The 288,358-nt window shown below is 43.7% G+C and overlaps 4 protein-coding genes across 6 annotated transcripts in view; 2 read left to right on the top strand and 2 right to left on the bottom strand.

The window, feature by feature from the left end:
* Positions 1-6,073, bottom strand: part of UBR7 (ubiquitin protein ligase E3 component n-recognin 7) — a 19,675-nt gene extending 13,602 nt beyond the window's left edge. Inside the window, exons 1-4 of one of the 2 annotated variants that reach the window (XM_054027885.1) lie at positions 5,812-6,073; positions 3,530-3,663; positions 2,373-2,433; positions 2,111-2,206 (exon numbers count right to left, since the gene is read on the bottom strand). In XM_054027885.1, coding sequence (XP_053883860.1) covers positions 2,111-2,206; positions 2,373-2,433; positions 3,530-3,663; positions 5,812-5,976 — 456 coding nt within the window. In that variant the 5' untranslated portion in view covers positions 5,977-6,073. Of the gene's footprint in view, positions 1-2,110; positions 2,207-2,372; positions 2,434-3,529; positions 3,664-5,689; positions 5,713-5,811 lie in introns of those variants that run through there. The other variant, XM_054027886.1, reaches the window with a different exon arrangement.
* A 221-nt stretch (positions 6,074-6,294) lies between these two features.
* On the top strand, positions 6,295-9,053 carry GON7 (GON7 subunit of KEOPS complex). Its single transcript, XM_054027888.1, has 2 exons — positions 6,295-6,595; positions 8,089-9,053. The coding sequence occupies exons 1-2, from the start codon at positions 6,379-6,381 to the stop codon at positions 8,196-8,198; spliced, it is 327 nt and encodes a 108-aa protein (XP_053883863.1). The 5' UTR covers positions 6,295-6,378; the 3' UTR covers positions 8,199-9,053.
* Positions 9,054-12,689: 3,636 nt separating this feature from the next.
* On the bottom strand, positions 12,690-21,602 carry LYSET (lysosomal enzyme trafficking factor). Of its 2 annotated transcripts, XR_008444882.1 has the most exons (3): positions 21,418-21,602; positions 16,523-17,818; positions 12,690-15,740 (listed from the first exon to the last, which is right to left on the bottom strand). XR_008444882.1 is itself a non-coding variant. In XM_054027887.1 (2 exons), exon 2 carries the CDS (start codon positions 17,800-17,802, stop codon positions 17,407-17,409), a length of 396 nt encoding a protein of 131 aa, XP_053883862.1. In that variant the 5' UTR covers positions 17,803-17,818; positions 21,418-21,602; the 3' UTR covers positions 12,690-17,406. The 2 variants fall into 2 exon arrangements, 1 of the variants encoding a protein (XP_053883862.1); XM_054027887.1 differs by having other exon boundaries at positions 12,690-17,818.
* Positions 21,603-58,602: 37,000 nt separating this feature from the next.
* ITPK1 (inositol-tetrakisphosphate 1-kinase) lies at positions 58,603-286,534 on the top strand. Its single transcript, XM_054025384.1, has 10 exons — positions 58,603-59,549; positions 112,107-112,131; positions 171,607-171,732; positions 191,756-191,873; positions 255,037-255,135; positions 257,749-257,789; positions 261,188-261,353; positions 264,224-264,291; positions 265,830-265,992; positions 279,691-286,534. Exons 1-10 carry the CDS (start codon positions 59,455-59,457, stop codon positions 280,011-280,013), a joined length of 1,224 nt encoding a protein of 407 aa, XP_053881359.1. The 5' UTR covers positions 58,603-59,454; the 3' UTR covers positions 280,014-286,534.
* Positions 286,535-288,358: the final 1,824 nt, after the last annotated feature.

Below are 288,358 nucleotides of genomic sequence, written 5' to 3'. Positions count from 1 at the left end.
TCATCTGTGGACTCTTCAGTCAGCTATGGGCAATGACTCATCGGGAGCATGCAAGGGCTTATGATACTGAACTCCATTTTGGTACCAGTATTTTTCTATGAACTGGGTTGGGAACCTGACTTGGAACAAGAGTTTCCCGCCATATGGAAAAACTATATAACTATATATCGGGTTTGCAGTAGGAGAGCTAGACCTGCTTATTCAACTTTAGAATTCTGTCAAACATAATACAAGACAATTTGGTTTATTATTAAAACGTTGTTCTTAAATAATCCATTTACCCGTTCATTATAAAGTGCTAAATGCCCTAAAACTTGGCAGAGTTGATGTTGTACTGTACTTCAAAATTATAGTGTTTGTCATATTAATTTATACATTCATATGGATCTAACAAGAAACCAGATGTTTGTTTTTCTGCATTTGCTATTTTGGTATTGCCTATTCCCAAGATGCCCTCTGTGAGAAGAATTCACTATTTCTTATACAATTATATTGTAGTAATATTTCATATTATTCAAAAATACAGAATATTTAGCAAAATATTATAAACACATTCTAACTTTCCTTACCCATTGAAGAGGTGAGAGACAGACTAGTTATAATCCAATATTTTGAAGAGGAAAAAAAAAACCTGAAATGTTATGTGCCAGTTGAGTAAAGTGGTGAATTTTAATTCAGATATGACTGCTTCATAATGTACAATACCAGTGCTGGGAACTTTGATATGGGATGTTTTTTATCATTCACTTCTCAGAGATTGTGCTTTGTTACTTAATAATTGGAGGGGTATTTTATTATTATTTTGAATTTTCAGGTGAACAAATACAGAGTTGGGACATGATGATAAGAAAATAATTGGAAATCTAAGATTAATGCACAAGCTGACTCACTTTATTGAGGGAACTGCCCAGCATTAATTTATCAGGATGTGGGGGTAAAATGAAGCATGATTTTATCTGTTGATGGGGGGCTGGCTCTTCATTTAAGTTTTTGAATAGGGAAACAGCATTAATTTATTGCCCGTCTTCCTTGTCTATCTTCAAGGCAAAACACACTGTACTCTTAAAACACTGTGCAAATGCAGACTACTATATAAAATGATTAACAAAAGTAACACAGAGGTAAGAGCTCTCTATTAAGATGGAGTTCATTCGATGGAAGAATTTGAGGATCATAGTGCTACATAAGAACAGCCATATTGAATCAGACCAAAGATCCATCTAGCCTAGTATCCTGTCTTCTGACAATGGCCAATGCCAGGTGCCCCAGAGGGAATGAACAGAACAGGTAATCACCAAGTGATCCATTTCCTTTTGCTCATTCACAGCTTCTGGCAAATCAGAGGTTAGGGACACCCATCCCCGCCCATGCTGGCTAATAGCCATTGATGGACCTTTCCTCCAGGAATTTATCTAGTTCTATTTTGAACCCTGTTATAGTCTTGACCTTCACAACATCCTCTGGTAGAGTTCCACAGGTTCACTGTGTGTTGTGTGAAGAAATACTTCCTTTTGTTTGTTTTAAACCTTCTGCCTATTAATTTCATTTGGTGACCCCTAGTTCTCGTGCTATGGGTAAATAACACTACCTTATTTACTTTCTTCACACCAGTCATGATTTTATAGACCTCAATAATATCCCCCCTTAGTCGTCTCTTTTCCAAGCTGAAAAGTCCCAGTCTTATTAATCGCCCCTCATATGGAAGCCGTTCCATATCCCAATAATTTTTGTTGCCCTTTTCTGAACCTTTTACAATTCCAATATATCTTTTTTGAGATGGGGCAACCACATCTGCACGCAGTACTCAAGATGTGGGCATACCATGAATTTATACAGAGGCAATATGATATTTTCTGTCTTATTATCTATCCCTTTCTCAAATTCCCAACATTCTGTTTGCTTTTTTGAGTGGATGTTTTCAGAGAACTATCCACAGTGACTCCAAGATCTCTTTCTTGAATGGTAACAGATAATTCAGACCCCATCATTTTTATGCATAGTTGGGATTATGTTTTCCAATGTGCATTACTTTGCATTTATCAACATTCTATGTAGAAAAAAAGTGTGTGCACTTTATCCATAGTATTATTACTGATTGTGCATTTCTTACCTCATCTTCAGGATCAGGATATGGTCTTTTACAAACACAGTATAATCCATAGAAGTTGTGATTATACTTATTGCCTGAATTCACTTTTCCCTTTTCCTAGAAGGGAAATAGGATATATGTTTTAATGTACAAACTGGTGAAAAAAACATGAACATTTATTGAGAGATTGTATAACCTGAAGACAATTCTCGTCCTATTCAAACCTCCGAAGAAATGACCCACATGCTATCTTGACAATATAAAGATTAGTGTCTAAACTTACTGGAAATAGCTTGCACTGCAAATTTTTGAATTTGCTGTTTCCACAGTCACAGCGGAAGTTTCTGGAAAGAAAGAGACATAATAGTTTAGATTGTTTATGCTGTCTTAAAATAATGTCTTATTCTTATAAGCGCTCCTTATTTAGAACCATGAAATGCTCTCACAAGCTATTTAAACAAAAACATATGTGAAAATTGGCTAGACTGTCCTGAAGCCTTACCATCTCATGCTGTGATCCTGTCAGATCTCAGCTCAGCAGTATTGAGTTACATCAGTATTTGGTTGGGAAACCTCAATGGAAGATCTAATTGTTGCTGCTGTAACTACTCACATGCATAAAAGCAAGCACATGTTTTAGTGTCTGCAAGACTGGGGCCTAAGTTAGTTGGATGTCATGAGAGCCTGTGTTATTGGAGATACTGTCTTTTGGATGAGATATACAACTGAACTCCTTCCCACTTACGATCATTCAAGATCACACTGAAATGTTTGAATTAACAGGGGTATTAATTGGGGTGCTCTGGGAAAATTCTCCTTTGGGCAATTCATCTGCCTACCAAAGATTCAGTTTCAATATATTCTGATGACAATCTTCACTTAATATATTCAAATATTTTTCTTCATTTAACCTACATGGTTGGGTAGTAGTGCTGTGCTTTGTTGAACAGCCATTACATTCTACCCCAGAGGTGGCTGCATGCCAATGATTAGCACTGTGCACACTATGTATTTTACTTGATTCAGATGGATGTGTTGGGCCTTAACATTTAGAAAGTTCTTTATAACGAATAAAAGTGCTTATAAAACATGTGAGCAAGAATACTTTATAATTTAACAGAGGAGCACAATCTGTACTTTGAAAATAAGTTTTTTGAGATCAGTGTTGTTGTTTTTTCCTGAAATCCACTCCCTCCAAACCCATGTAGTAATTGCTTTAATGAAAGGACCCAAATGTACTGTGTACTTCTTCAGTGCCATTTCTGCCTCTGCAATCATCAATCATTTTCCACATCACAGATTAACATCTCTAAGAAGATGGGCACTTAGCATAAACGCACATACTACTTTTTGGTGTGATGCTTTACTTCTTCACAATATGACAAAGAAAAAGAAGTGTCTCAGAAATTACTCTATCTCCCTTCTCTAGAAAAGCTTTACCTTTTTGTATATAGTTCAAATAACTTGTGCGTGCCATGACATTCATAACTGCAGGCTAAACAGATTCCTGCTGGTTCTTCTCCTGGTGGGGTGCAAGTACTGCAGGCATACAAGGCTTGTCTTTTTACAGCACCCTACAAAGACAAGATAAATGACTACAGAGATGCAGAGAGATGCAAAAATAATTGAAGGAAGATAATTTGCTGTTGAAGTGAAGTAGTAAATGCAGTTTGTGTCAGAAGAATTTAAGATTTAAGATAAATCCACCCATGGATTTAAGACATGGGTGGGCAAACTCTTTGGCCTGAGGGCCACAACGGGGTGGGGAAATTGTATGTAGGACCATGAACGTGGGGCTGGGGTGCAGGAGGCAGAGTAGGGTGTGGGATGGGGTGCGATGTGCAGGAAAAGGCTCAGGGCAAGGGGCTGGGGCAGAGGAGGGGGTTGGGGTGCAGGAGAGGGTGCACAGTGTGGGAAGGGGCTCAGGGCAGTGGTGCAGGGAGGGGTGCGGAGTACGGCAGGGGGTTCTGGGCAGGGGGTTGGGGTGCAGGAGGGGTGTGGCAGGAGCTGAGGGCAGGGGGTTGTGGTGCAGGAGGGGTGCAGGGTTCGGCGGGAGCTCTGGGCAGGGGGTTGGGGTGCAGGAGGGGTGCGACGGGGGCTCAGGATGGGGTTGGGGCATAGAATGGGTGTGGGGTGTGTCAGGGGAATCAGGGCAAGGGTTGGGGTGCAGGAGAGGTGCAGGGTGCGGCAGGGAGCTTAGGGCTTGGGGTTGGGGTGCAGAAGTGGTTCGGGGTGTGGGCTCGGGCCCGTCACCGCTTACCTGGAGCGGCTCAGTACGCTGCCCTCCCCTGTGGGTACCTCCCTCAAAGCTCCCACTGGCCGCAATTTCCCATTCCTGGCCAATGAGAGCTGTGGGGGCAGTACCAGCAGGTGAGGGCAGCACGCGGAGCCGTCTGCCCCCGCTCACTCCCCCGAGGCCTCAGTGACATGGTGCTGGCCGCTTCCGGGAGCGGCATGGGGCCCGTAGCCCCACGGGGGTGGCAATCCCGTGGGCCGTATCCAAAGCCCTGAGGAGCCAGATCCAGCCCACAGGCCGGATCCAGCCCGTAGGCCGGATCCAAAGCCCGGAGAGGCGGATCCGGCCTGCGGGCTGTACTTTGCCCACCCCTGATTTAGGGAGCAAGTTAGTATTTGGGGGGCAAGCTGGCACTGGGTGCAAAAACAACAAGGCATTTAGTCAGTGCATTCACAAAGTTGCCAAGTGCCTTCTTGTAGTCCAAAATGCTGACCTATGAATAGCTCTTTAAAAGGGGATAGACTAGGATAAATGCAACGAGGATGTGAATATATGTTTCCTGACCCTGGAAATGCAATTTTTTTTTCAAGACAAAGCTCTTGCAAAATGCGAGACGCACCCTGAGCCACACCAGGGTTTGCGTCTCATGAACCAAGCCCTGTACTTGAATAAATAGTGAGTGGGATAATTTGTTGAAAGAACGAAGAGTACTTGTGGCACCTTAGAGACTAACAAATTTATTTGGGCATAAGCTTTCGTGGGCTAAAACCCACTTCATCGGATGCATGCATGCATGGAGAGGAAACTATGGGTTAAGCGAGTTCAGAGCTAGGCAGAATGCTGTGGACACCAAGTCCTCTACCCACAGAGCAGGCAGAGGCCCCAACTTTGTCTCCCACTAATGACCATCACATAACAGTTGCCGACGACTACATTTTGTCTGATGGGGTAAACTCTTGAACTGGATGTTGTGGGGCCCCACTATCAGCCTGCAAACCATGCGTGGAAGAGAGAAAGAGCACAGAAATGGACCCTATCAAAGACAGGGTATCCCAAAATACAAGGATATTGGACCTCTCCCTCTATCCCAGAGGGATCATCTCCGCAGTCCAGCCTTGCCACTGAGCTTGCCACAAAGGGGGCACCGAGGGCATGGCAGAGGGGCAGGCCAAGTACCGCCACGAGTGGCATTTGTTGGGTTCTGGCTCAATCAGGACCCCACTTAGGGACTCCTGAAGAAAATCAAAGACTAAGACTCACCCCACCCCTGCCCCGCGACAGCCCCACCACACACACCCCGCTGGCTCCCTCGCCCCACCCCCCCAACTTGCCCCGCCCCGGGGTTCCTCTCCCCGTGCACCTGCCTTGGCTCCAAGTCCGGCCCCCGCCGTTTCTTCTCCGCCTGCAGGAGGCTCCCACCCACCCCTCCGCTGCCTCCCGGCCCCGAGTCTCTCGCTCGCCCGCCCGGCCGGCCCCGCCCCCTCACCTGGGAGTAGCTGCAGCGCTCGTGATCGCTCCCACCCAGCACCGCCCGCGCCTCCTTCTCGAGCTCCTCGTTCTCCGCCAGCACGTCAGCCAGGGAGACCACGGGCTCCTCCGGGGCCCCCGCGCAGCCGCCAGCGGGCTCAGCGCCCCCGGCCGCAGCCTCCATCGCGGGATCCGACCGAGGCAGACACGGCACAAGGCGGGAAACGAGACCCAACACTGGGGGGCGCCGCCACAACGGAAGCGGAACTGCCAACACACCACGTGACGCGCGAGACCGCAAAACAAGGGTTCAGCGCGCGACGCGGGCAGACGGGGCACATAGCAACAAGTCACAAAGGGTGGGGCGGGGCTGGTCCGTACCACGTGACGGAGGAGTAGTCACATGACGAGGCAGGTGGCGGTCAGACAGTTCGCACATAGTGGCCCCGCGAGAGTTGCTGCCCGCGCGAGTTTGGAGGGGCCGTTGCCTCGTGGGCGCCGAGGGCTTCCGGGTTAGGGCGCGTAGGACGGATTCTGATTGGGCAGCTGTGCTGCCGGTCTCTGCCCCTCAGGCCGGGCTGTGGGGATGGAGCTGCGGGCGCAGCTGACCGGGCGCGACGGGCAGAAGCGGCCGCTTCGCGTGCGCTGCGAGCCCGAGCCCGAGCCCGGCGCCGGCGGGGAGCTCCGGGGGCTGCTGCGCGGCCTGGCCCAGCTGCAGGAGCAGGTCTCGGCGCTGCTCGCGCCCCTAGTGGAGCAAGAGAGCGGGGGGCTCGCGGGGGCGGGGACCGCCGCCGGGCCGCGGGGTGAGTGACGCGCGGGGGCCTGCGGGGCGGAGCGGCTGGAATCGGGGGCGGGGCTGAGTGGGCCAGGGGTGGCGAACTTTTTGGCCACATCTGGGTATGGAAATTGTACCCTGGGCCATGAATGGTCATGAAATTAACAATTCCTGTTCACACGGGGACAACATAAATTTTGTTTCCAAATCAACACGATTACAATCATTCTGTTAGAAAATTACATTACTGGGCTGCTTGTTTACCAGACAATTTTGTTCCTGTCTGAACACAAATTGAATGTTAGCCTGGATTTGTTGGGCATCAGCTTTCAGTCATTGAACTCATTGAGATTCACCAGCCCCCTGATCTCAGAAATCTCCTCCCATGTAACTCCCAACAGCCCACAATCCAGTTGGCTCTGGCTGCTAGGAAAGTCACCTAAGCCAAAAAGTAGCACGTTCCAGGCTCTAATGGCTTTTGAGGTGCATTTGGGTTGTGGAGCCAGAGTAACATGCATGTCCTCACGCCCATAACGCAGGAGTGCTGGGCAGCTGGAGTGGGGCAAGCCCCCGACCCTACTCCCTGGCTGGAGTGCCGAGAGGGCGGAGCCGGGCAATTGAGCTCAGGGAGCAGATTAAAAGGTCTGAGGTGCCGGATGCGGCCCACGGGCCATAGTTTTCCCCCCCCCCCCCAACCCACTGCTCTGGGCAGGGCGTTGGCGCGGAGGGAAGGGGCTGCATGACAAAGCACAAGCGCTCATGTGTCATCCGGATCAATTGGCCACGAGACTGCTGGAGTCACCCAGATGAGCCCTGCCCCGTTACTCCAGCATCGCGCCGAGTGTGTGCCGGGCAAATGACAGCCCCTGTTTGGCTTCCTGGGGGTAGAGACGTGGATCGGAGGCAGATGTGTGTAACTGCACGGCATCCTCCTTTCACTCAGACCTCGGGTTCTCAGCCCACATGTTCAGGGGTTGCCAGTCCACAGGCCTTCCCTCCCCTTGCTACGTAGGAAGGTGCCTGGTGGGGTGATGAGGGTGCTGATCTAGAAAGGGTGGAGAATCACTCACGTAGATCATACAGTTCCAGTAGAAAACCCAGTAAACCTGTTGAACGTTTTGCACAGGAGTTGTTTCTAGAGGGTCAGAGCTGTCACAATCCCTCCGCCTTAGGGGATAGAAACATAACATTGAGACTTGCGGTACCCTTTCCCAATAACAAAAGGAGGTCTTGTGGGCTTTTGTCTGTACCCTACACATAGTGTCGGTGCAGAATCACACAACAAAATGGTAGGGACTAGCAGATAAAGAATGTGAAGAATTCATAAATAAACAACTTTGAATGACATGGTTTCATAGGGGGTGGAAAAAGCATGTTTCAGCCACAACTTTTGCTCCAGGTAGGCACCTGGAAAAAAAGACTTTCTCTGTCCTCTAATCCATCCCAGTTTCTTTCCTCGGGAAATGGATTTGTGGGTATTTTTTGTATATGTGGTATTAATTTGTATTGTAATTTTAAAAGGTGATGTTGGGGAGGAAGAGGAGGAGGAGGAAGATGAAGAAAACAACACTGATGTCAAAACATGTGTGGATGGACCGCCTTTAAAACGGACAAAAAGTCAGCACTCCTGACTATTGCTTTAAAAGCTATTTAATTTTTTTAAAAATACTTTTCTGCTGTTGCAAATGTTAGTGTTTATATTGCATTGTTGTACCTCTGACAGAAACTATTTTTGGAAACTAGACAACTACATTTGTGTTCCTTTTGGTTAAGTTTTAGAAGGAAAATGCCTTTTTTTTTTTTTTTTGGTATTTAACATTATTAATAAAAAAAAAACTGACAAAAAGAGAGTAAGGTGTTATATAGTAGATTCTCTTACATGGAAAGAAATTAATTCTTAAATGTCTGTGAGGAAGAAATTATGAATTGCCAGTGTCAAGAGGAGCCTTTGTTTGCAGATGTCTCTTTACTAATCTGGCCACTAAAGTTTGTGGTTTTGAATCTTTTAAAAGTCAATATTATTTTGTACTGCTACTGGGCTCCCTGTATTTTTCCTGCCACTCTTAAAATAGAGGAAGTTTCAGTTTAAAAAAAAAAAAAAAAAAAAAGCAAGTTACTCTGCTGAAATATTAAACTACAAGAAACAAACTAGCAATTTTATATAACAGTGCTATTGATAGGGGACTGTATAAAATAACCAGTATTCCAGACCTGCTTAAATAAATTAACAAGGAAGTAGTTATTTACAAAAAAAATGTTGGACAGCTTTACAAGAAGCCTAAAAGATCTGTTTATGGTGTTGGGTCTCAGATACATTTGTGTTTAACACTTGTCTTTACAAAGACATACGCATAGGTATTTGGAATCAGAATCATGTGGCTTTGGGTGCCACCATAATTCAAATAATAAATAAATACAAAATGTGTCATAATTTGAAAAGGACACTAAAATACAGTGTTAAACCAATAAATGCAAGAAATTGTCAGGAGAGTGGTGTCAGTTATGTAACACCAACAGTGTCTTATCTAACTTAAAAAAACAAAAAACATAACCTACCTCACAACAATGTTGTAAGGATGAATTGGGTTATAAAACACCCTGGAAGTGCTAAGTATTGTATAAAAAATTGTCTTTATTTGGATATGGGCATTAAGTATAGTAAGCATTGTCAGTTTTGCGTTTCACTCGGTTGACAATGTGTCTGATCTGTTAGTTAGTTTTGTGTGGTTTAGCCATTATATCAGATACGAATAAGACCCTCATTGTGAACCATTCATTACTTCACTGTAGCCAGCACCGGAAGTTTCCATATTCATTAGTGAATCTTATCTGTCTAAGGGTTTTGCCTTGCCACCCATCATTACAGTGTTTTAAGTGCCTTCCAGAAAAAACAATTTGGGAGTACCAAAGTCCCTGGTGGACTTTATGTCTGTCTCACTTCCCTTTTTGAGTTATAGAGACACTGCATGAGTAGGGTTTTCTTCATTTATTATTTTTGGTTGTTGCTGGTGTATTATTCTGGTTATGATGGAAAAGCTTCAATCTGTTAGTATCTATACATACTGCCATGCAATAATTGCTAGTGATTACTGTGACTACTGCTCTTGATTGGCTTATTACACATATGAAGTGTGCATGCAGTCAGTGTGTGCTAAAACAACCTGTCATTGTTACCTCATCTTGATGTCCCACTCCCCTTCACCAGCTTGTTTTTCACTCACCTGCTAAATCTTGTGCAGTGAGCTCTGTGCAGGTGGAGCTCTGCCCATGAAGTTCCTTAGTCAAGTAAAAAGGGGGGCTTTGCAGGCACAGTGGTCTGCCTGCCCAGAGCAGCTTTGGGTTGAGCATTGGCCTGCTAAGCCCAGGGTTGTGAGTTCAATCCTTGAGGGGGCCATTTAGGGAATTGAGGTAAAAATCTGACTGGGGATTGGTCTTGCTTTGAGCAGGGAGTTGGACTAGATGACCTCTTGAGGTCCCTTCCAAACCCTGATATTCTATGATCTAGGCCTTTAGATTATAAATCCTTTTGGAACAGGGCCTAACACAATGGGGTCCTGACCTGGTTGATTGTACCACCATCTAATATACATCAAATACACAACTGCAATAATCAGGTTGTAACATTAATCTTACAGGAATTAAGTTTACAATTGCATCTGCAACTCTACCTTCATATGGTGTTATTAGACATCTGCTGTAGCATGTTCAGTTTGAATTGCACTGAGCAAGTAATGAGACACTTGCATTGCATGCCCAAAAGAACAATGCATTTACTATGTAAACCTGAAATTTTACTAGCACACAATTGTAAAACAATCATCTTTTTGAATATAAATTTGTTTGGCAGTCTGTTTCTGATTTAAAAAGGGAGGGTTTGGTAAGTGCTGCGAGAGTGACAGAACATAAAGATGTTCACATTCTACAAAAGAGTTACATTGGATATCCTCCATGTAAATCCAAGTGTCCTTCTACACAGTCTCTGACAAGGAGAATATGGTTGCAATGTAATGACTTTATTGAGTGAAGGCCTGGGACAAGAGATAACAAATGCAACAGTGAACTCTGGTCTCATGTTATGCTGCAGATGATTAGCACTAGGCAAGACATCAAAATATATGTATATTTAAACTGATTCTAAATAAAGTTTTAGAATAAGAAGGCATTCAAGACAGTGACTATTCAAACAATGGGGGCTACGTAGACTGTAATAGCTTACATGCAGCTTTGGGTGTTCTAATGGAAGGTGGATGATGCTGGTCTAATGAGGGATGAATGTGACGTCTGGCAAGTTAGTTGGCTATGCTTCGCTCCTATTCTGCAATGTAATGTATGACCAGTGCCCTGTCTATTCTGTAGCTGTAGAATCGGGTACCAGTATCTCAGCTTTTATTTAAAAATAAATTTTCTAGCCCTCATGATTGCAAGGATAACCTTGAAAAGATGAACAGAGTACAAATGGATGCTTACCTGAGTTGTAAGTGCCTGAACCAGTAGCCTGTGAACTGCCCTGTTAATCTCACCTAGTTTGCAATAAATGCCACAATTCTGTGAACATAGAATGTGGCATTTTTCCAAGAGGGTGTGGAATTCGCCAGTTTACTATAGCCAGGTACCTGGAGACTTTTTCCCCCTCCGTGCCCAGCTACCTTGTGCCTGCAGCTATATCCTGGCTTTCCCCACAAATGATGGGTGACTGGATTAGGATATGTTTCCTGTAGTCTCTCATGTACCAGACAGTAAGGAATCTGCCACCAGAGTAAGAGTCTAGCTTGCTAGTCAGTGTGTGGAGGTAGCGAGAGAGAGGCTGGTTAACTGTGCTGCCTGGAAAACAACACAGCAACCAATGATGAAAATGAACTGATAAAGTTGGATTCAAACTTCCCATCCTTCTGGTGCATAAAAACAAAGTTATGAATGAGGCTGCCTGGGTAATATAAGAGCTCAGGTCTGTGAAGACTGCCTATATGGAGAACATGAGGCAGGGACTGGCTCCAGTAGCAAGATGCTACACTGCGAAAAATAGCTGTGTACATAGGGGTGGCACTGCTTGAATGTAGAGAGCTGTGGATGGTACGTGGTCACAGGATAGTGTCTTTACTTGCCTAAGAAGTTCTTTAGTGTCTAAACTGCTACTTTTACCTGTGCTAGAGGTGAGTGTAGTGTATGTGCTCTGTGTGCTGCTGTAAGGAATGTGCAGTGGAGGTGAACTCACTGTATCAGAACAGCTTGTTGGATTACCTGGTTTCTGGGGATGTTGGTTTAAAAAAAAATGCTTTAAAGTATTTTTTACTCTTTGAAACTAAGTCCTTGATCTCTAGGTGACAGCCACTGCTTGAGTTCAGCTCAGCCAAGGGAGCAGAAGACTGCCACATAAGCACAAGCAAAACTGGCCTTGCCCCAAACTCACTACTCCTGATGTTCTCTCAGCTCAGTGTCTGCTGCTAGTGTCCTGCCTTTCTGCCAATTACCTCTCCTGCATCACCACTGCTCTGGGCCTCTTTTCGGGAACCACGGGACAATTCTGATGTGGTCTTTTCTGTCACTTGTGCAGGCTTCCTCAGTTTCTCTTTACCCAGCTGGGTCACTTTTCCTCAGCCCCTATGTAAACTGCATGGCTGAACAGCTGTCTTATCACTCTTTCTCCTAACTCCCTACCCTGCATCTGTCCACTATGGCTGCTCTCCCTGGTGTTTACTCCCTTAGGACTGCTGCTGCCAGAGCCTGCTGCCCTAGTAGGCCTTGATTCCTATCTGGAGTGAATAATGGAAAAGGGAAGTGTTAGTCCATAATGAAAAATATTCCACTGTAATGTCATGAATCCACTCAAGAGGAAGTGCTGAGTAGCCTATATTTGAGGAATAGTGCAGTCTAAAGACCAAAATTAAAAAGTGAGCATCAGCAAAATAGGTAACATTGAACCATAGAATGGAGACTAGACTTATTTAGGTTAGTGTTAAATGCATCTATTGTCCTCTAAGCGCTAGCCCACTTCTTGAAAGGCAAGTACAAGATCTTATGGAGGATAAGAACTCATGCACAAACTTGATCTTTTGAGAATTTCAAACTTCTCAGTGAGAATTACAATCTATTTGTTCCCCCAGCCAACAAAAATCCAAACCAGAAAAATTTTAAAGGTTTTATTGTTTAAAAAAGTTATTCATTCACAATGCATTTAGTCCCAAAAGACACAAAAGTTCAAGAAATGCAGTCTTAAAAAATAGTAGCAATTATAAGATGCTCAAGTTGCTAGTTTACACAATAACTCAGTCACTTGCAAGAGTTGAGCTTGCATTCTAGGGCTTAAGTAGAACCATAGCTGATGCAAACTTTTTAAAATGAAACACGTGATGTTCGTTAAAACAATTCATTTTTCATGCATTAGTTTACACCATGCATGTGTGGTGAGGTCAGACTAGAGTTGGTAGTTAATATACATTCTTAAGGCTAAGAGAACACCAAACTCCACTTCTGTAAAGTTGTCAAACCAGAGATGATCAACAAGGATGTAATGTTGGACAAGAGACCCAAGAACCAGCTACAACAATACGTATGCTAGAAATAGCCATGGAAAAAGCCTCGCAGTGAAAGGCCTATCAAACAGGGTGTTGTTTTTTTAAAGGAGACTGTTTTTGAAACTTCAAGTATTACAGTAGAATCTCACTGTTACAAATATCTCTTGAATGGAGGTTGTAACTTTGAAAGGTTTGTAACTCTGAACAAAACATTATGGTTGTTCTTTCTAAAGCTTACAACTGAAAATTGACTTAATATAGCTTTGAAACTTTACTATGCAGAAGAAAAATGCTTTCCCATAATTTTTAGTAGTTTATGTTTAACACAGTACTTTACTTGCGTTTCCCCCTCCCATCTTTGCAGCTGCCTGATTGTGCTCTTCTGGGTCCAAGTGAGGTTGACTGGTCAGTTTGTAACTCTGAGGTTTTACTGTACCCATTACCAAAGGTAAGATATTGGACTTCACAGATCTCTCATGTGCCCTTTTACAACAATTCCTATTTTCTAGTGCAAGTTGAAGAACTGTAGTCTTAGTCCCATGATCTTATTGTATTCTTCATAGGAGCTGTTCTCTGATGAACAGTGTGACCAAAAAGAAGCTTTTGCACCATAATTATGAACTTGGAAGCTTAACAATAATTCATTTATTTTCCACCTTTTAGAAAATTTTCAGTATTTAAAGCCCAATGATAAAATTCCCTAATACAAGCTAAGATTATTTAAAAAGTCTAAAGTTATGCAATTTCTAGAGGAAAGAAGCTGTGATTCTACATGAATGTGAGAATCTCACTAGCGAATATCTAAAAGCCTTTAGGATAGTTAAACTACTTTTTAAAGATGACTCTATAATTGAAGTAGCTGTTTAGACAATTTGATATTCATTTTGATTTCTTAAGGAAATCTCCCAGTGACACAGCTCCCTTGGTGCTAGAAATGGTGGTGACTAACTCCCTGCATTTCTACCACCCTCTTCTCTAATCCTACACCAAGCAGGTCTAGCCAGTAGAGTGGTAAAAATATTGGTGAGCAGTCTCTGCACTAGCCCTCTTAGTATCAAATCATTCATAAATAGCCCCAATTATGCATAGCTATTTCCACAGCAGATGTTCTCTGAATCTCCTAGTATAAACAAAGTGATTCTGCCTTCTTTCATGAACATCAACTGCTGAAATCATGCTGTCCCTATCCAAAAAGGCTCAGCCCGTTACATAGAAGAGCTGACTAATCTGTGAAAGGCCACTTGATTGCTTGACATTGAATCAGACTGCTTTTTTTGTTACTCCTTGAAACTTCCTCCCTCATAGGCCATTCTTATGCAAAGGATCCTGCCCTACAGAGGCACAGCTCTAGTTTCTTCTTTGTACCTGGCAACTTTGAAATTCATGTTCTAGATGTACTTTTTTTTTTTACTTACACCATTGCAACCAGACCTATCAGCACAGGGGCTCACATCCTATACAGTAAAGGAAGAGAGTTTAAGAGAAAAGGATTCAGACTTATTGAACCAGTTTGAATTTTCTGAGTGGGAAGGGAGAGGTGGCATGAGCTATGTACTCTGCTTGACAGTGTTAGCTTATGTTGCCCAGAAGTGTAGACAAAGGGACATTCTAGGAAGCATTGGGAAATATAGCCCGACAAAGCTAGCTATTGGGACTGCTACCAGCCAACACTTAGAAGAAGCTCCACTGATAAGCTAACGAGGAAACAATCAAAAGGAATTTTTCAAGGCAATATTAGAAACATCTTATTTCAATGAATGGAACGATTGTCTCAGTGGTATCTGCATGGTCCCTCTGTAATGATAGAAAGTAGGGAAGATACTCCAGTTTTAGAAACATGGAAAATAAGAATATGGATTTAAACTGATTAAAAAAATGAAGGAAATTGTATCACAGTATTAAAGCTCTGCCTTCTGAAGGTTGATTCTTCCATTCCTGCTTAACACTTTTGCAAGACTCCTTTAGATATTACACTTTGCCATTAGAACTTTATTACATTTGCTTTCTTGTAAAGGGTAGAGTGTATGTTCAGTTCTTAGCAGCAATGTTGGCATTTAAAACCACAGAAACAATTGCTCCAAATGCAAATGAAAGCTTAAGAATGTTTTAGCTGCTGTGTTTAAACATGGTAACGCTGAAAGCAGAGCTAGAGGGAGAAGTGATTGTAGTCTCCCCAAGATCCAGTCAGTCTCAGAACAGGTGGATGTTCTGCTGCAGCAGTTCAGTAGAATGTTAACATTTATTATAATTATAGTGGAATTCACATAACTGACACAAAAAGGGGTATAAACTATCTTGGCTTGGGCCTACTGCTTCTGCCTCTTGGAAGACTCAGCCCTGCACTGGTTTATCTCCACAAGGGCTAGAATCGTTATTTAGCCTTTCCATATTTGCTGAGCCAAGCAATGGCGTTCTCAGGGGCCAAATGGAACTCTCAGAGCCTGCTGCTGAATTTGGTTAGCGGGCACTCCTTGACAATGTGTAGCAACAATAGAAACTTAATGAGTTCCACTAAAACCAAAGGGACCACCAAGTAAACGCCTATATGCCATACTAAGACAGGATGGTTCAATTTGATGGGGAATCATCATCGAGCGGGTGTATTTCTGGTGGGGTTCTGCAGGCAGCGGTTCTTGCCCTATGGTATAGCACATCACTGACCTGGAAGAAAACACAATCATCACTGATAAAGTTTGCAGCTGACACAAATTGGGGGAGTGATAAATAATTAAGAGGACAGGTTACTGATTCAGAGCTGATGATGACTGCTTGACAAACTGGCCACAAGCCACAAATAAGTGTTTTAACATAGCTAAATCTATACATCTAGAAACAAAGAATGTAGGCCATACTTAGATGATAGGGAACTCCATCCTAGGAAGCAATGACTGGAGTACAATCTATTTATTTTACCGAAGAGAAGATTAAGTGATTTGATTATAGTCTAAGTACCTGCATGGGGAAAAAATATTTAATAATGGGCTCTTCAGTCTAGCAGAGAATGCTATAATATAAGCTCATGGGTGGAAGCTGAAGCTAGACAAATTCAAAGTGGAAATAAGGAATACATTTTTAATAGTAAGTAATTAACCATTGGAACAATTTACCAACGCCCATGATGAATTCTCCATCACTATTTTTAAATCAAGATTGGATGCTTTTCTAAAAGATCTTCTTTAAGAATTATTTTTGGGACATTCTGTGGTTTGTTTTATACAGGAGGTCAGACTAGATGATCACAATAATCCCTTCTTGCCATAGAATCTATGCTTGTAAATTAATAGCATGGTAAACCAATTGTCAGAATTACTTACTATGCCAAAAAGGTCACTGAAAATGGAGAGTGAAATTAAGATATAGGACAACCACCAATAATACTTCTACATGTTTTTGGAAAATAAGAAGTCTGGTACTCATTGTATTAGTGGGATTATTTAGCTCACTTGTTTAGTATTTGGGAGAAAGACTGGATATCCTTGTAGCCTTTTGTTTGCATCTCACAGGTGTTTCAGCAAAGAGTTGATGGACACATCTTATTCTCCCATTTTTATAGTAGTTCCCCAATGCACAGTTGATTCACCAAAAGCTGTTCTAGTTCCACTCACGCAATGAAGCACAACAGTAGTGAACTCAGTTACCATTAGGAGAAAAGTAGGGAGAAGAAAATAAAGAAAAATGAGTTTTGTAGAACCTCTAGTCCCCTGCCAGTTACCAGCTTTTCTTTGGCATCAGTGAAAAGATGTTAAAGGCATCACACCTCCCCAGCTTCTGCCTAATAAAATATGGTATTGTGTGGCCTGTAACTCAGTGACAGAGAGAAAAGGACTATCCTCACTAAAAAGCTGTTCAGCCATACTTCATTCTCATCTTTTTAAAAGATAATTCAGAGTTGTAAGCGTGCAATAGTATTTAAAAAATGAGAAAGCAAAGTAATGTGTTAAATGCAGCTTTTATCAGCATGTTCTAATCTTTTACATTTACCACAAAAGTGTCCACTTTCATTGATTCAAAGGGAAAGCTTGCACGTAATCTTTTTTGCACAGTGGAGTATGATTGCAGAAGCATACTTCCCCAAGATACTTCAGAGGGAGGGTGGCAATTTTGCATCATAAGGCATCAAGTCTCTCACAGGGCTCTGCTATTCTGGCTAGTATGATGGGTCCATGCTTTAAAAAAAGCATTAAAAAAAATAAGAACGTAACTACTGTTCAGTATTTAGCCATTTGAAAGGAAAGGCTCTTTCCAACCTCCAGTCAGAACTTCAGTCGTGTGATTAGGTCAGACATAGGTGTTATTCCTGAAGAAGCTATTGAAACCGGAGATTGAATTAAGTGTCAATCAACTGTAATCTACTGATCTGATTAGAGGCCTTCACAAATGTTTGGTGCCGATTGCAAACAACAGCCAGACAGATCGGAATGATGCAATAGCCCACAGTTTTGGGGTCAGCTCTTGTACAGGAATAAAGGAACAAAAACATCTGCAAATATGGTATTAAAAATAGAATAGTCCAGAGCCAAAAAGGCAGGGACAGCAGTCGTGCTTTCAAGGAGTGTGTCCATGTGGTTCCTTCTTGTGGCTCCTCAGGGTGCTGTTGAATGTGCTCCAGTGCTAGTTTGTTGTAAGTCTCATTGATTTCAAAGACATAGTAAAAAGCTGCAGCACTTGCTAATAGATACAACCCCACACCAATCCATCCCATCCTCTGGCGGAAGTTCATCATTCTCCATGCTCTGCACCTTTAACAAAAATAAGACAAGCATTCAGCACAGATATAATTCAGTGTTTGGGTCATGAATTACTTAGTATGACAGTATAACTACTAGCAACTACTGCACAAGTACATCCTGTTTGGGATTTTGGTTCCCCCCCCCCCCTTCTTTACATAAACTAAAGGTGTCATGCATTACCACAACAGCATGCTAATGATAGTATTACATAACCCCTTTATGGTGATTCTGCTGGAAAAGGGAAAAGGATAGCCCAGTGTCTACAGGAGAGCGGGGCTTGGACAAAGGGCTAGCTGGCTGAGGCTCAATCTTGACAAGACAGAAATAGCATTAATTGTGACAAGGCTAAGAAAACTGGCTAGACTTGTACTAGCAATACTAACTAAATGGCCATTAGTGACACTTAGGTTTGCAATTTAAGATCTTATTAAACGTTGGGGTCCTAGGTAGCAGCCATATCAGAGGACACGTTTTTCTATCTGCATTTGATAAGGCAAATGCAATCCCATTTTGGATGGAGACCTGCTATACTTATGTCTTCATCGCCTCAAGATTAGACTACTGTAATGTGCCCTACTTGGGGCTACACCTATAAGATGGTTGATGTATTCTGAACTCTCTTAATTTGCATTTTTTATATGAAGCACCTAGCCCTGGTTCTCCACACACTATACTAATTTCCTTTGAGCTTTAAGCACTGGCCTTGACTTTTACAGTTCTAAAAGGTTGAGACTCCATCTATCCTCAAACCATATTACTGCAGTCATGGCCATCTGAGGAGCCCGAGCTGGAATGCCCCCAATATAAAGGAGGTAGAACTCTTTGTAACACAATCTTCGAGGGGTCCTCTACTTCAGAACTTACTCTCTACCCACCAACCCTTGGTCTACCTGAATCTGACTTTAAGTCTTCCAAACCTGCTGGTTTTCCCTTTTTCTGTGACATTTGGAGAGGGGCCAGAAAGTGGTTACATGGTAGCACAGTATTACAAAGATGTGAGGTGGGTCTGAATGAGTAATTGGTAGTGGTTTTAAGGTATTTAATATAATTGATTCTTTATTGAGAGTTAGAAATACTGCAGAGGCTCAGTGCCTAGTAAGAGCATTTCTAATATGTATATTTTCAGACTAGAACTATAATACATAAGATACTGAAAACAGATTTTAACATGAATAGCTAACAAAGTTATAACAGCTGTCTAGCTCGCAGTGTCCATGCCAAACAGCTACCCCAAGGGGTTGTTTTGGTGACAGATATACAAGTTGTACCTCAGCCTTGAACTAGAGGAACATTGGCAGGGCTGGAAAGTTGCCAAGTTGTACTTATTGTGGCTAGAAGATTTATTTAACCAAACAAAACGAGGGTTTTATTCCAGATATTCCTATCAAGTTGGTAACATGTATTTACATTATTTAAAAGTACAAGTCAAACAAGTCAGCAGAATGCCTCATTCTAATATATTAGATTTGTCCATCAGATGCTTCTAAATCACCACATTATCCAAAACAGTTTAAAAGAAGTGTTAACTATTGGGTAAGTACTGCATTAAAAATGCCAGAGTATATGTTTACCCAACAGCTTAGTGACAGTCTAGTTTTTCCAGTAATTAGACATTTTATAGTTGTCTATTGGTAATTTTCTTTTTAAAAGGAGCAAAGGAACTTGAATAAATAAATTCACAGATATAATTAAAACTACAATACAAAAACTGAGAAATTCAGAGTTAACAAAATTAACTCATATTTTACTTTCTGCCCTCTCTCTTCACACAGGAGTTACAGACAGAACATCAGTCTTCCTTCTGAATTAGTTTAGAAAAGTCAGAGATCATTGCTTGGAAACCCCAAAATTAATGATTTATTGGTTTACTTGCTTGGAATCGCCCGATTCTCTATGTATAGCTGTTACAGGTGTCCAGAATTAGTATTAAAAAACCCACACATTTATTCCAGTTCCTCCACTCCCACACCAAATAAGATTCAGTCAGAAAGCACAAGTTACTGCTGACTAAAAAAACAACATGTGATCTTAAACACCAGTCACTTCTAAATGACTATGAGACTTCAAACTACACTTAGGTCAGAAATCACTCCACAGAGCTAAAATATGGTACCCTCCCACAGAAATCAAGCGGCTGCAGATAGTCCCCTGCAACTTGCATGATGCCCCAGTTTCAGTCCTGGGCACAAAACTTCCCCAATAATTAAGCCATTATTTTTCTTTTAATATATTTATGTAAATATAAGGGAAATATAAACTTGTGATTACTTTCAATATGTTGTTACATGGAACAAGCCCAGACTTAAAGAATTACATTCACACACACATTTCAGATGAAATCTAGATTTAAATTAAATTTGTGATTGATGATTTTCATTTTACTGCAAATCCCTTCATGTGCAAGTTCTACACCCATGGCATTTGTTGCCACCTTTAGTTTAGAGATGTTTATCTATGTACAAAAACAAGTTTAAAAAAACCCATGTGTTTTTTACCCATGAAAGCTTATGCCCAAATAAACGTGCAAAAAGAACAGGAGTACTTGTGGCACCTTAGAAGTGGGCTGTAGCCCACGAAAGCTTATGCTCAAATAAACTTGTTAGTCTCCAAGGTGCCACAAGTACTCCTGTTCTTTTTGCAGATACAGACTTATAGGGCTGCTACTCTGAAACCAAATAAATCTGTTAGTCTTTAAGGTGCCACCGGACTCCTCGTTTTTGTGGATACAGACTAACATGGCTACCCCTCTGATACTATCTATGTACAGTTTTACATTGAAGAACTAATTTTAGATGCTGCTCATATTTGTGTTGGAAGATGTCCTAGGATTTTCAGTGAAAGATGTCAACAAAAAACAGTAGTACTTCCATAATATAGGTCTTTAGGAAACTTAGCTAAGGAAACCTTACTGTCAGCACTCCCCTCTTGCTGAGGAATTGAAAGATGAAGTGGCTTACCAAGGTCATATAACAGGCACGTGGCAGAGCTGGGCTTTCAGGCGTTCCTGAGTCAGACCACTAAATCATGCTGCCTCCACAAAACTGAGTCAGTTCTAATAAGCTGCATGTATTATAATAGCCAAAAGCTATACCTTTAAAAACTCTACAGGTGTAAGGAGCAAATGCAAGAGACTAAATGTAGCCTGTAGGCTCCTCGGGGCAGTGATCCACCATCTAGTCATTTGTGAGTGGCATAGACCCAGCACGATGAAATTGAAGCGATGAAGAAAATAAGAATCTTCCCTACCCCACAGCGAGACCCCTAGAAGAGAGGCCACCCCCAGGCTACGTACCCGCGCCGGGCTGCTCCCGCTCCAACCCGCAGGAGCGCACCCGGGAACAGGCCCGGTCCCAGGAACCCCTCACGAAACTGGTTCCCCTCCAAGACGTGGGTCCTCGTCTTCCCGTTCCCCATGTCTCCTACGCACCCGCTTCACTCCCCGCTAGACCCCTCCCCGGATGCGTGCCTGGGGCAGCCCCATGAGCCTTCTTCCCCGCAGCGTGTGCCTGCCTCGCCCACCCTGGCGGCTTTCCCAGGCCGACCCCGGGCAGCTTCCCGCCCGGCAGCGACGCTCCCTTCCCCGCCCCGTGAGAAGCGGCTTCTCCTACCTTCCTCAACCGGAAAGGCGGCGGGCGAGCGGCCCGATCCCATCACCCCGCTCCCCCGCGCCGGGAGGGGGCCGGAGCCGCCGCCCAGCTCAATCGCTGCCTCCTGCGCCGGGCAGCTGCCATCTCCCTCTGGCCACTAGCCGCCCGGCCGGAACACCTGCGCTTCCGGGAATGGAGGCTTTCCACTTCCGGTGTACTCTGCCCTACTTCCGGGGCACAGGCAGCTCTGACTGAGCCTTGTCCCGCCGGCTAAGCACGTGACGGGGGAGGGGGTAGAGGAAAGAACTCTTACTCGCTGCCATGTTGGATTGGGCCTGGAGGCCCACCTGGGTTGCCAGAGCGCGCCCAAGGTGGCTCTTGGGCTGGGCCTTGCGGCTCTCATGGGCTCCATATAGACTCAGGGCTGTAGCCCTCCCTGGGATTGTTAGTGCCTCTCTGGGTCTCACCAGGGCTTCAACTGACCCCCGTGATCGCTCCCAATCATCACTGTGACCCAGGTTTTCCCACTGTCATCCCTTTTTGGAGGTCGCTGTCCCGGGAAGCAGTGGATAGACGTATAACCAGTGAAAACGTGCTGGAGGTGGTTGGAACTCAACAAATGCTAGTCAGCAGTCTTATGAAAAGAGTTGATTTCCAGGGTGTCTTTTAAGGGGTTCAGCTGTGATTAAGTGTGCCCGAGACTTTGTAGAAGGGGGGGCACTGGTGCCAGAGGAGCCATGCCCCCCACTTATTAACATGGGTATAGTTTGGGGGCAGGGAGCAGCATTGTCCCTCCCAAACTACAAGCCTCAGGCCCAGTGGTGGATTACCATATGGGGCCTGTGCCCAGGGACCCCAACCAATTTGGGGGGCCCCACAGGAGCACCAGCACTCTGTCCCACCTGCCCCTCAGCCTTGCTCTTCCTCTTCCCCCTGAGGTCCCACCCCTGGCTAGGCCAGAAGACGAAGCCTGTGTAGAATGAGTATATTCCCCCTGCCCTCCTTTACAGGGAGCTGGCCAAGCCACTTGCCTGAGCCCTGCACGGACTTGGCTGAGCCACCTCTCCCTTTCTCCCCCAGCCCCCTGTGTAGAGCTGGCCCATGCCCCCTCTCCCTCCCCACAGCCTCCCACATGGAGCTGGCCTGAGCCCCCTCACCCTTTCCCCCCGCCCCACGGAGCCAGCCCAATTCACTTGCCTAAGCTCCCTCCTCCCCCGCACAGGGCTGGTCCAAGTCCGCCTCTTGCCCCCCTAAACCCTACAGCTCACCTCTCCCCCCGGCCCCTTTTTGGCAAAACTGAGCATTTGTGGTGATCAGTTGGCAAGAGCAAATGGAACAAATGCCCAGTTTTGCCAAAAAAAATTGGGACATCCAGGGCCAAAACTGGACATATAGTTATCCTAGGCCAGGTGTCCCCAAATGTTTTCGGTTGCGCTTCCCTTACCTGGTCTGTGCCCCTCCTCCCCCCCCCCCCCCCCCCCGTGCTCCTGTGCTCCATCCAGGAGCGGGGACCAGGGCTGCGGTCAGGGGCTGGGAGTGGGGCTGTGGCTAGGAGTGGAGCTGGAGGTGCTGTTGGGGCACAGTCAGGAGCAGAGCCATGGCTAGGGCTGGGGGCAGGCCTGGGTTGGGGCCAGAGCAGAGCTGGGTGGTGCTCCCTTCTCAGCCCCCACCGCACCCCCCAAAGGATCCTCCGTGCCCCCTATGGGGGTGTGCCCCACAGTTTGGGGACAACTGTCCTCAGCTGGTAAGAGCCACCCAGGGAGCCTAGGCAGCTCTGGACAGCCAATGGCCATCCATTTGCCCTGGGCAGGGGACAAGGCTGCCCGAGAGCAGCCCCTGGCCTGTGTCCCTGCCCCCCAAGGTGCACCTCCAGGGCTCTGCACAGTGGCCCGGGCTCTCTGGAGCTGTTATAAGCTGAATGAATTTGCCTAATCACCTCCTGTTGTTCTCCTATATACCCTTCCCATGGAAATACATACAATCCCTCAATAGCACATAGACTGTTGCATTTTTAATACAATGGACTCCGAAGACATTAAACTCAATTCAGTAAGGTTTGTCCATGATGTTACAGGAAATTATCATTCTGTCACAGAACCTTTCATTTGCAGGTCGTTGGTTCAATTCATTCCAGTCATCTGAAATCTATCTATCTGTCTGTCTATCTAATCTCTGTTGCCAACTCTTGTGATTTATCATGCAGCTTATGATACCAGATATTTTTCTAAAAGCCCTAGATCCTGGAATCATTTGACTACATCAGAATCTTAGCTTTAATTTAAAAAAAAACTGTCTGGCCATTGTGGCTGTGGAGATAGGCTTGAAAATGTGACCCCCTACCTGGCTTGACAGCCTGAAGACAAAAAAATCCACCCGAAGCCCTCCAGAAGTATTATTTTAAAAAATCTCATGGTTCTTAATTCACACCATGACATGTGAAGGCTTGATTCATTAATTTTGAACATGTGTGGCTGGTAGTACTCCTGTCTATCTCGCACTCATCACCATAGTTTCAAAGTACCTTACAAGTTTATTAGTAGTAGCTAGTTAATTTGCAAATATTTGAGACTATCCAGTATTACAAAGGGATTTTGTCTGTTCTGTTTTTTTTTTTACCCATGGATCTTCCTGAATCTGGAGCTCCAACTCTAAGAGAGGCCTAATCCAGCGATTTGAATCTTGAGTCCATCAGTAGAGAGGAGGGAAATAGAAAGAAAGATTCAAAGCTCAATGTAAACTGAAGAAGCATAGGATGCAGTTTGAAATCACTGCATACCTTACTTGGAGCATGTCTACACTTGCAAAGTTACAGCACCGGCAGTTACAGCGCCGCTCAAAGAGAGGTGAAGGAAAACCACTGTTGTGTGTTCACACTGATAGCTTCCTGCACAATAGCATGTTCACACTTGCGGTGCTATTCGGAGCGGTGCACTCTGGGCAGCTATCCCACAGAGCACCTCTTTCTCTTTTGCAGCTAAGACTTGTGGGAAGGTGGAAGGGGTATCCTGGTCCTGTCCCAATGCCCCATGATGCATTGCTTCGCATCCCAGCAATCCCTGTGCTTCTGTCCACATTTGGCGCCATCTTTCATCGGTTTTTGTATTGTGTGCCCTGCCCTGCCTCTTTCTGACTGCAGGAATGGATCCCAAGCGGTTGACCAGAAGCTGCTCACACTGACCAACACGTCACAAGTGGCAGTGGAGTTATTCCTTAAACTACAAAGGCAAGAGGAGTGTGACATTGATCTCGCCACGCATGCTAGCTATGACACGAGAATACTTGTGGCATTCATGGAGGTACTGACCACAGTGGAACATTGCTTTTGGGCTTGAGAAACAAGCACTGAGTGGTGGGATTACATCGTGATGCACATCTGGGACTTTCGCATGAGGAAAGCCACATTCATGGGATTGTGTGATGAGCTTGCCCCAGCCCTGCGGCGCAAGGACACGAGAATGAGAGCTGCCCTGTCGCTGGAGAAGCATGTGGCGATTGCACTGTGGAAGCTGTCTACTCCAGACTGCTACCAATCAGTCGCTAACCAGTTCAGAGTGGGAAAGTCAGACCGTTGGAGCCATGTTGATGGAAGTGTGTAGGGCCATTAATCGCATCCTGCTCTGAAAGACCGTGACAACGTGCGTGACATTGTGGCTGGCTTTGCACAAATAGGCTTCGCTAACTGCAAAGCGGTGATAGATGGCACGCACATTCCAATTCTGGCACCAAACTACCTAGCCACCGAGTACATTAATTGCAAGGAGTATTTCTCAGTGGTTCTCCAGGCGCTTGTGGATCACTGTGGGCATTTCACAGACATTAACGCAGGCTGGTCCAGAAAGGTGCATGATGCACGCATCTTTTGGAACACTGGCCTGTTCAAGAAGCTGCAAGCAGGGACTTTCTTCCCGGACCAGAAGGGGAAGTTGAAATGCCCATTGTGATGCTGGGAGACCCTGCCTACCCCTTAATGCCATGGCTCATGAAGCCATACACGGGGCAACTTGACAGCTGCAAGGAGCTGTTCAACAACAGACTGAGCAAGTGCAGAATGACTGTGGAGTGTGCATTTGGCCATTTAAAAGCCCGCTGGCGATGCCTGTATGGGAAGCTGAACATGGCTGTGCTTAATAGCTGCATGCTTATAGGCTATGCTTATAGCCAAGTGCTGTACGCTCCATAATATTTGTGAAGGGAAGTGTGAAAGCTTCACTCAGGGCTGGACCGCAGAGGCTCAGTGCCTGGAGGCTGAGTTTGAACAGCCAGAGACCAGGGCCATTAGAGGGGCATAGCGTGGGGCCATAAGGATCAGGAATGCTTTGAGGCAGCAATTTGAAGCTGAAAACCACTAATATTTGTTGCTATGCTCAGGATTGCAGTACTTGTAATACTAGGAGGTGATTGGTGCACATGATGCAAGAAGAGGCTTTAACATAATTGTATGTTGCTTTGCAGTGCTTTTTTTGCTTTCACTTAATAGAAAGATTGCTTTCAAACAAATACAATTCTTTTATTGAAAGACAACAACCAGAGGAGAGAGTCAAACAAAAAATATCATCAGCAGGGAGGGGAATGGGGGAATGGAAGGTCTCAAGAGGAGGATGGGTCCCTGGATGGCTACAGATTTGTGTATGTCCGGGGATCATACCCAACCTTCTCCTTTGGAGTACGATGCAGCGAGTGCTGTACTTCAGCAGGACCAAACTGCAGAGGGATGGGTGTTGAGTGCAGTGGGTAGTGGGATTCCACACTGCTGGACTGTGAGGAGGGAGGAGTGGAATGCTGCAGGTAGAAAGTGGAGCCAGGAGGTTGATAAGAGTGTGTTGGAGGTGTGTGTGTGGGGGGGAGCACATGAGAAAAAGTTTTGCGGCTGCAGGGGAGGGCGGGCGCGGAGCTGCTCAGTTTGAAGAGCTGGTATCGCCTGGAGCATGTCCGCTTGGCACTCCATAACTGTTAAGAGCCGCTCCATGGCTTCTTTCTGGTGTGCCGTGTTTTCCTTTTGTTCTCTCTTCTCGCTGTCCCACCACTCCTTCAATTCCTTTTTCTCGGCGGCGGAGTGCATCATAACCTGACGCATAAAGTCCTCCTTAGTTCTTCTTGGACACTTCCTAATTCTTCGCAACCATTCTGCTGCCAATAACAAAGAGGAAGGCTGTGCTCCCAAGGTCATCTCTGTGAAGTTTAAATGCAACATTTTACAGAAGCAGTATTGTTTGCAACACAGACAACACTGTTTCAGTGCTTTAAAACACAGCCAGTACTCACACATCTGTCACTAACTGGCTGACCCCAGGCAAGCACACACAAGCCACAAGACCCCCAAAATGGTGAGTAGCCACAGGGGCAGGGTAAATCACTATTCCCGGGCCCTGCTGTACACTAGGCATGTGGCTCTTGGGCACTTGGGGACAGCCAGGACTGTAGGAGGGGGCCTTATAATAATTTCTGTCCCCACATTTTCTACAGGCTGTGTTCATTATGGAAGATATCTTGCTGCTGAGGGTGAGCAGGGAATCAAGGGAGGGTCTTCTCCAAGCCTGTGGCTTCCGCCCTGGCCCCTATTCAGCTAGCCTGTGTGCAGCAATGGTTCCTCCCCCCCCCCCCCCATGACGGCACAGTGGTGCGGGAAAGTTACTGTTAATGGGGCAAGAAACAAAGCAGCTCTGCCAAGGAACCTGCGGCAGCAGATTGCCCAGTATCTCCCCAAGAGTTTCCTGGAGATCTCTGAGGGAGATTCCCATGAAGTGAGGGAGTGTATCAACAGCCTGTTCCGTCGCTCAAACTAGGCATGAGATGGGAGACAAGCCTGCTTTCTGCAACCCTCCTGCCCCCAACAACTCGCATCAGCAATTCCCAAAATCAGATCCACTTGCCAGGAGACTCCTCTCCTGTTTGCGCTTCGCCAAGATCTGACTGCTGTGACTGGCTAGGCTCCTCCGGGGTAGAAAAGAGCTCCTGACTGCATGCATCTTTGGCCTCCAAGTCATCCTCTGCCTCTGGGTTCCCCTCCCCCTTCATCCAATATTGCCTCCTCCTGGCTTGGTCCACTCTTGACTGGCATGCAAGCCAATGAAGTAGCCACAGGGGCCTTCACAGAGGAGGTGGGGTCACCACCGAGTATCGCGTCCAGCTGTTTGTAGAACCAGCCGCTCGTGGGGACAGCACTGGAGTGGCAGTTTGCCTCCCACGCCTTGTGGTAGGCGTTCCGCAGCTCCTTCACTTTGACCCTGCATTGCAATGTGTCCCAGTAATGGCCCTTTTCTAACATGCCTCTAGAAATCTGTCCATAGGTATCATAATTCTGACGTCTGGAGCGCAGCTGTGACCGCACTGCCTCCTCTCCCCAAATGCTGATGAAGTCCAGCAGCTCGGCCTTACTCCAAGCGGGGGATCGCCTAGTGCATTGAGCAGGCATGGCCACCTGGAAAGATGCGCTGAGACCACTGCACACATCATTGAGCAAACAGGAAGGGGACTTTCAAATTTGCAAAGGAATGTATGGGGTACGGCTGATGGTTGGTCACCTGAGGGCAGGGCAGTAGAGTTCAAATCGATGGCGAGAGAGGTGAGAACGGGCATTGTGGGACACCTCCTGGAGGCCAGTTGCAGTGCTGTAATCACCACGGTGTCTACATTGGCACCGCAGCGCTGTAGCCCCGGCGCAGAAAGCTCTATGCCTCTTGTCGGGGTGGTTTTTGAAGAGCGCTGCATCTGTTTCTGCTCACTAAGTGGCTTGGCAGAGTGTACACCTCAGGAGTTACAGCACTCAAAGCTGCTTTACTGCACACAAACTGGGCCTGAGTTTTGTATCTCGTTATTATGGTGATTAAGATGTGACCATGAAAAAGACAAATGTCATCCTAGGATGTATCAGATAAGGTATTTTCAGTAGAGACAGGGAAGTATAAATACAATTTATAAGGCACTGCCAAAACCTCATCTGGTAGACTGTGTACAGTTCTGTTCACCCATGTTTAAGAAAGATGAATTCAAACTGGAACAGGTGCAGAGAAGAGTTACTAGGATGATCAAAGCAACAGAGGGTCCTGTGGCACCTTTGAGACTAACAGAAGTATTGGGAGCATAAGCTTTCGTGGGTAAGAACCTCACTTCTTCAGACTAACACGGCTACCCCTCTGATAGGATGATCAAGGGAATGGAGCCTGTCTTACTAGAGGAGACTAAAAAAGCTTGGTTTGTTTAGCCTAACAAAATGAAGCCTGAAAGGTGATATGATTGCTCTTTATAAAAGCACCAGGGGGTAAACACCAAATAGAGAGGAGCACTATTTAAGCTAAATAACGATGTTGGCACAAGAACAAATGATTATAAACTGGTCATTAATTAATTTAGGCTGGAAATTAGAAAGTTTCTAACCATCAGAGTGAGGTTCTGGAACAGCCTTCCAATAGGAGCAGTGGGGGCAAACATTCTAACTGGTTTTAAGATTCACTTTGATGAATTTATGAAAGGCGTGTTGCCTGTGATAGGAGGGTCTTGGAGATGTAGTGCTACTCTGCCATAGCTCCTAGCCCGAGTTTCTGCAAGGCACATGTTGGAAAAAAGGTAGGTTTGCTCTTGAACCTCAATTTGAGAACTAATTAACTATTTCACTATTACTAGTTTATATTTTATGCATAATGCCCCCCCCCCCCCCCGGCTGGGCAGAAACCCCGAGCCCCAGGGTGCCCCCCCCCCCGCATGGGGCAGAAGCCCCAGAGCGACCTCCCCCTTCACACAGCAGAAACCCTGAGCTCTGGGTTAACCTCCCACACCTTCGCAGGGCAGAAGTCCTGAGCCCTGGGGCACCTCCCTGCAGAACTGAAGCCCTAACTCTTGGTGCCCCGCAGCTGAAGTCTGGAGCCACGAACGGGGGTGGAGGCTCCAGGAAATAATCTCTGAGAATTTAAGACCTGTAAATAACTATGTTCTTATTGGGAACATAGTTCATACTGCAAATGAAGATTTCAGATCATGCAGCCTAGACAATTTCACTCTCAACTGGTATTGGGAGTAAAAGGATTCACTGTCAGTCACAGTTCTGTTCTTCTGTACCTGCTGGCCTAACTCCTCAAGTGAGAAGAAAAGAAAGAGTGATGCCGATAAGAAAAAGGAAACAAAAGGAAGGCCTAGAGAAAGGTGGGGACAGAGGGAAGAGAGAGAAACATACACACACATATATAAAGAAGGAGAAAGAGATAGATATGGAAAAAAGAAGAGACAGAAGAAATGCTCAGATGCAGAAACATAGGCGCCTAAGGAACTGTTTACTGCAATAACATAGGCGCCAAGCAACTTTAGGTGTTAGCAGGCATAGGCTCACCCAGAGGGAAAAAATGTTGAGTGCTGAGCACCCACCAGCAGCCATCTCTCCCCTCCCTCTCAGCGCCTCCTACCCCCCCCCATGACCCTGCTGATCAGCATCTCCCCCTCCCTCCCAGCGCCTCCCACCTGCTGCAGATCAGCTGTTCTGTCATGTGCAGGAGGTGCTGTGAGAAGGGGGGGAGGGTGGGGCACACCTGGGGGTGCGGGGGTGTGAAGAAGTGGGGTGGACTGGAGGCTTGGGGGCGGAGCCAGAGGGTTGAGCACCCCCTGGCAGATTAGAAAGTCGGTGCCGCTGCGTACAGGTTAGGTGTTTTGTGGATTGCAGTGGCGCCTAGAAATGGGACTTAGGTGCCTAAATACTTTTGCAACTCTTTCCCTAAGTGCCTGATCCTGCACTAGTAGAGTCACTGGGAGCTTTGACATTGATTTCAATGGAGCAAGATGGCAGCTTTTGACCACAAAGGATCAAGCCCATCTTTCCCTATAAATTCATGTGGCCATATTGAAATATTGGAGAATATATACTTCTTACTGGGGCGTATTTGTGACAGCACAGCACCCAGAAATGAACATACATCAGAATCCTTTGATGCGGAGCAATTTCACTTTGAGTCCTATTCTGCAATCTGTATTCAGGCTACCGTCCCACTTAAAAAGAACAGGAGTACTTGTGGCACCTTAGAGACTTTCGAAAGCTTATGCTCAAATAAATTTGTTAGTCTCTAAGGTGCCACAAGTACTCCTGTTCTTTCTACGGATACAGACTAACACAGCTGCTACTCTGAAACCAGTCCCATTTAAGTATTTCTTCTAACTCTGATTGACAGTTCCTCTGAAGCCCACCAGATGGTGCCCTACACCACAAAAAGTAGGTGTCATATAAAGACACTGAATTAAAACCTGGCTCCAGTTAGGTCAATGGTAATTTTGCTATTGATTCCAGTGTGGTTAGGATGTCATCCTCTTTCTTTAAATGTGGGTGAGCCACTGGGCCCTGATCCTCAGAGATATTTAGGCACCTAACTCCCATTGATTTCAATGGAAGTTAGGCACCTAAATACCTTGAGGATCTGAGCCTCGGTGCCTGATCCTCCTACCACTGAAGTCAATGGCAAAAGTTTCAGCGAGAGCAGGATTAGGACTACTTTAGAATGATTTCCTTTCCATATTTTATAAAAATCTGTGAAGCCCATCTATGAAAACCTCCTTTAACTACAGATTTATATTTATGGGAATTGGCTTTTTCCGTAAATGATGTCATCATACTGTTTATTTTTTAAATGAATGAAGATCCAGTAGATTTCATTAGCAATTGAAGGTTAACAAACAGCTACAGACTCAGAAAATGTAAATGGAAGATTGGGAAGACTTGCTAACAGCAAGGAAATTCACAAGCAAAATAATGGAAGCCCTGTTGCTTGATACATGAACAAAGATTGGACAAAACACTAGAAAACACACTGCAGAGAACTATACTACACAGGAGCTGTACAAATATGTCTCTTCCTCCTGTAACTTCTATGACTCAAAGCTGTCCCCAAAGATATTTATAAATGGACTAAGGTAAATTCTTGGTCATCTGATTTATAGGGACCAACAAAGGTCCTATTCCATAATCTGGGAAAGGTGTAAATAAATGGTCCAAAAGTCTGTAAAATTGTTACATAAATGCTGAGAAAGTTCTGGGGCACTGGATTTGGAATGATGTGATCACTTCAAGGGGATGGAATGATTTGGCTTTGGATATGTGATTACTGGATGAACCAAACAAGGCACCAGGACACACCAGTAGTCTTCTCCCATTTTTCTGAAAATAAAGATCTGTAAAAGGCAGGATTGTCAGTCTCTCATAACTTTCCTATCTTTTATTAGATCCCCTGACAGCTGATTTACCTATGTGACCCCAGAACTGATCCCATCCCAATACATTAAAATGGATTTCCCATTAATGTTTGAGGGCCAGTTAAATTCCCTGTATTCATGAAATTTAAAAGCACCTAAACCTTTGGAGTAAAATACCCTGTTATGTTACTGTATATTGCTTCTTTCTGGACAGCAATGGAATACAAAGCTAGACCATGCTCGTGCAATGGCAGCTGCGCAGCACCCCACTGACTTCAGTGGGAGTCTGTGTGGCCTCTGGGGTCCACCTGTATGCAGCTCATTGCAGGTTCAGGGCCTGAAAGTATTTGGCAAATAAAAAAAGACACTAACATTAAAACAATGTGCAGAGGTTTCTTAACATCCAAAATACTTCCTACATTTGATTATTAGAGAGCCTTAGGGATCCTCCAAACATGACACTTAGACCAATAAGGGTAGGTCTACACTACCCGCCTGAATCGGCGGGTAGAAATCGATCTCTCGGGGATCGAATTATCGCGTCTCGTCGGGACGCGACAATCGATCCCCGAATCGATGCTCTTACTCCACCAGCAGAGGTGGGAGTAAGCGCCATCGACGGAGAACCACGGAGGTCGATTTTGCCGCCGTCCTCACAGCGGGGTAAGTCGGCTCCGATACGTCTAATTCAGCTATGCTATTCGCGTAGCTGAATTTGCGTATCTTAAATCCCCCCCCCCCCCCCCCCCCGTAGTGAAGACCTGCCCTAAGCAACCCTTCCAGCAAGGTTATTTACTGGAACTTCCCTTGTAAGGATGAACCTGTTTTTAGTATTTTGAATTGTGGTGCCATGTAGAGTCCACAGTCTGGGATTAGGGCCACCACACTGTAGAATCAGATAACAAAAAGCTGGTCTAGGCATAACATGAGAGACAATAGGTGGATTCAACAAATACACCTCTACCTCGATATAACGCTGTCCTTGGGAGCCAAAAAATCTTACCGCGTTATAGGTGAAACTGCGTTATATTGAACTTGCTTTGATCCACTGGAGTGTGCAGCCCCGCCCCACCCGGAGCACTGCTTTATCGCATTATATCTGAATTCATGTTATATTGGGTCGCATTATATCGAGGTAACAGTGTAAATGAGGGAACACAAGGTAAGAGTGCGAAGATCATGACAAGCAGCATTTACAGCATGCCAACTGCCTCACCCTTGTCGAGTATCTTATTGCCATCCTGGCAGAGTTGACTTTTAAGGAGTGATATGAAGGTGGACAATGTGGTGGCTTGCTGCTATTGGTATGGGGCTTCGTATGAGTTTTTTAAATTACCTGTTTGCATACTATTACTGAGGAACTGTTTCTACAGACTTGGATGTGATGAATGATACCTCCATACACCTCACATCTCTAGCACATAACTAACCCTCAAAACTAGTACTTAAGCACACACTACTCAGATTTTATTTTATTATACTTTTGTAAACTCACTCAATGAGTTTCACGTTCTTGATGTTACTGATTAATAAAAGAATGGAACAGGATTCCAGTGAAATGGGGATGAGGAAATAACAGCTTGCATGTTACACAGGTCCTCATGTTATGTGGAGGGCTGTTTGTAAATTGCTTGTACAAACATTTGCTTTAAAATCTTCCAGACTGAACTTGAAAAGCAGTGAAAAGGCACAATCAAGTCCTAAAGGGAAGTGTGGAAGAATGAAGGCATAACTTGACGGCTCAGCCAAGGTCAAAGTCTTAGTTTCCATAAATACTTTAACTCTGCAATTCATTTTCAGTCTCTGGAGAGAAAGATTTCTTCTTTGGAATGAATGTCAGTACTGCAAGTAAAACTACTGGTTGTAATTTTTTTTTTTTTTTGAGCGAGAGAGAGAATGGAAGAGAAAACACAAAGGAAACATTCAAATCACCATTAGCCTAGAAGAAAAATATAGGAGAGAACACTGGATTCTGAGGATGTACAAATAAAAGACTGAAAATGATGGCCAGTTGGGCTTTGGCATATTTTCAGAATAATATACATATTAGGTTACAGACCTTTTGTTTTCCCCAAAGACTGACAGGCAGTCTCTCCAAGACAGCAATGTGTTTTCATTGATCAGATACACTATCCAGTCTCCTGCTCAAACATTTAGACGAGGCTGTGTGCACTGAATAAGCTGGACAACATCTATCAGATACTGATATTATATTAAGCTGGTTTGTTTGTATCTGGTAATTTATACAATAAGTCACTCACTATACAGAACATCAGTATATAGGTGAAACAGCAGAATAGAGTCAGACAGCAATTTATTGGTTTTTATGTGCTTTTTTCTTCTTATGCCTATTTATCATTTAATAATACAATTAATTGAAAGGATTGAAACAGAGAAGTGATGGTTTTGGTGGTTCAGTAGGGGGGCATTTTTCCTTCTGAGCCAGTCATGAATTAGTGACCCAGCATGGCACTGGAAGTGCTGACTTTCAGATGATATGTGTAGGAGGTTCTGGGACTCCCTTGATTCTCCCTCCCCATGTCCCACAGTCCTTCATTTATCCTCTCTACTCTCCCAGTGGCTGCACTTGGGGGAGTTCTCTGGGGCAATCGCTCACTGGCAGAGGGCTGGTTCCTATTCCTCCCTTCCCCTTGCAAGAGAGGAGGGTCTGGCTGGCACAGTGGTCAGCCTCTCAGGCAGCCCCTGGATAGGGCTTTACGGGCTCAATCTCTCAAAGTCTATTTCCCCTTTGTAGGCTTGACCTCCTACTCTTCTTCCTGGGGCGTGTTGCTTGGCTGTCAGCTGCGGTGGCTCTGGAAGCGGTGTGTTCCGGGCTGTCTCCTCCTCAACTGGTCTGCTTCTGTTACTAGCAGTTCTGTGTGGAGCAGCCTTCTTCCTGGTAAGCTTCCCCTTTTAAGCCCCTTCTTCTCCAGGAGGAAAAAGTTGTGCAGGTGTGGCTCATTAGCGCACCACAGGCCCAGAGGAGCTCATTAGCCTCCTCCTGTCCAGTGGGAGGGCATGTCCCTCACATACCCCACCCCTCAAGATAAAAGGCTCTTCGGGGTGGGGAGGGGCTTTTGCCCGAAAAAAGAAATCAGCATTAGCATGGTCTTTGCCCAATCGGTGCCATACTCAGAAACCGTATGGTTGTTATACAAGGTATTATCTTATTATGTAAGGGTTCGTGTCCCTCATGGTCTGGATCCAGCACAGGGGCACGTGATTGGTGAACAGATGGGTAATACCTGCGGGTGTTTACCACCCATTTTATCACTAATGTCTCCTTTTTGATAATAGAGTATGACTTTTCCCTAGGGAATAGCTTCCTACTTAAGTAGAGGACTGGGTGGTCTTCTCCTTCAAAGTCCTGTGAGAGAACAGCGCCAAGACTGGCATCTGAAGCATCTGTATGTAGTATGAATTCCCGAGAGAACTCGGGGTTAAAGAGCATGGGTGCCGGACATAGTCATGTTATCAGTTCCCTGAATGCTTCCTCGCACTTCTCATCCCAATGGATCTTGTTAGGGTTGTTGCCTTTTATGAGGAGTGCGAAGGGGGCCATGACCGAGGTGAAACAGGGAATAAACCTCCAGTAATATCTGGCCAGGCCAAGAAAACGTCTCACTTGCCTCTTCATCTGGGGCATTGGGCATGCACCTTGTTGACCAGCAGCTTCATACTGCCACCCCCTACGTGGTACCCAATAGGTCACTTCACCCACAGCCAACTTACATTTTGCTAGGTTGGCTGTAAAACTGCTGCCTCTGTAGGGTTTTTAGCACTGCCCTTAAATGCTGCAGGTGTTCTTCCCAGATGGGACTGTAGACAACTATGTCGTTAATGTAGGCTACCCTGGATTGATGGTGGAGGTTGAGGATCTGATTCATTAGCTGTTGGAAGGTAGCAGCAGCCCTGTGGAGGCCTAAAGGCATGTTCTTGAATTGGAAATGCCAAAAAGGGTTGTAGAAGGTAGTTTTCTCTTGCGAGGAAGAGGACAAGGGGATCTGCCAATAACCTTTTGTCAGATCAATGATGCTCAGGTGCTTCGCCAGTCCCAGCAATTCTAGTAACTCAGCCACCCTTGGAGGTAGGCATAACATTTTGTGATCGTATTAATCTTCCTGAAATCAATGCAGAACCAAACTTTACCATCTAGTTTGGGAATGAGAAATGTGGGGCTTCTCCATTCACTTTTGGATTCTTTCCTAATCACCCCCATCTCCAGCACTGCTTATATTTCTTATTGGACTGTACCCACATCCTTCATGACAATGGTCTAGGGTTCTCCTGGACTACCAGTCCAGAGTAGTCTCTAGGTGAGGCTGGACCAACCACATTTTCGCTGGGTGGTTGCAGAACACTGCTGCAAAGTCCCCAACTAGTTGGAGGAGTTGCTTCATTCGTGCAGGTGAGATACCCTGACACCCTGATAATGTCACTGGAGCTTTGCCACTGGGCACCCGGGGCCCCAATTCTAGATCATCAGGGCTTCCCACACCTTCCAAGTTTTGAAGAGGTTCAGATGGTAGAGCTGGGTTTCCTTCCTTCTCCCAGGTAGTCTCATCTCATAGTTTATGGGCCCTACCTGTCTGACCACTTCAAACAGACCCTGCCATTGGGCCATGAATTTAGATTCTGTGGAGGGCAGTAGGAGAAGAACATGGCCACCCAGCCCAGAAGTCCGTAATCTTACCCCTCTATTTTGTTCCTCCGGGTAGTGTGCCTTCCTCAAATTCTCCCTGGCGAACACCTCTAAGTTTCTAAATTGCTCTGTTAACTGTAGGATATATTGGGTTGCGCTTAAGCCTCTTTCCCCACTTCAGTTTTGATCTTCCCACCCTTCTTGTAACAAGTCCAAGATGCCCCGTGGTTGGTGGCCATACAGCAACTTGAATGGGGAGAACCCCGTAGAGGCTTGTGGGACCTCCCATATGGCAAACAGGAGTGGTAGAAGTAACCTGTCCCACTGCTGGAGGTTGTCGCTGACAAAGTATTTTAACATTCCCTTCAGGGTCTTATTAAACTGCTCTACTAAACTGTCAGTCTGTGGGTGGTATACGGAGGTTTTCAGAGACTTGACCTTCAGAAGGGAGCATAATTCCCACATCAGCTACAGGCTGAAGTTAGTTCCTTGGTCTGTTAACATTTTGCAGGGAAATCCTACATGCAAGAAGAGCTTCCAGAGTTCTGGAGCAGTCACTGTCGCTTCTGGGAAGCGGAGGGGAAGAACGGCCGCTGGGTACCTGGTTGCATAGTCAATAATCACCAATATGTACTGATGCCCTGGTGCAGTTTTTTCTAGGGGGTCCCATGATGTTCACCCCGTCCTTTCAAAGGGGGTCTCAATCAAGGGCAGAGGGAAGAAGGATGCTTTGGGGATCCCTCTGTTACTAGCTAGCTGAAACTCTGGGCAGGAGGAGCAGTATTCTCTCACGTCCGGGTGTACGCTGGGCCAGTAGAAATAGGCTAATATCCAAGCCAATGTTTTCTCTCTCCCCAGATGGCCTGAACAGGGCATATCATGCGCCAGTTGCAACACGGCCCATCGGTACTGGTGTGGTAGCAGCAGCTGGGCCCTCACCACTCAAGTTTGCTGATCCTTCTCGATTTAGTACAAGCGCTCCTTCCTCGGTGCAAAGTTCAGGTGCTGTTCACCTCCCTGATGCTCTGCTACTTCTCCCCCTATGGTGGCCAGCTGCTCATATGCCTTGCTCAATTTAGGGTTGTTTCTCTGCTCTAGCGTGAAATTCCCACCTCGTAAGGGGGCTTTTCAGTCTCGATGGCCTCCCTCTTCCTCCCCTGTGAGGATCTGCAGCTGTATTGCTCAGGACATCCCTTCTCTGGGGTCAATGATTTTCACAAGGCTTATGAAGCTCCCAGGAAGTGGGGTCCCCACTTGGTCCCTATTCTCACTTGTTGCCTGGGCTTGGGTATTGACAACTTGCCAAAAAAGAGGCCAGTCCCAACCTATGATCATGGGATTGGCCAACTTTTCCGCCAAGGCTATGATTATCACTGTAGAATGGGCCCCCACTGTCAGTTGTAACCGCTGGCTGAGGTAGGTTTTAACATCACAATGGATACATAGAAGGTGGATCATGTTCTTGGGAGTGGTATCACTCCCCACCATGGAGACCAGGACCACCATCTGTCTGCCCTCAAGAATAGCATGTTAATGGGCTGAGGTGGGCTGCCTTTTTCCTAGACTGGGGAGAGCCCATCTGAGGTGTGTTAACTGGACTTCTGTCTGTGGGTGCCACTTCAGCCATCTGAGATCCTTGGCGTTCCCCTGCGTGGCATGGCCTTCGTGCTCAGCGTCTCTGTCCCCTTCGTGCTCCATCACCATGGCCTCAGCTACTTGGGTCTTTTGTGCTCCTCCAGGTGGAGCCACTTCCAACAATGTTCTCTGAGCCATTGTGCTACCATTCGGGGTCTCACCCCCTGTGGGTATCTCAGGTATGGGGCTAGAATAAGAGCCCACTGTTCTGGGGGCCACTGGACTGTCAATGCCACCCTCTCAAACATGACTAAAAAGATTTCAGGGTCATCCTCCAGTCCCACCTTGATGAGCTTCACTGGTACCGTTGAAAGGACCACTTCAGTGGAAGCGTGGCCCCCTGGTGCCTCCTGCAGGCGTATGACTGGCACTAGCTGCTGTAGCATTTCCTTTTGGGTGGCCTGACTTGCTGCTGGGCATTCCACTGCTGCAGGAATTGCTGTTGTAACTGCTGCTGCATCTCCACCACCTATTTATACCACCGCTCCGGTTCCATCTTGCATGGAGCTGCTGGGACTTATCTTTTCTAAGACCTTTTCCCCCCCAGTTTTAAATCCCTTGTATCAGGCATACCGTGCCTGCATTTTCTACCACTTGTAGGAAGGGGTGGGACTTCCGTCCAGGTCTCACTGTCCTTCATTTACCCTCTACTTCTCCACTGGCTGCACTTGGGGGAGTTCTCTGGGGCAATCGCTCCTTGGCAGAGGGCTGGTTCTTCTTTCTCCCTTCCCCTTGCAAGAGAGGAGAGTCTGGCTGGAACAGTGATCAGCCTCTCAGACAGCCCCTGGATAGGGCTTTGAAGGCTCAGTCTCTTAGTCTATTGCCCTTTCATGGGGTTTACCTCCTACCCCCATTGGCTATGATTCTGGGAGGCTCCTGAAGCTTTGTGTTCTGCAGCTATCTCCTCCTCAACAGGCCTGCCTCTGGAACTCATAGTCTCTGCATGTAGCAGCCTTTTTCCTGGTCTCCACCACTTCCTATGGTAAGCTTCCCCTTTTAAGCCCCTCCTCCAGGAGTAACAAACTGTGTAGATGCACCTTGCTAGCGCAGCACAGGCCCAGAGGTGCTTGTTAGACTCCTTCCAGCCCCTGGGAGGGCATGTCCCTTTACAATATATAAAACCTTAATCCTGACCACTTGTGGTCATTGAAAACCTCATAGCATTCACAAGCATAAAGGTATCAACTCTAGCATCCTGACCACACACAAATTTGGGAAGTTTATGTGCTGGCTATGTAAATTCTCTTCACCATTTCAGCTGCTTACATTATTTGCCTTCACTTTTATCCTAAACAGTTGTGTAGTGCTGCTGCACACTATAATATAGTTACCATGTTCCATTTCAGAGATGGCTGCATTTCACTGAGAGAGTGAAGTACTACTTGTCTACAAAGTTTGTAAAGCACTTAGTGATCCTTTGGGACTAATAATGTTAGATACAAATGAGATGATAATAGGAAATCTTCAAACTGCTTATCTAAGTCGCATTGTAAAAGTGCTGATGCCAAAAGGACTAGCAGTTGGGGCAACAAAATGCAATTATAGATTTGAATTCAAAACTTTCCCAAAGTTCAGAGGTGTTAGACTCCAGAATTTTGATTCTGATCCATCTTTAACTCTAGATAAATATAAAATGAAAATCTAATTACACTGCCCTCCATCTGGATACAGATTAAAGGCCCTATAGGTACATAGATTCACAGTAACAAAGAAAGACAGAGCAGTGAAAGAAAATTGTGTAGTTACGGCTATTTGACTCTTTGGAAATGGTGTCTCTAACTGCAGCAGAACATCGCTAATTTGCACTAATGACAGGGAGAACCGTTGCAAATGACTAAATGTTGCAAATTAGCAAGCAACTGAACAAATAAGCGAGGATAATGTATCATAAAATGTATTTTATTTGTTTATTTAACAAGTGGAACTTGGTTTTAATTATGATACTTCATCATAAATGTGTACGTGTTCTGTTTGATGTTTTGTAAAAGAAATGGAGTATCAGTGATATGAGCCCTCACTAGAGTGCTCCGCTATTAAATATTCACAGAGAAATGGGAGAGGCTGCTGTTTTTCAGTAGAGATGGCTTCAAACTGAAAACTTTAGACCCAGAGTTTGAACCCTGTCCTTTCCTACCCTTCAAGTTTAGGGTTGTTCAGATCTGGGGGTTTTCTCTGGCCTAATATGAACCATTAATAAGGTTCAGATCTGAATCCAGTTTTGGATTTCATCTCCCCAGAGTTTAATATTGGTAATTCCTGGTCTTCTAGTTCAGGCTCCTCTGTTAACCTTCAACCTAACCAACAGGGTCAGGAACTTGGGCTGGCATACAGTATCTGATCACCTGTGGAAGCAGTTGTCAGTCCACCCACTTCCATCTCGTGTATGATAGAAAAGAGACAGAGAGATGTGTATGCTTCGAAAACAGTTAAAGATTTATTAAGGAAATTGACAAAAGCAGGGATAGGGGAATGATAACTAGAATAAACAACCCAATACAAATGCAAATGTGGCTGCCCCCAATTGGACGTGAAGCCTGGAGACTCGTACAAGCCTTAACTTTGGCTATATTTAAACTAAACAAATGGAAAACACAAACTACCCCAATACTGTATTGAGTCAGAGGAGACAACTTCAGGTAAAGCAAAACAGCTGATGGTGGTGTATTTTGTTGTAGCTTGAGAGCATGGGATCCGAATCCTGGACCTCAAACCAAACTTTGCAGCCTGACTTGGGCTACAGGAAGAAGGAGCACGGGACCGTCAGCGAAGATCTACTGGAACAAGGATTGAAGATAAAGACGTCACTGGAATCAGGATATAGGTAGGTGTTATAGTTCATGAGTGATAGTACGTGATGTCTTCTTGGCCAATGGTGTGGGTCCGGAGTCACTGAGGAAATCCTTGACGCCCGTGCAAATCAACGTGATACCTGGCTGCTGCGCTGGTGGACAGCAAGAATGCTCAGGCACGCAGCCCTTTTTATAGGCTCAGTGGCGTGAACCTAATGGTCTGAGCTGGTTCTAACTGCCCCCTAAAAATCTGTTGCTCTTTTCCCGCCAGTAGTTTGAAAAGGTGCGAAAGTTCTAACAAGAAGGAACAACAACATGGAGTCCGAGTTGTCATTATGGCACGACACCATCTTGAATCATGGACTCAATTGATTTCTGTTCCATAATTAACTCATTTTATACTAATCATTACAGCACAAACATTAATTCAAACATAAACACTAATATTAACATCATTAAACATACATTTAGGGGAAAACTTCCCAACACCTCCTAGGTCTTGGGGTAGATTTTCAAAAGCACAAATGGGAGGTAGGTCTCCAACTCCCATTGGGAATTGGGCCCCTTTGTGCCCTTCACATGGATGAAAATCTCCCCTTCCATGAGCAAATTACAGACTTCACTGTGGAATTTAGCAGTTTTACTGCCTGACAGGAGTGTTTCTAGGTGATTGAAGTCTTTGAAGTGTATTGCTAAATAGAACAGAGAGCAGCATATTACAAAACATTTACTGAATGCAACATAATAGCCACTGGAAGTTTCATATCCTGCTATAGAACATATAAAGCAGAGGTGACCTATAGAGGTGACCTTTGTAGACCATAGACTTCCACGTGGTAGGCCAAGACACCCTCAACTTTAATATGGATTGAGGTAGGCCTCAATTCTAGCATGAAATACTCCTTCTTGAACCACTCGCTCATGATAGAGCATCTTATGCTGGGACCTGGAGTCTTGGCTCTCACTTCATGTTAAAGAAGAAGGTAGATGCAAATTAAATGGAATTCCTAGAATCTGGAGCTAGAATGCAGCTGATTAGGTCATCTCATCCATCTTCCTCCTCATGTAGTATTTTTCTCAATTGTACATTTAGTAGTATTCTGTCTAGTCTAGTATTCACTGTGTCAAGCAATGGGGCTTCCACAAGTTCCCTCAGGAGATTGTTACCCTAACAGATAGAACTCACTGTCAAGAAATTTCCCATGATATTTCAAGTATGACCCTTGGACTCCTGCCAAGTGCCAATATGGCCTTTAGGCCACTGGCAAGTTGCCAATTTGCCCTGAGCTGGGCAAATTTTGGATGCCCATTATTTAAAGGGAGAATGGAATTTGGCTGAATTTAGAATGTTTTTCACTAAGCAAGTGCCAGGGCATCTATTTTCACTTTGGCTATGTCTACACTACAGACCTTACAGTGGCACAGCTGTACTGGTACAGTTCTGCCCCTGTAAGGTCTCCCATGAAGCTGCTCTTTGGTAGCAAGAGAGAGCTCTCCTGCTGGCATAATTAAATGAGCAGCGTTAGTTATGTCAGCAGGAGAGCCTCTCCCGCCGACATAGTGCTGTCCACCAGCACTTTTGCCGGTGAAACTTACGTCGGGCAGGGGGTGTTTTTCACACTCCTGACCGACAAAAGTTTTACTGACAAAAGTGGTAGTGTAGACAAAGCCTTTCACTTTCCTTTGCCCAGTATTTTAGTTTCTCAGTAAACCAGAAGATTTTTGTTTTCATCTGAATTCAACTAAGATTGAAACTACATCAGCAATAAAACGGTTAACCTTTGCAGTACCTGAGTAATATGGCTATTGAAATCCATTTTGGTATGACTTCTAGAACATTTTATTTCTTTTTTATAACAAGTACATTGACACAAACAAGTAGAATCAGGTATGTTCTATGTCCCCTTTTATAGCAAGTTAACACTCCACTGAGTCAATTGTACCCATTTTAAAAGTTATCTGAAAACCTATTCATGTGCTATGGCATAGTCAATGCAAATGAGTTGTTGTTGCTCTTCGGGTAAATCATGAATACTTTGCAGGGACTGCCCATATATTGGTGCCAGGCAGAAAAGGGGGAAGCAGAAGGACCATAAAAATAAACATTAGGATTTTGTGGACCAAGAATTTGCTTTCACCTTGTAACTACAACACTGACCAACAGCAGATTTTTATTGTTGGTCATGCAAATATCACAGAAGACTCAATGACAAACAAACACAAGGGGTGAGAACCTTTATAGGAGGCAGAGCTTCTGCTGATTAGCATAGGGGGCTACAAGTCAGGGGATCCGGGTGTATTTCCTGGTTCTGTCACTAGAATGATCTTGGACAAATATCTTAAGCTATAAAATGAAGATAACACTCATCTTTGTAGAGCACTTTGAGCTCCTCACATGAAAGACTCTTAACTAAATGTAAAGTATTATTATAAAGTTGGATGTTTTTTAAATGTTGGAAATTTGAAGCAAATTAAGTGCAGCCTCAGGTTTCTGGCAAGTTGCCAAAGAGGGCCTTGGTATGAGGCAAACCCACAGCCAGACCAGGGCTGCTAACTCATCTGCTATGACCTTACCCCTCCAACAGAGCCTACAGTGACTCAGCCCTCAGGCATGCTGCAGCAGTTTATCCCTTGACAGGGCCCAGGTCAGATGACCTCCAGGTACAGGTATTTTACTGACCTTGCTAGAGCGCCTGCAATTTAGTCTGTACAACAGCACTACTTGGCCAGGAACTCTCCTGAGGCCTTGCAGTGTTACATAATCCCTCGGCTTCCAGTCTGCTCTTGATCCGTTCCTGTTCCTGCTCCAGACTTGTCCTAGCCCCTTCAGTCTTGTCCATGCCGTACTCTGACCTTGCTCCAGCATTGTTATAGACCCGCTCCAATCCTGCAACTGTGTCCAGACGCTCAGACTGACTCCAGCCCAGCTTCAATCTTCAGTCTGCATCTGGACTCCAACTCTGATCCTGATTTGGCTTGTCTGCTCTGGACTCTGACCTCAGTTCTGGCCCATGGCCTGTCCTCAGACCCTGATTTTTGTGCAGCTCTTGGCCTAGTCCCCACTCTTTGGCCAGCTCCAACCACAGTGTCTGACTGCCTAGAGCTTAACACTTGGTGTCACAAGTCTGAACATCCCCTCAACTACTCTGTCTTTCGTTCTTACTCCCATTGACTTTAATGAGCATTGGATCAGGTCCTCAGATCTCTCTGCAAATCTTGAGACTACTGTCTTTTTGCCTACATGAAGTGAGGGGAGAAGGAAGGTGGTAAAAATAAGAAAAACCCGAACAAAATCAAGATAATCATCAAGATGTACTCATGGGCTATTGAGTAACCACATAATCTTATTTCTGTCTCCCTGCCCATCTTCTTCTTTGTATCTTTATGACCCTTCCAATTTGTCATGACACATTTAGATAGTACATCCCTGTCCTAAAGAGCCAGGTACATTTATTTGTTTTGTCAGAGTATAGGAACTGCCCAAGCTCCATCTAGACCAGTGTCCTGTCTCGGACAGTGGCCAGCACCAGATGTTTCATAGGAAGGTTCAAGAAACCTGCAGCAGGCACATAATCTACCCTCCATTAAGTTAGTTAAAAATTGGGTTTGAACTCCAAAGCATAAGGTTTCCTATTCCTTCCAAAAATTTTATTAACACTAACTATTGTAATATGCTTGTTATCCATATAAATGTCCAATCTTTTTTTAAATTCTTGATCTCAGTGACATCCTCTGGCAATGAGTTCCATAGTTCAATCATGGTGTGTGAAAAAGAATGTTCTTTTGTCGGTTTTGATTTTGCCATGTTACGTGATAGGAGCTTTTGATCTAACTTCTCTAGTCCGTTCATTATTTTATGTATTTTTATTATGTCCCCTTTCCTTTTTAAGGTAAACAATCCCAATTTTTTTCAGTCTCTCTTTATATGTGATTTTTTCATGCTCCTAATTATTCTTCTCATTACCCTTCTCTAACTCCTCTATTCTGCACTGTCCATTTTGAGATGGGATGAGCAGTACCACACACAGTATTCCAGAAGAGGCTGCACCATTGTTCTATATAATGCGATTCTCCAGGCCATTCCAAATCCATCCTTACATCTTTGCTTTTTTTGACCACAGCACAGTGCACTGAGCAGAGATCTTCATTGGGCTGTCTGGGGTACTAGCCCTGAGATGAGGAAAGAACATTTTTGGGTGCTTTAAAAATATTGACCCAAAATGATCCTTCAGATTTGACCTTTGGTCATATGTCTCTGAAATTTTGATCTAGTCTTCCTCTCTTGCTAGCAGCCACTTCTCAATGAAGCCCTTGAAAATCCCATTATACATGTTCTCTGGACATCCACCAACACTTTGTTCCTGGTTTGTCTAAATTACTGTATGAAGATTTGTCTTCTTTCCAACAAACTGTAAATAGCCCTTTGAATCTCACATAGATGTTTGCTAAATTAGTCTCTTAGTTTTCATCAGCTGAAGGAAGAATTACACTCTGTTACCACCCTCTGTCAGGGCCTCTTTTTAAAGAACTGAATCTTTTCTAAATCCTATCCAGGCTTTTGAACACCATGTTATGATAAAGCTTCATATTTCATTGGTTATCACCAAACATGAACTGATGGTTTATTTAATATTAAGTCAAAATAATCTTTGCAGGAGATAGGGAAAATGCTCGCTTCAAAGATGCATTGACCCTGCATTTTCAGACAATGACCAGGTGGCTTCAAAGGCTGGGAGGAATTGAGTAGGCAGATTGAATAAACATCAGTAGAGAGGGCTGGTAACTGAACACTTCCAATTTCAAAGAAGATTCAATAGGCAATGTCCGGAGCAGCTGTCTGTTTTATAATTGATTACATGTATTTCTGGAGAAACTGTAGTTTTTGATCAAACAAACAATGGATGTACTAACTAGATAACTAATTAAATAATGCTCGGATGGTGCTGTGGGGATCTCGGATGAGGGGTGCTATATAAGTGCAATTGGCATTTAGTGGAACATTGTGTCACTCAATATCTTGGTCTTCAAAGAGAAGGGAGCTACCAGAACTGATCAGTCAGAAGCCAGGGAGCTAAGTTGGGTCTGGAGAGGAACAGTGAGAAGATATGTGTTTGTAAGAGCGGATCTGATCTAATTTTACTTTCCTCTAGTGAATTTAGTGTTCATGAGTTGCCAGTCTGATGGTCCCACAAGACTGAAGTCTTCTATTTATCTACAGAATAAACACAGTCTAGGCAGCAGTAGTGCAAGCACCCCACACAGCCCCGTCAATGTGCCTCAGTCCTGTTCTAATCTAGGAATAAGAATAATTCAGTCTGTGGCTCTGATTCTCCTCTCACTCATACCTGTGTAAATCAGAGTAACTCTACTGAAATCAATACTGGTGTAAGGTCAGAATCAGCTCTTCCATGCTCAGTCCAAGGTGGGCCAGTCTTTCAAGAAGGGGTGCCAGCTATTGTGATAGTTTTTGCATTTTGCACCAAACTCATTTCCACTAGGCCAGCAAAAAGCCATCAGAGGGTATCAACTAATCCAGCACCAACATGGTTTTGTTACACCATCAGCTGTAAGCAACTGACACAACGGTAAAACTCTCACATACCCAGGGCCGGCTCCAGGGTTTTGGCCGCCCTAAGCAGCCAAAACAAAACAAAACAAAAAAAAAGCCGCAATCACGATCTGCGGCGGCAATTCGGCAGGAGGTCCTTCGCTCCCAGGTGGAGTGAGGGACCGTCCGCCGAATTGCCGTCGAATACCTGGACGTGCCGCCCCTCTCCAGAGCGGCCGCCCCAAGCACCTGCTTGAGAAGCTGGTGCCTGGAGCCGGCCCTGCACATACCCACCTTGGGAGCCAGGCCTACACATGTAGGTCTTACAGTGCAAAAACACAGGCCTCTGCCACTTGAGGTAAAATAGGTGGCCTGCAGCTGGTGTCAAACAGGACTTTTATTGTCTCTACTGGCCAGTCACTAGACGGCAATATGATTTCTCTCTCATTCTCCTTCCCTCTGGTTTTCACTCTCTCAGCACAGAGTATATTATGACAGAGAATACCAACACATACCCTAGAAAGGCACTCCCATAAGTCCTATCACTAGTCTATCACCAACACCTGAGTCATGATTCTAACATGGTCAGAATCCTTTATCTATGCTGGCTTATTGTCCATATTTCTTGTCTCGATCAATAACAAACAGAATTAATCCTAAATGAGAAAAGGATAAGGATTTGTTTATTTTTATCTTGTTTTTCCCTTGCACAATTCTGACCCTCCCATGTCCAGAATTATATCTTATCAATCAATTCTTATTTAGTAAGTTATAAAGTGCATTGTTCTTTGCATTAAACCAGTGAGAGCTTGTAGTTAAGTTATATTCTTTTGATGCAAACATGATATAATACAGAAACTGGAGCCTGCTGCAGCCTGCAGCTATTGAATCTGCCCTCGCAGCCCAGAGTCTCATCTTCCAAAAGTATGTAACCTAAATCTCCCTTGCTGCAGATTAAGCCCGTTTTTTTTTTGCCCTACCTTCGGTAGACATGGAGAACAATCGATTCCCGGCCTCTTTATAACAACTCTTAACATATTTGAAGACTATTATCAGGTCCCCCCTCAAGACTTTCTTTTCTCAAGACTAAACATGCCCAGTTTCCTCATAGGTCAGGTTTTCTAAACTTTTTATCATTTTTGTTGTTTTCTTCTGGACTCTCTCCAATTTGTTCACATCTTTCCTAAAATGTGGTGCCCAGAACAGGACGCAGTACTCCAGCTGAGGCCGCACCAGTGTTGAGTAGAGTGGGACAGAAACCTCCCATGTCTTACAGATAACACTCCAGTCATAGACCACAGAATGATATTATACATTTTTGCAACTACATCACATTGCTGAGTCTTATTCAATTTGTGAGACACTATAACTCCTAGGTCCTTTTCAGCAGTAGTACCACCCATAGGCATACTCATATCCCAGGGGAGTGCTCGACCCCTGCTCTGCCCCAGTCCCTGTCCCCACTCCATGCCTTCCTCCAAGCCCCCACCCCCACTCTGCTTCTTCACGCCCCTGCTCCGCTCCAGGCCTCACTCCCACTCCACCCCTCCCCCCAAGTTCCCACCCCTGCCCCGCCTCTTCTCACACCCGCTCCGTCCCTGCCCCACCTCTTCCCATGGCTCCCCCGCCTCTTCCTGCGCCCACTCCTCACCCTTCCTCCCAGTACCTCCTGCACACTACTGAACAGTTGATTGTGGCAGGTAGGAGGCATTGGGGGCAGGGGAGGCGCTGATCTGCGGGGCTACCCATGGGTGCTTCAGCACCGGAGTACCCACGGAGTCGGCACCTATGTCACTGTGCACTCAGCACTCGCACACCTGATTGGAATGGGCATGAAAAACACATCTCAAAGAACAACAGTTAGAAGAAGGTGAGTAACCATTTTTTTGTTTGTTTTTGAGAAATCCATGCTGGCTATTCCTTATAATCCTATTATTCTCTACGTGCTTACAAATTGTTGTTTAATAATTTGTTCCAGTATCTTTCCAGCATGGGTGGCGGGTTTGGGGAGGTTAGCCCCTGCCCAAGGCCCCCATCCTTCCACTCCCTTCCCACGCCAGAGCCCAGACCGCCTCCCTGGTCGTCATTTTCCTCCCCCCCAGCCCCGGGCAGCCGGAGTGCCTCCAGCCCCAGAGTGCAGGGCAGGCGGGCGGCGCGCCCCCCTCACCCCGCAGCCTCAGAGCGCTGGGTGGGTGGGCAGCACGAGCACTGGCTCTAGCTGCCCAGAGTCCCTGGCCACAGGCCGACCCCCACTAGCCCCAGTCCCAGCCCGGGGCCCTGGCCACAGGGGAAGAGCCACAGCAGAGAGGGGCAGGAAGCAGGAGGGGGCCTGAGGGTGGAGGGTGGGCAGGGCCACGCAGGGTCTTTGGGGAGGCTTTAGGGAAGGAGAATGAGAGAGAAATCATATTGCCGTCTAGTGACTGGCCAGTAGAGACAATGACTGCCAGTCATGAGGAATCCCCTAGTTACCACCTGAGCTGGAACTAACAAGAACTGTACCAGGAGAAAGGATTGGGCCCAGATTAGGAAGAAGTCTAGTTTGTGAAAGAAGCTTATTGGAACATCTCTGAGGGTGAGATTTACCTGTATTCAGTTTCTTAACTGTATTAGGCTTAGACTTGCGTGTTTTATTTTATTTTGCTCGGTAACTTACTTTGTTCTGTCTGTTATTACTTGAAACTACTTAATAAAATAACTTTTGTTTATTAGTAAACCCAGAGGGGGAGCAAACAGCTGTGCATATCTCTCTATCAGTGTTATAGAGGATGGACAATTTATGAGTTTACCCTGTATAAGGTTTATACACAGAGTAAAACAGATTTATTTGGAGTTTGGATCCCATTGGGAGCTAGGTGCTGGAGAGAGATGACCTGCTGAGCAGTTTTTGGTTAAAGTCTGCAGCTCTGGGGGTGTGGACCAGACCTGGGTCTGTGTTACAACCGGCTAGTGTGTCTGGCTCAACAAGGCAGGGTTCTGGAATCCCAAGCTGGCAGGGAGGCTCAGAGGTAGTTTCAGCACGACCAGGGCCGGCTCCAGGCACCAGCCCTCCAAACACGTACTTGGGGCGGCGCCTGGAGGGGGGCGGCGCTCACCCGGGGAGAGCGGGGCCCCGGCTGGGCTCGCCGCCCTCCCCCCGGCGCTCCAGCCGGTCGGGGAGAGCAGGGCCGCGGCCGGGCTCGGCGCCCTCCCCTGCCACGCTCCCCACTGGGGGGGCGGGGGGAGGCTTTTTTGCCTGGGGCGGCAAAAAAGCCAGAGCCGGCCCTGAGCACGACCCAAGGGGGTCTCTGTGACCGAACCCATCAAAAGCTGGTCAGAAATTTTTGTGGAAACTGAAATTTTTCATGTCATGTCATGTCATATATTCTGCACTACTACCATATGTCACTATAGTCAAATATTTTCTTTTCTTTTTAAAATCATTAAGGACAGCTGCTACTTAGTAATGATTGAAATATCTGTTCTTATTTTCTAGATGGAAGTATCTCCTGCTTGTGTGTCAATGAAATAGTTTGACACTTTGAACAAGAAAATAAGATAAGCACCCAGTGTAGTAATTAGAGGAGCAGCTGTCTTCAACAGCCTTGCGTGGAATGACTTGGTGTCGGTAAATGAACTAATTGGGGCTGTTGTCATGGATGTGTGCACTGCTACTGAGAGGGTGTTACTGAGAGGGTACTACTGCCTCTGGCCATAAAGTTTTGGCAACATGCAGGAGATTATTAATAGCTTTGAATGCTTGGAATTCCCACATCATATCAGGGCCTTTGATGGGACCCACGTGTCTATTATTTGCTGTCATCTTTTCCCGCTACCCCGTTGGAACTCATCAACAGGAACGGGTATTTCTCCAGAGTTATGCATGGCCTGGTAGATCATCAAGGTAGATTTATTAACATTAATGTGGGCTAGTCTGGATAGGTCCATGATGCCAGGATTTTTAGAATCTCGTCGCTGTTTTATGCAATGAAAATGGAACTTTTCTTCCCACTATAGATGTTAACAGTGATGTGCTTCCAGTTGTTATTCAGGGAGAGACAGGTTATTTTCTACTTATCTGGCTTACAAAGCCTTTTACTGGACACTTGGACAGGAGAAAGGAACTGCTTAACTCTGTTACGAATAGTTGCAGAGTAACTATGGAGTGTGCATTTGGAAGACTGAAAGGAAGGTGAAGATGTTTCATAAAAACAAGGCTAGAGGTTTCTGAGAAATATCTGTCTTGTGTTATAGGTGCTTGTTGTGTTTGCACAACATCTGGGCAAGTAAGAGAGAGAATATCATGGAGGCACAGAGACTTTCAGAATGTTATGAACAGCCAGACAGGGTATCTGTTTCAAATGTCCCTACAGGCCAGGGAAGTGTTATGATCAACACTCTGAGAGCAGGGTGTAGGGAAGGAAAAGGAATGTAGTTTAATGAATTAAATGGACTCAAATTAATACAGTGTAAAGGATACGCTTTGTGAATTGATTTTATAAGGAGTTATTAGGGAGAGCTGCATCCTAATGAAATTTGTCAACAGTGTGCAATTGTAAATAATTCAAAAACTTTCCTGATGACACAGTGCAAACGTAAAACAATTAAAATGGTGCAGAAACAGCCAATGTGCAGAACAAACCCATCTTTGTGCAGCTGGGGTCACAAAAAGCTGTAAGTGGGATTGTACCTGTTCTTCCCTGGGGGGCAAGGGGATGACATGGAAACTGTCTTTCCCTTGCACTTTAGGGTATGAAAAGGGGCTCACAGTATCCTGTGTTCTCTACAGGCTTCAGGACAGGGTTAGGTTGGGATGTTATATATCAGGGATTGGCAACCTTTGGCCCGCGGCCCACCAGGGTAAGGCCCCTGGCAGGCCGGGCTGGTTTGTTTACCTGCTGCGTTGACAGGTTTGGCCGATCGCAGCTCCCACTGGCCGCAATTCGCCGCTCCAGGCCAATGGGGGCTGCGGGAAGCGGTGCGGGCTGAGGGATGTGCTGGCCGCCCTTCCCGCAGCCCCCACTGGCCTGGAGCGGCGAACTGTGGCCAGTGGGAGCTGCGATTGGCCGCATCTGCAGACGCGGCAGGTAAACAAACCAGCCCAGCCCGCCAGGGGCTTTCCCTGAACAAGCAGCGGACTGGCTTTGAGAACCATTCCTTTGAGCACGCATTCCTTTGTTTGAGACGGACTTGTTCACCAATCTCAATTTGGAACATGTGTTAATAACACCATATAGTGGAATCTTAGAACTTCACATACAATGTTGCTACACATATTTTATCAGGACAATAATGATCAGCAAATTATGAGTTTTCAAATTACACCTTACAAGGCATACTTTATACAAAGATTTTTACAACAGTGCGTAGGGATTGAATGCAGAGGTACGTACGGTCATAATGTGTTTGTCTTGTTTGTCTCTTCCATGTTTGTCTCTTCCATGTGGCCTCCATACTGCACAGCGCTGCATAAAGGTGGGAGGAAGAGATGGTTGAGGGATAGGGAACATGAAGCAACATGAGGATGTGGGGGACAGCACATTTGGTCAATGGATGTGAGAATACATATATTTTTGGAGGGGGAAACCTGCTTTTAACCATTTAACTTTCCTGCTTGGATGCCATTTTGAGCATACTGTGGGAGCTGGAAAAAAGCCAAGTAAACAGAGAATTAGGGGTGTTGCACAAGGATGGATATGTCCACCCTCCACAGCACAACTGGTACCTGGGAAAAAAGCTTCTAAATCCCCCAAATCAGGCACTAATGGGACAGTATTTAATACTTACTGAATGAGATTCCTGCTACAGCACTGTCACTCTGGGTCTGTGGCTACATCTTAGGCAGTGTCTCCCGAGGCACCTCCAGATGAGTCTGAGGGTGGCTATAAGATCTGAAGAGATCTTGGCTGTTGCTCTTGGTCAGGGGCAGTGGTTACCTATGTGGTTTTCAAAGACACATTTGCCTCATTGTGGGCAGTAGGCAAACAAATCCTGGGGTTTTGTGGTGGCCTCTCAGGCAAAAATCCAGTTCAGCTCCTCATAGTAGCTCACGTACTGACAGCATTACCAGATGTCTTGTTTTTTGTCTTTGGCACATGAACCTTATAGTGATATAACTCATTCTGTAGTGTCTATGTCTCTTCCAAAATGGATGAATTAGAGCATGATAAGATGCCAGATAAGATCATTTGTAAGTGGAAGCAAGGGAGTTTATGTTGAAAAAACTATATATACCCCAAAAAACCCTCAAACCCTTCCCTGTATGGACATAGTCTAGAAGTTGTATCAATTTAACTATTTCAGGGGGGAAAAAAATCACCCCATAACCAAAAATAATTAAATCAGTACAAAAACTGTGTAGACCAGGCCTCAGTCTATAGTGAGACCCAATATGCAGCGTGTGTCACTTGGGTTCTTCAGAGCTTGAGAGGAAACTGCAGTGTCTCAAGGCATAAGTAGATCCATGAGTGGTACCATTTTAGCTAGACTGGTATAGCAAATCCACCCCTCCTCCCCAGAGCGTCTCTCGCTTTCTTTGGACTTAAACATCTGCAATATAAAGCCTATGGGTTATACAGGCTGTGGTCCCTCAAAGACTTTTCAGAGAAACTAGAGACCAGCTTCCACCCCTAAGAACTGATTGCCATCCATTATATTTTCAAGGCTGTCTTCTCAAGGAAATGGGTTCAGAAACTTACTCTTTGTTTTTAGACAACAGCTGAGAGTCTCCTTCAGATTTCTTAGTTTCACAAATTAGGAAGAGTGGTGGCTTCCGGAGGCCAGCTACAAATTCACCGGTCTCAGTCCCATTCCACTAGACCCTTGTGACTTGAAAATAAATAAAAATTGACATTTTATTTTATTCTAGCAGTTGTATGAAATCAAAGGTCTTTTAAATAACATAAAATAATAATGAAAAAGCAAGACTATTAGCAACGAAGATCATGCCATCGCCTTCTTTCCATTCGTTACAAAAGAACATATTATGACCTTTGCCTGTTGCTAAGGGATAGTTGGGGAAAAAATTCTTAAGTCAACAGGCCAAACTCCCATGGTGCATTTGAATACAAGCCTATTGAAATGAATGGAGATGCACCTGCTTATTCCTGGGTTAATTTCAATGGCATTTCAGCCACTTGCACCACACATGGATTTGAGCCAGTCAGTGCAGAATTGGCGTGTGTTCATGTATTTGTTGAATGTGATAGGAGGAGTGGCAGGAGTAAAGATCCAGAGCTAGCTTGCTTACCTGTTAGACTGCCTGAGGGTTAACTAACGAGTGCAGAGGGGACCAACTGAGCCACCTGGTTGGCCAAACTGCCCAATGGGCAGAGCTGTTCTTAAGACCAGCAGCAAGCGCTGGCTGCTTAAAGTGTTCACCTGCGGCTGTGTTAGCTTCTGCTCCTGCCTTGTTCTAGCTCGGAGCCTGCCCTGCTCCTGCCTTCTTTGACTCCAGGGAACTTGGTTTGGACCCAGTTCTTGACTCTGGTTTGCCCCTGGGCTCTGGCATTCAGCCCGATTCTGGTTCTGACGCTTGGTTCCATTTCCTGGTGCCTAACTCCTGCTCTGGCCACTAGGCCTGGGCCGTAAGAAGGAGAGTGGTTGGAAGGTTCCAGTTACACAAAAGAAACCTAACTGAATTATAGCCAGAGTCAAGATGAAAGGGAAGATTGTTGTGATTTCCTCAAGAGGCCATGATTTTAATTGTCCCAAGCTCTTAGTCAGCATGAAGCACCTCATAATCCACACCTCACAGCAGTGGGCCATGAGCAAGTCAACCTGATATTAAAATGTGTTCCCAGTCAGGAACTGGATACACATTATCTAGGGGCTCCATCTGGCCTCAGGTGGGGCAATGTTGCCTGAACTGGCTCTGCAAGGTAAACAGAGTGTTGTAATGTATTTAGCAACTGATAATGCAGCAATGTACAGAGGAGGAAACAAATTCCTTGGCTATGAAGTTATTGAATGATTAGATCCAGGGAACAGGCAATTTACAAGGAAGGAATTTCCCAGGTTTCTCATTCCCATGATTAAATCACTGAACTGACTTACTTCACACTATTTAACTCCTATTATTAGGAATTGTCCTCCCATGTACCTGTGAAGTAATCTCCAAACAGAAAAGAAAGCAAAACAAAGAATGAAGTGTAAATAGTGACAAGAAATTGTATTTTTTATTATTCTGCAGATACTTTACTACCAAATGAAGTACTTATTATAAGTAGTGACTACTTCCTATAGTAAGCACTAGATCAGACCCTAAAATGTTATGAGTAACATAGACAACGTTTGAGTACACCATGTGATTTTGTTGTTGTTGTTGTCGTTGACAATATCTTTTAAAAATTACAGTACAGTGAATATGGTTAATTTCCTAAACTGAACTACACACCATTCAACAATCAATTAAGCAATAAGAGTTAGTAGTATGAATCTATTTTCTTTGTTTGTTTCAAATCTCATGCAATCCTAAATGCAAACTCTGACTAGGACTCTTAGGCATATGCAAAGGTCAAACGCTTCTCCAGAGATCTCCCCTAGCCTGCAACCCTTTTCTCTGTACCTCCCCATGCTTGTTCAGCAGTAGCCTCTTCTTTTTCCCGTCACACAATCTTGTCCATTGGTGCAAGAGTTCTATAGCTCCTTTGCTTCTGTTTTTATAGGGACTGCAAATGCTCAATACCTCTGAAAACCGGGCCTCTGATGTCTGGAACAAAGTTCTTGTACCTTTCTGCCTCAGCAGTTCTCCACCTGTTTTCCGAATCAGAATGAAAAACCTAAATTTCTCATGGGAAGGAAATTCCCAAAAAATTTCTATTGGGAAAATTTACACATTTTGTTTCAATAATGTCAAAACATTCTAATATATAATTTAACACACAAATACCATACAAGCAGAAAATGAATGAATTGAAACAAAGTTGAAACAAAAACACTGTGGCATTATCAAAGGGAAACAAGAAAGTAGAAATGCCTTGTTTTGATTTTTTTTCCTGTTACCAATTTCACCAAAATGGAGGTTTGCACAAAGTGTTTTGATTTCAGTTAAACTGCATTTTCCTAAACTAAACTGTTCTGCTGAAAAAACGTTGACCAACTCTATTTATAACCATTTTAAAAAAAAAATTAAAATTAATGGAGATATCCCATCTCCTAAAACTGGAAGGGACCTTGAAAGGTCATTAAGTCCAGCCCCCTGGCTTCACTAGCAGGACCAAGTACTGATTTTGCCCCAGATCCCTAAGTGGCCCCCTCAAGGATTGAACTCACAACCCTGGGTTTAGCAGGCCAATGTGCAAACCACTGAGCTAACCATTAATTAACTTTGCCAAATGCTTGGGGTTATCATTTACATGAAAGATGTTCTTAAAAAATAGAAGTTCTAGAATATTAAGGGAGTGGAAGAACACTTCAGATTGCTGACTTGTAGCTGAGTGAAAGGGATATACTCTCATTCTCCTTTTGCAGTATTTGAGGTAGAAATATTATTATAATATACATTTTTCAAAAGTGCAAGCAGAGGGTATTTCCACTCTGCTCTGGATATTCCACACCCTGCATAAGGTCAAACATCTCCTTTGTTTACGGTTTGTTGGAATTTGACTTTATAATTAGCATTAACAACAGCAGATCGTAAAACAGCCTGTGCTACTCCTGGGGGAATTCTGTGTCACTGTGCAAGAAAGAATTTTGCAGAAATTAATGTTGGGTGCGCAGAATCTTCTTTTCCCCCCACAGAAATGGGCTGCAGAGATGTTGGCTGCCATGAGGGGCCACTAGACCCGGTAGAGCACAGCTCACAAATAGAAGACAAGGCTGGGGAGGGAACTGGAGGGTTCCCAGCATGCCCTGAAGGAAGGAGGCAGTGGTGCAAGCCCGGGACCCAGCATCAGGCTGTTTCTCCCTCTGGATCCTTGGTCCCTGTGGGGTAAGGGGTGTGAGTGTCTGGGCTGTGGGAGGAGGGGGTGTGAGTTTATGGTCTGGGGGTGTGTGGCTGGGCTCTGGTGGGAGGGGGTGTGAGTGTCTGGGTTGGGGGGGCGTGGCTGGGCTCTGGGGGGTAGGTGGTGTGAGTGTCTGCCCCCCCAGCTGGACTCTGGGGGGGAGGGGGCAGAGAAACAGGAACTGGGTTGTCAGAGGGGTTTCTTTAACACTACTCCTGAGGGACATTTTCTGTGTGTCTGTATTGTTACAGACATACTTGCTGACAGGTATTTTGAAATAAATTACCAATTGAAACTGGCATGATTATATAGTGTTATTTTGACAAATACAGTTGCAGAATTTTAAAACATTTTGTGCAGAATTATAATTTTTTTGGCACAGAATTTTTAATTTTTTTGTGCAGAATACCTCCAGGAGTATTTTGCCTTCAACCCAGCCCAAGCCAGGCACAGTTTCAGTTTCCTAAGACTTTTCTATTTCTACTTCTTGTTCCCTCTGAATAGAGGCTCATACCTACCTTTCTTCTAGCCTGGTGCAGTTAATAAGCCACACTCGTTATGGCTGCAATGAGTCAGCAGAGTTTACTCAACAACTTTAAGAGTCCTCTTAATCTGGTTTTACAGAGCATGTCACCGGAAAAGGGGTGTAGGTCCTGCCAACTTGTCACAGAAAGAAATAAAACAATTTTTATAAAAACTAGTTACGCAAATATCCGTAGTGTCACGTTTTCCATCCTCAATGAGAAAAACATGTGTTTTTTGGTTTAGATGATGGGTTTTTTTTCAGATTAAGGGACAAAATAAAGAGGGAAACTTTGTATTTGCTCTGTGAGAGCTCACTGTGATTCAGTCTGAAATATTCTGCATCTGAATTAAAATACAAAATGACAGGTGTCTCTATATTTAAAGCTGCGGAACATAGAAAAAGAATGACAACTGGAACTGGTTGGCAAATTATTTTTTCCCCTCTGCCAACAAATTTAAATAAAAAAAGTTTTTGTCAAACATTTTCTTCAACATTGTTCAGGTTTTTGTTGACCACTGACAAATTTGGGGTCTTTGATTTTTTTCAATGAAAACTCATTTTTTAAAACTATTTTTTGTTTCTAAAAAATTCCTGTTTAGTCCAAAAATAATTTGTGTTTAAAAAAAAAAGGTAGTTTTTCTGACCAGCTCAATTGACAACTTCTCTTCCTAGGGGCTCTAGGACCCTGTGTAGTGGGAGGGTCCCAAAGCTCAGGCTGCAGCCCAAGTTCAAATGTCTACACAGCAATGAAGAAGACTCTTAGCCTGAATCAGAGGGCTCAGGCCAGTTGCAGGTTTTTAATTGCGCTGTAGACATACCCTTCATGTTCCATACACCATACTTGCAATTACATGCACACTGAACGATCCCTGCACCCACTATTGATTTCAGTGGTAGTGGTGGTGATGGGGTGTGGGGTCTGGGCAGGCATGAACCCACACAGAGCTCCATTGAAGCATTGGGGCCTTAGCTACTACTGCATTTAGAAAACTGGTACAAGGGACAGCATTCAAACTGAAGATGTGATAGGAGGGCTTTCCCTGCCTCTACTGAGGCTTGTTCCTATATTTGTCTAACTTCAGTCTGTTCTCAGGCCCACAAAAACACCCCCAAAACTAATCAGGGACTTCCTATGACTGTGTTACACAGGAGGTCAGACTAGACAACCATTTTGGCGCAGTAATCTATGAAAATCTCAGATGCTGCTGCATCCAGGGAAGGTGTAACTGGAAATACAACATTGAATAGAATAAAAGGGGGGAGACTGTGATGCTCTTAATCTCCAGTCTTGTCTGAAATCACTTTAAGTACAGGGAATATTATCTTCCTGGCTTAAAAGGAAATATATGTGATGTCCATGTTTTCTTCTTCTTTCAAATGGCAAATCTTGGGAGCAGGGGCAAGAAGATGAGGCAGGGGATCAGCTGAAGGGAACATCTCAGGTTTTTCATTTTCAATCAAAGTCAGGTGATGGTGAGTGGCCGGGGGATCATCCCTCTCAGCCCTACTGCTCAGTGGTCTTTGCTGGGGTAGCTTGTATCCCTGGCTCATAAAGATTGAATAACTCTGATCTATATTTCTGCAGAAGAGCAGGATTTTGCCTTTCAGATGCCCGCAGTTACATTGAATGGAAGGTAGGAAAGGCAGCTTTTCGGGGTGTGTGTGTGCAGGGGGACACCCTACCCCCCAGTCCTCTTCTCTCCCCTCCCCGGGACTTCACATCCTCCCCTTTTACAAATGACTCCTCGTTTAGCACTGGAAAACCACACTTTTCAAACCCCATTCTCCACCAGGCCCCAGGAGAGAACACTAGTCTGGCACGACCAGCCCTAAAAGCGGGGGAAGGGGAGGCTGTGTGTGTGTGTGTGTGTGTGTGTGTGTGCTGTCTCTTTAAGGAGCTGCAGCCCAGTGCTGCCCCCTGCAGGTCCAGCCGCAGCAGTTTTTCCTTGCCCGCCCCCTTGCCAGGGTCAGTCTGGGCAGGTTGCTGCTGCGCGGTAGAGACGCGGGGACTAGGTAGGGCAGCCGGGTGCCGGCCGGCCCGGGCTGCTGCTCGCAAGCTCTCCTTCGGGCAGGAGGCGCAGCCCCCGGGAGGGTGTGTCCTTGCTCGCCCACCCTCCTGCTCTGGGGGTGGAGGGAGGAGGAACCAGCAGCGGCAGGAGGAAGTGGAGGCGGCTCGGAATAGCGGGCAAATGGAGACGTGAGAGGCGGCAGCAGCAGCAGCGGGGGAAGGAAGCGAGCTGGTCTCCGGATCCCCGGGCGTGCAGCCCGACGGCCACTGGGGCTCGCCTCGGCAGCCTGGGGCAGAGGCTTGCTCGGGGCTCCGCTGCTGCCTGGGGGGTGCTGCTCGGAGAGCCGCGGCGTTGTGCCTGCTCTGCGGGCTGCTCCATTGGCGCACGGAGGAGGATTTCAGAAGGTAGAAGCTTCCCCTCCACCAGAGGCACCTTCCCTCCCAGCCTCTCCGCTTTCCCTTTCCTGGGAGGGCCTGCAAGTTACTGCTGCTCAGAGAGCCTGGACCCTGCCCGAGCCAGCCAAGCACGGGTCCGTCGGGAATATTGCTAGCGGCTTCCGAGACAGCATCTGATTTTGTTGTTGTTGTAAGTCTCTGCTTTAAAACTCAAGTGCATATGAAATATTAAAGCCCCTCCCCTGGATTTTCCCGTTTTGCCTATCTCAGAGTTCTTTGCACCCCAAGGACTGAATGACTTCCCTCTAGAGACTTCTTTTTTGGGGGAGGAGGCACCGAGTACCAAGCTGCTGCATCTTGTGTACAAGGCATTTCTCTTTCCTCCTTTAAAAATAACCCCCACCCCCACTCCGCTGGAGGGTAAGGGAAGATGCAGACCTTTCTGAAAGGGAAAAGAGTTGGTTATTGGCTGAGTGAAAAGAAGATCAAGAAGCTGAATTTTCAGGCCTTTGCAGAGCTCTGCAGGTAAGGAACAAATCCTGGCGAGCTATGGGGGGTGGGGGGGAATCAACCTCCTCTGTCTCACTAGAACTTGACAGTCTGTGTCCCCCCCCCCCCCCCCCAAAAGTACATTTGACATTGTGGGCCTTCAGCCGCATCTCTGGTTATCAAATTAACATGCAATTATGATATAGTATTGCTTAAGAGCAGGGTGACTGCTGCTTGGAAATTGAGTCATAAATTTTAACAGCCTGGATCTAGGATTGTCATGGAAGCAATGCCTGGCATAGTGGTGATGTGAAAGCATGCTATTGACTTGCGGTTTCATTATGGGCAGGGGCAAAAAAGAAGTTTGGTAGTCAGGCTGCATTAAGTTGACCTTTACTATGACTGGTGTAAAAAGGTTTTCTTTAATGTTGTTTGTTATTTCCTCTACATTGCATACAAGAAGTAAGAAATCTTAAACTGTCCATGGTGTCAGTTTCCCCTGGGCTGGAAGTAGCCTGGCAGAATGGAACTGATACCCAGGCATCCATGTACCATTCTTTTGGGGAAGCGAGGAGTAGTGTACATTAACAGTCTTCTTGGCAGACTGCATGCATGACTTCCACCCCCTACCTATTCAGTATCCCTTGACCCCAAACCTGGTTTTCTGGATCTTGATCTGAAGTCTCGCTGCTTCCCTTTTTCATATGCCTGGTACTGGTGCTATGGCTTTTACCATAGTATGTTGCAAACTTCTGAGAAACTCGAATTTGAACTGTGGTTTTGTGTGTTTGAGTGCGGATGAGACATAGTCATGCTCTGTGACTGGCGTACATTTCTATTTGCACATCCCTCCTTGAGCTCTCCTGTTTTCATGATAAAATAATCCAAATCAGACTTTTTAAAGAATTTGATGGGATTCAAAAGAGGAACATGATGGCTCCTGTTAATAAATTTCAAGTGGGTGGCTGGTTAACTTTCTGGGTGTCATATCACAAAATATTGGGATTTTAGAATATTTTCAGTCCCTGTGTAAGATTTTAATTTCCCAGAGATGCTTAGGGGATTTCTGCATTAATGTAAATGCCTGTATTCACCTCCATTGGTGGGATGTTAGACTTTTACTACAGGTTACTCTTTCATTTTTACAGCTACTATTACATGTAGTTACAAGGACACATGCTATATTGCTTAATAGAATTTGTTGTTAATTTGATTCTGTGAGTGAACAAAGAGTAAATGTCAGATAAGAGTTTTCAACTAACTGGCAAATGTGAACTATCAGAGTCATTTATTAGACTTTTTCCAATTTTAAAATAGCTCTCTTATTTAACTACTGTTCCTAAATCCACTCCGTTTACACACACACACACACACACGCACACTTTTAAAATTTGGTATCATCTACTATGAAATACATATTATTAAGAGGTTTCAGAGTAGCAGCCGTTTTAGTCTGTATCCGCAAAAAGAACAGGAGGACTTGTGGCACCTTACAGACTAACAAATTTATTAGCGCATAAGCTTTCGTGGGCTACTAAGAGTATATTATTAAGAGTCTTCTCTTTTCTTAAAGTTGTTTGGCCAACGTCACTTACGATTAAGGAACTTTCACCACAGGTTCTTTCTGTAAAGATGAAGGGGAAAATGGAAAAGCAATTTAACCAAATGACAGAAAAGTGTCAGTTTGTGTTCTGATCACTTTGTATTCTATTAAAATTCACAGAAATAAGATTTTGGGTAAATTTACTATATGTAAATAGATCACAAGTTCCAATTTAATATATAATTTCCCTTTTTGGTCATACAAACAAACTGCTTTATTAATGACTGATGCTGAGGCTTAGCCCTGCCTAACTGACTTTCTGGTTCATTTTGGTGCTGTACACTTTTTCCTGTGCTTATAAAAGGATCTGATGGTTAGTGTACATCAGATTTCATAACCTAAAACTAATAGGGCTATTATGTTAGACTCGAAACAAACGCAGATTCTACTCTATTTCCTAGTGTCTGCTACCCAGCATTCTGAGTCCTCTGTGTAGGAATCCAAGTTTCTCTGCCCCCCTCCCCTCTTCTCCTCAAACCTTTTTGTTTCTCTTTCTGACTGACTTGTAAGTTTTCATTTTTCCACATAGCACACTTGTATTACTGTATTACGTAACACTGCTCTATAATTTCCACACTTACTGCACAATTATGTTAATGGGTGTTACTGGCACTGAAATGCAAATTGGTCCAGAGTCTCAAAGTACAGCTGCTGAAAGGTGGTTTAGCTAAACTGGTTTTAAAAACTGGCCCATCTGTTTTTTGCCTTGTCTGCGCTAGTGCTCCAACTCCTTTTTAAAACCAGTTAATATTTCTGGATGGATTTCCCCGGTTTAGACAAGGCCTAGTTGAGGAAGGATGGCTCAATGAATAAGATGCTAGGCTGTGAATTGGGAAGATCTGCATTCTATTCCCTCTTCTACCAGAGACTTCCTGTGAGATTTTTTTTTTGGCAAGTCACTTAGGGCAGGTCTTCACTACGGGGGGGAGGGGGGATCGATTTAAGATACGCAAATTCAGCTACGCGAATAGTGTAGCTGAATTCGACGTATCGGAGCAGACTTACCCTGCTGTGAGGACGGCGGCAAAATCGACCTCCGCGGCTCCCCGTCGACGGCGCTTACTCCTACCTCTGCTGGTGGAATAAGCGCGTCAATTCAGGGATCGATTGTCGCGTGCCGACGAGACGCGATAATTCGATCCCCGAGAAATCGATTTCTACCCGCCGATTCAGGCGGGTAGTGTAGACCTAGCCTTAGTCTCTCTCTACCTCCATTCTCCATCTGTAAAATGGGATAGCAAGAAGGCTGTACCTCATGGGGTATTGAGGACGTACACAATAAAGAATTGTGTTGTACTTGGATACTGTGGTAATAGGGGGCCATATCAGTACTATAGATGGATATGGGCCTTATCCTGAGATGAGTTCCATGTGCTCTGCACCCTTGAAATTAATGGGGAGTTTCAGGCATCTACAAAGACCTCTTTCCCAAAGGAAAATGAGGGCTTTCACAGAGAGCTGGGGTGTTTAGCATCAGAAAGTGAGCCATGCATTGAGGACAGTAGCGAGGCACCAGGAGTCCCAGAACTTCCACCCAAACCAGGCTAAGTGGCGAGAACGTAATAGCAAACTAGCTGTGGATCTGTCTGAGGGTGTACTCAGTGGCATGGTAGATCTTGTTACTCTGCATGCCAAGTCACATTTGTGCATTTCAGTGTCCCGATGATGAGAGTAAGAGCGCTTGGTGCTGCTCTTCTCTTTCCACAAAAGAGGAAAGTGGATGAGAGAAGTTGTGCTTCTCGCATAGTAATTGTGAGAATCAATTTATGCCAGTTTCCACCAACATAAGAAAACGTAAATGAGGGATTCCACAGAAACTCCACTTGCTGAACACCAGTTGCAACAACCCCTTGTGTGAACAAACCAAACTGCTTTCCTGCTAAGAAATCTGTGTGACAAGTCAGCCACTGATTGACAAATATGAAGAAATGAAGGCACTAGATCTTGTTTGGAGCCTCTAGGTGCTATAGTAATACCAATAATAACTAACAGTCTCCAGGCTGTGGATTTTTGATTAGTGTAGACAATGTCAGAAGTGTTCCTCCACTGAACCAATCCATTTTTCTATAGAAAACCACATGGATAAGATTTCATTATTAGGATTCCACACAAAGGGGACATTCTTTTCATTATCTTGAGTGTTTGAGTAAGTCCTCCTACAGTGCATGTGTCACTTGTACTTCAGGCCATAGAAACTGGTTTCACTGGTCATCTAGCATGTTTTTGTTGCTTTAGGGTAAGAATATTTTTATGGGACTAGAAAATAACAGTGGTGAGTTAGAGCATTGCACATGTACATATGTCCCCTCTTCTCCCCCATACTCTGCTGTACCTGTGGTGCCTTTTTTTTGTTTTTTCTCTTCAGGTAGCTGAACTGTGTGAATCCACTTGGCTCATTGTGTTTTCTTAAGCCACAATTACCCTTTCTCTCCAGTTCTTACAGCCTGGTTTCTGTGATCTGTGGAATTTAGCTGCCCTTTGTGCAGTTAAACCTCCCTAGTAGCATTTTATAAGCTACCAGTCTTAGCAAACCAGCATCATAAAACAGGGGTAAACACTACTGTCAGAGCTATAGATAGGGGTGTTTTTTTTTTTTTTTTTTTTTATGTTCTGAACTTTTATTTGTGTTTCCTGTGTTTACTGGACTAAGCATAAGAGGCCAAATATGAGATTTGATACAGAGATTTAGGAATAATTTTGATCCGAGAATATTAAATTAAGCATATTCTTTGTATAGCAAACCATTAAGTATATTGCATGTTTTTCCAGGAAGAACTCGGAATTTTCTTTAACCTCAGCTCCCCACAAAAAACTAAATACTGATTTTGTTAAATGCATGGCTTGTGCCAGTTGGCTTTAAAGACTGTAGAAATAGGGTGACCAGATAGTACATGTGAAAAATCGGTGGGGGGTAATTGGCACCTATATAAGAAAAAGCCCCAAATATTGGGACTGTCCCTATAAAATGGGGACCGCTGGTCACCCTATGTAGAAACTATAAAAATTAAACATAGGCATGCTGGTCAATAGCTCCAGTTGTTACCTACACTGGTGTGCAATATTATATCACAAGAAGTCAATGGACAGTAGAGGAGAGTAAAGCTTCTTTGTCTGCAATTCTCACCAATAGCTGCAAGCCGTCAGGTGTTAGAAATTATACTGAAGGTAGGAGTGAACTACTGATGACCTTTTGGAGGCATGGGGGTTCAATGCTCCTTCCTGCAGAAGTGACCTTTCTTCTAGTCATGGAGAGACAGAGGTGTACTGCCTCTTGAAACCACTGTGAACACTGGCCACAAGGAAGTGAGGGGGTCATCTTCCTCCACCCCCAAAGAAAGTTTGCAGTGTGTTTGCTTCATTCTAGGATCCTAACTACTCCCTAGGATCACAGAGCACAGCCACTGGGCTGCGGGAGTGGCTCAAATAATCAATATTTTCATTACATGCCTGTGTTTAGTGGACTAACAGTAATTTACCTTAGATTAAGGAGCCAAGAGTCCTTTTCCTGGTACATCTTTTTTCCACAAAGCAGTTTGATTTGGGATGATAACAAATCTGGCCTTTTTATATTGCAGAAGGTTCCTGAAAAGTAGTTCCTAGTATGTGCATATGTTAATTCCTGCATCTCTGCTTCCAATTTTGTTGGCTCCTTACTAATTCAGAAATCAACACTCTTGACTTTGGGGAGGGTTTAAATGTAAGCACTAATCTGTGAGACAGAGGTTTGATCTAAGGTGAGATTTTAGGGTTGGTGTAGTTACAAGAAAACCCCGGAAAGTTAAGTGTTTGAACTGCACATTAGGAGAATGAAGATTGATACTGTACATCCTGTGATACAGTCCAGATAACATGCTGTTCCTCTGAAAACTTGACGGTTTCCTTTTAAGATGACACTGAACATATCCCAGTGAAACAGTGGAGCAAGACATCTGAAATGCAGATGTAGAAAAAATAAGCACCTGGCTTGGATGCATCCAGTCTATCGCTATGTGAAACAAGCATTCTTCTGTTGGTACATATTTCTTCTTATCCCCTTTATTTTTCATTCATAAATCCAGTAATCCACAATAGTGGTTCTATTTGTGTGGCTGGCATTTTGCCCTCTACCTGATCAGATGTAATAGTTAGCACTTTTATAGTGTTTGATAGCTTCAAATTACTATACAAACTTTAGCTAGTCTTCATAGCACTCTAAGTAGTAGTATCCCCATTTTACAGCAGAGGAAAACATTAAAGTGTGTGGTGGTTCTCTTAAGAGTCTCTCTCAAAATGACAGTTTTAGGCTTCCATTTTTGAGATTGCTGTAACTTCAGGTTCAATTTCCTCATCTTGCAAGTTAAAAGGTATTTATTCCTCCTCTGGTAGATGAAAGTCAAGCTGTGTCTTGGCTCATGTGGGAGCACCAGTAGTAATGGTTTGGAACTGAATGAATGATTCCTGTGAAGTGAGTCAAAACCGAATCCAGCTTGCTTTCCCATAGCCACGTTGGCTCTGCAGAGGTAACAGGTAGTCAGTTTATTGAGATCAGTAAAATTGGCAGCTGTGACTTTGAAGGCCCTTGGGATCTGATCTATAAAGTGAGAAGGTGACACTTTTCTGGTCGTAACTGCACATTTAACTGAGTCATTGGCAGAGACGGATCTAGAGCTTGGAAGCAGGGTCAACTCACACAAAGGTGCTGAATTTCACCTCAGGAGGGACAAGTTGAAATGATGGTTTGATCTTTATTGATCTAGTGCCGCATAGGTAAGAGTACCACTTGATCCATGCTGACTTCTGAATTGGTAACTTGAAAGCCCTCAGGGAACTTGGATGTCTCCCCCTTTTATTACAGCCCCAGCTACCCCCCTCCTGTTCAACAAGAAAGCTCCTTCCACTGTTTCCCAAACACACACCAGTTCTGCACACTCATCCTGGTCCTGTTCATGCATTCCCTTGTGGCACTGAACCCCTCCTGCTCCAGCTGGCAAACAAGAGTTTGGGTGGAGGATAGGAGAAGTTGGAACACTGCTTGCCCTTGCAGCTGGTATGTTCCAATTGACTGTGCCCAAGAACTCTAGGTCCCACACCTTTTCTCAGTCTATTAGACTATCTATGGTTTGCCGGGGGAGGGGGGAAAGGAGTTGAAGTTGGGTTCCTTTGAAAGAGTGCTGTCAGGCTAAAAACCAATATTTTAAAGAGGCCTTACCTCTGCTGGACATTTGGGTGCTAAGCAACAAGAATATATCTTTTAAAATGTGTAAGAACAAGCGTTTCCTTCTCCAGTCTAGAAAAGTCATGTTAAAATGTCAATTTCTTAGTGAAAGTCTCCTTACTAATTATGCCCAGAGCATCTTGAAGATGATTTTTTTTTTTTTTAAATAAGTGTGGACCATACTAAAGAATAATGAAGATCAGAAGCTATTTTTCTCTGGATCAATTTCACTCCATATGGAGCCCTTTGGATTTTGATGAGCAAGATCATTGTTACAAAGATGATGATGATTTAAACCTGTTATGTTACAATCTAATTAGTGAGCTGAAGTATAAGGCCTATATATACTACACCAGCGGTTCTCACAGGGGGTCCGCAAACCCTTTCAGGGGCTCCATGGGGCCCTGCGACTAAAACCTAGGGTCCGAGCCTCAGCACCTCCTGTGAGTCAGGAGCTGGGGGGTTGAGGTCCCGATTCCTGGTGCCCCCTGCCCGGTTGAAGCCGGGAGCAGCAGGGCTGAATTCTGGAGCCCCGAGCCCCGGTGCTCCCCACAGGACAGAAGCCCTGAAGCCAGGGGCAGAGTTGGGTGGGGACATAGAGGTGTGTCTCTCCTCCCTCCCCCCCCCACACAACTACAGTGCAAGAGCAGGGCAGTACTGGGGCAGTTCCAACCCCCCCCTTCCCACCTCCTTCTCTCCCCACCCCCTGGCCAGGTCGGAGTGGGGAAGCTAGAGCCAGGCAGTGTGGGACAGCTGCTGCTCTAGCTGGTACATGGAGCAGGCGGCCGTAGCATTCCCTCGTTGCCTGCTGGTACAGGGGGTTGAAGCTGCTCCTCAACTCCCAGCCCCATTTGTTCACGCAGGCAGTAAGAGCCGCCGGGGGGCGGACCTGGCTCCATGGCTGGCAGAGCCCTCGGAACAGGGACCGCAGGGGAGCCCTCCTGGCACACAGTCCCTAGCTACCCCTCATCCTGCACCCTGAGCTACCCTCTACCCACACACAGCCCCTAGCTATCCCTCTCCCTTCACTCTGAGCTCCCCCCCGTCCGCACACAGCCCCCTAGCTGCCTTCTCCCTGCCTGCACCCTGAGCTGTCCCCCCGTCCACACACAGCCCCTAGCTGCCTCCTCCCTGCTTGCACCCTGAGCTGCCCCAGCTACCCCCCTCTCTGCACCCTGAACTACTCCCTCTGTCCACACACAGCCCCTAGCTATTCCCTCTGCCTGCACCCTGTGCTACCCCCCCGTCTGCACACAGCCCTCTCCCCTTCATCCCCCCCCCCCTCAACCCAGACAGGCGGGTGGAGCTGGCACTCCCTCCCCAGAGCCTGTTGTGCGGAGCTGGCTCAAGCCCCGCTGGCCCCTGTCCACCCAAAATAGAAGTCAAACTGCACGTATGCTCAAGCCCCCGGCCCAGAGCCCCGAGTCTCTTCCCTCCCCCCCCCCCCCCCCCCCCGCTGGGCCCTGGAGTTTTTAATAGCATGTTGTGGGGGGCTTAGAAAGAAAAAGGTTGAGAACTGCTGTACTACACAACCTCACTTCCTAGAAAAGTGTTAGAATGGAGAGGCCAATGAGGTTGTAACATTGAGGTTTTTAATATTGACATGTGTTCCTTTACCTTCAGTGGAAACGGTATTTGGCAACAGCTTTTTGATTTCATGTTGGCTCATAATTCCCCTGACAGTTACAAACACCTCTGAAATTAAGGAGATTGGGGAGAGGGAGAGTGGAAAATTAACTACATCAGCTTTGATTTTTTTGAAGTCACTAGTGTCTAATGTTCCCAACTTGCTCTACGTATTTAACAAGCACTAAAATGGCAGAGCATATTGAGAATTGAATGACTTAGTGACTTATCCTTGGCAGTGGTTGGCCAGCAAGTTGTTGAGGTTGTGCAAAACTGGGATTAGCTGTGATGGATAGTGTGGTGGGTCCATTTTAGTCTGAAAACTAAAGGTATTTATGCATAAAAACACATGATATCCAATGCAGTGATAGCTAATTGTTAGCACCTTCCACTCAAGGATTTTAAAATGCTTTACACATGTTGGAGTAAACTTCACAGCAAAAATATTATGCCTGGTTGTGGGGCGAGAGACATGACTGAGACACAGAGAAGTTGAGTACAAGACACAGTATAATTTAGGGCTTATCTACAAGGAGCAGCAACACGCAGTAGGGAGGGTATAATTTCTAAACCTCGCTAACATGTTGTGTACTAATTGGTCCATATGGACCCTGCTAGTGTGCACTAAAAGTTCTCTAGAGTGCTTTAATGCGATATAACAGTACTACATTAAATAGTTCAGACACTTTTTTTTTTTTTTTTAATTAAAAGAGTTCAGCATGGTAACGAAACTGCTGCTTTTGAGTATATAATGATGTTTACTTCTGCCTCACCTTGCTAAAGGTATCTGCAAGTTGAGATTATCAGTTAATAGCTAACTGAACAAATGGTGTGTGTGTGCGGAACAGCGTTGGACAGAAATGACAGTATCATAAGTGTTAGTTTGTAATTGGCCAACCTCATCCCAACCACAGTGATAAAATGCTTTGTGTCTCACTGTGCCACTCGTAAGTGACTTCTACTGTTACAAGAACCGATATCATAGTTCAGTTTATTCCTTATCTTGTCAGCATGGCTTCATTACAAGGGCATAAAGGGGCAAGTGTTCTGATGGGAAGGCCATGATATATAATCAGCTTCAGCACTATATAAGGAATATATTATGCAGCAATATATTAACAAATCCAGCAATTAGTACAGTGATGACACTTAAGAAATATACTAGCTGTACTATTTTAAATGTTTGAGTGAGACTCTGTAGTATTTCTCCTTAACCTTTCTAGATTAAAACATATGAGATGTATGTAAATAATAATGGATCTTGCTCCTCCATTTGTTTGTAATGCAATAGCCCCTGGATGCCTCAGGCAGGGCCCCGCTGTACACGTACATAACAAAAAAACAGTCCCTGCTCCAAAGGTTTTACAATCTTAAAACCAATCCTGCAAGGGACCACTACACCCATGTGGAGGCCTGTTCAGGTTAGTGCAGCTCTGCATTGGTGCAGCAGTCTGTCCACCTGTTCACATTTGCAGGATCAGGGCCTAAGTGTATGACAAGAGAACACATGGCCACAACAAATAGATGGGGTGAGCGAGAGCACAAAGTACTAGAAGCCTAGCTGCTTTGGGATGTTTTGTAGGCATCATGGAGAGGTGAGAGATTTGAAAGATATCAGGTGTGTTCTTGTCCCTTTTTAGTCTTGGTCCTGCTATGATCTTTCTTTCTTTCTTTCTTTCTTTCTTTCTTTATTTTTCAAGAAAATATATATTATTTTACAAGGAATTCTGAATTTGCTTCCATTTTGCAGGGTTCAAAATGTAACCAGTTTTAATATTTTTTTAAATGGTTATAAACACTTTTTATGTTAAAAACATTTTTTGATGAATGAAAAATGTTAATTAGCTTTTTAGTTAAAAGGATTGCAAAATAATCCAACAGTTTCTCAAACACTTTTCTTTTCAGGAAAACGTCCCTCCCCCCAGCAGATATGGCCTGTTTAAAAGAAAAGTCAGCCAGTCTGTCTTTATCCTTATACTAAACAGCCATCAAATTTTGCATATCCCAGGACAGCAGTAGGGGCTCTTGTGTAAAACACACACATGAACGCACACAAATTTTAGTGAAAGACCGAGAAAAGCCAGGACTCCTGAGATACAGTTTTTTGGCTAGGTTCAGTTGATTATGGTAACTAATAGTGGCTTTCACAGAGCAAAGTACAGGATAATACAGGAGCAACGTGTACCTTTCTGTAGTCCAGGAAGTGCAGCTCTTGTTTCAACTCCAAACAAGATCTGTGTTTGTCCTGTTGACTAATATTGAGAATGAGCAGCCTCTTTTGTTTTCTGTTAGTTTGCAGTGCTGGTTTGGTGCAGTATTTAGTCATGAAAGCTTCCAGGTCCTTGCACTGTAGTCACTCAAATAAACTTTAGTTGCTAAAGAAAACCACAGACTTCAATGTGTTTAGGTCTGGCTGAAAGACAAGAATTCCATTTTGTGAAAAATTTCAAGGTTTTGGCATTTGGTTCCATTTGGCATTGAGGTCTTTCAAAATTTTTGTTTATTTATTTATTTTTTAAAATCATCTCTTCTTCAACCCCTCTTGAACAATAGCTAATAGTCTGTGGTTAGGGCACTCACCTGGGATGTGTGAAACCCAGGTTCAAGTCTCTCTGCACTGACTGTTTCAGACCAAGGACTTGAATCTGGCTGTCACAGATGTGTGCCCTGACCACTGTTTTCCCCTCTTTGTTTGTCTCTCTTCCTGATGAAAGTTTTGTCAAAATAGATATATTTCTGCAAAAAGTTTTGGTTTTGACAAATTTGAATTTTCTGGTGGGGGAAAAATTCTCAATTTCAGATCAGCTCTAGTTTGAACAATGAACATATGGCTGAAAATGTTCTGAGACTGTGCTTTGCAAGAGTGTGAGAGAAAGAGAAAACGCAAACACACTGGCCTAAAGTTGCTGTTTCATCTAGACACTGCATGTAGTCTTACGTGTGTACTGATAATCCAATTCAGTGCTTTCATACTGTTTCCCTCTTCTTTTTCAAGGTGTGTGATGATGCACCTTGTTTCTGGGGTTTGTGTCCAATATAGAACAGGTTATACTGGTAATCATGTTCTGAGACATCTTGGGTAGAGAAGGGAAGTGTATTTTGGCTCTGGTACTTGCCACCATCTGTGCATAATGTTTTCTCTCCCTCCAAAAAATTTCTTTGGGGCCTGCTGGCCCTACACATGGGTTAGCGATAGAACTAGTTGGGGAAAATGGTGCTGGAGGGAGAAACTCATGAATATTTTGCTCACAATTTTCTCAATTTATATGTTGTATTCAAAATTTTAAAAAAACGCAACTGCTTTAATTATGATTTAAAAAAATAGGGTGCTGTTAGGTGGGAAAACGTAATACTTCAGCAAGGTTTTTCCCCTTATTCTTGTCGTTTCTGTTGTGAATGACATTCTGGGCTGTGAGCTCCGAGGATCTGTTTGTGAGGGAGTTAGTGCGCGGAGTTCTCTCCACGAAAATGTGGATAAAGGGGGAGTGGAAATCCTTGCTGGCTAGCTGATTTAACAAGACTGCAAACAATTAAAAGTGTGTTTAAGCTGTCAGCACAGCGAAAATAACTTTTTTTGTTTTGTTTTGTTTAAAAAAAGCTCTCTAGCTTTGGTTCCCTTCTGATTCCTCTGCTGGAGGAGCTCTAGTATAGCTCCAGGATTTGTATAGCACACAGAGGTTCATTGATTTCAACTGCCCTGCTGCTTAGGGGCAGTGGAACTGTCCCCAGCAATGGTGAAGCCCATGTGTTTGGGGACAGGACTTTCTTGCGGACGAGCTCAAAACTCCGGAACTCATTTATGTAGGAACCTTGCCGCTTTCTAGTCCAAATGTAAAAATGAGGGCACCTCCTTTGCCCTCGTTTCTCTCAAAGTCACTCATAAGGTATCGGTTTATATAGATAGCTAATCAAAACCAAACAGTTCCTAACATACAACTTCATACATCTGTCCCGAGAGAAAGGGCACTGGAGTGGAGAGGAAACCTTACTTCATTGATGTTGGTCAGCTTGTATGTTTTTTAACTTGGAAGAGCAATTGGGTGTCATGTTGATGGGCATGGTGTAAGTACCTGCATCGGATACAACCTGAGTCTCCCATCTGGCAATGTGGAGTCCTGCTGCTATGATGCTGGCATGACCTAGAAGTGATCATGTGAGAAATAAGTAGGATCATCTTGGTGTTTTATTCTACATGTTAAAACAGGAAAAAAATGTTTTCAGCCAAACTATGTGCTGTCAGGTGTTATGTTTACCCATGGCGCTTTCATTTTCATGTGTATGGCATGTTGACATTAAATGGTTATTTTAAAATTAAATACTTGTATAATACCTCAGTATGTGCTGTGGGGGCCACAAGGGCTCTGCGCATAAGTTTTCTTCCCCACTGTATGCTCTTTGTGCTACTGTGGGCAGCAGTTTCCTCAGCAGCCTGGCACCCCATGTTTGCTCACAATGAGCATTGTTTGGGAGGCGGGCACAGTATACTTTTGTTCTGATTTGATCTCTCCTTTGTACAGTCAGTTAACGTGACACTTTACTTAATCCCACTCCTTGTTGACAATTTTTCACCTGCCGTTAAAGTAGCAATAAATGATCATGACTCTAACTGCAAGAGATTAGAGACAAAACTTCGTTTGTGTTTGCTTTGTGCTTTTGTCAGTGCTTTTTGTATAGTCAGTTACATTGCTTTTCTTCTATTTTTGGTATCTCTTCTTAGTATGGATATTTCTCAAAAAATAGCGAAGACAAAACATGGGAAAATGTAATTGTGAAATCATAACATTTGGCAGGGGGACTCAGGGATAGGTGTAACGATTTCTAATTCATTTTAAGATTGAAACTACTTTTACCTATGTTTAAAAGGTTTTTTAACTGACTAAATTACAAATTGATACCATTCCTTTGAGTGAGAAGCGCTCTGTGTTAGCAAGCTTCATGGTGAAACTCATCTAGTTTTTTAAAAGCTATTGCAGTTACCATAATTAATAATCTTTCTTGTTAATATGATGATGTGCATCTTAAAAGGAAGGTGTGGTCCAGTGGTTTGAGCAAAGGATTAGAAGATGAAGTCTTGAATTCTAAACCCAGCCCTGCAATTGACTTCTCTTGGGCAAGTTGCTCACCTTTCTGTCCGTCTCTCCATATGTAAAGTGAGGATCCGGTCTGTCTGGAGGTGCTGTTGTGCAGATTGATTAGATGTTTGTAAAGCAGTTTGGACTTGAAGAGTGCTAATTATTCCTATTATCAAAGCACAGTACAAAGGCTAATCCTTACTTTTTGGATTTAGAGCCCAGTCCAGCACCCACTGACGTCAATGGAAGACTTTTCATTGACTTCACTGGGAACTCTGTATGCATGTCTCTCTCGTACACACCCAGACACCACCTCCCCATCTTTTATTAATGGAGAATCTGAGACACAGGGCGGAGTGGTGGGAAGTTATTTTTCATGACCACACACAATTAGTGACAGGGACATGGCTGGGGTTAGAAATGAGAACAGTCTCCCTTCCATGCTAGTTGCACTAAGTCCTGGCTGCCTGTATAAACATATAAATCACTAAAACAGGAACTTGGGCCTGTTTCAAATTAATATTGTTACTGTGGCAGGTTGTCATTGAGCTGTGCTACTAGGATCCCCTTTTAAGCACATTCTGAATACATGTTTGGCCCAGGGAAATATTCTGTATAGTAATCTCAAAAAATGTTTTTGCAGCATCAAGTACAGTACTCACATTTCCTATCTCTTGGCACTCCTGCCTCCTTTTCTTATGCTGAGTGATTTGTGTGTGTGTGTGTGTGTGAGAGAGAGAGAGAGAGAGATATGCACAACTGCTCTTACACTGTCTTGTCTGCTGCCTTTAGTGAGGGGTTTTAGCAGAGGATATTCATTCCTAGAAGCACACAGTGCTTTTAAACTTTTTTTCTTTTAAATCAAAGTAAATTGCCATTTGTGGGCAGCATTTTCCTTTTTGTGGTGCAATCTAATAGCGCTTATTAACACATTGCAGTGAGAGAGGGATCTAGGTGAAGTGTTTTCAGCTAAAGCACATATTATTCAGTCTTGAATAATGTCTTGAAAGTGCAAAGCCCTGCCTCTGTGTGGGTGTCTTTAGCTGGCAGTAGGGCTGCAGGAGATAATTATTGGAGCCTTTTATGAAGGCAGGGTGACTAGGGGCTGCCATATGCTAGCCTGATCTCCTTTGCTGTAGCAAAAGCTTGTTAAGAGTTCATTTCCTTTTCTTTTTCTTCCCTGTAACACAGCCAGCTGCCTTTTGAGCACCCCCTTGTGGCAAGGGGCACCTCTGCAGTGTTCTGCCTCTATTTTGCCCTTCTTCAGGTCTTCTTTACCCTCCACCCCTCAGTCTTTCATCCAATTGCAGCCCTTCTCGGGGTCTGTTTTTTTTTTTTTTAATTACCACAAAGTTGTAAAACGCAACCAATCCAACAAAAATCTTCCACCCACCCATAAGCTAGGCCTAGCCCTTTCTCCCTGAGGTACTCTCTCTTCCTGGTCTCTGACCAGTGGGAGAAGATGTAAGGCCTGGCCTGCCTTCTTCTAAAGGAAGAACAAAACTTTCAACTGGGTCTTCTTACCCAGCCCCAACTCCCTTCCTTGAGCACTTTAGGAGACCCTTTCTCCCTGCAGCTTCTTTCTGCAGTTACCCTTCTAGCTCTGCCCTCACTGAAATGCCCCAAGCTTTATAGCCAAAATGCAGCCCTGTGATTAAAATAAGAAGAGCTCCTTAATTGGCTCAGTTTGGACAACTGCTCTGGCACAGGGGAGCTCTTCTTATTTTAATCACAGGGGCCTGCCACCCTGTGACATTCCCCCTATACATTTCATCTGCATGTGAAAATCGCCCCTGAGAATGTCAGGAAATTAAATTGTTTACTCAAAATGTCTGTCGTGAACGCCTACACTAGCCCAGGAGAGCTCTGAGACATTCCTTCGAGCAAGCCCAGAAGAGTGGGAGTTGTATCTCTTCATCTGAACTGTAAATGTAAAGTTCACCCACAGTTTGCTAGGCACTCTCTGCCCAGACAGTTTTAAAATTAGACTAAAATCCTGCATTGTTGTATCCTGGAACCAACATGGCTATTATAGAGTCAAGGTAGGTGAAGTAATATGTATTACCTCATCCACCTGGTCTCAGGAAAATCCTATGCATTAATAAATGTGCTGTGAACAATTTCAATCTCTTGGGAATATTTGGAATGTCCTCCCCATGTTCACAAATATTTCAAGCATTACTTAACCTGAAATGAAGTGGACCACAGAATGAGGATAGGTTGCAGGGGAAAGGCTTGTGGTAGATGCACAGGACTGGGAGTCAGAATTGGGGTGTGGGGGGGAGTCTATTCTTGGCTCTGTCATAGGCTTTATTGTCATTTAGGCAAGTTAGTTAATCTTTTTGTACCATTGGATGCCTCTCCATAGGGGATTTAATCTGAAGCCCTTCTGCATGTCAGGTAACTAGCAGTACATGGGTCACACCAATAGTGTGCACATGTAATGTCTGTTCTGTTTTCAATTTGCATGGTGTAAACACATGGTGTCTGTCTGTTGTGCACTGAGGGATAGTGCTTTCGAATGCCATCCAGCGGTTCTTTGCTTCACTGCTGAGCAGTGGGTGGACAGGGATTGTCACTGTGAATTGTGGGAAGCCCAGTGGATTCAATTAAAAAAAAAATTCTGTTTCCACTGTCTCTGCACCATACTTCCTTTCTGGGCCGGCATGCACCGATTTTTAAATTGCTGTTGACCAGCACGGATCCAGCAGTTCTTCATGCTGCTATGGCGACGAGAGTGAATACGCACAGGCTGCTTGGGTTGTATTATAGCACTTAGAGCTGGACGGATTCTGCATTGGACTTTGCCTGTTGCACCATCAAACATGGAGCAGGAGAATATTCTATGGCAGCAGCAGCAGAAGGGTGTTCTGCAAGTGGTGGCAGCAGAACGAGGCGGACTGGTTTCTGGATCACCTACGCAGCATTCAGTGCCACTTCTGGGTCTGGGAAACCAGTGTGGGTTGGCGGGAGTGGATTGTTCTGTTGAGCTGTGCTAATCAGCAGTGGCAAGAAACTTCAGGGTGGGGAGGGCTACGTTGTTGTTGTTGTTAAGACTTAGGCAGAACTCACCAGGAGCTGCAGTGAGAGCAGACCAACATGAAGTGCTCCATACCATGAAGCAACAGGTCACCGTGGCAATCTGGAAGCTGGCCAACCCAGAATGTTACCAGTCTGTAGCCAACCAATTTGGCGGGGAGATCAGCTGCTGGGGTTATTCTCATGCAGGTCTGCTATGCTGTTGATCTGGTGCTGTCTAACTGGGTCATGAAGCTGGGTATTGTTCAGGAGACTATTGATGGCTTTGCATGCATGGGGTGCCCAAGCTGCATTGGGGCAATTGATGGAACCCATGTGCCTATTATTCTGCCCCCTCCTCCCCTCATAATATATAAACAGAAAGGTCCATTTCTTCATGGTGCTCCAAGGACTTCCGGGTCACTATGACAAATTTACAAACATAAATGCTCTGGGAGGGTCCATGATGCTGGGATCTTTTTAAATGAATGGAGAAAACTGTTTGCCCCCAGGAGAGCTGTGGACATTAATGGTGTGGAGGTTGGTCCGGTTATTCTGGGAGACCTGGCTTATCCCCTGATGCCCTAGTGTAGATAACGAAACCATACGCTGACCACTTGGACAGAAGGAAGGAACATGTTAACTATCACCTGAGTAGTTGTAGAATGGTAGTCAAATGTGCGTGTGGCCATTTGAAAGGCAGATGGTACTGCTTCTAGAATAGGTTGGAGGCAGCAGAAAAAAATGTTCCAACCAATATAACTGCATGTTGTGTTTTGCACAGTATTTAGGAGCAAGGGGTTGAGTCTTACTGACGTGTGGGCGACTGAGGTGCGGAGACTTGTCCGGAGGCTTGAGCAGCCAGCAAGACATCCCGTGGAGAGCACACACATATCATGGGAATGCTGTCAGGGATACCTGTTTGTATTTTGAGTCACATGCCTGAATGTGTTAGCCCATCTTGGGGGTGTTGAGATGCAGACGTTGCGAACACTGGGATATTGCGTGTGGGTGGTTGAAGTTTGATGTTCCCTATGTGCTTTTGTCAAAACCTGATCAATGTTTTCAGTCTTATTTAAAGGATTTTCTGTGCAAAATATGATGACTCAGAATGGATGTATTGTAAATGGTTTTATTATGAAGGAACAATTAAAAAAAACCACCAAAGTTTTAAGGCACCCAGAAATAATATCTTTGGTTAGTTAAATGTTTTTTTCTAAACACAATCGTCTTAAATATTTGTGTGTAGTTGATTACTTTAATTCCTGCAACAGTGCAAACAAAGTTCAAAGTGCAACAGCAAGAACACTTTAAATACACAACAGTTTTGTTGTGGGGGGGGGAGGGATTGTATAAAGTTACAGGTGAATATATGCCTTGTCACTGTCTCCTCTTACCGGCATAGGCTCTGGGACTGAGTGCCTCAGCTCAAAATTCTCAGGGGGGTTGCAGGGCTCAAAAGAGCTGGACTCCCAGGTGCAAGTGTCTTCTCAGATCCTACCTCTGTGCACCGAAGTGAATGGGTTCTGCTGGGATGCAGAGGGTAGGAGTGGCTTCTGTCTCAGAAGCCAGCATTGTCCAGGGGCTGAAAGACATGGCTGGGTCCCAAATTATGGGCCTGCAGGGCCTGCTTGCCTAGCAGGAGGGCATTCTGGCTTAGGGTAGTGTCTATGAGTTGCCTCTGCATCTGTGTCTTTTCCCATGCTCTCCTTCACCATGACAATACTGTTCTTGGCCACAGTGACACTTTCCCTGGCCACTGTGATTTGCCAATGGCAACGGCAAGGATCTTATGTATTTCTTTCTACCTCTGGGTCTTAATGTACAGCCTAGTTTTCCTCTGTGACTCTGCCATGAGTTCTGCAAACACCTTGTCCCAAGTCTTTTTCTGCATCTCAGGTTGTCTAGCCTGTCAGCAGTATGTAGAGGCCTGTCCTGGACTGTCTGGTCTGGCTGTTGCAGGTGCTATGGGAATAGTGGGTTGGGAGGGAACAGTTGCTGCTTATTCTTATCTCAGCGGGTTTTTTTAGTATGTATGTGACCTTTCCTTCCTGAGACTCTTCGCACTCTTGGGGGAATATCCGAGCTGGTAAGCGGTCTGCATAAGCAGAGGGTGCTGGGTGCGTTTTTAATTTCAGTCTATTATATCTGCTTTCATGCTGCTGGGGTGGGGGCAGGGAGAGCTATGTTTCAGGTTTGTTTGTGCGCTGGAGGCACTACTAAGGTGTCAGAGGTGTAAACGAAGGGTTATGGGGACATGGAGGCTGAGCTGGACAGTAATCCCCTCTAGGCTGTCTTCACTCTTGATGACGTTACGCTGAGGCAGGTGACTTGGAGGCAGAGACTGCTCATATTCAGACTGGCAAAGGGCAGACCAGGGAGATACGCTTGAGGTTATTCTCCAGAGTGGCCCCTCTCCCCAGAAATGTTGCAGGAGTGGAAGGGGCTGGCAAACTCTGCTGGGGGTCATGGCCATGTAGCTGCTTCTCGGTCTTAAGTTCTGCTATTATCTCCCCCGCAGACATGGAGAAAGTGCAGGGAAAAATAGGATCCTACAATGACTGTCACTACAATGTGTGTTACAGGGCACCTGTACCTCAACAGGAAGTAGTATTGTTTGTGCCTTCACAGGGCCTGCAATGTGCACTTACACCTCATGTGACCTCCAAAAACTAGCCAAATTTCATTTCCTGTTAGCACTGTCTCAATAAACTATTGAATTTTGCACAAATGAATGTTATTTTTACAAGGGTGAGTGGTACAGACTGCAGCTGGTCCATTTTGAAGCATCACAATAATAATAAATGGTAAAGATAGGTACCTACATGCCAAAAGTTCCCTCCAGGGGATCTGATTCTTTGGCCTCAGGCTCAGCTGATACAGGGCAGGAATCTGGGTCGTTGTAGCAGGGCAGAACTGAGGCTGGCTTTCCAGGTGTCCATCATCAGAGTTCTGAGTCACAAAAGATCCTGGCTCTCGGGATGGCTCCTCTCTGGCATCCTCCTGCTTATCCTCTGGGGTCGTCAGTGGTGGGGTGAATAGAGCCTGGGACAGGTTGTACTATAGTTGTGTGGAATCCTGTCCAGGTCCTCAAAAAATGGACAGGTCACATGCCCCTTGCAAAATTGTCTCCTTTTTATCCCATGTTTCAATGTACTTACTTCTGAGCGACTTGCTCTTTATCTGGCACTGGTTGGCATTGTTACCAGATTTGCCCATTACTTTGGGGTATGCTCATTTATTAGGGTTACTCTTGGGGGAGGGGGCGTTCTGTAATTCTATCAATGTACTGCTTGTGTCACTTGTGTTTTCATATGGAGCTCTACCCCTCCCTTCTGCAAGTCCCCTCCCAGTGGAGCTATCCTGCAGGGCCTAGGTTCCCCAGGGCTGGGTTCCTCCAGCTCCAGAACCAGATGAACACACATTAACAGAGGAAGTCTGAGTGGACCGGGTCAATCAGCACTTTCAAGCTGACCTCTTATATGTCCCTGGACTCAGTGGGCTGGGCCAAGCAGCACTTTCAAGCTGCCACCCTTATATGCCACAGGTTTAGCACATCCCTATCCCCACTTTAACATTACAATTATATGGGAGCAAACCCCACAGTATTTTTGGGCGCTACAGGGATCTTTAGCTTAGGTAAAAGAAGCGTTGCTGTAGAGTAAAGGAGGAAGCTAAAAATACAAAAGAGTAAAGTTCAGAGAGAGGGAAGCAACCAGCTTAACCATAAAAGTTATTTATTGAATAATAGTGATAACTACACAAGGAGTGCCAAAACCAACATACCAGTTACATTATTAAAGGTTAATACCTGAGGTAGAAAAGAAAACAGAGAGAGAGGGAAGGATCTCACCCACTCCATGAAGCTTGAACTGGTTGGGGTTCCCAGGTGATGGTGGTAGCTCAGGGTCCTGAGTGCTGGAGACAGGCAGAGCCCCCAGCACGATCAGTCAGGAGAAGATGAAATCCCAGTGGAACTGATGCAGAGTTTGGTCCATGCAACAGAACACTGCTCCCCCACCAGCCTCTGCTTGAAACAAAACCGATCAGAGAAAAGACTTGCAGAGAGCAGTGAAGGGTGGTAGGAGACACACCTAGACCCCTCCTGACAAGGGTGACAAGATTAAAGCAACTCCTCTAGCCTCATCTGCATCAAAGATAGGGCAGAGAGGCATGTCCATTAGCATACAGAATGGAGAACAGAGATTCCAAGGCAAGAACCGCACTGAACTCTGGGACAAGAAAAGCAGGGAAGCACTGCATCATGGGGGATCTCTGCTCCAGATGTTAATGAACCTATGCCTGCACACACCCAGCTCAACAGTTATCAGACCAATTCTAGTAATAAATCCTTGATTGATATCCAAAATACTGAAGCAGCCTAATTGCATTGTGAGCTCCCTGGAAGGAACACCACCCATAGCCAAGAGTGATCAGCTCCTATTGTCTAGTCCAGGGAGCGGCAACCTTCAGAAGTGGTGTGCCAAATCTTCATTTATTCACTCTAATTGAAGGTTTCGCGTGCCATTTTAATGTTTTTAGATGGTCTCTTTCTATAAGTCTATAATATATAACTAAACTATTGTTGTATGTAAAGTAAATAAGGTTTTTAAAATGTTTAAGAAGCTTCATTTAAAATTAAATTAAAATGCAGAGCCCCCCGGACCAGTGGCCAGTACTCGGGCAGTGTGAGTGCCACTGAAAATCAGCTCCTGTGCTGCCTTCGGCACGCGTGTCATAGGTTGCCTACACCTGGTCTAGTCTAAAGAAAACCTTGAGTCATCAGTTTACCCATAAATAAATCTAGTGTTCTCCCTTCGAACTAAAAAATTACCACTTCTTTTTCTCACATACTCAGGGCTCGTCTATTCTGAAAGTTGTTCTGGAATAAGAGAGGGTATAAATTTAATGTGGAATAGCTATTCTTTGATAACTCCATGTGTGGATGCATATTCAAGGAGAAGAGCTATTCACTCCATATGTAGACAAGCCCTCAATACTCTTCTATTTACTGTTATAAAAATGATTTTATTTTAAATGATATTCATCCCAAAATTTAAAGAAGAGATTTGAATGCATGATCTGCTGACTGAAAATTGTATCAGAAGAGGATAGCAACTCCGTTTTCTAATGCTTAGCATACAATATATCAATGACCAGGTAGCATCCTTGCAGGTTCTGTCATAAGAAGGACAGTGTTTCACAATCCAATGATAGAACCTATTTCTAGCAAAATGAGGCCCAGAATGTAAAAGGAGGTTCCAAGATTGCTTATTTCTCTGCAGGAAAATGGGATCTTTTGACAAAATAATACTTGGAAGCTAACAACTCTCTCAAGTGTCTAAAAAGTAGCACAAAAAAGTCATTAGGTGTCCTAAGCCAGTTAGAATGGGGTAAATAGAAACCATTGGCCAGGTCACTTTCTGACAATGAAAATGGAAGCAAGTAATCAAATAGTTTATGACTGAAAAAGGGGAAGGGAATTGACGGCTTTTGGCGGAGCTCAGTGTTCTAAGTTGGGCAGTGATCTGCAGGTTGTCCTTTTTGGTTCTCTAGATAAGATTCCTTGCTCATTTAACTTTCCCACCTAAGTGAACGTTTTCAGAGGTAACTTCAGGAGTCAGAAAAGGGAGAAACACAACAGCAGATCTATTGAGGGTTTTTTAGCACTGTGAGACAACATTCTGGGCCCACAGGTTCCTACCGAATGAGTGGTTGTGAGCCATAACTACAAAGAAGTAAGAAACTGGAATATGACTAAAGATCTCAGCAGGATGCATGATACATGATGTGACTTGAACCTAAACAAACTCCTTCTCAGACCTTGTGAAAATATAGGGAACTCTGGGTGGCACAGGAGAGCTGACAAAAGGCGCACCTATGTCTATTCCGCTGCACTGGACCCAGGAAGCATGAATTTTTTCCCCACGAAATGGAGGTGTTAAGTCGAATTCTACCGAACATGACTATATCTGTCAAAATTATAAAAACAATTATTTTTAAGCATTTCCCCCCATTTTTATCTTTTAAATTTTAAACTATTTAATGACAGCAGACATTGAGATTCAAAAATAAATCTTTATAACTGTTAAAACGTAAATTGTCAACATTGCATGTCAAGATATACAAAGTAAATAGCCTTAAATCAAACTCTAAGTTCTCAAATAGCATTTTTCTTTCTTTGCCTACCTGTAAATTTCAGTTATTATTGATGGAAATATTTTTTCATTGGTTTGTGTGCGTACGGTGAAATTGATGTTTATCAAAATTACCGATTTAAAAAAAAAAAAATCCAAATCCTTCCAAGCCTAGGTGTAGAAGAAATTTCCATCTATGCTGGAGAATGGAGATCAGGAAAGTGGAGGGCAAAGAGCATAGCTATTCTATTGACAGTCAGTTTAGGAAGACAGATTGGACTTGTGTTCTCTAACTTGTGTTAAACTCTAGTTGAGAAACCTTTTGAGAATATATAGGAGATTTTGTTCAGTGTGCCCTGTAAGATAGCATCCACCAGTTTTGAAGTCACCTTTCTCATACAAAACATGCAGAGCTTGAAGAATCAAGTCCTATAACTTTAGTCTCTCAAAGGCACCTTTGTGCCTGGTCTTATAAGGCAAATGTGAGCTGCACTTCCCAAAAGAGGGATGGATAGGGTGGGAGGAGCTGGGAAGCTCAGTGAAGTGCTATGTAACCTTCGTTGGATCTCAGTACTTGGAAAATAACTGGTTAATTTGGTTATTGAGTTTTCCCATGGACAACACCCAAGTTTCTATAGTTTAAGTGCATTGAAATAACTGTCATTTGTTGCATGTTTTATATAAAAGGATCTGTACTAGACCTTAGAATTACTGGGTTAAAGACCACGTTTAATATGATTCTAACCTCTGCACCTCGGGCAGAATTGTTTGTGTAATCTCTTCGGTTTTTTTTTCAGATGAGTCCAGTTAATCTCTGTGCAAGTATGTACAGCAATTTTGCTTTTAGTGCTACAGCAACAAAAAATTGCTGTTATCCAGAAACAAAGCAGTTCTATGCTGTGATGCCGTTGTCTGGTTGATTATTTTGATAAGGGCCTGCAGAAGTAGATGATAAAAATCAGAGGGTTTGGTATTTACATCTTTCTTGTAAGAGTGATTTCAGCAAAAGTTGTTTACTTCCAGAGAGGTCTGGAGTGCTAATCCTACAGCTCTCCCCAGTACAACAACAAACCCAAGGCTCAGCATCTCAAGAAGCAATGTCTCAAAAGAACAGAAGCTCATCCACCTCCTCTCTGACATCCAGGGGGGGCGGAACATCGTGAGAGTTTATATAATGGCAGGCATCGTCAACTTCATCTGTTCTTTATAGGGTCTTGTATTACTGTCCTCGTCTTAGTAGCCACTTCAGAAGCTTGACACTATTGGTATAGTTACTTATACCACTGTAAAGATTTAACACCAATAATATTTGACTGACTTAGTGACATTAACTTACAGCTCAGATATAGGACAAGAAATGTGTTGTCATAACTTAGTCCAGACAGTAAATAATGCATCTCTAGGCAATGGAACAACTTAAGGAAGAAGGGAAGTGAGTCTATTTTAATGATTAAGATACAATTAAGGCTTGGCCTGTTTTGACTGTGTATATAAGTCAGGGGCCCAAGAATTCTGTGGTATTTCAAGTCCCATATCGACATAAAAGTTGAAGGAATTTGATGGCAAATTTAGCATGAGGATGTATACTGGAGCATCTGTTATTGGTCATCTGCTGGAGGCGGAATACCAGACTTCATGGGATAAGGATCTTACTTGCATCGTGGATAAAAGTAACTATTTTTTACTTTAAAAAAGTTTAATAAAACCCTAAAACTTTATATCATGATTTTTATGTAAATTACTTAACAAAATTTAAATCACACTTTTTATTTGTTTTAGTTATTTAGTTTTCGTTGTGTAGTCTTAAATTGCGATAGTGGATGTTTCTTTAGTTTCCTAATTGTTTAGAATTTTAGACTTTACATTGAGATTTTTCCCCCCCCCACTATGGAAATTCATACTTAATCTATACTGAAAAGGATAAGTCTAGAGCCTCATTAACATCCTTACTATGAGAATAGCAGTCTCAAGCAAAGAACTTGTTATATGTGCAACCGACAGCATCTTCTGATAGATTGAACTTCCAGTAGTCAAGAAAGCGGAATTGTTTCAACTGGGCTGTACTCCTCTCTCAGAATTCGTACTTTTGAAGTCAATGGGATTTGTGCTTCGAAGTTGTTTAGGCGCTGTTGACAATTTTACTCTTAGGTACCTATGTATGGGTTTAGGTCCAATTTTGGCCTTCATGCATAGAAAAGTTCATAATAACTGTCATGTACTGCAAGTGTAAATAACTCTTCATTGTTAACAGTGAGGAAGTTTTGTTTTGAGGTGATGATAGAAGGGCATTTTCTGTTGCAAAACCCTGCAGAATCACAGCGTGACCCTTTCTGTTCGATATTGTTAGGCCCTCAGTTAAATGACAGACCTAAAAATGAAAGTGGAATGGTGGGAACACATGGCACCTCAGCTGGAAGTTACGCTACAGGTTGATTGTAGTAGGGTGTACAGTTAGCTGGGTTGATTGGCATCCTGTAGCTCTAACAACCCCCTGCTTTTAGCGAGGGTTAGACAAGATGATTATTCTTTTGTGAGACCTGTGTGCATTATACACATATTCACATCAGTATGGGGAAACAAATCAGTTTTAATGATACCATAATGGGTAGAGTGTGATTCTAGAACTAGCAGGGGGAAAAAAAATTGAGATGTTTGATTAGTGTGATTGGATCTCCAGCTTTATCTGGAAACTACTTTCAAAAATAATCAAAAGAAATGACAGTGTGACTCATTAAGATGTGCCGAGGGTGTGGTCCCTATAAATTAACAATCTAGGGCCATTTAAAGACCGGAATTATACCTCTCCCAAGATTTGATTATCCTCTGATAATTGCACTAAGGGCACGTCTACACTTGCAAAGTTATAGCGCCGCTCAGACCGCCGAAGGAAAACCGCTGTTGTGTGTTCACACTGACAGCTGCTTACACAATAGCATGTTCACACTTGCAGTGCTATTTGGAGCAGTGCACTCTGGGCAGCTATCCCACAGAGCACCTCTTTATCTTTTGCTGCTAAGACTTGTGGGAAGGTGGAAGGGATAGCGGGGCGTCCTGGGTCCTGTCCCAATGCTCTGTGATGCATTGCTTCGCATCCCAGCACTCCCTGTGCTTCCGTCTGCATTTGGCGCCATCTTTCAACAGTTTGTGTACTGCGCGCCCTGCCCTGCCTCTTTCTGGCTGCAGGAATGGATCCCGAGTTGTTGACCAGAATGCTGCTCGCACTGACCAACATGTCATGAGTGGCAGTGGAGTTATTCTTTAAACTACAAAGGCAAGAGGAGTGTGACATTGATCTCGCCACACATACTACCTACGACTGTGAATGCCACAAGCATTTTCATGAGGTGCTGACCACAGTGGAACGCCGCTTTTGGGCTCGGGAAACAAGCATTTAGTGGTGGGATCACACTGTGATGTACGTCTTGGATGACGAGCAGTGACTGCAGAACTTTCGCATGACATGGGATTGTGTGATGAGCTTGCCTGAGCCCTGCGGTGCAAGGACACGAGAATGAGAGCTGCCCTGTCGCTGGAGAAGCGCGTGGCGATTGCACTGTGGAAGCTGGCTACTCCAGACTGCTACCGATCGGTCGCTAACCAATTCAGAATGGGAAAGTTGACCGTTGGAGTTGTGTTGATGGAAGTGTGCAGGACCATTAATCGCATCCTGCTCCGAAAGACCGTGACTCTGGGCAACGTGTGTGAAATTGTGGGTGGCTTTGCATAAATGGGCTTCCCTAACTACAGAGGAGCGATAGATGGCAAGCATATTTCAATTCTGGCACCAGACCACCTAGCCACTGAGTACATTAATTGCAAGGGGTATTTCTCCAGGCGTTTGTGGATCACCGTGGGCGTTTCACAGACATTAACGCAGGCTGGTCTGGAAAGGTGCATGATGCACACATCTTTCGGAACACCGGTCTGTTCAAGAAGCTGCAAGCAAGGACTTTCTTCCCAGACCAGAAGATCATTGTAGGGGAAGTCGAAATGCCCATTGTGATGCTGGGAGACCCTGCCTACCCCTTAATGCCATGGCTCGTGAAGCCATACACGGGGCAACTTGACAGCAGCAAGGAGCAGTTCAACAACAGGCTATGCAAGTGCAAAATGATTGTGGAGTGTGCATTTGGCTGTTTAAAAGCCTGCTGGCGATGCCTGTATGGGAAACTGGACGTGACCGATGGTGATAATCCTATGTTTATAGCCGCGTGCTGTATGCGCCATAATATTTGTGAAGGGAAGGGTGAAAGCTTCACTCTCAGGGCTGGACCGCAGAGGCTCAATGCCTGGAGGCTGAGTTTGAACAGCCAGAGACCAGGGCTATTAGAAGGGCACAGCGCGGTGCCATAAGGATCACGGATGCTTTTAGGCAGCAATTTGAATCTGAAAGCCACTACTATGCTGCTTTACTGCACAGAAACTTGCCAGTGTAGTCAGGGCCTAAGTAGCTTATTTGCTCCTGAGAGTTGGGGAGATTTTCTAATAAGGCCTTGTCTACACTGGCAAGTTTCTATGCAGTAAAGCAGCTTTCTGCGGTGTAACTCCCGAGGTGTACGCACTGCCAAGCCACTTAGTGTGCAGAAACAGCACGGTTGCAGCGCTGTTTTAAAAAAAAAAAAGAAAACCCCACCCCGATGAGAGATGTACAGCTTTCTGCGCCAGGGCTACAGCGTCGCGGTACCAGTGTAGACACCTTGGTCAATTATAGCGCTGCGATTGGCCTCTGGGAGGTGTCCCACAATGCCGGTTCTCGCCCCTCTGGTCATTGGTTTGAACTCTACTGCCCTGCCCTCAAGTGACCAACCGTGAGCCCCACCCCTTAAATTCCTTGGGAATTTTGAAAGTCCCCTTTCTGTTTGCTCGGTGACTCATGCAGTGGTCTCAGTGCATCTTTCCAGGTGACCATGCCTGCTCCACACACCAGGCAATCCCCCACTTGGATCAATGCCGAGCTGCTGGATCTTGTCAGAATTTGGGGAGAGGAGGCTGTCCAGTCCCATCTGCGCTCCAGCCATAGGAATTGTGATACCGATGGACGGACTTCACAATGCATGACAGAAAGGGGCCATGACCAGGACACACTGCAGTGCAGGGTCAAAGTTAAGGAGCTGCGGAACGCCTACCACAAGGTGTGAGAGGCAAACCACCACTCCGGTGCTGTGCCAATAAGCTGCCGGTTCTACAAAGAGCTGGACGCGATATTTGGCGGCGACCTCACCTCCCCTGCAAAGGCCACTGTGGATACTTCAGTGGCTCGTGTGCCAGTTGAGAGTAGACTGAGCTAGGAAGAGGAAATCTTGGATGAGGAGGTGGAGGTGGAGGGAGACCTAGAGGCAGAGGATGACTTGGAGGTCAGAGATGCATGCAGCCAGGAGCTCTTCTCTATGCTGGAGGAGGCCAGCCAGTCTCAGCTGTCAGATGTTGGCACAGTGCAAACAGGAGAGGAGGCCCCTGGTAAGTGGCTTTGATTTTGGGAATCGCTGAAGCAAGTTGTTGCGGGCAGGAGGGTTGCAGAAAGCAGGCTTGTGTCTGTATGATGCGTGTACCACCGCATACCTAGTCTGAGCAGCAGAACAGGGTGTTGATTGACTCCCTCACTTAACGGGAATCTGGCTCAGAGCTCTCCACAGAACTGTCATGGAGATACTGGGCAATCCGCTGCTGCAGGTTCTTTGGCAGAGCTGATTTGTTTCTTGCCCCATTAATGGTAACTTTCCTGCGTCACTCTGCTGTCACCGGGGTGGGGGGGACCATTGCTGCATACAGGGAAGCCGCATAAGGACCAGGGTGGAAGCCGCCGTCTTGGAGAAGACCCTCCCTTGATTCCCTGCTCACCCTCAGCAGCGAGATATCTTCCATAATGAAGTATCAGAGGGGTAGCTGTGTTAGTCTGGATCTGTAAAAAGCAACAAAGAGTCCTGTGGCACCTTACAGACTAACAGACGTATTGGAGCATAAGCTTTCGTGGGTGAATACCCACTTCGTCAGACATATGCGTCTGACGAAGTGGGTATTCACCCACGAAAGCTTATGCTGCAATACGTCTGTTAGTCTGTAAGGTGCCACAGGACTCTTTGTTGCTTTTTCCATAATGAACACAGCCTGTGGAAAATGTGGGGACAGAAATGATTATAAGGCCCCTCCTACAGTGCTGGCTGTCCCCAAGAGCCACATGCCCAGTGTACAGTACGGTCCTGGAACACTTATTTCCCCTGCCCCTGTGTTTACTCACCATTTTGGGGGTCGTGTGGCTCATGTGTGCTTGCCTAGGGTCAGCCAGTTAGTGACAGGTATGTGAATAGTGGCTGTGTTTTAAATCACTGAATCAGTGGTCTGCGTGTTGCAAACAATACTGCTTCTGTAAAATGTAGCATTCACAGAGATGACTTTGGGAGCCCAGCCTCCCTCTTTGTTATCTTTATTCCATTAATTGAAAGCAAACAGCCCTGCAAAGCAAATGGTAATTTTCTGAAACCTTCATAGTGCATCGTCTGCACCAATCACAATCACCTCCTCGCATTCAAGCACTGCACTCCTGAGCATAGTAACAAATATTAGTGGCTTTCAGCTTCAAATTGCTGCCTCAAGGCATCCCTGATCCTTATGGCCCCTCGCTGCACACCTCTAATAACCCTGATCTCTGGCTGTTCAAATTCAGCCTCCAGACACCGAGCCTCAGTGGTCCAGCCCTGAGTGAAGTTTCCCTTCACAAATATTATGAAGCATGAAGCACCCAGCTATAAGCATAGGAATATTGTCATTGGCCAGGTCCAGCCTCCTATATAGGCAGCTCCAGCAGGTCTTTAAATAGCCAAAAGTACACTCAAGAGTCATTCTGCACTTGCTCAGCCTGTTGAACCGCTCCTTGTTGCTGTCAAGGTTCCCCGTGTATGGCTTTATAAGCCACAGCATTAAGGGGTAGGCAGGGTCTCCCAGGATCACAATGGCGTTTCGACTTCCCCTATGGTGATCTTCTAGTCCTGGAAGAAAGTCCCACTTGCAGCTTCCTGAACAGGCCGGTGTTCCAAAAGATGCATGCATCATGCACCTTTCCAGACCCGCCTATGTTAAACGTGAAACGCCCAAGGTGATCCACAAGCGCCTGGACAACCATTGGGAAATACCCCTTCCGATTAGTGTACTCGGTGGCTAGGTGGTCTGGTGCCAGAATTGGAATATGCGTGCCATTTATCGCCCCTCTGCAGCTAGGGAAGCCCATTTGTGCAAAGCCATCCACAATGTTACGCACGTTGCCCAGAGTCCCAGTCTTTCGGAGCAGGATGTGATTAATGGCCCTGCACACTTCCGTCAACATGCATCCAACAGTTGACTTTCCCACTCTGAACTGGTTACCAAATGATAGGTAGCAGTCTGGAGTAGCTAGCTTCCACAGTGCAATTGCCACGTGTTTCTCCAACGACAGGGCAGCTCTCATTCTCGTGTCCTTACACTGCAGAGCTGAGGCGAGCTCATCACACAGTCCCATGAGTGTGGCTTTCCTCATGCGAAAGTTCTGCAGCCATTGCTTGTCATCCCAGACACGCATGACGATGTGATCCCACCACTCAGTGCTTGTTTCCCGAGCCCAAAAGTGGTGTTCCACTGTGGTCAGCACCTCAGTGAATGCCACAAGCAATTTCGTGTCGTAGCTACTACGCATGGCAAGAACAATATAAAACTTCTCTTGCCTTTGTAGTTTAAGGAATAACTTCACTGCCACTTGTGATGTGTTAGTGAGAGTGAGCAGCATATTGGTCAACAGTGCGGGATCCATTCCTGCAGACGGAAGAGGCAGAGCGCGCAGTACGCAAATCGTTGAAAGATCGTGCCAAATGTGGATGGAAGCACAGGAATTGCTGGGATGCGAAGCAATGCATCACGGGGCATTGGGACAGGACCCAGGATGCCCCTCGACCCCCTCCACCTTCCCACAACTCTTCAGGGCAGAAGAGGAAGAGATGCTCTGTGGGATAGCTGCCCAAGTGCACCGCTCTGAATACCGCTGCAAGTGTGAATATGCTATTGCACAGGCAGCTGTCAGTGTGAACACACAACAGTGGTTTCCCTTCAGTGCTCTCTGAGCGGCACTGTAACTGCTGGCGATGTAACTCTGCCAGTGTAGACGTACCCTAAATCTGAATAGTTACACAGACATCACCTTAAGGGAAGTATTTAACAGCTTAATATGGCATCTTGAAATGTTCACGGACAAAGCAAGAATGCATGCAAATCAACTAATATATATTTGAAGAATGTATATGGACTGAAAAACAATATTGGGCATCTGTACGGGATGTACTTAAGTAATTTTGCTGGTAGAACAATTAACTCCATTAAGGACCAGGAATGACTGTGTGGGTCTGATTTGCAAAATCTTTCAAGCATAAAATCCTGCTTTTGCTCATGTAGATGGCTTTGTACACTCAAGCAGAGTTTTTTTGCATTCAAAGGCTATGTGCACCTTGCAAATATTATGGGCACAATCGGTACTGCTTGCTAAGAAGTTGGCTCTGTAGCTCATGAAGTGGGAGGTAAGCGTGCACAGTCTTTCATGTATGAAATCCTAATTCTGTTATGTAGCTCGTGACATGTATAGTTCATGTGTACTTAGCCACTGGTAGGCCGTGTATTGTATGTATATCCAAAGTGAAACATATCTTAAGTGACTCCTCAATGGATCAGTTGCTTAGCAGAGCTGGCTCTTCATGGGCCCAACTAAAATTCCAAGTTTCCAGCATGATTTATATAGTGGTTTTAAAATCTAAAAAATGTTAAGGGTCTTCTTATTTACAGTGGTGTAACTCCATGGACATCAGTGGACTCACTCCTGGATGTATAGCTCAAGGTAATTGAGAGGTGATGTGGTGATGGGTTGTTTTAAACTAGATATAAAAACCATAAAGAGAAAATAGAATGTTGTTAATATGTATCTAACTTGGCAATACAGGCCAGTTTAGAGACCTAAGTGCCTCAGCAACTGACAGCTGTGTTTCTAAAGTTCTGTGTTCTTTTCTTACATATACAATTGCTTGTTTGGCTTGTGTAGCCAGCTGTAAATCTGAAAAAGGGCCTGAAATCCCTGCATCGGATTTAGTAAGAGTGGAAGTTTTGAGATGGTGACAGTCTTCTAGAAATGAAAACGAGAAAAGTAAGTAGGGGAAGATGGGATCAGAATTGTCACAGCGAAATTGGTTTGTAATCGCCGCCATAGAAATTACTTAAATCCCTCATGTTTAAGATTTTCTTCTCATTTACTTGCAATCAGTCGATAGATGAGAGAATGGGGGTGAGGGGTTGTGGTGGTGAGGAAACCTGGACAAAAATGGCCTGAAGTGAGGAAACCAGCTGTTTCCATGCTGTTTCTCCTCCCCGTACATCTCCTAAACAGAAGCTCTCTTGGGTTGTTTACATAGCCACCTCCTCCTCAGCAAAGATACAGATCATTGTAACTTGGTTGCTTTTAAAAAAAACCCTCTGACTTGTCATTCTAAAGTCGTTTAGATTAGCTGCTAGCTCCTTAACCTGCTGTGAACCTGCCTGTGTTATAAATGGTGCAGACAGCTAGTTGAGAACCTAGAAAACACTAGCTCAGTCATACCATAAAGGGAAACCCATGAAAGGTACAGCTGACTTGTTGGCCACAAGCGATGCTCTGGAGAGGCGGGGAAATGAGAATGTGGCTAACTGAACTTTCTCATGTTACTGTAAATATCTAGGCAGTTGCCTAAGAATCTGTGGGGCCTTTGGCCCAAGGAAGTGTGGTGTTGCCAGATTTCATCTTTCTGCACTTAAGCAGAACTGCTAAAGGGACAACATCAGCTTGAAATTGAGTCAGTCTGGAAGGAAGTCGGGGTAATGGTTGGTTTGGGTTGTACACCTGGCCCTCAACCCCCTGCCAAATTTTGTGGATTCACAATTACATTTCCCAGCTCTTCTTTTTTTTTTTTTTAACAAAAACAAACCTTTTCCCGTTTGAGTGTTAAAAATCGGGACACTTTTTTTGTTTCCAGGGTTGGTGGTGGGATGGTATAATTGTGTATAGAAGACAAAGCCCCTAATATCGGGATGTCTGGTCACCCTATCCTCTGCTGCTGTGTGAAAGAAGCAACAAGGGAAACCGACTGTACAGGGTCACTGTGATACACAAGCTGCTGTCCAGTACAAAAAGTGAACACATTGGGAAAAGCAGAAATCATTTCATCTTTTTTTTTTTTTTTTTTTAATAGGAATCTCAAGTGTTGGTTGTAACAATAGTAGATAAAAATGTTTTTGAGACTGTTTTTTTTCCAGTTGACTATGGGTAAAATTTTCAAAAACGGTTAAATCATGCAGGAGCTTAAACCCCATTGAACGTCAGTGGGACTTAGGCCTTCAGTAACCAAGTGCTTTGAAAATATCCCCTGTGTCTCCAAGGTATTATTCCAAGGAAAGGCATTTACAGTAGTTCCATAGTGTAGACCTCTATCCTGCAAGCTGAACTTTGTGGGCACTGTGTGCTGTTATGGAGCCCCACTGACTCCAGTGGAGGAGGAGGAGGAGGAGATGGGTAGTGTGTGTGCCAATGGAAAACTTCCATTGCCTGACAAAATGAATCCAGTTTATTGATATTGTTTCCAAAGGTGCCTCATGAATAAAATCTGAACTTAACCTAGAGTAACTGAAAGAGAGTCATGTTTTCAATCAGACCTTAAAGGTAGCATTTAGACAGGCAGTTTGACACTAGTTTAGAGGCTATTCAGCTTGAATCCTGTCCTTAATGAGTCAGTTTTTAGTACCCTTTATTTCTGGGCGGGGAGGGGGATTGGAAACAAGATGGAAAATGCTTTATTTAATTGCTTACACAACAGTTTCTAGTGTACCAATTTGGCAGGATGATCTGCTATTTCAGGTTCTGTTTTTGTTTGCAAGGCGCCTTGAAGCATGGTAAAATTAATGTTGTCCTTCGTGTCAGGTAATGGAACTCTTCTTCCATTGACATGCTCTCTGCCTAACCCTTCATCTTCCACTGAAGCCACAGGCATACTCACTAATCACCTCCGTTTTTGGCTGTAGTGCTAAAGTGTCATTTGATCACTTAGTTTTGCACAATCATGTGTGAGTCGCATGGTAATGAATCATCCTCATGGCCACTGTGAAACTCCACCCGCCAATGCTCTGTCTTGTTGCTTCATGGGGAAGTTGGGCACATATCAATCAATGGAGTGGCATGAAAAAATACAGCTATAGTTTGTGGGAAGCCAGACTGACTTTTATCTTTGGCAGGATCCCTTAACTTCCTCCAGGGTGATTTCACCTCCTTTGGAAGCGAAATCACCCTGGAGGAAGTTTTCTTTAAAGCGGTTTGATTTATTCAGTATCTATATTGACCTAAATAAAAGTGAAGCTATCAAGTGAAAAATAATATATGCAAAAAATACCTTTACCTGTGTTGGTGACATCTTTGATTATTGAAATGGTGAAAAGAAATCTCTAATTTTCTGTGTGTTGTTTTATCCAGTGGGATTACTCCTTTGCATTCTGTTCCACTTGAATAGTGGAACTAGACTAATAAGTTTCACTTTTGTTTCTAGTCACTCTTTTGCTCTCTGCTTGTCTGTTAGCAGCATTTTGGGATCACACAACAGCAGGGAAATTAATGTTTAAGTCAAAATGAAATCCTGTTTCAACTTGTATTAAGTTTGATACAATGATTTTTATCAATTCTAACTTGGGCCTAATTTACCTGATACTGTCCCTTTTAAAAAATAGTAGCATCACTCATTTAAAACTTGCCAAAATTAAAGATGAAGACTCAAGATGTGAGTGAGTGTCATGCTGTCTGGCGTGGTTCCTGACCATGAGTGCCAACCTCAGGGCAGACTGTCAAAAAAACAGGGAAGACCCCAAACTGGTTGTATGTTCTATACTTAGATTTCACCAACCCAGTAACAAGTGTGAACTCCTGAAGCACTATAACCATGGAGTCACAAACAGTCCCTTGGGGCATTCCAGTCTGTCTTGGCACCCAGGCAAGCTGAACTTAGTGTTGCTAGTTGGTTGCCATATGCCAAAGATCACAAAATATTCAGGTTGCTCCCAGGCCCAAGAGACCAGTTACTTACATCAGGTCAATTTGTACCTCAGCTCTTACACCAAAGACTATGCTTGTAGCCAATCCTATAGTAAATGAAGGGATTATTAACTTGGAAAAAGAAATGAGTTATTTACAGGTTAAAGCAGGCACACACATATACTAGTGCTGTCAATTAATCGCAGTTAACGCATGCGGTTAGCGCACAACAAATGAACGTGTTATTTTTTTAACGAGCGTTAATTGCACACCTCTGGAGACTGGATTCGGCAGCGGCCAGGTGGGGAGGGAGGCACCAGTTGTGGCAGCGAGCAGGAAGTGGCTGGGGACAAGAGACTGAACAATATTGGAGAGCCGGTTAAACATCTTCCAGGAGGGAGAGAGGAGCCTAGCTCCCGCCACTTGCACCATCCCCCTTCCCCGCTGGACAGGGCTAGCCTTGGAGGTGAACAAGGGGGCCATTGTTCAGGGCATCATGCTCAGGAAGGCGCCGCTGTGTGCTTCGGGGGTGTTCCCCTTCTCCTGTTGCCCTGCTCTGTTGCTGCCCGCCTGGCCAAGCTGCTCCGGACTGGAAGCCTGCCTTCTGTCTGTTGCGCAGAGCGGGGATGAGGGCCTGATATCAGGGTGTCCCCTTCCCCCCCCCCCACCTATGTACCCAGTCGCCACTGAGCTAGAGTCAGGGAACGGGGGGAGCCTGTCTGCTGCTGCTACCAGCTCAGGAGTGAGTGCTGCCGACAGCAGCTGCTGCTGGCTGAAAAAATGTTCAGACTTCTGAGTGCTCTGCTTAAAGAGACAGCGCTTCTGCTCTGTCCCACCCACCGTACACACGCATACAAATATTTGTAATAAAAAATAATATAAAGTGAGTACTATACACTCTGTATTCTGTGCTGTAACTGAAATCAATATATTGGAAAATGTTGAAAACATCCAAAAATATTTAAGTAAATGGTATTCTATTATTGTTTAGCAGTACGATTAAAACTGTGATTAATCATGACTATTTTTTAATCTTGCGATTAATCACAATTATTTTTTTAATTGTTTGACAGCCCTAACATATTTGCAAATGAGATACGATCAGTGGTTCCAAAATGTGACAGAGTTATAGTAATCTGTCAGCACTGAATGTCTTATAGGGCTAACCTAGATTGACCCTGGGGATCTCTGCTTTTGATTCATAGCTCCAGCCCCGTGAGAATCCAAACAGCAAAAATAAATAAATAAATAAAAATAAAAGGAGAGAATTTTCTTGTGTTCCCTCTCTTCCAGCATTTGAGCTGATGGACTGGCTTTCTTGCACGTAGCACCGTTATGGGTATGAGAGGGCCATGAACCCAATCGTTGTATCGTGATGTTCCATAATGGCCTTTTTAGTTTTTGATAGTCCTCCTTGATGGGCAGTGGATTGTTCCTGCTGATTCGGTTCACAGGTTTCATAGCAGGCATTTTTACAGGTTATAAAGCAAAACTTGCATATCCCCTTATAGCATGGGATACAGACATGACAAGTGAAATTAATGCATGCAGCAATTTACAAGCATTCCACAGACACATTTTTATAAGTCTTAACATCTGTCTTGAACACCACTAACATGCACGTGATCTGGTTTGGTTGCCAGCTATGATTTAGTCAGTGCTCAACTGACACCTACAGCCTTGGCAAGAGCTGGCACATGGTTTGCCAGCATAACAGTGAACAAAGCAGTGGAGTTGGCCAGGTGAGGGTTTGAGCTATATCAGTCTAGAGCAGTGGTTCTCAAAGTCGGTCCGCCGCTTGTTCAGGGAAAGTCCTTGGCGGGCTGGGCCGGTTGTTTACCTGCCGTGTCTGCAGGTTCATCCGATCGCGGCTCCCACTGGCCACGGTTCGACAATCCAGGCCAACGGGGGCTGCGGGAAGTGGCACGGGCCAAGGGATGTGCTGGCCGCCCAGGGGCTTTCCCTGAACAAGCGGCGGACCGGCTTTGAGAGCCACTGGTCTAGAGTTCAAAGTGTGAAGATTCCTAGCAACTTCTGTTCACTTCAATTATTTCCTGCTAACTGTTCCCAAAGAACCAGTTGTTATCCTGTCATTTTTCCATGTTTAGTTATGAATCTGTATAATGTATAGTCTTAAGTGTAGCAAAGTTGGGGCCACTCTTGCTGTCAGTTACAGCTGTGTAAATCCTGTGTAACTATTGAAATAGGGTGAGTTACTTTGGATTTGCAATTAAGCAGAACTTGTTCCTTTTTCTCAGGCAAGTGGCGATCTCTGGTCTACAGATAGAACAAGTGACCATGAATATTTTCAAAACAAATAAGACTCAGTTCTCCTGACTTGTCTTGTGCAAAAACCACGGGACCATGCTCTTATGATTGATGGGAATAGGCCGATTTATTAGGAGAGAGAGGGAAATTCTGAGATCTAGTCGGACACTTTTCCTCATCTGGTGGAACTGACAATTAAATATGCCTTACATTAGATTTTTACAACTGAATTTATTTTAGTATTGTTCTAGTGAAAGCTTCTATCTTAGATATATCTATGTTACTGAACCCATTGCCAGTAAAGCTCAGCTTATACTGGGGGTGACATGGGAAGGGGTAGGGCCCACGTGAACATGATATACTGGGGTCCTAAAATTCTCTTGATGGGGCTGCTTTTTTCCAATAAAATAAGGCTACAACCAGGGTTTCATTTCTAAGGGTATGTCTACACTACTAAATTAGGACAAATTTATAGAAGTCAATTTTTTAGGAAGCGATTTTATACAGTCAATTGTGTGTGTCCCCACTAAGCGCATTAAGTCGGCGGAGTGCGTCCACAGTACCGAGGCTAGCGTCAACTTTTGGAGCATTGCACTGTGGGTAGCTATCCCACAGTTCCCGCAGTCTCCGCTGCCCATTGGAATTCTGGGTTGAGCTTCCAATGCCTGATGGGGCAAAAACATTGTTGCGGGTGGTTTTGGGTACATGTCGTCAGTTGCCCCTCCCTCCGTGAAAGCAACGGCAGACAATTGTTTTGCGCCTTTTTTCTGTGCGGGCAATATACTTAACTCCTTCCTACCTGGCCTAATGCCAGCTTTGTCTAAGAACAAACCCCAAATACCTGCATGCTTTATGGAAATCAAACCATCAGTTTTTCTGAAGGTCAGGAGAATGAATTTATTGTATTTCTATTCCTTTAAAAAGTGCCCAGTTTCTTTTCTGTGACATGAGAACTGAAAAGTCAGAGTTTATCACAAATTTCTCATGCTCTTCTCAACTTCTAACTTCTCAACCAGTGCCTGGGCAATATTGATTATAGTCTGTCAGCAACCAAAAAAAGTTGTTCAGGGATTTATGTCCGCAAGTGGCTATGTGGATGAAATGTTTTCTTGATATTTTGGTGGTTAGCCGTTTAGGATATGTCTACACTGAAATAAAGGCTGGCCCATGTCAGCTGACTTGGGTTGGAGGGGCTTGGGTTAAGGGGCTGTTTAATTGCAGTGTAGATATTTGGGCGTGGGCTGAATCCTGGGCTGTAGGATCCAGCATGGTGGGAGTTTTCCAGAGCTTGAACTGCAGCACAAGCCCAAACATCTACAATGCAATTTAAACAGCCCCTTGGCCTGAGCCCAAATCAGCTGGCCTGGGCCAGCCGTGGGTGTCTAATTGCAGACCAGATATACCTTTTAGATGTCATTGACAAGTCAAGCTTTCAGTTAAGAAAGTAAGTTTTTGTTGTTTGTTTGTTTTGTTTTTTGTTTGTTTTGTTTTTAACCCTGCTCCCTGCCTTTATTTCCAGGATTTTTGAGAATTATGTACCCATTCCATATAATCTGGGGGTTACAGTGGATCACAAATTGAATCTGAGTCAACAATGTGATGCAGCTGTGAAAAAGGGTAATCTCATTCTGTGGTGTATTAACAGGAGTGTTGTATGTCAGACCCAGGAGATAATTGTCCTGCCCTACTTGGCACTGGTGAGGCCTCAGCTGGAGTACTGTGTCCAATTCTGGGCACCGTGCTGAAAGAAAGATGTGGACAAATTGGAGAGAGCCCAGAGGAGAGCAACAAAAATGATAAAAGGTTTAGAAAACCTGACCTACGAGGAAACATTGAAACAACTGGGTATGTTCAGTCTTGAGAAAAGTGTGGGGGTGTACTTGAAAACAGTTTTCAAATATATTAGGAGTTGTTATAAAGAGGATGGGGATTGATTGTTCTGTGTCTGCTGAAGGTAGGACAAGAAGTAATGGGTTTAGGAGACTTAGGTTATCTATTAAGAAAAAGTTTCTAACAATAAGGGTGGGTATGCTCTGGAATGGGCTTCTGGGGGGGAGGGGTGGAAGCCCCATCATGGGAGGTTTTTAAGAACAGGTTGGACAAACACCTGTGAGGGATGGTGTAGGTACTTGGTCCTGCCTTAGCATAGCGGGCTGGACTAGATGACCTCTCAAGGTCCCTTCCAGACCTACATTTCTCTGATTCTCTAACAATTTATGGGACTAACCTTAGGAAGGAGTCCTTCACCTAGTCTGGGGTAAGAGCAGGCCAGATGCAGCCTGGTAGTTGTGCTATGTAGTCTGCAACAACCCTCATCTTTAACAGGACCGTGCTGGACTGGTAGTCTTTATGGAATGCACATCAGTGTTCAAAATGAGGGCAGTTGCAGTTGTCTCCATTGATTACTGTGGCTCCGTTGAATGCTAAGTATAGCAGAGCCCTTGAGCTCCTGACAAGTTGCTTAAGTGGTTTGTATTTGGGGGAAGAGTAGGCATGCAGATAGGACTCACTAAATTAGATGTGCAATGGTAAGGTGGTGGAAAGCCTCACTGTTGAGATGGGGAGGGAGAGGCAGGCTCTGGGCCATCCCCTTTACAGTCTTTTTCAGAATGCATTTATTTATTTAGAAGCCTGATTTGTTTCATAGGCACTTCCAGCTTTGCCTGATTTGAGAGCCTTATGCAGGCATTTGATCTCTTCATTCCTGCACAGAAGGGTTTTAGGCTAGCTTACCAGGCTGTTACAGGCCTTCATGAAAGGCATTAGAGAGGAGATCCTCCCAGCATACCGTTAACTCGTCCTTTGGATTTAGTTAGTGCTGTGAGGACTTTGACAGAATTTTCCCCTCAAGCCACTAATGCTGTCATTTAAAACATCTCCCTGGGAAAGTGGTCTTATTAGCCCTGATGTCAGCAGGGTGGGGGAACTGCAAGTTCTGGTGTTCTGTGAACCTTTTCTGAACTTCAGCGAGGATTCAGTGTTTCATAAGTCAGATCTTGCTTTTATTAATTTATTATTCATGTTACAATAGTCCATAAAAGCCCATGTTGGGGCCTGATGGCACCAGATGTTTTATGGACCCAGAGTAAAAGGTGATCCTTTCCCCAAAGAGTTTACTATCTAATTAAGAGAAGCTGCAGCCAATGTGTGTAACAAGCAATTAAGGGGATGAGGGAAATTACCATAAGAACATGATTTTAGATGGGGCAGGTTATGTGCAAGGCTAGATGATGTCAAAGTCCAGAGTAACTTCTGGTCAAACTTTGAACTAAGACTTAGTTTCTGAGGCCAAGGTTGCCAAAAAAGACTGACTTGTTGGTCCCTCAGTTTTTCAGTGCCCAACTTGAGACACTATAAAGAGGCTGGATTCTGAGAGGGTAGGTGCCCAGCCCCTTATGAAAATCTGGCCCCCTTAAAGTATCTCAAGTTGAGCACTCAAAATTGTTAGTTACTTTTGAGAAACTTGGTCAGTATTTTTGGCTGTACTGCGATGTGCAATTTCTCTTTGCTTTTTTTTTTTTTGGTAGCTGGCAGATGTTGACCGTTTCTTTAAAAAAGGTGCAAGTGTTGAGGAAAGCAGAACGACTGGTTAATTTCACCAGACAGATGTAAGAGAGCGTAGTCTTTAGACGGATGCTTGGACAGGGAGTGAACTTGTCCTGTGCAGAGAAGGCTTACATTGGGAAGAAAAGGACTTTCTTCAATACAATTGGGAGAGTCTCAGCTCATCAGGTTAGGGACTTCACCCCATTATGCTTCACAGTTAAAGCATCTAATTAACTAGACCTATTTGCTGTTTCAGCTGTTCAGCCAGCAATGAAGGTGATGGTTGGTGGTTGCTAAATGGATCTTCCTGGGCTGAGGAAGCTAGTGGAAAACAGGGCTAAGTCGCCATGGAGGAATCTGTTTCCCTTTCTGAGCATAGATCCTTCATCATGATTTGGTCATCTTGTCTGAATTGGTGTCCCCTTCTTTTAATTCTTGAATTATAAGCCTTCCCTTTCGCATTCAGACTTATTTGGTTTGTGTTGAATTGTGTATAATTCCATGTCCAGAGGAATAACTAGTCAGATTTCAGTCCTGAGCTTTGGGAATTGTGTGAAAGGGAGGTGTACTAGGGGAAACAAAGTGGGGAAGTTATGGTGAGTTGTCTCCTCTATAATCAAGTCAGTCAGTTAGGACAGAACCCTGCAAGATGCTTAATGTTCTGGTCCCAATCCAGCAAAATGCTTACTCATGAGTATGTCCCATAGAGGTCACTAGGACTACTGTACTTTTAAAGTTAGACGCATGCTTAAGTGATTTGCTGGACCAAGGCAAGAATGTTCAGTACATTGAGGATCAAGCCCAAAGAAAGGAAAGGAGAGTCTCGTAGTTGGAACAATGGATTGGAAGTTGGGACAACTGAGTTCTAATCCTGGGTCTGCTACTGTCACTTTCCCCATCTGGGGGTCTCTCTCTCTCTCTCTCCAGTGATAAAATGGGAAGGATATTTCTTTTCTAACTAACAGGGGTCTTGAGGCTTAATTTATTCATCTCTGGACAGTCCTTGGATATCATCCAATGGAAGTTGCTGCTGAAGTGCGAAGTCTGAGGTGTTTCAATTATTTGAAAAAAATATCAGATACTGAGTATTTATTTTGCTCTGAGCAAGTCAGGAGTTGAAGGGTGGAATGACAGGGCTGTAAGGATATTGATATATCAGGGAAGCACCCAGATGTCTGGTCTCTAATGCAGATTAGCATGGTTGAAAAGACACTATCAAGTTAGAAAAGCCTAAACATTGATGCTTTAAAAGCTGTTTTTTCTTGTAGACCTTGAAGAAAAGGTCCTTGTCAACAAAACTCATCTTCAAAAAAAGTCCAGATTTTACTCTCTGCATTTCACCCATATTGGCTGTTGAAAGTTGCACTTGTTGTACCATATTAGAAGTAATTTTGATCTTTTTTGACTTTCAAATTGTCATGTAGCAGCATAACTTCCCTCTTCACTGACATTGTCAAAAGTCACAGAAGGTGAAAGACAAACAAAAGGGTTCTCCAGAGTTTCCTTTTATTCTCTTTGGGCACAGTCTAAATTTTGGACCTGACATTAGCTTCTAGTGTCCCTTTTTTGGTTTGTGATTTCCCTTCTGGTAGTTTGTTAGAACTGGTGCTTACTGCAGTGAGAAACTAAAAAACAAAACCCTACCCCTTCTCAGCTCCCCAGACACTTGTGGCTTAGACAAATTTCTGCTCTCTTGATATTCTCTATTCTAGTGGTCAAGTAGGCTTGTGTTGTCCTGCATAAATAAAACTTATCTATAAAGGGGAAAAACCCCACATTTAATCTGGGTTGAAGCTTAAAAGAAAAACTAAGATTTAAAGTGATTTTAAAACATATCTATCTTATAGCAAAGCAAATCTCCATATTAAAAATTGTCTTCCTAACTCTGCACTACATAGCTGATGCTGTGTGTGTGCCCTATGTATTAACACTGGTGAACTGATATTGACTAGACAGGGAGCTTATATCCAATGAAGGAGAAGAATCTTCTGATTCTTAAGCCTAATTGATGGTGCCTAAGTCCAAAACCTCTAGAGAAACAGTCTCTGCCTGTTTCCATGTGCTGAGAGTTGTAATTCTATAGGTGTCCAAAGGAAAACACATACTGTCTCTATGCCAACCGTGTTTTGCATTGTAAAAGCCTCAGTAACCTGAAATGTTTGATTAACCAGTGTATGGGGAGCAGCTGTTTGTCTCCCCACACCCGACATTAATGATTTATACAGTTTTCTGCTGTGACCATAATAAAATATGTACATGGGTCTCACTTGGTGTGCATTTGTTAAAGATTAAAAACCATATTGAACAATGAAGCAATTGTATATTGGGTCACGTTTTAACAGAGAGGCAGGAACCTTAGAAAGACTCATCTGGTTTAACCGTTCAGTTAATGAAAGCTTATCTCCTTATGTCTTCTGGCAGTCTGTGTGAGTAAAACATTTCATTGGTCTTTGGAGAGGAAGGGTTCTCTGGGGTTTCCTTTTCTGCCATGGCCCTGTTGTGTAGGGACAAAACTCTTCTCCATGCCACTCCTGGCTTTTTGTCTGTCTTTTCCCCTCTGTTTCTTGAAGCACTGCCCGCTCCTTGTGACTTTTGCCTTGTACACAACCAGCATTTGTTGATTCATAGATTTGTTTTTTTTAAAGCCCGTCTTTTTTAGAGACCATTATGACCCCAATTTTTAGAGTCTGTGTTAGGCAGCAGGACAGATTAGGTAAGCGTAGCTGGCTGCCTGACACAGGCCATAGAATTTCATTCAGTAATTCCTGCATTCAACAGTCAGTATTGGCTATAGGCAGAGGGAGAGAAAGAAAGCTTGCCAAATAGCCATGTGTTCATCCGTGAACTCATGTCAGTAGGTTGTCAGAAGTAGCTGACCAGCATCAGGTGATCAGGAACTGTTCATTATAGGTGGTAGAGAAATCCCTATGTTGCTGAAGACTGCTTTAGTCCCAAGGGCATCAAAATGCGCTCTGCTAATGTTGTAATGGTAAAGCTGTGCAAACATCACAGCAATTGTGTGCTAGCTCCCCCTGCTGCTGGTGTGGAATTCCCATGGTATCAACACTGCAGTTGATAACAGGAATAAACTATGTAAAAGCAAGAATTGGGCCTCAACCCAGCACTTTTGTTGTTGTTGTAATCTTCACTGCACTGCAGCAAGCCCATGTGATGGGGTGGGTCCTGTTAGCAGCTGCAACATGGAGATCTATTGTCCTGAGACTCCTGTGCCTACAAACTAACACTAAATGTCTCTCATTTGTTGGTGGCATGCTCACTTTCCTTTCCTTTAAATATATTCCTTTTAATTTCATGTGACCTTCTTTAGCCGTGTATGTGCTGTCTTGATTGGCATTATTCGCTTTAAACAAGCCTGATGATATAGTATGAAAAGAGTGCCAATGAAGCAGTGATCATCATCAGTGCATTGTCACACACCACATCCATGTGCCTCTTACTCTATTAGTGTATTGCTATGGAGGAGCTGGAGATAGTTTTCTCCAGTGGTTGGTCAGTTTGAAAAACATTTTGCTGCTGGGGGTCGTTTTGCGTTCACCTTATTGGCACTCTTGGCTGCAGGTAACATGCATCCTATTGCAGGGTGTTGACCAAAAATGGACTCTCATGATAACCTATAGTGCCTTTAAAAAAAAAAAAAAAAAAAAAAAAAAAAAAAAAAAAAAAAGCAATATATAAATGAATAGGTTGATCAGATGAGCACTGAGGGGCAAAAGGAATTGAACTAGGAATACACCTATCCGCTATTTATGCTAGGGTGGTCCTAGCTATATTCTCCAGGGATAAATCAGACACCCAGGGTGAAATACTGTCCCTGTTAATTCAGTGGGAATTTTGTCACTGATTTCAGTGGAACCAGGATTTCACTGCAAGTCTTTACAGTGGGCCTTTGTACACTGTTCCACTAGAGGACTCTAAGGGTTAGAGGGGATGTTCCTGACATCTTCACTTTTTAGTTAGTGGAAATGAGACTCTAAGGAGAAGAGATTAGGCTGCCTCTGGCTTTCCAGATCCTACTAAAGTGCAGAAAAATGATAAATACCCCAATTGACAAATTGGTGAGTGTCCTAGTGCACAGAGCAGGCCTTTCTCACCTTCCTTATTTCCTAACCTATATGGATAGTGTCTTGATTGAAAAATCTCTTTTGACATATGCCGTGTTAGTTCCATCTCTTCTCTTCTACTTAAATCAAAAGGAATTCAGTAATTTGTAACCGTTGACTCAAACAATTGCATATTTGCTTGGGTTTGTTAAGACTGAAGTAAAGTGTAGATTTTAGAAACTTCTTAGTAATTGTTAATTAACAAAAATAATACTAGTCTAACCTATTGTAGGTATAGTATAGATAACTGTACCCATAAAGACAGAGAACAATGGATTTTCTGTCTGATTTAGACATTTTAAAGTACTTACAAGCATCTTGCAAAGAGATGGACCTTGCATTTGATTTAGCCAAGGGTTAGGCTTGGACTCCTCCTGATCTTGTGAGCTAAGAAGTCCTACCCCTGGGGACCCTTTGCTAAGTGTGCATGCTGCCCCCAGCTGCTGACAGTAATGACCAGCTGTATCCACTGATGACCTCTCTTAGGGTGGTTTGTGGATGGTGAGGTAGTCTCCAAAATAACAAAGGCTCATGCAATTACTCAGAATCGCTATCTGTTACTAATATTGCTACAAATGACTAGTAGGATGGCTAATTGACTATTTCTATTCATTTTCTTTAGATAGTTGTAAATTATTCTTCCTTCCCTCTCCAGCCCTCCTTAGGTTGTGTTTCTCTTACTTCAGGATTCAGTGTCCCTGCTACACAAATGATGAGCAAGGACTCTGAACTGGAATCCCAGAACAGCATGTGTTGGGAAAACCTTATCCTTATTAGAAGAAGAAGGTCTTACAGAACTCAATAGCATTGATATATGTTTAAAAGATTCATTTAAAAAAAAAAAAAAAACAAAGGGAGGAAAATAAACCCTTTCAAGTTTACGGATTTTGATTATTTTAGTAATACAGCTTGTTTAGGAATAGTGCTCAAATCAGTAGCCCTGTAATATATCTTGAAACCCTTTCGGTAAATGAAAGTCTTAATGTATGGTGACTGAAGCTAGCTTACTTCTTTTCAATTATTGCCTGAAGTGTCCGGTTTATTTCTGCTGGTTTTTCTCCCCCACTTCACTTCTTAAATAAAACAATGTAAGAAGTGAAATTTTGATGCTGTCACTTTATCCAATGGCACTTCAGTTTTGGTCCTCCATGGTTCATAACTTACCTGGGTTCTAACTGTGCTCCATGTCATTTGGTGGTGTTTATGGATGAATGAGTGCTTGAATACTTCTGAGGTGAACTTTGCAATGAGATGTACAGAGAGTCAGTCCCTGGGCTCACATTAATATTAAGGAGTCACATTGCTGCCTGTCTTCCAAAAAATATACTCTTTTGTGGTCCATATTAGTTCTGGCTGGCCAATATTTTGTCATGTCTATTGAGATACAACATGGTATGATGCTTTGAAGTTCTGTTGAGAACTCGTTGGTCCTGCGAGGTCTCATATTTCTACAGTGGGGAATCATATTAAAATCATTTACAATGCTATAGTGTTTGACTTCATGTTCATACTCATGGTGTTCTCCATCTATGTAAAATGGGGCAGGATGGGGGGAGAAAAACCACAAATACTGTGGCAAATGTAACTCCTCTCAGTGGTAATTTTTTTTTTTTTTTTTTTTAAAGAGGCATTCATTACAGCAGAAATGTAAACTGGGTGTGGAGTTCAGGGTCATTTCTCTCACTTTTTCAATCCACCTAAAGTGAGAGGCCTCCAGCCTTTCTCCAGCAGTGCAGGCTACCTCGCTGTGACTGAGGTGTATTCTTCTTCTTCCTATGCTACAAGAAGTTTAGAGGGAGAGAATAGCATTGGGAAAGGTGGATAGATACAGATCAAGGAGTGGCATTTTTATCATTATGAAATTAGCTGCAGAAGGAAAAACTTGCTGAAAGGCAAATGTATTCCTGGTCTAAATTGGGAAATTTAGCACAGATTTGAGCTCCTGGGGCTGGGTGCAAGCAAAGCAGGATTGAGTCCCAAGTGAGCAAGTGCCAAGTGCTTCCATGCATGACACTGAGCATCCTCTACTTCAGTGGGAGTTTATGGCACTTATCTAATGGAATTGAGCCTTTAGTAAAGGAACCACTGAAGAGCCTGTGTATCCCTAAGGAGGGCAGTAGCCCATAAACATTTTGGAATGGGGCAGTCCTTCTGCATTGGCTCTCCTGTTCAAGTGGTTCCTTAGTAACTGCTTGTTGCAATCAGTTTTAGTGGCGATTACAGATACTGTAGTTGGAATAAATTATAGGGCATGAAAATAATTGATCATACTGCAGGGTCATGATGTTAATAATAAAAATGCAGACTACTTAGATAGTGAAATTCTGATGCAGACTAGCTGGGCAAAGAAACCTTTGTGCCAAGAGGACAGATGGCTAAGCAGAATGTCTTCAAGATGTTAATGACCAAGTGAAGGTGAGTATATGTGGATCCTGTTGGCCAACTGAAGCTTTGTTATATCCGGAATCAGTAGATGAAGACACTCTCAGTAGATACACCCACCCACTCCTTTGATTCAGGTTTCAGAGTAGCAGCCGTGTTAGTCTGTATCCACAAAAAGAACAGAAGTACTCTATTCCATTTCCCTATGTTAAGTATCCTCACACCTTCTTGTCAACTGTCTGAAATGGGCCATCTTGATTATCACTACACGTTTTTTTTTCTCCTGCTGCTAATAGCTCATCTTAATTAATTAGCCTCTTAGAGTTGGTATGGCAACTTCCACCTTTTCATGTTCTCTATATGTGTATACATATCTTCTTACTATATGTTCCATTCTATGCATCTGATGAAGTGGGCTGTAGCCAACGAAAGCTTATGCTCAAATACATTTGTTAGTCTAAGGTGCCACAAGCACTCCTGTTCCTTTGATTTGAGCATTCCTAATCTTCAGCTTTCTGCACAGGAGGATCATTCCAGATCAAGATCATGATAGTAACTTCCATATGGTCCAGGAGGCCATCATCTGCTGTCTTCAACACTTAGGGATTCAAGTGAAATCCAAACTTATACTCATAGGTTTTTTGATGATTCCAGTCTTGGAATCCTGCTGGAAAGGCTTTGTCGAGAAGGAAGGTTTTGCGGTAGTATTAGGAGGCTTGATTTAGTAATAGTTATAAAGCACTCTGGGATCCCATTATGGAAGTCCTTATAAAAAAAACAAAATATTTTTTTACTTTACTACATTTAAAGAGGCAATGTTGGATTAAAAATCCTATTATATTAAAAAACCAAACTTCCTTACTTGTATTTATAATCTCTTAGACTAATAAAACTGATAATTAAAAAAAAAAATTGATCATTATAAATGCTGTTTGTGTTTCTCCGTGTCACTCAGCTCAGACAATAATATATTAATCAGGTTAGCCTTTTGTTTTCAGTCATTTTCTCTTGCCGGCTGTCATTCAGCAGCACAATGCTGCAATGTTTAGGTCTCAGATATTGCTGGGAAATGTTTAAATCACCTGGGATATATAGAAAAAGAATAAATTAATGGAACTATTTCTTCTGAGCTTTAGGATTTGTAAAACCTTCCAAAGCATCAATTGTGGGCCTACATTAACTTGATGGTGTCTCCTTCTTTTGAATTCATAGATCTAGCTAGCTTAAAAATATCAGAGGTGGGTGAATCTAATGAAGTTACATTTTAAGGATTTTAATCATACTTGCATGTGGTACAGTTTGCTTCACAGCATAAGAATTGTTCAGAAATTTCAAGCACAGAAACAACAAGCCAGAACAAGCTTCTGATTTTTTTTTTTTCTATTGAGAGTTAATGATGTGGCAAAAACATGACTAGATAACATTTATTTCTTTACATGCAGCAACACCTGATTCCTTCTGAGAAGAGTGATTAATATAGAGCCCTATGCCGAAAGGGAAATAAACCAGAAGCCCTCATCTGTAATCTGTGCTGCACCCAAATAGGTTTCTATAGCTCCAGGCGTCCTACGGCTGCTTGTGGTATCGCAGCTTTTCTGCAAAGGATTTACTTGGGTTTTTTTCGTTGTAAACCACTTCTTTCAGAGGCTTAAATGTGGGATAAACATTTCTTGTGCACTGAAAATTGGAATATAAACACCCTGCTTAGATATGGGGAGCTTTGTGCTTTCCAACAAAATGCATTTTTTTTCTAAATGGCGTCTTGGGATCTAGTTTAGTTTTAACCTTTTTGGCATTTACATAATATCCATGAAATGAAAATGTGCAGATTAGTTACCCTGAGCCCCAATTGTGATTCCCACTTTGAGGGAAGATGGGAAAGCTTTAAAATGAACCTACGTTTTTGTTCTCAGAAATGACGTACGTGTGTGTGTGTGTGTGTGTGTGTACAGCTGATGGGTGTTAAATTATAGCTGCTCCATGCAGGTGAGCTGGGCAGGGAGGACTTTTGTTGGACCTACGAAGGAGGCAGTCAGACTGCAGATGCTTGTAGTTCCTGAGTGCAAGGAGAGGAGATTGGCTGCACTGCTCTCTCCAAAGGAGAGGGGTGTGTGAGTGAGATGGATCCTTGCTCCTTTGTCCACCAGGAAGAACATAGTAGCACCCAGAAGGGAAAACCCTGTGATGAAAGCATCTTTTACTGTAGTTTTTGGCAAGTGTTAGTGCTGAGCATCTTTGGCAGCATCCAGTCGTACCCTTATCCATGTGCTTCCCCCAACACGTACGTCTCTCTCCAAGAATCACAAATTTGGCCAAAAGATTTCATAGCAGTCTTTTCATTCTTTGCTCTCAAGGCAACTGTCTGTTGGGTCAGGACTGACTGCTGCTAAAAGTGGTGGTAGTTTTTTATTTGGCGTGTGTGTGTGTGGCGGGGGAATCTTGTGCACGTTGATTGTATCGGTAGTGGTCTCAGTACAGTTTAGTCCACTGCCTAATATGGAGTTGTCTTGTCAAAGGAATTTGCCCAATGGAAACTCTGTGTCTGAGATACAGGATGCGTGTGTGTATATCTAGTTTTTAAGCACCAAGTAGAGGGATCAGTACATTGGAGATGTAGCTGACTCCAGAACTGATGACATGGTTGCCTGTCTGAATGGGCTTTTCCCTCAGGAATAAGTCATCCTGGCTGTTGAGTGTTGTTCTGTTTAAAGAACTTACTTTTAACAAAGCAATTTCAGTAAAGACTCCATCCAAGTTAGTTCTCAGAAGATTTAACTTTTCTGGTTCCTTCTCCTCTTGGTTCTCAAGGGTGAAACAGAACATTTCAAATAACCAAAAGGAACACAGCTCTTCTGAAGAGAGGCTGAGGAAGGCCCAGCAATGCAAACCAAAGTCACAACCATTTCCACCCTCCCCTCTGTCCTTTGAGCTTGTGTTTAACTTTTTATCCAACACAACACAACTTTCTTTCTTACCATTTTTGCACTAAATGGAGTAGTGAGAAGCTAATGTAACTTTTTCTTTGGCCATATTGTTGCATTTATGGTACAGTCAGTGCTAGTAAATTCCAATCATTTGTAAAGCCCATTTTTATTGGGATTATACAAAGCTTTCAGACTGAATGCTCCTCGAGTGGGTTTGGCAACCCGGATAGAGCCTCTCGCTCCTTGAAAACGGAACAGGATTTATTCTGTGTACTAGTAGCTGAAATCCTGTGCTGTTGCACAGGTGGAATTTGTAAATCATGTGAAGTTCGTAAAGCCCAAAAAAGCTGAGACCTTAAAAATTGCACAGTAACAGACCACAAATCCCTGTGATGGTTGAACCTGGTTATATTCTAAACAAAAAGAGCTCTCAGCCATGTGTGTAGCTGTTTCCATCGCTTCACACTGACTGTGCAGACAGACTAGGCTTCATAGTGATGGTTTCTGGAGTCTTATATAGATATAGGAATGGAAAAACGTATTCTTCCACCACCTGGGTTTGCTTCTGTCCCTAACGAGGCTTTGGAACAGCGCTTCTGTGGGAGCACTGGGGGATGAGGCTTTGAATGTTTCAGCAACAGCCTCAGGCTTTCTGCTTATTACAAGGCAACGATGGCAAAACTGTAGCCCATTTGCTTGCTGGAAGCTTAAGCACGGAAGCATTCCAAGCATCTCAGAATACCCAGACTGGGTTGCAGCCATTGTTTACTAAACCTCTCCCTGGCCGTTAAATTCTTTTTTCTTTTTCTTGCTACCTGCCATTGTAAAACTTGGTCACTAACTTTTTCTTTGCTGAATCATATTTTCTCCATAACCACACTAGAAATAGCTGTTTGGCTAACCTCATTTGCTGTGTGTTAATCTGCAGCAAGTTGCCATGCCATGGGCAATGTGTATGTGTCCCATTATTATCGCTTGCTGAATAATATTGTGTTTAAAATAGCTGGAACTTGCTGGCTGCAAAAGAAGTTGGAGATTGTCCACTTCTCTGTTCAATGATTTTACCTCATTTATATCTATTTTAATGTCTTTGCTGAGCAGCAAGCTCTCAATGTCCTAGGTGTACAAATAAGGGAAGCTTCCCATAGCTGTGTGATTCCCAGAATTTGAGGTAGGAGAAGGAAGCCGTTTGCATCGCTTGTCTCTCCTCCTGGGCATGTTCACTATTGTCTTCCAGAAGAACGAGACTCTGGGTTGGGTAGACAACGGGAGCAGCCACTTATGTAGTCAACAGCTGTTTCCGCCCCGGCACCCTCCCACCCACACAGCTATGGACTCTACTGTCAGACCTCTTTTACAGAGCAGGGGAATGTTGGCCTGAGTTACTCACTCTTTTTTTTTTTTTTCCTTTTCCTCCTTGTGCCAAAGGATCTTTCACTTCTACCTGGGGCGTTAGCAGAGGCAAGTAAAAGGAATCCTGGTCTAATGCCTCTTCTGAAGAACTGGCTCACTAAATTAAATTCTCTCACTGAGTCTGAGAGGAAAATTGCTCCGCATTTAAATAGTCTGCACATAGAGGGGAAAGTGTCATGGAGTGGGCATACCTACTAGTAGTTTAGTGTGGTGTCAGCTTGTTGGATGTAATAAAGGAAACATGTCTGGCTGTGTACATATGGGCTGCTTTGCCAGAGCCACAAGAGATGAAGGGCCAAGTTTGGGGTGAGCCTAACTTCTAGCCATGTCGGTGTACCCCTAATGGACTTCCTTGACCTCTGGCACTCTGACTGCTCTGGCCAGTCCTGTTTTTTTAGGCATGATGCAACTATTAACCTTAAGGCTGGAGCTATATATGCAGGGCACAGGGCTTCCTAATGAGTCCAAGACTTCGCAGTTCACTCCAGCAGGAATTAGGAATGGCTTCAGATCTGGCCACGACATTGACAGCAGCTCTTGTAACCTGTTAACATTTCTAAGACAGCTTAAAAATCCCTTAGGTCAGTTCCACAGCCCCGTCTTGCCCATGAGGGGTTGAAAAGAGGAAACTTGACTGATGTAAATCTCCATGTAGATGCCTGACAGTGGAAGGTGGTCAGGTACCAGGGTGATGAGCGTGGTACAAGGACGCGAATAAGATAGAATAAAAAGCAGCATCTTAAACTTGCACCTGCTGACTAACATAAACTTACATCCCCTTACATGTCACCTCTGAATTTGACCCATTCTGTAGGTGACACTAGTACCACAGTGTGAGAATTACATTAAAGGGTGAGGTGAGAGGGATAGCAGGGAAAAGGAACTAAAAATAGGGTGTTCCCTGCTTTAACATGAACCTCTTATGCTTCCTTTGTCTGGTAGCTTATAAGTTAAACCAGTGTAACATCCCTTATGACCATTCACTGATGTATAATTTACATAATCTTCCACCTCACCTCCCAGGCCCCGATTCAGGATGGTGCTGAAGTTGGTCTCTATTTAGGACAGCACTTAAGCATGTGCTTTTCTGAATTGGGGCCTGGAATTGGCTCAAGTACTGTAATGTAGAGTTTTTCCTTAATGTTCTAATATCAAGCAATATATTTCTTTGAGTATCTGAATTCTGTTACTATTCATCATTTACTAAAGTAACCCTTTGTCCTTTTCTTTTTTCCAGGAAAAGAGGGATAGAAGTCATACAGGTGAGTAAAGATTATTTTAACTTTTCTGTATAAAAAGCAAAATGCTTCTTCTCTCACTTTACAAAGAAAACTACTAAATCTCTGGCAGATTTCACCAACAATTGGTCTTCATTTTTTTCCCATTCCGTCAATCTTTTTCTTGTTTCATTCCCTTATTATTCAGACATTCGCTCTGGGAAAAGCAAGTCTGATGCTGCTAAGTGTATATGATGAATCCCATCCAATCTTGTGGCCAATGATTAGGCTTTTCTTTTCTGTATTAACTAGTACAAGTCAATAACACTGGTTATGATTAGGTGGTGTAATCTATGTTTATTGCATTTAAATACAATAAGGCTTAAAAGAAAGAAGAGCTGCCTGCGGGTAAGAAACTTCTAAAGAAATTAGTCCATTATACAAAGAATATTCTTGCAACCCAATGAACAGGAAGAAGATAAAACTATCGCTTAATTTGGTATTGGCGCATCTACTGATGGTCTTGAGGGGTGGCTGGATTTTCTTCCTGTTTGCTAAGTCTGAATGGCTATATTTCCACTGTGCTATAGGTAAAAGTGGTGCTTAAAGTGGTGTGAAAACAGTTGGGGTTCTGTCATGTGAGCTGAAACAAATTTTATGTGCTCGATACAGACAATTCACACTTCCGTGTATATATTTATTTCATAATAATCACGTTCAGTTCTTAGCTCAAGAAGCTGTTTACCTATTTGCTACTATTGTTTTTAAATGAGAGAGTTACACACCAAACTTCTATTGAGACAATAACTAGTTGAGATATTTTTAAATTTTAACATACTGTCCTTTGCTAACTCTAGTGATGGTCCAACATAAGCTGACAAAATCACTTCCAAAGTCCTTCATAAAGGGAAGAGAAGACTGAAAGTATGCCTGTCAAGAGCACAGTTTGATTAAAAAAAATTGTTTTTTGGCCATGTCTGTGATCCCACCCACTTCAAGCACTGGTTAAAGGGACATCGTGAGAGAAATGATTTTTCGAGCTTACAAACAGAAGTTGGTACAGTAAAAGATATATTACCTCCCCCACCTTGTCTCTTACATTAGTATCTGATGCTTTTGTTGTGCCAGGGTAACCCCTTAGAGCATGGTAACTGAAAAAGATCAGAATACAGGCTTTGTTCCCAGTTTCTCGTGCATTCTACAGTACTTTGTATCATTGTCACTCTTTTGTTGCTGGTCAGTTGCACTCTTGCCCTGCACTAAAGTGAGGAGCTTGCTCGCGTGCTCCTCAGGTGCTGGAAGAGGGAGTTCACCAGTAACCGCAGCACAGCTGACACTGTACACCGCAAAAGAGGGATGGGGTGTGAGTTGAGGTTGTTTGGTGTTGCCCTTGTTTCTGCCTGAAAGATCTTTCTAAACATCAACAGGGGTGCAGAAAAAATCCTTACAGACATAAATTTTTTTTTAAAAAAATCAGATCATGCTATTTAAAGACTCCTCTCTCAGGAAAAAATACATTAAAAAAAAAAAGTCAGTTTGACCACATTAAATTTGGGAGTGTCCCTTTAAGGTGTATGAGAATATCCTCATGAAGATCAGCTGCTTGACATCATTACAAGAAAAGAAAGAATCTGCCTTAATGTCCAGCTGTATTTATCCTTATTCCCCTAGCGTGCTACAGCCACAAGCTCTTCCTCCTTCCCTTTGTCAGCTACTGCCAGGAGCTGAATAGTGCATTGTTCATTGTTTGCTGTTTGTTTAGAATCTCCAGATCTCTGCCTTTGAGATGCTGGTAATATTTATCAGTTTTACATGCTAGAGAAGATAAGCATTAGCCTGCATCTTGATGATGATGATCATTATTCTAACATTAATAATAATTGCTGACAGTGGGCCTGGGTATATTTCATTGGGTTTCTAAATGCTGCACTGTTTACTGAAGTGATGAGACAGCCATATGAGAAGAACTCGGCATAGCACCTAATGGCTGAGGAGAGGGGGAAGATCCTTTTTACTTCCCTGGGTTAAGCTCCTGTGCTTATATTATGATGATTGGGTGAGTCTCCATTATAGCAGGGCTCATAAGCAGAGTCCAGTTATTGAATGGAGGACTCTGTAATTAAGTGTGGTTTAACGTCTGTTCACCAATTAGACACAAACCAAGTGGAAAAGACCTTTTTTACACAGAGAAAGTTTGGAAACGTTTGGTGAGGACTCAGTGAAAAGATACCTTTATGGAATCAAACCTCACAGCATTGTACAGGCTGCCCTGGGATCTTGACTTTGAGAGATCTGCCCCTAACAGCTATACCTAGAGAACAGGTGGGTAACCGGTAACCTTTGCTTGAGCATAGCTGTTGAAAGACAATTATTTCCACCCCCAGCAGCAAGGGAGGAACATGCTTCCATGGTTGCACTGTTGAAGTTTCATGAGATCTGAGGCTTACCTTCCTGTAATGGTCCTCACTCGGGATTTGCTTGGGAAGTGTGGCCTAGTGGTCAAGGCCACAACCTGTGACTGGCAGGGAAGGGAGCCCCGTCCCTCCCACTCTACCCTTTGGGCTACCAGTCGTCTGGCAACTGAGGTTAATGCCTGCCACTTCTTCTTGCCCCCCCCTCTCCCCAGTCAGCTTAGTCCAAGGCTTTCCTATGTTGGGGAAGTCTGAATCAAATAAGTAAGAGGGGGGTTATCAGGATCCACAGGCGGAGGAGAGGGGGATACTTACCTCTCTGAGGTGGGTCTTCCTTTCCCTGGGGGAGGGCCCCTTTGGACAGCTATGTCAGAGACTTTAGGCTTCCCTCTGCTCTGCAACTGTCGGCTGCAGGTCTGCTCACTTCCAGCTCCACTGCCAAAATGAGCTGTTACCCTGACGTTTTAGTTCCTCCACCAGATGGAGCATTTGCTGCAGGTGTGGTGGGGCAGGGCTGGCTGGGCCCAAAATCCCTTAGTGCCCAGTGTGTGGTTTGTACACCCATCACAGTTCCTCTGCAGTGTTGAGTATTTTCTTCCTTCTCTTAGTAAAGAATTTACCCCAGAGCTCAGGGTGTCCTGATAAATCTTACTGCTGACAGCACTTTAGATGCCACCTCCCTGCTACCAAACCAAACCAAGCTATTCTGCACATGCCCCCCCCCCCGCCCCCCAAAATGTAAACTTTCTTTGCATAGAGATGTAACCAGAAATCTATATATTCTTTTCATATCAGACCGCCTGAAAACCTCCATTGCTCACATGATGTGCTTCCTCAGCTGTGTTCGTAGATGCGGAATGATAGTTTTGGTATTTGATCTGCTGGACAACATTTATTTGGCAGTAGTGTTGTTTTCCTGTGTTAAGCAGCAGGACTTCTTTGCTTTCCAGGAACAGCTCCTATTGTGAGCTGTCCCAGAACAAGCCACCTCATATTCTTGACAATAAACAAACAACTTGACGCACACAAATACACAGACTCTTGCATCTATATTCCTGTTGGCACAAGATCAGAAATTTTGCCACTGATTTCTGAATACATTTAGTGTGACGTGTGTGTACACAGTCTACCAGGATAGCCAAAGAGTCAGTCACAGAAATTTGCTGCTAACCTGTTGGATTCAACAGGATGGCTAGTCTGCAGTAGTGTACTAAACAGACATGTGGTGATTTGTGTGAACAAACACCAAATCTTTGTCCTATTTCCTAAAATGTTGCCCAGGGTGGGGGAAGATCAATGGATCTTCCTAATAAGAGAGGAAATTTTCAGGTAAGTGCAGGTATGTTTTCCTATTTCTCTTCTCTGTGAGAAGATAAGGTGACCCTTTTCCTTTCACTAGTGCTAATGAAAGCCCCTTACAGTTAATTTTTACCTATATATTGGTAGTGAGCTACTCTTGGATGACAGTTACAGACTTTGCTACTGGATTTGATGTTAAGGCCAGCCTACGTTTCTGACTTTTGTCTGAGACTTCAGGCTGTAGGTGTAGCGTTGTAGAGTTCCAAGTTCTTGGACAGTCAGCAAGCAAACATATTTGTGACAATGAACTGGTGCAGGGCAAGGAACGCTAATGGTAGGTTAAATAAGCATCCTCTTCCACCCATTGGTAAAACATTACTTTTGTACCAGGCATTTATAAAACTATGAACTATTGGAATTCATTTACAAAACTTTTCTTAAACATTACATGAATATATTGTCTCATACTATAGAATTAGAATTTATAATCCCTATTCCATAATGAGAGTTTTAATTAAGAGACACAAAGCTATCTTTAGATAGGTTTTCCCTCAAAAAGCATTTTATCAAAGTAATCCGATTTAAATAAAAAAATCCTATTTATTTAGTTATTTTTTAAATCATTGATTTTTTTTTTTATCCACCCTGGTGTCCAATTTAAGTTGCCTGTATTAGTTTTACTAGTAACCTGGCCTCTTGCTCCCGTCAGCTTGGCTGCCTGGCCTGAGGTGTTGAGGGGTAACAATACCTTGCATTGCAAAACCTCTCTAAGATTTGAGATATGCACATTTTTATAAAGGGGAATCCTCACAAGGACATCTGAGGATGGCTTACATTTATTTTTGTTTCAAGTTATGCAAATCAGTATTAATTAGCTGCAGCCCTTAGAACCCTGACAAATTGCCTGGTTAGCTTTTGTGTTGCAAAGTTTGGGGCACTTCAAAGCTCACTTAAGTAACTACCTCACCCAACCTTTCCTGGAGACATAATTCATATTTTTCTATTTTTAAAATGAAGATGTATAAGTATTTTTTTGGTGCCTAATTAACATTTGCATGCTTTGTCTTGGTAAGACGTTGAAGTTGCTCGGCTACAAAACTGGGATTAGTCATTGAATTCCAAGCTCTGATTTTTTTTTTTTTTTTTTTTTTTTAAGTAAAGTAACCATGGGACCTGGAAGATAAAATGTTTTTTAATGTGGAACAGCTGATTGTAGTAGTCAGAATGGTCTAGGTTGCTGCTTTGTTTTTCCTTTCCCTCACAACTCTCTGGGAATTCAGATATTTCAAATCTCTTATTTTTGGGTGGAAAACTATTCTTTAAACAGTTGGCTTTGCTGAAATCCGTGAAAGAGAACTGAGGTTTTTATCTTGAATCAAAGTAAAATACTGATGACAACAGTTTCCACTAATTGTTGCCAGGGAACAGTTGTTTTCTTGAAATGTTGAGAGGTTTATTTTCACATGAAGTATTAAATGGAATAAATTAGGAACGGCAAAATATAACCAAGAGGAAGGGTGCTTATAAAATACATATCCAATAACATATACAGAAAGATGGGACTGGAGAGCTTCCAAAGCAAGCAGAGTGGCTGAGATGTTGGAGTTGACTCCCTGGAAGAATAACGTTTATTTTCATTTGCGTGCCAGCATCTCAATAAAGTGCACATTCTCCTGGGTATGGCATTCAACTCTGACCTCGGTGCGTCTTTTAGAAAAGCTAGTACAAAGCCCTCAAAATCCCTCTGACTTTTGCAGGTAACTTACAGATGTTTTGACATGTGGGATTAGAAGTTACAGGTGTTCAATTTAACATTAAAAGAGATTCTGGTAACTTCTTGAGGTTACATTTTGATTTACTGTACAAAATAGTTATGGTGCGGGAGTGTCTTCTAAAATTAAAGTACTGTATGGAATTAAAAAAAAAATCCACAACTCTATCCCTAAGAAATAAGAACTTAAAAAAAAAAAAAAAAAAAAAAAAAAAAAAAAAATCCTAAACAAAACTCTAGCTCTTTTTTTTAGGAGTAAGGCAATGTGATGGTCTCCTTCAGCTGGTTATATCGCTAACTGCAAAGCACTATTTGCTGAGGTGGTAGGAATTGCAGATTACAGTACATGCATGGAGAGAGAAAGAGAGGAAGGTTTGGACTTGATGGGACATAAAATCCTGCAAATTGGAGTTAGAAGCAAAATCAAACATATTTGTTTCTGCTCCATTCAGAACACCTGCATAAATACATATTTGTAGGAAAAAATAAATAGAAAAAAGATAAAATACTTCACACTGTCGTGATTAAGAAGACAAGTTAAATGTATATTTTAAAAAATAAATCATTCCAAGATATTGACCTTTTAAAATTGCAGCTACATCTGCTGCATTTTATCTTAACTATACAGTAATTCATACCCTTAGGTGCTTTTGAAAATTTTACCTGTCTTCTTCAAGCCTGCAAAATCTACCTAAGCACCTACATTACTTAAATTCTATTGACTTTCAGTGAGGTTTTGGCTCCTAAATGATTTTTGAAAATAGGTTTTAGGCACTTTTAAAAATCTTGCCAAAATTCAGTAACCTGTAACCGTATGTAATGAGGAGCATTTAGATTTTATCTTCTGCTACTTTGACACATGGAGACTTGAATGCTTAGCCCCAGCACATCAATTTGAGATTGTGAGGAGTGGCCGGGTGTCCTAATGGATGGGGCACAGGTCTGAGAGTCAGAAAACCTGGGATAAAATCCTGGCCCCATTAAAATCAATGGCAAAACTCCCTTTGACTTTAATAGAGCCATGATTTCAGCCCTGGCTTTGCTACTGACTCGCGGTGGCCTTGGGCAAGTTACTTAACCTCTGTGCCTCGGATTCCCCATCTGTAAAATGAAGATAACCTTAATCATGTAATGCTATGTAAGCATAATACTTTGGGATCCTTGGCTGCAAAGTGCTATGGAAATGTACCAGAGGCACCTAGGGTAATTGGATTTGGTGGCTTTTTTTGCACAAATGGCTGTTGACCATCTTTGACTGCATGAGACGTTTGAAATGGTTTTGCCTTTCTGGGTGTGGACATCATGACTAGGAGCCTGAGAAAATCGCAATTTCATCAATTTCAGTGATACAATTTTTCCAACAGCGGGGAGGTGGTAGCGGGCATCCACATGTGCCAGTCTTGTGTTTTGGTGAGCAAGCTTGGCGGTTGGGAACTGAGCAGGAGAAAGGAAGAGCGGGAGGAAAAAGTCTGCAGCCCCAGGAGTAAATTGCAGCAGTCTGGGGCTGGGGAGGACTCAGCGGCTGGTTTTGTGCAAAGGAATGCAACAGTGACCTTTCGTTGACTGCATTCTGTGCACGTGCCATGAAAACTGCCACTTTACCCGTGACACTGCCTCATTTAAAAAAAAAACAAAAAACATGATTTTTCTCAGGGCCCTAATCATGATAGGGTCTCAAGGCAGAGCAAATGAAGTGAGCCTGAGGACTTGTAACTCAGGAAATGCCTTTTTTTTTTTTTTTTTTTTAAGTTTTGTAATCTGTGGTTTGCAGTGAAGCATACATGCAACTGTTGAAGTGTATTTGTGTGTGTAGTTGTCAGCCCAGAGCTCCCTATTTTAACCCTTATTCTTGCATTTGGAAAGGTGGGGACATAAACTTGTCACAAGTACTAGGCTAACTGCACCTCTGACTCCTCTGAGCACTGCCCCCTCAAGCCTTTGTCACCTGCCTCACGGTGGAATCATGCAGTTCTCCCACTCTCAGGGTTGCAGGTGTTCTGGTGCTCACCGGGATTATCTCAGCAGGTCTGACTTAGGCTCAGACCTTGCTCTTCTGATCCCTTTGGAAGCAATGACAGTGGAACCCAATGACCAGACAGCCTTTTTAGAGCAATATTATTTATTTAGAACAAAAACATTATGGAGAAAAGAGATCTTAAAAACAATAAAACAGATTATACTCGTGTCTTCTAGTTTATCAGATGTCTGTCCATTTTCTACATGAGGACCCTCATAGGTGTAAGCATATTATGGACTTTCCAAGACTGATAGGGTTTGGGTGACAATCTCTGCCTTTAACTCACAAACCAGTTCTCTTTCCAGCATCAGGGAGAACGTCCTTCAAAAGCTGCTTAGTCATTTTGATCACCCCACTGTCTTTTAAGTGTATGCCGGGATGTTCTTATCTGGTGAACCAATGTGTTACTTTCCTGTTTGTTCTTGCAAAAGCCCCCTGTTAATTTAGATAATGCAGTCATTCATATGGGAAATTCTAATAACCTCCATAGTTATGTTACTTCACTGACCAAGTCAGTTGCAGCGTTCATACCAGTATTTACATATCAGTAGAATTAAATTATTACCGAGCAGCTCCTTATCTGTCATAAAAATGACTTGCAAATTAATGAACTGGACTTCACCTACTTTTTTTAAGAGCTTGATTCTGTTGTGACTTCCCTATGGTCATGATTCAGAAAAAGGCTTAAAGCATGTGGTTAAACTGACCCCGTGTGTAGGAAAATACTCTCTCCCACTTGTTTAATTTCAGTGGAACCTAAGTACATGCGTAAGTGCTGTCTTGAGTACAGATGCTTTCCTGAATCTGATTCTGTGTGCCTCTCTGATTGAAGAAAACATGAAGTGGCTGCAGACTGGAGCCCTAAATCAGAATAGCTAAACATGAATGCTTTTTTTCCTACACAGGGCATTATATTTTTAAAAAGGCAACTTTTTCCAGTACGAGAAGTAGTCATCCAATTTAACTCTGCATTTTAGGTGGAGAGTTTGTGTCTGGGATTCCTGGCATTCTGTCTCTTTTTTGGCATAAATGTCTTTTCACTGTATGTCTAAAGGTAGGCAGAACAGATAGGAAAAAAAAATCACTTTCTCCATGTACTGTAGATGTTTTTCTTGCCTCTAGTTGCTATTTTGCAATATCTTTACATTTATCAGATCTGGCACATTGTTGGAAAATACTGTCTTTTTGTTAATATTTTTATTCATGATCATTATCCAGTGATCAGTTGGGTGTGCACATTTATTGCTTACAATAACTTTGCATCGTTGTCCAATAGCACAGCAGTTAATAATCTGGCATGGGAATTGCTGAGCATGGGTCCCAAACCTGGACAGTGCAGAGGTCCAGGGGAGCGAGGTGGGTCACAGTCGCTTGTACTTTATGACTAGATGGGAGGGGGATAGTGCCTAAAACTTTTCTTTTGTAATGTGGAGTCATGGTGCGGAGAAGGTTGAGAACTGCTGGTGCACAGGATTTACTTTGACATTAGAGAGGGAGGATAGCGCAGTGGTTAGAGTGCTAGCCTGGGATTTAGGAGACTTAAGTTCAGTTCCCTGCTCAACCACAAACTTCCTGTCTGATGTTAAACAAGTCACTTAGTCTCTCTGTGCCTAAGTTCCTCAACCCTAAAATAGAGATATTAACATGTAATAGTTGAGAGGCCCCCAGATTCTGTGGTAATGGAGGCCCTATAATAAGTTTGTAAGACCGAGAATTCTACAAATCCTAAAGAGCCTTCTCTGATCTGGCATGCGGCATTGTGTTTTATATTATACTGGCTACAGCTTATGCACACATCTCCTCTTAACACTCCTTTGCTCTTTCATAAAGCTCCGCAGTTTTGCCGACCCTCAGTGCCCCCAGGATTCTTTGAAATCTGTTTGCTTTGATATTTGGGTGTTGCCTTTTTTGATGCCAGTCTTGATGCAGCATACAAATGTAGACTCATCCGAGGGTGACAATTTAAAAAGTGACACGTTATATTAAGGTTATGTTTATAAAGGGCTACTGTTACAAGCCTGTTATAGCCAGGAATAATGTGTGTTATAGACAGATATAAGCACATCAGAAGATGGTGTTCTAGTAGGGTTGCCAACCCTCCAGGATTGTCCTTGAGTCTTCAGGAATTTAAGATTAATTTTTAATTAAAGATTATGTCATGTGATGAAACCTCCAGGAATACATCCAACCAAACTTGGCAACCCTATGTTCTAGATGGTTAATCATGGTTACAGATAACCTATTGAATACCAGTTGGATTCTCAAGGAAATCGAAACCATTAATCATGTGCCCAGAATATTAAGTGTGACCAATAAATAAATAAATGAACCAGATGACCGGAATCAAGCTGGGTTGGAATGCCAGGAAGTGCAGCCAGGGGGGCATGAGTTAAACCGTCCGGAGCAGAGTGAATCCCAGCTGCACAGACAATTTCCTGTTCCTGTGCTAGGTTTATATGGAAGCTATGACCCAATCACGTTCCAGGACTGGAGTCCTCTGTTGGGGTTCAACTTCTGCCAGGGCCGCTCCAGTGTTTTTAAAAAAAAAAAAAAAAAAGTCGTGAGCGGCGGCAGCTCTTCCACTGCCGTTTCATTCTGTGGCGGCAATTCGGCAGCAAGTCCTTCCTTCCGAGAGGGACTGAGGGACCCACCGCCAAAGAGCCGGACGAGCCGTCCCTGTCCGTTGGCCACCCAAGGCACCTGCTTGCTGCGCTGGTGCCTGGAGCCAGCCCTGGCTTCTGCCCTAGCCATTGTTAGCAGTCCCTGGGCATCAGGTTGGAACTGACTAGCACCTAAGAGTCCCTTGGACTAAGGTTCAGGACCCACATTCCTGATCCCCAATAGCACATCCAGGATTCTGCCCCACTGAGCAGAGACTGCAAGTGCGCACACAGCATGTGCGGTCCTTGCTGCCTTTATTAAATGGAGACCTATCATAGACTAAAATTCAGCTGTCATTTCAAGATCCAAGTTAATTTACCTTGTTCCCTTTGACAATGGTTACATTTGCTATGCTGACTGTTGCTCCAAGAAACTATCAGTTGCGTCACATACTCTAGTTATGTGACCAGTGTGGTAGCTAAATCAGAGGTTTTATATGTATTTCGTAACTTGTGTGCATGTGTATACCCACCTTGCATCAGTTGTCGGGGGGTGCTTTTTTATTAGGCAAAAAGTTAGTCATGATGTATTTGTTAGTCCAGATGCTTTCCTTTTGTTTTTGCCAGTCTGTCCTGCCAAAGTGGAAACAAGTTATTTACAATGTTTTGACAGAATAAACTGAAGAGTGGATGGAAAAGATGCCATTGGGTCTGAGCTAATAGTGAAAGAGACCTAAATGTAAGGGAAACAACTACAGAAGAATTTTGGCTAACTTTCCAAATAAAGGAAACCCTTCTAATTTTGTTTTCATAGTACATTGTTGACTGAGGCCTAGCGTTTCCTGTAATCCTAGGCTCCAAATACATCTGAATATATTTACTTGTATCAAACCTTTACAAACACCCTTCCCCTAAACTCTTTAATCTTGGCAGTGTAGAGTTCCTGTGTTATAATAGTGCATTGACTCACTGATTTCAAAGATTCCTGTACAGGGTACGTGCAATGTATAGCTATTTTATGTTGATTGCATATGCTTTATTCTTGTGTTTAGGGTTAGCTTAGTAATAAATGTTCTTTCCTTGTGACCTAGAAGGGCTTGTCTTGTAATGTCCTTTTGCTTATGTTAACATCCTAGAAGTGGCTGAAAAAAGAACTGGAGCCATAAAAGAGGAAAAAGTGCAACTTTTTTTAACCATAGGTAGAGCGCATGGAATGTAGAATGTGCTTGTTGATGCTTATTTCATAATCCTGACAGATGATTTGCATGCTGTTCAAGCCCTTAATAACTGGGCTATCTGTGGATTGAGCTACCCAGCTCTTTCTCCTATATGGCTAGAAGAAGCAATTTTTTTCCCTCCCAACCTGATTTCCATCACACTCAGGCTATGGTTACACTTGCAGATGTAGACTGCGGGGAGTTAAACCAGCCCTCAGAGACAACAGCAGGGAAAACACTGCCATATGTTCACACTGTAAGTTGCAAGCACAGTGGCGTGGCTACATTTGTGGCACTTGCAGCGGTATTCGGAGCAGTGCATTAGGGACAGCTATCCCACAGAGCACCTCTTCCCATTCTGGCGCTGAGGCTTGTGGGAAGGGAGCGGGGGGGGTCACCGGGCATCCTGGTTCCTGTCCCAATGCCCCGCGATGCATCGCTTCGCATCCTAGCAGTAACTGTGCTTCCAATCCACATTTGGCACCATCTTTCAATGTTTTTTGTACTGCGTGCTCTGTCTTCCCTTTCGGTCTACGGGAAAGGATCCCGAACTGCTGAGGAATATGCTGATGGGTTTTCCAGCACGTCATGAATTGCAGTCGAGTTACTTCTTAAGCTACAAAGTGATAGTGAGGAGTCCAACGATGATGTCTACATGCATAATGAATATGACACGAGATTGCTTGTGGCATTCACGGACGTGCTCACCACCGTGGAATGCCACATTTGGGCTTGGGAAACAAGCACTGAGAGATGTGATCACATCGTCATGTGAGTCTGGGATGACAAGCAGTGGATGCAGAACTTTCGGATGAGAAAAGCCACTTTCATGGGACTGTGTGAGGAGCTCGCCCCCACCCTGCGACGCAAGGTGATTGTGGATCACCGTGGGCGTTTCACAGATATTAACGCGGGCTGGTCCAGAAAGGTGCATGACGCACGCATCTTTCGGAACACTGGCCTGTTCAGGAAGCTGCTGGTCCGGGAAGAAAGTCCCGACTTGAAGATCACCATAGGGGAAGTCGAAATGCCCATTGTGATCCTTGGAGATCCCGCTTACCCTTTAATGCCGTGGCTCACGAAACCATACACAGGGAGCTTTGACAGCAGCAAGGAGCGATTCAACAGGCTGAGTCAGAGCAGAATGACTGAGTGTGCTTTTGGACATTTAAAGGGCCGCTGGCACTGTCTGTATGGGAAGCTGGACCTGGCCGATGACAACATCCCTATGGTTATAGCCACGTGCTGTACCCTCCATAACATTTGTGAAGGGAAGGGTGAAAGCTTTACTCGGGCATGGGCTGCTGAGGTTGAATGCCTGTAGGCTGAATTTGAACAGCCAGAGACCAGGGCCATTAGAGGGGCCCAGCATGGGGCTGGAAAGATTAGGGACGCCTTGAGGGAGCAATTCGATGCTGAAAGCCACTAGTAATGTTTGGTGCCCTGCACTGGAGTGACGTGCAGTGGTTCCAATGCTAGTAGGCATCTGTGTTTGCTACGTATGATGAGCTGACTAGCAGTGCCTGTTGTTTTCCTGGGCTACACTATCTTTTACTTAATGCAATAAAGAGTGTTTGCAAAGCCAAAAAATTCATTTATTGAAAAGAAACGCAACTGCTGGGAGAAACACACATGGCATGACACATCTGTGCTGTGTGGGAGGAGGGAAGGGGGCGGGTGGGGAATGGAACAATCACAGATTTGCGTATGTCCTGTTATCATACTCAGCCTTCCTGTCTGGAGTGCCATGCAATGAGTGCTGCACTTCAGGCTGGCTAAAATACATGGTGATGGGGGTTGAGTGCAGAGGATAAAGCCGTAGTTTGCAGGGCTGGGCGGTGAAGCTGAAGGAGTTGGAGGCAGCTGGTGGTGATAAGAAACCAGATGAGGGGAAAGTGGGTTGGCGGTGACATGGGGGTGCAAGGGAAAGAGTTTTGGGACAAGGGCTGCGGGGGGGACGGGCATGGATCTGCTCCGTATGCAGTGCTATGAGTGCCTGCATTGAGTCCGCTTGGCGCTCCATAATGCTTAGGCACCGCTCCGTGGTTTGTTGCTAGCAATCCGCCTTCTCCTGGCGGACCCTCCTTTCGGTCTTCAGCCACTCCTCTACTTTTTAATTTTCAGTAAGGGACTGCTGCATCACTTCGTGCAGAAGGTCCTCCTTGCTTCTTTGCTGCCGCTTCCTGAGTCTTTGCAGCCTTTCGGCCGTTGATAACCAGGACGGCTGGGATCTCAAGGTTGCATCTGTAAAGCCAAAATGCAACATTTAACAGAGGCAGCATTGTTAACGCTAGGCAGAGCAATGATTTGGCTGAACTTGTAGACAAGCACAGTGCATGCAATAGCACAAACCGCCTGTCCCAAGGCGAGCGCACATAACCCACATTACCCCCAAAATGGTGAGTAATCACAAGGGCAGGGGGGCCTGATTGTTCCAAGGCCATACTGTCCTCTGTGGTTCTGTGCGTTGGGGGGAGCCAACAGCTGCAGGGGTCCTCTATACGCAACACTGTCCCCACATTTTCCACAGGTTGGGTTCGTCCTGGAAGATATCTCGCTGCTGAGGGTGACCTGGGAAGCAAGGGAACTTCTGCAACAATGCAGCTTCCACCCAGGCCCTTACATGGCTTACTTGTGTGCAGCAATGGTCCCCGTGCCCCTGACGGCACAGTGGCATGGATATGTTAGCCTTACTCGGACAAGGAGCACAGTAGCTTTGCCAAAGAACCTGCGCAAACAGATTGCCCAGTTTCTGCATGAGACCTTCGATGAGATCACTGAGGCCGATTACCGCGATGTGAGAGAGTACGTCAATGCCCTATTCCACATCTAGGCATGCACACAGCCTTAACCATTCTTTCTGCATCCCTCCTGCACCTAACAACTCCCTTCTCAAAATAAAAAGCCGCTTACCGGGCGCCTCATCTGCTGTTTGTTCTTCTCCAAGTATCATCCACTGTGACTGGCTACTTTCCTCCTGGCTGCATGCATCTAGGGATGCTGTGCTATCCTCTGGCTCTGGGCCCCCCTCCGGCTCTGGGCCCCCCTCCTCCTCAGCACCCTCGCTCCCACTTTCCTTCTCCTGCCTTGTTGCACTCTGAGCTGCCATGGTCTCTGAAGTGTCCATGGTGCTCTTCAGAGTGAAGGTGGGGTCGCCCCCAAGTATCTCGTCCATATTCCAATTCTTTGTAGAACCGGCAGGTCGTGGGAGGTAGCACCGGAGTGGCGGTTTGCCTCCTGCGCTTTGTGGTAGGCGTTCTGACGCTCCTTCACTTTAACCCTGCACTGCAATGTGTCCCGGTCATAGCCCCTTTCCATCATGGCCCTTGATATCTGACCTTAGGTACCATAATTCCTATGGCTGGAGCACAGCTGGAACTGGACAGCTTCCTCCCCCCAAACACTGATGAGGTCCAGCACCTCGCCATTGCTCCATACTGGGGATTGCCTGGTGCGTGGAGGCATGGTGATCTGGAAAGATGCACTGAGAGCACTCCATGCCTAGCTGAGCAAACAGAAAGGGGACTTTCAAAATTCCCAGAGAATGTAAAGGGCGGGTCTGACGGTTGGTCACCTGAGGGCAGGGCAGTAGACTTCAAGGTGATGACCAGAGTGGCTAGAAGAGGCATTGTGGGATATTTCCTGAAGGCTGATCAGAGTACATTAATGGACCAGGGCGTCTACACTGGCACCGCGGTGCTCCAGCCGGGGCGCAGCAAGCACTATGCTTCTCGTGGAAGTGGATTACCAGGGGCGCTCCAGGCGCTGAGTCTGGGCGCTCTACGTGCCTTGCTAGTGTGGACCCCTCAGGAATTTAGGGCACTTGGGGCTGAGTTAATGCACTCTAACTTGCAAGTGTAGCCTCAGTGTCTGCATTCTTTCAGATTGGCGTTCCTTTCTGAAGCCGAACTGTGCTGCTCTTGCATGGGTCAGAGGGGCAGTTGCAGGCTACTTCCCCTGAACTTCTTCTCCCAGTGGTTGAGTTTGCTACCTCTCAGCATTTTCAGTTCCTGCGGGATTGGAAAAACCTCTTACCCAAGACTCAAATGTAGTCGTTGTATTGTAGCAGTTTGTATTTTTCTGATATTCTTGCTTGCCCTAGTCACTGATGCACCCCTCCACTTCTTTCCTCTCTTGCAAAGTTCCCCCCCACTATACTATTAATATAATTAAGGTAACTAATGCAATTCTTTGACAGTCCCCTCTCTCCCTCCCAAACTTGCTGGTAGCACAGAGTTCTAACCTCAACATTCCTGGTCTAGGCAGGCCAACCTGATTCTTTTTATTTATTTATTTAGGACTCTCTGGCATCTTGGACAGTGACTTAATAGCTTTAAATTATTTCCATTGAACTGTTCTAGTATAAAGTGGCTCAGTCTTCCATTTCGTTTAGAGAAGGTGGGTGGATGATGATGTAGCCTGATGTTAACCGTGTGGGTATATTTCTGTTGTGGATTAGGAAAGTAACAAAATCCGTGATAGCTCATTTGTCTAGTGATCTCCTCCACTTTGAATCGTGCAAGCTCTTATTGATAAACCATTTTATAGCTATGTTGTCTGGCTGAGTCACTGTTGTGGTTCAGCTAGATGCATTCAGGCTGGAGAGGGTCTGGATTATGGAGGTTTGGAGCTGCTTTTCTCAAGTCCCTAGTATTTGTCACTAGCATCCTCTTCTGCCAGCTTGTATACGTCTTGATAGCTTGTGAACAGGGAAAGACCTCTTTCTCCAATGATTAGCAAAGGATGAGGCATCCCTCCACAAGTGGTTGCCCGTGCTGAGCCCGGAAGAGCTTAAAAAAACCTGTCTTCAAGTGAGAGATTTACGATCAATCTATTTATCTTACCGAAGAGAAGGTAAAGGGATGAGTTAATCATGGTCTACAAGTACCTACACGGGGAAAAGATTTCTGATAGTAGAGGGGTTTTTAATGTGGCAGACAAAGACATAACAAGATTCAGTGGCTGGAAGTTGAAGTTGGACTAATTCAAACCTGCAATAAGGCACCTTTTTTTTTTTTTTTTTTAAAGTGAGGGTAATTAACCACTGTTACAACTTACCAAGTGTCGGGATGGATTCTCCATAGCTTGATAGTTTTTAAATCTAGTTTGTCTTTTTGAAAAGTCTGTTGAAGGCCAACCAGAAATTATTGGTGTGATGCAGGAATTGCTAGATAGAACTCTGAAGCCTTTTTATTCAGGAGGTCAGACTATGGATGATCATAATGGTCCCTTCTAGCCTCCCCTACTCCAAGACTCCTGTAATTTTTGCCCACTCTTGATTTTAGAACGTGTTGTACAGCACCTTAGTAGTGTGCGCGTGCAGGAACGTAACAAATGTTCTCTAAGAAACTTTTGATATGGGAGTAGTTTAGGTCTGTTTAGAGTATAACTAATTTGCAAGTAATATGGTGTTGGCTATTTACTTTGAATAAGGAATTGCAATGTAAATACTACATAATCATGCCTGAAAAATCCTCTCTCTTCATGGAAATGTTGCCATGAAGACTTTCTGTTTTAGTGCCCAGATATGGTGTCTGTACACCCTAGCTTCAGTGCAGTCATTCCATTAAGCAGACTGTTTAAAAGGAGGGCTAAAGTAAAGTTTACTTAATTATCAGTAGACAGAAATACAGAACGTAGTTCATGGTGATCGTGAATTTTAATTTCTTAAAAATGCTCTGCAGATTGATGCATTACATCTTTATTTATTGAATCTATCAGGGTTGTTTATGCCTTTGCCCAAGAACTTTGTGTGCTTGCAGATGGTGACATAGCAACAGCCTGCAGCATATGATGTTGAATACAAGCAGAGCAAACCAGGATGATGGACCATAAAACAATGAGAAACACATCCAGTTATAGAAAATAAATGGAAATTTAAAACAAAAACAATGTGGCTTACTCAGCAAAGAGCTTCACGTTTATTTAGTATTTTTCTTTTAAAACTCTTGAATGTCAGACTCCATTGAAGTGTTGTCACCTATTTAAATAATAATGATACTTTCCACATTCTTAGTGCTGTCTCTCCATCTATCTATTGAAATCTATGTAGGTGCTCCTATGATCTCTGTCACTGTAATGTAATGTAATGTCAGCTCCTCCCACATATTTTAAAAAATAGAAATCTCAAAGCACTGCACACATGTTAATAAATTAATCCTCAGAATGAGTCTTTCAGTTTCCCTGGGCAGGGTTTTATCTCCATCGTACAGACTGGGAAACTGAGCACCGAGAATTACATGACTTTGAACAAGTCACAATTGGAGTCTGTTCCGAGTTCCTCTTCCGTTCCCACAGACCATATATCCTGATTCTCAGTTCTGTATTCAAGCCATTAGACATGCTCCCTCTAGTATGCAGCATTTCTTTCCCATAGATTCATAGTTTAAGGTTCGAAAGGACCATAGATCTAGTCTGAACCCCAGCATAGCACAGACCATTAAATTTCACCCAGTTACACCTTTATTGGTCCCAATAACTTGTTTGACTAACATTCTTGAATGGCTTAATTTGTATTGGAAGCAAAACTTTAAACATACAATCACAAATCATATATTCTTTAAAAGTTTCCAGAGGTCAGAGTTCTGAAGACTGAATAAATGGGCGTACTGTACACCCTTTTAAATTCTGCTTTATGCTTCAAATATGATGGCAGAAGATGTTTTTAGTACAGATGGGACCAAATTGCAAAGTTTGGATCTGGGTTCAAACTTCAGTAAAGTTCAAAGTGTTTAAGTCTTTGTTTTGGGCCCAGTTTTCATTTTTAGCAAGTGGATCAGTTTAGACAGGATTTGATATGGCTATATTAGTTACGCTGTTGATGTCATGAATTTCTCAATTCCACATGTAAACAACTTTTTGAATCCACTGTTCTCAGCAAGGGGGAAAACTAGGTAAATTACTGTTTTCCTTGAAAAGCATGCCTTATGTGGCTACCAAAGCATGTCTCTTTCAGTAGGGGAGGTATGGAGATGGTGTTTACGTATGCATGGTATTTTTTGAGAGACAGTTAGGATGTTGGTGTACAGTGAAATACAGAACATTATTACTGTTCTAGCAGTTCCTAGCTTGCATGTTCATATTCAGAGCTGTTCAACATGAAGATGACCCATCCCATTTCCACCCCTTTGCCAAAGCAGTACTGTCATATGTTTTAAGAGTGATTATCTTGAGAGATTTCTATGTATGTGCTTGCAGCATATTAAATGGCTTAAAAGTTATCTTGCAACCTTAGTTTGAGTAACATGGTTCGTTACACTACAGACGTTGAAGTTCACAGTTCACTTTCTTGTCAAGATCATGGGTTTGTTTTTCTGAGATAAGCCATAGGTAGGGATATAGGGCAGGTTGAGTGACACATACAAGCTGCTACAGGAGCGTTATCATGGAGAAGTCAAACTGAAATAGTGTTGTAAGTTAGTCAAGGCTGATGCCTCCTGCTCTGCGAGGTATATAGAGATTAATGAATGTGGGACTGTTCTTCAGTCTGCAGTGCTCAGTATGACCTATAACCTGAGGTTGCTATCAGAATGAGGAAGTGTTTGTAGAAGTTAACTTTTTATATTTTTTTCCTTGAGGTGCCCTTGTTGCAGATTCTGTGTGATGTTTGCCTTGATTTCATTCTCATTGGTTTTGGAGCCATACATGGAAACACTTTCCCACAGGAATTAGATAGGGGATGGAGGGAATCTGAGTTAGTTCTGAAAATATGAACTTGTTGCATCTTCTACTCCATTCTCTCATTGTCCTCCCTTGCCGTCTCATACTTTTGGCTACCGTCACGTGTTCCTGTACTGTGTGTGTCATTCTGAAACATACACCATCCTGCCTTGGTCTTCACTCTTCTTAAAATAAAACAGCTCAGATAGTAAAACCTCTGCACATACCGATCCCTCAGACTGAAAGACTATTAAATGTTCATCATAGTTTTGAGAATGCTTTATTTAAACCAAATTTGAAAACATTAGACTGGGGCCAATGGGAGTTAGGTGCCTAAATACCTTTAAACATCTCCTGTGTGTTGTAATTACATTATGGAATGTTCAGGACTTGGGAATTACGTGGCTACTAAAAGAAAATCAAGTCGTTTTTACCTCTCTGCTCCAAGTCTTCACATCTATTGTGGGTACATAAAACTAGTTGCTGTAATATATAGAACAACCTCTGCTTTTATGTAGTTATTACAGGAGAAGTGGCACTGACTTCTGTGGTTACGGATCTATAATGATTTCCACTCTACCTGCTGTTTTCTGTCAACCTGTAAATTTCTTTCAGGCTGAGGTTTTCCTTGGTTGATGCTCGTTGTCAACAGGTTATTTTACTAGTGTAGGTGCACCTGAAATGCAACGCTTGAACCATTTTCCACCCTTTTTCAATACTGCTGTTTTCAACATCTGTAAACATCTTGGACAAGATTTTCCAAATTGGGTGCTTTAAAGCTAGGCTCCTAAATCTCATTAATTCTCAGGTCAGATGACTGGAACGTTAGCATCACTGTCTACTATCTCCTATTTCGAGGGATGGAGTGGTGAAAATGGGAGAACTGGCACGCTACACAAAATATGTTATCTGTTAGATTTATTGAAAACTTGGAAGAACAGGCTCTTGAGTGCTTATGGATCAGCATTCTAACTGACAAAGCACAAGATGGGGGTCCTGGACACACTACCGAACCTGACGAGAGAACAAGATAAGAGGCCCCATAAGCATCTAGCAGTAATGCGTAGAAAGAAATGTTATCCTATGGGACATATGCAGGAGTTCTTATGCTGCCAGTAGTAAATTTTCCTTGTATTTCCTACAAATTACAGATGACTCTGTAAAAAGTATGGCTAGAATATGAAGTTTGGAAAGTCACCCTGGAAATAAGGTTCACCATTGTAATGCTGAGGTTAATTGACTGTTGGAACAGATTATCAAGGAATGAAGTAGATTCACCATTGCTTGACATCAATTAGAAAACAAGATTTCATGTCTTTCTGAAAGAGATGCTCTAGTTCAAGTATAGAGTATTGGTCTCAATGGAGGACGTACTGGCATATATTCTGTGGCCTGTGTATTGCAGGAGGTCAGACTAGATGATGATATTGGTTCCTCTTGGCCTTAAAATCAATGAAATCTCTATTTAACCTGTGTGACAAAGTTCCTCCTCTGCCTTGGTGGGTCCTGCACTTTTTGGCGGATTTGCTCGCCTCAGAGGTTGACAGCAGCCCTCAGTTTGGCCGCTTCTGCTAGAGACTCAAACCTGCCATTCACTCAGCTAACCTCATTACTGGCCAGCATGGAGGAAATGGAGAACAATCCCCACGGTATCTAGTGGGTCAGGGACAGGCCAGATCCCTTTCCAAATTAGACCTTCCCTTCTGGTATTGCTCAGAGACCAGGTCAACTCCTCTTGTGTCCAATCAGGGGATGGGGGAAACCCGGGCCCACTCTCTACACCAGATTGCAGCCCACGGCCCAGTGGATATCAGCTGTCTACAATGTCTCCTGTATCAGCTGCATGACAGCTACAGCTACAACTCCCTGGGCTACTTCTCCATGGCCTCCCCCCAGCACCTTCTTTATCCTTACCGCAGGATCTTCTTCCTGAAGTCTGATCATGCTTGTTGTACTCAGTCCTCCAGCAGCATGCTCTCACTCCCTGCTCTTTGCACGCTCTCCACTAACTGATGGGAGGTCCTTTTTAAACCAGGTGTCCTGATTAGTCTGCCTGCCATAATTTATTCTAGTATGTTCTTAATTGGTTCCAGGTGTCTTAATTAGCTTGCCTGTCTTAATTGGTTCTAGCAGGTTCCTGATTGCTCTAGCACAGCCCCTGCTCTGGTCACTCAGGGAACAGAAAACTGTTTATCCAGTGGCCAGTATATCTGCCTTTTACAACTCTGCTGTACCCATCTGGCTTGGGTCTATCACAGCTGTTAAATAAGTGGCCTGATTTTTTTCCAGAGGTGCTGAGTATCTTTAGCTTTTGCTTGAGGTCAATGAAAAATGCTGAGTGCTCAGGACTTCTAAAAATCAAGCTGTTTGTTTAGGTGCATAAATATGACATTAGGAGTCCAACTACAGGCACCCATTTTTTTTGAAGTTTTGGCTGATACATTTTCTTCTTTCTAAGTGAGTTCCATTCTTCTTTAATAGTGGCAAATTGCTTCTTTGACCTCAGTTCAGTTGCACCACTTTCATCAGGGCATATTTGACCCTTCATGTTCAAGTACATTTAAGGAAGTACACAGACATAGGGACTTACGGGTTACAAGGCCTGGGAAAACTTTTTTTTTTTTTTTTTTTTTTGGATTGGTCTGTTTTGCTTCTTTCTCTGTCAGAACACTTTTTACCAGTGGAGAGGGCAACCTTCGCCGGTGTCTGAACTGAACCCCAAGACATACTAGCTTGATTCCTTTCACAGCAAACAAAGATACAACATGTTTCTTGCTCTGTAGACCTCACACTCTTTCAAATATAACATGCTGCATGAAAGTAACAAACCATAGGTGGTAAGAAGCAAGGCAGGACAACTGAGGTGAGGAAAACACTCTTTTACTCAGTTTGGGGATGCATACATCTTGATGGCTCTACTAAATGTACCATTTATTTTATTTTTGTTAACTTGCTTCTTCGGGGTGATGTGGAAGAAGGGAATCTAGATCCTAGTTTATTTACCAGTTTACGTTATTTATTGCTTAGCAATTTTGGCAGATTTAACCTGTTAACCAATAGAAGATAAAAACCTTGTTAATGTTACTGTGGCCACTCTCTAACTTAGTCCTTCATCGATTAACAAGCTAATGCTAGCAGTAGAATACGCACAATGTAAGTGAAGTGCTAGTCAAAATGTGGAAAAAAGTTTGAGACAAACTTTTCTTGGGATGAATAAAAGGCTCCCCCCCCTTTTTATTTTCCACATGAAGCAAGGTATTTAAGTATTCAAAGAGGGACTTTGACTCTGTGGGAAATGTTCAAACATAGCAGACTTAAATATAGAATCACATAATGCAGTGGCCTAAGGAAACCTTGCCCCTATAAAGCAAAAAATGTGTGCTGTTTCTACCACTCTTTAGGCTGCATAAGGAAGGTCTTTAAAGTTTCTTATACACACTCCCAACCCACCCGACCCCCACCCCGGACTTGTTTTTTATGTTGGGAGCCTTTGGCTCCAGTATGATCCTTCTTTGCAAGGAGAATTTCATCATGATAATGACATGACAGGAGGCTGAAAACCCCAAGCCACAGCTCACTGCTCCTGCTTTAATAGGAGAGATCTGAGGGCCCCCCTACACAGGTCAAAACAAGAGTTTAACCATAACTTTTCAACTTGCCTGTGTTTTGACCTGGGGTACAAGAGGGTTTTGTTTTGTTTGGCCAATGTGGAAGGGGGCAAAACATGGAATAAGGCTTATTGAAAAATGCTATTGGTTCAGCAGGCTGAACTGAACAGTATTACATCCTGGTTCATTACAGTAGAGTTTAACCACCCTCAGATAAGTTGCTGGCTTTAGATCAGAGGTGGGCAAACTACGGCCCGTGGGACCCTCCTGCCCGACCCCTGAGCTCCTGGCCTGGGAGGCTAGCCCCCGGCCCCTCCCCCGCAACCTCAGCTCGCCGTGCTGCCGGCGCAATGCTCTGGGCAGCAGGTCTGCGAGCTCCTGGTGCAGCCTGTCTCTGTGCTCTGGGTGACGCGGTTGTAGCACTGCCAGCACCTGTGCTCCAGGCAGCGCGGTAAGGGGGCAGGGAGCAGGGGGGGTTGGATAGAGGGCAGGGGAGTTCGGGGGGTGGTGGTCAGGGGCCAGGGGTGTGTATAGGGGTTGGGGAGGTCAGAGGGCAGGGAACAGGGGGATTGAATGGGGGCATGGGTCCCCGGGGGGCTGTCTGGAAGGAGAGGAGGGGTTGGATGGGGCGGCAGAGGGCAGTCAGGGGTGTGGGTTCTGGAGGTGGTCAGAGGGCAGGGAACAGGGGGGTCCCATGGGGGCAATCAGGAATGAGGGGGGGTTAGGGGCAAGGGATATGGGGGTGGTCAGGGAGAATAGGTGGTTGGATGAGGCAGGGGTCCCAGGAGGGCAGTCAGGAAGAAGAGGCCTCCCCTAACCAGCCCTCCATACAATTTCGGAAACCTGATGTGGCCCTCAAGCCAAAAAGTTTGCCCGCCCCTGCTTTAGATGCTGTGTCCCTGGAGTCTGGGGGAGTTGCAGCTTCATTGTCAGTCTCCTGTCTTGAGGGCACCATCAAGGTCTTCCAAACATCTTGACCAAGTTTTCCCACACAAATAGCGGGCTAACTTGATGGGCTCGTTTGTAACATGAAGAAAAAAAATCAGAGGGGAGGGGAAATCTTTACATAAAGGTCATCTGTGTCCATCTTAAAAGGACACTGAAGGGGGCAAAGAAAAACTTGTCACTTTTGAACTTCATTTAACCCCTTCCTTCCATCCACATCCCCACCCCACAACTCCCTAATACAAAAATCAGAGGGCAGGTTTTGTAGCTTGCTCTTATTAGAAGACTTGTATGTGAACTGTAGGTAACTTGTCTCCAAATGTGTACTGTCAATTTTGCATGTAGATACAAAATTTTTTTCTTTTAGTATTTTTGCAGAGGTCGCTGGTGGGTGCGAATTAGTTCTCATGATACTCACTAGGAGCATATGGCTTTAGAGGTGCCATTTTTTAAATACCTTTTTTAAACATCATCAATTTTTCCTTTTTAAAAAAAAGTCTTGATTTGCTAAAAACTACACACCTCATACAAGGAAAACTTGTAAGCCCTGAAATCCTGCATAGACACTAAATACCTGAAGGGTACTTTTTGTCCCTTTGAAGGCTGCATAGCTACTCCTGACTGTCCCTTCTCCTGCTGTTCATCTGAAAAGTCAGCAAACCCCTTGAAGTGTTTAACATCTTTCAGAAGTTGCTTTGAAACTAATCAAAAGTCAGAGGTTTCCAAAAAGAACTGCAGCGTGTCTTGTATTCCTTCCTGTCATTTGGTGTCTGCCTGTGGACTCCAAATTTATCACTTCTCATTATCATGGCTCAAATTAAACAGGAGGAGACTAGGTCAATCAGGAGATGAGTTGCTTTTTATAAGCTTTAGTTTTATTAGCCTGCAAACTCAAAGTTTGGAACGGAAATGCTCCAGTGCAGTGACCTACGTCCTGCTGGAATGGAAGAAAAGGCTGACAGGAAAACAAATTGAGGAGGTGGCTGGTTTCTCCTGCACTTGTGACATGATGCAAGAATGTTGTAGGGGTCTGTGTCTGGCTTATCTATGGATTTTATTGTTCTCCTGGGAAATGGCTGACTAAAATAAAAAAAACAGAACGTAACTCCAACCACAGCTGTTTTAAGGCAGCGTGGTTTGTGTTTCAAGCAGGAGGAACTGGCGTTACAAAGCCGGTTTCTTTTCCTACACGGGCAACTTTTGGACAAGTGACTTAACCTTTCTGTCTCTTGATTATGCCTGTTTTCAAAATAGGTGAAATACCTCACTGGGGAGTTCTGAGGCTTTAACTAATCTGTGTAAGGCATTTTGAGAACCTCTGCTGAAAGGCGCTACAGCCCCTACTGTGTAAATATAGCTTCCTAGTTTGATCTTGCCTCTACATCACAGCACACCAAATATCTGATTTCCCAGGGTGCTGTATCCTTCGGTGTGAACCACATGGTGCCTGATGGTGTTTCTTTGGCAGCATTAAAGGCCTTCTACATCAGCAGCACTGTTCTGGTAACAATTAGGCGTCAGTCTCTCATCCTTGTGCTAAAGACAGGTAGAAATGGTTACAAAGAGAAGAAAAGGAAACCACCCACCTGCCTCAGGAGGAAAAACACTTTGAAAAATGATGGGAGTGAAATACTCAGTTGGCTTTTTGGAAAATCTTTTTAAAATAATTGGTGTGAGGAAGAACCGTTGTCACTTTTTGAAGAATGGCCATGCACTGTCAATGAGTTCTATAGAACGCTCTCCCTGACAGGCACTGAGCAATGGAAAGAGAAGCCCTACTTCCATCTCCTCACCCTCCTGCCCTTGAGCATCATTCATTAATTAGCCAGCTGTCTCAGAGTCCTCTGCTGTGACAGTGCAATCTGGTTCTTTTACTATCTCAACTCTGCATTCAGCCTCAGGTTAGAAAACCCTTTCTGAAAAACTTCACCTGTTGTTTGCTTACCACAGGGCTTGATCCGTTCCAGCTGCTACTTGTTTTGGGTTGTTTGTTTGTTTTTTCCAGCACCAGCACCATGAGGTTTTTTAGCAAGCATCTGTAGGTTGAAAATGTGCTCTGGTGATGGTAACTTCTTTTGCAGTTTCTCACATGTTTAAACTCCTATCCTTGTGGATGTTCTGCTCATGGTGGTTGGGTTTTTTTGCTGTGGTGGTGTAGGTATGCACATCACCTTGTGCTAGCCCCATTGTAACTGCCTGGAGTGCAGCCGGAGTCAGGTGTGGACTAAGTGAACTTAAAATAAGCAGCCTTCTGAAATTATCTAGGTGAGCCTATGCTCCCTTTTTCATATAAATTACAGTAACAGTGACAGAGCAGAAAAGTCTTACTAGGGCATCTTGTACATTTTCCTGCGAGTTGGGAGATATTTCCTATCATGTATTTCCAGTACTTTCTGTGGACTGGTTCATTCTGTGTAGCTGCAGGCACATACATAATATGTGGTGTATGAATGTGGGCACCATAGTCTCTTGCTGCAGCGTTGTCAGGTGGAGGTGCCCTACAGAATCCTGAAACAACTGAATCAGGATGTGCCATGCAAGCGCAAGTTCCTTAATCTTAGCTGCTTAGTTAATGGTGAGCCAGAGGCGCCTCTGAAAGATTTTATCAGGCAGCAAGTAAAATCTGTTGTGCTTGCACAGGGTATTTCTCACATGCATTGTACATTTGCAGACGGTTTTAGGACAAAGGGCACGCTCTGAGAGCCATTAACTTGCTGAATATGAAAATCAGTCCCTTCCCCCCCCCCCCTTTAAACAGTTTGTCTATTGGACTTTTGCACTCAATGAGCTGGATTTTTGTTTAACACTAGTTACTGGTAAAGGGTACAAAGAAACCATTGGAGCCATGGAACACATTACAATACAAAGCACTTAGTAAAATAAATTTTCCCTTGGCATTTTCCATTGTAAATAGCTATTGGGTATGGCTAACAAGCTGGTAATTCACCAGTCCATTCATAGTCACTGACTACTTAATGGAGAGAACTGGAAATACAATAATACAAAAAGATCTAGTACATTTATAATGCACTGTTTTCTGCTGCATCATGAATGCTGCAGCAAGGCTGTATTAAAAACTTGTTAAACTTCAAAACAGATTTATTACTTAAACATGATTTGGTTACATCAAGGATGGAAAAACATTTATAGCAAGCAGCAAAATTAATATGTATTGATTAAATTGTTCCAGAACACTGGGATCACAAGTCTGACTAATTTAAATAAATGGCAAATGTCACCAGTTACAAAATAGGGCTTTAAATTATTTTTCAAACATAGGAATTATTCCTCAAGATCAATTCCTTTATTCCTGGAGGCTTTTTTACCTTCTGTTGTTGCCATTATGCAAGATACAGATCAGTGCTTGGCAGACTTAGGACTCTGACCACCCGATTCAAGAACTGCCCTTCTGCTTGACTCATACTGTGAAGAGAAGAACTTGTTCCCACATCCAGTGCCTGGATTTTGTGAGAAATGAAATTTGTTGTGGCGAAGTGAGAACTTAAGTCCAAAGGACTTTCTTTAACTCTCCTAAAATGTGCTGACTTTTTGAAAGAATCCATAGCGATGGAAAAGACTTGTTAGATCACTTGGCCTGTTTCCCTGCAAGAATATTCCCTACTGTATGTTTTTCTATTGTTCACTCTAATTTTAAAAGTGCTAAGTGACGGGGCTTTCACCAGTTCCTTTGGGAGATTATTCCACAACTTAATACTTCTTACTGCCAGGAAGCTTTTCCTGCTACTCAGTCTGAACATTTCCTTTCTTAATTTCATCCCATTACTCCAAGTTAACATCTTTCGTACTATACCACCCTATATAATTCCAACTGTGGCTTTATCGCTTTCAGATATTTGTATTATGTTGTTATATCTTCCAGCACCACACTGCCCTTTTGTTACCACTTGGCGTAGCGGTACACATTGAGGCGGAGAGTTTTAAAGCTAGCTGCCTGGGGAATTCGGATGCCCAATTCATATTTAAAATTAATTGGGTAATTGGGCATCTGAATCTCCTAGGCAGCTTTGAAAATCTGACTCTGCTTCTTCTAGGCTTCCCTTGTGTATTGATCTCTCTGGCCTCCTGCTCATTTTTGTTGCTCTTTGCTAGTTTGCCAATATTTTTCTGGCAACCAGGTGCCCAGAATCAAATGCAAGAAAGAAATAGATCTCATTCTGTGTCATTAGCAGAAATCCAAATTCTGTACATAAACTCTGTTGTCCTCTCCAGATCCGATTTACTTTATAACAGTTTAATACTGTACAAGAGAATTGCTTTCACCTCCCCCCCCCCATTAGTACTTTGGGAAGGTTTTCCTGGTTTAGTTCCCACACCCAATAGTAGAAAAGCTTTCTGTTGAGCCAGTGTCGTTCTTTGTATGTTTGATTATCTTAGAACAAGGGTATACCTGTAAGTGATGTACGCTTCCACTTTCATTTGCTTTATTCTTATTTCTTAGTGTTCTTGTGATTTGAGCCATTGTAGCAAATTTGAGAACTTCATTTAGTTTTTGGAGTGCTTGGACTTTGCAGTGTTGGTTGTTGAGGGATTTAATGTTTTGATACCAGCATATTATTTTTAAATACCTTCCTCTGGAAAACCTTCATACATCATGCATCTAGATTTTTAGGTCTCTTCCTCCCCAGTTTTTTTCTGCTGTGCTGTGGAAAGGTGGAAAAAGCCCTCCTAATTTTCAGAACTCTTCAGGAAGCTGCTTTCTGTGCTTATCAGAAAAGTTATTAACTAGAATAGTATTAGCACAGTGTTAGTAAGGTGCTTAATATCTGTGGTCCCCAGTCCTTTCAGGAAAGCCAGGTGTTTGTTCTCTTTTGTCCTGGGATCTGCTCCTGAAGAGCTCTTCAGGCGCGGGGCCTATTCAATTTGAGCCTGCATGCCTTCTGCATACAGGATTGTATTGATTTAATGGTAGTTCTGCTCATAGAGAATTTGCAGGATTGGGCCCTTAATTTTCCTAGTTCAGGGGTTCTCAAACTTCATTTCACTGTGACATGCCCCCCCCCCCCTTCTGATATCAAAAATTACTACAGGATCCCAGGAAGGGGGACCAAACCCTGAGCCCGCCAAAGCCCTTCCACCCCAGATGGGGGAGCCAAAGCTGAAGCCCAAAGGCTTCAGCCCCAGACAGGGGGCCTGTAACCTGAGCCCTGCTGCTCTGGACTGAAGCCCTCAGGCTTGGGCTTTGGCCCCAGCACGTCTAAGCCAGCGCTGGCAGCCCCATAAAAACAGGGTCATGACCCACTTTGGGGGCCAGCCCCACAGTTTGAGAACCTCTGTCCTAGTTGTTGTAAGCAGGACCTGACTTGTCTTACAAAAGGGATTCTTAAAGATCTTGGTCCCATTTCCTTGCCTTTTATATCCTACTGTGTGTTGTGGTATCTTTCATATGGTTGTACTTTTATCCCCCTCATTGGCATTCACAGCTGTTAGCCACTGATCGCCTACAGCAAAGAAGACAAATGACCATTGTTCTCTTGGAGATGTTCTTGTTCTTCTTTGTCTGGTCAGTATTTTTATGTATGTATTTGGGAGCCAGCGATGTTTGAGTAACAGTTTTGTTTTGAACTCCTGATGATTTGACATGCGTCTGACGAAATGGGTATTCACCCACAAAAGCTTATGCTCCAATACATCTATTAGTCTTAAAGGTGCCACAGGACTCTGTTGCTTTTTACAGATCCAGACTAACACGGCTGCCCCTCTGATACATGATGATTTTTCAGTTAGTTTTGTTTCTTGGACAGCATGGGAAGCACAATGTGCTATTTAGTGTTAACTGCTGTCCCGAGCATGAACATTTCGACTGTTTGAGGATTTACGGTGAATTGTGAGGAGAATCTCACCCCATTTTGCCGTTCTCTCAGATGGTATTTTTTATATTAATACCCAGATTATCAAGATGGAAGAGGGATTTTACAATTGGTAATGCAACAGTTTTTTAACTAATTTTATTTGGATTAATAAAAACTCAGGTATCTGGCTTTCTTTTCAAATGTCCAACTTATTACCTATGCATTTTTTTTTTTTTGGTCTGGTTAAAAACAAAACCGCAGCCTCCCATTTAAAAGCAACCCACATAATTTTTTCCCCCCTTATCAGTTTTACCCTCTGCCTGTGAAGGTAGACATCTTGAATTGCTCTGGAGCTGCAAACAGTTTCTGAAGATGGTGCTTCTCTCCATACTACTCTCAATAACCATAATTTACCTTACAGTGGCACGCAGATGAGTAGTGAAGTCTCATAGTACTAAATTGTTATACAAACACAAACTCCGCCCCAAAGAGCTTACAGTGCAAGGCTACAGACCTGTGGTGAAATCTATGCAGGCACAGGGGGTTGCCATAATGAGCTTAATGCAAGACAAGCTACAATAAGTGCATGGGGAAAAAAAAGAACCTTCTGTCCTCCCATTCCCAGGCCCTGTGTAACGGTGACAGGGCTAAGTGATTATATGGACTAACAATGAGTACAGTTGTTTTCAGATTTCAAGTCAACTTTTGAAAATCAATTTGATATCAGTAATCTCCTCTGGGCATGTTCCTAACCATTAACTACAGAAACTGTTATACCAGAGTCTGAAAGGGCATTGTACCAATGCATAGTCAATTGGCGTATTTATGCTTGAAGCACTCAGGACTTTAGGAAAAGGCACTTTTTGTACAAATTAAAATATATAACTGCCAAAACCAATGGTGAAACTTGCTTCTTTCTTTTTTAAAATCTTAATTTGTGGAACTGAAAACTTAGAGTGCAGCAGGCTAGTGCGGGGTAGGTTTTCCACCCCAGTTTGACGTGAACTAACCATTCATATAGACAAGTCCAAAGACAATTTCTGTCCTAAAATGCTCATGTTCCCAGATTGTTTGCTCCCACTCTTCTGTGATGGCCCAGAAGGACTATTCTGATGCAATGTTTGGCCCATACTATGGAGAACAGGTGCTGTAGAAATGCTTATAAACATGCATCAGTTACAGAACCCTGTCAGAGCATGAAGCCAATCTGCTGAGTTTAAGTGTGCCCCTTTAAACACTTCGCTGAGTGGCTTCTCCCCAAGACTAGTATTTTGTATGGGAAAGGGAATAAAATTTAAAACTTTGTAAAACTACAAAACATTTTAATAAAACAATTACCTACCCTTAACTTTAGAAAGGGGGGATAATTTTAAAATAAGTGAAGACAGTAATCACAGAGACCATTAAATAAAATAGTGGATAGTTTAAATTCCTTTGACCAGGCATGGAGGCTTCTAGAGCACATTGTGAGTCCCAGAAGGTATGACTCCCCTGAACAGGAAAGGAAACAGGAAGGCAGGAAAATAAAAAACTCCCATGGAGCTAAATCGCCAGGCTCAAAAGGCTATTTGAGCCAAAAAGGTATCCTGCCAAAACAGGAAATCTGACTATGGCAAATCCAATAGAAAGGAGCATCAGTTATGGCTGATCGAAGATGGAAACTGGGAGGGAATTTAACTGTCTTCACATAAAAGCTTGTCTCTTTGTCTGTCAGTCTTAGGTATTTATATGGCCCCCCCATTACCACAGTATCTGAGCCCCTCACAATCTGTAATGTATTCATCCTTGCAACACCTCTGTGAAGTCGGGCTGTGCTATTATTCCCATTTTACAGATAAGGCACAGAGACACAAGTGCCTTGCCCAAGGTCATGCAGGAAGTCTGTGGCAGAGCAGGAATGTCTTTTCTGTGACAATGCCAAACCTTTAGGTAATACTGCGAGAGCAGCCAGTGGGTGTTACACGTGTGCTCTTTTGGGGTGAGTATAGTTACATAGGCAAGCTGAGTTTCATTACAACTCTTAAGAACAAACTGACTCCTAGTAGGGATTGGATTCAGATGGGAAGGGAAAGGGAGAGTTTTACAGAGTGTAAATAGATCCCAGTGTAACCTCACTGTTCGGCAGTGTTAGCAATGCAGGGAAGGTAAAGAAAAAGAGAGCTACCAGGCAAAACTAATGTATGTGCCATGTAACTTCTTGGATTGGGCATTAAGTTATTTACAAGGGCTAATACTATGAGTACAGCAAATTGGTTGTCCAGGAAAGATAATGGGGAAGTGTGACGGGATCCCCGGAGTACAACCTTTAACTGTGGGACTGCTGTGCTTCCTTAACTCTCTAGCCTGAGTTGTCTCACAAATCTAGGCCAGTGACAAGCAGCAAAACCCCTCCAGGCGCTGTGATCACGGAGCCATCAACATGTGGCGCCACACACCCAGCTAAATTGCATGAATACTCCAAGCCACTCAAGAATCATACAGAGAGGGGCACCAGCAAATCACCCCAGCTCCCAACTTTGCACCCCAGAAATATACCGTCTTACACTGCTCAAGATTCCCTTAGACAGTGGAAGCTCGTTAATAAGTTTGCCACTTCTTCAAAGGACATGCACCCACTTTTCTAATCTAAGTTGAGATTCCCTAGCACTTCCACCAAAAACACACTGTTTTAGGTAAATTATAAAACAGATTTATTAGCTACAGAAAAATAGATTTTAAGTGATTATAAGTAGCAGACATAGAGATCAAAATTGATTACCTAAGAAATAAAATAGAAACAGTCTGAATTCTAACTTTAGCAGACTAAGTAAGATTTGAATCCGGCAGCCTCCTACCCTAACAGACAGCTAGGCTGACCAGATTACCACTATAAAATATCGGGATGGGGGTGGAGCCAAAAAAGGGGGGGCGGAGCAAAAAAAAAAGTTTTAAGGGGCCTGGGGTATTAGCAGGCCCCGCACGCTGCCCTCCCCGAGTCCCCACGGAGCCTCCCGCCCCCTGGCCCGCCACGGGCATATGCGGGCGCAGTGGGTCTGGGCGGGGGCAGCGCGGAGCGGGCAGGAGCCGGGGGGGGGCGGCAGGGGCCGAATCCCCGCTGCTGCCAGGGAGCCCCGCGCCTCTCGCTCCCGCTCGCGGCTGTGGCTCCTTCCCGGTGGGACGCGCCTCCCGCTGCCCCGGGCACATGCGGCGCGCGTCCCCCGCGCCTAGTCTCCCTCCCGCCAGGCTGCGCTACCAGCCCCGGGTGCAGCAGCCCGGGCAGAAGCCCTCTGGCACGGCGGGGGGGCTCACAGCTGAGCCCCCCTGTCTCCCTCCCTTGCCAGCCCCCCTTTGCCCGCCCGGTGCCCGGGTGCTGGAGCTGACTCACCAGCTCCAGGATCCAGGCACCGCCTCCGCCATCCCCTCCCTCCAGGCTTGCGCCGCCATGCTGCAAGCCTGGGAGGGAAGAGGAATGCTGGGGAAGAGGCGGGGCCAGGGCGGGGATTTGGGGAGGGAGCCAATGGGGGAAGGAGAGGGCGGAGCCGGGGCGGGGGGGCCCGAGTGCCGGAGCGGAAGGGAAAATTTCTTCTTTGTCCAGTGTCCCGACCAAACATTGGTCAGGACGCGGGACAAAGAAGCAAATATCGGGACAGTCCCGATAAAATCGGGACGTCTGGTCACCCTATAGACAGCTCACAGTTCCTCAATACACAGACTGGACTCCCTTCCAGCCTGGGACTAGTCTCCCGAGTTCCAAGTCTTTGTCTTCCAGACAATCTCCCAGGTGTTGAGATGGGGGAGGAGGGAGAGAGGTCAAGTGATGATGCCACTTGCCCCTCTTTTATACTTTCTTCCACAGATCCTTGCTGTGAGATGAGGGTCAGGCAATTCCCATTGTGTATGTGCCGGTCTCTAAAGAGCCTCTAGGAGAGTGGAGTCTTCTTGATGGGCTATTAACACCTGCCTGGCCAGTGATAGCTGCTCCTTTGTTGCAACTGAAAGGCTATCTGTGGATGTTTCCTGACCTCACAACATATTTAAGTAACACACACAGAGCAATACTTCATAAGTTCACGTACAATGATAGTACATGCAATCCAACAGTATATTAATGTTCAACAAATCAAGACTTCTTAAATGATACCTCACAAGGCATACTTTGTACAAAACCTATCATAATCGCATGATGTTGGTGAAGCTGGGGGTTCCAGGGTGCTATTTTGAGGTACAGAGTGCCATAGGAGGGTTTAAAATAGTATAGTGCAATTTTCTAGAGGGGTTAGTAGGATAAAGCAGGGTCAGGAGAGGAGCTATTGAGTCTGCAGACTAAAACAATGTAATTATTTTAGTTACTATTGTCAGGACACCTTGCATAGAAGTGTAGGACAGTAATATGATTGTATGGTGTCACAGGTCATGAGGGTGCCGAGAGAAGACCAGTGAGGGAATCTTTCTCCGGAAAAAGGAGTTTATAAGAAAGCAAGAACTATATTCTTTTCTGACTTTCTTACTCAGAGTGACTGGGACAGCAAATGTGTGAAAACTAAGAGTGACTTTTGTGGGCGTGTAAGATTTCTTTCTAATACAGTTCATACATCAATTTCTTCTCTGGATTAAATCCGAGGAAATAAGACAAATACAATAAACAATTAAAGTTGAGGGAACAGATAGGCGCTTAATAATAATTTTATCATTAGAATTGAAATCCAGTGACAAGCAGGAGGGAGAGCACCAGCGTCATTCTCATTTGAGGATGGCTGATGCTGAAAGTGTTTGAAATGTCCTAAGATAAAAAGATTTACTCCTGTCCTCTTTACTTGTCTGCTTGGATTATAATTAAGGGTAAGATTTTGTCATGGATATTTTTAGTAAACGTCAGGGACAGGTCACGGGCTTCCATGAATTTTTCTTTATTGTCCGTGACCTGTCCGTGACATTTACTAAAAATATCCATGATAAAATGGGAAAGGGCTGAGTAGCTGCAGCGTGGCTGAGAGCTCCAGGGCCCCCACCACTTGTTGGGGCTCAGAGCTCCATGGTCCCGCTGCCCCACGGGGAAGCTGCCAGGGAGCAGCCGGGGTAACCCCGCTGTCCATGGCGACTCGGAGCTTGGGGGCCCGCTGCCTCATGCGGTGGGTATACCTCACAGCTCCCTGCCTATGTGGCGGGACCATGCAGTTCCCAGCCCCTGGGGCTAAAGTCACTGAGGTCTTTGGAAGTCAGATTCCGTGACCTCTGTGACAAAATTGTAGCCTTAATTATAATGTAGGGTTCTGTGTAGAGAGGTACAAAAGTGAGAACTGAATTATTTTTTTTTCAAATTCTTGGCTGAGGGATGTTCCATTTTCATCCCCTTGGTTTCATTTTGTGCTCTGACTTTTCAGCAGTTTGTTGAATAGCCGCCTTGTTTGATGGGAAGTTCCTGTCCTACAGTTTTATGCTGGTAGGAAGAGTGGTGAACAAATTATACTTTTCACAAATCCTATTAGAGGTGTTGCATTTTGCCAATGAATGAGAACCCTCCAGCCTCATTTCCCAAGAATTCAAATAGAAGCCAAGTTTTGCTGTCAACTGGTCCTTTCAGTATGACTTTAGTCATTTGGTTTTGCATGAGAATAGCAGCAGGCAACAATTTTTTAAAATACACGCAGTAAGCTAGAGTAACTCAGCCTGGTTTTGTGGCCCCAATTCAGCAGTCCATCCCTATTCAGCAAAGCACTTATACACATACTTACCTTTAAGTACATGCTTACATCTCATTGATGTCATTGGGTTTAAGCATATGCTTACATGCTTTGCTGGATTGGGGCCTTCGTGGGATCGAAGCACAGTGCCCCTAATGCAGACACTGCAGTTTAAAGCAAGCCAGTCTGTTAAACCTAATGAAAATGCTTACTGTTGGAGGAGGACAGAAAATAAGCTTAATAATAATTAATTATTAATAATCTTGATGCCTCTGAGCACATTTCATCATGCCTCAGTTTGAGAGCTGCACAATTAGACCAGTTATAACCCTCGCACTTTGCCATTCAAATGTTATGTGGAACAAAGGCCCTAGGAGGTCAGCGCTGAAGAGCATTCTCAATATGTGTGACCAAGCAAGAACCTGACCCCAGGGCCGTCCCCAAATTTCATGGTGCCCTAGGCAGCTGCGTGCTGCATACGCGGCAGCCCCAGCGACCAGCCCTATCCCTTGGCCGGCCCCCCACCGCGGGCTGCGCCCAGTGCAAGGGGCAGGGCCGTCCCCTAGGGGGTAGTGGGGCCCCAGACAACTCCCTCCACCCTGGCTCTTACCCTTCCCCCCCTGCTCCGCTCCCGGCCCACCCCCATTCCGCCTCTTCCCCAGCAACCCCGCACTCACCAGCAGCGGCGGGAACTGGAGTAGCCTGGCCCCAGCCCGCTCTACTCCACCAGCTCCCAGCCGTGGCACTCCACTGTGACGGATTGGATCACGGAAACCCCCTTGGAAGCTGCCACCTGATGTGCAAAAGACTACCTCTGCTCCTGTTTTCCCTGCCAGCTCAGGACTCCAGCACCCTGTCTTGCTGAGCCAGACACTCCCGTCTGCTGCAACACAGACCCAGGGTCTGAATCACTTGTCCCAAAGCTGCAAGTTTACCTGAAAACAGCTCACAGAAGTGTGCTTGTCTCTAGCACTCAGATGCCCAACTCCCAATGGGGTCTAAACCCAAATAAATCCGTTTTACCCTGCATAAGCTTTATGCAGAATTTGTTCGCCCTCTATAACACTGATAGAGAGAGATGCACAGTTGTTTGCTCCCCTAGGTATTAATACATACTCTGAGTAAATTACTAAATAAAAAGTGATTTTATTAAATACAGAAAATAGGATTTAAGTGGTTCCAAGTAGTAACAGACAGAACAAAGTAAGTCACCAAGCAAAATAAAATAAAATGCGCAAATCTATGTCTAATCAAGCTAAATACAGATGATCTCACCCTCAGAGATGCTTCAGTAAGTTTTTCTCAGACTGGACATCTTCCAGGCCTGGGCACAATTCTTTCCCCTGGTACAGCTCTTGTTCCAGCTCAGGTGATAGCTAGGGGATTCTTCATGATGGCTTCTCTCTCTTTTGTTCTCTTCCACCCCTTTATATATCTTTTGCATAAGGCGGAACCCTTTGTCTCTCTGGGTTTCCACCCCCCCTCCCTGGAAAAGCACCAGGTTAAAGATGGATTCCAGTTCAGGTGACATGATCACATGTCACTGCAAGAGTTCATTACTCACTTGCCAGCACACACATATACAGGAAGACTCACAGGTAAACACAGCCATCTGCAGACAATGGGAGTCATCAAGATTCCAAACCATCATTAATGGTCCACACTTTACACAATTATAATAGGCCCTCAGAGTTACATTTTATATTTCTAGTTTTAGATACAAGAGTGGTACATTTATACAAATCAGATGATCACACTCAGTAGATTATAAGCTTTGTAATGATACCTTACAAGAGACCTTTTGCATGAAGCATATCCCAGTTACGTTATATTCACTTATCATGTTTTTATAAAACCATATAGACTGCAGAACGTCACATCCACTTTCCACCGCCGGTGAGTGTGGGGAAAGGACGCCCCCTGCACTCACTGGCAGCGGGAAGTGGAGCAGTGCAGCCCCAGCCTGCTCCTTTTCCCTTACCCCTGGCCCCAGCCATGTTGCTCAGGTTGGGGAAAGGACTACCCCCTGCTCTCACCGGAAGCGGAGCGCCGTGCTGGGAGCTGGCGGAGTAGAGCAGGCTGGGGCTGCATAGGGCACCCAAATGCTTAGGGGTGGCCCTGCCTGACCCCTTGGTGTGTTACACTATAGGTCACTGCATGATAGGAAGTTCGGATGGACGAGGCCTCCTCCATTATTTTTCAGTTGCCTTCTCTCACCCCCCTTCCCCCCCTCCGCGAACTTAGCTTGAAGTTTAGCAATTCAGCACATGCATGTAGATCCTGTAACACTTCCTGTTATGTAGCTGATAAATTTTTATTGCAACGTGTATCCGCACCAGACCCTGCTGATAGCTGAAGCGCTATCTCTGCTATTTCTGCAAGACACAAAATCTTGCCTCTTGCATCCAGCTCCTGATTTTTCTCCTCTGCTACCCAAATAATTTGCTGCTCATTATAATGGCATGAAAAACCCTATAAATGCAATATATGGGTGAAGCTTTATACCCACAGATCAATATTCTTGAACATCCCCTATTCCTGGCCAGACACATGGATTATTTCCTCCTAATAGAGACATAGACAGGAACAATTGGAACTGTGCTAACATCTATAATAGGGGCCAGCTGGGTGTCACACCTCAGTTGTTTCCTGTCTCTAGACAGCTAGCAGGGATAGCCTACTGGTCAGGAGGACTGCGGACTGCTGATAACTGAACTGACTGAAGGAGAAGAGGAAGATGATGGTTTAGCATTCCTGTTCAGGCAAAAAGGGCTGGCTGGAGATGAGGGACAGAGTTAGAAGGGACAAGGAAGCAAAGAGGGGAAAGAGCAGTAGAAACAGTCCAAATCTCCTGCCAATCCTGTACAATCCAATGACTGGAAGGTGAAGTTAGACAAATACAGACTGGAAAGAAGGGGGAAAGTTTTTCCAGTGAGTAATTAACCATTGGAACAATTTACCTAGGGTCATGGTGGATTCTCCATCATTAGCAATTTTTAAATGAAGATTGGATGTTTTTCTAAAAGCTACACTCTAGGAATTATTTTGGGGAAGTCTAGAGCCTGTTTTATACAGGAGGTCAGACTAGCTGATCAAAATGGTCCTTTCTGAACTGAGAATCTATTAACCTCCTCCCTCCAGTACCAGAAGAATCAGAAATTTGACAGCTGTGCATCAAGTATAGATTAGGTTCTTATGTAAAGGATTGCTTAGTGTAGCATACTTTTTGTTGCATTGCCAGCACCATTGAGAGGAACCCAGCCTTGGAAACTGGCGTACCATCTCCCACTGGGAAGCAGTCAGCTTGCTGTCAAGCAGAAACCTGCTGCTTCCAATGTTAACCTGATTCATGGGAACTCTTTTCCCCAGTCACCTGTAGTCATCAATTCAATCTTTCTGCCCTAATGATTTGAACAGGTATGAAATGCTAGGGAGGTGGTGATGGTGAGGATTTGGGATTGTGCACTGCTCCTGTTTTTTCAGCTCGGTTCATTAAAGATCCTTATTAAATGTAACAGTTCTCTAAGTTCTCCATCCTAGCAATAGCCCATTAGAATCCTGCAGTAAATTAAAGTGGAAGCTGGTTCCCTCTTCTGATTTTTAATAAGAAAAGAGCGTTGCATTTGTAAATTGCAAAATGGAATTTGGCTGGAAAGTTACAAGTGTGTGTGCACAAAAGGGCTCAGGATGTTTTGTTTAGACTAGCAGTAAGTGTGGGCTGACAGTTAGCGAACTGAATGGAGGTTTGTCACAAAGCAGGCTCCCTTTTTATGCTTTATACACTTTAAGTGACAATGTCTAGATATTGGGTTGGCAACCCTGGCAGAAGTCCTCTCTCCACAGAGCAGATACAGTGCTGGTGGGTACAGTGAAAGCTTCTTCCACACTACCCCACCAAGGTATCTTAATCCTGATATAAAGGGATAATTGCTCATGGTGAGGTGCCACTGAGGTTTGCAATGTGAGCACACGTCCAATGGTTTGAGAACAGCAACTAATTTCACGTATCTCTTAAGTGTAATGGGTTGGTGTGTTCCGCTCTTAACTGAAAGATTGGTGGATCCAGTCCCTCCAGGAATACAGCCCATTTTTCCAGGGTGCTCAGATACCACAATGATGGAGGTAGTGGAAGAAATTAAATGGAAGATGCCACAGAGATAATGATTTTCAGTCTCTATGGGAGAGGACCAGACTTGGATTAGCAACATCTTCTGTTGCCACATTAGAAGACAAAATTGACGATAGTCTGGAGGAGACAGGACGACGATGACTCTCACCTTTCTGGTGAATGACCCACACCATATCTAACCTGCTCTTAAAAATCTTCAATGATGGAGATTCCACAACCTCCCTAGGCAATTTATTCTAGAGCTTAACCACCTAACGGTTAGGAGGTTTTTCCTAATGTCCAACCTAAACCTCCCTTGCTGCAATTTAAGCCCATTGCTTCTTGTCCTATCCTTAGAGGTTAAGAACAATTTTTCTCCCTTCTCCTTGTAACAACCTTTTATGTACTTGAAAACTGGTAGCATATCCCCTCTGTCTTCTCTTTTCCAGACTAAACAAACCCAATTTTTTCAATCTTCTTTCATGGGTCATGTTTTCTAGACCTTAAATCATTTTTGTTGCTCTTCTCTGGATTTTCTCCAATTTGTCCACATCTTTCCTGAAATGTGGCGCCCAGAACTGGACAGAATACTCCAGTTGAAGCCTAAGATAACCTGCATTTGTTAACTCAGGTTAAAATAGCAGTGAAGGCATGGCAACTTGGCTTTTAACTTGGACTAGCAGCTTGATTTAAAGTCTATAGGGCAGCCTGGGGTTGAACTCAAGCTTCTAACCTGAGTTACTGTGTCGTCACTGCAACTTTAATCCTCGTTAGCTAACCCAAGTTAAGAATATACATTTTTTGCCATTTAGCTATACCTGTAGAGAGAGAGAATCAGAAACACTAGCTGATAGTCTGACAGCCTGATGAAAGACACACTGGTAAACGTGTAAGAGCATAAGCAATTTCTACCTCTGTATCTAAAAGCCTGATTCTCCACTGTTTGAGCTTAAGAGCCAGGTCTATTAGCTTTCGAGGCAATAGGAGACTCATAAACTTCTGTATATAGTCCAGCTGTGTGCTGATTGGGCCACAAGCAGGCCGCAGGTTGAGAACCACTGTACTAGAAGGAGACAGAGCCACATTGTGGTAGACCTCATGTACCCCAGGCTACCAGTAACTTACCAAACTTCCTCTGTCAGAAAGCTTAGAAACTGGCCAGCTGTGCTTTTGGCAGTCTAGCTGTGTGTTGTTTTTGTTTTGATTTTCTTCTTTCTGTCCTCTACCAGGTTAACTTACGGTTTATAAGTGGAACTGGATCTGGTGTCTGTTGAAGGGGCACCATCACTTTAAAGATCCTGTTTCTCTCTGAAAAAGTTTTACATACTATTGTGATAGAAATCTCCAAGACTATTTTAAATGAAAGGAATTTAAGGGGGAGGGCAGGCACCCCTTTCCTCCCATAACCCCTCATTTCTTGCTATCCTTCCCTGTTTTGTTTAGTTGGTGCCTTTGACAGCACTTTGTCACTTTCTCCCCTGTACAGGGAGTTAGTTTCTCCTGTTTGTGTGGGCCTTTCACACAGCAAGAGGAGAGAGAAAAAAAGATTAAATGGGGGCTTTCACACAGCAAGAGGAGAGAGAAAAAAGATTAAATGGGGGGGGGGAGGGGGGATAGGAAAATGTGACTGTAAACACAGCAATTAGAAGGGGCATTCGGGCAGTACCTGAAACTATTAACTAATCTTTTTAAAAAAAAAAAATTAAAAATTAGAATTAAAAAAATCTTTTAAAAAATTAAAAAATGGAATTTGGTGCATCTGCCTGAGGAGATATAAATAGACATCTGTCATAAGGGACACCAAAGCAAGAGTTAAGAAATGGCCTGGGCACATAGCCAAAGGAGTTGTTGTGACTTCCCGCTCCAAATGGTAGCACGAAGGACGTAGATGAGGGGAGAGGCAGATTTTGTGGAATATCCCAGACTTGGTTAAACCTGGACTTCCACGTAACCTCCTCATTACTCAGACCTATATTGGGTTGTGCCTGTGGTGATCTTTTCCCCTTGGCACTCCATTTTTAATGGAAGTGAGGAATGTAAGCTCGAGAAAGTGTAATTTGGAACATGAGAATGTGCAACTTTGATCTTTTCACCTATCCCCTCTAGCCTTTCCCTTTAGAAAAAAATTCTCAAATTGCTCCTTGATCATATACGTTCTTGAGTATATTTCCACTCAGTCACACTACACCACTGCAAAATGTGGCATAAATTATACTGGTGCTTAATAACCATGTGTGCTGCCTCAAGAAATGAGGGAGAAAGGAAAGACTAAATTAACTGGGTGTGTGTTACTTTATTACGTTTGTGAACCTCTTTCTTAACAGAAAATGATCACAGTACATAGAATTACACCAGGCCAAATTCCACACTATTATTCTTGTAAAGTTTGTGAAGATCAAGGCTGAAATCTTGGCCCCGTTGAAGTCAGGGACAAATCTGCCATTGACTTCCGTAGGACCAGGATTTCTTCCCCAGTGTCTCTACTTTACTGAATGTTCAAGTCCTATTAAGTCTATGATAGAATTTATTTGCATGCATGTATCTGAGGGAAAGATTCGACCCTAATGAGGCATCGTATATCAACAATCACATGCAATGAGAACAACCATGAGATCCTAATTAAAAAGCTCTGGGTTTGGCTATTGTTTTGTTGTAATCTGTTCTGTCATGCATATCAGTATACATACACACCTGGCAAAATCATGAAATCATTGTAAATTCCAGTGTTGGCCATAAGTATTCTGCTAATTTAAGAAATGAAAAACCTATCAGCTAGGTAGATCAAGTTGTGTATTGACATTCCCAAGATAAGGACCCTGGTAGAATTGTGGTGTTAATACATAAACATTCTGACCGATAAAAATGTCTTTGAATTCATCCTCTGAAGGTAAAAATTCGTCATTTATCTCCTGGGAAATAAAGGTTTCAGACTGAGCAATTTTTTTCTAATAGAAAGAGCGCTAATATCATCCTGCTATAAATAACACTCATTTTAGCAAGATAGAACATTGAGCACTCCACTTTGTATCAATTCAGATTTCAGCACATGGAGTGTAGGCGGCGTTGGGTGCAAGCTTGTTAAGAATCTTCTATATTTTTTTTAATGGAGAGTGTTAGGGTTTATAGATGCAAAATTTTATCCATCTTTTCTCCTGAAAGTTAGCAGAGTCCATGTGATACTTTTGTGTCCCCGTTTCCCCCCACAACCAAGTATTTCAGTGCTTTGCACCACTCCTCCTTCTCCTACTCTCTCAGAGTTTAAAAACAAACAAACAAAAAAAAACATTGCTAGCCACCCAGCTTTTATGAGCAACTCTAAATAATACCATGTGATGGAGGGTGGAATTTTGATCAGCTGAAACTGAAAAGCATTTCCTTATTTTACAAAGGATCCTAATGAGTTTGAGAGAAATAAAAAAAAAAATGCCAAATACATTTGCACTTTCTCTCCTTCCAGCCATCTCTCACTTCACCCAGTTCTGATATTTATCATGTAATAAAGATTGTACAGATTCAGCCAGCTGATGATCCGACTTTGTTTAAATGCATACTGGATGCTTTCTGGGTTTGCTTACAACTTTGTCTCATCAGTGTGTCTTTTTGTGGAATGGGAAGCACATGTGGAAACCAGACACACTGCTGTCAGCTGGTAAAAGAGAGGTGATTAGAATGATGAAAGCATGGCTGTGACTCTCTGTTCACCAGCTGGAACCCCCATTTAGAGGAGAATTATTGCTGAGGCAGTAGGAATCCATCAAGGAGTACAGCAGCACATTCCAAAGCATCTACTCCCTTTAGTATCTGGAAAAACACTACTTAGGACTCATCTTTAGGAATCTGAGCTATCTAGTTCTAGTCCAGAAATGAACTTCCTTAAAGTTCAGGGTCAGGGGATGGAGCCAGAGATCAGCCCACCCCAAAATAACATGAATATAAACTGCTTCTGATGATGCCACCACTAAATGTGGAAGCCAGTGCAGTATGTGTTTAGGTTAGTGTTCTTATGAAAACTTCTCTTGAATGGTTATTCCATCTCTTCACATCTCTTCTCCTTCATCTTAATATCCCAGGTTCCCTTGATTTTTTTTTAAGCTTAGTCACTGTTTATTGTGAGAAGTGCTCTTCCAGATGGGCCTCCAAATATCAAATGATTTTAGTTGTAGTGAGTGCTTACATGACCCTATTTTACCTGGATATTTCAGGTCGAGTCCCCTCCTCCCACCTCTCACTCAGACTGCACTGACTCCTGTGTGTTGCAGTATTTTAATACATGGTATTGACAACCAAATAACATTCTCTATTCTGAGGGATTGCCCAGTTCATTTCTGGCCTGACTTGGCAATGGAACTGCCATTTCTTTCAGCATTTCTGACATAGCTACTATCAAGAAGTATCAGAAATCTCCCAGGGAAATCTTTTTTTTCTGCTCTTTCTAAACCAAATTTGCAAATGCAGAAGTTTTGACTACACCCAAGGTTTAGATTGCTTTTCTGATCCACACCCCTAACTTGCTCAACCTTTCTGGTGCTGTGATTTAATTATTGTATATAAGCAAATGCTGTTTGTTTGACAGAAATGGAAGACAGTGAAATGAGTCTCAGCATCATGTTATGTTTACTAAGAATTTTCTCCAGGAGCTTATATTTCCCTATAACTTGCTGTGCTTCCTCAGAGCTGTAATCCTCCTGTGTCACATGTTTTCAGTTCAACTTTTCTTCTCTGCTAATCTCAGGATTTGTTCTGCTGCTGTTCCTAATCCACAAGAGCATTTGTGACCTCAGAAGAAACCCCTGGCAAGAAGCTTTTTTGGATTTGGGTGACATGGATTATTCTGCCTACAGTGCTCAAAATTACCAGTTGCCTTTCTGAATCCGTGAAAAAGCCTGAAGCACTTAACCACTTGCCTACCAGAAACAGCTTGCTGCATTCATCCAGGGGTCCTAATGGCAAACTAAACTCTCCATTTGGTATGGTGACAGGAACAGTTGTTCCTACACCCCTACAGGACGGACTCAGTTAAGTACTTCCTGCAGTCACCAAAGCTGTGTATATAAAAGAACAAGACAAATTAAGAGCTGTATATACAATTTTAAAAAAAGGTTTTAGCTAGGATTTATCTTGGAGCAACAATTTAGCAGCATGATTCTCAGCAGATAGTGAATTTCACTGAAAGGAAAAATATGGTCAGAGATGCACTGTGGAAAACATTTAAATGGTGGCCCAAACATTTAAAAAAAAAAAAAAGCCACTAAGGGCAACATGATGGGGTGTACCAGGCCCTTTGAGGCCCCTACTAGAGGCCCTGCAGTCCTACCAACTCCACCCCAGGAAAAAGCAGTGAAGGTGGGTCCTCCAGGTCTGCCTAGAAAAGCTGCAGGGAAGCAGCCAATCAGAGCCCAGCAGGCTCCGTTAAAAGGAGCTACAGGGCTTGAACAGGGCAGTTGCTGGCTGGGACCCGAAGGGTGAAGGAGTACTGGAAGGCTGTGAGACTCCACAGCTAATGAGACTGGGGAGAAACCCTGCTCAAGCAGGGATAGGACTGTGAAGCTTTCCATGCACAGAGGCCTGGGAGAGGGAACCCTGACTAAAAGGGACAGAGACTATTATAAACTCTCCAAGTAAAGAGGCTGGAGAGAAGACCCTGAGAAATCAGGGTAGAGACTGAGAAACTCTCCAGGCAAGGAGGCCTGGATGATAATCTGCTTAGACAGAGAACACAAGAAGGTGATGGGACAGTGTGTGAAGCAGGTCAGAGAATGCAGCAGTAGCAACTAGTAAAGAAAGAAGCATGTGGCTGATAATTGTAGGGTTCCTGGGTTGGGACCTGGAGTAGTGGACGGGCCCAGGTCCCCCACTGGCAAAGTGGCCAAAACCCTAAGAAGGGGGCAAGTTTTGTTTTGGAGACCGAGAAAGGGACTAGAGTTTAAACAGGCCCAGCGATTGGGCTGAAGACCTCAGAGAAGGCCAGCTGTTTGTTGGACTGTGTTATCCGGAAGGGGGTTCCTTCATGTGTCTGTCTTTAGACTATGTGTGACTTAGCTGAACAGCTGAGTCACTGAAGACCCGCCTGACGATGGCAACCGCCAGCATGGAGCACCAGGACAGAAAAAGGAAAGAGTGCAGGATTGCACCCCCACTGACAGGAGGTGCTCATAAGAGCAGTGTGTGTCCTTCCCTCGTCCCCCCATCACAGGCAAGTAATAAACTGAGCACAAGTCCTGTGTAGGTGTCTATAGTGAAATCAAGTTACACAAACAGGACAGCATTTGGGAATGAAAGACCTGAAATACTAAGGTCAGAACTTTCAATTGGTTAGGCAGAGGAATAGGAGCCAGTGGAAGGGGTTTAAATAACTGAGTCAAGTGGAGATTGCCAAGAACCCAGACCAAAAACTTCAGTGCTGTTCTGCATACCCAGCCTAAAGTTCTCCTTCATAACTTCTGTGTCACTTAATCACATTGCTTAGGAGACCATCTCTCGATGCTAACAGTCTCACCAGTTATTCCCTGTTTGGGGTGTGTGTGTGTGTGTGGAGATTATTGAGAATGCTGTGGCAACACAGCTCTGGTCACAGTTCTGTTGGATTAATGGGGGCAGGATTGCTTCCTTATAAGGAGGAAGGTTAATCATTATTATTTACTTATATTACTGGAGTGCTGAGGAGCTCTAGTCATGAACCAGGACCCCATTATTCTTAGGGGTTGAAGCACAGGGCTGAGAGTCAGGAGATCTTGTTTTTTTCCCCAGCTATAAAAGCTTGGGCAAGTCCCTAAGGGCTTGTATACACTGGCACTTCACAGCGCTGCAACTTTCTCTCTCGGAGTGTGAAAAAACACCCCCCTGAGTGCACCAAGATGGTGGAATAGAATCTGCCTAGGGATGGCCTGGCATGCAGTCATAGAATATCCGGGTTGGAAGGGACCTCAGGAGGTCATCTAGTCCAACCCCCTGCTCAAAGCAGGACCAGTCCCCAACTAAATCATCTCAGACAGGGCTTTGTCAAGCCTGACTTTAAAAACCTCTAAGGAAGGAGATTCCATCACCTCCCTAGGTAACCCATTCTAGTGCTTCACCACCCTCCTAGTGAAAAAGTTTTTCCCAATATCCAACCGAAACCTCCCCTTGAGACTGCAATTTGAGACTATTACTCCTTGTTCTGTCATTGTCCTCGTTCAAGTCTTTTGGTTGACTTGAGTAGATCTGCTGACATGCTTGTAGACGTGGAGGTGCTTTACAGTTTTGTTTCTTTGGGACAGAGGAGGAACAGCTTCCAGTTCAAGTACGCAATTTTTTTTTTTCAGCAAGATAATTTGTTACTGGGATGGTGTTTGTATGGTGATCACGAAAGAGGTAAGACATGAAAGAGCTAGCTTACATGTATGTTTTATGTCTAGATAGCCCAATGATGGGAGTAGACATGCAGCAGGTATCCTCTAGTGGTATGAATTAGTAGTACCTGTGCCCGAAGATAACTATGTATTTTGCTGCAGATTATCCTAACAGTGCTCTACTTCATCCCCAAAATTCCAGTAAATATTAAAAAGATGCCAGGTCCTATATTTTAGTTATTTGGACTGGATTTTGCTACTAGGTTATACTGCTTCTGGGATTTTTGGAACGCATCATGGATGGGGCTGTGTGTATTATTCTTCATGACTGCTATAAGGGTGCCACTTAAAACTAGACTGGGCAAAGCACTAGTACGGTGGTTCCCAAACTGGGGTTCATGAAACGTTACAGGGGGTTCTCGGGGGAAAAATTATCCAATGGCCGATCGAGCTGTCCCTAGGGATCCTGGGCAGCATGGGGCTAACAGCCCAGAGCCCTTGGACTTCTAAGCAGATCAAAGCAAACATATCTATCACACTGAGGAGATTTAAACTTCAGGACTCCTTATAAGAAATGGAAAGGGAGGTGGATATTTTTTGATGTTTTTAAAATTAAATGGGCAGCTAGTATGGTTTTTAAAATTTATTATGAACAATTTTAAGCTTTGTTTGTTTGCCTGGACTACTCAAGACCTGAATGCTTGTGTAGGAGGAACTCTTTGAGTTGGCTTCTTAAATGCCTTCATGCTGTTTCACATCTGATACTCCTTGATGAAACATAGGAGCCTTGTCTTATAACAGGCTTATTCAAAGTGATGCAAACTACGAACGTGAGATCTTGGAAGAGTGTTGCCGTTTTCATAATGTAATAAAAATACTGTAATAACTAATAATAACAAATAGTGCATAATAAGCATGTCATAAAACAAATTTTATATTTCCAAGTTCATTGCTTTTATAATTTATACTCGGGTAAAGGAGAAAATCCCTGGAAATATTCATTTTTAGGAGGGGGTTCGTGAAACTTGACATTTTAGTGAAAGGGGTTCACAGGTTGTTAAAGTTTGGGAACCACTGCACTAGTAGAAAATGTACCATAGGGAGAAGTCCTGCATTAGTGCAAGAATAGGCTTGAGGTCCCAATAGGTCATCACTGTCATGAATTTCCTTGAATCTATGAAAAGTGAAGCAGTGGTACTTTCAAGCTGCATTTCGTTCCCGTTGGGCGAGTTTCTTTTGATGGCTGGTGTGAGTGTTTTTATCAATGCAGAGATAGTCACTCCTCTAGTCAGGCAGTCAGGAAGGGGGAGGGTGTGGAGAGGAGGGGAAATCGCCATACCATAGCAGATTTCCTTTCTCAGACCTCTTGCTGCTGCAGCAGAACTTCCATGGAGAATGGCACAAGTTAATTCGGCACCGTGGAAGGTGGTGAGGGGAGAGGAACAAAAAGAATCCTGTTGGTGAACTCTTCACTCCTTTTCCTTACAGTCTGCTGTGGCTTGGTTTGCGTTTGCCCTTTGCAGTAGGATCAGGCTGGTGCTCCTGTCACAAAGAGAGGTTTATATTCAACCAATTCTCGCTCCCTGCCCTGTTCCCTCCATTATCAGCGGCAACAAGGGCTGAATAGTTGTTAGCTCTGCATGTGGAAGACAGAGCTTTTTGGCAGGGTTAGAGGGATGATGAGATGAGTCTTACTTATTTAAATGCTTTAAAGAGACATGAAGGAGTGTGTGTAGTACTAATTTTGATGAAATAAATGGGCCCAAAGAGTTAAAGTTATTAACATAAGCCAGTCACGGTCCACGGTCCAACATTAAACACATTTAAACAAGTTTCGGCATACAGAGACCTCAGCCTGCTTAATACCATGGCAAATACAATTAAAAATTATTTTTAACCTTTTATTAAAGATACAGAAAAAAGAAGGAAAAATAGTTAAAACATTTGAAATGTTAAGTATGAAGTCTGGGTTTCATTTTAACACCCTGGTTCCCTTTCTGTGTAGCTGGAGAGAGTTTTTAGAAAGAACCCCACCCTACCTGATGGTCTTCGACTGTATTAAAGATAGTAATAACTGTCCTGTTGGGGGGAAAGAAAAGAAGTTAGATGAAATAGGCTGGAACTGTTGTTCAAGCCCTGTCTCGTCTAGAAAGCAAAACAAGACGAATACAGACCAGAAGGGAAAGAAAAGAACAGCAAAGATATTAAATGCAGCTTCTGTCTTTGGTGTTGACTGCTACTTGCAGCTATGCTGCTGGAAAAACACGGGCATGGCAAATGGTCTTATTAGCCACTCTGAGAGCTTGCAACTTGTACTAGCATGGGGTTGCGTATGGCATTTGTTCTCAACTGCTTCTCTCTGATCCCAGACCTAGTGCAATGTTGCAAAGTATAAAACCTTGGCTGGGTAGGCCAGACTCTTATTAGACAGAAAGAAGGCAAAAGGAGAAGGATAGAAAAGAGAAGAAATAATGTGGAGAAGGAAAAGAAACACATGGTGTTTGGGATGTGTATGTGTGACCAAGTCTGACATCCCAAGTGCTATTTGGGATTTAGCCAGAGTTGGTGAAGGTGCCCATGTTATCTGGGTCTCTCTCTTTCTTGCCTGGTCTGGTCAGGACATTTCCCAGGATCAGGGCAATAAACGCCTGTGGCGGGCCTGGCACCGCAGCGCCCCTTTGTGGCAGGGGTAGAATGGGGTGTCAGCGCCTCACCACTCTCGAGTCCTTGTGCCTGCCTCTCTATGGGTGGCCGGTTACGGCCTCTTGGCCTTCTTCCCTACTATCACCCTGTCTGGCGCGGTAGCGCGGCCTAGCGGCTGGAGTCCATACAATCCCCCTCACGAGCGGGGGTGAGGTGGTAGGGGGACTCGGGCCCGCCCTCTCCACCGGGTCCCGACCAGGGCCCTGGTAGTGGCAAGCTCCCCTTGGCACTTGCTCGGCGGGGATCCGCCCGCAACACGCCGAGCGTCTATGCGGCTCTAACACCGTTAGCCTCTAAAGTTCCCCTGGGTCACTTCCTACCATGAATGCCAGGTCATCTGCTGCGGGGGGTCCTCCGGTCTGTTCTCCTGTGACGTCCTCCTTCGGGGTCTCAGGGAGTGTACCAGCTTGGCTGGCTCCTGGATCCTGGTGCACAGGCTCTCCCTCCTCAGGAGCTAGCAGCGTGCCTCCTTCTCCTCTGGTGGTCAGCCCAGACTGAGCTGTTCTGCAGGCTTTTATACCTGTTCTCCAGTTGGAGCATGCTCAGCGGAGCTTCCAGGGCGTGGCTTCCTCTGCTAGGAAAGAAGGGTTAACCCCTTCGGGGCCTATGGTACCAGTGCGGGACCACTCTGCCCTAGTCACTCTCCCTCCCCCTTAAGACAGCTGCCTGGGCCAGCTGACACTTGACCGTTTCCTCCCCCTCCTCTTCCCCGACTCGGGAAAAGAAGTCCGCATTCCCATGAGCCTTTCACGGCCAGTGTAACACGTGGAAGGAGTAGGGTTGGAGGGACGAGTACCACTGCATGATTCATGTATTCATGTCCTTCATGCTATTAATCCATCTGAGGGGTGCTCAGGTGTTACCAAGGAGAAAGGGTTCCCTAAAAGGTAGTACCTCAGTGCCTCGACCGCCCATTTAACCGCCAGGGCCTCCTGCTCTATGGTGGAATACGGGGTTTCTCGGGGGAACAGCTTTTGGCTTAGGTACAAGACGAGGTGTTCTTCTCCCCCCACCTCCTGCGTCAGCACGGCCCCCAGCCCTACCTCTGAGGCATCGGTCTGGAGGATAAAGGGCCTTGCGAAGTCGAACTGTATCAGTATTGTCTCCCGTGTCAATCGTTCCTGCAGCGCGCAAAAGGCCTTCTCACAGTCTTCCGACCACTGGACCTTCTGTGGCTGGGAGCTTCCCATCAAGTCTGGCAAAGTTAGGCACGAACCAACGATAGTATCCGGCCAGCCCTAAGAACTTCCATACTTGCCTTTTTGTTGTGGGAGTCGGATAGTTCTTCAGGGCTTCCACCTTGTCTACTAAAGGGCAGAGTTTCCCTTGACCCACCATATAGCCCAGTTAGGTCACTTCTCTTTGGCCCAAGTGACACTTGGCTGGGTTTGCGGTAAGACCTGTTTTGCCCAGCGCTCGTAGGATCGCGGCGAGGTGCTGGAGATGTTCCTCCCAGTTGGCACTGTAAACGACGATGTCGTCAATGTATGCTGCGGCGTACGAGCTGTGGGGGCTCAGCACTTGATTCATGAGCCGCTGGAAGGTAGCCAAGGCCACATGTAACCCAAAAGGCATCATTGTAAATTGGTAGAGGCCGAATGGTGTTGGGAACGCTGTCTTTTCTCTGGAGGCTGGTGTCAAAGGGATCTGCCAATATCCCTTGGTCAGGTCTAGGGTGGAGATGAATTCTGCCTTACCTAGTCGCTCCAGCAGCTCATCCACCCGGGACATGGGGTAGGCATTAAAACGAGAGACTGCGTTCACCTTGCGGAAATCAATACAGAACCTGACTGTTCCATCCGGCTTGGGAACTAGTACTATGGGGCTCCGCCATCCACTTCGTGACTCTTCGACCACCCCCAGGGCCAACATCATGTCGAGCTCTCTCCATACAGTCTCCCACATCTTCCTGGGGAGCTGGCGGTGGTTCTCCCTCATTTTGTGGCTGGGGATGGTGGCGATATGGTGGCTGGTCAATGTGGTCTTCCCGGGCTGTCGACAGGACTGTGGGGAAAGCTGAAATCAGCTGTCGTACCTGCTCCTGCTGGACCGGGTCAAGCTCCAGGCCTATGGCCGCTGCCCCGAGTTCTTCTGGTTCTCCCACCAATGGCCCCAACTCGGGTTCTGGAGGATATGGGGCAATCATCAGGCCTTGAGGAGGTTTACATGGTAGACCTGAGTGTCCTTCCTTCGCCCCGATATCCGCACTTCGTAGTCAACAGGCCCTATTCGTCTGGTCACCTCGAAGGGGACTTGCCACTTGGCTAACAGCTTAGACTCGGAGGAGGGTAGCAACAAGAGGACACGGTCTCCGGGCTCAAAACTTCTCATCTTGGTCCCTTTATTATATTGAGCCTCCTGGCTACATTGGGCTTTCACTAGGTTCTCTCGTGCCAAGGCTCCCAACTCTCGGAGCCGTTCCTGCAGGTGGAGGATGTATTGGACGGATCCTCGGACACGGGTCTCCTGCTCTTCCCAGGTTTCTTTGAGAAGATCTAGAATTCCCCGGGGTTTCCTCCCATAGAGGAGTTTGAAAGGGGAGAACCCTGTGGCAGCCTGTGGCACCTCTCACACGGCAAAGAGGAGTGATGGGAGCAATTTATCCCAGTGCCGAGGATCGTCGTCTATGAACTTCCTCAGCATGGCTTTCAGGGTGCCATTAAATCTCTCTACCAACCCATCCATCTGAGGGTGGTAGACTGAGGTCTTAAGCGCACGGATATTCAGCAGATGGCATAACTCTGCCATTAGTCTAGAAGTTATGTTAGTCCCTTGGTCCGTTAGTATCTCCCGTGGCAGGCTGACCCGAGCAAAGATCTGCAAGAGCTCATTGGCGATGATCGGTGCCCTGACGGTCCATAGTGGTACTGCCTCTGGGTACCGCGTAGCATAGTCGACCACAACCAGGATGTACTTGCGGCCTGAGCTACTTTTCTCCAAGGGCCCCACCAAGTCCAAGCCTATCCGCTCAAAGGGTGTCCCAATCACGGGCAAGGGCACAAGTGGGGCTTTTGGTACGCCTTTTGGGCCGGTCTTCTGGCGTTCAGGGCAGGAGGCATAGTAGTCCCGCACCTCCCTATAGATGCCCGGCCAGAAGAACCTCTGGGCCACCCTGTGCAGTATTTTCTCCCTCCCCGGATGCCCAGCCCATGGTACTGAGTGAGCAAAGTGGAGTAAGTTCTGCCAGAACCGCCGCGAGACCAATAGTTGGCGCAAGTCTTCTTTCATTTGTGGTTCCTGGACCACCCGATGTAGTAGGTCATTATGGATCTCAAATCAGGGTCCTTGCTGCTGGTGTTGAGGCGGGTCTTCCTCCCCGGAGGGGGAGGGGGGAGTCTCGTCACTTGCTCCCAGGCCCGGCTGAGGGTCGTGTCCCCCCCTTTGTTCTTCCAGGAAGTCAGCATCTACATCCAGCCATCCATTGCCCTCTCCCGTCGGGGCCTCAGTAGGGGTTTGACTCCCTTCATCTATCTTGGGATTCTCTGAGGGCCCCTCCGGGAGATCGTCCAACGCTGGTTGGCCCAGTAATCCAGGCCTTCTGGCCCGTCCCCCACTTTTCCTCCCAGGCCGAGTACCCCACTCTCGCAGGAGGTCAGCGAAGCCCGGACAGTCGCGTCCCAGGATCACTGAGTAAGCCAACTTCAGGGCCACCCCAACTAGACACCGCCCTCCCTGTTGCGCAGCCTCAGGCTGCACCCAGATGGTGGGGTAGGGCTTCCCATCCCTGTGAATAAACTGCAGGCGTATGGGGACCCAGGGGGCGGGGAGGCCTGGGCTCTACCAGCCCTGCCCGGATGACTGTCTGGCTACATCCTGAGTCCACCAAGGCCCGGCTAGACATCCCGTCCACTCTCACTGGTATGATGATCTTCCCCGGCTCTCATGTCCGGGCACGATGACTAGCGGCCCGAACCTGCCCATAATTACAATCCCTGCGGAAGTGCCCTGCGGAAGTGCCCTATCTGTCCACACTCATAACACCAGTCCCGCTTCCCTTCTTCGGTCAGGGTATGGTGGGGGCTGCTCTGCCTTCCTGGCGCGTCGTCTTGGCTCCGTATGAGGTTTGCCCCTGGGTGTCCCGGATGGTTGGGCATACTGATGGGGGCCTCCCCCGTCCACCTTATGGGCCCCGCAAGCCGGGTTTAGGTTCCGTTTGCCCAAGTCCCCCCCTTTGGGGCTGGCCTTCTGTTCTCCCTCTGCTGCCAGGTAATCCTCCATTAGGGAGGTCGCCTCCATGAGGGTCTTTGGGCGGTGTCTCTGCACCCACTCCCTCCCCCTGGTGGGAAGGGTCTGCAGGAACTGCTCTAGGGCCATAGTCTTGGCTACTTGAACACTTGTCCGTCATTCTGGTTCTAGCCACCTCCAACAGAGGTCGTGGATTCGCTGGGCCACGGCTCGTGGTCTGGCTCCCGGCGCATACTGTTCTCTGCGGAGTTGCTGGCAGTAAGTTTTGGGGCTGATGCCCGTTTGGTCTAAGACAGCAGCCTTGACCTTAGAATAGTCCAGCGCCTCCTGCGGATTGAGGTTACGATAAGCGGCTTGTGCCGGGCCTGTTAGGTAGGGGGCTAGAATAGTGGTCCAATGTGTGGGGGGCCATTGTACGGCGGTCATAACCTGCTCAAAAGTCACAAGAAAGGCCCCGGGATCATCCCCCGGCCCCATCTTTGCAAGGCACACCGGTAGTCCTCCGAGCCCATCACTGGCGCTGCCCCCTTCCGTGCCTAGGGGAGGACTTGGTACCTGTTCTATCAGCGTTGCCATCTGCTGAAATAGTCGCTCCTGGTTGGCTTGTTGTTGGGCCGTCAGCAAGATCTGAACATATTCCTTGAATGATATCAGTCGGACTCTTTGTTTGGATTAATTTAATCTTTGTCTCCCTTTTGCATCTTTTCCCATTAATATTTGTCACAGGAGATTGTGACGCTTTTTGAATTTTCACTCCTTACAGTTGAGCTCACCATAATGTAAAATTGTGAGCCCAATTATTAGAGTGTGTGTGTGTGTGTGCGCGTGTGCGCGCTCTCTCTCCCCAACCCCCGGGTGATTAAAAAGGACCAGTCTGTGGTCAACCACATAAGCTAATATCTTCCTCATAGATTTCCTACAGGAAGTTTCTCTACCCTTGCCCTCCAATGTAGTGACTCTTATTACTAATGTCACTTGGTGGCAACTGGAGCTCACCTTGTGACTTCTGGGTGATATTTGTTTTCCCAGCTAATGGAGGTTTATGGGCTGTCACTGTCACACGCATGCATGGCTGAGAGGGGAGTACATGGGAAACTTTAGAACTAAGTTATGCTTGTGACTGGACCCCAGAGACACCAAGGTCTGAACTCCGGGATCCTTCTGGGTGGAGTGACACACCACTAAGTGCTGAGCCAATCTGCTTGTTGTGTTTTAGTCTCTCTGAATTACCTGTGTTATACCAAAGCTGCTATATCTTAAATTAGAGTCACTCCCAGACATTGCTGTCAGGAAAGAGCCTTTTCATACATGTATAAAATACAATCCTGGCTGAGTTTTCTTTGCAAATAAAATCACTAAGTGTCTCCTTGGCAGATAAGCTATAGTAGATCTTTTGCATCTGTTTCTTTTATTTCTGACAATGGATTCTGTAGCATCTTCAGCTAAGGGGAAAGAGTGAGACTGGATTTTGCGAGTGACTTCTATCTGTTCCCCTCTCCCTCCAATCTGTTTAAAGGTTTTCAAAGGCTGTTTTCTCCAGAGCTGGCGGACTCTACTGTGCGCACCAACGTGCCAGCTTTCAGCTCCTTGAAGACTTGCAATGTACAAATGAAACCCATAGCTCATTACTGTTTTTGATGACTCACATCACTGTTGCACACCAAGGCTAAACAGTGTAAAGCAAAAGGGTGCATTTATATCAAAGGGATCATAAAACAAAGGGCAATAAAAGATGCAGAGTAGAAATTTGCCGAGGAGGGGAGAAAGGCGGCTAACAATCTGAAAGCCTGGATTCAGTGGACTTTGATAGGCTGAATTCCCAGACCTGAAATGAATTCCAAACGTTTCTGGGTCAGCGCAGACCTAATTGAATAAGCGTACAGTAGAACTGCATTGGGAATACCATATACAGCCTCTGGAACTGAGAAACAAAGGGCTGGTGATGTACTTCCTGGCTCAAGCTGGTGATGTACTTCCTGTTCAGAGGAAGGAGCATTCTGTGCCAGAGAACATCTACATTACCAGTAGAGAGTTTGGATTCTGCACTTTTGGAAATCTTAGGCTTGGTCTACACTACCCCCCCCAATTCGAACTAAGGTACGCAACTTCAGCTACGTGAATAACGTAGCTGAAGTCGAAGTACCTTAGTTCGAACTTACCTTGGTCCACACGCGGCAGGCAGGCTCCCCCGTCGACTCCGCGGTACTCCTCTCGCCGAGCTGGAGTACCGCAGTCGACGGCGAGCACTTCCGGGTTCGACTTATCGCGTCCAGACTAGACGCGATAAGTCGAACCCAGAACTTCGATTTCCAGCCGTCGAACTACCTGGTAAGTGTAGCCAAGGCCTTAGTGGGTATAGCCTGTCCCAGTCCCCCCTCCCGTGGAGTGGAAAGTGAAATGGAGAAAACCCTTCTTTGCCTTAGAACAAATTTAGTGTTTGTCCGTTTCTCTAGCATCCAGGAGAACATCAAAAGTGCCACAGAGGTTGTCACGAAGGACCATTCTGATACCTTCTTAATCAGAGAGGTCAGAGCTACAGTCTTGATCTCCACTACTCCTCTTCCCTCCTCCCATTTTCCAAGCATGAAAGATTCACCCATAGCACACAGGCTTTCCCTGCTCAGGATAGACTGTCATTGGGTAAAGGGCACAATCTCGGATTCTGTCACCACTAGATGTCAGGTCAAGTTAGAGGAGTTTTTGCATCTAAAGATTTGGAGAGAGAGGTTTCAACAATGGGTGTGTTAATCGGTTTATACAGAGAATCATTTTAGGGGGAAGATGAGAGTAAGGAATGGGGGTAGACTGAGGTGGGGAGCAATGACCAGAAAAGTCACAAGGACAGAAGTGCACAAGGTCTGTCCACCGTTAAGAGAACAGAATGGTATTAAGACTTCATTTGATTCAAATGATAATCCAAACTATTTCCAAAGACGAGCATTAAGCAACAAATCCAATTGAGCCTCACTGTGAAACACAGTATATTGTAGCATGTACCAGGAACATTTAAAAAAATTTGAAACAAAACTAGATTTTTAAACATTTAGAAAAATAGCATTTCTTCTTTTGCTAAAACTTGCATTTGCCGTTGATGTGTCTTTTGAGTGACCAGATCCAGATTTTCACTCGGATGTGATTTTATTTTTAAACACAGCATGTGGGGTTGCAGGCAGGGCCAACAGAAATTAATGGAATTTTACCAGACATTTGTATTGTCCACAGAATACAGAAAAATCACCAACGTTCTGCAGAAAAAAATTAAATTCTGTTTATTGGAAATTAACTCCCTATGCTTGCCTGTCCCCTCCGCCCCTCCAGTAGCTGCTATTATTGTGTGGTAAGGGAGACCTCTAGCTTAAGGTCTGATTTATGCTGAAGGACCAAGGTTCCTAATGTAAGTTCGGCGTGCATGTGGTTTATCTCTAGTACTTATTGCTTTCTTCAACACGTGTATTTGTAACACCTTGGAAGCATAGTCATGGTATTTTGCATTTTGCTACATCTTAGCAGCTTACACTCTGCATGTCTCATTCCTCTGTCATTCGTTTACCTAATTTTGCTTGTTGGATGAAGCAATCAAGTGAAATTGACATATTCTAATAAGATCCCCTCCATCAAATGGAGGCAAATGGGCTGCTGTTGCAACCTAAACATTTTCACGCTGATGATGGTAAACATTTTCTCTCACTTTCGTTGCCATGGCATTGCTTCTACTTGAAAATAAACCTTCGGATGATCACGTCAAATGCAAGGAACAGTTGGAGAAGAATACTGAAAGGAACAGGAAGAAGGAGGGTTCAGATTCCAGCTGACAAGCACTAACTTGTTATTTCTCTCAGCAGAGACCATCAGAAATTTTATGCTAGCCTTTGTCTGACTTGTGACTGGAGCTGATATTCCTCTTGAAAAGGCTTCATTTTTCAAGGACTTTTTTATGCCAATATACAAAGGAAGGTGGAACTCTTCCAAATCCTGAACAGTTTAGAAATGTTTACCTTCCATGGCTCTCACTAGAAGACAGAGAATTTATTTTTTCAAACAGTCTGATCCTCAGGTCCACATAATATTGGATAAAACTACAGATTGTGTGGTTGAAATGTACTTGCTATCCCTTCATCCTTAAAGAACCAGTTAAAGCAACCTAGTAAGCACTGAATTTCTGGACTGAGTAAACTATTAGAATGTTGAATTTGGTATTCTTTGTTCATGGAGGAAGAAATTCAGATTGCTCCTTGATGGGTATGTGTCCTAATGCCATCTGTCTGACTTGTGTACAATATGTGGTTTGTTTCCATTCCGAAAACATACCCATCTTTATTTGACAACACAAATAACTCTCATACAGAAAGCGTTTTGCCCGATGACACTGTGCTCAACATGCATGTGTGAGCCTTACAGGCTCATTTCTATTCTTGGGTCATGGCTAGTCCTTACTGATGGGGAAGATTGTCTTTTCATTTTCTGAGTTTGTCACTACAGTTCCAACTGCAAGGACAATAGAAATGTAGAGAACTAACCAGCCTGGCCCACTTGTATGCTTCTTGCTTACAGTCTTCCTAGCTAGATGATCTGAAGATGGATTGGTTTAGATTTCTGCACCTCTTGAGGGATTAGGGATTTCAGACCTAATTGAACAGACCCTTTTCTGTTGCCTTTTTTATGTAAGAGATGATAGGCTGCTGTGGAAAGTGTCAATCTGGAACTGGATGTTTTGTCTTGTCTTGTCTTGTCTTTTCTTCTTTCCTTTCCTTTCCTTAGTAATTGAAGATCTAGACTCAAAGCACCTACTGCTTTTGGAGAGAAGCATAGCTACTCATTCCGCATGGATCCTGGACTAAGTAGTATTTCATATAATTTGGACCCTGATCCTGCAAACAGTTGTGTGTGCTTAACTTTACTGCTGTTCCTAGTCCCACTGAAACCAACAGCAGTATTCACAGTAGGAAGGTTAAGCATGCATGTGTGTGCAGGATCACGGCTGTGAATGGAACTCAAACCCATCCACAGTTAAAACTCTGCAAGCACCTGGCTATTAAATCTTCCATCTTGTGCATGTTCATTCTGGTATGTTTCAGACGCTTGGTGGACAAACCAGGGAACAGCAGAACCTACGTTAGATGCTTCAACAGGAGATGTGCAGGGAGCTCTTTGTTGTATGAAGATCCTTAGGGACTTTCCAAGGTCCACCACTCTAGACCACCTTAAATCTTTCTTTTTTTATAAATCTGTTGTACGTTGCTGTACGTGGCATCTTATAAACAGACTTGGCCCTGTCCTGTAGAGATTACAGTTGTGTGTTCCAAGAGAACATTAATGATATATGCGTGTGTCTGAAGAGTAGGCTTGCTTTCAGTTTATTGTGCACACATCTTTTGATCCTGCTTTTATTTTTCCTTTTTAAAATCAGTTCTGTTTGTGGTTTTACAAGCTAAAGTTGTTTCATGTGCCTAAATACAACGGCACTGGTAGAAAGAGATTGCACAGGCCACTATCTTTTGACATGTGACTAACTTGTCAATATTGATAACCTGGCATCGTTGTTAGAACATGAGACTGTCTAGATGTTTATGCTGAATGAAATTTTCCAATCCCCTAAATGACTTAGACGCTGAAGTCGCATAGACACTTTTGAAAATTCTACCCAAGATGCTCATCACAGAGTTGCTAACTGAATGCTGCTCCTTGTGGTTATTCAGCAAAGACCAAAACACCACATGGTGAACACGTTTCTTTTAAACGTATCAATAAATATCATTGACTTGTTTCTTAAATATATGTCCGGTGGCACAAGCGAATCTGGGGGAGGGATTTGAATGAGGAGAGGATACGTGCTGGTGCCCTAGCTCAGAAAGGGCCAGGTGAAGCTCTACAAGATCTTTGGATGAAAGGTGCCTCGTAGTGGTTTGGGTGCTGATGCTTGATATTGGATATAACCTGTTACTTCAGAAACCTCTATGCAAAGTTCGACTTTTCAGCTGCCCAGCGAATAGGTACTTTCTATGCATTTTTAATGGATGAGATTAAAGCAACACCCCAGGACATTTGGAGGTCAGTGCCAAGAGTGATGCCCAGAGCAACACCTCACACTTCGGGGAAATACTTTGACACTGAGAACTGAAAAGGGAATGGTGGGGGGATAAAGAATTTGATTGTGGATGTCTTAATAAGTGGGTTTTTTTTGTTTTTTTAAATCCTCCAGCTTGACCTTACCAAACCAATAGAAGATCAGGGCCCGTTGGACGTGATCATACATAAACTGACAGATGTCATCCTTGAAGCAGACCAAAATGACAGCCAGTCGTTGGAGTTGGTTTACAGGTTCCAGGTGAGTGTCATTTTTCACAGCCCTTGTGCGCTTAAGGTGGAGGCACAAAGCAGAGCAGGAGGCTCGGCTCTTAGTGTTGCCAGTTTAATCCTTTTCCACGGAGTAGGGACACGTGACTAAACCAGCTCCCTGTGCGCTGCTGCTCACCTACTGAGAGCTCTGGGAAAGGTGGCTTTATTGAGCTAGACTGGATGCCATAGCCCTGGGTAGATTTTACATTGTGGAGGAAAGCAATGCAATGCCCAGTTCACCCTAGCGTCCTCCTGTCATCATCCTAGAAACATTGCTACTATCTCTAAAGAGGAGTAGGTGTCTGTAGGGTTTTCCCCAGATCCCTGAAGACAGCCTTGGGCCAAAGATACGTAACTAAACAATTTAAAATATTTTTTTCGTGTGCCAGATTTCTCCCACTTCAGAAGGGTGCATAGAAATCCTTAGTTGGCTTGTCCCCAAGCTTTTCCTATCGAGGAAGCCCTTGCTCTCTCTATCCCCTTAGATTTATGATTCACGCAAAGCAGAGCCGTTGTGAATTTTTCTGTAGTGTTCTGTCTCCGGTTGAGGAGACTCTTCTATTTATTTCTCCCCGGGAAGTTTACAGTATAGGCCAGATATGCAGGAAAGCCATGCAGACATGTTAGTGATGAAAATAGTATCCAGAGAGCAGGTTTTTCCAAAGATCTCCTCCCATCAGTAATGGGAATGCTGATGAGTTCAGAGCTTTAAAAGGAATTGTTTCTAGCTGGTGACTTTGAGCAATGATGCATGTTTCTCTTTCAAAGAGAGAGGCAACATTCAACACAGCATCACAAGAAATTGCTGTGTATGCTGTTGACATCAGCTTTAAAAACCACAAAGCACAAAACTTTGGCAGCTTTGGACTCCTAGGAAAGGGTGTTCTTTCTGCTCTGCTTAATGAGTTACAAAATCTTCCCCCTTCTCCTGCCTTGGTCAAACTCTTAGGCGAAATAACAAGTTTGATTTGCAGGGATAGCCCCTCTAGTTCTGATTTGTTGAGGAGAAGACGAATATTTATCACAGACTAAGAGAGATGTCCATTACCTTTTGCACTTGGAAATTGTGGGAGTTACTGAGAAAAGATTTGGAGGTGGGGGAGATTTCAAATGCCTTTCCCTGGCACCCATACAGCACTTGACTTTCTCAAATATCAGCTAACTAATTAATCCTCACAACACTTGTGTGAGGGAAGTATTATCCCCACTCTGGAGATGGGGAAACTAAGGCCTAGACATATCTGGGGGGAGGGATAGCTCAGTGGTTTGAGCATTGGCCTACTAAACCCAGGGTTGTGAGTTCAATCCTTGAGGGGGCCAGTTGGGGATCTGGGGCAAAATCAGTACTTGGCCCTGCTAGTGAAGGCAGGGGGCTGGACTCAATGACCTTTCAAGGTCCCTTCCAGTTCTAGGAGATGGGATATCTCCATTAATTATTATCATCACTGGACAAAAGCTTATGCTCAAGGTGGAGCATGCTAGAGAGTCAGCAGGTTGATGTATGGACTCAGCAATCCATTGCTGAGATTAAGGAGTTGCAAAATACAGGGTTTGGGTTTCTCTTCCTCCCCAGCATATACACAGGCAACCTCAAATTGCAGACCCAGAAGTTAAGACAACTGCCCAAAGATAACTAATTAATTGTTGAAAATTCTAGCTGTTAGAAAAGACAGAGCATGTGTACCTTTGTGATTCCTAAGGGAAAGGGAAGATCAGAGAGGTTTCCAGCATTAGACACTAGCAGAGATCTTCATCAGCTGCTGTGGAATCCAAAGGAAAGAGAAAATACGTGAAACTAAGCAGTTTTTATTTATACATCTACACGAGTGTATGTATGTATATAAAATATGGAGAGATTTCGATGCATTATTTGTTCACTTCACTGATTTTTTTTTTAATCATATATAACAAATACTGTAGTTTAGATTTATACCTAATTTCCTGTGGAGAAAAATAGTGGTTGACCATGATATTAAACTGAGTTACTGTCTTGCAGCTCCTGGTTCCCACATTTCTGCTGCTGAGACTGTATCACTAATACAAACTATTCTTTTTGGGGACCACCAAGATGAAAGTCAGTTAAATAAGGGAAACCCATTCCAATTAGTATCTGAAATCCAGGTTCTTTTATTCCTAAACCAGAACTCTTAATTGATGTTCTTGTGCACAAGAAGGTTGTTCTTTGTTCAATGAGCTCAGCGTATTTAATAGCTCTTAAATAAATAAGACAGTTTCTAATTGTTGGGTTTTGGAAGGAAGGGCACCATGATTATAAATATGGGAGAATCTTTTCTTAAAGCTGGTGTTTAAATACCAAGATGAAGGATCCAGTATCAAATAAACAACACAAAGGAATATGCACTCTGTCCTTAATGTGGAGACTGAGAAGTTAATGGGGTGCTATCTTGTATATGTGGCTTGCATGTTGCGAAGCTGGAGTTGGGATGAAGTGATATCCTCAAGTTGAAGTCCTTGCTTTAGTTGATTTGTTATATGCTTTGTGGTATTTTTAACATCATTCTATTGTATCTTATTACCTTGTTTTTACCACTGGAATAATTAAAAAGAAAAAAAATCCCTCTCCAGCCCCTGCTGCCATTGACCATATAAATGTTTTGTTAGGAAAGTGTCAGTGGACGTGATATGACTCATCTGTTGAGAATACATTTAATCTCCGGTCATTTCCAGAATATAAACTATGGGTTCATACTTTAGCTCCATGACCAGTTCCTTGCTACCTCTTGATCTCATTACTTGACCACAGCTCCTCAGTTATCCTGCTCCGTGAGTTCTCTACTCCCTTGTTAGCCACCCTTTCCAATGCCCACCTTGCTAAAGAAGATAGCACAAAGTGCACTATCTTCACTAGCGACGGGGGCGGACATCCAGTGGGTGCGCTGAAAAGTCATCACCTATTACTGTGTTAAAGCACATTAGGCTGGAAACCTGACTCCTGGTGTTAGAGCTAAATTGCTTTTTGGTTTATGTTTTAATGACTGATTTACATGTTGCTCAGACTACACTACAGCCTTTGCTGTGCTGACAACCTGTCTGTATATGCAAGCTAGATTACTTTGCGGATAGTTTAACAAATTAGGGCTTAGCGTACTGTTTTAAATAATTTAATGTTTATTCATGGTACAGCTAAGAACCAACAGGTATATTGCTCCTGTCCTAGTATGGTAAGTGGGGATATATATACTCGGTAGTGTCAGATCTGTTTGCAGAACTGCCTGACTTCAGCTACGTAGTAGCTACGAGATGATTGCATTCAGAGCCTGTGTTCTGCTGATGTATGCTACTGGGGCCTTCCATTTATATATCTGCAATCAGCTGCGTATTATACATGTGAATACCATATGGTCTCTTTATTTCATTCCTAAATTACTAAATTGTCCAATTATGTTCTTGAGCAAAGTTCTCAGCTCAGAACTGTGCATCTGTGTGAGGGAGATTTTTCTCCCTCTCCTTTGACTCCTCTTCTCCGGGATGTGTTTGAACCATTAATTATCCAGGACCTGTGGTCACTCCGATGTACTCAGTATTAAATATCTCATAGCCTAGTTAAGTCCCTCTTTGTAAAACCTGGGAGCAACTCACTATGAACTGTTCAAATGAATCCCATGAACAAGGTGTATTGTTCCCTGAGGTTATTCTACAGCACTTGATATCTGTACATATGGGATTCTAGTCACCCAGCATTTTACTTCTCCTTGGTGGACCACATGATCTCAAAATCTCTCTAGAGGTTGGGAAAAACAGAAGAGACCTTTGTTGGTTGTTTGTTGGTTTACATCTCTCCCAGCTTACCCTTACCCCATACGTGCTGCTAAGCATTTCTTTGGAGGTTGCAGTCTCTCTTATTGACTTGGTCTTAACCTCATGCACAATGTAAAGTAATGGGTCACCCATCAAATCAGTGACTGAAGATATGTTTGAATCATGATTATTAATGTATAGATGGGAGGATACAGTCAGTGATCATTGCAAGTCGTATGCAAAGTACCAATGAAGCACTGGCTGAGGAATGTATGACTTAACATCAGGTTCTTATTTGTGGAACTTGCATCATAATGAATTGTTCTTGTGCGGGATAGACCTCTATGCTATTCAGTTCCATTAGTTATTTTCACATAGCTGCCTGTCTCCAACAACACTGCATTCTTCTGACAAGGTAGAGAGCAAATTGACAGCCTGTTAGCTTGGTTTTCTGTATCTAACTTCAATATGTATATGTGGACTAGGACAAAACATAGCCCAGAGGTTAGATAACATAACTAGATGTTAGGGCTCCTGGGTTCTATTTCTAGACCTGCTTCTGTCTTGCTGTGTGGTGTTGCTGTCACTGTCTCTCTATGCCTCAGTTTAACCATCTGTAAAATGGATTTAATATTTACACCATTGCTGTTGAGATTTAATTAATTGTAAAGTGCTTTGAAATCTTCTTATAAGCAGCACTATAGAACAGCAAAACAGTATTATGATCCTTATTAAGTTAATCTAAAATAGTCCGATAATAAGTCTGATGTAATTTACCATAATAGTCTGAATTAGGATTGTGTCAAGTACTATTGAAAGAAATCTGGTACTTACTCCCGTATCTGAGGAATATGCCAATATAACAGTCAATAATGCCCTTTGCTCGCCAGCTGACATATTGGCCAATAACAAGACTTGTTCATCCAGGCTACGTATAGTTACAAAATGTTACTGCCGGGAGAGCATTTTCTATTAGTTTTCCAGACCAGATATTAGAGACTGAGGGGAGTATCAGTGAGCACCTCCCTAGGTCAGATAAAGTATAAATCCACAAACTGCTATCTCCCTGTATTGGGATTTAATGTATAAGATTAGTTAAATGAGCTACTTTGCTAGGAGCCTTATAAACTGGATGAAAAGCACAGGATGAATGTTGAATATCCTCGTATTGTGTAAAACCAGAGCTGCACTAGTGAGGAGCCAGGGGATGCCAGTCAGTTAGTGCACTAGACTAGCATCTCTAGAGTTTAAATCCTAGATAATATCACTGGACTATCCTAGTCCCCTATTTGTGCACTTCACCTAACGACCATACAGGTTTGCTCTGTTCACAATGATTAACCATCTCTGAAAGTGTTCCAGGAGGGCTTCTGCTGGCTGGGACTGAGGAGCATTGACCCAGCTATGTGTGGAAACCTGCGAAATGTTTGTCTCTAGTTACTGCCTTTGAGGCCTTCATTTTTAGGAGTATTACATTTAACCACAAATAAAAATAACAGTGAAAAATCCAAAAATGCATAAAAGGAACTCGCTGTGCTCTCCTCTTCCCCTGTCACTGTTTCTTGGTCATTCAGTGAAGTTAATATCTAATATAGCTTCTCTTTTTGATTATATCCGCTTCTTGCAAAGAAGTGTGACCTCATGAATATGGCACTGGACTGAGACTCCAGATACCTGGGTTCAGTTCCCGGCTTGGCCAATGCTTTGCTGGGTAACCTTGGGTGAGTCACTTTTCATAGATCATAGGTGAGGCTACAATTTTGTTATGGATATTTTTAATAGAAGTCAGGGACTGGTCACAGGCAATAAACAAAAAGTCACGGAAGCCATGACCTGTCCCTGACTTTTACTAAAAACATCCCTGACAAAGTGGGGAGGGAGGAGGGTCCAGCACCCTGCCCCCTCCCACGTCCCAGCGGCTGGGAGCTTCCCCCTGCCGCCCTGTGGGACTGGAGCTGGGGCGGGGGGTCCCCCTGCCGCCCTGTGGGACTGGAGCTGGGGCAGGGGGTCCCCCTGCCACCCTGTGGGACTGGAGCTGGGGAGCGGAGTTAAGAGCTGCTGGGGGACCCCCTGCCAATGCTGAGCAGCTCCAGGGTCCCTCTGCTGCCATCGGCTGGGAGCTGCTGGGGGCTCCCCCCTGCCCATGGCTGCTGAGCAGCTCTGGGGTTCCTCTGCTGGCGGCGGCTGGGAGCTGGATGGGGGGGTGGGGAAACGGCTGCTCACGGCAGCTCAGCAGTTGTGCGCTCCCCCACCCCCGGAGCAGCTCTGGGGTCCCTTTGCTGCTGCTGGCAGCTGGGAGCTGTGGGGAGGGGGGCATTCGCAGCTGCTGAGCAGCTCCGAGGTCTGCTGCGGGGTTGAGGGGGCGTCCCAGCACGGCCGGGCTGCTCGTGGCGGCTGGGCTGCTGCGGGTCCCCAATGTCACGGAGGTTGCCGGAAGTCACAGATTCTGTGACTTACGCGACCTCTGTGACACAATCTTAGTCCTAATCATAGGGCCAGAAGGGGCCACTGTGATCATCTAGTCTGACCTCCTGTATGACATAGGCCATGGGGCTACCCTGAATTAATTTCAGTTTGAACTGGATCCTGTCCTTTAGAAAAACTTCTGGTCTTGAGAGAAAAATTATCAGTGAGGGAGAATCCACCACAACCCTTGGTAAAGTGTTCCAATGGTTAATTACCCCCACTGGTAAAAGTTGCACCTTGGTTTTAGTCTGAATTTGTCTAGCTTCAGCTTGCATCTTATTGTATCTTTTTTTTTTTTCTGGTGAATTGAAGAACCGTCTGTTATCAAATTTCTGCTCCCCAGGTAGGTACATTTATGGGCTGTGATCAAGTCACTCCTTAACCTTCTCTGTGTTGAACTAAACGGATTGACCTCCTTGAGTCTGTCATTATAAGGCATGTTTTCTAATCCTTTAATCGCTTCCCTCCCCATGCCTCATTTCCCATCTATAAAATGGGAGTAAGGATACAGACCTCTTTTGTAAAGCACTTTGAGATCTATGGACAAACTATATACAATCTAAGTTGAATTGTTTATTATAAGGGGATGCATTTGGTTCTTTCCCCCATCTCTGACGATAACTACTATGAGTTTGCAGTAGCTGACTGGAATGGGCTCATAGAGGCACGTTACAATAGTAATACCGAAATGCTTTTGATTAATTGAACTCAAAGCACTTCTCAGATGTAGAAACTGAGGCATAGAGAGATGATGTGACATGCCTGTGAACAAATAGAAGGTTAGCAGAGCCAGGATCAGCTTGTGTTTCCTGGCTTCTTGTCTAGTGTTGTATCCACTGGACTGTTCTGCTTCCTGGTTGTGGTTCTATTAATAAAAAAACAAAAACAAGTCAGAGTGGTTTGGTTTTTTTCTGGTGAACGAGATACAGAGGGTGGAAATGCATCTTAGCAAAGTTCTGAATGATGGTCCATCCCTTTATAAACCAGGCACAGGAACCTCTGGAACATGTGTGTTGCTGACTTAGACACACCCTCTTGTCACTTGCATGTAGGAAGAGCTCACCATGGCTGATGGCACCATTTGTATGCTGCTCACTGTATTAAAATACATACCCAGTGCTTGGCAGGGCAGAGGAGAGTGCTGCCAGTGCTGAATAGCATGCCAGAGAGACTGTTTAGAGAAAGTGCTCTTGTGTCCTCAGAGACAGAGGAGAGTTTAGGGGAGGGAGCAAAGGAGGGAAGCAGAGTGATAAATATCTCTAAATCTATTGCAAGCCATTGAAAATGGACAGAGAAGTATTTTCTCAGGGAGTAATAACTCTTAAGACTCAGTTTATAGAGAGAGTCAATTTAAAAAGAAATCAATGAACAAATTTTCAATATGTACACTGATGAACCCCACAGCTTAGCTATTTGAGTGTATATGGCTGAGCATACATGAGCGTGGTATTTGTGACCTCCTCGCTATTGCATTCAAAATGGGAATTCGTTTCATTCCCTTGTTGTTCAGTAAATTGGGGAAAGAAACTCTGATGATCCTGAGCAGACCAGTCAGTCAGGTGTTTGCAGTGCTTGATATATATCCTTCCCAGCTAGCCAGTTGTCCTGCTATTGAATATAATTTTCAGGGTAGAAACTGTTACTTCTGTTAGTGCTATTCTAACCAACTGGATACGATGAACTGGAGAGCAGTGCATCCTTTATGGTGTTATGAGAAGAAATTGGATATGAGAATAGTCTAGATTTGTTACGGCTCTTCGAAAGCTTATAGCATCAACAGCCTTATCTCTGAAAAGAGAAAAGGCCAACCTTCGGTTTACCACACTAGGTGTGTCTGTGGTCCCAGTGATTAAACTGCTCCAGCCCAGTGGGTGCACACTGCTGATGGACTTGGAAACCCCTCTGACTTTCCCTCAGACTACCTCTAAGGTGTGCTCTCACTTCTCCTCTTAAAACATAACCATTGTGATGGGGCAAGGCCACATGGCTACAGTAAAGTAGTGAGGAACAGGTATGTTAGCCCCAGGCTAAACAAATCCCTGGTACCATGGTAACCAAATGGCAGTTGCTCCAGGTTAATCAAGACACCTGGGGCCAATTAAGATCCTTCTAGAAGGCAGGAGAGACAGCTAGATTGATTGGGACACCTGAAACCAATCAGGGACTGGCTGGAACTAGTTAAAAGCCTCCCAGTTAGTCAGTGTGGTGTAGGTGTCAGGAGCTATAGGAGGGAGCTGTTGGAGGAACGAAGTAGTATGAATCCATATCAGGTGCAAGGAAGGAGGCCCTGAGGTAATTGTGAAGAAGATATTGAGTGGGGGCTGCTGTGGGGAAGTAGCCCAGGGAATTTTACATGCCCTATTTCCAAAAAGTCAGCTTCCATAGCTGCTAAGTTTAGGGTCCCTGGGCTGGTGCCCGGAGAAGAGGGTGGGCCCGGGCTCCCCTCCCTGATTAATCACTGATACTGAGAGACAACAGAGACTGTGTGAGGGAGGGTTGTTTCTCCTCACCTCCCTTGCTGGCTTATGATGAAAATGTCTCAGTAGACTGTGACCCTTGCCTCTAGAGAGAGAAGGGCTATGTGGAGGGTCACAGTGAGCCTCTGAGGCTAGCAAAATCCTCCAGGAAACGCAGGACTCACGGAGTCAAGGCCAGAACTTTGTCACACCATTTAAACTGACTGAAAATGGTGAGGACTGTTTGCCTGCCTTTGAGGGGCTTGTAGATGGAGGAACAGACCCCAACAACTGACTTTCCACCTCTGCTAGATGTGTTCTTCTACAGATCAGCTGAGAGATGGTGTGATCGGGATCCCAGGGGGAGCACGCTGAGATTGCTTTAATTAGGGCAACCTGCAAAGAATGGGCAGACAATCCCCCCAAACTGGTGGTTATTTTAATACTTAGATTTACCAAGCTAGCAACAAAACAGCTTCTACAATACCTTACTGGTTATCCAGAAGTCAAAAATACAGTTTCCTTAAAGCAACCCAGCGTTGAGCTCCCACCCAGACAGCCAAAGCAAATATGCTGAAGATTACTGAAAATCTTGTTTATCGTATAAAAGTTCTACCAATTCAAGAGGATCGGACACATTACCCCCCAGGTTAATAAATATTTTAGATTTTACCCAAATACATGCTTACAGTCAGTTTTTATTAACTAAACTAAAATTTATTTAAAAAGAGAGAGTACTGGTTAAAAAATCATTATACATACAGGCACGAATAGAGTTTTTAGGTCCGTTTCATAGTAGAGATGGTGAGCTTTAGAGTTGCAAAAAGTCCTTTCCAGAATTAATTCATTAGGGTATAGTCCAATGTTCAAATATTTAATGTCAGAGTGATCCAGAATGGAACTGGACACCTCAGTCATATTACTTAAACTTCCCCTCATGAAGCTTAAGCAGATGTGAGATGAAAGGATCAAGGCCCAAGATTTCTTTAGATAGATCACTGGCAGGCTATGATAGCCTTTTGACAGCAGGTGTTCCTTGGGTGAAGAATAGTGTTTTTGAAGTAACCTCTTATTTCCTAAGCATTCCTGGTAATTAGCTACATGAATTAACATAAAGCAATTGCCTATCTGCTGCCATTTACAGGTAGTTTGCTATATACGTCAAAAAGAAATTAAGACAGTGATATTGCTACTTTCACAGTTCATTTAAATGTTAACATCTTCTTTTGATCTCTGAATTAACATAATAGAGGGATAGACAGGAACTGTTTGGTTTCATTGTCAGCCTCTAACAATATACACCTCTACCCCGATATAACGCTGTCCTTGGGAGCCAAAAAAATCTTACCGCGTTATAGGTGAAACCGCGTTCTATCGAACTTGCTTTGATCCGCAGGAGCACGCAGCCCTGCCCCTCTGGAGCGCTGCTTTACCGTGTTATATCCGAATTCGTGTTCTATCGGGTCACGTTATATCGAGGTAGAGGTGTATATGTAAACACACAAAAAACCCACAAACATTATCTACTAATATGTCTCTAAAGGTTGAATCTGGGTCAATACGCCTGCTAGTAGTGTAACCTTTTCTGGCTCTGTGTCACAGCTAGACTTCTGCCCGCATCGTTTGAGTCTGTAAAGGTGTGCTGTGCAGATGAGGGGTGAGAGCTAAAAACCGTCCACTGTGTTAGTGATGAGGGATGACTACCGAATGATCTCTAACCATCCTGAAAAAGGCACCTGATCCAGGCTTCAGTGACATCAGTGGAAGTGAACATCTTGGGCAAGGAAGTCTTTCCATTGGCTAGGCTTTGTATCAGTCCCTTTATTGTGGGAGGGTAGAGATCACTAGGGAGTCATCACTTCTGATTAATGTTGCATTCAAGTTTTAGGGCAAAGATGGGAGTGAGAGCTAAAAACTGTTCAGCTGACCTCGGAGGCACTACATTTTGGTGGGTTACTAATTGAATTATCTGTTGGGAGAGCAGTTCCAGGATGCCTGGTCCTGCTACCATAGTGCCTCATCAGAGGAGTTAAAGGAGCAAGACACTGCATCTGGAACAATTTTAGGCCCTAGAGATTTTTCTAGACAGAGTAGGACCATTTCAAGTCTGCTGCAGAGATTGATCTAATGTGGAGGGAGTGTTGTCTAATCAGAACTGTCCACAGTCCTTTGTGGTTCCTGTCTGACTGATTGAAGCCTGGAGCAAGAGAGAGAAACCAAGCACCCCCACCAGGTCAGTCTGGGAATACATAGGATCTCTGAATGCTATGGCAATTTAAATGCCGATGCTCCAATGAATGTTTTTTGCTAGCAAAAATCCTCACGTTCTCTTAGTGAGATGGCCACCCCTGCTCCTACGTTCCAAGCAAAGTTTACGACTCTGACAAGCCAGCGTGTCTGTTTTGTCTTGTGTTAAAAGGCTGTGACTAGAGAAACCTCATTATGTTCTGATTAGAACAGAATACTAACCAGATGCCTGTCTTGACTATACAGGGACTTGGGAAAATTTATTCACTGGAACTCCATTCTAGTTTGACAGATTCAAGACGATCGTGCATGTGGTGGAAGATCCACAGACTTGTTTAATTTGTCCTCCAGAGCCACTTTTTGTTAACAGATTCTGTTACATCAGCCTTGTGAAAAGCTAAATCACCACCTCTCCCTACATGCAGGTTTCTGTGATCAGTGAGCATTTTAAGTGTATAAACTTTACTTCTGGTTTGGTTTTTATAGTTTCTACTGACTCTCCTTCTGAACCCTCTCACCCCAAACTTTGCCAGGAGCAGCTGGTGCCCTTGTTTCCCTATATTCCTAGACCATGGGCCCTAGCTAGAAAATTTTCCAGACTTCTGTTCCTGCTGGATCAGTTGCCTTCATCAGAAGTCCTCACTTCCAGTGGAACGGCAGTTTTGGGACTTCCTTTGGGTGATAATGCCAGTGGCTTTCTCTGCTAATGGATGGGCAGGATGAAATTTATCCCTTCTTTACATACCAGCCTATCACTCCTTCTGCACACTCCCAATCTCCAGCCTGTGCCTTAAAAGTTGCAAGGCAGCAAACTCTTTGAAAGGCAAAAATGATCTTCTGTCTTGGCTTTTGTGTAACACCGGAAAATAAGAGTTATTGAGGAATTAGCAGGAAACAACCAATTTGTAAGTCTAGTAATTTTTTAAAAAGTTGAGCTAAAAATAGTTTAAAATACTACGCCTGCTTCTGAGTCCACCTATCAAGGTTTGTGGGTTTATACTTTTTCCCATTTTCTCTCTCACGTCGTAGTGTGAAAGACCTCCCCCCCAGCCCACCCACCCACAGGTGGAATTAACTAAGGGGTCAATCTTGCAAACACGTATGTGCATGAGTATCTCACATGCATAAGTGTTTGCAGGATTAGGCACTGAGCACCAGATTTTTGAAGGTATTTAAGCATAGGCGCTGACCCCACCAATCAGCACCTCTCCCTCCCTCCCAGTGCCTACCGCCCGCTGCAAAACAGCTGTTTCACTGTGTCAGGAGGCACTGGGGGGAGGGGGAAGAGTGAGAGCACAGCGTGCTCGGGAGAGGCCTGGGCGGAGCACCCCCCTGGAAGATTAGAAACTCGGCACCTATGTATTTAAGTGCCTGAAGATGAGAATTTGGCAGCTACGTTTTTGAAAATCTCAATAGGTTCTTAACTGCATCTTTAGGCAGGCACCTAAATATCTTTTACAAATCTTGCCTTGACTTGCTATTCTGGGAAAAACAATGAAACAAGGTTGCTGTCCAATGCACAGTGAACCAGAAAACCACAGAGGAATATATTTTTTCTTTGAGTTTCTAGTTATCTCAGATATTCCTTATAATCATAGTATGTTTAAAAAACAATCAGAATGTTAAGGTTGATCGTGTCTCCTTAAAAAGCAAAAACAAAGTGTGTGAAGTACATCAGAGGAGGAGAGTCTGAGCACAAGGCAGGGAGCCAGGAACTCCTGTATTTTAGTCCTGAGTCTGCTGTTAACTTTTTCTGTGGCTTTAGACAAGTTCCTAAGCGTTTCTTTACATCCATTCCCCCTCTTGTAAAATGCTGATCTACTTCACAAGGGTGTAGGGAAGAATAAAGCTTGTGAAAATGGGAAAACACTAAGTATTATTGCTGCCACGGTTAATGTATATGTTATATCGGGGGATTTTGTAAAAATCAAGAAGTTATCCAGATGAAGTAAATGGCTCATCCGCCATCTCTTAGCATCTAACAGGTGATATTTACAGGTATGGATATGTCAATTCACTGTACCCCAGGTCTTTTAAAATAGAATTGTAGTGGCTAATCCTCCCCCTATTACCTTTTCAGCTAAGATGTCAAGCAATCCTAGCCTACCTGTTCCCCCTCCTCCCACCCACACACATGAACCAGAATAAGCATTTCTTCCAGAGCCCTCTGATATAGAACTGGAAATAGTGGGTCTCTCTTTGAATTCCAGTTTCCTTGTTGGTCTCCTGCCAGCGGCAAGCTTGGTACAGAGCATAACTAAATGCCAGGTCTGAAATTTACACAAAGGAGGATCTGCTCATAAGTTCTTGTTTCTTCTTGTTTGTTTTTGTTTTGTCAAAGATTGTAAGGAGAAAAACATGCACGTTGTCTGGGTCAGGCTGAATTCCAGCCCAGGGATGGAGCCCTTTCAAAATATTGTCGGGAAACCTAAATCTCCTCCAGCTTGTTGCCTGGCCACTAGTCTGCATTGGCAATAAACTTTTGGTAAAGCTCAGAGAAGGAAAGTGCAAGGTCATTTTGTAGAGATGAATGGAAATGAGCTGAGGAGACCAGTTGGACTCCCCAAGCTTTTGATTTGTTGGGAGCTGGGATCTGTCTTTATATCTATCTCATAGAACTGGCAGGGACCCTGAAAGGTCATCGAGTCCAGCCCCCTGCCTTCACTAGCAGGACCAAGTACTGATTTTGCCCCAGATCCATAAGTGGCCCTCTCAAGGATTGAACTCACAACCCTGGGTTTAGCAGGCCAATGCTCAAAACCACTGAGCTATCTCCTCATCTGTTCCCTTTTTGAAGCTTGTGTGTTAGTAGCCTGCACTCCTGGCATTCTTCCACTCTCCTCACCTGGGAATCATGAATAGATTTATTTGTAGTTTTTTTCATAAGCAGGGGAACCAAAGTTCATGGCATGAGGACAGGGCTGCTCCTTCAAACTCTAAGGACTTACCACTTTCATTGCATCAAGTTTCAACCTTTTTATTGGATACTCCCTTGCTTCAGTGTAGGGTAGAATATACTGCTTAGTTGTCCCACTGTCCGTACATACAGTGATCCTCATTTAGAGGACAGCATCTGCTAAATAGCTGTTCCTATACAGATGGTGAAATAATTATGAAGATTTTTTTCCCATTCTAAATATATGGGAACACCTGTGGTACCCCCCCCCCCCTTTTCTTTTAAACTTTTCTGTGGTGGTCATTGTGCCTGCCCTTACCAGTGTTTGTATATTAACCACGTAAGTCCGGATTCACGAAAGCTCTTCAGCATGTGCTTACATCCTGTTTACTTCAATAGGACATAAACACATGTTTAAGTGCTTTTGTGACTAAGGATGCTTCCTTAAATCATGGCCATGATGATTCTTGTTAGGTAACAAAGGTCTTTTTTTTGTTTTTTACTTTATTTACACAAATTCAGGACTGTCAACTCATCTAAAGGCTTGTGTACACGTAAATTTAGACTATGGCAAGTTGGGATGTGAACCTACGCCACGTTAGCCTGCTGAGATCTAACTGCCCATGTGTACCCTGCTAATGTGCGCGAACAGTTTGTTAGAGCGCTTTGACCAGACTCAAAGTGCCTCAAGGAACTGTTATCGTGCATCATCAGGGTGTAAACAGACAGACTGTAGCAAGCTAGTGCAGGGTAGTCACACCCAGTTTGTCACGGTCTAATTGGGTGTGTAGACAAGCCCTTGGTTAAATGAGCCATTCCCTCTTGCAATCTGTGATCAGAGCTCTTTGCCTTCACATGTCTGAGAGCCTCCTATGGCTGGGTAGAGAGAAAAAACATTGCTGGAAGGTATTGTTGAATTCTTCTGAAAATGCCAAGCCAGATGAGCTTTGATAGGAGGAGAAGGAGGGCAGAGCCAAGGTTGGGACAGCTACAAATGTTCCAAATAAAGAAGGTAAATAGATGGGAGATTCTGTTGTGCTTCTTTGAGGTGCTCTTTGACCAATAGGCAAAACGTTAGGTTTAAATAACTGGGTTACTGGAGCTGAACTCATTTTTTCTAAACAAATTTATTGGGCCTGGTCCTGAAGTCCTTAAACAAAACTCCCATTGTCTTCAGGATTGAGCCTGTTGACACCAAACCAGATTGCAAACAATTGCAGCATGGCCCTAATGACACACATGATCCAGTTTGGTCATTTTTAATAAACTCCTGTGAAACTCTTCTAGCAGCTCCCTTTGGGCTTATGAAAGGCTCCACAGTCTCCTTTAGCAGACATAAAATGCTGAGGATGGTTGTATTTGGGACAGACTTTTTGCTGTTGCAGTAAAATGGCTTTAAAATATTATCTTATTGGCATGGAGTCCTGGTGTTCACTTTGAATTCTACTCCATTCAAGAACTCTTTCTGATGCCTCATCTCTGCCAGTCTGGACAGCTGGCTCTCAGATCTCTAGAGCATGTCAGATGAGGTGGTTGGGGGGCGAGGGCCCTTTTGATTAGACCCCCTTTGTCTAGCCTGCATCCTGACTTTATTTGAAAATCTGACTGCTCTGGTTTTGATAGGAAATTAACTATCCTTGAGCCTAGTGTTGTTGTCAAGGGAAAACACAGCATGCAGAGGTGCATTAGCCACAATACTTCCCCTCTTGCTAGTATGAGAAGATGACTGGTATGTCTTTGCTTTTCTTATACATACTCACTCCTGCCCCTCTATATTATATCCATCAGAGATGCAGAGTTGCTGATGCTTAGGCTAGAGAATATCATTTCACAGTGCAACAGGAGTGTGCATGGTGCTTGTCAGGTGTCAGAAAAACAACAAGGTCTCTGCACTGTGGAGCTTACAGCCTGAAGGTATGTACACTGCAATTAGACAACCACAGCTGGCCCATGTCAGCGGAGTTGGACTTGGGCTGTGGGACTGTTTAATTGTGGTGTAGACGTTTGGGCTCGGGCGGGAGCCCGGGCTCTAGGACCCTGCAAGGTGGAAGGATCCCAGAGCCGGGAAGTCTACAGTGCAATTAAACAGCCCCCAAGTCTGAGCCCTGCGAACCTGAGTCAGCTGGCATGGGCTAGCCACAGCAGAATCCTGGCAGAATATGGTGAAAAGGGCCGTAGGAAAGGGAAATGGACGTGGAAGGGGTTGATGATTAGTGACACATGGGCTATTTAGGGAAGATAGAGAGGCAAAGATAGTGGGGTAGCATTGTACATCCAATAATAAAGTAGACTGTAAAGAAATCAGAAGTGATAGCATGTATCAAACAGAATCAGTTTGGGTCAAAATCACTGAGAATGGATTGTTCCAGAGGTTCTATTGGAGTAGTGTGAGGGGTTTGCTATAAACTTCCAGGATCAGATTGGATATAGACAGAGATCTGTGTAATATTATTCGAGAGATACACCAGCAGGAATTGTCATTATAGGAGACTTTAAATTCCCAGATACAGATTGGAGAACAAATGCTCCTAGGGAGGACTCAGTTATTCATGTTTGTGATAGCCAACAGATTTCTTCATCAAAAGGTCACTGTACCAACAAGTGGTGATGGTGTTTTAGACTTGGTATTGATAAGTAGTGAGGACGTTATAGAAGAGCTGGTTATGGAAAATAACCTTGGATTGTGAGTGAGCACAAGCTGATTTATTTTAAATTAAATGGAAGGATAGAATCATAGAACTGGAAGGGCCCTCGAGAGGTCATCTAGTCCAGTCCCCTGCACTCAAGGCAGGACTAAGTATTAATCAACAACAGGTCAGTAACTAAGGTTTTAAAGTTCAAATGGGAAGACTGAGAAATTAAGGGAATTAGTCAACTGAACTGAAGAGCTCAGGGACTTAAATGTGTAGGAGTTTTGGAATTTCTTTAAGTCAAAGGTACAAAAATGATCTGAAATTTGTATCCAAGGGGAAAAACTTGTAGGGAGAAGGGTTCCAGGTTAACTGTATGAAGAAACACCTCAAAAAGGAATTAGGAGTACGCAGAGAGCCTATGAGGAATGGAAAACGGGGTTGATCAGTGAAGAAAGCTATGTCTGGATGGTCAGAAAGTGCAGGGATAAAATGAGAATTGTCAAAAGTCAAGCTGAGTTAGACCTTGCAAAGGAAATTTAAACAAATAGTAAAAGGTTCTTGAGCCATATATAAACCAAAAGAGAACAAGAGAAAAAACGGGGCTGCTATGCAGTGAGGATGGGGGTAGAGATTAAGGATAATGTAAGTATGGCCCAAAAACTAAGTGAATAGTTTGCCTTAATTTTCAAAAAGGATGATGATGTACAACATGGGGGCAAAGGCAGGATGTCTAATTAAATGAGTGTATAGAAATAGAAATTACTACATTTGAGGTGGAAGCAAAAGTCAGGGTTTAATGTGCTCAAGACGGGGTGACTGGATAATCTCCATCCCAGAATACTGAAAGAACTGACATGTGAAACCTCAAGTCTGGTAGCAAGGTTTTTTAATAAATCTATCAAATCGGACGTGGCATTTTGTGACTGGAGAATAGCTAATGACGTACCTATTTTTAAGAAAGGGAAGCAAAAAAATCATCCAGGCAACTACAGACCTGTTAGTCTGACCTTAAAAATATGTAAGACTTTAAAACAAATGTTGAAGGAAAGCATAATTAGACATGCAAGTAAACAGAAAATGGGATAAAATGCAACATGGATTTACTAAAGGTAGATAATGCCAGCGTAACTTGATATCTATCTTTGATAAGATAACAGATTCAGTTTTCTTGTCTAAAAAAGTCAATCTGGACTTCAGTAAAGCATTTGACATGGTACCACATGGGAAATTATTAGTTAAGTTAGAGAACTGCCCAGTGTCTCTCGCTTGGTTGGTGCTGCTCCGGAATTCAGCTGAGAGAGGAGAGTTTTTTTGTGGGGGTTGTTTTTTTTTTTAATTAAGGTAAAATAGTTTGTGTTGCCTTAAAATGTTTCTCACAATTTTTCAAATAAATCTGTATGCTTGTGTGTGAACATAATGGGACATACAGGCAGCCAACAGGCATGTTAGAGAGGAAGGATGGTCCAGTGCTTAGGGCACTAGTTGAGGAAGGGACCTGGGTCTCAGATAGAGACTCTGGGATTACTGTGGTCGGGAGATAATTTAAAAATGCCCCTTTACATGTTTTATGCTATCGACTCAAAACAAAGGCATGGAGCCAGGCTTCCATTTGGGGAGGCAGGGAGGAGTTTTGTAGTCAGGGCCAGCGTTTGCAAGGATATCGCACGTGGCAGCTGACTAAATGAGAATGTTTGTGATTTGCTATGAAGATAGCTCAGCTCCTTTCCCTTTCCAAGTGGTGGTAGAATATTGTACAGTGCCATGCACACGTCTCAGAGCAATTTGTATGGCATTTCTAGGAGATGTATTAAATATGTAAGAAGTGTGTGGTGTCACATAGCATGTGCCAAGGGGCTGTGAAGGAAATCCATCTGCATGATCCAAGCAATGTGACGGGGCCGCTAACCCAGCACTGGCTCCTCTTAAAGTCTAAAGAATAATCCGTCTGCAGCAAGCAGTGAATTAAATGCATTCATTCAGCAGCAAGCAAAGACTTGTTGGTGTTGAACAAATAACTCACTCTCACCTGCTTAGAACTGGGAGTAAAGTCTGCGTTGGGATCAGATGTCTCCATTCCTTTCACTGTATCTCAGTAGCCAGTGAAGTGTGTCTCCCAGTGCTGCCTTGTGTTACTCCTGAGCATAATTTGGAGTATTATTTTTTTTCTTTGAAGAATATCCTGTTTAGGTACTTAATTAAACCAGCTATTAATGGAAACCTTTACCATGCATCCACGTAAATAGATGTGAAGAAATGAATGGAGGTTAATGGAAGCTGATTAGGAAATCTCATTAAAGAATAAAGACAGATTTTAGCTTGGAATTACTTGTCCAACTCTGAACGGGGTGAGAGAGAGACTCTCATTAATCACTTTGAGTTTATGGAACCACTGTGGGCAGGCGCATGGCCTCTTGTATGCATGCACATATGTGGGCATGAAAGAGAGATACCTTGAGCATCTCAGATCGCAGTAGACATTGGCAAGAGCTAGTGGGGTATATATAAAATTTCCCTCATAGTAACGAGGCAGCGGTCATGATGTCAGAAATGGGAATTTGGTGCTCAGAGTTTTTCACTACAAAACAACGCGTGGCAGGGAGTCTCAGAGCACAGGTCAGCTGACTCAGGCTCACGCTGCTGGGCTAAAAATAGCAGTGTAGGCGTTCGGACTTGGGCTGGAGCCTGGGCTCTGAGACCCGGCTAGGAGGGAGGGTCTCAGAACCCGGGCTCCAGCCCAAGCCCAAACTCTACAATGCAATTTTTAGCCCTTTGGCACAAGCCCTGCAAGCTCGAGTCGGTCAACCCAGGTTCTGAGACTCGCTGCTGCGGGTCGTCTTTTGCAATACCCCCAATATGAAGCTCACTGGGGGAGTTGCTGTGTTCTCGTAGCTAACGGGCAAGGGAGCATTTGATTAGGGAGGTGGCAAGATGGATACATAGAGCTGTTGCTTTGAAAACTGCATTGTGTTTCAATGAAGTAATAATATCCCTGGCCCTACTACCTTTTTTCAGTCCTTATCATCTAGCTCCTCACTTGGCAGTCAGTACAGGTAGGGGACTGTAATACTAATGTAAAATAATGCAAATGTAGTTCTGATCTGCACTCTGAAGTGGACTGATGCCCACATGCTGTTTAAGCTCTTCAGTGTAATGACAAGGTTGGCCCCAATAGCACTGTGTCCTTTTTCTCCTAATGGTTCCTGCCAATACCGCTCTCTGCTGCTATTGTGAGTCTTCACCACTGGCTCTGCTCTGAATTGATGTGGCTGCAGAGCAGGTTGCAGGGCTGATGAGTCCACAGTTGGATGTCACTGTCTTAAACACTGTCTGGCATTATATTTGTATTCAACAGGATTCCAGTTTACAATGTCAATGACGAGAAAGTCTAGACATGCCCTACAATTACATTTACGAAGTGCCAGCCTCATTCGGAGGAGGAACTGTAGATTGATTGGGTCCTTAACCTTCTCCTCCAGTTTATTTTCCCATGCTTTGGTGCTTTTTATGCTGTCCAGCAAATCTAACAGTAGCCTTTGCTCCATGTTTGTTCTGCAGGAGTATATTGATGCTCACCCTGAAACCATCATCCTGGACCCCCTTCCTGCTATCCGGACGCTGCTGGACCGATCCAAGTCTTATGAGCTTATTCGGCGAATAGAGGCCTACATGCAAGGTAGGCCAGTGACTTTTCATTTCAGAAAAGCATGTTCCTTGCATTGTGGGTGTGACCGGGGTTCTAGGGGGGAGCCAGCTGTGGTCACTCAATTAGGGTGAACTGGAAAGAATGGGGCAGACAATCCCATAAAAGCTGGTGGATATTCCAGTACTTAGATTTACTAAACCAGCATAAAACATCTGCTTTATTACCTCACTGGTTACTCAAGTCCAAACAACACTGTTCCCTTAAAGTGATCCAGCCTCAGGCCTCCATCCAGGTACCTATGTCAAATATGATGATTTCTGAAAATCTTATTGCATCATATAAAAGAAAAGGTTCTACCAATCCCAAAGGATCAGACACATTACCTCCCAGGATATTGAATATTCCAGATCTTACCCAAATACACACTATAGCCAATTCTTATTAAACGAAACTAAAATTTATTAAAAAATAAGAGAGAGAATATGGTTAAAAGATCAATATACTTACAGACATGATTCAGTTCGTTTAGGTGCAGATTCATAGCAGAGATGGTGAGCTTTGTAGTTGCAGTGTTCTTTTAGAAATACTTCATAGGTTATAGTCCAATGTCCACATATCATATTCAGGGTGTACCAGCAAAACTGGGACCTTAGCCTTGCGACTCAAACTTCCCCTGGTGAAGCCTAAGCAGATCTGAGATGACAGACCCCAGGATCTTGTATACAATTTCTTGTCTTTTGGCAAGTTAGGAGTTCAGAAGGTAATTAGCATGACTTTGAAGGAGGTCCATCACTGGTACTTAGCTATAGAGTTAACATAAGGCAATTTGCTTGTTCCTCCTCCATTCTCAGATTATTTGCTATACATTTCAAAGAGAGATGAATACAGAGATATCCTGTGTTTACAATTCATTTAAATGCTAGGATGTTCTTTTGACCTCTGAATTATCAGAAGACAGCATAGACAGGGACTGTTGATTACATTGTCGACCCTACTCATACATATGTAAATACACAAAACCACAAACATTATCTACCCACATGTCTTTTGAGGGTTATTTATTTTGCAGGATTTTTAACCCTCAATAGCCATGCATCACAATGGGTTTGTAGCAGAAGGAACAGCTGGTTCCTGGAGTTAGGTATGTGAGTGTTAGTAATGGGCAGAGGCTGCAGACACAGTCCTTCATAGCAGAATTGTACTCCAGAATCTAGGCTTTTGTTTTTGAAAGCATGAGAATAGGGGTTTGATCTAAGTTAAACAAGGTGTGTGTTTGATGGGGAGCATATTTATTACTCTGAGCAGCAGCAGAAATGCTGTCTTTTCATGCACACTGGTAAATTGAAATTATTGTACAATCTAACTGCTTGTCATGGGAGTACTAAAGCCTACAGTTAGCTCTTGAGCCAACTCCTGTGTGTTAGGATTAAGTCAAGAGTAGCCACTCCTTCTGAGTGCTGTAGAAGTAGCTGTTCCAAGAGCCAGTTGTTTATGGTGTTGAGAAGTTGCTTCTGTAAACTATGTTCCAATGTGACATTTGACTGGTTAATGTTTGCTATCCCAGTTCTCAGGTCAGAAACTTACCCTATTGCTATCTTTTGTATTTTTATGATTTGGGAATTATAGTCATACCGTTTGTATCCACTTTGTCTGGCCATCATCAGCAAGGTGTCTGAAATCGTCCCAAGTATGTAAAAATAGAAATAGGAATGACAGTCTCCAACACACTCTCTTCTTTTCCAGTCTGTTGGAGAAATAGCTTAATTAGTTTTCAAGTGTGTGTTTGAGTTTTAGTTTGTTCTGAAAGTGGGGAGAGGTAGTATTTTTATCTCTTGTGGGAATGAACAGCAGAACTGGTAGAAAAATGGGATCCATTGTTCACAAACACATTGATCCATTTTTCAGTCAAGAAATGTTGAAGAAAATTTTCATTTTAATTGTTGATTTTTAAAAATGTCTGACTGGCCCTGGTTGACAGTTTGATCTTTCCAGTGGAATGTAGCTGCCACATGTGGGCAGTGCCCCTTCCCTCTGTCTTAGCTTATCTCATGGATGGCTTTGAATATCATGACTGGGACCTTTAACTGCCCTCTCTATTGAGTGGGGACCCAGCACTGAGAGCTGAGCACCGGGTCCTGGTGGTCTTTGCTAAGCAGATGGGCTGCTGCATTTTGTTCCAAGAGGAGCTTTTTTAGGGCATGTAGCTTTATTCCTAGGTGTAATAACTAGCAATAATTGAGTCAGGGAGCCACAAATTTGTGGATCACTAAAGGTCTGTATCAGAAAAACTATTTTTTTCCTCCTCTTTATTCAGGGTGTCTATTCCGTTATTCCCTCACTATATTCTTCTGTTGTCTGTTGTGCTGTGCCCTAGAGTTTAGAAAGTTTAAGGCAAGTGTGATACAGCTGTAAATAACATGGAGATTTTAACAGTTGCATCAGCTGCATTTGGGTTCTTCAAATGGAAATCCATTGCAAGAAGACTGTCCTACTATTGAGCTGCAGCTAGGTGTTGCCACAGTTAGAGATGTCCAGTTGCATCCTGAGGGAGCTGTGTGATGTACACAGTATTGGGCTGCATCGCCTCCTCAGAAGTGGATGTAAAAAGAAATATAAAGTTGAACATCCATGAAGGTAGAAATGTCATTGTTTTTATGGAAGCCCATGAGCTATAGAATCTATGTACAGTACTAGTTATATACCAGTGTTTTAGCTATAGATAATAATTCCTTTCATGTGTGAATTGCTGTGCTCCCTTTTAGTGTAACTAAAAGTGAAATACAGTGTTTGCCCCTTCAGTTTGCATTTCATTTCAACTCTCCAGACAGTTAGGGAGTTTGATAACTGAGGAATGGCACCATTTAGGCTAAAGGCTAAATTCTTGCTTTGGGTTTATTTTTTCTCACCACATATTCTGTCCATCAGCACTCTGATGTGTGTCTAACACAAGATGAACATGTTGTGCTTTGTTGATTCCCAAATAAACCCTCTTTAGCTATGCAACTGCCTCTGCCTGGCTCAGTAAACACATTCTTGGTGTATTATACCGTTCTGTAAAAGTAGCTTACATTGCTGGGTCACTTTGCTCTGCTACCTAGGATCAACATTTTCAAAAGTGATGTGATTTTGGGTGTCCAACTTGAGACACCTTATTAGGGGTCTGATGTTTTCAAGCAGTGGGTGCTCAGCACTTGCTGAAAATCAGGTCTCTTTTAAAGTATCTCAAGTTGGGCACCCAAAATCAATAGTCACTTGGACTGTGTCTCGCAAAAGATTTTTAAGTTGAACTGTTTGATTAATTAACTCCTGGGTCCTGGTTGAAAAGATTTCTATCTTTTTTGACCTTCATTACCATAGCAGATCTGTGCTCCACAATCTCTAATGTGTTTATTCTTCCCTGTCTCACAGATGTGTTGTAAGTACTGTTATCTCCATTTTTTAGATGGGGAACTTAGCCATAAAGAGATGAAGTAAATTGCCCAAGGTCACACAGGAGGCTTGTGGCAGAATAGGGAATTGAACCGGGTCTCCCTAGTCCCAGGATAATACTCTAACCACTGGAACGTCTTTCCTTCTTGAGACCCTAAAATTCCTATATTACTTGATGTACTAGCAGGTAATTTAATGATTTAACCTGCTGGATGAAGTATAGAGATTGATCTGATTCCAGTTTTAACAGGAAATGTTTCTCTCTGAAGCAGGAAACGTTTCTAATAATTCTCATTACTATGAGATTTTTTTTATTAGAAATAGATCAGAGGCTGCGCTCTTTCCTGTTCCTTTTTTGTTTTCACAGTGCAAACACTGAATGATTGATTCATTTTGAAACCCTAATCTCTACCTTTTTCAAAGTCCTTTAAAAATAAAAGTTTGCATTCCCCACATGTGCTCCGTGTAGCCAGCAGATCACTGTGAAATAAATCACTGAAAAGTTCTGTTGGTTTAGCAGTTCAGTTCTCTCAGCAATTGCATTGCTGTGGTTTTTCACTTATCAGTGAAGGATTACTTCTTGGTGCAAATATGAGCTTGATGGGAGTTTCTCCACGTGATAGCAGTGTTTGGGAAAACTAGCCACATGTTTTAATGAAAAATGCATTTTCAGCAGGGCTGTGTGTGATCTAAGCTGGGTCTGTTCTTTCAGTTGTTGACCTAATGAAAAATACCTTTGGATTCATGGAGGCGTATTGAGAAGCTCTGACCTTCACAGCATCAAACTTTCAAGACTTAACTTTCTTTTTTATTATGGTTAAGATGTTAACAAATATTTGTAGTGATTTGCTGCTCTTGCGATTAGACTTAGCAATCAGAATTCTTCATTACGTTGTAGCTTTCCTTTCAAGGGAACTTCTTTTAAAGGCTAGTTTCAGAGTAACAGCCGTGTTAGTCTGTATCCGCAAAAAGAAGAACAGGAGTACTTGTGGCACCTTAGAGACTAACAAATTTATTAGAGCATAAGCTTTCGTGGACTACAGCCCACTTCTTCGGATGCATCCGAAGAAGTGGGCTGTAGTCCACGAAAGCTTATGCTCTAATAAATTTGTTAGTCTCTAAGGTGCCACAAGTACTCCTGTTCTTCTTCTTTTAAAGGCTAAAAATCATATTTGGAAAAATAAATCCTTACCTGTGTTCCAATAATACCATAGGTTATTAAAACTGAAGGAATCTTTAAAAGGACAAAAACATGCCATTCTCTGTTTATGCTGTTTTACTTTTTTCTATTTTGCTTAGGGTGGACAATGGAAATGTACTAGTCAGTTTCACTTTTAGTTTCTCTTGGGTAATGTTTGGGTTGCAAATAGTACAGGACAAGTGTTGTTGTTCTTTTAAATGGTTTCTATATGATTTAGAAAGAAAATAAAAATTCTTATTGACCTTAGGTTTTTCTCATCATTTGTTTTTGGAAAAATTAAATTTGGGGTCAATTTGTCCTGATTGATGCCCCTTTGAAAGAGTTCATATGTGAAGAAAACTGTGGTTCTTAAGTTTCTCTCACTCCTTTGTACATCTTTGAAGTATAGGAGCCACTTCCTGAGGATACTGTAAACAATATAAAACCATTTAACTGTGACATTTCCGTTCTAATATGTAATTGAAACCATTTAAGTGCTGTTGTTTTTGTGTTATGAGATGCTGCTGCTTTGAGTGCTGCTTTCTGCATGTTTAGGAAGATTAGGAAATTATACTGCGCACCATTATTTTTTCCCCACTAAAACTTTTTAAATCAGATCTTCCTTTGACTCAGTTAAAGAAATCCCTGTTGCACAGTTATATGTTTTGCGTATGGCCAAAAGAGAGAGGGGCAGTGTGATCAAACAGATATAATACTAGATTGGGGCTCGGGAAGCCTGGATTCTCTACAGCAGCAGTTCTCAAACTTTAGTAACCCGAGGACCCCCATTTTGATTTAAAATCTTTTGGGACCTCCAAATCCCCTGCTAAGCCCCAGGCTCAACTCCCACGCCACCCCTTCCCCCAAGGCCCAAGCCCCGCCCCCGCTCCTCCCCCTCCCTCCCAGTGCCTCCTGCATGCCAGGGAACAGCTGTTCTGAGGCATGCAGGAGGTGCTGGGAGGGAGGAGGGAGGAGTTGATCAGCGGGGCCAGTGGTCCTGGACATGATTCAGCCCCCTCCCCCAAGTACGCCCGTCTCCGCTCCTTTCTCTCCCTCCCAGCGCCTCCTGCACACCACTGAACAGGTATTACCCGGCGTGCAGGAGGCGCTGGGAGGGAGGGGAAGGAGTTGAGTTGATCAGGGGAGTTTGAGAAATGCTGCTGTACAGTGCTCTGGCTCTGGGACCGTGGACAAATGACTTTACCGCTCAGTGTTTTTGTCTGCTGGTAAGTTCTGTTTATTATTATGGCTGTCTCTAAGCTGGAAGACTTTTGCTGGCAAAGCTATGTGTTATGAGATGTGATTTTTACTGACAGAGCTGTGCCAGCGAAAGCCCCTACCAGTACACACAGTAGCTTGGGGGAGCTAAAGCGAGCTATGCTGGCTAAAGTGCTGTTTTGCCAGTATAGCTGTATCCCTGCCAGCAGCGCTTTGCCGGTATAGCTATACTGGTATAACCTAGCGTAGACGTAGCCTATATGTGTGAGTACGCTGCCTGGCACAATAGGGCTCTGAGCTCAGTTAGGGTTTCTAGGTTTTGCTATAATATAACTAATAGACCAGTTGATGAAGGGAAGACGAGGTTGGACAGCAAGTCCAGTGTTTTCAAAAGTGGTGCCTAAAATTGGATATCTAAATAGGTGGCCTGTTTGGGGTTTTTTTTTTTTTTTTTGTGCTGAGCACCTACACCTCTGGAGCTGTGCGCACTCAGCACTTCTGAAAAGCAGGCCAACTATTTTAAGTCCCTAAATATGTGTGCCATTTTGGCGTGCAATCTAGATCAGTTAGGGGCTGTGTCACAGTTGCCCTGCAACCTTGGGTTGCCTTTGCTGTTGTAGCTTGCACCTGGGTCACTTACAAACCACATGCAGGTCACGCCCCAAGAGTCTGTGTATAGCTGCAGCCTGCAAGCACACTCCAGTCACACTCTGGCTTCCATCAGCCTTGGTTATCATATGCAGGGTGACCCCAACACACGCTCAGTCCTGGCTTTTCCCCCTGAAACGTGCATGCTGCACAGTCCAGCCCTTTCCTGGTCAGTACAGATATATTACATCCATGGCCCCTCTAAGGGGTCAATATGCAACAATTTATCACTTTAAATGGAATTACTCATGCAGTTCACAACACTGAATTAGTTTTGATTGAAGAATAAAACAAGGGTTGTTTTTTTAACTACAAAGAGATGTAAGTGTGTACAAGTAATGAGGTATTAAAGTCAGAAATGGTTACAAGAAAAATAAATATACAATGCTTCCCAGTACTAAATTTAACAAACTAGACTTGGTTCAAGGTGAATTTTTTTCCACTGTGTCCTTGCTAACCATGTTTCAGGTCAGAATCTGCTCCCAAAATCCACAGGCTGTTTTTCTTTTGTCATCTTAGGTGGAAAAGAGAGATGGTTGGGGAGAGAGAACTTGGGGTGTTTTTGCCCCTCACTTTTATAGTTCAGTCACCCTCTGAAATGCACTTTCCTGAGAGTGACCCCTAGATAAAGTTCTTTCCAGCTGAGAGCAAGGAGACTTTGAGTTTGGTAGGGAAGAGGTGTTATGCTATTTGCTTTCTAGCTCTGTTTGCTAAGATGCAGATCTGTTTTTTTTTCTCTTCCCTTCTCCCTCTTCCATGCCAAAGACTGGCCACTTGATAGATGATAGTCCATCAGCTTTGATAACACTTGGCTAGGGGCGTGAACTTGTCCTTTGTCTTTGAGAAACAGGTTTGCCCACTTCCCAAACTAGTTTGATTAAGTGGGTTTTAGCCCATGAAAGCTTATGCCCAAATAAATTTGTTAGTCTCTAAGCTGCCACAAGTACTCCTCGTTCTTTTTGCTGATACAGACCAACATGGCTACCACTCTGAAACCTGTCACAATTGTCATGATTTCAGCTTATGTTCTTAAATTTACATATATTGTTTTAATACATTTCACCATGATATTATTGACCAGCACGTTATTAGTTTTTTCAAATGATACCTTACAAGGTGTATTTTGTACAAAGATTATTACAGTAGTGTGTAGGATCTGAATACAGGGCTGCAGTCCCTCACAATATGGATTTAGATGCACCTACCATTAAAAATTTGGCCATTCTATTACATGTCCTATTTTTCTTTTGTGCTTTTGGACACTAGGTGTTAGAACATTAAAATCTGAGTCACCGAGTGCACCCACTGTTTCTGCCAAGCGCATGTGACAAAGTGTCTCTTACCCCATGAGCTGGTCCAAAATGGCTGTTACTTACCATTGTCTTTTAGTCTGTTTATTATATATTCCCAGCAGCTGTCAGCTTTGCCCTAGCTCTGCACCTGAGAGCTGGCCGTCTCTTTCTAGCAATAATGTGACTCTCTAGCACAGCAGCTTTCAAACGTTAGTAACCTGAGGAACCCCATTTTGATTTAAATTTTTTCGGGACCTCCAAGTCCCTCACTCCACCCCACCTCTTCCCACCCCCATTCCACCCTTTCTCCTCCTCTTCCCCACCTCTTTCCAGCCCTGAGCGTGCCCTGTCTCTGCTCCTCCCTCCCTCCCATATGCCAGGGAACAGCTGTTCCGCGGAGGCAATGGGAAGGAGGGGAAGGGGTTGAGGGGGAGGAGTTTATCAGCAGGGCCTGTGGACCCCCTTGAGTGCCCTCACAGACCACAGTTTGAGAAACGCTGCTCTGGCAGATAGTGAGGAAAAGGAGGGAGGTGCCACAATAGTGATATGGACTCCACCTTTCTCCTTTCACTTCATTTTGCCAGTGTGTGTCATGGGTAGAATGCTCCAAATTACTGAGGGGCAGAGATCCCAAGGTCAGTCTTGAACTCGAGTCTCCTCCATTACACTAACTCCTCCATTACGCTATTTTATTTATGGTTATAACAAAAATCTTTATTTCCTGTGTGAAGAAGTTATCTCAGTCTCAGAACTCTTAGAGAAAAAATTAGCATATTCCTCCCAAAGCTTCCTTTGGTTTCAGCTGCCAGCCACGAACTGAAGAGCATTCTGGGTACTGGCATGCAAAAGAGCAGGCTTCTAATGTCACAGCTGCTGTTCCCTACATAACCACAAGTAGCTTTCAGACAAGAGTAGGGTTCAGCTAGGTAGCTGTTTTTTGCCCTACCAGCACCTACATGGTGGCACTGGTGCTGCTGAAGCTGGCAGTACAGTAACAGTCCAAATACAGTAAAGGTCTGGAGGCTAAACATGGGAAAGGTTCTACAATTTTGGTTCCTAAAGTTCTCAGACTAGTAATCAGTGAACCGTCAGCCAGTCCTGCTCCTGTCTCCCCGCAGTATTGATGGTGGCTGAGCTCTGAGAATAAACTGTAAGGTTAGGATGTTGCTTTTGGATGCACTGAGGTTTTCTTTTTCATCTGTATGCCTTGCTAGCCAAATGTGTAGAAATCTTTCCCCGCTGTCAACCTCCTTCACTTGGCAGCATCTACAAAGAAACCAAGCTGAGGCTCTTCATCCATCATATAGTAGTGTTGGAAACATTAATTTTACATCTATACGTATCATTTCAAAGGGTTTATCCATTGGGATAAAACTGAAAACATGAATAAGATGATGAAAATGTAAGTGGTAGCTGTGATGCTGTATGGAGAGAGAGCGATGACCATGTGTTGTACACTAAGATTTCACTAGTGTTGAACAGTTGTGATAAATCTTATGCAAAATATGCCTTCTCATTGGAAAATTTGTAATCTGTTGAACAATGTTATCCTGTTTAAATCCATTTATCATCATTGTATCTAAAGTTATGAATATTTGCTATGAGTTTGTATCTCAAGTTTGTTGTGTTCCTGGGTGACACCCACAAGACAGATTTGCATCAAGGCTACTCAGCTATGTGTTGATGGCCCGTTAAGGAGAATCAGCTCTTCAGTGAGCCCCTCTTGAGGATGTCTCAGAAGGCACAGAGACCATGGAGGCCCAGTGACTCAGCAGGGCTCGTAGAACATGTGATCCCTGACTCCATGTTGGGGTAACTTTCCATGTGACATTAGTTACCTCTTTCCTCTTCCACATCTCTTGACTATGATTTCTAACAAAAGAGCTTTGAACAATGGATTGAGAACCCCAATATTTGGGATGTACCCCAACCCCGTGCCCTGAGTCCTCTGCCGCACCCTGCACCCCTCCTGCACCCCAACCCCCAGCCCTGAGCCCCCGCCGCACCCCACCTGTGCCCCAACCCCCTGCCCCAGCCCTATATTCATGGCCTTCGATGCAATTTCCCCACCCAGATGTGGCCCTCGGGCCAAAAAGTTTGCCTGAGCTAGTGAGAATGGTCTGCTCCAAATGTCTGGTGCTAGAACTAATTAAAACATGAGGGAGGGATATTGGGGGTGGAGAGGGGAAGAAAACAAACATCTGGTTAAAATTTCAATGAGAAGTTTAATTGAAAACTGGAAATATGGAAAATTTTGATGAGCTCTATTGAGTGCCTTATTCTGGTTGTGTCCCTTGTGGAGTGCAGCCATCTTGACGAGTCAGGGTAATGAGGCAGTCTCAGATGTTGCTAGGCTTTAACTGGTTAAGGGCCTTTGAGATTCAGACCAGGACTTTGAATTTTGATTGGAAACCAGTAGAGAGCCAGTGTAATTTGTGCAGACCTAGTGTGGTGTGATTGCATCACGTTTGTTGCTTAAGGGGCAGTCCATTGCTGCAAAATGAGTTGCAATAATTTGGCCTGGGGGAAAAAACATACCAAGGATCAAAGTGACTAGGTCATTGTTTGAGATGAAAGTGTGAAGTCTCTGGCTAGTTGAAGATGTAGCAGTCTGTGTGCAAGATGAATGAGGAGTCCAGCATGACCTTAAGTATTTGACCCATTTTGATGATTTGTGGTCAGGTGAGGTTAGAGGTTTTTGTGGGTTCCCTGAAGTTCCTTTCTGTTTTTCCTGGACTGAGTGTGCACCAGCTCCTTTTGATCACCTGCTTGCTTCTTGTGGAAATTGCAACACCTTGGTGACAGTGGAAGCTGTGTCATTAGGGGGGAGATATAGTTGAGTGCTATTTGCATTTTGATGGCACTGGGAAGCGTTATGTCTCATGAATTCTTCAAGTAGTCTTGAATAGCTAAAAGGACAGGGAGAGTGCTGAGTCTTGTAGAACCTTGCATAATAGGGGTCTAGTTGAGGAAGAGGGGTGCCCATTGCAGTTTGCTGGGATCTGTCTGAGAGGAGCAAGTGCATCCAGGGCAGCAAGGTGGATAAAAATGATTTAAAAAAATTGGACTTTAAAAAATAAATCTGTATTTAATTAAAAAGATAGGTTTATATCTAAAATTAATTTTGAAATTCACAACCTATTTTAAGGTCTAAATGTATATAATCTATCAAAATCATTGACAAATAATATTAAGCAGTGCATGTTTGCTGGCACGGTTTAAAGGAAGTCATATCATTGAACCTCGCGGAAGTCACTATGTGGACGGGAACCAGTTTGTTGAAGTACTAAACCAACTTTGGCCAGCAGCAGCCCCGTCTGCAGGTGCCAAGAAAATATTTTGTTTTCATTTCAGTTTATTCAGCTAGTTCAGTTTGAGTGAACTAGTCATTGAAGTTAACAAAGCAGTTGGGGGTTGAAAAAGCAGGAAAGCTGGCTTTCCTCTTCCAACCTATGGAAAAAAACTAGGTATGAGAGTACTAGTTGTTGAAGGACATGGTGATTTGAACCAATTAGTTCAGTTCACTAACTACAGATTATACTTCCTTTAATAAACCAGTTAGTTTTAAATGCAAGGCATGTTTTAATAAACTTCTTTTCTTATGTATCCAGGATGGTTAAGGTAGTTTTTATTTAGCTAATTAAAATGCTGTTTTATGCATTTTTAATTTAATTTTAATTTCCATTTAAGAAATGCATCTTTCACCATTTTCTAACAGAATAAAAATATAAAAATTAAGAATCTGAATAAATGTAAGTTAAGCTATATAATAGCTTAAATGAATATGTATAGCTGTAATGCATCCTCCTACTGAACAAAAAGACCACATGTAGTGTAAGATCTATATTTAGTTTCAAATGAACATTTTTTTAATGCTTGCCAGTGAAAATCAACCTTTCTTTAGCAAAATAACTAAAAGGTACAAATGTAGCACAAAATTAAAATCAGTGAGTTAAATCCAGATTTCCTGCTTGCTGATTTAAAGCATGATTCAAACCAGTGATTTAAATTAATCCATTCTGCAGGGCAATGTTGCCACATTTACTTCCAAGTATCATATAAATGTGTTCTCTGCCCCGCGTGTTCAATAGTGCTGAGGGCCACAGAGAGCTCTGAGTATAGCAGCAGCGCATATAGGCTTGTTGTCTCTGCAGGGCTAAAGTAGGTTGTCCAGTAGGATTGCATCCTGATTTGAAATCTGATTATGAAGGATCTGGGATATTGGAAGAGGGTAGGTGCTGTTGGAGCATCCACCACCTCCTCAGTGACCTTGCCAGGAAAATGGAGAGGCTAGATGCTATGCAAGATCAGTCTCATGCATAGGCCTCTTCAAAATTGGTGGAACTACTTCAGTTTATAGGGTAGCTGCTGAAAAAGGAGGGGTGAGGGGCAGTTTCACAGATGATGGGTCAGATGCTCATCAAGGCTTCTATGGCTTACGACTGGGTGACTGAACAAAACCTTCAGGAAGGTCAATGATTTGGTTATCCTTCCTGGGCTGGGTTGGCTTCTTTTGTCCCAGCAAGATCCTTTTTGATATAATTTAGACCAGTGTTTCTCAAACTTTTGTACTGGTGACCCCTTTCACAGAGCAAGCCAGAGTGCGACCCCCCCCATAAATTAAAAACACTTTTTTATATATTTAATACCGTTATAAATGCTGGAGGCAAAGTGGGGCTTGGGGTAGAGGCTGACAGCTGGCGACCCCCCACATAATAACCTCGCGATCCCCTGAGGGGTCCTGACCCCCAGTTTGAGAACCTCTGATTTAGACATTCTTGTATCTCTAAACAGAAGTCACCAATAAAATGGCATATTTTGACGTTATCTGAGATACCGCAGTTGTTGCCTACTCTCAGGGTAGGGGAGAACTGCAGTGCCTTGGATACCCTTTGTAGCAGTGACAGAAATGCTGATTTTTTTTTTATTTTTTTTTTGAAAACAGAGAAATTGTATGTACTTGTGGATGCTCGCACACGCACAGCTGTGTAGAGATTGCCCTTCTCTGCACTTCTGTCCTCCCACAGCTCAGGTCAGCCTACTGTATTTGTGTGATGGAAACAAAATATAACCCATGCAGGATGTGGTTTAACTAAATGAAAGCGGCAAGATGCTGCACGAAGAACAAAGAGTAGCAGCACTCGATGTGCAAAACGTACTCCCTTTGAGCATGATTCAGGGTGCATTGATTCAGAGGAAGAAGGTGAAAAGCTTTTGTGTGAAGCATTGTGCGTTAACAAATGGCAACTTTTACACCATTTTAAAAAAATAATCTCCCAAATTGTAGAACTGATAGGACACATGCTAAATATCACTGTTCAGTCACATTGTTCTGGTGGTGTCCAGCCTTTTCTAATCTAGATATTTTTTCCACATATAAAAAAAGAGTCGTTAGAGGAGAACCAGTTGGCAATTTTTATTTGGACTTTCAGAAAAGTCCCTCAAAGAGGCTATTAATTAAAGTAAGGAGTCAGGGAGTGAGAGGCACATATCTGGTACTGGCTGCTGTTGAAGGCAGAATACTGGGCTAGATGGACCACTGATCTCATTTGGTATAATTCCTGTGTTCTCAGCACTCGTCCCATAAAATAATAATGCTTAAAGCTGTAAGGAAGATTTAGGTAGCCAGAATATGATTACTTGTATAAGATTTGAAGTATACCCAGGACTCCACGGCTGACACCTCTATACTTTGAAAAGTGTCATGGGATTTGTTTATAATTTTACTACCTTATTATTAGCAAGCTGTAAGTTAAAGGGAAATGCCAAATACAGTCTATAACACCATCAAAGCTAGAAAACCTGTAAGCCATTTCATCTCTTCCATAATGCACCTGTTTGATTGTGTGCTCATAACTATTTTTTCTTTTTAACAGCCTTCTTGGGGCTAATGAGTTGAATAAAACATGAAATATATGCCAGAAAGCAAGGCTTTGTGCAGGGCCAGGACTGTCTCCCTTTGGACAGGTATTAATAATGTGGGACAGGGTCCTGTGCTTGTTAACGTGCTTGAGTTTTAGTTCTGTTAGAGGGATCAGACCCAGGTCATGCTACTTCATTGTTTTAGACAGGGCTTTACTTGGAACTTCTGGACATTGGAGTGACTTTTTAAACTCTCCCTTTAATTCCCTCTCCAACAGCCTGGCAGCGTCATGATGATGATGTACTAGCCTCACCACAAAATCTGTTCTTCCACATTAATGTGAGGAGGATGAAAAAATGGATATTTTGCATGCCCCACACAAATGGCTGTTCCTCATGTCTGGTCCACAGTGAGGATTGTTATTTTTTTCAGCAGCTCTGCTTTGACAGCTGCAAGCTTCTCTTGCATCTCCCGGGACAAGGAGGGTAGAGCTCAGAACTCAGCTGTTATTAAGGACAGTTAACTTTAAGTAGGGCAGCAGCATTCCTGCAGAAGGGAATGTTGCTATTCCAGCTCCTTTCATATGCAGCTTGAGGATGCAATCTGGGCATTTGTTCCAGCTGGTCCTCTTACTGCCAACCAACAGCTATCAGTGAAATCCATACTACCTAGTGACAAAATGTCAGCATCTGTGTGGGTGGTGACCAGGTGACAGTGTACACTAGGCTGCCTTTAGTGATAAGCTGGGTCCCACACTAATGATGAGGCCTGGGATATTTTAACTCCTCAAGGTTTTGAAGGCAGCAAAAGGCCTTTCTCAGGGGATGTCATCCACTCAGGGGATGTCTACGCTGCAATCAGAGGTGTGACTAGCTAGCTCGAATAATTATACTCGTGAAGCTGCATCAGCACCAGCTATGCACTCGAGTAATTATCCAGGGTTTTGGGCAGGGTCTTACAGCCCATGCTGTCACAGCTTTACTGCAGTGTTGGTTGAGCTAGCTGGGTCAAAGCTAACTCAGGTATGTCTACTGGCACTGCAATCACACCCCTGAGTGCAGTGCAGACACACCCTCCGCGAGGAGGCAGCTCTCAAAGCTACAACTCACAAAGAGTTGGCTCCATTCGTCCAGTAAAATTAGTAGTAGTAGTAGTCGTAGTACTCTGTATTATGATACCATCTAGAGGCCAATTGAGATCTGGGCCCCATTGTGTTAGGCATTGGGTAAAGACAGGGTAAGAGAGAGTTCCTGCCCCTAACAGCTCATAGACTTTAAGGTCAGAAGGGACCATTATGATCATCTGGTCTGACCTCCCGCATGATGCAGGCCACAAAGCCGTCCCTACCCTTTCCCTTGACTCTGCTGTTGAAGTCCCCAAATCCTGTGGTTCAGCTGACCTTCTAAATAAGTATTACACCTCTTAAAGAAAACTGCCCCCCACAGCCCTCTTTGTACAGTCACCAGTGCACAGAGGCGAAGCATTTCTCGTTACAAGTGAACTGGAGATGACCAAACCCCATTGTGTGACAGGGTCTGTATTTAGCATGAAGGGTCAGATGTATTTCAGAATACAACCTGGGAATTTGTGAGCCCAGGCATGTTCCCTGAGTTGAAATGTGGCACCAGTGTTGTGCGGGCCCCACTGTCAGAGACTGTAAAGCAGGAACAGCTGTATTGTTTAAGTGCCTCCTTAAGCCCTGACAGTCAAGCTTGATTTGCCTTGATGCTGTGAAGTAGTATGGTGGATTGAATATGGGACAAGGAGCCGGGCACTTCTGAGTTCCAATCTGGACTTTGTGGCTTGGAATAAGACTCTTCATTGCCCTGCCTCATTTTCCTTGTCTGTAAAATGAGGATGATACTTGCCTACCTCCTAGGGGGAGTTGTGAGGATTAACTAATATTCGTGCAGGCCTTTGAAAGTTCTAAGTGTGATAAGGGCTATTTTGTCTGACATACCGGGGATCTTCAGAGCTTAGTTTCTACAGCTTGCACTAGAGCTCTCTTGCTGGGACTGTAACAGACTCGTATCCTCTGAATCAGGCACAGCTGGGGACCTGTAACAGATGCTCACCAATGGGTGACCTAAGCATTATTAGCAGCATGTGCTTCAAAGAGAGAGAAACAAATGCCTTTCTCCTGATGGGGAAAGTTATTGAATGAATGTGTTGCCTGCTGCAGGAGGGTGAGGCGGATGAAGCCTGCTTTCCTGAAGCAACAGGTGTGTGTCTGACCATGGCATAGCTTAGGTAACTGCAGATTGAGACTAAATCTATAAATAATTTGTATTATTTGTTAGCTGGAGAAGCATGATGAGCCAAATGTTAATTGCTGATTTGGGGCTGCTAGCAGGAGTGTGCTAGGACAGAATTGCTGCTGTACTGAAATAACTTCAGTTTAATGTTGGTTTTCTAAGAGAAGTATGAGAAGACTGTCCTCTCAACTGATCGCAGCAACGTGTACTTTGCTGACACGCTTGTTACTCCAAGGGAGAGCCTTTTCATTTCCTTTATGCAAATCAGGTTATTGAACATACTAGGATAAGCAGCAAATTTTTTTGGCAAGGAGTGAATGCAGCTCAGGAAGGACACTTCCACTAAGACATTTAAATCTATGGCCATGTCTGCATTACAGGGACTATAATTATATACAGTAAGAGCTTTTTTATGCGGCATGTTGGGGGAATGGGGGTTGCCGGTAAGTGAAAAATGCCGGTTAATTTAGAGAGAGGGAGTTTGGGTGGGAGAGGATGCAGGGCTGGGAGTTGGGGTGACGGGTGGGGGGAGGGGGTTGGGCTCTGGGAAGGAGTTTGGGTGTGGGAGGAGGCTCGGGGCAGGGGCTTGGGGCATAGGAGGGGTATCGGAGTGCCGGATCCAGGGGGCGTTAACCTCAGGTGGCTCCCCGCAAGCTGCGACCTATCCTGGTTGCTCCTAGGTGGAGGTGCTAGGAGTTCCCTTAATTCTGTGACATGCCCTATGGGGTCATCCGTGTTTTGCATGCATGTAAAAAAAATTGTCTCTTAAAGGTTTCCTTTTTGGCAAGCAATATTCCTCAATTTAGTCAGTATTTTACTTAACTTCATGCTTTCACCTTCTTCAAACTTAAAGTTGTTATAAATATCCAGTGCTTCCTCCCCAACAACATGCAAAAAGATTGCTGATTTCACTTTGTCATTTTTCTCCTTTACCTCTCTGGCTTCTAAATACAATTCAAATCCCTGTTACAATTTTTTTCCAGTTCTCTGCAACGTTACCTAACAATTGCAGACTGGATGGAGGTTACAACACATCCCTTTTTGGCTTTCCCCCCCTTTCTTAAGCTAGTCAAGCTACTATTGTGTTCACCAAATACATGCAGACGCCTCAGTGCCTGGTACTCCACATGCCTCCCTTTGTCTCTGCTTTCAGTTGCAAACACAGGAGTTAACTTCAAAATGACTGCAGTTTCCTTCTCATGCAGCACTTCTGACACCATGTCATGATCTTGGAGTTCATTAAACAACAAACCAAATAAATGAGAAAGGAATAAAACAAACTGGAGAGCTACTGTGGTGAACTGCTGCACACAGCCATGTGGTGTTCCCAACCCCGCCTCCAGGGCACATCTCCTAATTCTATATTCATAATACTGTCCCTTATGAGGGAGCGTCTCTAAATTATAATCTTCTACAAACCTATCTTTACGAACATCTCCAGCATGGGGATGGGGTAATCACTTAGTAACTCAAGGGATCTCCTCTGCAGAACTGGTCAGAATTTTTCAAGTTTTCAATATTTTGATGAAATTTTAAATAAATAAAAAAAAAAAAAACAGGAAAACATTCAATGGAATTTTCTTGTTAAAAGCTGGTTCCCATTTTTCAACCATCTCTAAAGCTGGTTGAAAATATTTCACAATTTTGAAATTTCAATTTTTGGAAGAAAAAAAAGGGGGGGGGAATCAGTTCCCTTCTCCCATTTTTACACCCCACCCAGCTATATTTCCATACTTCCAGTTCCTGTTGACCTAATGGAATGAGGGGAAAAGGTGAATCATCATTTTGGCATTTACTCATAAATGGGGGGGAGGGGGAGAGATACCAAAGGGAAAAAAGGAAAGGGAGCCATTGACCAAAGAGCTATACTATAGGCTGACACTGAAGATATCTTAACCTGCCACTGAAATCTAGCCACTGTCAAAAGGTATTTGTGATGCCCATTTGTTCTGAACTCAAACATCAGAACTTCAGATTACTGTAAAACTGTTACATCCACAGACACACAAGGAGGCAGACAATGGGCTCTTTTTGGTAAGAAGAGCTTGAGTCACCTGTGAACCTGTCTGGGGCTTGTTGACACCAGAAAGTTATACCATTTTTCCTACAGTAGAAACCCCTGTTTTACAAACTAATTGGGGATTGAGGAATTAATGAAACTGAAAAGTTCATAAAATTGAACATCTTAAAATTACAGTAGGTACAGTGCGTAAATTGTAGAACAGTGCAATACAAGACTTTTTTCTTATCCTTCAAACCACTGCCCTGAAAGCATCAGAATGTGATGTCGACTTATTCTTCAACCTCAGCCTTGGTTTTAAAAAGAGGATTATTGGGAACTGCAGTCCAGAGTCAAATAGGTGTATGCTGTGTGTACAGGATCAGAATTACATGTTTAACACCTATATAATATGCCTGGAATGATACTGACAGAACTTCTCTCAGCATATGCATCCTTGATTTATCCAGGGACTTAGTTTAGAAGAGAAGCTTTTGATAATTTTGCTTGTAAATCTTTAACCGTAACCATTATGTTTGTTCTTTTTCTTTTGGGTTTTATCAAAGAATGTTAAAATAACCTGTGTCTCAACCTTTCTCTGTCTTGGGTTTTTTTTTAAACTTTTTTTTTTTTGTATTTTCACTCTGTAGAATAAGTAAATAAATAATATAAAGACATTAACATGTAGAAAACCTAACAAGTAGTAGAAGGTAAATTAAAAAGCCTGCTCAGAATTTCACAGCGAAACAGCTCCATTGAAATCAGCGTGTCTGGTCTCATGCTATTGTTTTTTGGTCTGTTTTCTCTCAACCTCCCTTTTGGGTCTTGTGCAATTTTTGTTTTTCATTTCAGTTTGTCCAAGGGCACTATTTTTTAATAGCTTTCCAAGCTTAGTGAGCCCTTATGGGAAAGTGATTATTTTTTCAGTTGGTAACAGTAAATCCATGTGTGTTGAGTTTGTTATAGAGGATTCAAGGGAAGCTTACCCAGGTTGAAGTATAAGTAGCCTTTTCTTCATCTTAGAAAATCACTGGTCTTTTCAGAAGACTGTTGTTGAGGTACTTCTGTTTTTTGGTTTAGTATTATGGATTTTTTTTTTTTTTTACTGCATATACCCATAGTGTAACATCTAAAGGGTATTGATCCAGGTCTTACTGGCCTCAGGGCACATAGTATTAAAACTATATTGGGCCAGGCTGATTAGAGCTCTCTCCAGTAGAGCGAGTGTGTCTTATTCAGGAAAGGGAGGGAAATAAAGGGATTTTAAAATGTTACTGGAAAGCAGTAAACCTATAGCAAAATCTTACTGGACTGGAACTTGGAAACCATGAGTCTCTCCACAGCCTCATCACTATTTTTTTGTGGGGATGCTTGAGCAAGTCACTTCCCCTCTCTGTGCATCTGTTTTCTCTGCCACTCTTTGTCGGTCCTGTCTATTTAGATGGGCTCTTTGAGGCAGGGACTGCCTCTTGCTATCAGTATGTACATTGCTTAAGAAAATGGGCACCTGATCTCAGTTAGAGACTATCAGTGCTACTATAATACAAATAGTTATAATAGTGTAAAGTCAAGGGAAGACAGTCAACCTGCAGAAAAATCCAGGTAGCAGATTAATCATGGTCATACACAGAAAAATGCATTGTTTTTAAAAACATGTAGCTAATGAAAACAGGGACATTCTGAGTTAGGACAGCTATTTCTTCACATGTGCAGCTTTAGCCCTTCATATTGAATCCTGCAGGATCTGACAGTAAAAATAACTGCTCTTGCACTGCTTTGCATTTTCAAACGGTTATATAAACCTTACCATAGGTAATGCCTATTTAACAAGTGCTTATAGAAACTACTAGCCCCAGAGAGGTTAAATGATTTGCCCAGGGTCACACAAAGTTGGGCAGCAGAGCACAGAGTAGAATGCAAGAGTTCCTGGCTCTTTCTTGTTTTCACTGCACTCGGATCATGTGTCCTTTCTAACATCACCTTTCACACTAGTCTGAGATCTCTGTAATATTTAGGCAAATCAGAAGAATGCTGAGGAGAGTCTCACTTAATTCCTGGACAAACAATGAAATGCTGAGAATAGATGTCATACTCTGAAATCTGGAGGTGTGAAAAAGGTTTAAGCTTAAATGTCATCATTGGTTTGTGTCATAATGTTAACACTGCATAAACTTGTAAACCTTTTGGTTTATGGTGTTAAAAAATCCTTTTGTAGAAGTGCTTGAGGGCTGACATCTGAGAAATTAATGACTGTAGTAGGGTCTGTTGTGTAAAAGCACTGATTATTGTGCCAGTATAGGGTGAATTGCATAATTGGGGGTAGGAAAGGTATTTAGAACACATGTTGGCATGTGAGGCAGAATTCCTGTGGTATTGTACTGTCATTGGGACTTCCCAAAGCTTAGGTACTGTAACTATTTAAAAAGAAATCCTCCCCAGACCAGCAAAGATTTGACCACAGAATGGACTTACTAAATTCTACATTTAAAAAAAAAACAGAACTGAATAGGGTGTTTTGTGGAAGTTGCACGAGTGTAAAGTGTATTTAACTGTATCCCAGATTGATCTCATTCCTACAACATTAAATATAACTTGCAAACATCAGTGAAGCAATATATGTAAAAGGCTGATGCAATCACACATTTTTATTAAACAAACGAAACTGAAATCAGCAAGATATGTATATAGCAAAAGTGTATCTCGGAATCTCTTACTAAGGCCCTTGTCCCGTTCTCTCCTTAGTCTAATTTAGGACCCTAGCCTGGAAGATGCCAAGCATCCTCGTTCAAGGAAATGAGCAACCCCAACTCCCACTGATTTGAGCAAGAGCTGTAGGCTCTCAGCACCTTACAGGACATCCTCAGCCTTTAGGCCCTGATCCAACAACTTCCTGTGCACAAGTGGCTCGCTCCATGTGCAGCTGCAAGTTCAGTTCCTGAGATCATAAACTCCTTGTGTCAGGGACCTGTGTGGTTTTTATTTTTGTGAAGTGCCTTGTACAGCTATAACACTATAGCACTAACTATGATGCCCGGCTTCTGCTATTGAGTGGGGTTCCACCCCCAGCAGTAGGACATATGGCCAAGGTTTGAGGCTTCCTAAACCACATTCAAACGTACAATTAGGGTGACCAGACAGCAAGTGTGAAAAATTGGGACGGGGTTGGGGGGGTAATAGGAGCCTATATAAGAAAAAAAAAAAAAACCCAAATCAGGACTGTCCTTATAAAATTGGGACATCTGGTCACCCTACCTACAATACATGGTTTCCAGGGGAGAGAGCAATTGCACGCACAATAGTTTGGTTGGGATATTCAAAGGGTGCTAATGGAGTTTGGACTGTGAGAACTGGGCGCTTAACTCTGTTAGTCTCTTTTTATAATGCCAGCCTGTATTCTAATTTGAACTCTTACAAAGCCTTAATCACGGTAGGGGGCTGACCGGTCCTGTGTGAGCAACAAAATGTACGGATCTCTAAAGGCGGGAGGATTATGGGCTCCAATTTGAATACAGCCCTTTATCCTTGTGGGGTTCTGATGCTCAATCGGAGTCATGAGTCAGGTAAGAACTGTGCAGTATGCATGCTTAGATAAGCCAGTCACTGCCTTGAGCTATCATTACAGTACTAGGAGTGTGTCATGAGAAACAAATGAAAGCATTCTCTATTTTACCTGTAGCTATTCTCATCCAGTTGATTAAATTCAAAGTAACATTTGTGCGCTGTATCTGAGAGTTCACTGCCTTTTGATGCGAAATGATGTTGTTGAAGAATGGTGACCTTTTGTTCCTCTCCTGCATCTTCCCCCCCCCCCCTCCTTCCTAGGTTGGTATTTTATGGAAGTTAGGTTGAGAAGAGGGTTTTTTGGCTCTTTTTTGTACTTATTATCTTCCCCCCACCCGTCCCATCCCCCCATAAAAGGGAGGGGGAAGGAAAGGGGACAGGGAAGCGTCTGGAAATGCTGACGTTAAATGGCATAGGAAAACAAGGCTGCTGATCCAGTTTGCATTAATACTTATGTTAATAGGATGCTAATCCTAGAAATTATCATTAAAGAGACACTGGCAAGTAAGCTTAAAGACTTAAAGTTTTTGCATTTGTGAAGTTTTATAAAACCCAATTATAATACAAATATTTTGATGAAACTTTTTTACAAAATTAATTGATCACATGGAGGTGGGGGAATGGGTATTTACATCTGAATATCCTCCTACAGTATTGTGAATCCATGACCAAAGTATTTGATCTATGAGAACAAAAAAGTGGAAATGATAGGAATAAAGTGAAAATGACTCATCTAGTTTCACTGTCCAAACCTACTGAAGTGCAAGAAGTAAACAAAAAGCAAAAACTGAAAAGTAGATACTTAAAAATATTTTTTTTAAGTCTCAGATGTTTCTCGCACTGGTAATGAGCCTTTCTTTTGACTGTATCTTAGCAATAATGAAACAGATTGTTAAACATTAACAGAAGTTACTTGTTCAGTTATCACTGGACACATACATTTGCAAGAGAACCTGGGTTGCCCTGCACCTAATTATGATCTATATATGTTATGACAAAGTTCCTCTTCTGCCTTGGTGGGTCCTGCGCTTATTGGCAGATTTGCTCGCGTCAGAGATTCACGGCAGCCCTCAGTTTGGCCACTTTTGCTTGTGACTCAAACCAGCCGTTCACTCAGCTAACCTCATCGTTGGCCAGCATGGGGAAAAGGAAGGAGCACAATCCCCACAGTCTCTGCTGACCCACCTAGTGGGTCAGGGGACAGGCCAGGAACTTTCTGCTCTGGTGGGACCCACAGTCCAGGTCAACTCCTCTTATATCCAATCAGGGGAAGGGGGGAACCCGGGCTCACCCCTACTCCAGGTTCCAGCCCAGGGCCCTGTGGATCACAGCTGTCTACAGTGTGTCTTGTAACAGCTGTGTGACAGCTACAACGCCCTGAGCTACTTTCCCATGGCCTTTTCCCAACACCTTCGTTATCCTCACCACAGGACCTTCCTCCTGATGCCAGATAGCATTTGTACTCCTCAGTCCTCCAGCAGCAGCTGCACACCCTCTCACTCTCAACTCCTTGCATGCCCCTCACTGACTGAAGTGAGGTCCTTTTTAAACCAGGTGCCCTGATTAGCCTGCCTGTCTTAATTGGTTCCAGCAAGTTCCTGATTGTTCTGGAACCGCCCGTTACCTTACCCAGGGAAAAGGGACCTGCTTAATCTGGGGCTAATATATCTGCCTTCTATCACTTTCCTGTAGCCATTGGATAGTATCTCCTAGGTTTTTAAATGTCCATTGGGAAATCAGAAGGTTTGGTGAATTCTTACATGTGCACTTTTGACCTGTTTCAGAAGTTACAAGCTCAGTCTATGATGAGTTTGAATTTCTGGCAACGACTGAAGTTGCCATTGAGCCAGGAAAGAACAATGACATTTGGTTGTCTAAAGTTACCTCTCTCTGAGTGATGGCAGTGAACCTCTTTTTCTAAAGGTTAATGAGGGACTTCCTGCATGACTCTCTAGGTTTAGTGAATACCGTATCCCGTGGTGTTAGCTCTTTCACCTCTCAAACCCCACTTACAATTAGACCCTCAGCTGGTGTAAATTAAGGTAGCTCTCTTTATACTATCTTAGAATCTGAGACCTAGTCTTCTGTGCGAGCATGAGCTATACCGAGAGCTTGGGTCTGGTCCCACCACCTGATCTCTATAGGCTGTCGGTCCTTAAATTGTATTTTTTAACATATCTTTCAAGAATTTTTTGTTGTTGCTTTGCCACAAGCCATTTAAGCAACTGTGGTTAAAAATGTTTTCTGATTTCCTATTGCTCCTTCTTAGCCAGATCAATTTAAAGAGCAGTTAGAGTATGATTTCAAATCCTGACGTGCCTGAACAGTAGCTGAAAACTGAAGCAGTCTTTTCCTCCTCCTGATCGATCAAGACTGACAGACTTGAAGCCTCTTGTTAGTGCTAGAGAATTGAGATCCTGAAATCCTCCCACTGAACAGTTGGGTTCAAGCAAATCTCTGTGTGTGCAGAATGTGAGACCACTTGACAGCTAAGTGTTGCCTTGGGATCTTTCTTCCAGCCTGGCCCATGCATCTTTCCCTGATTTTTCAGTGTTAATTTGAGGGGCCTGTGTGACAGCACTGGTATTTGCTGACTGATGACAAATTCAGTGCAGATAGTAATTCAAACACTTGAAATCTTATCGGTGTTCAATCAGGAATGCATTTGTTCAGTGAAATGCTCCTTCCACACACACCACATACCCCCCCACATACACAATTCACTGCTTTTTCCACCTCATCAGCTAATCTTTGGAAGTTCATGTTGGCTTTCAAGTTTGATCAGATCGGATCGAGCAGTCTCTCGGAAGAGGGGATCAGGAGGAGATTAGCACGGTTGGAAACTTGATGTCTAAATTTTCAGTACTGTGATTTGGCTTTTATCTTTAGAATGACTCTCAACAGGAGTAAATTGGCTAAACTAAGTATGCTGTGGTTTTAAAAAATAACCCAGGGAGACACTTTTATGCAGTTCAAGATATTCATTTCCTTTAAAACAAAAAGGAGCTTGAATGCTGGATAATATCATATTGGCTTCAGACTTTTGCATAATGTAACAAACTTGTTCCTGTAGGAAAACTGTTTGTTGAGAGAGTAAAATCCTACATCTGGTAAAGTCAAATTTCTGGGGTTGGGTGAGGATGGATGGGAGGAGAAATATGGGGGAATGCTAGTATATAGTCTTTTTTTGTTTGTTTGTTTTTGTTTGTTTGTTTTTTTTCAATCTAGATTCTGTGATCTTTTAAGCTTTCATTTTTTTAAATATGTGACATTTTTAGTAGCGCAAGAGGCTAAACACTTGGCTAGCTGATATGATCACAGAGCTGCCAGTCCATTTCCAAAACAGGGTGGGTGAATGGGTGGGTGGGTTGGTTGGTTGGTTTTCAAAATTGTAAGTTTTCTGATGTATTTATCAAATCATAAAATCTCTAGCTGACATCTCTAATATGACTCTGGCTGATGGCTGGATAAGATAATGTTGTGAATAGTTCCGTCTTCTGTCATTTGGCTTTCTATAATCTTCTCCCCAGTGTGGACGCTTCTAGCACAGAATAGCAATGCCGTTTAATGCAAGGTTTTCCTGTTTGGAAAATTCCCTATTTTCCAAGTCCTTGCCATCATCCAGCAAATTAATTTTTTTAAAAAGTCTCTGGTAAATAAAAGTAATATTCAAGTATTTGTAGACAGAAGATTTCAGTTTTATTCCACTGTCAATCTGGCACCTTTCGCTAGCATTGTGTGTTAGATAAGATTGGAAGAATAACTCATTCCAGATTGTGATTTTTTTTTTTTTTTTCTGGAAGAAGGCAGCTCTCGTTGCCTGGCATGTGTAGACTCAGAACCATGGCAGCATCTGGGTTTACAGCTCCCGCTCTAACTGAAAGAGCAGGATTCAGACTAGGCTTCATACCAGAAGCTATTTGAGTGCATCAGGTTATTTTTTTTTTTTTCTCCTGAGCCACCTCCACTATTTTAGAGCCACCAGCTACAAAACAAAAGAAGTTTGGTTTAAAGCAGGTTAGAACATGAACCTTTGGAGCCAAGTTTTCAAGTGACCTTGAAATTTGTGCACATAAGATCTACTTTCATATGAACCTCCAGGCACTTGTATGTGCCAGTCAGATGAGACTTAACACAGACGAAGGCAAGTTTCATCTATGTTAACAGGTGCATGTATAATCTGGCAAGGGCAAAATTAGAGGCCACGTCTGGAAATGTGTTCTTGAGTAGGAGTTGCAATGAGGATTGATGACAGAACGTTAACATAAATTATAGCATCAGAGGAAGCACTTTCTAATTCTAAATGAGGCAAGTAATTTTTTTTTTTCTTTTTAAGCAGCCTGCTTCCCAGCAGGAATCACAGGAATCACACTGCACTGTCTCTCCTTGCAGTGAATGTCTGCAAGGAATGGTTTTTAACTAGTTTCTGGCCATTTTGTTGGCCTTTTGTATTTCCAGTAACTTGATGCTAGTTATAAACTTGTTCTTTCTTCTATGTGAAATATGTATAAAGATGCTATCCACTAGTTTTTGCTTAAAATGTGACCTGCCTTTACGAGTGAAATAATTATTTTTTGCGCTACTTTATCATCTTCCATCTGAGTATTTTGGAGCATTTCAGATGGTAATCATTTTAGTTTTACAACCTCACTGCAAGGTAGATAATACTCTTATTTTACAGGTGAGGAAACTGAGGCACAGAGTGTAATCAGCTTGTCCACTGTCACATGGGAAGCTTAAAGAAGAGCTGTGACTTTGTTTCGAATCTTGTATTGTAATTACAAGACCATCCTGTTGACCTTGTAAAGTATTAATTACTGCAGGAATCCCGATAGATCTTACAGACCCTGCATAATTCTCTGCAGGGTTGGAGCACTGAACTCCTGGGAGCAGTCACATTCTACACCAGGGGTAGGCAACCTATGGCACGTGTGCCAAAGGCTGCACGCGAGCTGATTTTCAGTGGCACTCACACTGCCCAGGTCCTGGCCACCGGTCCGGGGGGCTCTGCATTTTAATTTAATTTTAAATGAAGCTTCTTAAACATTTTAAAAACCTTATTTACTTTACATACAACAATAGTTTAGTCATATATTATAGACTTATAGAAAGAGACCTTCTAAAAATGTTAAAATGTATGACTGGCACACGAAACCTTAAATTCGAGTGAATAAATGAAGACTTGGCACCCCACTTCTGAATGGTTGCCGACCCCTATTCTACACAATGCTCTACTGACCAGTCACTTTCCACAGTAGGCAGAGATTTTGATTAAAAAAATATTTGAGTTGTAGTATTTACACACACTGGGATGGAACCCAAAACTTCCCATCAGTGTGGCATATACTAAGTATAAGTATGCACACGTGTGTCCTACGTTTAGTGTGAACTTAGTAGTCACTTTGCAGTTTTAAGGAAGGCTAGTAACTGAGGCCTTGTCTACACTACGAGAGTAGTTCGATTTTACTTAAATCGAATTTTTGGAATCGATATTGCAAAGTCGAACGTGTGTGTCCACACTAAGGACAGTAATTCGACTTTGTGAGTCCACACTAACGGGGAAAGCGTCGACATTGGAAGTGGTGCACTGTGGTCAGCTATCCCACAGTTCCCGGAGTCCCCGCTGCCCATTGGAATTCTGGGTGGAGCCGCAAATGCCTTCTGGGTAAAAAAAATGTGTCCAGGGTGCTTTTGGGTAACTGTCGTCATCCGTCCATCACTCCCGCCCTCCCTCCCTGAAAGCGCCGGCGGGAAATCAGTTCGCGCACTTTTCTAGTCAGTGACAGCGCGGACGCCACAGCACTGCGAGCATGGAGCCTGCTGCAACCATCACTGCAGTTGTGGCCGCTCTCAACGCCTCGCAACTTATCATACACCTTTCCCTGAGGCAGATGCAGAAAAGTCAGGCGAGGAGGCTACGTCAACGCGGTGATGGCCTGAAGTCTGAGAGTAGCACAGACCTCTCAGAAAGCAGGGGACCCAGCGCCGAGAACATCACGGTGGCAATGGGTCATGTTGATGCCGTGGAAAGGAGATTCTGGGCACGGGAAACAAGCACTGAGTGGTGGGACCGCATAGTGCTGCAGGTCTGGGATGAATCCCAGTGGCTGCGAAACTTTCGCATGCGGAAGGGAACTTTCCTGGAACTTTGTGAGTTGCTGTCCCCTGCCCTGAAGCGCAATGACACCCGGATGCGAGCAGCCCTGACTGTCCAGAAGCGAGTGGCCATAGCCCTGTGGAAGCTTGCAACGCCAGACAGCTACCGGTCAGTCGCGAACCAGTTTGGGGTGGGCAAATCTACCGTGGGGGTTGTTGTGATGCAAGTAGCCAAGGCAATCGTTGATGTACTGCTGCCAAAGGTAGTCACCCTGGGAAACGTGGAGGCGATCATAGATGGCTTCGCAGCGATGGGATTCCCAAACTGCGGTGGGGCCATAGATGGAACTCACATCCCTATCCTGGCACCGGAACACCAGGCCAGCCAGTACATTAACAGAAAGGGCTACTTTTCCATGGTGCTGCAAGCACTGGTGGACCACAGGGGACGTTTTACCAACATCTACGTGGGATGGCCGGGCAAGGTTCATGACGCTCGTGTTTTCAGGAACTCTGGTCTGTTTAGACGGCTGCAGCAAGGTATTTACTTCCCGGACCACAAAATAACTCTTGGGGATGTGGAGATGCCTATAGTCATCCTCGGGGACCCAGCCTACCCGCTAATGCCCTGGCTCATGAAGCCCTATACTGGCGCCCTGGACACTGAAAAAGAACTCTTCAACTACCGGCTGAGCAAGTGCAGAATGGTGGTGGAGTGTGCTTTTGGCCGTCTCAAGGGGAGATGGAGAAGCTTACTGACTCGCTGTGATCTCAGCGAAACCAATATCCCCATTGTTATTGCAGCTTGCTGTGTGCTCCACAATCTCTGTGAGAGCAAGGGGGAGACCTTTATGGCGGGGTGGGAGGTTGAGGAAAATAGCCTGGCTGCTGATTACTCACAGCCAGACAGCCGGGCGATTAGAAGAGACCAGCGGGAAGCGCTGTGCATCCGGAAGGCTTTGAAAGCAAAGTTCCTGAGTGAGCAGGGTAACCTGTGACTTTAAAGTTTGTGTATTGAGAAGCTAAACCTGCCCCCGTTTCTTTGCCCAGTTAATGTTGACTATCCTATCCAGTTACATACCCCCTTCACCCCACTTCCAACACACGTTTCAAAATAAAAATAGTTCTACTTTGTTAAAGCACACCGTTTTCTTTAATACTGTATTCGCGGGAATTTTTTAAAACTGGGACGCAGACTGTGGTGCGGAGCGGGTGTACTGTAGTGGCGCGAATGCAGCTTCTAAACTCAAGGATTGACAGGCTCCGCTGCGGTGGGATGGTTGTTTCAACGGAGCCTGTCACCCCTCCTGATAGGGACTGTGTGTATGGGGGGGTCTATGTGACTTTGTGGCAGGGGGAGGACGGTTACAGATCCCCTGCTGTGTGGCTCTGTGATCCTGCCTAAGGACCGCCGCTTAAGATCTGTAACTGCCCTCCCCTGCCACAAAGTCACAGAGCAACCCACCCCCCACCACATAACATGAAAACAACCTCCCAGACTAACCAGGGTAACTAGTCACTGCATCACTGCACTATGTATGTGCCCTGCTGCTGTGCCTGCCCCCGACTATATACCCTGCCAAAGGTGACTGTCCTGTCGAATTACCAACCCCCTATCCCCCCCTCCTCCAAAAGAACATGATGGAAACAGTAGTTAACAGAAACGTATTTTTTATTATCAACCAAACATGGAACTGGAAAAGTGAAACTTGGACGGGGGCTTGTGTCAGGCGGGAAGGAAAGAACTTGTCAAATTTTGGGGAATGAGAGCCTTCTGCTGCTCGAGCTCTCTGCAGGGGTGGAGTGAGAGTTAGCAGGGACTCTGCCGCCTCTCCTTCTGTGCACTTTGGGTGAGGGGAGTATGGGACTTGGTGGCGGGGGAGGGCGGTTAGAGATGGACTGCAGCGGGGCTCTGTCCTCCTGCCTCCGTTCCTGCAGAACATCCACAAGGCACCGGAGCGTGTCCGTTTGCTCCCTCATTAGTCCAAGCAGGGTTTGAGTCGCCTGCTGGTCTTCCTGACGCCACCTCTCCTCCCGATCCATGTTGGCTTGGTGCATTTGGGTCAAGTTCTCCCGCCACTGGGTCTGCTGTGCTGCCTGGGCTCTGGAGCAGGCTATAAGCTCCGAGAACATGTCCTCCCGTGTCCTCTTCTTCTTATGCCTAATCCGCGCTAGCCTCTGGGAGTGTGATGACAGGCTAGGTTGTGAGACAGTCGCAGATGGGGCTGTGGGAATGGGAAAAAGGGAGTGAATTCCTCAGAAAGATAAATGTAGTTGTGAACAAAGAACATAGTCTTTCTCTGTTAACAAGACCATGCACAGCACCTATCACATGCGCACTCAGCACAAGGTCGAATTCTCGGCCTTCGCATTCAGTGCCTGGGGTCTTCTACAGCACATTTGAGAAGCCTCTCAGGAGAACGGAATTTCTGTTGCAGGCAGACATGGTAATCCGTAGACTTGTGGCAGCTTAAAACTTTAATATTAGCAATGGCCTCATTTCACATTGAAATCAATGTCGGTCCCTGCTGCCAGCAATTCGGCAAGCAGGAAGTCTGCTCCTGTCCCACACCCTCGCGGCTGTCCCCGGGAACGATCCCTTTCGGCTGCCCCTCTCCCGCCTCCACCGCGTGGCTGCAAACCAGCGGTTACAGTTCTGTAAAGGAACGGCAAAGCAGTCCCAACACTAACATTCCCCTACCTCATTCAAAGCAGGTCATCATGAGCGACATCACCCTCATGAGGATCTCTGACAGCGAGAAAGAGAGAATGCTCCGGGAAAGCCTGCAAAGACCAGGGCCGTATGCCGCCATGCTGTGCAGAGCAATGATTCCAGAGTACTTGATAGTCTCGTGGCGTGGCAACGTGTCCTACTACGGAGGACCCAATAAGGCTGCTCTCCCCAAGAACCTAATGCAGCGGATTTCCAATTACCTCCAGGAGAGCTTCCTCGAGATGTCACAGGAGGATTTCTGCTCCATCCCCGGACATATAGACCGCATTTTACTGTAGCTGCTGTAGCAGTGACTAACCAGTAGAGCGGCTTGGGCAGGACAATCATGCAAAACCGGACATTGCTAGATTTTTTTTCAATAGTTGCACTGCCCATGACTGAACCGTTAAGCTAATCAAACTAATCATGAGAAACCCATTTTTTAAATTGTTAATATTCCTGTTCTGTTACAAATAAATGTTTAGATTTTTACAACACTTACTGGCTGATCCTTCCCCAGATTCTGTGTCCGGGGTAACGGCTGGGGAGGGTTGGTAGGGGATCTCTGTAAGGGTGATGAAGAGATCCTGGCTGTCGGGGAAATCAGCGTTGTGAGCGCTGTCGACTGCCTCGTCCTCCTCATCTCCTTCCTCATCTTCCCCGTCCGCTAACATGTCCGAGGATCCAGCCGTGGACACTATCCCATCCTCAGAGTCCACGGTCACTGGTGGGGTAGTGGTGGCGGCCGCACCGAGGATGGAATGCAGTGCCTCGTAGAAACGGGATGTCTGGGGATGGGATCCGGAGCGTCCGTTTGCCTCTTTGGTCTTCTGGTAGCCTTGTCTCAGCTCCTTGATTTTCACGCGGCACTGCGTTACATCCCGGCTGTATCCTCTCTCTGCCATGTCTTTAGAGATCTTCTCGTAGATCTTTGCATTCCGTCTTTTGGATCGCAGCTCGGAAAGCACGGACTCATCGCCCCACACAGCGATGAGATCCAAGACTTCCCGATCAGTCCATGCTGGGGCCCTCTTTCTATTCTGAGATTGCACGGCCATCACTGCTGGAGAGCTCTGCATCGTTGCCAGTGCTGCTGAGCTCGCCACGATGTCCAGACAGGAAATGAGATTCAAACTGGCCAGACAGGAAAAGGAATTCAAATTCAAATTTTCCCGGGGCTTTTCCTGTGTGGCAGTTCAGAGCATCCGAGCTCGTACTGCTGTCCAGAGCGTCAACAGAGTGGTGCACTGTGGGATAGCTCCTGGAGCTATTAGCGTCGATTTCCATCCACACCTAGCCTAATTCGACATGGCCATGTCGAATTTAGCGCTACTCCCCTCGTCGGGGAGGAGTACAGAAGTCGAATTAAAGAGACCTCTATGTCGAACTAAATACCTTCGCGGTGTGGACGGGTGCAGGGTTAATTCGATGTAACGGCGCTAACTTCGACATAAACGCCTAGTGTAGACCAGGCCTGACAAAGAAATCCAAATGGTAGGGCTGATTTCTTGTTTTGTTTTTGGAATATTTGTCTAAATTCACCCCCTTCTGCCCCCTCCCCCCCCCCACCTTCTGCAGTGGATTTTCAATGTTACCTTTCAAGTAAACTGTATTAAGCTAGGTATTAAAATCTAAAGCAGTTAAGGATTTTCCAGTTTTGCATGATTATCGTAAAGCAATATACATGACATTTTTTTTAAGTGATGCCTTCAGGTTACATCTTATGAATGCTGCTTGCAAATTAATTAAGAAAATGAAATGATCATCAAGGAGGATTTGTAGCTTTCTTTATAAAGGACTCCAAACTCTCCAGAAGAGCAATATTCAGAGAGAAGCTGTGGTAAAGTTTCTGGATTTTATTCACAAGACTTGCATAAGTCATTGTTCTTAAATTTCACTGGCTGTAGTTTAACCTGGAGATCCAGACAGCGTTATGTAATACAAAATAGGAAGTTTGGATAGTTGTGGCAGAATTTGATGCTTTTGAAAACAGATACAAAGATTAAAAGTAAAAAAATCACAATAGCTTTCTCATCCAGCCAAGTGAGTTGTTGTGAAATAAGCACGGTCTTAAATATAATGTTGTGACTTCTAACAAACAAAAATATCTATGTCCATTCTAATTTCCTCATCTTTGTCCATCCTTGTGTTATCTCAAGTTGGTTTCTGGAAAAATATCTCATTAGAGGTGGGTTTTAAGGATTCTGGCACATTGTGTTCTGTGTAATAAACAGGAAGAGGAGCTAGCAAGGGAGAGTTATTTTGTTCAGACCTAGATCCCGAACAGAGTTGCTGGTGAACAAAAGATAACTGCACAGTTAGTGGATACAGGTTTGAAAAGTTTTATTTTTCATAGTGCTCTGTGTGAATGTTCATCCACACAATAAGTAGCTTTTCATACAGAAAACAAATCTCTGATCCTGGTCTTAAACAGAAGTACAAAGGACACGCAGGAGAAGTTTGCTTTATGCAGGAAGAGTTTTAGGTATATTATTGAAAACTACATATGTATATTGGCCAGCTGACACAGATATTTGCAAAGGATTCCTGTAGGCTTATGAACAGGTGTTGGGTACAGGATGTTGTTATTTCAATAACAAACTAATTATCCTTTGGCAGAAAAGTCCTACTATGTATATATGTATGTGTGTTCAGAATATGTGATCAGTTCCTCATCAGCTGCCCTAAACGCGCTTACAACCTTCACTTGTCATCAATATGGCTTAACTTTGTCACCAGCCTAACACCCTCCCCTTTTTTTTATTTAAGATATTTGTCAGTTTCCACAGCTGGAGATGATGTTAGAGTCCACCTTCTCCAGATGCCTGCAGAAGATTCTCAGTGTCCTTGGTTCATTCTCTTCAGAGCTACCTTTTATAGCAATGGGGTAGGCTTCTTCCACAAATGTTACCATCTTCAACTTTCATTTGCATTTAGATTCAATCCAAGAATCCTAAGAGATTCAGCCCCCTGGTTTCCAGTAACATAGCTACAATAATTTCTGCTGATAAAGGAATCACCACTATATATTAATTTTATCTATTTCCGCAGATGATTTATGATCTAAATCACTGAGGGTGAGGTGTCAAAGGGTCATAATCATCCTTTTCCCTTTTTATACATTTGCAGATAGCATCTGGACTGATGAGGAAGGAAAACACTAATTTATAGTGTGAAAGAGGGTTTTTTCCAGTTCTTTTTGGTGGAATCAGATGGTTAATACTTTACCTCTTGATTAGTGTGGTGAAATGTCATGCCTGTCTCTTTTTAGTCCCAGACAGACTGTAGTAAGGAAATTGGAGAGTTATCTCTAGAGGGTAAATTTCTTTTGTTACCATTCCACCAAAGTCTTGTTATATCTGTGTTAAGCTCTCCGTTCTGAGAGTCATCTCTTTGATCTCTCTGTTAGATGCAACAGGACCATGTGATTCAAAGGCAGAGCCCACAAAACTCCATCACATCCTCTCTAGTGATTCCATGGAACTTCTGTTCCTAGGCAACACTGTAACATACCTGGGGTACAATCTAGACTGATGAACAGCTACGTCACCTCAGCCCTCTTACTTGGGGTGCCCTTCTCACTACTTTGCTGCTGTAGCTACCACTCCTGGTCTGCTCACACACAACCTGCCGCATGTAAATCACTGCCAGTTGTATTGTGAGAGGGCTGCAGCCAGCCATTCTTGAATTACACTGCAGGGTGATGCCAGCATATTCCCAGTCCCAGATTTTCCCCAGAAATGTATGTCTTGTGCTGCCCAGCCCTCTCCTGTACAATACAAGCTCATATAAAGTCTGCCATTCTCTTAATAGAAATTATATGCACAAATCCTGTTATCCCAAATGGAGTTTCTCAAACACACTGCTTAGATAAAACAAGTTTATTAACTACAGAGAGAGAGATTTTAAATGAACACAGGTAATGAGACATAAAAGTCAGAATTGGTTACAAGAAAAATAAAGGTAAAATGCAACTAATGCTTCACTTAACACACTAAGGTAAATTCAAAGTAAAATCTCTCACCATGTTTCAGCAGTCTTACTGGCTGAACTTCTACCAGTCAAGATCCCTCCCCCAGTCCAATGTTTCCTTTGTTCTTCAGATGTCGTAAATGCAGTGGACAGAGAAGAAGGGAGAGATTATTTGGGGCATCCCCCCTTTCTATTTATAGTTCTCTCCCTCCTTTAAGAAGCTTCTCCAGATGGAAGCAGGGCGCCAGCCAGTCTCCCTGCACAAGAACTGTATACTCTTTCTTTGCTAAGATGTAGATTTTTGCACTTGTCCTTTTTCCTGCCAATGAATATCTACTTAGCAGGTGATGGCCCATTTGACCTTGTTTACACCTGGCTGAGGCGTCAGCTTGCCCTTTGTCTCTGAAGAACTGGTTTGGCCACTCCCCAGACTTGGAACATGTGTTAGTAACACCAAACAGTAGAATCTTAGGACTTTACATACAATGTTGCCACATGCATGTTATTAGGATGATACTGATCAGCAAATTATGAGTTTTCAAATGATACCTCACAAGACATACTTTGTGCAAAGAATATTACAATGTGTGCAAGGGGTAAATACAGGGGTACAGACTCTCACAGCACCCCAAAATGTTGGTCCATTTTCATTGAGGCAGATGGGTGAATGCTTTATCTCTGGATTGCTGTGGAGGAGGTCTAAGGAAAAAAGCTGTTTTAATGAAGAATCCATTGTTTATCAACACTAAGCTCACAGTTGCATATTCCCTCCTGGTGCCTTAGTTCAGTGTTGTCTTGCTTTCAGTTCAGTATACTATTCAAAAGCTGAACTATTCAGCAATGGTTTCTGTTTCTACCATGGTGTGTATCCCATTTATGTTCTTTGCATTACTATTGAATGTACAGTCATCTCCTTTCACACATAACTTAACAGTTTTTCTGCCTTATCTTTTAGCAATGCACCAAATCCTCTGACAGCCTCCTTCTTTTGTACTGCTCCCTTATGTTATGTTGTCCAGACTATTCCTGAGTATTATAATGTGGCTATTGTTTAATGTTGGTGGGGGAAGCTTGAACTTTCTTCAAAAGTTTTTGCTGACCAAGTTGATATTGGCACTTGTTGTGATTGTCTAGTTGTCAATAGTGATTTTTCCATTTTCTCTGCACAATGATGCAATCAATTTCTCTTCCTGTGGAGATGTTCTGAGGAGCTCCCAGTGCATTTCCTCCTCTTGTTGTAGTGCTAAAACCAAATGTTTACAAGAGATGAGCAGATTCTGAGTGGAACTCAATGAGCTGGTGTCCTTGTTAATTTCTCTCTCCTAGTGCATGTCTCCTGTTACAGTCTGATAACCATCTTTCCCTCTGTTATAGCAACAACAATCCCCCTGTAATTGGCAGCATGTTGTGTTTTGGCAAAGTATGAATGAGTTCCTGAGTTGTCTCTACTGCCCTTCAGTTTCATCATCTTTTGGCTGCTACAATCAGTGCATAGATGTGAATAATGGTCAGATTTATTGAGTTGAAATAAACGTTGGTATTGCCTGGCTTGTATCCCCATAGGAGTCAAATATATCCTTGTTTAGAACCCATACAACTCCTTTCTTGATGCTTTTCCATCCTTGCGTACACTGCTAAGCTAATTTCGGCAGCAACGAATAGCATTCCCTTGTTCTGTGTTGAATCTTTAGAGGAAAGCTGCTGTCGTCAATTGTTGGGTTATGTATCTTCCAGCTCATGGGTTATATTTGGCCTGTTTTAATGCAGCATTACATTGTATAGCTACCGGTCTGCAACGTTCTAGTGGCTTCACACTGTCTTTTTCAATGACGACTTTAAAAGAACAGAAACTACCCAAAACAGTGGTCTGACACAAGCCCTCCGATTTACTGCTTAGAATAGCAATGTCTGACTTTTTCTTATGCTATGTTTACACTACCATTTTTGTCATTCAGGGGTGTGAAAAAACACACCCTTGTTGCACTGGATTTGAGACATGCTGGTCTCCTAGTGCCATTTCAGAGCTCTGAAATAAACTTGGCTTACTTTCTCCCCTCGGTGTCTTTATTGGTGCCAAGCACACCGGGCGACGAACCCCCTGTTTGCCATCTCGGGCCCAGTTCTGGGCAGGCAACAGTTTTGGCACCCAACGTGGGGCTCGAGGCTGAAATTAAAGTAAAAAATGTAGTAAAGAAGTAAAAAATGATCCCGCTGTCAGACAACACGGTCAGCCATCGAGTCTCTGACATGTCAGAAAATATCCAGGCATGGCTGATCTCTTGATTGCAATCTAGATTATTTGCAATCCAGTTGGATGAAGCAACAGATATATCGAAAGAAGCTCATTTAATTGCTCATGAAACATCGATATTGGAAGGTTTTTTGTTCTGCAAGCCAATTAAGATGCATAGAACTGGATCTGAGCTAACATTTTAAACGACTTCCTAACTTCTCACGAGTTGAAGTGGGAAGCCTGCATCAGAATCTGCATGGATGTTTGTCTTGAAAGCCAAAGTGTTTGAAATTGCTCCACATATATCATGTATGATACACCGTGAAGCCCTTAAAACTCAAAACATGGATCAGGAACTTACTGATGTTCAGAGTTCTGCTATTAAAATGGTGAACTTTATCAAGACGCAGCCCACAAAGGCATGTCTCTTTACAATGCTTTGTGCAGAAATGGGAGTGGAGCACAAGGTTTTGTTGTTTCACATGGAAGTCAGGTGGCTATCCAGGGAGAAAGTATTGCAGTGCATTTATGAACTTAGAAACAAAGTTTGACTTTTTCTAGTGGATTTGAATTTCAGCACTGCAGAGACACTGTGTGATCCCCACGGGCTTGTGCTTTTGGCTTATCTTGCTGATATTTTTTACCAGAAATTATTATTTTTGACCTGCACAACAAGATATTAGCATTCAAGAGAAAGCGAAATATTTTCCCGAAGGAAATGCATCCCTCCCTGAATGACTGGATTATTCAACCTTTTGTAGCTGAGGCAGTGACCTTGTCTCATCTTTCAAATGACATTCAGGAGAAGCCGTTTGAACTTCAGAGTGAGAGGACACTGGCCATTCGATTAAAAAAAATACAACAATCTTTGGGGGATTTTTGGTTGAAAGTTGGCTTAGAATATCAAGCTTTGTCAAAGTATGCGATCAAAACTCTTTTACCATTAGGTTCATCTTATTTGTATGAGATCATATTCTCTGCGCTGGCTGAGCTAAAGACAAAGTACCATTCGAGACTGGAAGTAGAGGATAAACTCAGAATGTCAGTTTCAAAAATCTCCCCACAAATTGATAAACTGTCTGCAGAGAAACCGGCACATCCTTCACATTAAAGTATCTGTGCATTTGAAACCTACAGGTGTCGGTAATTTACTTAAAGTTTGTTACGGTCTCTGTTAGGTATATGAGTAGGCTATCAAACATACTTTTGCATGTGTCTATTTTTGTGTGGGTTGGGGGATGCAACCAAAAATTATAAGCTCAAAAAGTTTGAAAACCATGGTCATAGAGCTCTGTGCTTTTAGGGTGTCATTTTCAAAGGAACCAAAGGGAATGAAGCGCCAAGTCACAGTAATGAGTGAATTGCCCTTACAACCTTTTGAAAACCCCAGGGTGGTTATTGTTTATCATCAAATATTGTGTACGGAAGGTATAGGTACAATATTTGTATTCTAGCACTGTGCATACAATGGTCATCATTGTAAAAACTGTTCATATGCAGTTTGTTACTTCAGTATTGGTTTCCCTTCCTATACTTAGTGTGTTACTTAAATGCATGGATATAGGAAAAAATCTTGCTTAGTTGTCAAATTTTGATTGATTCCCAGAGATAGATATGGTCACAGTACCAAGCTGGGAGGCAGACTCCTGAATTGGGAGTAGTTTCCCCTAACAGATAGAGCACTGGACTGAGACTCAGGAAACTTGGGTTCTGTTCCTGGGTCTGCCACTAGTTTTCTGGGTGACCTCGTGCCAGTCATTTTCCCTGTGCCTCATCTGTAAAAAGAGGGATCATAACTTCATATATTGCAGTGGTGCTGACTATTTGTTAATGTCTGTGAAGCTCTTTGAAAACAAAAACAAGTGCTATATAAATGTAGCCATTTTCAGATTATCTATAGTTGTCCTATTCCCAGTATTTGTATTTTGGCCAATTAAGAGTTTAACCATAGTCTTCGGGGTAAAGAAAAATTTCCATTCCCTAATTCTGTTTTTCTAAAAGGAAGACGATTAATATGCTAGAGGTTCAATGAAAGAAATGACCCTAAATATCTTTTGAAATCCACTAATTGCTTTTTGAGGTTAATCTGTATTTCCCAGAACTATAGGCAACTTCCCCATTTTGGTAATGTTAAAAATGTTGATGTCTATTATCTGGTCCTAATTTTGTTACTACATTCCGAGTCTGTGAACAGGCTGAAGGAAAATAACTGTCTTGAATCCACAAGACTTTAAAAGGTCATTAAATAAATCAGGCAAAAAGGAAATAGCATTGTCTAGTAAATCAAAAGATATTTTATACAAGCCATGATGGGTCATGCCAAGAACTGTCTAGCTTGCTGTGTTTAGCAGTGTTTCTCTCCTGAAAATTAGTCAAAACTTTAGCTCTTTCCATGTGCACATCCACTGACTGTAGTGGAGTTAACTCCAACTTTACTCCAGTGTAACGGAGGGTAGAAGTTAGCTCTGTGGCTCTGCACATTTAACTAATGAATGACTTAAATTAACTATTAAAGACAATATAGAAGAAGCTAAAACTGCTTGTGCAGAATGTCTAATATGCTGATGAGGAACTGAGTTTCCACTCCAAGAAGTATCCAGTGATGTCTCCCATTCAAATGTTGATGGGATTGAGAATCAGCAGGTGCTGTTGTGATAGTGGGATGCAATCAGACATTAATTTTGCAACTATCTGTGCTTCCCAAAGGAAATGTACATTCTTCATTAAGGGGGGATGTTCTTTTTTTCCTCTGAAGAAGCAGCTGGTGAAAGATGCCAGCTGAAGCTGATTGAAACTCGAACACTTCTCTGCAAGATCAGATACTGTGCAAGACAGAAGGAAGGCAAACTTTGCCAAACTGGCTTGCCAGTGATCCTCAATCCTTTTCTTGATGGTCTTTCCTCTACGTCATTTAATAACATGCACCAGATTGGAAGTGCTGCCCCTTAGGGGTGAAAAGTTCCTTATTACATTACCAGTCTCCCGAACCATCTAGTCCCACATGGATTGATTTTGCTAATAAATACCTATGTTCCATCCTTCTGTTGTTAAAATGCATAGTCTGTGTCCCACCATGCACCGCAGAATAGTCACACTATGTTTAAAGGGCTCTGAGGGAATTAAGGAGGGCAGACTGCTGTATGCAATGATGCACTTCAGATAAACGGCCTTCGTGTTCTTTGCATTAACATTGTAGTTTGCGAATATATTGTAGCTCAGTTGTCTTGGTCTTTATTTGCAGTTTGTGACTCCTTCCACTCTTTTAACGTTGTGCAGTAACTTCAGGGTCAGTGAAGGTCAACTTCATTTTGGGATTTGGCTCAGTAGAAAGGGAGTAGTTGTGAGTAAGTCATACAATTAGAAACAATTTCAGCTGTATCATTTCTCTTTGGCTCCTGCTAAATAAAATGGAGATTTACGTTAAGCAAAAACTCCAATCCAAATATTCTCTCCTCCTCTGTAGTTAAGATCTAGATCCAAATGTTGCATATCTACCCTAACCTCTCTTATGGGCCAAATCAAAACCCTAGATCTGGACACCAGGGAACTTCGGAGAAATCTTGGGTCTGGATCTGAATATTGTGGTTTGATTCCAATTCTAGAATAAGAACTAAGGAGGGTGGCTGAAGAGCTGGGAGCTGAATGTGTCAGAACTATTAATGCTTGTGCTCTTGAGCATGAAATTGCATACAGAAGAGGGTTAAGTACTCAGTTGTATCTGGGAGTTTTGAAAGACTATTCCTACAAGATTAAAAATCATAGAATTACTTAATGACTTCGTAAATGATAGGTCGAAGCGGGGAGAGATGACAGGGAAGCTGGAGAGGAAGAGGTTATATTCACCCAGCAAGAGAGAAATAGGGCATGAACCTGGCTTTTGGCAGTGCAGGTGTCATGGATCCATGGGGCATGGATCCATCTTAGTGGATACATTTGCAGAAAGATTGCTTCTTTGTGCTAGGCTCTGGCCCTCGATTTTGCTCCAGGGGGAGCCCCCCGACTCCACTACTCAGAGACTGTGTCCCTGGCTTCAGCACCACCTTCTGCAGGTCTAAAGGAACTTGGACCCTGTTGGAGACCTACCCTCTTAGGAGCTATACATCCAGCAGATGTTGGCAGTGACACAGGGCAGCCTTTTCAAAACAAGACATTATTTATCAGTCAGCTGGAATATAGCATTTAATGACCTAGAGTTTCAATGGAAAGCAAAGCCTAAACACATCTCAGCTAACTTGCTAATTTCTCCTTGCCCCTCTTTGCCCTGGTCTGATAGACAGATTACACACTTGCAACAAACTTTCTGGCCTTGGCCATCCCAGATTGAATTGTTCCCCTCCACTGAGAGAGCAGGATTCTTACGAGCTCTCGTAACAACTTGGTCCTTTGTCTCAAGCCCCAGTCATATGTGCTGCCTCCCCCTGCATTCTGGTAGGGGAAGCATTGTAGTCAGACTGGTAATTGCCCGTCCACATCCATTAGGTCCCTTTGGGCAGCCGTTGTTAAAAGTTAATGGTCTGGACACTGGTCTCCATTGTATCTCTGAAGTAGCTCCTGTCCCATGTTGACGGTTCTTACTTGTCCATTCATACCAACCTATACATGTCTACATGACCTGCACCTAGTCAGTTCATCATTTATTTTCCTGTTTCTGAAAATAAATTCACCCCTTCATATTAAGTAAGTAGCAATACAGAAGTGAGTGGGGATACTGAATCACATTCCATGTTTATTAAAAATAATACAGAAATATCTCTCATCCTCCAGAAGGAGTTTTGAGCATGCAAACTAAGCTTAATACACTAAAGAAACTGGTTACATGTAAATTCTCATCCTAAATGTGGTTCTAATAATCTTCTTCATAGGCCAGATGCTCTTCCAGCCTGGGTCCAGTTCTTTCCCTCAGTTCATCTTAGTTGTTTCCAGCAGTCATCTTGGGTGGGGTAGCAGGGGAGAACTGCCGACCTGGATTACCTCATTCCCCACCCTTAAATAAGCTTTGTATAAGGCGGGAGTCCTTTGTTTCCTAGTTTGACACACACACACCCTTCCCTTACAGTGGAAAATCACAAAAAGTCCGAGGTAAAGTTTTAGCATCAGGTGACAAGACCACCTGACTCTATAGGATCACAGTGTCCATGAGTCAGTGGCAGTATGGAGTGTCCACAGGAAGGCCAAGCTTTTCAGTCTATTGTCCTTGCTGATGGGCCATCCGCCCTGTCTGGCTTTTCCATTGTTGTACCTGAAGTTGTTAGCAGTGGGCGTCACCCAAAGTGGCATAGCTGAAATAAAGAAACATAGTCAATATTCCTAACTTCAGATACAGAAATGATACAGGCCTACAAATTGGATAATCGCAGTCAGTAAATCATAACCTTTCCAATGATATCTCACGAGTCATCTTGCATAAAGGATATCTGTTATGTCATATTCATATAGCATATTTTCATAAAGAATATGTAATGTGACACATCTCAGTGGACTCACAACTGGTTGGAAAACCATACTCAGAGTGTGGTTATCAATAGTTCATAATCAAGCTGGAAGGGCATATCGAGTAGAGGCCTGCAGGGATCTGTCCTGTGTCCGGTTCTATTCAATATCTTCATAAATGATTTAGATAATGACATAGAGATTACACTTATAAAGTTTGAGGATGATACCAAGCTGGGAGAGGGAGAGGTAGCAAGCACTTTGGAGGATAGGATTAAAATTCAAAATGATCTGGACAAACTGGAGAAATGGTCTGAAATAAATAGGATGAAATTCAGTAGGGACAAATGCAAAGTACTACACTTAAGAAGGAATAATCAGTTGCACAAATGCAAAATGGGAAATGACTGGTTAAGAAGGAGTACTGCAGAAAAGGATCTGAGGGTTATAGTGGATCACAAACTAAATATGAGTCAACAATGTACTATTGTTGCAAATATAAAAAAGCAAACATCATTCTGGGATGTATTAATAAGAGACAGGAGAAGTAATTTTTCCACTCTACTCAGCACTGATAGCGCCTCAGCTAGAGTAGTATGTCCAGTTCTGGGCACCACACTTTGGGAAATATGTGGACAAATTAGAGAAAGTCCAAAGGAGAGCAACAAAAATTATTAAAGATCTAGAAAATAAGACCTACAAGGAAATAGTGTTTGTTTAGTTTGAAAAAGAGACTTTTGAGGGGGGACATAAGTCTTTAGGTATGTAAGATGTTGTTATGAAGAGAAGAGTGATAAATTGGTCTCCTTAACTGCTGAGGGCACGACAAGAAGCAGTGAGCTTAAATAGCAGCAAGGAAGATTTAAGTTAGACATTAGAAAAAAATTCCTAATGGTAAGAGTAATAAAGCACTGGAACAAATTACCTAGGGAGGTTGTGGAATCTCTGTCATAGGAGGTTTTTAAGAACTGGTTAGACAAACACCTCTCAGGGATGGTCTAGATAATACTTAGTCCTGCATCAGTGCAAGGGACTGACTGGAGTGGATGACCTATCCAGGTTCCTTCCAATTTGACTTGTCTATGAGATAGGTTCTCCAAGGTGTGAGTGTAGAGAGACAGTGGGGAAGAAGAGGACCAAGACAAAACCTTGGAGAACAGGACGATATGTTGAAGGGGCAGTCAGCAAGGTGGGATGAGAACCAGGAATAGTCAGTCACAGAACCCCTAGGATGAGAGCGTCTGGGGGAGCAGTGACTAGTTTGCTGTGTTTAAGGTAGCAGGGAGATTTAGGGGAAATAATTATGGAGAAGTGACCCTTAGACTTGGAAAGGAATATGTCATTAGTGCCTTTTGTAAGCGTTGCTATCTCTTTTAGTGCATTAAAAAAGGCTATTTCTCTGTCGAGGAAAAAGGGCTTAATGGTTTGCAAAACTCAACTTTCATTTTTAGGAGAACACATTCTGTACCTCATGAATCCTGACTGCCTGATTTTAGATACTATGCTGATACTTGCTGTAAAATCCCCTCTGATGGATACACCAATTAAGAAAATAAATTGGTAAATTTCAGTACATGTTGTGTCTCTATCAGCAGTCTGGAACTACTGGCCAAGGCCTGTAAAAGACCCTCCAGATAATGCAATGCAAAGGAATACAAAGAAACAAGTTTCCAGTCACCGGAAGAGCCTATGCCAGCTGGTTATGCAAGAAAGGGTGATGCAATCTTGGTTTATTGTACTACAGATGAAAGATTCAGTAAGTGGCAGCATGTCTGTAAATACTGTGCCTGCATTCACATGGAAGAGTACAATACTTTTTGCTCCCTTCAAACAAATAAAATGACATTAGCAAAATTTCTTGAGATTTAATCTTTGCTAAAATGGAAAGAATGATGCAGGGGAATAATTGCCTTGGCTTAACATTGGTAAGTGTGTAGTAAAACAACTGGCGACAAGCCCACTGCCTCCTTAGGGATTTAGTTTGGGATGCTTATTTATGTGTGTGTATCTTCTGTGCCTCTCCTTCCCAGCCCCAAAGATCTTCTTTCCAGGAAGTGGCAGTTCTGACCACATCATTGTTTTTTCTATTGCTGTGGCACTTAAGGACCCCAAGTCAAAGATCAGAGCCCCATGGTACTAGAAACTGTACAAACAAATAACAAAAGACAGTATCTGCCCCAGACATCTCACAGCTCTAGGGTGTAGACGATATTCAGTAGGTGACTAAACAGGCAAAGAAAAGGTAGGAGGACAAGGTAACAGTAAAGACAGGTGCAGTTGCATATATTAGTAGTCAGAATGGTCTCAGGAGTCAAATACTGAATGTATTTCTTTAAGAGCATCCAGGACGTACCGCCACACACTCTGCTTTGGGTGGGGATAGGTGTAATATTTCAGTGCAAATTTCGTCTGTGTGTGAGGATTCCTGTCCTCTGACTGAATGCAGTAATAGCGTAGGAAGAGTATTTCTCTGCCACAAAGACCCAACCTCCACCAAAAAGCAACACCCTGGAGCTAAAGCTTAGACCCGAAAAGTTGCTGCCTTCACACACACTGCTGCTGTCATCAGTGCACATGCTTGGGAGGCAGGACAAGGTTCTCACTCTACATTTCCACAGGCCAAGATTAGACTGGATGGTCTCAAGCCTTCTCCCTGTTTCTGCCCATCGCCTCCACATCAGTCCCACCTGCACTTGATTGAAAGATCAGTAAACACTACACCTGGGATTTTCAAGGGGACTCTTCCTAAAGACCAGCATGAACATGGGTCAGGCTGTTGTAATTAGTCAACTCGTTGAGTCATATAAGAGGAAATGAACTATGAGGGCATGTGGGGTTTTCCTTGCTTTGGCCACAAGATACACGTGTAGGGAATTTGAATAGGCCGAAAGAGGGGGTATTCATGCCTCATGTTGAAACAGTGTGATGCTGCCTGATATGATGGATTCATTAAAGATCAGTTTTTTAAAAGAGCAGTCTTGCCAAGGTCAGAAACCAGAAAGCCTGATCTGCTTAGTAAGTGATAATTGCTCAGTTTAAATTTGCCTGGGAAAAACTTTGACTTAGGGCTTCTCTGCATGAGAAGGGGTTTTTGTTGCCTGCCCTCCACTATAACTTTATTTTTTTCAGAATAAATTGCATTGTGTCCACACTCAAAAGTGGTGGATTTTTTTGAGTTATCAAGCATTTTATCCCGCTTTAATTAATCTGCTTTGAAAGCTACATAACTCTATTCCAGGATGAGTTATACCACTTCAAGACTTATGTGAATACACTCCTCTTTTAAATTAACACACAAGTGTGCCCCTTTGCCATTCCAGCTTGTGGTACGTTCACATAGTTGGAGTCCATTACAGCAGCTATGCCCGTGTGATCCCATCTGGAGTTCCTGGACTTACTTGCTGTCTGGGGAGAGGAGCATGACCACTCCCGTCTTAACAGGAGTCACTGGAACACCAAGCTCTACAAGCTGCTAGTGGAACAAATGTGGGAGAAGGAGTATTCCCAGGATAGGTTCCACTGTCATGCCAAAGCCAGGATGCTCCTGCAGAATTCTTCATTAACGACTTAGATATTGGCATAGAAAGCACTCTTATTAAGTTTGCAGATGATACCAAACTGGGAGGGAGTGCAACTGCTTTGGAGGACAGGGTCATAATTCAAAATGATCTGGACAAATTGGAGAAATGGGCTGAGGTAAACAGGATGAAGTTTAATAAAGACAAATGCAAAGTGCTCCACTTAGGAAGGAACAATCAGTTTCGCACATACAGAATGGGAGGAGACTGTCTAGGAAGGAGTACGGCAGAAAGGGATCTAGGGGTTATAGTGGACCACAAGCTAAATATAAGTCAACAATGTGATGCTGTTGCAAAAAAAGCAAATGTGATTCTGGGATGTATTAACAGGTGTGTAGTGAGCAAGACACGAGAAGTCATTCTTCCGCTCTACTCTGTGCTGGTTAGGCCTCAACTGGGGTATTGTATCCAGTTCTGGGCACCGCATTTCAAGAAAGATGTGGAGAAATTGGAGAGGGTCCAGAGAAAAGCAACAAGAATGATTAACGGTCTTGAGAACATGACCTATGAAGGAAGGCTGAAAGAATTGGGTTTGTTTAGTTTGAAAAAGAGAAGACTGAGAGGGGATATGATAGCAGTTTTCAGGTATCTAAAAGGGTGTCATAAGGAGGAGGGAGAAAACTTGTTCACCTTAGGTCTGGTCTATACTACCCGCCTGAATCGGCGGGTAGAAATCGACCTCTCGGGGATCGATTTATCGCGTCCCGTTGGGACGCGACAATCGATCCCCGAATCGGCGCTCTAACTCCACCAGCGGAGGTGGTAGTAAGCGCCGCCGACAAAAAGCCGCAGAAGTCGATTTTGCCGCCGTCCTCACAACGGGGTAAGTCGGCTGCAATACGTCGAATTCAGCTACGCTATTCACGTAGCTGAATTTGCGTATCTTAAATCGACTCCCCGCTGTAGTGTAGATGTACCCTGAGTCTCTAAGGATAGAACAAGAAGCAATGGGCTTAAACTGCAGCAAGGGAGGTTTAGTTGGACATTAGGGAAAAGTTCCTAACTGTCAGGGTGGTTAAACACTGGAATAAATTGCCTAGGGAGGTTGTGGAATCTCCATCTCTGGAGATATTTAAGAGTAGGTTAGATAAATGTCTATCAGGGATGGTCTAGACAGTATTTGGTCCTGCCATGAGGGAAGGGGACTGGACTTGATGACCTCTCGACGTCCCTTCCAGTCCTAGAATCTATGAATTATAAAAATGCTAAAGACAAAACCAAGACTTTTGACAGTGCTCCTAGTGCATGTGCTTACCATAAGCAGCGGGACTGGATTTTTACCAGGAATGCCACTCTGGAATCCCGGTGTGTTGTGGACAGTTTGCAGACACCCAGCCTACCCCATACCCCAATGAAGAGACATCCCTCCAGACAACCAAACCTTGAGCTTAAGATGCAGTCAGAGACAGCACTGCAAATGACTCCTGAGACCCAGGTGGATAGCCAGCCTGACAGTGTTGCAGAGGGGACCTCAATCAGTGAATACTATGTGCTGTATTACAATAAACTGTCCAGTTATTGACTGTATCAAATAACTTTGTTCCTGGGACCACCTGGGAGCTGCCATGTTGGCCAGATATCGCTAATTAGGAAGCTAGACATGCACCTTAGTTCTCTGCTTCCTTAGCTTTTAATACATTCCCCCACCTCCATCCTCCATTGAGTGATCAAAAGGGCATCTGTGCTGGAAAGTTTAAGCTCAAAAGTGTTTATTTCCATGATGTACCAAATCCTTCGATCGCGATAAATGCTGGACTAAGCGTGCCAGCCTCCACTCTCCTTCCCTTGCTGTATAAGGCTCCCTCTCCTGCCCAGTAGCTAGTCGCTGGCCAAAACCAGATTAATTCTGGGATATCAGGTAAGGAGTCACAGGAGTTTGACCCAAATCCCAGAATTCTATTAGTTTCCAGTAGGCATCCCACAATGCGATGCAAGAAAAATCCCAGAATGCATAGAACCTAGCTATGGAACATCACACCATGGGATATCTGCCCAGAAAGCTGTGCCATTATTTTGAGGAAGTGCAGAGGTGTCTGGATGCAATAATTCACAAAGGCAGTAGCTTAAGACGGCATAAACAAAGTAATCTGGGCACATTCTTCTGGCATAGTTCTACCTGTGTAGTTATAGTGTAAAAGCATATGCTGACAAAACTGTCCCATGTAGCTACTTGTGAGGTGATGAGTCATCCCTGAACTGGAGCCTGATGAAGCCACATCCAGGGATGATCCATTCCTGTGTTAGGCTCTAGACAATCCGTACGGTGGTCCGATGACTTTGAGCAGGTATTTAAGCCTCAGAGGCGAAACAGTGTCTCAGTCTGCTCAACGTTGCCTCATGGCTTGGAATTCTCCTCTACCTGATAGTGGTGACAAACTCCACAGGCCTCATCCTGCTCTAGCCCTGCACTAGCTCCAGCCTTGCTTTCAGCCCTACTCTTGCTTTGTCCCAACCCTGCTCTTGGCTCCTGATTCCAGCTCTGACCCTTGGCTTTGACTGCTAAGCTCGACTGCCATCGGTCCAACCACTGAGCCCAACTGCCATTGTTCTGACCTCAAGGCTTGACCAGCCTCACCTCGGTTTCTGATGACAAGATTTCACACTTTTTTTAAAAAATGGTGTTGAATAAAGTGCACATTTTACTTGCTTGACTTGGGCAAGTTTCTCCCCTTTTCCTTTTTTTAAGTGGACTGCATTCCTTCTTACTCAAGACTCAGGTATTCTCCAGATTGCAACAGTCTGGGTAATCTGAGTAATGGTGATGGATAGCATCGCTCTTATATACACTAAAAAATACCCCTTGTAAATAAGTGCAGAATAGAATCCTTGATTTGTCTGAGCTTCCATTTTGACCCATGTAATCCACTTCTCTAGGCATCTGAAATGCATCTAAAGATCTATTTCTAGTCTTAATTGGAAATCTCAGAAGGTTCACTAATAAGCACAATGTAAATCTAGCCATTACTTCACCATCACAAAACACAAGCCCCTGTGCTAGCTCTGACTTGTTAAGTATAAAAGGAAGTCCCACATACATTAGAGTTCACTAGCCATACTGATGACTGTTTTTGTTGAGGGCAGTAGGAAGAGAGGATCTCTGCTTTCAGCTAATGCAGGTTACCTGAAAGCCATGGTCAGATTTCCATCTGCATATGTTGCTGGCTTGATTTTTAGATTTCTGCTTGAATTCCCCCCTCCACCCCTATTTATTTACATCTTTTAAACATATGTCTGAACAGTTCTCTCTCTCCATTGTGTTCTTATTTTTCCATCATGTTCTTATATTTCACTCTTCGTGACGCAATGTGAAACACATTAATATCACAATGTGTTTCTTGGAAGCTGGTTTGCATAACAAAGACATACCCATATGAAAACACTAGTCCCCAAATGTGGGAAAGCCTAAGGCTATAGCAGAGTAGAAATAGGCATGCATTGCACTAATGTGGGGCTGGATCTGAGATACAGCAAAGCTCAGGGATGTTCTGATGTGGGATTTTGCTTTGGGCCCTTCTTGGTAATTTAACAAGAATAATTAACGTTTCGTAATATTGTCTTTCATCCAAGGATCTAAACGTACAGTACAACTATGTATTAACCCTCTCAGATCTTAGTGCACATTCATTTACAGATGAGTAAATGGAGGCCTAGAGGTTAAATTACTAGTCAAGTTTCCACAGGGAGTCAGTGACAGGGTCAGGATGGTACGCCAGTCCTGACTGCTGTTTCTGTGCTCGAATCGGTTGGAAATGCTATGGTTGTAGGCACTCAGGCAGCATGATAATGGGCACCATATAGGAACTAGATGGAGATACCACTGAGGTGCTTCTCTGCTTTAAAAAGGGTTTTAAAAAAACACTCTTCAGCACTGCCATGGGCTACTTCCTTGCTTCTGCCTTAAATATGCAGTATGTGGGCATGCACTGTGCAGAATGAAAGTGATATTTATAGGGACTATGGGCTATGCATTCTGTAGTCTCTCTCAAGACTTAGCTGCAGAAATCTCATTAAATTGATCTAGTTAAGGGCCATCAGCCCTCTTAGATTAGAGCTATAAAGAGCTTTATGAGAGTATCTGTTCTTTTTGGATACCCCCTTAGCGTTTGCAAGTGAGCTGTTCTGTTTATGTGCGAGAAGCAGCAGCCTATCTTTTCATGGATATTACCACCAATGTTCTTTTCCCCCCCACCTCTTTTCTTGCTAGCGTAATCCATGTGAGAAACTGAAGGTCTGATTCTCCAGCCATGCTGGTCTAAATGAGGTGTTAACTCTATTGAAGTCAAAACGACTTGATGTAAAAGAAGCAAGAAAGGAGAATCAGACCCTGATCCTTCAAGGTTAATCTGGATGATTAGTATCCTAATATGTAGAAAGAGCTATCCTAGTGTAAAGTGAAACTTCTCATACTGGGCTTTTATTGGTAAGTGGGAACATAGTTGGCACAAAATCCTTAGGCAACAGTCTGGTACTTTCTGCCAGTTTTTAAACTGTTTTTTGGAGTCAGTGGACATCAGAGCTTATTGCAGGACTGGGGCCTGTCTCTCTCAAACTGGTATTGAAAAGTGTGTCACCCTAACTACTAATTATTTCTCTGTTGGTACAGATGGTCTCCACCAAGTGATTATGAACAGTTTTTTGGGAGGGAGGCGTGCGTGCGTATGTGAATCCTCTCAGCATGAAGCAGATATTGAATAATCTCTTCCATTCAGTGGTAGGCAGGAATTCTTAGTGGGGAACGACATGCTGCTATAACCCTTGCATCAAAGGGGATGCCTGTCCCATTTTTCTCCACAGGCCAAATTTGATCTACTAATCTCCTAGCTTGGCCTTTTTTTGCACTGTGCTGCTCTTATAGAAAATGCTATTCTCCGAAGATGAACCTAAGAAATAAGTATAGAAATGGGCTGTGATGGGAAACAGTAAATACTTTACTTGAGTGCAGACTGAAGGTAATAATCATCTGCTTGACTACGGCTGAATTTGCCAGACGTGCAAGCAGAAGATACCTGTTGCGCTGCTGAATTTATTAGGTAGAGTCTAACATTTTATTGACTCCAGCAGAATGTTAACTTAACAGGCAGCAGCAAATTGGTTGCAATGGAGGCCCAGCAGCAAAGTAGTGTTATATTTATAAACTACTAAAAAAATGATTCACATGCTGTTGTTGCTAGAAAGGTACATATTTCTGTAGGAAATTCTCCCGTTTTTTAATAATGTAGTATTTGGACTGTAAGTTCCTCAGGCAGAGTTTACGCATAGCAAGTTTGGCACTATATAAATAATAATCATATTATTAATTAGAGTGGCTGCATAGTTGAGTGATCTGCGCAGGAAACAGGAAGCCAGAAATGCCTCATTTCCACTGTTACTGACACACTACAGTATTTGTTGTTCTTAGGCTGATCACTGAACCTTGTCATACCTACTTGCCTATCTGTAACTTGGCGATAATGCTTACCAGCCTGCCTACTTCATTGGCATCTTTTAAGTCTTAATTAGCCAGTGTTGGCAAAGCACTTTGAAGATATGAGGATGGAAATATAAAAGTGCTAAGTATCGCTATTACAGCTTATTAATACATCACAGACTATACAATATAATAGGAGATAGTACCAAAGCCATGTCACAAGTGATCAAGCCTGATAGGCAGTGCATTTGTATAATTATAACATACCTTGGGTTATGTAAAAAGTCAATAGGTTGAAAGACTTTAATTATCTCAGAAGTGCAGTGCTAAGTTCTAGTTCTGTGTCTGATACACTATTAAAAAAAAAAACTTGTGGGAAATTGTGCCAAATGCAGTAGAGCTGAGTTACTGGCATGTTTATCGAGACAGTTAATTAGCTTTAAAAAGGCAGAATAACCATTGGGCCTCAGATATTCACACTGAACCCTACAGCCATACCTGAATATAGAAGACAACCTGAGAAGTAGATTTTGCATTTCCTCCCTTCTAGAACTCCCTCTTGGATGCCCTGGACGTCAGTACTTACAATGCCATTGCAATGACCATGTCATTAAAGGTATAAACATGTAGACAGAGGCTCCTTTGAACTCACCAACAAGGTCTTTTGTTTTTCCTGGCAAATGGCTCTTCATCTATGCTTTTTTGCTCTTGGCAAACTGGAAATGTTCCAATTTGTGAGAATAATCCCCTTAACTTTCATACAGTTTCACTGGTCTATGGAAATTCTGGCGATTTCAGCAGAAACTGTTTTAGCCTTCTGTTTCCAGGTTCCGTCCTTTTTTTGGAAGGTGCAGCATTTTATAAGAGGCCCAGCTCATCCATGCAGTGTCTGAAAACCCCCTGAATACACACTTTCCTCTGGAGAACTGGTCAGGTTACTCTGGTTCCAGTTATTATTACACAGCCCCACTGAAGGCCTTCATTCTCTGTTACATGCGGTGCCACCAAAGGGTTGCCAACTTTCTCAGCACACAAAAGCGAACACCCTAGCCCTGCCCCTTCTGCAAGGCCCCACCCCCCACTCACTACATTCCCCCTCCCTCGGTGGCTCGCTCTCCCACACCCTTACTCACTTTCACTGGGCTGGGGCAGGGGGTTGGGGGGATATGTGGGGGGAGGCTCTAACCGGGGGCGCGGGCTCCAGGTTGGGGCCAGAAATGAGGGGCTCAGAGTGCGGGAGGGGAGTCCAGGCTGGGGCAGGAGTTGGGGTCTGGGAGCGGGTGAGGGCTCTGGCTGGGGGGGTGCTGGCTCTGGGGTGGGGCTGGGGATGAGGGGTTTGGGGTACAGGAGCGGGCTCCAGCTTTGGGGGAATCGGCACTGGGGCTCAGGCTTGGGCTGCGGGCTTACCTCGGGTGGCTCCCAGTCAGTGGTGCAGTGGTGCTAAGGCAGGCTCCCTACCTGTCCTGGCATTATGCTGTGTCCTGGAAGTGGCCAGAAGGTCCGGCTCCTAGACGGGAGCCAGGGGTCTCCGCACACTGCTCTCACCCAAAGGCACCATCACAGCAGTTCCTAGCCAATGGGAATGTGGAGCCAGTGCTCGGGGTGGGGGCAGTGCGCGGAGCCCCATGGCCTCCCCTCTTAGGAGCCAGACCTGCTGTCCGCTTCCGCGGCACAGTGCGGTGCCAGGACAGCTAGGGACTAGCCTGCCTTAGCCCCGCTGCACTGCTGACTGATCTTAGAATCATAGAATATCAGGGTTAGAAGGCACCTCAGGAGGTCATCTAGTCCAAACCCCTGCTCAAAGCAGGACCAATCCCTAACTAAATCATCCCAGCCAGGGCTTTGTCAAGCCTCACCTTAAAAACCTCTAAGGAAGGAGATTCCACTAGCTCCCTAGGTAACCCATTCCAGTGCTTCACCACCCTCCTAGTGAAAAGGTTTTTCCTAATATGCAACCTAAACCTTCCCCACTGCAACTTGAAACCATTACTCCTTGTTCTGTCATCTGCTAACACAGAGAACAGTGTAGATCCATCCTCTTTGGAACCCCCTTTCAGGTAGTTGAAAGCAGCTATCAAATCCCGCCTCGGTCTTCTCTTCTGCAGACTAAACAATCCCAGTTCCCTCAGCCTCTCCTCATAAGTCATGTGCTCCAGCCCCCTAATCATTTTTGTTGCCCCTCCGCTGGACTCTTTCCAATTTCAATGGCCCGTTCAGCAGTGCTGACCAGAGCTGTCAGGGTCCCTTTTCGACCGGGTGTTTTAGTCGAAAACTGGACACCTGGCAACCCTATGCCACTTTAAGACTTGTAAAACACAGTTGAGGAAAATGGCATGGAGTTTTCAGCAGCTTGGTCATGTAACCAAACTCCCTTGGATTTGCCTGATAATCAGAGCTGATTTGGGGGATCATCAGAAAAATGTAAACTTACCCAACAAATACCGAGCTATTTTGAAGCTTCTACCTTAATATGACCTTTTTTTTTTTTTTTTTTAAACTATAAAACCCCCCATCGTTCTGCTCTCTTTCACATGTGTGAGGTGGTGCGTTGCCATTCTGTTCCCTTTCATCATTGGAAAAATAAGTCTGCCCTATGTCTGACACTAATGCTTCTCTCAGCCTTTCCTGTGATCTGTCTCCTGAATGAGACAGATCACCTCTCACTTTTTATGTTTCCATGGGATTGCTCTATCAGGTTCTAGTGACCAATGGGTGTTCGCCCCATGGCATATCTTAATTCCAGACATGTCTTTGGCAGTACTGGTCCAATTCCAATACTCGTGACGCTAAATTACAGTGAGTAAGCTGAAAGTTTGTTTGCAGAACTTTTATCTGTTTTAAACAGGAGTGTTTATATGTGAGATAGACATGCTCATTTTTAATCAGAAGCAAATTCCCAAAACAGAATTGCATGAAACATTTGACACCTTGGAATCTAATCATTCTAGCCATGCAGGAGAAAGCGGGGGGGAGGGAAATTGCCTTCAACAAGATGTACAAAGGTAGAAACCTATATTTCTGCTTTGTAACAGTGGGAAATCCCCTAAAAAAGAGCTATTTGGGCATTGTGGGTTGCAGGGCGGGATAAACATTTTTATGGATGTATTGGCAGTATCATTTAGACCACATTTTTTTGAGAGAGTTGTATCTTCAGTATTGGAGAAGTCAGCAGGCAGTGATGACAGGGAAAGTTGTACCAAGGGGTGGTGGTCCTGACTTTCCTTTCTCGCCACCTCTATTTCCCCTTAAGTGTCTCCTACCACAACCTCCAAGTTTAACTTGAATTTTCGTGTTCTAAAACCATTTTTGACAGCCCTGAACTGTGATAGTTATAGTAGGTTTATATATTATGAGTTTATAATCCTGTCGTCTTTACTTTCAGGTATGGGTTTTAGCTTTCCCACTATTATTCAGAGGATCCAAATAATGCCCATTCATTATAGGTAGAGACATGTAGCTACTCCATGCAAAATTGTAGCATTAATAGTGTGAAAGTTGAGGAATCCAACTCACAAAGCTAAGTATAACTCTGCCCTCTTGTGTCTTTGAATTATGGCACCAAATTCAGACTTAGGGCTGGTCCACACTAAGCTCCCAGTTCGAACTAAGATACGCAACTGAAGTCACGTAGCTGAAGTTGAAGTATCTTAGTTCGAACTTAAAGGTACTTACCGCGGGTCCACACGCGGCAGGCAGGCTTCCCCGTCGACTCCGTCTACTCCTCTCGCGGAGCAGGATTACCGGCGTCGATGGTGAGCACTTCCGGGATCAATTTATCACGTCTAGACAAGACGCGATAAATCGATCCCAGAAGATCGATTGCTTGCCGCCGAACCAGCGGGTAAGTATAGACATACCCGTAGTGTAACTCTCTTGCCTTCAGTGGAGTTGCACCATAGAATGAATTTGGCCAATATCCTCTTTAATTCATGGTATTCATTAATAATTTGTCTATAATATAATCTGGAATTTCTTATGTAGCCTTGCAGTAAGGTGCCGACCATACCGATCTTAAGACTTGACTTGATTTTTAAGCCTCAGTAGTATTACAAACCAAGGTATGTTTGAACGAAATCTATTCTGCTGATGTTGAGTTATGCATGCACAGAAATACTGAGTGGAATTTATGGAACAAATATGAGATTTTTGGAGTATTTTTTAACACTGCTCAAAAATGGCTGAATAGATTTTTCTGAAACTTAAAAAAAAAAAAAAAAAAAAAAAAAAAAAAAAGCCTCTTGGCTTAGGTGTGACTTTTTAAATTTTATTGATTATCAGATCCATTTTTATAGCAGAAATCTTATAAATCTTGTTTTAAACAACTTAAGAGATAAAATTACTATTATATAGAAATACACAATTCTAAATTGACCTTTGGAAGGCCTTAAAGTTCTATTTACAAGACCTGTCACCAGTCTTTCTTCTTTGTGATATTGACCACATATTGTAGTTGATGCTTTTCGCCTTCTCCTTCTGTCTTTTTAGTTGATAGTGTCAATTAACATCTTTTATCTCATGTTGAGATCCAAGCTTCTAGTTTTTCTTGCATTGAGATATGTAACACGTTTATAAGTTGCCATATCAAAATTCTACACAATATTAAGATTTTCTTCTCCTTCCTCCTGTCTGTTTTACTAATTTTTATATCTTAAGTTTTAGTTTTACTTTGTTGTTGTGGAGATTTCTCCCTTTCTTAGTGCAAATCTGTGAAAGTGATAATGACATGCAGTTTACTGGAAAACTCCAGGTTTAAGCTTCTTGAAGTCCTAGGGCCAAGTATTCTGTCAATTTAAAGAAGGGCTTTTCCCTGGTAAAGACTGAGGATTCAGAACTCTTGTTCCGTCTAACAAATCTCTTGTGATTGTTACTTTTGCTTTGGGAGCCTTTGAGAGTGAATAAACTGAACCAGTGGTTCTGAGTTATGGAAATTGCCTATTTATTTTAATGATTGTTTACAAAGGAGGTCAAGACTTCAGGAGCATTCTCTTTATTGTATATTGTGTGTATTTTATCATACAGAAGTAACCTACCCTATTTCTTCAAAGCAGTCCTCACAGCTTCTACAGCCAAATGTAAAGTCTCACAGGGAAGCTGTTGTCATCTTTATAACTAGCGAGAAAAAAAGATGGTAAATAAGCAGCACCAAGCTATTCCAGAAAGGTGGATTCTGTAAATAAACAGTTTGGCTCTCCGAGTTGTGTTACAGATTTAGTCTTTCTGATGTATCTGTAGGGATTAGTTTTTTGCAGCTAAAATTCTCAGATTAAAACTGTCTATGGACAGTGTGTTAATTTGCTATAATAACCTTCACAATGATTTGCATTTCCGTAGTGCCTTTGATCTAAGTACCTCAGAGTTTCAGGAGCCCTTTTTAGTTAAGCCTCACAACACCCATGTGAGGTTAGTGTTCTCCTCATTGTGCAGATGAGAAATCTGAGGCACAGCTAAATGAAGTGATTTAGCCAGTCGCACAGTGAAGCGGTAGTGTTGCTGGGACTAGAACACGTCTCCTGGTTCTCTATTCTATTCTTTAATCACTCGGCAGTGAAGATTTAAGGAAGGCTGTTGTGACTGTGGGTCTGGTTGCTGGAGTCCTGAGCATTAGTGGTGGTGGTGTCCCAGTGTGTTATTTCCAGTCACAGGCTTTGCAGTACCCTAATAGGAAATCCCTGGGCTTTAGAAGGAGAACTAATCCTTTTTTGTACTTGGATTGGGATAAATAAAGCCACTTGGTTGCACCTTGTATGGTCATGATGAAGCTTTCAGTGTTTTTGCTGGAGGCTTCTTCCCCCCCGCCCCCCCGAAAGCTATTCTCTTTTAAAAGCTACTTTGCTGAAAGCTTCAGATGGCCCGAGGGATGTTAATTGTTCTCATCCTAGCTTGACTTTTCTAGACGTGATTGATAGGAGGGACTCATGTTGCTTCCAGAAATAGTTGCTCCACACGAATGGAGGGAATTGGGTTGTAAGAACTTTAGAGCAGAATTCTTCTCTGGAAAAGTGTATCCACATTGCCATCATCCTACATCTGCAGTATTTGGATTCTGCTGATTTTTTTTTTTTTTTTTTTAAATGTTGATACTTTGCTTCACAAATCTTAAGGATCATAGAAGTTAGAGAGGGAAATGATTTTAGTTCATCTCTTACCTTCTCTCTGCCAACCCTGTCCTCTACAATATATCATCTGGTGCTTTGTCCAGTTTAATTTTTACAGTCCCAAGCGTTGAGACTTCCACCACATCTCACTGCCAGGAAAAGAAAAATTCCTGACCAATATTCAATCTAAATTTTTCTTTTTTATTAATTGCATTTCATTACTTGTAGTATCCTTGCATGTCACCCAGAATAATGCCCTCCTTGGGGTTTATACCCCTCCGGTTCTCTATCTCCCTACCACCCTCTTATTTGTTGCTTGGCCAAGTTATTCTTTTACTCTTTCTTCATAGGTCAGTTTCTCCAGTTCCCTGATCATTTTTTGGCTTCTGTGCAAACTACCTCCAATTTTTTTATCTTTCTGAGAAAGTGAAGCCCAGAACTGAATGTCAGGTTCCAGGTGCAGCAGTGCTATAGAGTGCTACAACATCACTTAGTGCTTGTTCGTATATGCAGCCTGCTTTTGTAAGCACACTTATCACCTACATTTGGATGAGCATAACCTTGAGTCTGGCCTGCATCCAAAGTGGGGAGGTGGGGATCAAACAGTGGTTCTCAACCTATTTACCATTGTGGGCCGCATATGCAGCTCTCTGTGTTTTATGTGGGTCGCATCCACACAATATATATACTACCTGCATGGCCCTGATGATGTCACATGGGCCACAGGTTGAGAACCCCTTGGGTAGAGCAATGGAAGGAAAAGAAATAAGGATGAAAAGAGACTGGGACAGAGAAGGGAAAGAAGGGGGGAGGGAGAGAGAGAGAACAAAATAAAAAAAAATGGGGTGGGGTAGGGAAGCAGCCCTGTCAGAGCAGAGTCTTGAAGAGAAAGAGGAAGGGAGGGTTAGAGAAAATATAGTCTGAGCGAAAGCAGGTGCCGCAGAAAACATATCAAGACAGAAAATGAAAAATAAGGACAAAGGGGGGAGAGAACAAGAAGGCACATTGACATTTCAGCTCTGATTTAATGGTGGTGCTGTTTCAAATAGCAATGACAAAAATTCTAAAACTATTTCCAGCACTGGATTGGATGCAAGACTATCCCTCTCCCCCCTTTAGATGTAGTGCAGGTGAGCCTCTCAGGTTCGATCCATGTTAGTATTCTTTTTCTTGCTTTGTTTGTTTTTCTTTGTTTGTTTTAAGTTGACAGATACACACCTGGGGTCTCTGATCTGGCCAAGTGGCATCCTGGTTGTGTTTCCAAATTCAAGTCTCTGCCATAGGCTGCCATTGTACTAAAAACAAACAAAAGAGCCTTCTGTAATGCCCAGTTCAGAGTGAGTAAAAAGAGGGCTTAAGAACTTAGTGAGTCTCTTGCATCATGGCATTCCTTAGATTTTTAAACCGATCTCTTCACTGATTTCTTTGTTTTTGTAAATGCTGGGGAAAGATATTGTTAACAATTATGTTTATCAGGGATTGAATTTATTACCTTTTCTTTGATCATTATTATAAATAAATTAGCCCTGAGGATTTCCAGGAGAAAAAAATGCTAGATTGTAGTTCCCCTGCAGTCAGTGGTTAGTGCTTAACAATATTCTGTAGATATTGAAGCCAGTAAATATTGTTTAGGTTTTGTAGTTAGAAATGGTCCCTCCTTATTTAACAGCTCTGCTCCCTCTTGCTTCAGGTCATCCATAAATCACGGTGACGTGCATGGATGGAGCTGGGAAATGGGACATACGTCTACACAGCAACTAGACACCCAGGGCTGGGCTGGGCCAGCCGACTCGGGCTCTCAGGGCTTGGGCTGCGGGGCTGTTTCGTTGCTGTGTAGACTTCCATGCTTGGGCTGGAGCCTGAGCTCTGGGACCCTGCCATTTGTTCAACAGCAGAGGACAAAAGATTATACTGTCCTTCAAAACCATCAGTATTTCTGTTGGATGACCAGTGCTCTTCGTTATGGTCTGATCAGAGCTGGTTGACATTTTTCCTTGCAATATTTCTTTTGATGAAAAATGGCCTTTTTTCCATAAACATTTTCATTTTTTTTTTAAATTTTCAGTGTGTAGATGAAAATATAAAACTGAAAAGTGTTTGGCTTTTGAAAACCACCAAAACAAATGTTTTTTGTTGGGGAAAAAATGGAAAATTTTGATTACTTTTTTTTTTTAAATGTGCAGCAAATACTTATCATTTCCTGACCAGCCATAGTTCTGATAATTGAATCTTTATGCATGATCGGAGGCAGAAGGAGCCCACTTTGACTTTAAAATCCCAAGCTGACTACTCAGGACTGGCATTCAGAAAAATCACTTGTATTTAGCCATTGGGAGAGGGTGAACATGTAATCCTCCCCAGATCTGCTTGAAAAACATTCTTTGGCAATCACACTTTAATGTGAAGCTCTAATCTGAAAAGTGACTGTGTAAAAGTGGCACCATCTCCTGTTATCTGTGTGTACTGAGTTATATCTCCTCACTTTCCTGACAAAAGTAAATATAACAGAACTACTTTTTACTTCTATTAGTCATGCAGAACTAATGCAGCTCTAGAAAAGGCGAGGTAGGTGTGTGTATTGGGGAGGTGGCATCTTCTATTAGAAGATCTCAAAGCACTTTAAAAACATAATTACTTAGTCCTCAGTAGACCTCTGCGAGTAATGCAAATAATTATTATCCCCTTGTTTACAGATAGGAGCAAATAAGGCCCCAGTGTCACAGAGTGACTCCGTGGCAGGGCCAGGACTAGAACTCAGGATTCCTGACTCTCATTCATCTGCTCTCCTCTCTAGACCAGTTCTTGTTATGGCCATTGTTGTCCCTCTTGGTGATGGTTTCCTATGGCAATCGGAAACCATTTTTTGACTGAGAAACAGTGACAGCATCCAATAATGCCTGATGCTGGAATGCATTGCTACCATGGGTTAAATCCACCTTGGGGTGCTTGTTTACACAGGGTTTGGCTTATATGACATAACTGGGTCTCTCAGTTTCATGCTGATGAGAACCAGGATCGAGATCAGCCATCAAACACTAAATTTGCATACTGTCTCACATGGGTTCTGATGCTGAGCAGCTGTGCGGAGCCTGCTTTCCCTCTGATAACGGAGGCTTAGTGGAGAAAGCAGGATGCTTTCATCGGAAAGATGCGGCGCATTTGTGCAGCCCCAGAAAGGTCAGTAATTGGTGACTAGCAGCTGTGTTTTTGAAAAAAACAAGCACTTTTAGAGTCTGCAGTATGTGCAGTTAATTCTGAGAAGTAGCTTTCTGTGCTTGAGGCTGGGATCTTAAGCTTGTGGGGGAAAGTGCTTTCCCACTGAGTTATAGGTCTGCTCTAATGAATTCCGCAGGCAAGAATCCTGCCCTTGATGGTGGTGTGGGTAGGATTGGGGGCTTACTGTCATCCAAGTCAGCAACTCAGAAGCATCAGGACCACTCTGAAGTTCCAACAGTTTTCATTTCCTCTTATTCTGTGTTGATCCAGCTGGTTCTTTTAAACACTGAAGTCAAAGAAATTATAAGGACTTCTCACTTGCCCCCTCCCCATGTGTCATGTGACTGGCAAGAACACTGCAGTGTACCAATATCAATTGTTAGTCAGGATGGGGAAATAAATGGAAGGAAGTGAGATGGAATCCTATGTCCTTTTGAATATACTCACTGAAGGCAAGAGTTATTTGTGAGCTTCAAGCATATGGGTGGGAAAACAGCCTAAGCCAAAGTTGTTCCCACATGTCCATAAACTAAATCTGATTCCTCAAATTAATCCAAGTTAAGAAACTTTGCTCTGGCAGAAGCTTGTAAATATTACAGTACCTGTCACTTTTGGATGCTGTTTTCTGTTTTCATAGCAATGAGCTGAAAGCTTTGAAGTGTGGGAAGTTTTGTTTTGACTTTTAGAAATTGACCTCAAAGCATCAATCTTTTTATACATCTGCTCCTTTGAGGCTACATGAAAATAGACCCTTAATTTTTGCAGGCGAAAACTTTTTATGATAACAGCATGGTTTAATGGTGAGAACTATAAACCAGGAACTCCTGAAGTATAATCCCAGCTCCAATGCCCACTCTCTCTGTCGGCTTTAATGCTTAATTTTTCCCACTTGTAAGCTGGTGGTAATGTTATACCTATCCTCAAAGGAGTAGGAGGATTAATTTAGTCAATGTTTGTAATGAAATTTCCAGATGTAAAGCACCAAGTAAATACTAAGAATTACCATGCTCATCTTTTAGACTATACATTCTTGAGGACAGACAATGTCCTTTTATTCTGTTTGTACAGTGCCTATGACAGAGACCTCAACATGGTTGGCCACTCTGAGCTATCACAATAACAAAGATAAATAGTAATAATTACATGTTAGTTTCACTTACTGCCAAGCCAAATTTCTGGTTGATCCAAAAATGTAAATTATTTCTGAGAGATGTACTGGTAACAATTATCTTTCTCCTCCTCCTCCTGTGTTGGTTTCCAGCTGATATTTAGAGGCAAGTGAAGCCTTCATTATTGCTGTTGAACTCTACTCTTTATTGTCACTTTTTGTTTGGTTGTGTTTTGTTTTGTTTTTTAACCCTCCTAATTAGCAGTGCTTAACTTCGGGCTTGTCTTTACTGCAAAGTTAACAAGTTATAACTTGAGTGTTGCCCCTAAGTCAACTCCTATCCACACACAAAACCTTTAACTCAAAGGGTCGATCTTCACTGCAGACTTAACCCAGGCTCTTACTTCCATATTGTCCCTAGCTCCTATCCACACACACACAGCCCAGGCTCTTACTTCCATATTGTCCCTAGCTCCTGTCCACACACACAGCCCTCTCACCTGAGTGTGGTGGCCCTTTCAAGTAGGGTGATGTGAATTGGGTAGAACAGCCCTGAAATGCAGAGTTCAAGTCCTGATCCCAGGCTGAATGATTCTGGGACATATTTTATCCTGGATTCCCTGCAGCACTGCTCAGTGCTTGCCCAAGCCTCAGGGGCAGGGGCAGTGCCAGCCTCTTGCCAGTGGTGGGAGGAAGGCTGAGGTGGACCTTAGCGCCCTCGTTGCCATGAGGCCCAAACCCTGCCGCCAGGTCAGAATCTGGAGCCGAGCAGTAGAAAGAGCCACTCAGGCTTGGGGGGGAAGAGGAGGAACAGGTGCAGGCCTTCAAGGTAGCGAGGCTCCTGCAGTTGTCTCACTTTTGCCTTTTGAAAAGGTGGTCACTCTGCTTTCAACCCAGGCTAGCTGTCTCATCTGGGGCTATAGGCTAAAGCCTATGTGCTGCTTACACTTGGGCTGGTAACCCCCCACTTTGCAGTGTGGATACAGGCTAATCAATTCTGCCACTACTAGTCCTTGCCTTCCCACAACCCTCACTCCCACCCCCACGTGCCCAGAAGGACAGACAAGTCCTCACACAATTCATTAGGAAAGAATCCTAGAGAGGCTCGGCTTACTGCAATGCTAGTAACCATGGGCTATGACCACAGTCCTACAGCAGCAGCGTGGATACAATCAAGTTGACATACTAAAGTGTGGCTTTGCAGTGTGGCTGGTCATATGTTGGCTAGGCTAACCTGGGTTCTTATCACCTGGAGTGAAGATATGCAGTCACTTAGACACTTGAGAATTTTACCTTAAAACAATAGATTGTGAGGCAAGATTTGGGCTCTATTCTGTGCTGTGTCCTTGGGTGAGTAATATGCAGCTAAATTTTCAAAAGTGGGCAGTGATTTTGCGTGGCTACTTGTGAACATTTTGTCCTTTCATTTCTGTTTCCTTCAAAGTGGGTCTGTAAATTGGTGCCTTTATCCATTCTGATGATCCCAAATCCATGTTTGGCGAATGATCTTACAAGTGCTTTGCTTTAATCTCTAAGGGTACATCTACACTACAGGGGGGAGTCGATTTAAGATACGCAAATTCAGCTAAGTGAATAGCGTAGCTGAATTCGACGTATCGCAGCCGACTTACCCGGTTGTGAGGACGGCGGCAAAATCGACTTCTGTGGCTTTCTGTCGGCGGCACTTACTACCACCTCCGCTGGTGGAGTAAGCGCTGGGACGCGATAAATCGATCCCCGAGAGGTCGATTTCTACCCGCCGATTCAGGCGGGTAGTATAGACCTAGCCTTAGTGGAATAACTAGGAAAGAAAATAGCTACTGTGGAGACAGCCAATAATGACCTGAACTGGGAGTCAAAAGCCCCAGATTTCCATTTGACTCCTCTTTCTGTCTTGCAGATGAGAGGATCTGTTCACCACCCTTTATGGAGCTGACAAGCGCCTGTGGAGAAGACACCTTGCAGGTCATAGAGAAGAATGGACTAGCATTCCCATTCAGTATGTAAACAGTCTTTTTATCACATATTCTGAAAATTTGCCCTTTAAGAGCACTGTAACCAATGTAGAACTGCATGTTTCTTCATCAGGGACACTAGAACCTTTCTATAATTAGCACCGTTAAACTGAACAGTTGGTATGTAGAACAATATCTCTCCCCACAAGCTTCTGAAGAGCTCCCTATGGATGTTCTCTACCTCAAACATCGCACTGCAGTAAACAAAGCCACGTTCTTGGGAAATCCTGGTAGTTATAACATTTATACTGTTGTCTTGAACCTGCTCAGGAGGTTGCTCACTGTTTTTCCTCAAGAGAATAATTTTTTCCCCTACCCCAAAATCCAGATGGAAAATGTGCCTTTTAAATGCCAGGAAATTAAAAAAAAATAATAATAAAGTGTGTAAGGCAGGTTTGAGGGCTGCAGCCTTAGGCAGCTGCGGTAAGCTGATTGTCCCATTGTAACAGACATCCACACTGAGATTTTTTTGATTCCTTTCCTCATTTGATCCCATCTGTGTAAAATGAACAGAAGTGATGTCTGCTTTGTGACTTAGTCTCCTGTATTAGGCTATGGGTACGTTACGAGGCTTTTAGCGACACAGCCATGCCACTAAAAGGCACGCAGCGTAGCTGATGTTTGTCGGCTGGAGAGAGCTCACCTGCTGACAAAAAACTTCCACCCCCCATGAGCGGCAGCGGCTTTGTCATCAGGAGAGCGCTCCTGCCGACAAAGCGCTGTTCACACTGGCGCTTTTCGTTGGTAACAATTTTGTTGTTCAGAAATGTGTGTTCTTTTAACACCCCTGAACGATAAAAGTTTTGCCGATGAAGTGCCAGTGTAGACAAACCCTTAAGCTGCAGTACTTTGTAAGTTACTGAGGTAAAACAATTATTGTATTGCCCTCTTCTCACTGAAATGAGATGCAGATCTCATGAAGTTATACTGTGAAGCAACACCCTATAGCCAGCTGAATGATTTCGACTCCCCAGTTCATTCACATTATAGACTGGTTAGCAGCAGTCTGGTTCTGCAGCACAGAGGTGGTCAAACTGCACAGCAGTGGTTCCCAGCCACTCGGACTGCAGTTTTGCCAACCCCAAGGTTCAACAGCGAGAAGTCAGACCTCCCCCCCCCCCTCCCCCCCCCCCAAAAAAAACCAACAAAACCAAACAAACCCACCACCATGAAATCTTTTTAGAGAGACTCATAGACTTTAAGGTCAGAAGGGACCATTATGATCATCTGGTCTGACCCCCTGCATGCTGCAGGCCATAAAACCGTCCCTACCCCTTCCCTAGACTCTGCTGTTGAAGTCCCCAATCCTGTTTTAGGTGACTTCAATCAGCAGAGACCCTCCTGCTAGAGATCCCTGCCCCATGCTGCGGAGGAAGGCGAAAAACCTCCAGAGGCTCAGCCAATCTTCCCTGGAGGAAAATTCCTTCCCGACCCCAAATATGGCGATCAGTAAGACCCCGAGCATATAGGCAAGAGTCTCCAGCCTGACCCCTGTCAGCCATTATACTATTTACCTACCATTGCTTGGTTTTCCTTGACTACTATGCTTTACCATTTACCACCTGCCCATCCCCTGTGTGTATGTGTGATGATGATTAGTGTTGTCCACTCTCTCAATTGTACTAAGGAGAATCCTCTCTGTAGGAGCTCCCACACCCTGCACAGCAATTAATTCTGCCCCATCCCTCAAATCAATCCTGCCCCCCCCCCCAGCTCCCTCATTAGTTCTGCCCTCACATCTGCCTATCGCATCAATTCCGCCCTTCTAGCCTAACCTCTGCTCCTCCTGCAGCTCCTGGGTTCTTCACCCCACTCTTCCAGGTCTGGGGAGTAACTGCAGCCGGTTCCTCCCCTTCCCCCTTGTCAAGCCTGGTGTTGTAGGAATGGAGAGCGGGAGCAGAGAGCAGGCTGACCCACTGTTCACAGCTGGGCAGAGGGAAGAAGGAAGTGGAGCTGCTCTGAACTGCCGAGAGCACTTTCTGCACCCTCGTGTGAGAATGGAGTGGGCTGGTGATGAGAGGGAGACAGAGCTCTTCCTGCTTCATGCACAGTCCTGGCTGGCTGCTCTTCCCCAGAAGGCAGCAGGCAAGTGGGGAAGGCAGCCATTCAGAGCGGGTTTGCACAAGAGCACTGGTGCTGTTCACATGATCGCCAGGCTGACTTGAGCCCCGGCTGAAATCAAGTGACTCACAAAGAAATCACGAGAGTTATGAACACTGGCACTGCTATTTCAGGCATTCATAACTGGTGCCTTGTGCTACCTTCCCACCTAAATGATGAGCTTCTGTGCTGAGCCCTTGGTGCTAGTGCTGCCTGTCTTCTCCTGTGTTCTGTGTACTCTAACCCAGTGCGTATCACTCCAGTTCCAGAATAGCAGTTAAGAGACACGGGTCTGGAGCAGTCTGGAGCAGTCCAAACTCCATGGCAATGGACAGCACATAGAGTTGAGACAGCGAGCTCTAGCAAGTCTAGCTGGTACCGTTGAGGTCTTAGCCTTATGAATTGCTATGTGGGTTGGGAACAGGTGGTACAAAGAGTTTTGTGTGTTTCGCTCAATCACTCTCTCTCCCTTTTTTTTTTTTTCCCTTCATTTACAGTTTGTAAAACCAGAGTGGCCCATGGAACCAACTCTCATGAGGTGAGTAAAAGATCTCTGGGGCTTCAGTCAGCTTTATCCTCTCCTGACTGCTTATGGGTTGGTTGGGAGTTCTACTGTACAATAATAGAGTGATTGTTATCCCCCAAACTACTTCCCCTCCCCCCTTACATGTCCTTACTTCAGATACCTTTTGTAAGGTTACTTGGGCTCAGTTTAAACAGGGCTTATCGCCCTTGAACAGAAGTTCCATCTCTAGCAACAGAGTGAGGCAAGAGCTGGGCTTGTGAGTCCTTCCTTCTTCAATCTTCCCTTTGGTGGGAGATTAGGCCAATTGGGTCTTCTCCCCCCTCACCCCCTATCTCTCAGCTCCATTGTGTGGTGCTGATGGTGAGAATTGGTTCTGAAATGTTGAGCCTTTGATCCTGTTTCCGGGTAGAAGGGCTGCCCAGTGTCTTCTCTTCAGTGAGATGGGCATGGGGAGAAGATGGGTGAGGAGAAGCAGCCCTCTCTCACTCCTCTTCATGGCAGGGGGAAGGAGAAGGGAGAAGCAAGTAGGGACAGAGCCACACATAGTCCCAGTTCTCTTCATGAGGTGGGAAGGGAGAGTGGAAAGGATTGGGCTGGGAGAAGCATCTCCTTCCCTGCCCTTTCAGGGAGGTGGCCATAACTGAAATGACTATTCCTGATGTAAGTCAATCTCCTGTGCATTTAGCTGGCCATAAATATAGGGAACCTGAGGTGAAGCACCTCCACCTTTTCCAGAATCTTGGGAGCAGAGGTCGAGAAACCCTATTTCAGCTCATTCTCCTGTAGCTTTCTTGCCTCCCTCCTCCTCAAATTCCAGTGTGAGAATCCAGGCCCTACTCCCTGTAAATAAATATTTTCTTTCATTTGTTCTTTCATTCACAACTTATCTATGGCCACATCCAAGTTTCCCAGCTCCTTCTAAAATCTGCAGCACCCTTGAGAACGAAGGGCCCTGGAGTGAAATGCAGATCTAAAGGAACAGGGTGCCTGTTGGTAAAATGAGGAGTGACCAATATTCACTGTTAAAGAAATCATTTTTCAGTTGGACCATGCATCCTGTTTTCCAAGACAAGGCACATAGGTCCCTTGGGAGTTTAATTAAGGGATTGACTGAAAGCTGCTGGCCACTCAATTTTTCAGATACTATTCTTTTGGAGATCAGAATCATGTGACCCTGCTGCTGGTTCTCCTGTAACTGCCACCTGAAATGCACAAAGCTTTCAGTGCCTAATGAGTTAGCATGGAATTTCATTACCGTGATAAGCCCCTCCTTGCAGTTCTTATGAAAAGTACTGACTTATTTAAGTTTTCTGCTAGAACTCCAACATCTGCAAGATGTGATGCTCAAATAGAGTTGTACTTCTGTGGCTTTTCATGGGAGCTGATCATTACTGCACAGGTTGGTGTCCTCAGCGATGCCTGAGGTCCTGCATGACACTTCAGTCCCTCTGGAGCAGAACCATTGTTGAAGTTGCCATGTTCCCCCAGGGGTAGTATTGGGGCTCATTTACTGTCAGACGGCAATCTCTCCTGTAATAGCCACATGTGGAGAATGGCTGCTTGAGAAACATGGAATGTTGTTTTTGTTGAAAGCTCCTGATGTGAAAGCAGCACGTCCAGTGACTTGAGCACAGGACTGGAAGCAAGTAACTGTAGTTCAGTTGTCCTCTCTGTGGCCTTAGGCAAGATTCTTAACCTCTGTGTATAGTATTGGAGTTGTGTCTAGAGGCCCCATCCAGCTTAGTTACAGAAGCCTGCTTGCACAGGTTATTAACATGCGCATATTGGATATGGGCTGCCAAATAGATAGCATCTAGTAGAATAATGATAGAGTAAAAAAATCAGTTGCAAATAGGCATTGGCTACATGCACTAACTTGCACTCAGAAAATGTTAGAGAATCTCCTGATTGTGTATGCATGCAGCAAATTATGTGATCTCATATGGTCTGCCAGATATAGAAGAGAACAGAATAATAAGCAGCTTGCTAGAGACAAACATGTTCTCAGCCCTTTAGTCATAAATGTATAGTCATCCCATTGCTTATTTGACTAAAAGTATTACTTTTTGTTGAAATATTTATTATCTTATTATACAGGAACAAACTAGAAAGCTAACATGAATTCAGAAAAAGCTCCATAAACTAAGAGTACAACATAAATCAAATTGACAGGTACACATAGAGGAGATAGAAAGTGTTCCATGGTATGCAATTTGTAAAATCCCTCCGGTTAGCCTGACTTTGCTGAGATTCAGTTAATTGTAGAAAGCAAGAAAAGGGGCAGAGTTTATGGAGAGAAATGGCTATCTTTGAGAGGGATTCAGAGTCAGGGCTCATAAGCGGTGTTCTGAACTCTGCCATTGTGACCTAGGACAAATCACTTAGACTCTCTGGGCATTATTCTGGACCGATTTGAACTCAATAGGAAAACTAGTAGTCCCTTTTCAAAGTGACAAGATCATGGATCACTGCAGCCGGGTCTTTGCCTACAAAGAGCGGGCATAGCCTTCAAGCTAATTAAAGATGTGAATAAGCATTTCTGGCCAGTGACTTAATCAGGGTGCCCAAGCGTGGAACTGTGTATCATGTGATGTGGATTCAGCTGGCTCTTCAGAGTGTTTCCTTTTACCCATCAGCATCCCTTCCATCTTATATGGGCTAGGTTTGAGCCAGCCGCTGTTCATCGTTGAGCCGCTAAATGACTTTCTCTGTGGCATATTTCTTCCAGTCCCTGTGTCATTCATTTAAGGGGGCTCTACGATGTGGGCGATGGGATGAAACTGAGCCAAGGCAAATGTTGGCTGAGCATTGCCTAGCAGAGAGGGCGGTTAGACTCTGAAAGAATCTCTCAGTGAAGTGGCAGAAACCACAGTTGCCTGCGAGATTTAAACCTGGACTGAACCAAAAAAAGAACTGTAGGGAACAACTTTCATTGGCGAAGAGGGTCAGGATGACCTAATACATCTATTTCTTCATCTCTCTGATTCCCTGTATAATCGGATAGGTATTTTCCAGGTTCTGTCACTCAGATATTTTATTGATTTTAAATTAAAAACGAAATTGGGATTGTTACATAACTAACAAAGATAAAATGCCATTGTACATGTTAAAAAGAATCTTAATTTAAAATGATGATGTGTGCAACTGAAAGCCACGCTGATAACACCCTCAGGGACTTAGGCTTATTGCAGCAGTAAATGTAATAAAAGAGAAGGTAGCTGCTGAGAAGGGATTTGCACTTGGTTTGCAGAAGTAAATGTAATAAAAGAGAAGCTAGCTGATGAGAAGGGATTTGCACTTGGTTATTATCCCTGGATAGATTTTTCCCAGATCACATATTTCAGCCAGACAATGTGAAATAAATGAAAGCCCAAATCCTTGTGGAGAACTGTTTGCATTTTGTGTTTCAGATGGCAATCATATTCAACCAGGAAGGCTTGAAGGCCATCCAGCCCCCCTGCGTGATTCAGAGCTTCATCAATCACAACGCTGTGCTGTATAAAGTGTTTGTGGTTGGGGAATCCTACACTGTGGTAAAAAGACCATCTTTAAAGAACTTCTCGGCAGGCATTTCAGGTAAAGTGCCTGTGTGCACCAGCTTAACTGTTAGCATGAGCTCAGAGGCCCTTGGCAGCAGAGATCCTGAATGAAAAATGTTTTTGAATAGGCTGCTAAAATTAAAGCATCTGCTTTTTACATGCTGTATTTCCTCCTCTGTGTTATTTCAACAGGAAGGGAGATAACTCATCTGCTCTGGAATACATGTGAATGGGGTTCTTATAGTAAATGTTTATGTGAAATTAACCTGAATCTTACCTGTTAAAAGCTGTGTTTTATGTCATTGTGGAAGTGGAGAAAGCTCCTTTACTAGAAACTCTCTAAACAGTCAGTAGGTTCATTTGTCATTTGCTCTTGAGTTATAATTACAAGATAGAGGGAAATTCCTGGATTCCATCATTTTGGAACTTCCTGTCCCTGTCTTTACCTTGTTCATTTTTTGTTTGTGTTTAAAGTAAGAGCAGTTGAGTTCTCCCATGCAGGAGCCTCTAGGTTTGTTCATGTGAAGGCCAGTTCTTGACATTCTCAGGGGAAATACAGTTGATCATTTTCATTTGGTTCTAGTTGGAAACTATTTTTGGGATAAGCGGAGTGGAGCTGCTGGACTAATGGTCCTCCTGTAGTTATCAACAGGTATAGTTATAAATCAACAGAGACCATTTGAAGGGTATTAATTGAGTCTGCTGCAATTTCCTTTTTGGAAGAAGAACAGCTTTCTGTTGTGAAGCCTGAGGAATTGAGAAACTACATTCAATGGACTATAGGAAGCAGAAAATCTTTAGTGGGACTAGTATGAGTGAAATAGTGATACGTTTATCAGCTAGTGTGAGAAATTAGCATTAGGGAAATGTACTGAAGCATCAACTAATTTTAAGGCATCTTTATGAAGGACGGTGCCTTAGATGCAACCATTAGCTTGTTAGTCTAAAGTTTTAATATTATTTTGAATCCCATGTAAAAATGAAATTTGCAGACTGGTTTCAATGAATCCCTGGATTCCAAGTCTGGATTTCTTGGCCTAAAATCTGCTGCTGGCAAGGGACATGTTATGAGCAAGGGATCAAGCAGGTCTGACTGTTTCAAGAGTCTACAGTAGCTGGTTGGCGAAATGTGAAGTCTTACAAAGTAGGAGCATAGACAGGCTATTTGAATTTCTGCCCCTTGGCTCCACCTCCTGAGCAGCACTTCCTCCTTCGGTGATTAGCACTGGAATAGGAAGAATAAAGCTCAGCAGAGAGCTTGTGGGACGTTTGTCATTTGTGTCGTGAGGATTTTTAACAAATAGGCATCTTTTCCTTCTGGGGCTGCTTCTTTGCTCCTGCCCTTCTTCACGCTCCCTGGCATTCGTTCCTCTGGCTAGGAGGATTGCATTGGTTAGATTGGTCGGCGTGGAGCGCTAGAAGGGGTTCGGTCCCCTTTGAAACAATATCTCGGGACTTATCTTGACATTCCTTTTATTTAAAAAGCCAACGTGGGATATTCGGCCTCTGCTAAGTCAGATTTGTATTTGTGTTCCCACCAGCTTTGCCCAAGTCCAACTCTAACCTGCCCATGCTTCTCAGGAACGTTCATAGTTATGGACAGCTAAGCACACACTGGCTGGTTTTCAGAGCTGCTGAGCCCCCCACCTGTGGGAGATGCAGCTGCTGGGCGCCTCTGAAAATCAGGCCACAGAGCACTTAAAAAACCTGCCTCAGATCTTGGCTACTGCTCTCTAACATGTTACCAAAGGTCACAGATTGTTTTGGTTTTGCCTCCCATGATTCCTGCATCTTTCCCATAATAAAGCGCAGTAAGCCTGTGGCTGTGATTAGCTGCCGTGATCCAGTCTGTGGAGGGAGCAGCCTAGTAGAAACACATCCTACATCATGCTGCAAGTGTGTGATAACTCTGCACATTCAACATTATGTTTGGTTTGATGCTGTCCCAGATTCATGTCTGGGTTTATGTATACCATGGCGGTGTCCTCTGGTAAACCCAAGAGGACAGGTTGTCATAATGGAATGCTGCCACAACATTTCTCCCCCCCTCCCCCCCCGCCACCCCTCTAACTCCTGTTGGAGGGGTCCTCTAGGAGGATAAATTGGCCTGGGAGGGTGCATGGCCGGAGAATGTGCTAATACAATTCCCTGAGCAGCCTCCATGGCAGGGCTGCTGTGGTGTCATCAAATTAAAGATCCTTCATGCCTACCCCCCACTGGGGTGAATTTTGCTCTCTTAGTCATGGGGGTCCACCTGGGGTACAGGGCAGTATAATTTACACCTTCCCTGCACTTGCTTGGGTGGATCTAGTGCCAACGGTGAAATCATCTGCTTTTCCCATCTGTCATGTAAATGAAATCTTGCACGTTTTCAGTTGAATGGTCACTTTAATTCCTAACAATTTCCTAGGAATTATTTCATTAACTTACAGAAAACGTTCTTTAATGAGTGGGATTTATTTGACTGCAGAAATGAAACCAGTTCTGTATAATGCACACACACCCATGTTTTATTTACCTTATCTGTGTCCTGAAATCTTGAAGCTGTGTGGGTCTTGGGCTAGGTTTTCTGCCATGGCCAGGTGCCTATGTGCAAGAGGAAGCTTTGCACGACTGTCGTGCAAAGCTTCCTCTTGCATGCACAATGTGCCTCAGATGGCACGTGACCAGGATTCATCACCAAATTTGGTCCGCTGGTTGGATCATTAGCTTCCCCAGCTTGGGCCAGATACTGACAGGCACGCTGATCTATGCCCCCCATGACAGAGTGGAGCACATTATCAGCCATTGAGCTGGATTAGATTCCCCGGGGTTGCACTGCCACCTAGTGTTACATACAGTATAAACCAATCCTTTTAAAATTCAAATCCAACTATCAATTCATTTATAACTTCCTTTTAATTTCAGATAGAGAATCAATATTTTTCAACAGCCACAATGTGTCGAAGCCAGAATCCTCCTCTGTCTTAACAGCAGTAAGTAATCCAGGTCTTTTTTTTTTTTTTTTTTTTAACATTGATAGAAAACAAATCTCTTTTTCTTATGAAGCTATTAATGAATAGTGACTCTTGTACATGAATTGTGCCCTGTCAGCTCCCAGATAGCAAATTGAGATCTGTTTGCTACTTAGAACCAGCACAATTTAAAGCTGTTTCCCTGTTCATTTGATAGCCCTTACAAGGTTTTTCTCCTTTCCATTGTGGGAGCAGAGATGCTGCTGCATGTCTGTCTGCTGCTTTGCTGTGCTTTGCCTTAACTGAAAGCCAGCCCAGATGGGGAAAGGAAATTTCCTGAGTAATAATTTCTAGTACCTTTCATCTCCAGAGAATTTTATAAGCCTTAATGAATCCTTATAGCACTCCTGGAGGTAAGGGAGTGGTATCCCCATTTGAAAACCCAAAGCAGAGAAGTTAAGTGAGTTGCCCAAGACCGTGAAGATATGCACCTAGAATGTAAGCATTCCTGAGCTCTGAGCAGTAGGCCACACCTCTTTATTTATACCCTCAGAGTACATTAACCCCAAGCACACCTTTATTGTGTTTACGACTAGCCCTGTTAATAGCCAAGGTAAAGGTGGATCCTGCAAGGTGCTGAGCACTCTCAACTCCCACTAAAGTAATCTTGCAGGATTGAGCCCATAGTGTGTCTCCAGATTCTTCTCTGGTTCATGTGATCTAGTTGGTTTGTAGTCAAAAGTTTAATACAGTGACCAGATGTAGAATTGCAATGTCCCACTAATTGACATGCTAAATATTATTCATGTCACTGAACTAATCATAAATCCCTTCCAGTGGCTAAATTTTGTGATGAGTGTATGTTTATACATGTTTTTAGATATATACACAGCTGTTCTGTACACAAAACGGTACTTGTATTGCTCAACCTCTTGGCTAAGAAATGAGCGTGATTAAATTTCACATTCACAAGTGACCCGAGTCACTCTTAATAATAAACTGTTCTAAAATAACTCAGACTTCAAACCCAGACCTCCCTTATTAAACAACTGCCCTGAGCAATGCCCCAAAATGCTGAGCGCAGTAGTGATGCACCTTAACACCTTCTGTTAAGTAACTCATTCTTGTCAGCCCCTTAATCAGTCCCTTAAGGCAGGTTTAATTTTAGATTGGCTTATCAAACGTACATGATGAAAGGCAGAATATCTGCAGTGCAGGAGTAGAGGCTGCAGTTTTCTTTTGATTTTAAAATGTGTGTCTAATATTTAAGATACTGGGCCTAATTCTCCATTCAGCTTGATGCTGGTGTGTGTATCCACTGATTTCCATGAAGTTACACCAGTGTAACAAATAGAGAATCAGGCCCACTGAGTACAATAGATGAGCCTAACTTTTACTGTATATAGGATGCAGAATCAAGAAAAGCTCTTGTGGCTTCTTCCCTGCAGTTGGATCCTGCAGAATATAGAATGGGGAAGCTCTGTAAATCAACACGTATACTAAAGAGAGAGCCCAGTTCAGAACCCCTCAGTTGTTTCTCTTTGTCTTTTTCACTGTAGCTTGATAAAATCGAAGGTGTGTTTGAACGGCCAAATGACGACGTCATCCGGGAGATCTCCAAGGCACTGAGACAGGCTCTGGGGGTTTCCCTCTTTGGGATTGACGTTATCATTAACAATCAGACCGGCCAGCATGCAGTCATTGATATCAATGCATTCCCAGGTAAGAGAGACCTTTCAGCTTTCACTAAACTGTGTGGATACCATACCGTGTGTGTTCAGTGAGAATTAGTATTGCTGTTCATAGAATCATAGAAGATTAGGGTTGGAAGAGACCTCAGGAGGTCATCTAGTCCAACCCCCTGCTCAAAGCAGGATCAACCCCAACTAAATCATCCCAGCCAGGGCTTTGTCAAGCCGGGCCTTAAAAACTTCTACGGATGGAGATTCCACCACCTTCCTAGGTAACCCATTCCAGTGCTTCACCATCCTCCCAGTGAAATAGTATTTTCTAATATCCACCTAGACCTCCCCCACTGCAACTTGAGACCATTGCTCCTTGTTCTGTCATCTGCCACCACTGAGAACAGTCTAGCTCCATCCTCTTTGGAACCCCCCTTCAGGTAGTTGAAGGCTGCTATCAAATCCCCCCTCACTCTTCTCTTCTGCAGACTAAATAAGCCCAGTTCCCTCAGCCTCTCCTCATAAGTCATGTGCCCCAGCTTTTAATCATTTTGTTGTCCTCCTCTGGACTTGCTCCAATTTATCCACATCCTTTCTGTAGTGGGGGGCCCAAAACTGGACGCAGTACTCCAGATGTGGCCTCACCAGTGCTGAATAGAGGGGAATAATCACTTCCCTCAATCTGCTGGCTATGCTCCTACTGTTGCAACCCAATATGCCGTTAGCCTTCTTGGCAACAAGGGCACACCGTTGATGCATATCCAGCTTCTCGTCCACTGTTATCCCCAGGTTCTTTTCTGCAGAACTACCGCTTAGCCAGTCGGTCCCCAGCCTATAGCAGTGCATGGGATTCTTCTGTCCTAAGTGCAAGACTCTGCATTTGTCCTTGTTGAACCTCATCAGATTACTTTTAGCCCAATCCTCCAATTTATCTATCCATGTTGACTGTTCCTGATCACCTTCCTCTCCTCCAAGTGCTTCAAAATGGATTCCTTGAGGACCTGCTCCATGATTTTTCCAGGGACTGCAGTGAGGCTGACTGGTCTGTAGTTCCCCAAATTGTCCTCCTTCCCTTTTTTAAAGATGGGCACTATATTTGTCTTTTTCCAGTTGTCCGGGACCTCCCCCGATCTCCATGAGTTTTCAAAGATAATGCCAATGATTGTACGATCACATTAGCCAACTCCTTCAGTACCTTGGATGCTCCCTGGACTTGTACATGTCCAGCTTTTCTAAATAGTCCTTAATCTGTTCTTTCACCACTGAAGGGCTACTCACCTCCTCCCCATACTGTGCTGCCCAGTACAGCAGTCTGGGAGCTGACCTTGTCTGTGAAGACCAAGGCAAAAAAAGCATTGAGTACTTCAACTTTTTCCACATCATCTGTCACTAGGTTGCCTCCCCCATTTAGCAAGGATCCCACACTTTCCCTGGCCACCTTCTTGTTGCTAACACACCAGTAGAAACCCTTCTTGTTACCCTTCATGTCCCTTGCTAGCTGCAATTCCAGTTGTGCTCTGTCTGGCCTTCCTGATTACACCTCTGCATGCTCGAGCAATATTTTTATACTCCTCCCCAGTCATCTGTCCAAGTTTCCACTTCTTATAAGCTTCCTTTTTGTGTTTAAGCTCACCAAAGATTTCTCTGTTAAGCCAAGCTGATCACCTGCCATATTTGTTATTCTTTCTGCACATTGGGATGGCTTGTTCCTGCACCCTCAATAAGGCTTCTTTAAAATATAGCCAGCTCTCCTGGACTCCTTTCCCCCTCATATTAGTTTCCCAGGGGATCCTGCCCATCAGTTCCCTGAGGGAGTCAAAATCTGCTTTTCCGAAGTCCAGGGTCCGTATTCTGCTGCTCTCCTTTCTTCCTTTTGTCAAGATCCTGAACTCAACCATCTCATGGTCACTGCTGCCCAGGTTGCCACCCACTTCTACTTCCCCTACCAATTCTTCCCTGTTTGTGAACAGCAGGTCAAGAAGAGCACAGCCCCTAGTTGGTTCCTCCAGCACTTGCACCGGGAAGTTGTCCCCAACACTTTCTAAAAACTTCCTGGATTGTCTGTGAACTGCTGTATTGATCTCCCAGCAGAGGTCAGGGTGATTGAAGTCCTCGTCTACCTCATTCTCCTGGTCTGGCGGTCTATAGCACCACCCTTGTTGCTCTCACCTCTAAACTTAACCCAAAGACTCTCAACAGGCTTTTCTCCAGTTTCATATTGGAGCTCTGAGCAATCATACTGCTCCCTTACATACAGTGCAACTCCTCCATCTTTTCTCCCCCACCTGTCCTTCCTGAACAGTTTATACCTCTCCATGACAGTGCTCCAGTCATATGAGTTACCCACCAAGTCTCTGTTATTCCAGTCACTTCATAGTTCCTTGACTGTGCCAGGACTTCCCATTCTTCCTGCCTGTTTCCCAGGCTTCTTGCGTTTGTGTACAGGCACCTAAGATAACTAGCCGGTTGCCCTACTTTTTCAGTATGAATAAGGAGGCCTCCCCAGTTGCACCTTCTTCATTGTGTTTCCTCCGGGTATCCCACTTCCCCACTTACCTTCAGGCTTAGGTCACCATCCCCCAGCGAACCTAGTTTAAAGCCCCCCTCACTAGGTTAGCAAGCCTGCCTGCGAAGATGCTCTTCCCTCTCTTTGTTAGGTGGATTCCATCTTTTCCTAGCAATCCTTCTTCCTGGAACAACATCCCATGGTCGAAGAATCCAAAGCCTTCTCTCCGACACCACCTGCGTAACCACGCATTTACCTCCACAATTCGATGGTCCCTACCTGGTCTTTTTCCTTCAACAGTGTGTTCCATTTTAAGCAGGTTCCCAAGACGGCTCTCTTTTGGGCTCCCTGAGTCTAAGGCATTGCTTGTTAGTCTTCTAACCCTCAATCAGCTATGTTCTCATGGAAAAATCTGTCCCTATGCAATACATTTAAAAGATATCTTTTTTGTGGGGAATTAGGAGTCACAACTGAGAGTAATTGATTCGGGAAAGATGCTGGAATCCTAGGAGCACAGAAATTGCCATAGTGGATCAACCAGCATTCCATCTAGTTCAGTATCCTGGCAAGTTGCTAGAGTTGAACCCTGAAATATAAAAATAAAAATAATCAGGTTTAATTTGATATTTTCCCCCTTGTCCTGTTAGTGCAGGATACAGCCCAGAAACAAAGGTGATTCAATCTTTGGAACGTCTGAATCAGTGTTACATTTCCGGGGTCAGGCTAATGAATGTATTGTCTAAGGTTCAGGAGCTATTTCCTTGTGTTTGCTTTTCATTTGACATATTTATCTCATTAGCGAATAGTGGTGTTGGCTTCAAGTGACGCATGCAAGACTGTTATCATGGTGTAGTTCTACTACAGTGGGTCTCACATTTTTTGTATTGTAGAGCACTTTTTAAGATAGAGATTAGAGTTACCATTCGTCCGGATTCTGCCGGACATGTCCGGCTTTTTTGAGTTAAAAATAGCATCTGGGGGGAATTTGTAAATGTCCGGACTTCCCCCCATGCAGAGCGCGCGCGGCTGACAGGGCAGCTGGCCGGATCGTGCCACTCGCACGTAGCTCTGACATCCAGAGCTCCTCCTCCGCTTCCCCCTCCTCTCCCCTGCAACTTGAGACCACTCCCCTCCCCCTCCCTGCATTCGCAGATCGCCGGCGGCCGTTCGCCTCGGGCCTCCGGCAGTCTGGAGCTCCTCCCCTGCTCACCCTCCCCTGCTGCCCAGCGCGCTGCTCCACAGCACTCTGTTCTGAGCAGCGCGGTAAGGGGGCCAAGGGGTCGGAGAAGGGGCAGGGTGGTTCTGGAGGGGGCAGTCAAGAGACAGGGAGCAGGGTTGGATGGGTCAGGAGTTTGGGGGAGGCTGTCTGGGGGTTGGGGGTGTAAGGTTTTGGGCAGTCAGGGTAGGGTTCTAGGGGGGCAGTTAGAGTGGGGGGAGTCTCAGGAGGGGGCAGTTAGGGGACAAGGAACAGGGAGGCTTAGGTAGGGGGTGGGGTTCTGGAGGGCAGTTAGGAGCAGGGGTCCCAGGAGGGGGCAGTCAGGGGACAGAGAGCAGAGGGGTTTAGATGGGTCGGGAGTTCAGGGAGGGGGGGCTGTCAGGGGGGAGTGGTTGGATGGGGCGTGGGAGTCTCTGGTGTCTGTCTGGGGGTGGGGGTGTGGATAAGGGTTGAGGCAGTCAGGGGACAGGTAGGAGATAGGGTCCTAGGGGGCCAGTTAGGATGGGGGGAGGGTCTCAGGAGGGGGCAGTCAGGGGACAAGGAGCAGGGAGGCTTAGGTAGGGGGTGGAATCCTGGGGGGCAGTTAGGGGCAGGGGTCCCAGGAGGGGGCAGTCAGGGGACAAGGAGTGGGGGGGAGGGTTGGAGGTTCTGAGGGAGGTGGGAAGTGGGAGGGAGTGGAAGGGACAGGGGCGGGGCTAGGGCAGGGGCGGGGCTAGGGCGGGGCTCCTCCCATCCTCTTTTTTGATTGTTGAACTAGAGATCCTATCACAAACCATCTCCTTCCTAATCTTTCAGTCCTGTTTCCTCACCTCCCTGAGAAGTAGGTAGAACTAAGGCATCTAGATGAAAATAAACTCACTTTAATGTGATGAATATCACTATCGGATTTGATCCCCTCCCATTGGATCTGTGTTGTCTTTCCTCTCCATAGATACAGGACTTCCTTTAAAAAACACTTACTTTCCCCGTGTTATCTGCAATTCTCCAGCTGCTCTTCAGGACATTTTACAACTTGGTTTTGCCCTTCTCTGTGTTTGCCACCCCTCCTGGTGTTCATGTGATCCGTAAACAAATGACAAAAGATTTGCAAAAAGCGGAGTGTGAAGAATCACTTAGGATTTTCAGTGGTGCTTTTAACCAACTAAACTTCAATCTCTCTCCCCTTTCAAAATGCTGAGCGTCCTGGTTAGGATCCAAGCTAACTGTTTAAACAGGGGAGTGCTCCCTCACTGGGGCAGAAACATCCATGGAGCACGTGGAATCACTCTGCACCTCACCATTTCTCCTTGTTGTGCTTCCAGCATGAGGTTGCATCTTGAGCTATGCATTAGACATTCCCTTTGTGTCCTGCATTTTGAGCTGCATGATAGCTTGTGCTTTGAAGGGGGTTTGGATCAATAGTCTATTCTCTGTAAATACGTGTTTTGGACAAAAATGCAAGTAAATTTCTTGCCCTTTTGAAAGAGCAGAGAAGCTCTGTAACTTTTTAATCTCGTTTTTTTGTTTCATATTCTTAAATTTGTTATCAAGCATTACAGATAGTATAGAGGTGCAACTGACCATTGGTATTATAACATGTATTTATTTTAGATTTGTAAGAAATTATACACCTGTCCTGATCTCTAGGGGCCTTTGTCAAAAATGTGGTAAATTCAAAAATAATCCACTTCCCTGAGCTAAAGAAAATGGCCAACCACGATAAAAACAAATTCAAACGATACTCTTTCCCCATAGACGTCAGCCCTTAGCTTGCTGCTTCCTCCCCAAATGGTTGGGTAGAGAGAGATGGGCCTTGCAGAGTGCCCTAAAGGTATTGCTTCAAGCCAAGAAGGCCCAAGTTTAAGACCACGTAGAGACAACATCTTTCCGCAGCCCCTCCTGTTGGATCCCTTTCAGTCCAGCTCTCAAGCAGCTCTGCTGACTGCACTAGAGTGGTGGCAGTATTAAAAGGAGAGAGAGATAGTCTTGTAGGTAGGCAGGATCCAACCCATTTAGGGCCTTATGTTTTAAAAAAAAAAAAAGAAAGAAAGATAAAATACTCCAGCCTTTAACCTACAGGTAGCCAGTGTAGATCCTGGAGCACTGGTGTAGTGTGCTCATCTCTCTTTAAAACAATTGGGCTGCCACATTCAGCAGCAGCTTTAGTTTCCACGTGGATTTAAGTTGCAGTCCCATATAGAATGCACTGCAGTCATCCAAACCTGGGAATGCCAAAGGCATAGATAATGGTAACACTGACCGCATCCAAAACAAACTAGCACAGTCTCCTGGTCAGATGTAGCTGCGGGGGAGGGGGAAAGCCCCCTGGGCACTGCTGCGCTAGGATCATTTAACCAAACTGGGGATCCAACAGTACCCCCAGGTTGTGAGCCTAAGTCACAAATGTCAGACACACGTGGTAGATATAATCCTCACTTGGCATTTGCTTTTCCTCAATCTATGAATGTCACTCCAGTCTTATCCTGATTTAGCCAGCTAGCTCTCATCCATGCCCCACTCTCACCTAGCCACTGAAACGCATTTGACTGCACTGGCTGTTCAAGTGAGCTGGAGTCTTGTAGCATGGTGTCTTCAGAATATAGAGATCCCCACAGCCCAGCCATTAGCCTTGTATACACTTTAAGCAATTGTGGAGACAAGAAGGAGCCCTATGGAACTGGACAATGCCCCTGGGGTTGAAGAGCAACTGCCCAGCTCTACCTTCTGGGAGTGCTCATTGAGGAAGGAATTGAGCCATTGAGAACTGTCTTACTCCTCCGCACTGCAGTCTGCAAGTGAGTCAGCAACACCCCCTGGTCAATAGTATTGAAGGAAGCTGATGGATCTCACAATATCAAGCTGGACACCAATCTTCAGCTGTTTCATGGAGGAGATCAGCCCCCCATGGCACCAATGGTTAAACACTGGAATAAATTGCCTAGGGAGGTTGTAGAATCTCCATCATTGGAGATTTTTACGGGCAGGTTAGACTAACACCTGTCAGGGATGGTCTAGATAATACTTAGTCCTGTCATGAGTGCAGGGGACTGGATTAGATAACAGGATGGATTTGATTTAAATCACTAGTCAGGAAGACTCAATTTAATCATGGATTTCTACATAAAAGTGCATTCTTGTTGGTTGGTGTAACCTTGATACGTATTCTTCGTAACTCAGAGATAGATGTAGATTTCATTCTTAGAAGATACACACTATACATTTTTAAAGTAATTTATTTTGAAAACTTTTCAGATTAGTTTAACAGCTGTATCACAAAATGAATGATTGTTTGGTTATTTGATTTACCAAAGGTAATTGAAGCAGATATTTATGAAGTCATTGGGAGGTGAACTATCTGCAATTCAACAGGTTAATCATTAATATTTGGAGGATTTTCTTGCCATGTTGTATTAGGACGAGAACATCACCAGACAGACATTTAAATTGTTTTATTTAACTAAAACAACAATGTTATGTATTCTAGATTTTTTTCTTCAACAGCAAACATATAATATTTTAACAAAACAAGCATATGTTTTTTTGAATTTAGTTAAACATTCAAGTTTTTTAAAATCAGGTTTGTTTTTGTTAAAATTGTTTTTAATTAAAATAGTTAAATGAAATATTTGGTTTTTTTAAAACAAAAATTAAATCGACTATGTCAGGCAGGTCAACATGAGAAATTTAAAATATTGGCTTCTGCAGCTAACTCAGTCATCTTCACCTTCGTTTCCCATTTGTTCATAATCTGGAAAAGAAAAACAAGCTTTCCTGCTTTTTCAGGTCCCAAATGATTTCTCAATTTGGAATGAATTAGTCCAAAGGAAGAAAATATTCTTTCTACTCCGGCATAAGAAGCTACTGCTGTTAAAAGTGAGATTATCACTTCAACAGTCTCTGAATCCAAGTGCTTAAGTGACTTCCATCAGTTCACTGGTGTGACTTTCTTTAAAACATCATCAGCAAACATATATTTCTTGAATGGTTCTTATTCCGAAACTGGGTCTCTTTTACAGCCTGCTTCCATTATAGGTTTTCCCTTCTAGTGAGAGAATGGTATGGTAGATCTCAAATCAATGAAGGCTATACTCAGAAAGACCTCAAGACTTCTGGAATATGCTGCTCAAACAGTTTCCCTTTTGTTTCTACTGCCTGACCCTCCCTTCTCACATTTATCTCCAGACTTCTTCTCCTTGTCCAGATCTATTCCACTCCCAACTATCTTCTATTCATTGAAAGTTTTGAAACTTTGCACTTTTAGAGAGAAGTAAGGGATTGACTCCGTGTACACAAATTTGCAGAGGGTCAATAGGGTTGAGGTCTGTTATTTCTCACCTCTATAATTTATTTATTTATTTAAAAACATTTTTTGCTGTTAACAAGCATGTTATCTCTGAAGACACAAATCCACAGTTTGAGAACTGCAGAACTAAGCATCTCTGATGGTATCTTCTAGTCCCATTGGGTAGATAGAAAGATGAACCTAAATAATCTATACAGAAGCCCCTGGAACCCCATAAGATTGGGTCTCTAAACCATTGGAACTAATCTACAAAACTTTTCTTAAACATTACGTGAGTATATTGTCTCATACTATAGAATTAGAATTTATAATCCCTATTCAATGATGAGATATCTTTGAGCCATAATGTATCTTAATTAAAACTACCTTTAGATAGGTTTTTTCCCTCAAAAAGCATTTTATCAAAAAAATCTGATACTTTTTTTTATTTTATTTTATTTTTTTAAAAATCATTGATTTTTATCCACCCTGCTAGATGACCTCTCAAGGTCCCTTCCAGTTCTATGATTCAGTTTCTGTCCCATCTACCTGACTTGCTGGTGGGGGATGCAAGTTTGGCTAAGCAAGATCCATGCAAGTGTAGTGGCTTCCAAACCTGGCCATCTGTTTGTTATACTCAATGGAGGTGTGTGGGGTTCCTTTAAGAAGGGCTCACACCCTCCTCAGTATAATCATAGATGGCAGGATGCGATAGGCCAGGCCAAAGCCTGTGTCAGTCCATCCCCAGACCTGGTTCCTGCTGCTGCTGCAACCAGATTCAAAGTTAGTTTAAATCTGTCACTTCCCCAAGCCAGTGCTGTGATCTCGGGACTGATTTAACGTAACCAATTGGGAGAAGATATATCCGTAGGGGTACCTCATCTGTCACCTGCTCCACTTAGTAACAGTCCCTCTCTCAGCAAATTTAAAAGATGAATGTTGCCTACTGTCTGTCCTGTGCTGCAGAAAACTGGTTGGATTGGACTTGGCTGACATTACACATGGAGATCTTTAATACTAGCCAATAGTCAGGTAGCATGTGGTTTTTATGATCTCCTGATCTGGGGCAGCTGGTAAGGTGCAAAAGGTTTCATAAGGCTTGATTTTCCATGTTGCCTGGCTTCTGCTTGCCTCTGTGGAATTTTGTGCATACTCTTCTTGTGCATTATCACCTGCACATGCAAGGTGTAGACTCCATGTGCATTAGGCAGGAGTTGAGTGTGTCAGTTCTATCTGGATATGTATGGTTTTTGTGTGTGTGAACAAGGCAGTGACTATCCTCTCCTGTGTGCTTAGGTGACTACACACAAAAAATGGGTACTCAACTGAATATGCATGAGTGAAGGTGCTCTTTTAAAAAGCAGGCCCACAGCATTTGCAGTATTAGCTTGGGAATATTAATCATTTCCCAGAGCTGTGCGGAGACGAGCCTTGGTCTCCAAATCTAGATCTGAATCTGAACGCCCCCAAAGTTCAGGACCGGGGACTTGAATTCCTGGTTCAGCCTCATCTCTAGTTCTGTGTGGACTTCCTTCTTATACTCAATTCAATGAGGTGACACTGATATTATCCACTTACACCCAGTATTTTCATTCCGTTCCCACACAGTGCCAAATTCAGACCTCATGTAAGCAGATGCAACTACATTGATTGGAATGGATTTCAAGGGAGTTGCACCCACTTAGAGGCTTATGAAAAGTATGTCCTGCCACTATTCCTTGATGCAATGTAAACCCCATCCCAGCTGCTTAAAATTTCTTCAAACTTAATTAAATCATCCTTCCACTTGATCTCCTGAATGTAAATGTGCAATCCTTTCCCCCCAGTTGTCTTGTCAAAATAGCTGCAGCAGCAGTGTCAGTGAACAGCACCCAACAACCTGACTGTGACCGTGTGCAGGGTTCTCTCATGCGGGTATCAGGAGTTAATCACCGTCTCTGTCCTATGGCCATAAAGCATTAAGAGCAACTTCATTGTGAGTTTCCCTTGTGCAGTTCTAATAGGTCTGATTTTGTTCTCACTGAGCATGTCCAAAACGCCCCAAGGAACTATGGATCTGTCCTCTGCACATTAAAGCTGTTACTATGGAGATGGCTTATTCCCAGGGCGTTTGAAGCACACAGAGTAGATTTAAAGGCTAATCCTGGGGGAAGGGTTTACATAAGCAAGAAATCTTAGAAGGCCAACTCTTCGTGAGAGAGCTTGGGGATTCCATGGTTCCTGTGATTCTAACAGTCTTAGCTAGACCCTGGCTGATGAATAGATAGTGATGGTTAGTGTTGGTGGCCTGGCACTTTGTCATTTTTAAGTGGGTTGAATTTTTTTTTTTAATGGTCTCCAAGTTGCTAAGAAAACTGAATTTTAAAAGCTACCATCTTAGACCATGAACAGCACACTAATTGCATTATCAAAGGAGCATATGAAAATTTGTACCTGTAGTTGTCCCTAAAATTTTTAAAAGGCACTATATAAGTAACAGTTAATTGATTCACACATTGTTTATAAATACACCTTAAAATCACAAAAGCACCCCTGTTTAGATTCTAATTTTAGAATACATTTTTCAGTCTGTAGTAGTATTTTTATTCTGATAAGGTGTTTTTTAAAGGGGAAGGAGATTAAAAATATAAATATTTGAGTTTTCCCTCCTTGTCCTGCTCTACCTTGTACCCACACGATTACAGATGTTTTTAAATATATATTTACTTTGTTCATGCTCTCTTTGCTCTGATTTCACAGTGGCCTGGGAATGGGTTTCAAATGAAATTTTAAAAAATATTAGTTATTTACACAGTAGCCTAGTGATCATTAAAATATGTATATAGCATTTTTAAAATGTCATGTATTTGATAGAGATACTTCTTACATAATTAGTCCAAATCCTTGATCTTCTTATAATAATAATGTTACAGTACCACCTACTGACTCGGTGCTAGGCATCGTACAAACATATATAGACCCTGCTCCCAAGAGCCTACAATTGAAATAAAGGTTCTGACCACCTGTAGCTGACATTCAAGATACTAAGTGTTCAATGCTATTTCTTTCTTTTTCTTCTTCTATAGAATATAAAGAAACAGTCATGAACCAGGACCTGATTGTACTAGGCGCTGTACAAACACAGAACAAAAAGAACAGACCCTTTCCCAAAGAGTTTATAATCTAAGTAATCTCCCAGGATTTGGCCAATTTTATTTACTCAGAAAACCATAATGGTGTTTCTGTTAAACTGTGTAATGTAAATCTTTTGGAATCTTTCAGAACAAAGGAATCATTCCCATGCACGGACAATTCTTAAATTTCAGTATTTTGCCCCCTCCTACTCCCAACCATTAGACCAATATTGGCTTGAGTAATTGCTTGCCAGGTTTCAGGATTGAAATGAAAGATTTGTTTCTAAATAATATTGCCCTGTTGATTTGGCTTTAGCGTTGCCCTAACATTGGCACACAGTATCGCAGAGGGGTGCATGATATAAAGACCTCATTGGATTAGGTTAGACAAGCATGAATGGAAAGTTCACAAAGTGCATTTTCTGTAGTTTGCAAGGCCAGGCCAATTGCTCTGTGAAATACCCGCAGTTGGAGTTCGTTTGAGGAATTTCTAGAGGGTGCCTTAAATCAGCCCCTCAGGGCAATTGTACTTTAGAAGGAGTCTTCAGAGGAAGATTTGGAAATCAGATGACAAGAGTTAGTTAAGGTTGTCCCAAATAGTCTGCAATTTAGGGGTAAAAGTGGAATTGAGGACAGATAAGATATAAAAACAAAAACTTGGGAGAAGCAGAAACCAGAGCTTGAATTGAGAGAGAAATACAAGTCACCTCATCAAAATATTTAAACAAAAGTTCATTTAATTTCTACAGCGAAGTAAGGGGAACTTACTGCAGTCTCTTTGCTACAACTTTTACGAACACCTTGTTGTTTTAGTCCCTCATGAGGCTTTACGATCAACCAGACCAGATTATCTCGGGTTGCTGAATAATTTTTCCTTAGCAACATCATAATTTAGGGTTACCATATTTCCACAATCAAAAAAGAGGACACTGGGGGGGGGAAGCCCCGCCCCATCCACTCCCTCCCACTTCCCACCCCCTGACTGCCCCCCTCAAAACCCCAACCCCCCTGCTTCTTGTCCCCTGACTGCCCCCTGCTGAGCACCCCTCACCCTAACTGCCCCCCCTAGAACCCTACCTGTCCCCTGACTGCCCCGACCCTTATCCACTCGCATGGGTGGCAGGGTTGTAGAAATTTTGGTGGTGCCCAGAACCCCCCACACACACCTGCCTAAGGCTCTGGGAGGGAGGTTTGGTGGGGGGAGGAGGTCTGGGGTGCAGGTCCTGGGCTGGGGGTTAAGGTGCAGGTTCTGGGATAGAGTTTGGGTGCTGGGTGTAAGCTCCGGGCTGGGGCAGGGGGTGGGTGTGCAGGAGGGGGTGAGGCGTGCAGGCTCTGGGATGGAGTTTGGGGGTGGGAGGCAGTGCAAAGGGAGGGGGTGCAGGCTTGGGAGGGAGTTTGAGGGCAGGAGGGGGTGTGTGGGAAGGGGGAGGGGGTTTGGGAGGGAGTTTGGGGATAGGAGGAGATGCAGGGGTGAGGGCTGTGGGTCTGAGGATGAGGGGTTCATGATGCAGGAGGGGGCTCGGATGGAGCAGAGGATTAGGGAGTGGGGGGATGAGGGCTCTGGCTGGGGCTGGGGATGAGGGGTTCATGATGCAGGAGGAGGCTCAGGGCTGGGGCAGAGGATTAGGGTACGGGGGGATGAGGTTGGGGCTGAAGATGAGGGGTTCATGATGCAGGAGGAGGCTCAGGGCTGGGGCAGAGGATTAGGGTGCGGGGGGATCAGGGCTGGGGCTGAGGGGTTTGGGGCGTTGGAGAGGCTCAGGGCTAGGGTGAAAGGGCAGGGTAAGGGCAGCCTGTCATCCCATTAGTGGATGGGGGACGCTAGGACCCGGGGGCAGCAGACAGCAGTTGTTGCTGGCTCTGGCAGTACAAGCAGGCAAGGGAGAGGCAGGCAGGGAGGGGGGACTCCACGGGGGCGGATGCGCAGAGGGGGGGTGGCAGGTGGAGGCCGGGGACCCATCCAACACTCCCCCGCTCCCTGACTGTTCCCCCCCCCCGACTCCCCTTACCATTCTGGCTCCATGTGTTTGCAAAACACGCTGCCCAGTGGGTCGGTTTGTGTGTTACACAGGGCTGCAGGCAGAGGGAGGGGGGAGCAGGGGAGGGCTCTGGTTGCTGGAGGCCAATGGGAGCGGTTCAATCAGCCCAGCCGCCCAATCAGCAGCCACACTCTGCATGGAAGGGAGGGAGGGAGGCGAGGGAGAAAAAAAAAACAGACATTTTAACCTTGTTACCAATTCCTCCCGGATGGCTATTTAGAGACGCAAAAGCCGGACATGTCCGGGGAAATATGGACGGATGGTAACCCTACGTAACTAGAAATAAAGTAATGAGGGGAGCCATTTTTTAAGAGCATCGACCCGATATCTATTTGTGGGGTGTTGGGGGATGGAGTTTGGCTTCTGCAGTTCATTAGCATGTAGATGTTTAACTAGCTTATTTGAGGGTGCAGTCAGGTGTCTGTCTTATGCAATTAGTTGTGTGCACCAAATGGTGCCCAGAAAAATAAAGGCCACTTTTTATTGTGGGAAGGTGTGTGTGTGTGTGCGTGCAGGGAAAGGGGCAAGAGAAGGGAGACTTGTACACAAGGCCAGTGAAATGGAAAGATGGAATTGATGGCATTGCTTTTCTCTCTTTCTCAGGTTATGAGGGTGTTGCAGAGTTCTTCACAGACCTCCTGAACCACATAGCTGCTGTCCTGCAGGGCCAGACACCGGAGGTGACCCAGCTAAACCTCAGCAAACTCCTGGCTGAGCAGACCGGCGGCATAGTAGGGGAGCGGACATGCTGTGCTAGTACAGGCTGCCGAAGCGTGGTGGGAAAAGACTCCTCCTGGATTGTGGAAAGTGAGACCAACAGCTCAGTAAAGCTGCAGCACCAGAGACTAGGCTGCAACTCTGCAGTGTCCCCCAGCTTTCAGCAGCACTGCGTTGCCACGTTGGCAACAAAAGCTTCCTCTCAATAGCCAGACAACACCATGGACTGAGGAAAAGCCGTGGGGAGTCAAATCACGGTCCTAGAATCAGAGCAGGCTGTAACAAATTTCTATTGATTTAACACGATTTGTTGATGAAATTATCTGAAAAGGAGTGGGGAAGAAAAATGATCCGGATACATTTCTTCAGATTCCAGTTGCAAATCTGTAGTGAGCTTGCACATGCTTGTGTTTTTAACACTAGACCTTAATGTGGGAGGGTTGCTTTTGCGTTTCGTTTTAGATTTTATTTGTAATCACCAGTGACCAGCATTTTAAAATCAGACCTCATGGAACCGGAAAGAATTATAGTTGACGTGGCATGCGTGACAATGCTAGAGATTTTCACCTTTCCAGAGTACTTCCCATTCCCTCTTTCCAGCTGGACCCTTGAAAAGAACATTTAAAAAAGCTTCAGTATCAGCAGAATAGGTGTGCCCAGAGCTTCATTGGCAACTTGCTGAGGGCAGTAGGGCTGCACCTTATTTGATGGCTCAAAACAGATTGCAGCTGCCCTCCTGTTTAAAACTGAGGTGGAGACTGCAGTTTCAACTCAGGGGTTCTCTTCCTTGAACCGAGTTGTTTAAGATAAAGGAAGCTTCAAATTGTATTTTGCCACAAGAATGCTACCATGGCAGTAAAGAATCTTTTTTGATCCAGCAAGGCTTGAGTTTTAAAAGCAAAGGATGCATACTACTAGTGGGACTTGGGTGTCTTGGTAGATAAAACACTGCTCTTTGTACTTTTGGCTGGCCATGAGACCCTAAAGCTTATTCTTTAGCCGAGAAAATAATTGTCCTTCCATTTCACTCAGGCAAAGCGCAGGAATGCTTTGCTAGAGGGCTAGCAAATGGATCCATTTTTACTTTCACAGAGTAGTACACCAGCCTTGCACATCCTGTAAATACATGTGTAATTCAGATTTGTAGCCACTATTCTCCATTAATACACGGCTATGCATAAATCATTGCTCTCAACAGTGATTGAACATGAGCAAAATTGGAGCGAGCAGGGGTTTGTGTAGGTTATGATTTGTGACAGTTTTCCTGATTTAGAGACTGTTACTATCTGGGCCTGCCAGAGGAGGCTAGGCAGGTAAATTACAAGAGTAGTGGGTGTACTCGTTTGTGAACTGTAGCACAGGCTGATCATACATTACAGTTGAGATACCGTAGCAAAACTAAAATGTATGTTCTCTTCCTGCAACATGGCAGCATCTTCTGTCCTTTTAAATTTCCTGCAGCTTTTGTCAATCGTGAACACTAAATCGGAAGTAACTGAATCAGTCAATGCTGTAAAAGCAGGTTTCAAGCATACACATTATTTTTATGGGGCTCAAGGCCTTTCCATCTTTAAGAAATCCCTAAAATATGTTCACGGAGATGCTATTACGAAAGCTCTGGGATGTGACAATTCCATGTTTTTCTATGTTAAGCATTTATAGAGCATGCATCACCATAACACCGTAGCGTCAACTATACTAGTATCTGATAGCCACTGTGGAGGGAAGGAGCAGGTAGGGGATGTAACACAACCTTAGGATAATGGAGGTAGCCAGAGCAGGAAGACAGGGAGGGAGGAGTGAGCCAAACCATTTGAAAAATGCTCACTGCCATATGGTGGTGGGCCATCCCTCATGGAGAAGTCCTATAGGTTCCTGTAAAAATCACTCTTAACCTTTCTATAGGGTTTTATTGGAGGGGAGGGGCTATCAATTTCTGTTAAATTCTACGAGACTGTTCCATAAGGAATGTCATTTGTCTTTGGGATTTCGGAGTCAGATTTGTATGAAACACGAATACAGCAAAGTTCCTGGATTTGTGTACAAATCAATTCTGAATTGGGCACCTGTCATAACCCTAGTATGCATTGAGGCTGCTGAATAATTGCTGAATCCCACCGTTTACTGCATGTTGTAGGTCCCAGGTGGCAGGGGTGGGAGTGAGGAGGACAACCATAGTTATGGACTTATAACAATGACTGATCAAACCTTTCCTAGAGCCAAGACTGAAATAAAATAGACATTGAAAGGTTTTTTTTGAGATCTTTTTATGTTTCAAGTAAAACAAAGATGCCCTCAGGAAGGAACCCACCAGTGTGTATTTTTGTATGGTACTCTTGTGTAACTGGTGGGTGGAATGTTTATAGATTTGCCATTTGCTTCCTTTATTAAAATGGAAAAAATGTAATGGGTGGTGGTGGGAGGAAAAGAAGTGATGCTTAATATGGTTTAGTAACACGAGACCTTTCAAACTAACTGTGTTTACGTGAATCAGAGTGTTGGATCCAGTTAAAATGTCTGTATGCTGTTTCCTAGTTATAACATTGAATAAGAATTTATTTTCCCTGGCTACCTTCTGAATTTTGGTTGGCCTATTTTGCACTGCTTTATTTCTCCAAAATAAACTACTGAAATACAATTGTGCATTTTACACTTGTTTACAAATGATTGTTAAAAAGTTTATTTTGTAATTCTCTGAAGCCTTACAAGATACTTTACCTATTTAAGTATAATCCAGACCTTGGCAATAATTAGAAAATAAGCTTAGTTCACTAGCATGATCCCTGACAGGGTCTTTCCAAAATTCTATAATTTATTTTTATTTAGCTAGATTATTGGTATCACTTTAATTTACTAGGCACAAATATCATGCAAATATTCTTTAATGACATAGCATTACAATGGGATTTCCAGATAGCTGCATGTAGCTACAATTTCAAGTAGCTACAATTGTGATATGTTTCTTCAGATTGACTCACACAGTATAATTTTGCTAATTCACATGAACAGCTGGGAGACCAATGATGAACTATTGAAATGTGTGTTCATGTATCAAGTACACGAACAAATGCAGCAAAACAAGGAACAAAACAAACCACCCAAGATTACTTCACTGTAAAGACATTCAAGCGTGTGCTCAACTTTAAGCATGTTTTAAGTCCATCCCTATTCTGGAAAACACTTAAACACATGCATAACTTTAAACAAGTGCTTAAGTGCTTTGCTGAATCAGTGCCTTATTTGGCAAGTGTAGACTAGCTTTAGTTATGATGATGCTTCATAGTAAACTAGTTAATATTCTATAGTATATTTTATAAAAGTAATGAAGTCTTAGTAATATTAGACCTCACTATAGTGTCCTTGCTATTAAAACTTTCCTGAGAATTAGGGAGAGACCACTGTTTTGTGTATGTGAATTATAGGGTGTGTGAATTAGTGAGATTCTGCTGTGGTTTCAGATGTTTACATACTTATCATTGTATGGATTGATATAATTTCCACGGTAATTAGAATGGTCAACTGTTATCCAAAATGGGCCAAATTCTGTCCTATTAACTGTTGTAAAATCTGCAGTAACACTATTAACTTCATTGGCCTTTCTCCACATTTACTCTTGTTTAAATGGAGCAGAATTGACTGTGAAGGTCAAAATCTTGATCCTATTGAATCCAATTATAGTTTTGCAATTCAAAGATCAAGATTTGCCTTTATGTAGAGAATACTTGCATGGTATTAGAATAACCTGTAATGGAAAACCGTTACCATTTATCCATCTATCCACCCGACCGGCTTGCTTTGCCACATTATGCTTTGATTTGTAATGGTAAATCATTCAGAAGTTACATACTGCTTTATTCAAAGTGCAGTTTTAAAATGCAACCTAACTGTGATGATGATCAGTGGTTATGGTTAGTGAAATAGAACATACACTTGGACTACGGCATTTTTCCTTTTGTTTTGTCCACATGTCTGGATATACAAAACCTATGTGCTTTAGATGCTGACTGACTGGGCTGGCTGGCTTATAGGATGCCTCTTGTAGCTTGTAGACCGTTGATTTGTAAATCTAGGCTTTTTAAAAATCTGAATGATAAAGTGGTTCAAAGATCCCAGTTCTAAATGCATGTGCACTTGTATGTAGGAGATCTGTTAGATTTTGGTGTAATCTTCTGCAGCAGGTTGCAGAAACAAAACCACTGATAAGGTTTTTGTTTGTTTGTTTCATTTTCTTTTAAGTAGGTGAATACACATTAAGAGCCTGACCCTAAGGGCTAGTCTACACTGCCAAGGCAGCGCTTTAACGTGGCTTCTGTAGTCACGGCACAGAAAAACCACCTCCACGAGCGCGGCTACCAGCGCTGTGCACTGTCTACACTGGTGCTTTACAGCGCTGAAACTTGCTGCGCTGGGGGGGGGTTCACACCCCTGAGCGAGAAAGTTGCAGCGCTGTAAAGTGCCAGTGTAGATAAGCCCTGAGACTTCAGTGAGAGTTGCAGGTGCTAAGGCTCTCCCAAGGTAAACCCCAAAATTCTTCAGATAATTTAGGACTGTATCATGAAACATGCAATTGGTGTTTTGCACAGAAATCTGTATCAGGATACAGCCAAAAGGCAACAGAGTAAAACTGGCCAAAAGCTTTAGATGTCTCTGGAAAAAATAATCTTTGATCCTTTCCAGACTTCTCAGTTTTTAGGCAAACATTTGCTTCACAAATTGTGAGAGTGGTAGTAGTGTCAAGTGGATCTGTTTTTTTGGTTGTTTTGTTTTGTTTTGTTTTTTTTCCAAACTAGCTAGCAGCTCTAAGCCTGCACAGCTGTGCAGAAAATCTTGGTGGTGTGTGTGTGTGTGTGTTTTTTTTTTTTTTTAAATGAATAAACTCTAGTACATAGTTTGTCACAGTTATCCCTGTGCCACTTGCGGTAATTTACTTGCATTACCTTTGCTAATTTTCTTTTCTTTTCCCCTCCCTTTTTAGTAACTGCTATATTGTTTTATAGCCTTTACATGTAAATTATGCACAGTATTGCAATACTTTTTAAAAATTAGAAGTTGGAGAAAACATTCAGTGTAGATTAAAATGTTTCCTTTAATATAATCTCCTTTTACACACACTCACACTTTCTCTGTCTTCCAGATCAGCTTGTTGATTTTATTTGTACCTGCTGCTTTAATACCAGTATCATACGGATGTACTCACCAGAATAGATCCTTTTGCACCTTCATTTCCCCCACCCACTCTATGGATCTAGGCCACCAAAAGCTAAACTCGTGACTGCATGTGTCTGTTTATATCTCCACTAGATTCAACAAGTTCTCATGTGGTTAGAGTTTTAAAATACATTTAAGTGAATCTGGTTCTAAATAGTGCAGTGAAATCTATAGTAAAGTAGAGTGAACGTTATGGAGTATTGCAGCACATACCAATGTTTGGTTGCTGTTTGATTTATACTGAACTTCTGCTTACTGTGAAGCTTTTCTGTAGTGGGAAGACGACTACGTCACTATAAGAAGATTGTGTGTGCGTGTGCGAGAGACAGAGATAGTCTGATGGTGTCACATGGACTTGGAACTGTGGCTTGAGCCAATTTGTCATTATTTGCACAGGGAAGGATGGTGAATAACAAGAATCCAAATCCCTTTGCTGGCTTGTAGCTCCTGATGGGCTGTTTCATTGGTGCCCTGGAAAACTCCAGAATCAGCCATAATTGCTAATGAATAGAGCTCATAGAAATCAGGTCTTCCTGTTAATCCTTTTAAGGAAATCCATATTGTATTTTCTTTATCTTCCATTCCTTCTACAGTAGTTTTCAGATATAAATTAATTTAACAATCTTGTATGTGAAAAGGCATATATATCTAAACATATATTAAAATTATAAAAGGGCACATCTATGTAAGTATAAAATAGTGACTCCTATGTTTGAGATGTTAGCAGCCCAAAAGAATGAGAGAGTTGTTTATCTCTTGTAAAAAGTCAGTGCTGTTAAAAAAAACAAAAACATGTATTAGATGTATTTTTTTTAATTATTTATTTCTTTGGATCATTTATTTGGTATTTTACATAGCTCCTGCATATCCCTGTGAGAACCACACGTCCCACTGAAATGCAGTCATTCTCCCTACAAATAATCCCTTAAAATCCTACAGCTTTAAAAAAATATCCCTTCCTGTGTGAATGGAGTTGTATACCCCCTTTGTTGTCCTCTTAGGCATGTTTAAAATTCAGTGTCTCCAGTCCAAAGCCATCAGTTTTTGGGACCATTTTTTTTTTTGGGGGTGCGGAGTTTCACAAGTACAGTAATGTCCACACATGAACCAGCTTTATAGTGTTAACAAGTATGTTTTTGTGATTTGCTTCAGTCCTGTTCACAAATGACTTATGAAAAATAAAACCAGTTTTGTACTTAATTTGTATATAAATATATAAAAGAGAAAAATTCATGGCTTATTGTAAAAACCAAAAGTATTTACTCTTTGGCTTTTTACTTATACTGCATGACTGAATACATGTGATGATGACAATGAAGATGGTGCTTTGTTCTCTCTGGTACCATTTATTTCAGTGGCAACTTACCCCTTTTCCTCATTTGCCAAGCACCTGTGATGGACACTATTTTGATTTTAACAGTAGAATAATATGCAGTACATATTGTATTGTTATTTCTGTAACTGTTTTGGAGACACAACTGTCCCTTTCCAACACATAATGAAATAAATGCCTTACAACATCTCTTATCTTGCATTCTGTTAATGAGTGGGAAGGGGGAAAGGTGGTTATGGGAAATTCACCTGCAAGACTTTGGTTTCCACATCTAATATCTTCCTCTTCCCTTTCCAAACTTCCAATTATTTTGATTGATAATTGTGGACCTACTTGTATTGCCATTGCTAATGAGGGAGATTTTTTTCCCCTAGTAGAACTGATGGGAAAGTAGGATATGCATCAAACTTCACTGAGGTTTGGCCCTCAATACAGTCGGAGTCATGTTAGCTACAACGTTGTTTATGGTTGTTGATTGGTAGTGCTTTAGTGTGGTTTTCCCTTGATTGTAGTAGAGATGAAATTTGTGGTCTGAGAAACCTGTTATTAAATTCTGCTGGGCATTAAGTAATGAATAGCATAATTTGGCCACAGAAAAAAATCCCTGTCCACGCTGGCAGGGATGTTACAACATTGCTAAGTAGCAAACATTGTTTAAACATGGCTCTTGTTACAAGCATGAACAGGGCCTGCATGAAATAAAATCCGTGTCTTATTTCCTTGTGTACTTTTCAGTTTATTCTATAAGCATGAGTCCCTTAATTGGCGAATTAATGGGACACTGTCCAGTACAACTGAGCATTTACCAACAGCCCCATACTAGTATCTGAGTTTACCTCCATTTCTTCTTCTCCTTAACACTGGGTATTTTTAACTCATCTGTGGCAACAGTCAGCAAATAATGACTTTTTTTGTTTTGTTTTCTAGTATAGCTTAAAAATAGATTTATTCAGATGAGGGAAATTCTCTGAATTCTAAATACCTTTTATTGCTTTTTACTTGGTTAAAAAAGATATGTACCTTTAGGCACAGACATTTAGTATCTTTAAATGTCAATTCACTATTCATACACAAACTGACCCCCCAAAAAATTTTCCATTGATGATGATCAAAATGTACTTATAGGCAAAGTAGGAAAAATACTGCTTGAGAATTTAGCGTTTGGTTTAAGGATGTTTATTTTGTATATTTTCAAATGTGATGTTGACAATTTTGTGCCTTAATGGTTATAAAACTTTTACTTTTTGAGTCTCAACAACTACTGGCATTAAATAATAATTGTCTGGCTCCTCCAATAATTTCCCACAACTGTGAAAATTTAAATTAATAAAAATTGAACAAAATGCTTAAAAGTAAACATTGATATCTATCGAAATTATTTAAAAAATGAAAATCAAATTCTCCCAAGCCTCTTTATCTTGTAGGATTCTCTCAAAACAACATTTGTTCTTCTTTCCATTGATACCCCAACAAACTAATTATCTCTGCTGAGCTACCATTATGGAAAAGTCCTGTAGAATTTAATAGAAAACAGCCACCTTTCTGTGGGTTTTTTGAGCCATTCTATAGAAATTATTATTATAGTTATATTCTAATAGCACCGGCATTGTTTTAGGCACTGTCCACACAAACCTTGTCCCAAAGAATTTATAATCTCTGCTAAGAACTTCATAGGATGGTTTAAAACAAAAATCCTACATGAAAGCTATAACCCTCTAATAGTCCATAGCATTTTAGAATCATTTCTATGGATCCCCACTGATTTCTTCTCTAAAATCATTTTCATAATTGATATGGCCCTGTGGGCTAACAGAACACTGGACTAAGGGTCAGGAGTCTTGGGGTCTATTTCCGGGTCAGCCACAGACCTGTGTATGACCTTAAGCAAGTCACTTACCCTCCCTGTGTCGCTCTTTCCTCTCCCTCTTTTGTCTGTCATGCCTATCTATAATGTAAGTTCTTCAGGCTCTCCCATGATGTGCATGTATAGGACTTAATGCAGTGGGGCCTTGG

Source organism: Malaclemys terrapin, chromosome 4 (assembly GCF_027887155.1).
Source record: "Malaclemys terrapin pileata isolate rMalTer1 chromosome 4, rMalTer1.hap1, whole genome shotgun sequence".
Taxonomy (NCBI): Eukaryota; Metazoa; Chordata; order Testudines; family Emydidae; genus Malaclemys; species Malaclemys terrapin.
Note: the sequence above shows the minus strand (reverse complement) of the source record. Positions and strands in the feature narration are given on the sequence as shown.

Bases quoted from the DNA above. Each gene is read 5' to 3' on its own strand.
- GON7 (XM_054027888.1), top strand. From the start codon at position 6,379: ATGGAGCTGCGGGCGCAGCTGACCGGGCGCGACGGGCAGAAGCGGCCG. The intron at 6,596-8,088 runs GTGAGTGACGCG...TAATTTTAAAAG, and splicing joins GACCGCCGCCGGGCCGCGGG to GTGATGTTGGGGAGGAAGAG.
- LYSET (XM_054027887.1), bottom strand. From the start codon at position 17,802: ATGATGAACTTCCGCCAGAGGATGGGATGGATTGGTGTGGGGTTGTAT.
- ITPK1 (XM_054025384.1), top strand. From the start codon at position 59,455: ATGCAGACCTTTCTGAAAGGGAAAAGAGTTGGTTATTGGCTGAGTGAA. The intron at 59,550-112,106 runs GTAAGGAACAAA...TCTTTTTTCCAG, and splicing joins GCCTTTGCAGAGCTCTGCAG to GAAAAGAGGGATAGAAGTCA. The intron at 191,874-255,036 runs GTAGGCCAGTGA...TCTGTCTTGCAG, and splicing joins AATAGAGGCCTACATGCAAG to ATGAGAGGATCTGTTCACCA.